General features: G+C 39.6%; 1 protein-coding gene, 2 long non-coding RNA genes, 1 other non-coding gene and 1 pseudogene across 6 annotated transcripts; 3 read left to right on the top strand and 2 right to left on the bottom strand.

The window, feature by feature from the left end:
• The first annotated feature begins 87,077 nt into the window (after window positions 1-87,077).
• LOC141422508 (uncharacterized) lies at window positions 87,078-209,665 on the top strand. Of its 2 annotated transcripts, none has more exons than XR_012447119.1 (6): window positions 87,078-87,192; window positions 90,066-90,244; window positions 93,375-93,456; window positions 96,576-98,614; window positions 203,970-204,060; window positions 208,972-209,665. It is a non-coding gene; the product is annotated as an uncharacterized lncRNA (long non-coding RNA). The 2 variants fall into 2 exon arrangements; XR_012447118.1 differs by having other exon boundaries at window positions 87,084-87,245.
• LOC141422867 (U6 spliceosomal RNA) lies at window positions 97,538-97,640 on the top strand. Its single transcript, XR_012447573.1, has one exon. It is a non-coding gene; the product is annotated as a U6 spliceosomal RNA (small nuclear RNA).
• On the bottom strand, window positions 126,354-127,998 carry LOC141422507 (uncharacterized). Its single transcript, XR_012447117.1, has 3 exons — window positions 127,785-127,998; window positions 127,535-127,690; window positions 126,354-126,553 (listed from the first exon to the last, which is right to left on the bottom strand). It is a non-coding gene; the product is annotated as an uncharacterized lncRNA (long non-coding RNA).
• LOC141422418 (prostaglandin E synthase 3-like) lies at window positions 145,804-148,174 on the top strand (annotated as a pseudogene).
• Window positions 209,666-269,003: 59,338 nt separating the features above from the next.
• On the bottom strand, window positions 269,004-285,469 carry LOC109686410 (myosin regulatory light chain 12B). Of its 2 annotated transcripts, none has more exons than XM_020163694.2 (4): window positions 285,179-285,469; window positions 273,352-273,550; window positions 270,473-270,634; window positions 269,004-269,495 (listed from the first exon to the last, which is right to left on the bottom strand). In XM_020163694.2, exons 2-4 carry the CDS (start codon window positions 273,533-273,535, stop codon window positions 269,323-269,325), a joined length of 519 nt encoding a protein of 172 aa, XP_020019283.1. In that variant the 5' UTR covers window positions 273,536-273,550; window positions 285,179-285,469; the 3' UTR covers window positions 269,004-269,322. The 2 variants fall into 2 exon arrangements, with proteins under 2 accessions (XP_020019283.1, XP_020019285.1); XM_020163696.2 differs by lacking the exon at window positions 285,179-285,469 and adding an exon at window positions 284,707-284,892.
• Window positions 285,470-288,358: the final 2,889 nt, after the last annotated feature.

Below are 288,358 nucleotides of genomic sequence, written 5' to 3'. Positions count from 1 at the left end.
TTTGGCAGCTTTTTTCAACATTAAAAATACTTGTGATTTTTATGATAAAAGAAAGAGAATACCAGAAAATTTGCAAAAGATTGAGAAGTTAAGGGGAATAGATTAATCTATTCTATTGTTTTAACAAAGTACCTGAGGTGTCATATATATAAAGAGGCTTATTTAACTGACAGCGTTGCAGGCTGAATATCTAAACAACATGGCATTGGTTCTGGTGAAGGCCTCCTGTCTGCATCACCCTACAGGAGATGGCAATCCACATAATGTATGAGAAGGAGAGAGCACATGACAAGACAGAAGGCCAGAATAAGTCAAGCCAGTTTGCCCTTTTTACAATAATCTGCTCATGAAAACTAACTAGAGAGGCACTGATGACTCATGCCTGTAATCCTAGCTACTTGGGAGACAGAGATCAGGAGGATGGCAGTTCCAAGCCAGCCTGGGCAAATAGTTCACGAAACCCTATCTCAAAAATACCCAACACACAAAAAACAGGGCTGGTGCAGTGGCTCAAGCAGTAGCGCACTTGCCTATCAAGTGTGAGGCCCTGAGTTCAAACTCCAGTACCTTCCCCGCAAAAAAACCTACCTGGGGAGTCTTGTAAGGACTATGTTAATTCCCTCAGAGGCAGCGCACCCAATTCCCTAAGAACCTCCCATTTGGTTCCACCTCTGAAAGATCTCCTCACCCCCTTGTGCATCCTGCACAGGACCAACCTCCCAACATATGGACCCATGGGGAATACACTCAAACACTAGCCAAACATAGCGAGCCATAATCCTACAACTCAGACATTAGCAGAGTTTATGTTTAGGGTCACAATGGTTAAACTTGATCTAACAGATGAAGATAAATTCTAGAAGCATAAAAGTTTATTTTTCCCTTTTTTTTTTGTTGTCTCTGTGGGCTTTCAAATAATGCTGAGTAAATGTAGATTAGAGTGTAAATCCAGACACCCCCAGGTTAAATAAAGTAAACTCTTAATTTCACTCACTGGAAGAAAGAGTACAAACTCCTCCAAAACTTCTCAACTTTTCTTTTTCTTTTTGGCAGTACCAGATATTGAACTCAGAGCCTGTCGCTTGCTAAGTAGGTAGTCTACCACTTGAGCCACACTGCCAGCCATGTTTTATGTTCGGTATTTTTGAGATAGGGTCTTATGAGCTATTTTCCCAAACTGGTTTTGAACTGTGATTCTCCTGAGTAGCTAGGATTACAGACTCAACTTTATTTCTTAAGAACAATTGGGAGCTGGAGGCTTGGCTGCAGCAGTAGACTGCCTGACTCACAAGCGAGAAGCCCTGAGTTCAAACTCCAGTACTGGTCCCACCATCCCACCCCCTTAAAAAGAAGAACCATTGAGCCATGCATGATGGCACGTAAACCTAGCACTCAGATGGCTGAGGCTAGAGGATTGTGAGTTCGAGTACAACCTGAGCTACACAGTGAAATTGTCTGAAAAAGAAAAAACCAAAAGCTAAAATAAATCAACAAAAAGAACAAAGAAGGATGAGTACTGTATGTGAGTAGGAGCAGGAGTGCATCCTTGTCCTACAAATAATCACAGAGGAATGAGTGTAAACTTCCCTTCCCCAAATACTGTCTTTCTTTCTTTTTCTAGCTTAGACCTTCTAATAAGAGGTAAATATTCCTTGACAGCAAATTATTTAAAACGTTGCATATCTTGAAATCCAACAAGACAAAATTATTTTCCTCTGGATTAAAGTTTATCTTGCATTTTTCCAGGCAGAAATGATTTGATTCTTATTTGCAAAATAATAGGACACCTATTTTATTATTTTTATTAGATATTTTAGAAGTAGGTGAGGAAGAAATGGGATGAGAAAGGCTATGTTCATTTATATTGGAAAACTTTTTTCTGAATACTATTTGTATAAAAACTAGAGATTTGGGTTTCAGAGCTATGCTGAAGGTCTTGTATTTCAGGCTGCTAGGATGCTCAATAAAACTCTGACAGAGGCAAAACACTGGAGTTATAGAATCATTAACCCCTTTGAAAATGTGCTTTGTGATCAGACAGATAAGTGAGAATTAACTAAATAGATGCTTGGCAGGTGCCAGTAGCTCACACCTGTAATCCTAACTATTCAAGAGGCAGAGATCAGGAGGATCATGGTACAAAGCCAGCCTAGACAAATAGTTCATGAGACCCTATGTAAAAAAAAAAAAAGTACTATCGGAAAAAAGGGCTGGTGGAGTGGCTCAAGGTGTAGGCCCTGAGTTTGAGCTGTAGTACCATAAAAATAAATAAATAAATAAATAAATAAATAAATAAATAAATGTAGAAGCTTGTGGGGCTGATGTTGTGGCTCAAGTGGTAGAGCACTTGCCTCACCCCAAAAATGTTTGTATAGGTTTTTTGCTATAGACTCTCCCATAAGGAAGCTGGTAGGGTAAGTATGTCATTTTGTTAATTGAAAGCTAAGTAAACGTGGCTCAGGAAATCTTTGGGCTGGGTATGTAGCTTAGTGGTAGAGCAGGGACTTAGGACATACAAGACCTTGGTTGTCACCCCATTCTTGAAACAGCTGTTGATATACTTTTTAAACATAAGTAGGATTTTCTCATGAAGTACAAAATGTTTAGGACAAATCACATATTTGTGACTTCCAATGAAGTAGCATGTGCATGAATTATGAGGAAGAGTGGGAAGGTAGCAGAAGGAAGAGAAAGGAAGGACAAAAATCCAGACAAATTATCTGAAATTCTCCCACTTTTTTCATTCCTAATGTTGTATTTCAAAACTGTGTTTTAGGTAACCTGGTGTTCTGACTAAAATTAACTTCATGCTAGATGTGTCAAATCATTCTAGATCTTACACCTCCCCATCTCCCTTTCCTGTCCTACACATACACACACACACACACACACACACACACACACACACACGAGAAGAAATAATTAGCCTTAAATTCATTTATAGTTATTATTTTTTAAAAATATTTTGCCCATATAGTCACTAAAGTAAAACCATGTTCCTAGAGACCTCTAGTGAGATGTGTACTGGACTTGGGGTGTAAATCAGTGGACCATTTGCCCTGGGTTTGATGCCTGGACTGGGGTTGAATCATGAGGGGGTGGGGGTAAGATACACACAGATTTGGGAAAAATTTTTTGTGATAAAACAGTACAACAAAACAAAAATGTGTTGCATAGTCTGACAAATGTAAACACAAAAAATGGAAATAAGTATTTGAAAGTAGGACTGTCCAAAGGAAGAATTTTATCTCTTTATTGGTCTCAAATAGGCTAGAAGAATTAAAATCATTAACTGTACCATCTTAAGATGAAATGCAGTTGCTCTCTCTGGCAAGAAGAAAATGTTTAACCATAGAAACAGAAATAGCTAAAAAAAAAAAAGACAATACAGTGTATAATTCTTGGACCTCTTGGCCTCATAAGTAAACAAATCATTTAGACTAGGGAGTGAGAGGTTTCTGATCAGGCAAGCCAAGCCAGAACACTCACAACACTAAGCACAAGAGCTGATCCAGCAATGATATGGTGTCTGAGATTTGATTCAAAATAATATAGGTGAAAAGAAAGTGTGAAAAGGTGCAGGTGGAACAAGAATGGTCATTTGTTGACAATTGTTGAAACTGGGTGATAATGTCTGTGGGGACTCAATATATTAGTATCTTCTTACTATTGGATATGTTTAAATTTTTCCATAGTAAGATCTGGCGATGCTTACTAAATGTCCATAAGGCCCTGAGTTTGATCCCATCATGGAAAAAAAGGTAAAATTAAAATGTTTCATATCAAAAAGTTAAAAAACATACAAACATAGCCCAGGAGTGACAAAGTCCTTGTGCCTGAGGTCACCTTGATCTGTTAAAGTGTTTTTAAAAAACAGAATTAATTTTTTTATGGGACTGAGATTTGAACTCAGGACTGTGTGCTTGCAAAAAAATAGAATTTATTCAAGACTAATAGATTGTGAGTTGCTGTCAGTCATGCAGGGATTAAAATGTGGACTGATTAGGACATTTATCTCACTCTTGGAGAGGAATTCTGCTGACTTGTTCTGTAAATGTGTTACTGAGATAGCTTCCAAAAGGGTTGGAAAAATAAAATATTATATATCAGTTCTTAAAATAAATTTTACTAGGGCTGGAGTACAGCTCAAGGACAGTGCTTGTCCAGCATGTGTGAGGTCATGGGTTTGACCCCCAATACTACAATTAATAAATACATATAAAGATAAAAAACAGGGCTGGTAGAGTGGCTCAAGTGTAGAGTACCTGCCTAGCAAGTGTGAGGCCCTGAGTTCAAACCTCATACTGCCAAAAAAGAAAATAAAAATAATAAAATAAAAAGTAAAGTTTACCTAAGTAGCTTGGAAATGAATAAACTTTCTTCCCTTTTAAGGCAATATTAAAAAATTGTTTTGACTTCTGCATGTCATCCTTTGGTGGCCTGAAAAGCACTTTGGGAGATAATAGACTGTTCTTGGTTACAAATACCCCACTAGACAATAAAGCCATTACTTAAATGTTTGTGCCTTTCAAGGGATCCACTGGCTTTCTCCACAGGTTGACAGTATTTATTTATTTATTTTGGGGAAAAACATCTTGCCTTATCCTTATACATTGTAATGGCTGACAGCATTTGTTCCTACTTCTTGTAAAAGGCAGTGAATAATTAGCTCCCAGAGTGTCATTAGGGGTTATTACAAAATCCTTTTTGATTCCAAAGCATTTTTTTACCTTTATTTTTCAAAAACATATTCCTAATACCTTTCTATAACATCCTTACTTGTTGATTCTTTTCTCTCTCTTCTTCTTCCTAATTTGTATTGCAACATAACTTGTATAAAGCTTTTGGACTTTGAAAAATTCATGTTTTCCAATAAAATAAAATACTATCAGTAGCATCACATTTTTGTGAAAAACCAGAAAGAAAGCAATCTTAAATTTCCCTGGACAAATATGACAAACACACATTTGGTAATACCTATATTTTATAGTAGAGAATTAATCATAAGTTACATTTACAACATAATTGAACAGGTTGATGTCAGTTGTCCAAAAACCAAATTCTGAGATTCCTTCTGCAAGCTGCCCCTTGAGTTTAAAATGCCCTCCTTCCTTGCCTTTTCTAATCCCCAAATGCTCATATTTTAGTCAGACTTGATTAAGAACTTCAGATGAAGTTTTTGAAGGGACAACAGCTTTTACATATTAACTTTATAAAACCAAAAGGTGTTTACACACACACACACACACACACACACACACACACACACACAGAGAGAGAGAGAGAGAGAGAGAGAGAGAGAGAGAGATGGAGTTTTTAATTAATGCATACCAAAATTGTCAATAGAAGAGTGTATTTTTACCTTTTATAGAAAACAAAGTGAAAATCAACCATAACATAACCAGTCAGTTGTTTTCTGGAATTCAAGGGACAAAAGAAGTTTTTGACCAATCCCTGACAGCCTAATGGTTTCAGGAGAATAAATATAAATAATTATATTAATTTAGAGTATTCTCAGACATTGTAGCCATAGGATAATTACAATTCTTCCTAAAAGGTAACAATATGGACTCAGTGATTTTATTTTCATGCAGATTTTAGCAGACAATATTTTTCCTTCATGTTTCCCTGACACATGATGTGTAGGTGCCTTGCCCTTTATATCTTGTCTTCCCCTAAAGTCATAGTAAGGGGATACAAATGGGCTGCAGTCTCTACATCCCTTAGCCTGAACCAAACTCTGTCCTGGCAGAAATGACACCTATGGAGTTGGGCCACTCACAGCAGAGATGCAGGGAGCTCCTTCCCTTCTCCATCACCTAGGATGTTTTTTTCTGCTGAGGAGGATCGTGACCCAGAGCGAGGAGAATAGGAGGCACCACAGTGTCCTGTATTCCCTCTGGAAGGTCTGAGTTGCACGATGGATTCCATGGTGTGATATTCCTGGGACATCCATTCCAGAGTCCTCGGTGTTATTCATCCAGAGTCCTCCCATCCTTTCTGGCTCCCCTCCTTTCCCAACCTCCAGCAGGCTGTCCTGCAGAGCTCCATGCACACTCTCAGATTAGCTGATCTGTGGCATTAGTCATAAGGGCAGGATTGAACCTCTTTGCTTGTCATTGTTCCCAGTGGGTCCTACAAGATTTTTCCAAAGGGCTTTCAGATGGAATAGATATTTTATTCCCAATATTAAACATGAGAAATAAATACCAGACAAACAAACATACAACTAAATGGGAGTCTTCACCATCTGTTGGCTAAGGCCAACAGATTTTTATTTGAAGCCAAGAGACAAGGTCTCCCCTGAAAGCAAATATGGATTTTTAATAAAAGAATCATTAGAAGAGGAAGAACAACCCTCATCAAGGAATCTGAAGGACCTCCAGATTCCCTAGTCTCTAAAATGATGCCAACAGATTCCCCCTCTTTGAGCAATCAGATGAAGAACCCAGGAGTACTTTCCCAGGCAAAGAGAATCAGGTTTCATTCTGTGCAGTTCTGGAGACTTACCCAAGTTTGGGCCAAGGCATTGTGACGTCTTATAAATGGTCTTTTATTTCCCCAAGTGTCATTCAAAGTAAGTGGTCCCCTCCCCCAAAGAAATTGTACTCTGGCAAGGGCTGGGAATTTTCTCCTAATCTTCCTCCAGCCTCATTCACTAGCACCTCTGCTGAAATCCAGCCAGGATTTGAGCCAGGGGTGTCCTAATACTCAAAGGAGTGAGGATACATTCTGAGTCCCCTCTTGGCTTCACCAATTTTGTTACCAGAAAGTCAGTCACGTGTCCTCAGTGCTACTTCTGAAATAAGGAGAATATAGTTTTGAGGCAAAGGAAATGATGTTTATTATTGGTCAAATGAAGCAGAGGAAGGAGAGATGAAACACCCCTCAAGTTTGTTGTCCCACTAATGAGAAAAAATGACCTAAGTTTAAGGGGGAATTCAGGTCCCCAGTTCAAGTACATGACAAAATGCATGTCCCACAATAGGTGTTGGTCTACATGCTCCAAGTTTGCTTGTACCTCATATCTTAGGCTGTATGTAGTGGCTGACAGATTTTTGTCTCAGGCAGTAAAAGAGAGATAAGGGGTAGAAGACTTCCTGGTTTAATTGAAGGTTAAATTTCATACTTTGGGCTCTCTAGCACGTAGACAAACAGGGAAAATTTTTCAATTTGATTATCAGAGTAAACTGACCAGCAAACATACTGGATACACTAAAAGTTTTCTTCTTTTGTAGTTCTAGTCATACCTTTTTACCTAGAAGAAATTCTGTCTGACTGGACAGATCCCAGGATGGTCTCAGGCCATGATGACTAGTGGTCAGAGTCACTGCATAACAAATACTTTGCACTCTGCAAGTATATCCATTCAAGAGGACTTCCTGGACCTTCCTTAGGCCTCTTAGGAACCCACAAGCAAGCTCACTGAGGGGTTCCTCAAATCACAAATTCACTTCCTGAAATGGAATTTCAGGGTACCTGGGAACGTGGAATGCTCTTTATGACAACTCCTAACTCAGGGTTACTTTTGATTACCATGTGTCCATCTGATCCCAGGACATGTCACTCCATGCTGAGCACCCATGCAAACTTGCCTGTCTGAAAGTCCATGCGTAAGACAGGCCTCTCAGGGGGACTCCCTGGGCTCGTCTCTTAAAAGAAAAGAAGCACAAAGTGGAGAACACATTCATGCAGGATACAGTCAACTCCTGGGATACCTGACCCCTTCTGGGGACAACATGCTCAACACTGCTCTGACTTCCTATACAGTGTGGCAAAGCAGACTTCCTTACCCTTTTGCAAGCTTCTGAGTTGAATTACAACAGGCCGTTGGCCCCAGTGTTTTCACTTTTCCTTCTGAAAATGTCCAAGTCTGGTCTATAAGTCACACCATGTCTGAGTTTCTAACTCCAACATAGCTCAGTTACTTCTCCCTCAGATACTTATAAGCATCTGTGGATGCTGGAGTTGACCTTGAAAATTCTCTGAAGTCACTTTTCTGCTTCATTTTTTCAATTAACTCCGAATACTACCCTGTCTTTCTAAAGTGACAAATATGTTAATTGCAAGCCTGAATCATTCCATGCCTGTATCATACATGCTTGTACACTTGAATGACAGCTAATACATGCATGTGATTGTGATTTTTGAATTGCAATAAACTTTTACCAATGAATACACAAAATAATACCCAGTAAGAAGGAGTATGACTGTACCTAATCCAGCAGATTTACATCTTATGTGACCTTATGCTTCTGTATAACTTTATGTTTCCATGCAACCTTATGTAATCTGATGTTTCTTTCACTGGAAACACTTATTTTTTGAATTTAGGATTTGTTTCTTGGGCCAACAGGCAAGAAACACTTGTAGAATAAATATGGCTTTTCACCAATGTATCCCTGCTTGGCCTGGGTCTTGTCAAGTGCACAGCCTTTGGTCAAACCATGAGGTTGCTAGTATGGGTAGAGTGTTTCTGAGGATATGCTTGGGGACTTGCTTCTCCTTTTCATTGCACATACACTGATGCTTGGGTAAAGGATGAGAGGGCACAGGGAGAAGCTGGGGCTATGGTGTGTAGAGAGAACTAGCAATCATGGCTTTTCTTCTATGTTTTTGCTGCCTAGCCTCCAGGGCCTTATCAGGCAACTGATGTTCAAACAACAGAAGGTGAACGTGGCAAGACTTACCTCAATAACTCTGGGGAGAAAAGTGGAGTTGTCTAGAATATCAGGTTTGGAGCAAGGCCAACTTCCAAAGGCAGGGCCTGGATTGTCTGGCACTGCAGCGCAACTCCTGGGATCATCACCTCTTCAGCATGGTTTTGCTTCAGCAAGGATCCCTGGATCTCCTTGATCACAACCCATGTGGACATAGAAATCATGATTATGTGGTTCTGGCAGTTGTGAAGGAATCACTATATGATCCCAATGAAGCTTCCTCCCCCATGCTTAGCACTATGACACAGTGTAGTGTGGGCTTTTCTGGTGAGGATTAAGGGCAGCGGAGCGCCACTAGTGCCACTTATACTTCCAGGTAAGGACGAGGGGCAAGATGCTGCTGAATCGTTTTTAGACTTTGTCACCTCACCTGTGAGACCATGATGGATTTTTCCATTTCAGTTTTTAATAACTCATACAGACATGTTCCAACTGCAGTGTCAGGACAGACAGACAATATCAATTCAATGGCAGGAATCTCTGTGGTGACCACGAACCAATAGGGGATAGTGGAGCACAGGACAGGATGAGATGGCTCCCTGGCTTGGCTGGTGGCAGAAAACAGTGTGAAAAAGGGACCAACAACTTCAGAGCTGCCTGAGGACATGGTTGAGCAGCTTTATCTCCTGGCCCACTATGGTGTTCTTCACCCCAAGCAGAATGCGTTATCCAGGCTTTTGTACCAGGAACTCCTTCCTTCTCACTTTATAGACTCTGTTTTTGGAGAGTTTGTTCAGCATATGCTGTCATGGATCCCACACACAGTATTACCTTGGCCCTCTCAGTACTCACTGTACTGACAGAAAGTGTCCTGGATTCCTGACACACTGGGAAGATGGTTTATTCTTTGCAATTGCACCACAGACTCTGAGTTAGGTTATAAGTTCTCTATTTGACATCAGGCAATTCCTTTGTCCTTTGGAGTCCAGCTTTCTCCCTTGAAATGGTCTGATAGCAACAAGGTCATTCCCTGGCACAGTAAGGTAGATTCCCTGCCCATAGGTGGGCATTGGGTTAGTGTCTGGCCCTGGTTCAGTGTCAGATATTTTGTCAGTGGGTCCAGACCCTGGAATTTGGTCCCAAGTGTGGCCAGGCCTGGTAATTGTCTGCTTGGTGTGAATATGTTTGTGGTCAGCACGTAGTGGTGAGGAAAGCATTCAAGGACATGTGTGAGTGAATTACCTGTGGGTCTTGTGTCTGTCTCTGCTTCTCATCATTTTATTGGAGCCACTTTGTTCCTGAATACTGGGTGTCTCTTTTGGGCAGGTAGCAGCACTACATTTGTACTATGTTCATGACCAACTTCCAAGGCATTCTTTTCTAGCCCTGGCTCTCGTCCGGGTAGAAACTGCAATAACATTGTTTGGATGCCCACTGGGGAGTGAATTTGATGCTGATGATGAGTGATGGAGGACTTATTGCTCTGTATACTGCTGCATTTTTTGCAGGAGTGCAGAGGCATATAGGGAACCACACCAGGGACTTACACTAGGAGTGTGGTTCCTCATACAAATGCCCTGGAGTAGAAGAGCAAGTTCTGTAGCTCTTGTGCCTCAATATCCTTCACTGCCAGTGTTTGCACACACAGTTCTATACTTGGAACAGCACTTTACTCTCTACTCCTGAGGAATTCCTGCCTAGAGCACAGGGTTACCTCAAAAACGATTCCTCTTTGAACCATGATAACATGGCCTCTCTCTTATCAAAACCATCATTCTGTGCCCCTTAACACTGTCCCAGGAGACCTGAACTTCTCACTGTGCAAAACAATAAAGAGCAGATGGGCCTCACTGTGCTCCAGGTTTCTCCCTGCCATTTTTTCCTACTCTAGGTGTGTGAAAAGGGACTTTAACTGCTCCTCCCAGTCTCATCTGTCCTGCTAGACCTTCAGTACCCTTTATGGCTGGGCCCACCTCCATAATCACATCCATCCTCATTTCCTGGCACACAGGCTACCTCCTACATTCCTCCAAGTTTTAGGACATGCAGGCTCAGAACCACACATGTAGACCAATAGCCCACCAGGGTGAGGCTGATGATTCACACAATGTAAGCCTGTGAAGAAGTGAGGAAAGACATAGGACTCACACTTCCAGGGAGCCCTGGAACAAGTGGAGTGCAGGGTGGTCAGAGCACGGCAGTGGTGCCACGACCTCCTTCACCACTGGGTGTCACTGCTGACACAGGTACCCAGCTGCCTTCCTCCCTTCCAGACTCTGGAGCAATGACCTCCTATCTTTGGGACAGCAGCACTGTGAGTCTCCTTAAGATAACTAGGCCACATGCTGCTTCAACCACTGAGACATTGAAAAATGTTTGGATGTGGCTGTGGGCTTCTTGGCTGCCACTGTTTATGAGTCTTCAAGACAGAACAGCATGTGATGTCTCACATCTTGCATGAGCTTGTCCTGGAAACCTAACTGGGGGCAACAGGAGATGCAAAAAAGACAACAGACAGAAGACCAAACATGCACAAGGCTGGGGCCAGGTAGGCTGGGTGCTCAGATGGAGACACACCACAGCCCCCTCCACCTCCATCAAGTTTACTATATACAGTGACAAAATGAGGTGGAGCAGCAGTTCTTGGGGGACAGAGCGTGACATTGTAATTCTTGGGAACAGGAGGAACCTGTGACTGCTTGTCTCTGAACATAAACATCTTAGGAAAAACACCTGTACTGCATCTTGCCCACTTCTGTGGCTGGGACTGTGCCAACTCAAGCGTGCAGTTTATTGGGCATAACTGTGCTTGCTCCCCTCTGCAGCTGGGGCTGTGCCAAACTCAAGCCTGCAGTTTATTTGATACAGCTATGCTTATGTATTCCACTCTCCACAGTGATGCACAATGTGGCAGGTGAGAAAGGAACCAACTCTACTTGGAAGGGACCTTGGCTTGGCAGGCAGCAGAATGGGAAGTAGGATCCATGGACACTGGCTGGGAAAGAGATGTCTTGGAAGTTTTGCCCTGCCTCAGTTCTGTTGATTGCCCTCCTCTGGTCCCAGATGTACCTTCAGAGCCCAGGTAACAACCACAGTGCACCTGGAGCCACATGGCAACCAACCAACCACAATGAGGCTATCCACAGCTACCATGCCCTGGAGCTCCATAGCCAAGAAGCAGGATCCAGTAGCTGAATTCACTCTGTTTCTGATTTGTTCCCAGGGGTTCTACAAAAACAACAACTTCTTGTTGTCTCCCTCACCTTTGTGCCCCAGTGCATGGCTTGCTTAGGCCCTCATAATGGACAGAGTTGCCTTGCTCCATCCCCATAAGTGTATAGATACCTACAAAGTACTGATCTGGGACTTTGACAAGGTTCTTCAGGCAGAGATAGGGCAATCTAGCAGGCTGATCTGCCAAATCCTTTAGGGAGGAGACCCAGTTTCTGAACTGTTTCTAGAATTAGGTTAATGATCTTGGCAACCCCCTATTTCCACATCAAGCCTTCAGACGCCTCTTTTTTTTCTGAATTAAGAAACTTTGTGGAATATCTTATGGTTCAAGTTACAGGGGAGAGGGAAGGTTGGACCCTGATACCTGGTCTTACTGAGCTCTTTATGAACCAGGCATGGCCTGTGGCCCAGCTGTACCCCAGCATGCAGAAGGCAGATGGGCCCTACAGATTGTGGGGTCCCTCACAGGTTGGTCCTGCCCTAGAAGGGCAGTTGTGGTCCCAGGGGCCTTCTGGAGGCTTCCCTGGTGATAGAGCAACAGCAGCACCTCCCAAACCTGAGGCTCCAACATCTGTGCATGTGGTGTTACCTTCCAATGTATGCATGTTTAGGAATTCAAACCCAGAAAGCTAAAAATACTGTGTTCAGTTATGATATTGCCAAAAAACCATAATCTCTTACAATTCAACATAAACAATGTATTTAGTGAAAAAAATTTATAAACCAAACTAGGGGAAATATTGTCATTTTTGATAGTTTTGAATTTATTCAAAGTATGTATTAGTGTGAATTAGATACACTAATGTGTATATTAGAATGCAGATGGATTCTCCTATCTTCCTATACTAAATGCTTGATTTATGTCATTCAGGCACTGGAAAATTCGCTACACACTCTTGAGCAAATTAGAATTCACATGAAAAAGAGAAACAGTTGCCATGACTGAGGCAGGAATACAGCTTGGGCCCAGAAGTGCCAAACCAGCCAGGACAACATAGTGAGATCCTGGCTCAAAATTAATAAAAATAAAAAGTAAAAGGACAAATATGTTACTATTGTCACAGTTTTGTCTCTGTGGATCCCTCCAGGCAGCTCAGCACTGTGAGACATACTGCTCTAGTTAAGTGTTACTGTGTGGCAAGTTTGCAGAGTTTCTTGCTTGTGGATAAACTTGAGTTGTTATTTAGAAATACTTGTTTCTGTTTGGGTTCTAATGCTTACCTAATTCTACATGAGTCCTATTTGACTTTTCTCACTCTAGATTACCCTACATTTTCTGAAATTTAAAAAATAGAGTCATATGTTATATGAAGTTTGTCCAGCTTCATTTGGTCTAGTTTTGAGTTTCATCCATGTCAGGTATATCAGCAGTTCCTTCTGTTTTGGTTCTGCCTGGTATTGTTCTGTACCAGTATGTGATGTGATGTGATGTGATGTGATGTGTATGTGTGTGTGTGTATGTGTGTGTGTGTGTGTGATGTTGAGTTTGTGTAAGATGGAGAGAGAGAGAGGAGAGAGAACTTCTGCAGTTTTATGCTATCTATTCAGGTGACAAACACCGCAGTTAAGATGAACATCAGTTTTATCATGAGCCAGGATCCCCTTCCCTCTGTTTTTGTCCCTGCACTCCTGCAATCTCTCCTATGATTGTAATGTTAACTTTGTGTGGTGGGGTAGCATCAGATTTTGCTTTAGAAACAGAATTGCCTCCGTGGGGACAGGAAGGAGTGAGGGCAAAGAGAGTTGATTGAAGCTCAGGTGGCAGGACCTGGGGCAGATGTGCTGAGTGCAGAGCCCAGGAGCCCAACAGCAAGCAGGACCCATGGCCACCTGCAGGGATGCCATCCCTTGCTGGGTATGGATGACGTCCTCTGTGGGAGGGCACTAAAGCCTGCTTCAGGACCTCTGACACATTCTGACTTCTTCCATTCTTCTTCTCCTTCACCCATATCCTTCTGTGTCTGCAGTGGGAGTGCTGCTGCTGCCATTGAACTGGAGCCAGGTTCAACCTCAGCACTTCCATGTCCCGCTATGTTTTCATTTCTTGCTGAATCTAGATCACAAATAACACTGCCCCTGTGTGACCCCGGTCCACCCACCAGGAATTTTGAAGGATCTGCACTTTATCCCTGACCATCTGCTTCTCCATTTATGGAAAAGGAAACTGAGGCTCAGAAAACCTAAGTGACATTCCATGTCTTGTGTCTCCACAGTGGCAGAGCCAGGACTGGACCTGCATGCTGGATCCAACCTCTCCATGCTTCTGTATAATCTGCTTCCTCCCTGAGCTACTTTCTGGTGTGTTTTAGATTTTTCTGTGGGACCTTCAAATATAACCAACAGTGTGCTATGATGAACTCCCATGGACCTCGCACCCACTGTGTGGTTACTTAGCATCCCCACCTCTGCATAGCACCTATGGCAGGTTCAGCAAGGATCTCTAAATTATGTAAAACCACAAAATGATTTTCACATGAATAAAACTGATGGTAAGAAGCTTACACTCTAGCGAGCATTCTCAACATTTCTTTGCTAGAGTTGAGAGTCACAAAGTCCCCATATGTTGCAGTTTGTTGAACAGTCTATTTCTCTTGTCTTTCTCTCCCCTTCTTTCTACCTCCCCATGCTCCTGTCTTCCACTTACTTTCTCTCTTTGCTTTCTCTCTCTCTTTTCTACTTCTGTTCTTTGCTGAGTGCAATCCTGCTGGGTGTGCACAGGGCCCACTTTCACTCCTCCTTCAGGATCTCTGCTTCCCACTGCCTCAGCACTCCTCAGGCTCTTCTCTGTGTTGCTTTTATCCATCCACTGTAAATATCTAACTTGCTACACATATTTATTATTTTTATGTTACTTTGGGCTGGGAGGAAAGTTCCATGATGTAAGGATTCTTTTGTGACCATGCTCACTGTTGTACTCCAGTCCCTAGAAAGTTCCTCCACACACTAGGTACCTGATATGCTTGGAGTGTGGTATGTCTCCCAAAGGTTTGTGTGTGGGAGGCATTTATGTGTGAGTATATTATGAGACTGTGGATCCGTTAAGAGGTGGGGTTTAGATGATTGGGGGCACTGCATCTGAAGGGATTAATGTTGGTTCTTGGTGTCAGTTAGTTCCTGCCAGAGTGGGTTGTTATGAGAGAGCAAGACTAGTTCCTCCCCGCTCTCTGTCTTCCTGTCTTGCCATATGTCTCTCCTTCCCTTGCCATGATGCCAACTGTATGTGACGCAGGCTAGGGGCTCCTCATTGGACTGTGCAGATGTTGACTCCATGCTCTTCAATCTTGAAAACTATGAACTATTGTATTTAGAAAAGATCAGGCTTCATATATTTTGTTACAGCATTGGAAGATAGACTAAAATGGCATCCAGTAAAAGATTATTGAATTTGTTAAACCAGCAAACATTGAAACCTTTTCAGTTTTCAGTCTGATGAGAAACAAATGCAGTTGTAAGTGCAGGATTTGGAGAAGTGTAGGAACTACAGGATCATAAAGGAGAGCTGCACTGGAGAGCCAGATGGCATTCTTTTAAACACAGAACTCTCAAAGTCATCCTTTGTATTAGTCAGCTATCACTGTGAGCAAATACCCGAGATAAACAATTTAAAAGGAGGAAAGGTTATTTTGGCTCAAGGTTTTTCTTGACCCTGTTGCTTGTGGACTCTTGGAGAGGCAGCACATCATGGTAGAAGCATGCGTGGAAAACCTGATCAGATCATGGTAGCCAAGAAGCAGAGAGAGAGAGAGATGGGAAGGGCCCTTATAGTCCCCAATATCCTCTTCAAGGGCATGCTCTCAATGGCCTGACTTCTTTCCCCAGGCCCCACCTCCTAAAGGTTCCACCATTTTCCAGCAGTGCCATGGGCCAGGGACCAAGCCTTTGGGAGACATTCAAGATCCCAACTTTAGGGCCTTCTGACATCCTGCATAAGTTCAATTTGCCATGCCCAGCATCCTATCCCACCAGAGGTTGCTGGTCATTTTGTCTTAATTGTTACTATAAACGTGTATATAGCCTTTATGGGTGATAGTGAAATGAGGAAAGTTTCTTATCAGAAGTAAAAACCTGGAAATCAATGAAAACCCTGTTGCCCTTCCATATACTTTTTAAAAATAATTGTAAATTATTTCAGAGCAGTCCTTTTAGTTTTATATGAATTTAAATTTATTATTACTGAAAATATTTAATTAAAAATTATGCATTTTCTTCTAGTTATTACAAATGAAGAGGCATGTTTCACAAAATGTAATTGTATGTTCCTTCATGTATTTGTCTTCTCTCCCCCACAAACATTTTGCAAAGCACAGGCCACATAGTCTTTAAAATCCACACCTTGCCATTGAATAGCACTGCATTTGCTCAGACCTCTCCTTTGCCCATCTCTGTGGCTGTCTCCTAATCCCTCATTTACTTTGTGTTGTCTGCTCCCCTTCTGGAGTTTTCTCTTCCTTCAAGCATCATGCCTTCAATTAAGTAATTGGAATAGAGTTATTTCCTATATGCCCAGGCTACAACACCCACTCCTCTTGTCATTTCCCCTTTATAGCTTCTTCCTCTTCCTTCCATCTCATTTCATCTTCCATTCCTAGAAGTTTATGAGAGTTTTTGGTTTTGAGGGTTTTCTGGTTACTTGACAGTGGAATTTGGATCACATAGGTAATATAATTCTCTGTGCCAAATACAAATTGGCATTCCAATGCCACATCAAGGGTTCAGCCACCCTTAGACAGAAAATGTCTGAAAAGAAATGTTTGTTCTGACCATGTACAGACATTTTTTCCTAAAGAATGCAGTATAACAACTATTTCCATAGCATTGGCATTGTGTTAGGTGTCAGATATAATATAGGGATGATCCAAAATGTGAGGAGGATATGTGCAGATTTTATGTAAACACTACACATGCTACAGAAGGGACTTGAGCATCCTCAGATTTTCGTATCGCTAGGCTTCTGGACCCAGGACCAATGCACACAGAGAACTGTGTGTACTTTCTTTTCCGAAGGACATGGATTTTTTTCTGTGGGCCTCCAACTGTCATGGCTCCTTTGTTGCCCTATTTTTCTCTTCCCCAGATGCCATGGGAAGCTAAAATCCTAAACAAAAATCCTAAGGTTTCTATAAACCTGAGAATTTTTATACTCATTTGTTGAGTACTCATGTGCCACTTGAACTTCACCATCGTGTCTCAAGGCACAAAAGCAAAACCGTTAAGTTCAGAGAAGGGCAGTTACTTGTCCGAGGTGACTTGATGTTGAATGATGAAATAGTTATTTATACCTAAGCAGTCTGACTAGAGGCAAGTCCCAGACACCATGTAGGATGACAAGGAACAACAAAGCATCTCTTACAAGAAATCACTAGGAATTATTGAGGTGTGAAATACTAGCAATGACTTCTCCTTGTCTTGTAGGAAAGGCAACTTTCTTAGTTTGTTTTGTGTTGTATAATAAAATAACTGAGGGTCTGTGCTTTACAAACAGAAAAGTTTTGTCTCTCGCAGTTATGAAAGACCAAGAATGTGGTCTGACATCTGTTAAGCTTCTGGTGAGAGCATCATAGAGGGCCAATACACAAGGAAAATGAGGAACCAGGGCATTTGGGTGAGCATGTATTCTGGAGAGACCGAGGGGAGGGGTCAGGCCTGCTTTATAACAGCCCACTGTCATAATAACCAATCCATGCTGGTGAGTTCAAGAACTCGATCCCAAGAAGAAAGCATCAATCTTCCCTGAAAGCCCCACAATTTCCAACACTGTTGCCTTGGAGACCAAGCCTCCATGAGTTTTGGTGGGGGAAACCCTATTTGAAGCATAGCAGTCATAGGTCCAGGGTCCTCTTTCCTCCTCTCTAGGTTGTACTCTAGAATGAGCCCCACCCAATTTGGACTGAGTAAAGCCTTTGAGATTCACTTCCCCAGATGATCTGTATTGACATCACTGATGAGCATGGTTGAGAGGCACAGCTATGCTCAGAACCTTCCTCCCCTGATTGCTCCCCTTCTGCCCCATCAGTCTGCTGACCCAGGACTAATCTTCATTTTGATCTGCAGCCGCCAGAGGGCAGCAGATCCTGCAGGATTCGGTCCCAGTCACTGGGCTTTCTGCCTGAGGAAGGCCCTTCCCTCCTGGATCCAAAGGTTCATCTCTTTGGATTGGCACTGACCTTGTCTTGAATCAACTTGAATGTGCCTTCCTTCCCCGCACTTGCCCTACTATAGCTCAGGCACCTGGGAAACAGGAAGTGGCTCTCTTTTCATTCTGTCCTTTTTAATTTACCTAGAGCTTTCATAACCAACCCTTCAGGCTGGTTTGCTTTGCTCTTGGCTCCTCTTTTCTTTTCTTTCTTTCTTTTTTTTTTCGTGTGATTGGGATTTGGGCTCAGAGTCTCACACTTGCTAGCAGTTGCTGACCACTTAGGCCACACCTTCAGCCCTTTTTTGCTTTAGCTATTTTTCAGATTGGATCTTACTGTTTTTGCCTGGGTTGACCTGGACCTTGATTCTCCTATCTGTGTTACCTGTCTTGTTGGGATTACAGGTTTGCACCAACACACTCGGCCTGTTAAGCTAGAATCTCAGTAAAATTGCCTGGACTAGCCTCTCTTTCTCTCTACTAGCTGGGATTATAATTTAAGTATGGTACCTGGCCCTCTTTACAATAACTATCCTCTTTAGTCTCAAAATGTTGTTATCTAAAAGCAGAATAGGGGGTCATTCATGGAGTCAGTCATTGGCCACTCTCAGACCAAGTTCAAATAAGTGTGGAAATTTACTCCCAGCTCAGTGTAGAGAGTGACACAGTGTGATGGGAGGTGAAATGAAGGCTTCTCTGCCCCACATTTCTTGATTTTACCCAATTTTCTGAACAACTCATAGGCGTGAAGTTTTAACTTAACTTAAGAAAAACTTTAACATTTAAACTTGAACTTAAGGATGGTTTTTCTGGCCCTTTGAAGGCACAAATTGGAGGAGATAGGATCAGTGCAGCCATTAGTATTTGTTGGTACCTCAACATGACCGCCCAGGATGTGCTTCAAAGTGTCTACGTGATTAGAGTGGTTTGAATTTAAAGAACCCTGTGAATTGCAGGTGCCATTTCCAGCAATTTTCAGATGAATCAATAGAGGCTGTCAAATATTTGGTAACATGCCCAAGGTCACACAGCTCTTAAGGGGCAGGCTGAGGCCATCTCACCAAGTTACTGCTTTCTCAGCATGACTGTGAGTGGATCCATAATGAATAAACTACCCTGATGTTTGCATGACACTCCTGTTCTTATAGTGAGTGCATTCAGCTTTTAGTTTCCCCACTGGGACACCCCCTTGTGAGGCCAGTTGGGTGATATCTTTCATGTCAGTTGGTCAGTTCCATTTCCTCTGGATGGGCTGCAGCAGGTTGGAGAAAGAAGCAGAAAGGAACAGAGAGGTACGAGGGGACAGAGTAAGCTGAAGGGAAGGATCCACAAGGGAGCTTGGGCCTCACTCTTCCCTAGGGCCTGCTGTGGTCACACAAAACACTGTCATTATTTCTGGGTCTCAGGCCAACAGAATATGATGTTGCCCCATGTTGAGAAGGAAATCCCGTGTTCTCTCTATAAAACACATAAAACACTACAAAAGAAAAAAATACTTCACTGATACTTATTATAAGTTAAACGTGGCTGGAAACAGGGTATAAGTGGTTAGTTGTAGTTCTGGCCCAACTGCTCCAAAGAAGAAACAAGGTCTTATGGGACCCAGGTTCAATCATAGGCTTTACATTGTTGGAGATATTTGCAATTGTAAGTCTGACATCTAGGGCAGTCTTAGACTGCTTGCTGCTGCTACATCAGAATATCACAGATGGGGCAAATTATAATGAAAAGAAATCAGCTAGGCACTGGTGGCTCACACCTGCAATCCGGCTACTCAAGAGGCAGAGATAAGGAGAACTGTGGTTTGAAGCCAATCCAGTCAAATAGTTCATGAGACCCTATCTTGAAAAAACCCTTCACAAAAAAAGGGGCTGGTAGAGTGGTGCAAGGTGTAGGCCCTAAGTTCAAGCCCCAAAACCACAAAAAAAAGAAAGAAAATAAACAATAGAAAATACTGGTGTGGGTGTGAGGCAAGAGGACTCCTTATATACTGTTATTGGGAATGTAAACTAGTGCAACCAGTGTGGAAATCAGTATAGAGTTTCCTCAAAAAACCAAAAATAGCCCTGCCTTATGACCCTGCCATATCACTCCTGGGCATATGTCTAAGGGAGTATAACTCAACACAAAAGAGAGAAAGCTCAAGACCCATGTTTATATTTTCTTTCTTTTTTTTTTTTTCGGTGGCACTGGAGTTTGAACTCAGGGCTTCATGCTTGCTAAGCTTGTGCTCTACCACTTGAGCCATGTTTATAGACAAGCTGTGGAATCAGTCTAGATGCCCAACAGCCAATGAATGGATAAAGAAAATTTGCTCTCTCTCTCTCTCTTTCTCTCTCTCTCTCTCTCTCTATATATATATATATAATAAAGAATAATGAATTTATGTCATTTGCAGAAAATAAATGATACTAGAGATTATTATCATGTCAAGTGGATATGCCAAGCTCAAAAATCCAAATATCACCTGTGTTCACTCATATGGGAATCTAGACCTAAATGATGATAATAATGATAATGGTGGTGATAAATGGACTTGAGGGTCAAAAGGGGACTGTGGAGAGAAAGGAAAGGAGAGAGTATTGAGGGGTAAAGAAAATTGATGTATGTTTCACATTCTCTCTCTCTCTCTCTCTCTCTATCACACACACACACACACACACACACACACACACACACACACACACAAGAAACTAGAATAAGGAAGTCAACCAAATACTGTTTGAGAAAGTGACAAAGAGGGAAAAGGGTTAAGGGAGCATAATTATGGGAGAGCTTATTCAATGCATGCATGCATCTATAGAATTACTCACAAAGTGAGTAGAAAACGCACTTTCATACTAATGAATGCTAACAAAAAATAGTAAAAACATATCTCAAGTAAGCATGATTAGTGTCTCTATTATTAGGTAAAAGAATAGATACTTTTGAGATAATCAAGGGGCCTCTGGAAACCCTCAAAATTAGTTTAATGCTAGAAGATTTAATTTTGAATTTGATTTTGAGAAATTTGTGACAAATATCAGTTTTAAAATACATGGTCAGCCCTGGGGTGTCACTCACTGGTTGTAATGTGCAAGGCCTGGATTCAATCTCCATCATTGCAAAAAAAAATAGTTGGATTTGGTTAGTTCTGAGTAGATATTATTGACAGAAGGACAACCACTGAAAATGTTTGAAAAGAAATATAAGTTATACATTGAGAAATGACAAACTAGAATTATACAAACACTCAAAACCAGAGACAATACCATGAGAACTGAAGACAAATGAAGAAACAATAAAGAAGGCCAATGAATAGAAACAGTTACAGATTTTAGATACTAATCCAACTATATGGGAACTGTGTTGGTTCTGATGACCTGAAAATGTGAAGACACAGATACATTAGAAGTAAAGCAATAGGGAAAGATACACTCTGCCTAGAACCAATCAACAAACAAATGGAGAAACTATGTTAATTTCCATAGAAAAGACTTCTGGACAAGGAAATCATCAAGAGTAAAGCGTATTACATAATGATTAAGGGGTCTGTTCCCCAGGAAGACATAACAGTCCTTAATAAGGATGTGCCTCACAATAAAGTATCAAAGTATGTAAGGCAAACAGGAAAAAGGGCAAGGAAATGCATGCTTTTTGTTAGAGACTTCAGTGTCCCTCTCTTAGTCACTGACAGTTTCACCAGGAAGAAAAACAGCAAGGATGAAGCCTAACTGGGAACCCAATCAGAAAATTGGAGACACCTGGTGCTTGTAGATTGCTTCATTCAACAAGAGCAGAGCACAGATTGTTCTCAAGTTCAAGAGAAACACTCACCAAGATCTACCCATCCTCGTCCTTCAAATGCATTTAAACAAGTTTAAAGGAATAGAAATCACACATGTCTGCTTGCAGGCCATAAAGGAGCTCAGGAAATAATAATAGAAAGAGAGTGGATAGCACCAAATTTAGAGGTCAGACACCATACTTCTAAAGAGCACATGGGTAGAAGAAAAAGTCTCCAGAGAAAATAAATAGTTTCACTAAATAAAAGTGGTATTGGAAGTGAACTCTTGAACAGAAGAGTCTGGTTTCCAGAGATCCACCAGAAGAAGAACCCACCACTGATTTTCTGACCAAACATGAGAAAGAACAGAGAGGAACCAGACTGACCAAGTGTCTTCTTCCAGACATTTTTCAAGGTCTTGCAGTCAAACTTCTATTTCCTTATTTTTGTTTTCACTGTGGTGGCCTTTCCTGGGGGTCAGACTCTAGAAAAGACCCAATTTACTTGAGACATCCTTGAAAAATAACACCATGCCTTGGAGAGTCAAAAATGATCTTCATTGGCCCATCGTCAAACCCATGTCTTCCACATGGGAGGCAAGAATTCTGCCTCTGAATCACCATGCCTTCTATTAGCACCTACTCCAGAATGCATGTAGAAAAAGTATTGAACCACTCATCACGACCTAGAATTGAAATGCGTGATAAAAACAAATTAGTTTGATCAATGTTTCCCTAGACTTCAAACCTATCACTTTGAAGAAAGCTATCTCACTTGAAAAACCCATACTCTGCGTTGTTGCTCTTCTCTGGCTGTTTGTTTGCTTGTTGTGGTTTTCTTTTGCATTTTGCCTTCCTGAGGATCCCACTCGTGGCCTTCAGCAAAATGTCACTCCAAGAATTCTTCCATCGTAACAAGGTCTCCCATCACCCCAGGAGGCCAGCCAGTTCAGGGATGAACAATCCCACTGGATTCTGGGTGTGACGTAGGGCGTTCCTATCTTACAGGAAGCTTTCTTTGGCCATTTGCTTTTGTTCCATAGTCATGTTTTAACTCTTTTTCTTTTGTTTACAATTTGCCTGACTAGATTTTTACTATTTTTATTGTTTGACCGCTTCAGTCTCATACAGTGCCATAGCTAGAATTTGTTTTTAGATCCCATCTGAGAGGAGTAGATGCATTGAAATTTGTGGTTGTTAGTGTTATGGTGATGATGCTTGACATAGTCAATGGTGTGATTCTTGGGTTTTTGTGTCAATTTTTTAAAAATTTCTTCCTCCCTTAGCTAGCCAAATTTCTCTGCTTGGATTAATTTTTTGTTTTCTTACAGTGGTTTTGAACTTCACTTCCCTGAATAGTTAAGATACCTTCTTAGAGCTTGGGTGCATAGAATGAAAGCAATCATGCTCCTTAGTTCAGGACACCGTGCTGACTGGGCTGAGCAAGCCCCATATTGTCACTCATTATGCTCTGTGTGTGTGTAAATAAAAACTCTATTCCTAGTCACTTGTGAGAAAAACATCGGACAAACCCCAATGGAGGGACATTCTTCAAAATACCTGACACGGACACATCAGGCAACAGTAGCATAAGGATACACGAAGAAGTAATGTAATGGCAATAGTTAAATAGATAACAGATTTAGAAAAAAATCAAGGAAACCTGAATAAAATAGAGACTTCAGTAAATAATAATGTGCCTGTTCATTAATTGGGACAAATGTATAATTCCTGTGTAAGATGTTATGAGCAGAGGAAACTGTGTGGGGTTCATGGAAATCCTCTGTGTTATCTATTCAAATATCTGGAATCTAAATATTGTAGTATAAAAGTTTTATAGAGAAAGAAAAACAAAGGGAAGTATTAAGCCAATTAAAAGTTGACAAGCATTTAAACAGGTATTTTACAAAAAGGATTTCTTCTTGAGCAAAAGAGGTGAGAAAAGAATCTTAACATCGTTATTCTTTCAGGAAATATAAATTTATAATACAATGATGTGTAAATACACACCCATGATAAGTAGCAAAATTTAAGGTACAGTGAAAACCATATGCTTACAAGAAATTAGAACAACTCTAACTCTCCTTGCTGCTGAGAGAATAAAATAGTGAAACCATTCTGGAAAGCTGCTTACTAACTTCTCCTCCAGTTAAAAATATTCCTGCATCCTGACCCCAACAATTCCATCAGTACATTTATTCTGAAATGATTGCACTTGTCCACTGAAAGACTCATAATAGAATATTCCTAGCCACTTTACTCTCAATACTACAATGAGAAGTGAGCAGTTTTCCATCAAGTGTACCATATTCACACATTGGAATAATACACACCAATAACAGAAGAAACATGGATACAGGAAACAAGTGGGAAAATGGAAAAAAAAAGTTGCATAAGAAAAACAGACTAACAAAACTATAGACATAAATGGTATGGTGTTCATGTATAAGAATTTCAAGACTAAGCAGAGGGTTAGCATAGGCCAAGGCACTAGGGCGGCTCTCAAACCCCATCACAAGGGTTTCCAAGAGGCCAAGCACACCATGCACTGCCCTCGTCCCCAGGTAATCCAAGGCTTTGCAGTCCTGCCAGGCCAGTGGGCCATGGGGGCTGCTTGCAGTGACATCACCCTCCCTGTGTGCAAATGGTTAGCTATTTTAACCAAATGTTTTGTGGTTCTAGCCCATCCAGGGATGTCAGAGGTCATCTTTAACCCTTTCCTGGCCACCTCACCTCTGATTCTCTAATATATTACCTTTAGACTTCTGAGACTCAGACTAGGAAATCGACAAGAAAAGAAGAGTTCTGGTTCAGTCCTTTGTAGGCTGGAGACCTCATCTCACTGGAAAAATCTGGGGGTACTGGCACGTGGTTGTCCTTCCAATGATGATGGGAAACATTACAGAGATTGGGGTCCAAGCTGGCCTGGGCAATGACCAAAACCTGTCTCCAGAATAACCACAATGAAAGAGGCTGGTGGTATGGTCTAAGTGGTAGATGACTGCTTAGAAAGTGTAGAGCCCCTAATCCAAGCCACATTACTGCCAAAAAAAAAAAAAAAAAAGGATAAGCCATAGGCTATTTCTATAAAGAGAGTTTGGTCTTTTCTGGCTAGGCATATACAGTCAGTGGATATTTGTCTTGTTACTATCAGGGACTGTGCCAGGACAAATGTAGACTGCAGCCCAGTAGGACTCTATAGGCTACAAGACATTATATGAAACGAAAGACTGGGCTCTTTCCTATGTGAGGACCACCTGACTACCATGCCCTTGGGCTGGGAATCCTGTCTACTCCATCACCATCACCATCGTGCTGGGTAAGGCTAAAGAAAAAGTGGGATAATAGTGCATTGAAAAACTAAATTCTAGGGCTGGCAGAGTGGCTCAATTGGTAGAGACACTGCAAAGCTTAAAGGCCTGAGTTCAAACCCAGTACCAACAAAAACAACAACAAAAAGCTTAGTACAGCAAGAGAAATCACGGAATGGAGATCATGGTAGAAATTATGCCTGTCTCTGATGCATTCAGGCCTGAAAGAGAAAGACTGTGCTCAAGATTTGCTGTAAGACCAGTACTTTTTAATTATTATTTGCAGTGTTGGGCCTGGAACCCAGAACCTCACCCAGGCTAAGAGAGCATTCTAGCAGAGCTCTACCTCCAGTGGTAAGGCTGACCACCCCCCTGGAGGCTGTTGTTGGGCCGTCAAATGGCCCTTGCTACAGTACAGGAGGCCCTCTGCACTGGCAGCCTGATCTCCTCAGGCAGGGCACTGGAAGGTGGCTTAGGTTTTTTTCTCCCTGTCCAGTCTGAAAGCTTCTGTCTAGACCAAAGCTACACAACTACCCTAGGACACCTACTGCCACCAATTGCTACTTAAAGTTTACATAGCTAAAGAAATAAGGAGGCACTGACTGCTCTTATTGCTCCCTTTTTTGGAAACCAGCAAAATTGCAGGCTCCTGGGGCCAGCCCCAGTACCCTCATCCCAAACTTCAGTTCAAGGAGTGGGTAGAAGAAAGAGGCAGGATCAAGAAAATACAAATAAATGTGTACATGATGGAACAGTTTTTCTCTAATTAAGGAAGGTTGGCCAGAGTCACTAAACCCACCCGGACAACTGGACCAGTTTGAGCATCCTCAGGTCAAGATTCTATTGCATCATTAAGCAGCTTCCTATATTCCCTGTCATAACTAGACAGATGGTACATAAGAAGTGACAAATGGACCCACTTTGTGTCTCTTAAAGGTCAAAGCTGCTCATTCATTTTAGAGGTGGGAAGAGGAAAGCATACCAAGTTTCTTGAACTGACCCTAGTTAAATTATTTTTCAGATTCCCACCTGCAGGCTGGGAAAGTGATGTAGTCTGCCCCTGGTACAACATTGCCAAGCACAGCCTGGGTCAAGAAGCTCTCTTTGCCCTCCCAGCACACCATAACAAACACCAGTCAATATGTCTGCAAATGGTTTTCTTTTCTTTTCTTTCTTTTTTTTGTCCTGGTGCTTGAATTCATAGCTTTGAGCTTGCAAAGGTTGTGCTCTATAGCTGGAGCCACAACTGCAGTCCACTTTTCTCTGTTTATTTTGGAGATGGGGGTCTCCAAAACTATTAGTTCAGGCAGGACTAGCTAATCCTTCTGATCTCAGCTTCCCAAGTAGCTAGGATTCCAGACTTGCAATTTTTTTTTCTTTTCTTTTTTTTTTCTTTTCTTTTCTCTCTCTCATCTATCTCTCTCTCCCCTCCTTCTTTCCTTCCTTTCATCTTTTCTTCTTTTCTTTTGAATAAAGTAAAACTTCATTTGTGACCTAAGGGAGCCAAGGTCTTCTATCTGACCCTCACTATCAAGGTATAGAAATATACCAGCCTAATGCCCCTCTCTGGGTATGAAAGCAGCAAGTGGTTTTCTTAGCTGGCTCTGTTAGCCACCCAGAAAAGCACAAATCCTCTGCTCCTGCCCCTATTAAAGTCACTTCTTCAAATTCCAACACCACAGAACTGCAGAATTCCACCTTTCATCCCATGACACAGGTAGGGGCCTCTGGCCTAAGAAGCACCAGGTGAGTGCTGCCTGCAGATCACTGACTTATCCCAGAGTCAGTGCCTCCAGTGATTTTGGGCTAAAAGCAATGCCCCCTGCGCTCTGAACTGTGAAGGGCTAACAGGACTTGCAGGCTTCATGGTGAGCAGCGCCCATCTTCTAGGGTTATGTCTTCTGGAGGGTGTAGGAAGAGCCCTCAAGACGCACCATTAGCAGGAGCACATGGAGGAGGACATAGGCTTAGGGGAAATGAAGTCCAAGCCCTTGTTATCTGGAAATGGAAATGGAAGGTGTGTGGGTCACCTTGTATGGTCCCTGCTTCTCCAAGGTCACAGCAGTGTGCTCACCAGGCTGGAGACATCCTCCACTGCTCTGTTCCTAGGGCTTCCATGTACCTCCTACAGCATGGTTGGCAGCCTCTCCAGGCCAGGATGGGGTGGGGAATGGGGGCAGTGAGGAGGGATTGAATCCCACAGCACAGCAGGCCAGCACAGCTCTGCTGCCACAATGGGTAGGCAAAGCTGTCCAGACTGCCCCACTCCTTTCTGGGATAAAAAGCTGAGTCCAGCTTGCTAACCAGATATGGAGCTATTCATAGGATCTATTCTGTAATGCATGCGATGTGATCATTTGCACTTGCAAGTAATTGCACCAATATGTCTTTGTTGTCAATTTTATGTGTATATAGTTTCCATCTTTCCCTTATTACCTTTTTGATATTGGAGAGTCAGCAGTGACAATAGATTCCTTCATTTCTGATTCCTGAAATTTGTTTCCTCTTATCTTCATGGAGTTTTTTGATTTCTGGGAAGAATGGCTTTGTCTCCTTTATTAGTTTTTTCCCTATTATTTTTCTGTTTGCATGGGCATTAATTGATGCTCTTAGCTTGTCTATTTCTCCCTTCTGTTTCCTTGGGTTTTTTTTTTTTTTCTTGGTTCTTTTCTTGGTTCTTGATGTCGCTTGACTGAGAACCTTCCTATTTTCTAACATGAGCTAGAGAGCCTTAAATTCCCTTGCCCTCATTACCTTCACTGCCTTCTCATAGGCGATGCCTGAGGCATCGCCTGTTCTAGAATAATGTCCCAGACACCATGGAAGATTAAGCTGTAGGGTTTTAGCTCAGTCTAACAGAATAAGCTAGAGCAACAGGACGCCTAGGGATCCCTTTTGCCAGGATGCTAGGAGGCACTGAGGGGAAGGGGCTTGCTAGGAAAGAGTGCACGATGGCTGGAGGCAGGGAGGTGCTATGGTTCTGCATGTACTGGGAGCGACATTTATTAGGAGTCCAGACATTGACCGCTAAGGCCCTCCAAAGATCTTGGGGGAAGGGGGACATTCTGCAGCTCATGGAAGAGGCGCCCACGCTTCTGTGTGCTGCAGGTCCTCTGGGTCCAGCGCCCTGATCCGCCACTGTCGCAGCTTCTGGGAACCGCAGGGTACTCCATAGAGAAGCATCAGAAACACAGGCGCTGTGTACTGGACCAGGAGCCCTGCGAGAGGCGGGGACCCCAAGCGGAGCGCGACCCTTGGACTTTGCTTCCAAGTGATGGCGAATCCAAGCCGGGGCTCCTCCAAAGAAGCCTTCTCCCAGTCAGGGGAGCTTCCGGGCTTCCCCGAGTCTCCCCAGCCGCGGCCATGCGCTGCTGGCAGAAGCAGCTGGAAAAGCTGTCGGCGTCTGGTGTTGGAGGTGGCTGACTTACACCGGTGGAGTCCAGGGTTTTCCGGAGAGAATTCTCAAAATCCAGCGGTCGACCTGCGTCGTGCATCCCTTAGCACTTTCGCCATAGGCAAGACAGCTATCAGGGTGGGGACATGCTCCTTTCCCGAGGGCTAGGTTCCTTGAAAATAACTATAAAAGAATAAGAATGGAGAGAAAGGAAAAAGAGGCCAAGGTGAAGCGTCTGGAGCTCCAGTGAGAGGGAGGAACAGTGTCACGTTCTAGTCATTGGGGTGGTGAGGGAGAAAAAGGAGCAGACTTCTTTGAGGCAGGTCCCAAGTTAGGAAGCAAAAGGACTGCACTTCTGGCCCGCTGAGTGCCACATGGCCACTTTCCTGACCTGATCCAGAGAGTGCACAACTTTGTTGTGGTGCACATAGTGCAGAAGACCGGTAAGAAAGGAACCCAGGATTGTCCGCTTGTGACCTGGCCATGGAGCAGAGTATAGGCCAGGCTAGGACAGCGTGGTGGTGGCTGCCCCCAGACCTGGCACTCAAGGAGGCTCCTCCAGTCCTTGTATACTGGCATAGGGAGCTAACCTTCTCGTGCACCTGGTCCTCTGAAGTGAGGAACAAACTTCCATACAGTTCCCTGGTGGTCTAGTGTCTGGGACTTGGCGCTTTCACAGCCTTGGCTGGGTTTGATTCCAGGTTAGGGAAGTTCTTTTGCTGCCATGTCTCCGCACACCCACCTTGTTCTTCAGCCCACCCCAAGGCAAGAAAAGGTGCCTAAGCAACCCATCTCAGCCCAAGCACTTGAATGACAAAATATCATAAAGCCTCCAGTGTTGCAAGGAGAGCTGTGGCCTGATAGCACAGGACAGGACAAGTAAGTTGTGACCCTTCTTGACAGAGGCTTTACGCACAACCAGGGAAAAGTAAAATAAAACTTTGAAACAGACAAGAACTCTCAAGAAGATTAAGATAGCTTATTCTTCCCACTCAAATGTGAGTTGACTTTTTCCCCTCTTTGCTTCACTCTCTTTTGTGACCAAGGTCAGTCTGAAGAGCTCCTCAGTGCTCCATGGCTAGGATTTGGAGCTTTTATCGCCATGAATAAGGTTGGATGACCGGTTAGGGACAGACTTTCACCAAATCTCTGCATCCTCAGAGCTTCCTCTTCATCCCAGCACAAGGCATGGTGCAGAAACAGGGAATGCACCTTGTGTACACAATTAGACTGAGAAAAATGGCCATGGAGCATACACTGAACACCAGGTCCTGGCCCTATTTGACCTTGGGTAAGGAATTGAATATTCAGCCATGCCTACTTCAAAAGGCTTACAAAATCAACACTTTTAAAGTAGCTTAGAATTCTACCATAAAGTTTTTTTCCTAGAATGTTAAAGTAAAAATTTCATATGAACATAGTACTCTTGAAAAGCTTTAACATCAACCACAAATTAGAATCCTGTACCCTGCATTGCCCTGACAGTTTGGAGAATGTCATTTGTTTCTTGTACAAGCCCACCACAACCTCCTGGGAGGGGAGAGAATCTTTAGATGCTTTAGTAATCCATCAGTTGAGCTAGGTAGCTGGAGAGTTTATGTTGTCCTATGTACAGAACTTCCAATATCAGAGCCAATGCCAGTCAATATACTAAGATGCTCACCATGCAGGGTCTTCAGCCCAGAAAATGACAGATTCTCCTCTCACATCACACATATTCGATGGAATGTGCTCCAAGATATGATAGAGCCACTTGTGCACCCATGTTTATTGCAGCACTATTTATAACAGCCAAGCTTGGTAACAGCCTGGATGCCCCACAACTGATGAATGGATTAAGAAAATGTGGTATAGATACAAAATTGAGTTTTATTCAGCCATAAAAAAGAATCAAATGATGTTTTTTACAGTAAATGGATGGAACTGGAGAACTTCATGTTGAGTGAAGTAAGTCATACTCAAAAAGTCAAAAGTCACCTGTTTTCCCTCATATGTAGAAGCTAGACCTATAAGTTAAATGTTAACTGTAAGTTAAATATATAGATCCATATATAATCATACACGATCACATATACATACATACATACATACATATATAGTGAGAGAGAGAACAAAATTGTATTAGTGAGTCTGTCTGAGGGAGCTATGGGAGGTAGGAAAGGGAAAAATGACAGAGAATGAAAAATACTGAAATAACCTTTCTATATATGAATATAACATAATGTACTGTAAGCTGTTGACTATTAGGGGAGCATGGTGATGAAGAATGATTCATTAAGAAGACGGGAGGGGTTATTTTACTAAAGCTCAATACATACAGGCTTAAAGAACCAAGGCAAAACCCCCTTGGACTATAAATTTTTAAAAAATGAAGGTCAGGAGGGTAAAAATAGGTCTTTTCCAGGGGCAAGTACCAGTGGGAGAAAGGTGGGCATAAGGAAAGGGTGAATGAGGATCAGTATAGTGGATGCATTTTGTATTTATATATGATAATGGAAGAATAAAACCTGTTCAAATTGTTCTTAGAACAGGAGGAGGGAGAGAGGGAGAATGATGGAGGGGTAAATCACACTAAGATACATTGTAAGCACATATGTAAATACCACAAAGTATCCCCTGTACAACTATTATATGCTAATAAATTTAAAAATACAATTCTGGGAGACTTCCGGTAAAGATGGTTGAGTAAGTGTGGACTAGAGATTTTTCCTCTTCTAATTCCTAACAAAATAAACTGAGTGGGGGGAAAAGACCACAAAAAATAATCAGCCAAACAAGAAAAGGAGTGCAATTTGATGCTAAGACATAACTAATGAAAGACAGAACATTCAGCCACTGTCTCTGCAGCTCTTTCCAAAAAAAAAAAAAAAGAAAAAGAAAAGCAGCACTCATGCCAAAGAAAAGCAGCACTGGGTTAAAAAGCTAAGAGCGTACAATCCTACATGTTTATAACAATACATCTACCTCCTGGTCAGGTTTAGTGTAAAAAAACAGCATGCTAAAAACAAAAACAAACCAAAAAGTATAGCAACAAGCTAAGAATAGTCAGAGCTCACTCTACATATTAATCCTGGTTCTCAGCACAGGCAGAACTTGCAGAACTATCCATTTCCCTGGGCCCCACAGTAAATATGGCCTGAAGGCCAGGGTTTGCAGTTTGAGGAACAGAATACACCTTAACTAAGTAGAATGAATCATGGGGTCAAAGTACAAGAGAAAAACAAACTACCTCTCAATGGGACTGAAAAATCCATCTGTCTGAAGGCCACCAATGGACCCAGCAAGCAATTTACCTGCTTACTTCAAGTCTTCAGGGAATAAGAACAAGGAGAAACAGCAGTGTTCACTCCTCAAGGTTGGGTAATGCAAAAACAGTGACATGGGTTCCTAAACACTTCCCATCTTCTAAACCTGGGCATATTGAATATAATATAACTTTTCTTGTGACCTGCCTCATAGAATATAGAATTTTAGAGCCATAAACAAGCTCAGAGGTTAGTGTTCACCTTGAGATGCCAAATTCTGGCACCCTGTAAGAGACAATGCTAACTGCTGACTTTATGAATTTGGTGTCGATTTTGTTATTTTATGTCCCTCCTCTGCCCACTGAGAAATGTGGTTATCTGCCATTGTCCTTGTGTCCATCTCACAGAGTACTCTGGTTTGCTTTTGTATTCTTGACCAATACACTGGCAAAATGGAGAACTGAGTTTGTTGAAATGTCTCTCAAAAGAAGACTAGATCAAGGCTAAGTTAGGTCTGCCGGAGAACAAGTGGTTATTCCTCTTTCTTTTTCTGAATTAATGTTCTAGGTAAGCAGCCCTCCTTTAACTGAAGTGATGGTACACATGGTAGAAGTTCCCTTCACAAGGCAACACAGATCCCTGCAGACCCAAGTCTTCACATACATGAAATGCCACAATTACATCCCCTCTTCACTAGTCTTATGCACTGTTACAAGCATTAGTCTACTGGTAGGTTTAAGTTTCCTTTACCTGGATATTAGAGTGCAGTGTCTGCAGTGCATGAAAAAGAGGCTCCTGAGCTGTCAGGAGCATAGCAAGCACACAGGTGGGTTTATTCCTTGAGGAGCAACATGTTTAGGGAAGTGAATGAGTTGTTTAGAACTGATGTAAAAGAAAAGTTGGCAAAATTAGTAATATATTTTATTTGATTTCTGAAAGTGTCTGCATATAGCCAATGAGAGGAAATAAGAGGCAAGAAAATGCTGTTCGGGTCACACTAAGAAGTGGAGCTAATGTCCATGAGTTTTCAGTTGTGTTTCTGCATTACAGCTACAGCAGGAGAAGCAGACATATGGACACACAGACACTTAATGGGAAAGAGCACACAGCGAATGTGCGGATTCTACTGCCTTACAGTTCGTAATTTCTTTTGATTTTTTATTGTGTATGTATCACATTATGATTATTCGTTCTTAACCATTGAGTAGAGTGGAGAAAAGTCTTAAATTTTCCATTCATTAGTCTTCACAATCGAAGATTAAGGAAAATTAAAATATCTTCTAAAACATTTAATACTTTGCACCCAACTAAAGTAATATGGTGATGTTTACATGAAAATGCAACTTCTTGAAACAGAAGATAATGCCTGGTCAGACAGGCATACCTACCTTCATGGATAGATACTTTTTAAAAAATTTCCTTTATTCATATGTGCATACAATGATTGGGTCATTACTCCCCTCTTCCCCCCCCCCACCTGCCCCTTCCTTTTCCCCCCACTCCCTCCCTTGCCCCCATCTCCCTCCCTCACCCCGACCTCCTTGCTTCCAAGCAGATATAGGTATTTCTTGATTTGGCAGCTTTGGAACAAGGATTCCACTTCATGCAAACACCACTGGAGATAGAAACTGAAGAAGAAAAGTAAGAGCAGCCAGAGGACATGTAGTCCCAAGACCTTGCCAGGACACTGCAGAGGGATGCCTGGCAGGATCCAGACTATTCCAGTCCTTGAAGATGCTTTGAATGAGCTTCTGTAAGCACACTCCTGGGGTGGGGCCAGCTATACTGCTAGGTCAGTAACCATGTCATATATACAAGCTGTGCTGTTAGGACAGTTTGCTAACAGATAGAGAAATTTAACAGCACAATTAGGAGGCAACAAAGTATTGCTTCTCTTCTCTTTTTCTGAAAGAAAGAATTTGAGCTGAAGGAATGCTCTCTGAACTTGTGCTATTGGTTCACACCTGTAATCCTAGATACAGATAGAGAGGTTGGGAGGATCTCAGTTTGAATCTAATCCACACAAAGAGTTCATGAGACCCTATCTTAAAAATACCAAAGGAAAAAAACTAAAACTGGTGGAGTGGCTCAAGTGGTAGAATGCCTGTCTAGCAAGTATGATACCCTGAATTCAAGCCCCACTACTGGCAAAAATGTAAAAACCTCTATGAACAGGTTCTTATGAATGTCTCCAACACTGTAATTACTCTTCTCTGCAACATTTGTAAATTTCCTAAAATTAATCACCTAAAGTTTTATTTTACTTTATTTGATCCTCTTTCATATTTAATTCCATTTAAAACATCATACATTTTTGAGTTCACACTTTATAGATAAAATGGTTTTGCTGAGTTTTTCTGGGTTCCCCCATCTTACTGCTTCCAGATTTGCCAGTTATAGTGACCACGTTTTACATCTTCTTTGACTTTCCCAGCACGTGCGTAAACTGGAGAAGAAGGTGTTGAGTAACACTTAATGACATAAAGGCTGTTCTAGAACTGAGTAAGCCATTTTCTTTTTTAAAAAAGATACCATGGTAGATTAATCGCTGGAACAAATCCTAACCTAAGTACCTGAAGTGATACTTTTTTGCATCATTTGTGCTCTGTGATAGCCAGACAGTTTGCAAAATCCATTACCACTGTACACAATAAACCAGTCTACTATCTGAGTATTGCCAAACAAAAACTTAGAATCTTCTTTTTTGTTTGTTCATTTGTTTTAATGGGGAAACGGTGCATGAGGCAAGACAGTACTTGAGATGCAGTAAGACTTAAGCCATGTCACCCAGTCCAGGTAGTCTACTTCCCTCAAAAGACTATCTGTTGCCTAGAAAACAGCCCTGTGAGGAATACAAAACACAATACTTTAGAACTGAATATTCTGAATGCACATGGTAACTAGGTCACTATACTCTAAAAACAAGTTAATAAAGGAAGCATGTTTAACCATCCAACCCATGAATCCTGCTGTAGTCCAGTGGATTCCTATGAGACAGAGTGAAGTCCTAATTTTTCGTCCCAATGCAAGTATACCTATAATACCCAGCAGGAGAAAACCCCAAAGTAATTTCTCATGGGCTCTGTCCAACATCTTAGCATTGACAATCTTTTGGCCAAATGATACAAGCTGTCCTTATTGACCCTAAATATTATTTGCCAATTTTAGGAGAAGGCCTTCCTGGGGAGGCAGAGGAAGGGCGGTGGAGCATTGTCTCCACAAACGCATGCACTTTAGAGGATTCTCCCCTCCATGAGAGGGGCCTGTAGACCATCCTCACGTGATTGCTTTGTACAGTGAATCATGATGCTCATACCACAGAACCTTCTTATTGGTTTTGTTTTTGGTTTTGCTTTGTATTGTTTTTGTGTGTTGGGATTTGAACTCAGTACCTCATGCTTGCTAGGCAGGCACTTCAGCTACTTCACCAAACCTTATCACTGGTTTTGAAAATTTGTAGCCATAGAGATGCTTGTTGGTGGGACCAATCTACTACCCCCACAGGATGAAGGGTTAGGTAGCCAGATGTGGTGGGCTGGCTTAAGGTGTGGAGAAAAGTCTTGAGTTTTCCATCCATCAGTCTTAACAATTGAAAATTAAAGAAAATTAAAATATTTTCCCAAACATTTAATACTTTTCACCAAACTAAAAGTAATATGGTTGATGTTTACATGAAAATGCAAATTCTCTAACACCACTACTTCTGACATTTTTTTAACATAAAATATTCAATGTTTTTTGTGCTCATGAAAACTTTTGAAGAATTTAACTTGTGTAAAACACCTGGAGCTTAACTGCAATCATTATTTGAGCTTGGCTCACTCCTCTCCACAGAATACTCACCTGCCTCACCCTGCCAAAAAAATAAATACATACATCCATACCCTTCTTTATGGTAAATTGGAGAGTGTATGGTTCTTGTCTCAGGGAGGTTAATTTTGTTCCAGAAGAGCATTTAAAATTCATTCACAATTAGAGATAAGGGCAAAATAGTTTCTGCTGGGTATTGAGGGGGGGAGCGGGAGGGGGTGGAGTGGGTGGTAAGGGAGGGGGTGGGGGCAGGGGGGAGAAATAAACCAAGCCTTGTATGCACATATGAATAATAAAAGAAAAATGAAAAAAAAAATAAATAAGATTTAATACTAAAAAAAAATAAAATAAAAAAAAAATAAAATTCATTCACAATAGGGCTCATCATCCCTTCCTATCTTAATGGGGAGCTGATTGTATCTGGGTCAGACAGGTTAATCCACTCTTCATAGATGAGTTTCTTTCTTGATTTGAGGGGTTTGTAAAAATGATTTCACTTCACAGAACACCATTGAAGACAGCGAATTTCTTTACTGACCTTTTTAAAGAAGGCAAGGGGTGAGAGGAGTTAAGGGCCAGTGTAAGCCAGGACCTTGTAGAGGAGGGTAAGGGATGAGAAGTCACTAAATACATTAATCTACTCTTGAGAATAGTTTCATATATTTAATAGGAACATAAAATACAAGTTTTCAAAAGTGAATCTATAAACCTACTATTCTTTATGAATCTGCTTTTAATGAAATCTATGACAAGCCCTTCCCTCCGTCTCACCCATTTTTACATAAATACTTCTTAACTGGCCATTGATGCCAAGTACAATGCAAGACCCTGGGGACATCCTGACTGATAAAAGAGAGTCCCTGCACTGAAGGAACTTAGGACAAACAGATACATCCACAACTTACTAAAGCAAAGAAAGAAAGTAATTATTCCTTTTTGAGAGAGGTAAAGGACTGTGTCTCAGAGGCAGTAACATTGGAACTTGCTTTAGTCTATGTGTAACAGGTACTTAAAAGCTGCTTTTGCAGCCTTTGTCCTTGGGTCCATGGATTAACTAAAGGCAGAAAGCAGTGAGATGATTGTGATAACCCTTTCTCATAGATATGGAAGAAACAAAATGACAGTAGGGAAAAATGTAACTGGGATTACAAAAGGGAAAAATTTGACATAGCCAGACTGCTACACCAGGTTGTTGTGCTTGTTATTTTATTTTATTTTTATTCTTTGATGATACTGGGGTTTGACCTCAGGGCCTTGTGCTTGCAAGGCAAGTGTTCTGTCTCAAGCTATGCCCCTGGCCTTAGTGCTTGTTGTTAAAGCTGACATATTTTTTTCCTTTTTCTCTTTTTCCCCATGATGGGGAGAAACCAAGAAAGCTTCTTCTGCATATCTCTCTCTGACCTCCTGAAGGGGTAAACCTCTGCCAACCATGATATATAGTTTCAGAGATGTGACACCAGGAAACCAGGAGATAAGAGGCAAGGCTCTGGGACATGCATTCTTCCACATACTCCAAAGTGAGCCATGAACTACCTCTTTAAAAGTGGACATTTCCTCTCAGAAGGAGGATGACAGAGATTTGAGGAGTTTGACTCTCCTTGTCCTCCTCTTCCTCTAATGAATAATATACCTTACTTGCTTTCCTCAAATCCTGCTCTCATTATTTGTGAACTGGCATTTAGTTCAGGGGACTAAATTTCGGGTAACATTAGATGAATAAGATTCATGTAAACATTTTGAGTGACACTAATAATACAAAAATAATAGAGATAGAAAAGATGATATAATCAGTGCCATTGGACAACCAAACAGGGCATGGGAAGAAGGGAACATTCCAGGTTGAAAAGCATGCTTCCAGTTAGGGAAGCAAGGAACAAGAAGCAGACTGGTGGACTGGACTAATAAAGAAGATCCAATCATTTGTTGCCTACAAGAGGTACCCTGAACTGACAAACACAAGCATAAAGTATAGGATGGAAAAAATTGTCTAAGCAAATGGACCCTGAAAACAGCCCAAGTAGCTAAACTCAAATATGACAAAGCAAAACGTGATGCCAAAAATAGTCAGACAAGATAAAGAAGGTCACTTCACATTGATAAATCCTCCTCATCAGGAGGATTTAACTATTGTAAACATATATGCACTAAACATTGGAGCACCTAATTTCATTAATCAAGTGCTACTGGAAGCACAGATAGAAGCCACACAATAACAGTGGGAAAATACACTACCCCACTCTCACCAAGGGTTAAATGGTCCAGGAGAAGAAAGCCAACAATGATATTTCATAGTTAATCAATATTACAGACCAAATGAACTTAACAGACATCTATGGAATATTTCATCCAGTAGCTACACAATACAAAATGTTTCCAATAGCCTATGGAACTTTCTCCAATATAGATCATATTTTAGAACATAAAGCAAATCTTATTTTTTGTGTGGTACTGGGGCTTGAACTCAGGGCCTTCACCTTGAGCCACTCCACCAGCGCTTTTTGTGATGGGTATTTTCAAGATAGGGTCTCATGAACCATTTGCCTGGGCAGACTTCCAAACATGATCCTCCTGATCTCTGCCTCCTAAGTAGCTAGTATTACAGGGGTGAGCCATCAGCAACTGGCCATAAAGCAAATCTTAACACACATGAGAAAACTGGAATAACTTCCTGTATTTTATCAGACCACTATGGAATAAAACTAGAAATCAACACCTAAAGAAACTACAGAAAATATTTAAACAATATGTTGTTGAAGAAATAAGGGGGGGAATTAAAAAGCACCTAGACTCTAACAAAAATGAAAGCACAGCTTACCAGAACCCCTTGGACACAGTAAAGGGATTGTTCAGAGGAAAGTTTACCTCTGCGAATGCTTACTTCAAAAAGAGAGAGGGCCTGAAGGGGAGGCTCATGTAGAGCACCTGCCTAAGTGCCAGGCCCTGAGTTCAATCTGCAGTACCACCAGAGAGAGAGAGAGAATAGGATAGAGAAAGTATGAGAGAGAGCTCAATAAATAGCCTAAGAACATATTTCAAATTCTTGGGAAAACAAGAACAAGCCAAACTCCAAATGAAGAGGTGGAAAGAAAAAGAGGGCAGAAGTTACTGGAACTGGAACTGGCAGAAGTTACTGGAGGGAAAACACCCAAATTAATAAAATTAGAGATGAAAATTCACTGTCTTATAGGTAGCCTACTGTTAACCTACAGTGGTTAGTACTCCGCATAGTGGCCTCAGTAACCTCAGTTTGGAGTAGTAAAAGTGTCTTTCCTTTTAATCTCTCAAAAAGGACCCAAAATTTGAAGTTTGCCAAAATTGGAAGTTTGGATCACAGTGTAATCCAAATCCAGTTTAAACTGTTTAAAATCCAGTTTGGCGGGGCTTCATAGTGTGTAGCCTGTAATCCAGCATTCCTTCATGCTTCTTCCTCTTTTCCCAGCTCTCAAGATGATGTGGTCCAGAAGGAATTGAGGGAACACCAGGCCCAATGGCCCTGTGCAGTCTCCACCACTCTTCCAATCTGGGATTCCCCTTGGGAAAAGGCTATCATTGCAAGGTTACTGTTGTGCACATTAAATCCTAGATGCTGAAGTTTTGTTAACAAGAAACAATAGCAGTTAGACTGTCACCCTGCCTATCAGAGAAGATACAAGAATTTAGAGAGCATCTGGTTGCAAATGCCTGGCTAGGTCAGTCAGTAAAGCATGAGACTCTTAATGTCAAGATCAAGTTTGAGCACCACGGTCGGATGCATTATTTTTGCTTGGCTGTGATCTCTTTCTACTGAATCTTCCTTCACTTACAAATAAATTGATGAACTTCTAAGTCTCCACTTGAGTCAAAGAGACAAATGATTCCAGAAATCACTGGCATTTGCCCCAAATTTATGAAGAAAGAGAAATCCAGCTGGAGATTCTAGCATGGTGGACACCCTGGTCCTGCTCCAGTGCAGCTCTTACCAGGTTAGAGGTGAAAAATCTGTGCAGCTGATAAACCAGTCCAGTGAGAACCACAGCTCCCCAAAGCCCCACACCCCAACATGGCTCTGCTGAGGGAGATGAACACTCACCTTCTTTTCTCGCTGGGGGGAATTTAAATTTTTCATTAATGAATAAAGTTAGGTGAAGATGCCAAACAAAGGAACACTCTTAAAACAGGCAGTCATTTCTATCAAAAGGGTGGTTACAAGAAACACGCACCTTTATGTACTTGTATATATACAGACATCTTTGCAATGACACCCGAGAAACATACATTCTCATAATGAAAGTGTACACTGAGTGCCCAGCATAGTGGTGGACAATTAATCATGAAATACCAAAACAAAGGGAAAAAGAAGAAACTCCTGTAACCTTCTGGGAGGAGAGACAGAGAACAGCAAATAATCAAGAATCAGAATGACTTCTATCTTTTCTACAGGGTCCATGCTTTCAGTGTGCAACCATTAAGAACAAACCTGTTCTCACGTTGGCTTTTTTGGCTTATTGCAACAAAGAAGTCAACATGCATCTTGGGGAATCTTCTAGGCCAGTTCTACTAGTGGAGTTCAGAATTTTATCTAGAGGGTGGAAGAATGGAGCAGGGCTTGCAAAGAGTACAGAAGGAAAAGTGTTTGGTAGACTTTGGGAAAGGCAGTGTTTGATCATACTTCTAGTTTGGACAGTGTTTTATTTTAGCTCAGAAATGATTGCAAAACAGTTTTTATTTTTATTTACTTTTTTCTTCATCATGGTCAAAGATTAACTTTGGTGTTGATGTTCTGTGAGAAAAAATTTAAATAGGGTTTTACTATTTATCCCAGGTTTGCCTGAAACTCGTGATCATTCTGCCTCATACTCCCAAGTGGTAATTTTATACTTTTATCACAGAACATCATGGATTAGGGGCTATGATCAGAGGTAAGAGAAGCAAAGTTGCAAAATGATTTCAAAAAATTTGGAAAAAAATTGGTTTGTACTGCTATTAAATATCACGTGGGGTCAACGGGAAAAGAGGATTTTCTTAGATTGTGGAACTATTACTAGAGACAACTTTTGGGGGGTCAACTAGAAATGCACAAATACCTTGATCTGGCAATTCCATGACAATGGATGAAGGATCTTCAATGAATAACTACTTAAAAATGTTAAGAGCAATTTCTCCTCCTCGTCCTGCTCCTCCTCCTCGTCCTCCTCCTCCCTCTTCTTCTTCAGAGGTCTCAGCCAGAACTGTCAGATCATAGCCAGTCACCAGTACTCCTTTCATCCAAAAGACTGGGCCACTAATTTGTTGGATAAGACCCTCTTTCCTGGACATGGCTTCATGTAGTTGACACCACTGGAGCCTGATGAGAGAAAGGCAGTGGTGGAGTTTTTGCCATGTGGCTAGTAAGGACTTCAATTTCAATTTTATATCCTGTCATACCTGCGTGGGCTTAAACCACAAACTTTTTGGTTAACAGTCCAACATGCTAACCAATTGTACTACAGAGGCAGGAATTCTACATGACCAGTTTTTTAAAGAACTCAGAAGCTGCTCTTCAACCTCTGGCTTGAGATCAAACATGTCTTTGTGTCCTGTCTGACTCCCCATAGTTAACTCAATTTTAGAAAAATTATTGTGAAGCCTTCTTTCTTTTATTCCCCAGAATGTACCTAAGAACATTCCATGCCTGTCTCACAGTCAGAGACTAATGTAGTTACAGGTCTCCTAGAAATAATGCCTTTGTTTATATACCATCTTGACTGAAGAACAAAATGGTCTTAAACTAATGTTCTGTCTAATATTAGCATAGATTAGAATTGTGTCTATTTCAATTGCATCAACCACCCAAGTTCAGGTGGAGCTGGCCCTCCCTGTCCTTTACAGTAGCTATTAATAAAAAGATATTGCATAATTTAATCTGCTTCATTCTGTAAATGGAGGCACATGGTCTCCCGTTGCACTAAGCCTGCTGTGACTCATTTTCCTGACGGCAGTTGCCTGCTACTCTTGTACTGCTTGTGATATGAAATTTGCCTTTTCTACCTTGATTCAGCCGAAAGCCCAAAGCCATGTAATCCCTTAGCCTCCATAGGTCTGTTGTCTGTGGGGGAGGCCTTCTGGTATGGCTGGTCCAAAGGGCTGTCCTAATGTTGCAGCCCTTGATCTAAGGAATGGCCTTGGTGGAGGGCTGGCTCCATCTTGTTTTCTCTCATCATCTATTCTGATGCTGAAGGAAATGTAGGAGTCCATTATCTATGGATGGACATTTAGTCTCTTGTATGACAAGGTAGTATGCATGCTTCCTTATTCTAACAATAACTTTCAGAATTTGAAAATGTGAGGTCCAGAAAGTAAATGTGGAAACAAAACCCAGGAAAAATATTTTTTTCCTTCCATGTAGGTTGAATAATAAAATGTCAAACCTGTTATCTTACCTAGGTTTTCTGAAAGGCAGTTCCTAGAATGTAGATAGCTTGGTTGTAGCCCCTACTCCATAATTTGAGCTTCTACATCCATAAATAGCTTCTCAAGTGCCTTGCTTTTGACATTGCATTGTTTTTCTCTAGGAAGGAGAGATAAACACACTTTTTAGAAAATCACAGGAATGTAGGGTTTTGCTACTCTTTTAAAAATTCTGTTAAATAAAGTCAGTTGTTAAGAAGTTTTATTTCCACAACTCATGTTTGACAACAGAGAAAAGGAAGAAATTTTAAAAACTTAAGTAGTATAAGAAAAACAACCAATATTCACTATACCCATCCCAATCTTTGCCTGTTCTTTGATCTTGAAAGTAGCTCATGTCTGATTCCAGTAACAAATTTTCTACTTAAATTTTAGAAGAAACATGCAGCAAGAATATTATGATTACCAAAGTAAAATATGTAACCCCAGGTACTCAGGAGGTGGAGGTAGGGGGATCAAGGTTCAAGAACAGTCCAGGCAAAAGCAAGAAATCCCATCTGAAAAAGAAACTGAAAAGCAAAGTGTTTGGGGGCATGGCTCAAGTGACAGAGTGCTTCCCTGGCAAGGTCAAGGCCCTGAGTTCAAGGTCAGGTATGTTCGTGTGTGTGTGTGAGTGTGTGTGTGTGTGTGTGTGTGTGTGTGTGTGTGTGTGTGTGTGTGCGTGTGTGTGTAAGAGAGATTTGTAAGTATTTTATTCCTGAATGGCCAATTTATTAAGGTGAAAATATTTTCCTAGGAAATCTTTACTAGTAGAGAGGGGCCCTCTTCTGCCCATATCAATCAGGGATAACCCATCCAGTGAGAGATCAGTGGGCACTCTATAACCAGGATAGTCTTCCAGTCTATCAACTTACTCAGAGTTGTTTTAAGGAATTGGCTTATGCTATTTGCCAATTTTGGAATCTTGAGGGCCAGTGGGCAGGGTGGAAATGCCTGGGCAAGAGACTTCATGCTGCATCCATGAAACAGAATTTCTCCTTTCATAGGAAAAGTAACTTTTTCTCTGAAGCCCTTTCAACTGATTGGATGAGGCCTATCACATGATCAAAGAAAGTCTCCTGTACTTAAAGTCCACTGCTTGTAAATGTTAAGCACATACATAAACATCACAACACTTGGATTCATGTGTGTTTAAGTAATGAGGCACAGTAGCCTAGCCAAGGTGACACATAAAAGTGATCATGGTACCACCCTGAGACCAAGGATGAAGCCTGAGGAATATCATCAGTCGGAATGACCAGAGGAAAATGACACCCAGTGGTTGGAGAAAGGATGGCCAAAGGTTTGCATGAAATCCTACCAAAATCTTGGAAATCAAGGTGGATTCTGAAGTCTGGTGTTTGGAATCTAAGAGGGGTCAAGTTAGATGGGCAGGACAGTGACAGCTGTGTCCTCAGGGGATGTCAGGACCTATGCCAGAAAGTTGTCCCAGCTTATGGGGTGAACTTGTAATGAAAACAAAAAGCCAAGTAGGTCAGGGCCATAGACATAGGAATAGAGGTGAGGGGAAGAGAAGAAGATGAAAGGATTCATTGAAGACAGTAGATGGAATGGCAGAATGGAGGGAAGACGAAATGTTTCCTTGCTTTAGACACAATTCTTACACCTTCACATGGTTTACTTTTCCACCCTCATGAGAATTCTGTGAAGTCAAATGTATTTATTGCCATTGCACGTTTGAGGAAACTGAGGCACAGAGAGTTCAAACAGACCATTGGAGTTCATACTCCAGTCAATTGCAGAGCTAGGATGTGACCAGCCTTGCTGATTATGCAGCTTTTTTCATATTCACCTGTCCTGGATATAAGAAGTCAGGCTGGGCAGCACCCAGCCCATCAACGATGGTGGCATCGTGGCATGTTACAGGCACAGCCTCCAGTCACATGGGCTTAGATTTGGCTCCCTCCCATACATACTTAAGGACTATATGGCCTTGTGCAAATTACTGGCCTTTCTGTACCTCAATTTCTTCCTAGATACCACAGGGACAATGTTGGTACCCATGTCAGAGTTGATGAAAGGGTTAGCAGCACCTGCACACACAGACTACTGAGAAAAGTTCATGGCATTTTACAAGGTGGGGTTGGATTATCAATTAATGTTAATCTATCAGATCTGTTTGGATCCACATGTGTGACCCCAAGTACTTCACTTTGGGGCAACATCACATCTCCTCCCCACAAAATACAAAAACAGTCTTCTAACTTATCATTGAAAGAGCTCACAGCCACTCCACAGCTTGCGATGGCTTCATAAAACCAAGAAGGACAAAATGTATTGTTCCTAAGAGATATGGTTTTAGGTCAGCAATCAATACCTGCTGTATGAGTGAAAGCAAAGAGTGACTACCAGATACCCCAATGCTGCATATGTAAAAATGTGTTCCCCATTACAACAATCTTAAAAACAAAAAATGCCTTTCTAGAGGGCTTCCAGCACCAAGGCTGCTGTGTGATATTTGGGCTTCCTGCCTCTTTGCAGCTGCTTTGTTTGGGGTTCTTTTTTCCCTGATGTAGGTACTGGTGGCTCAGACTTGAAATTGGGAATTTCAAAGCTGGAAGTTGTCCCCATGCGTGAGGAGATGGGGTGAGGTAGAGAAAGAACACAGTCCTTAGATCTGGAGGATGATCTGGCTCATATTTCTGTGTTTTACATTCATATATCCATTCATTTATATAGTTATTAATTCATTCTTTCACTCACTCACTCATTCAGTTACTTACTCAACAGGTGTTTGTTGGCACTGGGGCAGACAGACCTAAGGGTGACCCCCATGATTCCCTAGCCTTGGTATCCATGCTCTGCATAATCCCCTTGAGGGAGAATGTTTCATATGACTTGTTTCTAGTGGATAGAACATGGCAAAGATGAATGTTCTTTGAAGAAGAATTGAGTTAAATGAAAGGTAGATTATCCCAGGTAGGCCTGATGTAATCAAGGGAAAGTCTTTAAAAAGGCTGGGGGCCTCCCTGAGGTCAGGGACTTTCTCCTGCTGGCCCTTGAGGAAGAAAGCTGCAGTGAGTTACACAGCACAAGGAAATGAATCTTCCCAGCCACTTAAATGAATGTGGATGCAGATTCTTTCCCAGTCAAGTTCCCAGATGAGAACACAGCTCTGCTGAAACCTGACCATATTCAATCTTGGTAGATCTTGAGATGAGGGTCTGGCACAGCTGTGCTCACCCTTCTAGCCAAAGATGAACCCTTTCTGCTTTGAGGTGTGGTGGTATTGGGTGAATGAGATTGGCTGGGACATTTAAAAGGAAGAATCCCTGTCATTTCAGCCTAATGAGATCTACCACTTTTCATTTCTACCTTTTGTTTCTCATTCAGTTCCTTTTGTTTTGTATACTGGGTGGATCTTGTTCCCCTCGGAAACTGGTATATTATTCTTAGAACTGAAATGTAGACCAAGTGGTAGAAGTGAGTTTTGCACTAAAAGTTCCTATTTTCATACACTTGTCACATAGAAAATTATTTGATGTTTGTTACGATGCAGGTGGAACTTGAGCAGCAGTGTAGACATGTGCGATCAGGAACTGGCTCTTTCTTTGCCTCTCTCTCCCTTCTTTCTGCGCTCCCTTAATCCCTCTACTCCCTCATTCTTTTGTATTATTTATTTTTATATGAAATAAGTTTGCTATAGTTTAAAATTATATGAAAAATACAATTGCTGTAGAATTATAATACCTGAGTATTTATATTCTTAATGCTAATGACTATAGAAAAATGAGATGGTGTAATGAACAATTGTTATTTTTGGTAGGGAAGGACGTGTGTCATGGATAGATTTGCATTATAAATATTACCCCAACATGAGTCCTGCTGTGTCATTTAGGTAATTCATGTCCTGTAGATTTTCTGTTCTGTTGCCAATGGTGGTGGAAAGCAGGAAAAAAGTGTATGACACAGTAATTGACCTTCATGACATTTTACAATGTGACATTAAAACCCTAAACCTTTGCCAATTGTATTACATTTTTTTATGTGTACTGTCTTAGTCACTCATTACATTGTTTAAACTCTTTGGCAACTACCTTCCAATAACGTTATTTATTCAGTATTGACTGGATATGGAATGATGAGTAATGCCAGTGACATGATTTAAAGGGTTGAATTTGACACTAGATGTCTTGCCCTGATCCTGATGGACCAAGGCAGGCAGTGTTTGACAGAGGCCCTCTCATCCCTTCCTCATTCCCACTATCATTCACCTACTCTGAGAACAGAGAACCTGGGCTTTGTCTCCATGGACCACTTCTGGCTGGGCCAGCTGGTAACTTAGTTGAAAAATTCTTCCACCATGTTCACTTGGGGCCATCCCTCACCCTCCACATTCGGTGCAGTGCAGAGCCCCGACCTGAGCTCCTCACCAGCCTGACCCAGGCCCACAGTCACGCCTCTCCTCCATCTTGGCATTCCTCGGTTACTACTCAACCACAGTTCAACCCTTCAGTAGCACCTCAGCTCTTATTCCCATTTTTCTTCTCTCCTCTCCCCAGATGCTTCTTTCCCCATTTCTTACACTGTAGCTATAGGCCTTGCACCTTCTGAGGCAGACTGGGGCCTTTTCCTCCTGTCTGAAGAAGAGCAACCCCTGCTCTGGGGATCTTGGGCTTCCTCCTACATGCTCATCCAGGGGGAGTGCCTTCCTTGGAGGCTGTAAGATTAAGGAAAGGCAGGAGAAGACGGGGAGCTGAGAAGGATTACAGCTTGTTCCTAGGTGAGTGGGAATCTCTACCTAGATGAGGCCTGTCAGGCAGAGGCCTATGGCCAATGTGACAGTGCCTACCTCAGGCTTCTGAAGACACACATTTTAGCAGAACGGAAGAGAAAGGGAAGCACTCGGTGGCAAGAGGGCATTGGAGATTTCCAGAAGTTATGAGGAAGTACTATGTCTGAGGAGAAGGGGGTGCCAGTCCCCTCCAGATCAGCCTTCATCCTCCTGCATGTGAGGCACACTTCTTACTTTGAAAGGAGCAATGCAAACATCTCCATGCTTGGGAAAACATTTTGGCCTTCACCTGACTCCTTGGCTGGGGAGAGACGCTATGCCTCTGTTTTCCCTGTCTTCCATCTCTGTGTTTTGCCACTACACTGGTAGTTGCTTAAAGAGATGTACTTTGTCCTTTTTGATCTGATGTTCCTAGTGGTAAGAATTGTTGATGCTGAAAGAAATGTTGAATGAATAAATGCATGAATGAAGGGATGAGAATTATAACATTTTCTTCTGTCTATGTCTTAGTCCTGGGGAGCCAGGTGTGTAACGCCAGCCCCACTGCTCAGGAGAATCTAAAAAGGGTTAGCCCCACTCTTTACCATGTATGCAGGACTTAAGAAGATGGGTCTTAAGCCTCAACCTCCTTACAGGCCCCCTGGGTGACAATTGGTGACCAACTGGTCCTTTGCCTGTGTGTTCTGAGGCTGAGTGGCTTGGCAAACTTAACTTTTGCCATTTGGGGCTCCCTGTCTCCCTTTGGCTGTGTGGAATTCACAGACAGCTAGAGCTCTGTGGTCATTACCTACCTCAGGTTGGAGCCCAGGACTCTGATTGTTAATTTTTCAGTTGACAAGAATGCCAGCCTATCCTGGCATGGAGGGGATGGTTGTGCCATCCTGGTCACTTTTCCACCCAGACAACCTGCTATCTGCCTGTCCCCTTGCCTCCTTGAGAGCAAACTATTGTCCCAGCTGCGACTTATGTCAAACATTCTGTGAGAGTAGAAATTCAGAGCCCATTCCTGGGCTACCCTCCTCCCTGCACCTGCTCCCAGGAGGCTGAATTCATACTCCATTTCTTCCCAGGAAACTTGACAAACCTTTATTAATATAATTCCTTAAAGTCCTTGTGTCTCCAAGATCATCCAGCAGAAGAAGGAAGGCCTACCTGCTCCCTGAGATGCTGTAAATAGTGACTGAAAATTCTACTTTCAGTGGCCTGGAAAGTTGTTAGCTTTTCAAATGCTTAATTCTGAGGTTGAATGAACTTGTGTAATTCTCTTTGTGATGTAATATAATTGACGTAGGTTCACACACAAGCATTTCTGTAGTATAGAAAAAAACTCATTTTAAAATTTATTCCTAACCAATTTGTGCAGAGGAATTGAGGTGAATGATTTCGGGGCTTCCAGGCTCTTTCCCTATATCTCTCCTGTAAAGTAGAGCACTCCTGGCTCACAATGGCAGTTGTCATGTGGCTCCCTCTGTGCGGTGGGCTCTGAGGACATGTCAGTATGCATCATCTCTGCATCTCCCGCAGTGTTGTGATTGGGAATTGGCTCAAATGGATGAATGGGGAGAGACTCAGGGCCATCTCATCTGAGATTTCTCAGAAGTGCACAAAGTAAAGGAAAAGAAAGAATTATCAACAGTAGTGTTGAAGGTTGGAGCCAAGAAACACTCAGTCACGCATCAACCCGAATTGCCATGGTCAGTTTGAGCAGGTGGTGGGAAGGGCATGGAAGTAGAGAATGAGGACCAGGGGACTGAAGGAAACTCAAGCTGAGTGAGGGTCAGTGAGCTAAATCCCATTTCTGAGAGATCTTTGTGTGCTGCTAGGGCAAGATGTCTGCTGACGGGGGTCAGGATCTTATTCTTTCCTGCTCTTTGACACACAGGACAAATTAACGCAACCTCTTAAAGCTTTGTCTTTCTCATCTGTAAAATGACAGTGATGTATCTACCCATGAGGCTATAGGTAAACTTAGAGGAGAGTGGATGTGAGGTGTTTGCCATACTGCCTACAACACAGTAACTTTTAGCTATTATTACTACAAATAAAGCGTTAGGAAGATACAAATGGTGAGATTTTAGAGGTCTTTCTATGTATTGTACCTGTTTTAGTCAGTTTGAGCTTCTGTAACAGAATGCCCAAGACTGGGAAGTTTATAACGAAGAGTTCTGAAGACCGGTAGAGGCTGGGACATTCAAGATTAAAGTGCCAGCACCTGGTCTGGTGAAGACCTTTGTTCTGCATCTTTACATGGTGGGAGGTGGAAGAGCAGGAAAGCTGAACGTCTTTTGTAAGGGCCTTAATCTTCCTCATAAATTAAGGCGGCCCCGTACTCTAATCACCACCTAAAGGCAATGCCTCTTAATGCAATCACACTGGCAACAACTGAATTTTGGAGGAGACATAGTCAGACCACAGCACTACCTTCAAACGAATGCTTGGTGGGATGTGTGGGTTCCTGTCTGCTACTGCCATGCAGAATTCTTTCTCTGGTAAAACAGTTCCTATCTGGGGATTGGTGTGAGTGGGAGGGAGAAGTAAGGGGGGTAAGAGGATGAATATAGTGTCAATATTATTTAGTCATGTATGAAAATGGACAAAATGAGACATGTTGAAACTATTTTATAAATGGGAGGGGATAAAGGAGAATAACAGAGGGATGAATTCAGCTATGGTATATTGTAAGAACTTTTGTAAATGTCACAATATATCCCCAGTAGAACAATAATATGATAATAAAAAAAAAATCCTCTGTCAGGCATCTACCTCTATCTATCTATCTACCTATCTATCATCTATCTATCTATCTATCCATCTATCATCTATCTATCTTTCATCTATCTTATCTATCCATCATACTGGATTTGTCTCTCTGGAAAATTGATTAATACACTTAGTTTTGATTTATACAATGTTTTATATCTTATCTATTCTTTTCAACTACCACATTGTCAGAACATTTACTTTTAAAAGAAAGGAAGAAACCCCTAAAATCCCTAGCTTAATCTCCACAGTGAATAGGCATTCACATCTTGGCCATGGCCGGATATATTCATATGTGATATCTCATTCTGAAAACACGTTATGTCTTATAGCCAAAAGATCTTGTGAAGAAAAGAGGCCTTGAGGAAATGAATCAGGTCTCAACATCTCTCATTTGGGTCACAAAATTTGTGACCCAAATTTGTTTCTTTGAGACAAATGAAAGACCTAGTATTCACATTGAGCACTGTCTCGACACTTGCTTTTGCCTTTTTAAAAAAATCAGTATTAGTGATGCTTGGTGTGCAGAGATGTGGGGTGTGGCTGGAACATGGATCTAAGATCCCAGCAGAATGTTAGGTACCTCACTGCCTTATGATTTGAATGATATGATTTGATCTTCATACTGGATCTCCAATACTTACTAAAGAGGTTTGGAAACCACAATAAAAGTGGAACTGAAGGGGAAAGACATCTGACCACTAGAAGGTAGACTCTTCATAATAAGGTGATTTTTTTTGTTCACACATATTAGTCAGCTTTTCATTGATAACACTGAAATGCTCTAGGCAGCTAATTTAGCAAAGAGAAAAGGTTCATTTAGCCCACAGATCTGCAAGATCCAGAAGACAGTGGTTATTTCAGTTCCATTCCAGTGAGGATCTCATCGTGAATGGCAGATGGCCATGAATGTTGGATGCATGTGTCAGGGTGAGCGGCCACATCGCAAGCCAGGAAACTATAGATCTGGTGGGACCAAGCTCAAGCATTTATAACTACCCTGTCAGGAGAACTTCTAAGCAGACCATAGGAAGAACCTTCTGAGGGCACACTGGCAATGACCTAAGTTCTTCTCACTGTGCCAACCTCCCAAAAGGTCTACCAACTCCCCAAAGTGCCAATCTGCAGATGAAGCCTTCAAAACAATGGAACGCTTGGGAGATATAAACCGTATTCAGTCCATAACACTTCAGAAGCAGAAATAATTCAGCACCGTCAGTACATGTAAAAACCACATCCCAAAGTGCTATGTTTGAATTTGAAATATACAGATTTTTTGGAGGGGGGTGAGACTATGGTTTTAACTCAGGGCTTTGCAATTACTAAGCATGCACTCTACTACTTGAGCAACACTTCCAGTCCACTTTTCTGTGGTTATTTTGGAGATGGGGTGTCACAAACTATTTGTCTGAGCTGACCTCGAATCTCAGCCTTCCAAATAATCAGAATTGCAGATGTGAGCCACTGACACCAGGTGAAATATAGAGCCATTGAGGATGATACACTCATAGAATTAACATCTAAAACACCAAATGCCCCTCAGTGAGGAGTCTATATTTCCTTGGTACAGATTTCTACATCTCCTACAATCTCACTCAAGTATTTCTGAGCATCTATGGTCTGAATTAGGACTTTGTTACTTATTAGAAATAAAGAATGGTGAGGGAATCAACTAGATTTGGAAGCTGACCATTTACCCAGATATAAATGCCTTAGTGAAAAATTAGAGTAACATGATTTTCATTGCTGAGTTGGAATGATAATACTTTAAAATGTTGCGGTGTTACTTATAATTCATTCTGAACATATTTTAAATTTACCATAAATGTCATGCTGAGCACTGTGTAGCCAGTGTGAGTTAGGTGGTTTATGCTAATAGGAAAGGGTGCTGAAGTCGCCATTAGGATTCATCTGAGTGACAGAGCAGAGGAAAATGACCCAAGTTCACAATTTTATTCAATTCCAAATTAAGATTTAATGGCTGCAAATGATTATGTAAGATAAAAATCTATCAGTTATTCTGCCCAAAAGTCATGGTGAGAAGAGATCTCGTTTAGTTTCTACTCTTATACCTTATTTCTTCTGAAATCTAAGATGGTACTAAGAAATTTGGAATATTTTGGAAATACTCAGCCTAGTTTTCATTATATTTTATTTATTAAATTCCTCAGTATTCAAGCATTCTTGAACTGAACTCAGAAAGTGAACTAAATCTTCATTTAGTTCCTTTCACATTGCAATCCAAATATACTTAAGCAGAAGATGTCTTGAGACTATTTTCATGGCTAGACTTTTAAAAATGGTGGTAGTGTCATATGCTGGTAGCTCACCCCTGTAATCCTGGCTACTCAGGAGGTAGAGATCAGGAAGATTGCTGTGTGTCTGAAGCCAGCCAGGACAAAGAGTTCTGGAGACCCTATCTAGAAAAAAACCATCACAGGAAAGGGCTGGTGGAGCAACTCAAGGTGCAGACCCTCAGTTCAAACCCCAGTACTGCAAAAAAAAAAAATGGTGTTATACACTTGATCTTATAAAGAAGATAAACATTCCTTTGTGGGTTTTGTCTGGCTGTCTTTCTCATTAATCTACTGTTTAAAGATTTGTTTCCCACATGTTTTACTTTTATAAAAGATCTCATTAAAACACTAAGGTTCATTCTCTATTTCCGTGAACATGGTTCTCTGACTCCTGTGCATCCTTGGAAATTGTTTCCCAAGTATCCCTGATATCTTGAGCACGTGATATCATGATATATGTCTGCTAAACCATATGATCTGTCTGCTGGGTATAGCAAGGACTTTGTAAACTTCACAGATATCTCTCCCTTTCCTTCATCAAATAATGAAACACTTGTTAGTGCCAAAATCCACTTGATGCTGGGTTAAAAGTGGCACTCAGAGACTCACCTGTTTATAATCACTGCAGTGAAAGTGTTTTAAAAACTATGAGAAGCCAGGCACTGTCGCTCATGTCTGCAATCCTAACCACTGAGGAGGTGGAGATAGGAGGATAACAGTTCAAGGCCAGCCTGGCAAGATATCTGTGAGACCCTTTCTCAACCAATAAAAAGCAATAGTGTGCTCCTGTCATTCCTGACTCTTGTGAAGCCTAAATAGGCAGATCATATTCCAGGCCAGAGAGCATTAAAACAAGACCCCATTTGAAAAATAATGAAATAAAAAATGGCTGGGGCATGGCTCATGTGGTAGGGTGCCTGCCTGGAAAGCACAAGGCCCTGAGTTCAAACCCCAGTAATGTCCCTCCCAAAACATACAGCCAAAAAAATGATATGAGAGTCAACAGGAGTTGGGGGCAGGAGGATTGTGAGTTGGAGGCCAGCCTGGTCTGCATATCAAGTCCAGGCTAGTCTCAGCTACATAGTGAGAGTCTGTTTCATGAAGCAAACAAAACTGTGAGACATTGGCATAGTGGCAACACAGTCTGAATTCAAGGCCAACCAAGGGCTATGGATGTACCACAGAGATAAAGAGCTAGCCTAGCATGTGTAAGACACTAGGTAACATTCTCAGCTTTGGGGGGAGGTAGATGGGGAGAGAGAGAGAGAGAGGGAGCGGGAGAAAGGGAGAGAGAGAGAATGAAAGAGAGAAAGAGAGGCTCAATAATCTGCAATGTATGGAACTTATGTGACTTTTCATTCAAGAAAGTGTTCAGGGAAAAAATGTAAGGGATAATCAGGAAAATGTGAATGCTCACTAGATGGTAAGGTATTAGTTTTTAGCTTTGTTCCTATGAGAGTGGGATTGTGATTTTGTATCTTTTAGAGATTGAATTTGGATTTGCCATCCAAATAGGGAGTTGGTGGCATTGAATGAGTAATCTCCCAGCTGGGTGCCAGCTCCATGGAGGTTCATCACAGCAAATTGTCTTTTATGTTTGAAAGTTTGCATAATAATCATTTAAAACCCAACCTGAAAGCAGCCTGGGGAGGTAGCTGGTTCTACAGAAGCATGGAGATTCTGGATCAGGAATGCTGATCCAGACCTGGCCCTGTCACTGTGGAGACACAGGAAATGGAAAGTCACTTAGACTCTCTTTTTTTTTTTTTTTTTTTTTTTTGGTGCTGGGGACCAAACTCAGGGCCTTGCACTTGCCAGGCAAGCGCTCTTCCACTGAGCTAAATCCCCAACCCCTCACTTAGACTCTCTGAGCCTCAGTTTCCTCTTCTGTAAGTGGAAAAGCAGCCATGTAAAAAGTAGTCATGGAGTGATCTGCAGACCCTTACAATTCGTGGTGTGCAGACTGGGCTCACACAGGGGCAATGAAGGTTGTGACTGAGATCCAACAAGAAATGAGGATGTGGCAGGACCTTGGAGGAGCTGAGGTCATAGTGCTTTTCACACTCTCGAAGCCTGACTCCACTACAAGAGCAGTGGCATCACTCCCACTGAAGTGAGGGAAGGATGTGGGTGAGGGACAATGATACTGGAAGAACTCAGAATGTGTCTGAAGGCCAGAAAACAGGCTTTCAGTGCTTGGATACAGCAATTGGTAAGCTTTTAAAAAGAGGATCAGATATTAGACATGTTCAACTCTCCAAGATGCAAGATGTCTGTCCCACATCAAATCTGCTACTAGATTATGGAAGCAGCTGAAGAGTGAGGAACCCAGGCCTGACCTCCAGGTCAGTAGTCTGCTGTACCTCCAGGTCATGGTAATGTTCTTATAAAGGACCTGCTCTGCCCATGTGCATTTGGTGTTGGAGAGACCACAAGCTGCCTAGTATGGACAGAATAGTGTCAGTCCTGGTCCAGCCTCACATTAAGGCAAATGGCTTCACCACTGTCATTCCTAATGATAAAATAACACCAGATCACCATTTTAAAAAAATCACAAAACAGAAAGTTAAATCAAAAAGCAAATGCAGCCCATAATATTTTCTTTCAGAAAGAGCATTTCTGGATACATCCTGCCAGTACTTTTGTAATCATGCAGACTTAAGCAGGTATGTCTTCTGAGAGAGAGAGAGACCTAAATAAGCAATAAATCACTTCTCTGATGCAAAATCCTTCTACCAGATGTAGGTTTTATGGCATCTCACACTGCCCAGGACTGCTGGGCTCCAGGATGAGGCTGCTCCACCTCAGCACTGTGACATTCAGAGTGGCTTATCCTTTGCACGGGCTGCCTGTGCACAGTAGGATGTTTAGCAGCTCCCCTGGCTTCTAGACAATAATGCCTGCAACAAACCTCCCACGTATCTCATCCTGACAACACAGATTTCTTCTGACTTTGCCAAAACATTCCTCAGAAGGGCAAAATTGCCCCCAACTGGGAACCACTACTTGGGTGTTTATAGAAAAAGAAAACTTACCTAAACTTGCATACTTGTATGTGACCAACTTCCAGAGGTGTGGGCATGGCTCTGTGTCCATTATACAAATGATAAACTGAGGCCTAAAGCCAGGAAGATAACAAAAACAGAGCTGGATTTGGATGCATGTTGCAGGAGCACAGTCCACCTATAGAAGGCACCAGCCGCATTGAGCAAGGGAAGAGGTCCCTGCAGGTGCCCAGAGGTCCTGTTGTCTGTTCGGACTCTGGACCCTGCATTCAGCACCCCTGCCCTACCTCCTGCCACCTGGGCTTCATTCACAGTGCTTTGCCTTTTCTCTTTCCTATCCCCAGGGAGTCAGATGCTCTCATCTGAAAGCACAAAGGTAACATTAAAATAGTGGGAAAGATGGCAGCCAAATGGGGACAAAAGGCGGGTGGGGGGGGTTCCTGGCTCAAGTGCAACTGCTGGGCATCTTAGCTGTGGTGGTTGTCACCAGAACTTACACACAGCTCAAGTTGCTGAAGTACACACACACACACACACACACACACACACACACACAAATACACACACATACAAGTACACACACACATACAAATACACACACACACACAGCAGGGCAGGTACAACTACTGAAATCTGAGTAAGGTCACTTGTACTATGTTGAGGTCCATTTCCTGCTTGTGACTTTATACTATGGTTACACAAGCTCCATTGAAAGGCAGGGTGAACTTCAGATTTCTTTTTTACCCTGCTGTGAGTCTACACTTACATTTAAAATTTTTTAAAAATGAATAATCATTATTAATTACTGGGAAACATGTATAATTTCAGTTCAACTAAAACAGATTTTGTATAATAAAAACTTCAAATAGTGGATAAGTTTGTGTTTCACATTCCAGTTTTCCCTAAAGACTTTCAAATAAGGATGAATTTCTTTTACTGATGGAAAGCGTTAAAATGAGTATTAGAAACAGAAAACCTATAAGTAGAAACAATAACAGAAAATTTCAGAATTTTGTACCTTTGCATAAAAATTTTCAAAATAAATTATTATTAAGTACTACCAACAAACAGAATTTGGGAGTTTAAAATGCCATCAATCATTGAACTGAATCCACAGAAACTATAGATACTGTAGAATGATAAGATCTAGTACTTATTAGCTTATTTTTTTAAGTATTATTAAAGGAATAACCTTTCACACTATTTCTTTGAATGGTTTTAAGGTACGATAAACATAAGTAGGTTTGGAGGTTAGTAGACCATTAGAGTAATTTATTTTACTTGCAAAATTTTTAGATTTTTTTCCCTTTTAAAATGGGTCATGCTAGCAGCAATTCATTTATTTGGCAGAATATTCTTCATATATGGATTTGCTGCAGAAGTGAGAATTCTAAAATACCCGTGTAATTTTTAAAGTGTTTTCCTGTTATTTCACTGAGGGGGAGTAGAGAATAAACTATGAAACCTCTTATCAACTGAAAGAAGAACAAAAGCTGAAACATATACAAAAATAGAGAGAATTCACTAATATTTTAAACTCGTGGATTTGAAAGTACCTATTGTGACTACTGAGCTATTGACTGGTATAATGAAACATTTAATACGAACAAAATCTTTTATAGGTAATTATTATTGTTTTTGAATAGAGAAAGATCATTTTATTATGGGTTTTATTTCCCTATTAATTTCAGCCTCTCAATTATTGAAGATTACAGTTTTGAAAGAAGCCAGGGTTTGGTCAAGAAATAAAGTTGAAAGGTGAATTTGAGAAAGCTGATCTTTAACTCTATTGTTCCTTAATCCCCTTTCTTCAATGACAAGGACATCAGAAAGAGATGAGAACAAGTTGAGTGAAAGAATGTGCTAAGTTAAATTTTTGTTTTCTCAATTTAGCATCTCTAAAGTGTGTGCATTTGTTGCATAAGTATCCTTACTTGGTTTGCTGGTCTTTTTAGATAAAATGCTGAGAGAGAATATGTGTGCCATCTGTTTTGTCATCATCAATTTTTCATTAAATCTCCCAAATTTAGAAAAGGAATAAAATGTCATTGTTGATAACAACCTCAGAAATTGCTTTCCTTGCACTGTGACCCACACCTATAGTGACAAGCACTAAGGAGGCTTAGGTAGGAGTTTTGCTTTAGTCTACCTATTTAAGGCCAGTGGGACACAGTCACAAAAAAATTAAATACTATAGAAATTGAGAAACCATCAGAATACTTGAGGGATAATGTATAAAACCATCATAGAACTTTTGTCAGCACTTATTCATGTCCTATACACTGACAACTATGCAAACAAAACAAAAGCCAAGAGGAAGTTAAAAGATGAAAATAAATTAACAGATGTGCCATTGTTGTGGACAAGAAGATACACTATTGTTATGAACCCCAATTCTTGCTTTTGCTGATTTATGAATTAACACCATGCCAGGCCTTTTTGTAGATACAGAAAAGCTGATATAGGCTGATGTTAAAATTGATGAGGAAATTCAAAGTACCTGGAAGAGTCAAAACTTAAAAAAGATCAGATTTGAGGACTAACACCTCCATCTGCAAGTCTGATTGCCAAGCTAACCTACAGGACACAATGCAGTCTTTGGGTAAAGACAGAGAAGGAAGTCAATGATCAGAACAGAGAATTCAGAAATAGACTACCACAAACATGGTGACATTGGATGAAGGGGTCAAGTCACTTCCATGGGCAAAGGGTAATCTGTTCAGCATGTTTCATAGAACAATTGGATAGCTATGTTCCAAAAGAATCACTCTTAACCCTACCTCACACTGTATGCCAAATTATATTGGAACAAATCACAGAAGTAATTGAAGAGTGAAAACTATAAACCTTCTAACAGAAAATATAGATGAGTGAAACACTTTTGTGCAATTAGCAAGACCCTGTCACCTAAGGGGCTGGTAGAGTAGCTCAGTAGTAGAGCCTCTGCCCGGCATGCACAAGACCCTGCGTTGAATTCCCAGCTGAAAAAAGGAAAGGATAAGCACAGAGCAGGAGAAAGTTTTACAGAACAAATGTCACAAATAAAGATGTGTGTCCACAATATAAAGAGTTCACAGAGAGAAGAAAATTCATTTTTGTAAATGAATAAAGTATTTAAAAGACAATTCAACAAAAAATACAGATGCCAAATTAGCCTATAAGCACATAAAATGATGCCAACATTATTGGTCCTCAGGAAATGAAAATTATGATCAGATATTGACACACATGGTTAAATTAAATATAATTGATATGTTTTAAAAATATTGATATGATATGTTGAGTATACCATATGTGAGGAGTGGTGACGATGTGGCACAACTGGAACTTTCTATACTGTGATGGGAGTGCAAAGTGGTAACCAGATAGCAAGTAGGTTGGCCATTTCTTCAGGAGTTAAACAAATTCTAACATATTGCCCAGACATTCCACCCCTAGGCATCATCAAAGACAATCAAAAATGCTATCTACTCAAGACTCCTACAGAAACATTCACAGCACCTGTGCTGCTCATAGCTAATGCATGCACCCATTTCACACACCAATTAATAGGGGAGAGGACAAACTTTAGTATAGGCACACAGAGAAATACTACACAGAACCAAAACAGAAGGAACGATTGATACACGGACATGGATGAAACTCAAAACTAAGTCAGAAGAAGGTGTACAAACCCATATATAATGTATGAGTCTATTTAAACAAGATGGAGAGAATGAGAACTTGGTTGGGGAAGGGGAGGAGGGGACATAGATCAAGTGGAAGAGCTCCTGCCTAGCAAGATGAAGTCCTGAGTTTAAACTTCAGGACCAGAAAACAAAACATTAAATTAAATCCGGAGAATTCAACTAATCTAGAGTGAGAGTAAGGAGATCAGCTGTTGCCTTGAGAAACAGGGAATGAAAGGGAAGGAGGAAAATAAAACAATGCTTAAGTAGGAAGGTAACCACTAAAACAAAAGCAGAAACAAATATTTTAACACACCTCAGGTGATGTTTATCCACAAGTAAGCAACTCTGAAAACTAGCTATATGCTAACATTTAACTCCAGAGCAGCTGGTCTCCAAGAATGTCTTGGGAAACTGATCTGTTCCCAGGGGTCGATAGGGTCAAACTGTGACAATAATAACACATTTCCCTTTTTATGTTTTATTTTTATTATATTTTTGGCATAAAAATATAATAAATATGATCTCACTATGATGTCCAAGCTGGCCTGGCATTCCTGGGCTGAAGCTAAATTCCTGCCTTAGTTATGGCACCTGGTTGTCCTTTCTATTCAAATTCTAATTTTCTCAAGAGTGTAGTGCATTTTTCACTGCCTGCATGACATGAATCAATCATTAATTGTAGTAAGATAGGAAAAACCTCCATCTGCATTGTATGCTCCTATCAGTGTATATAATACACAGAGTGAAAAATGATCAAACTATAAAATGATGTTCATCTTTCCCTTAGGTTTTTTTGTTTATAAAACATATTTCATTACATACATCATTTATATTAAAATAGAGAGATTAACAGTGTTTTTAATGAAGTCATTTGTGAACACAACATTTTCAGCTTTCTAGGTTTGAATTCCTAACTGGGCAAACTTAGGTAGTCAATACCACATGAACAGAAGCTGTTGGGAGCTTCATGGATGGGAGGGACTGATGTTGTTCTGTAACCAGGGAACCCTCTTGATGGTCCCTGGGGCCACAGCTGCCATGAACGCCCTGGCGACCTGTGAAGGAACCTGAACTCTAGAATGCCCACCTCAGGTGCAGGCTGAGGAGGTGCTGGGCTTCATGCCATGCCTGATTCATAGAGAGCTCAATAATGCCAAGTTGCAGGGTTTGGCTGCTCCTGCCAGAATACATTCCACAATGTTTCTAAGAAATTTCACAAAACAAGAGGGGTCTGTAGCTGGGTAGGATAATAGGGGTTGCGAAGATTATTAACCTAATTCTGGAAACAGCCCGATCCTGGGTCTCCTTGCTGAAGACTGATATCCATCATGACTCAGTAGACCATCCTGCTAGGGAGGTCCTGTCCCTTGCCATAGGAAACTTGACCAAGCTCCTGGTCATTGCATTGGAAGCCTCCTGTGTACTGAGGGGCAGGGAGGATGGAGCAGGGCAGCTCTGTATCACAATAGACATGGGGTGACCCAGGGACAAGCACCCCATTCATAATTCTTTCTGAGTCCGGCTTCCCATTGAGACTGGAGCTTTGGGGTGACATGAAGATCTGGGTCAGGGAAACAGTCTGGTTTGGGATGCAATGAAGCTTTCTGTGCTTCAGGTGTGGGCATTTTGAAATGCCTCCATTTCTGGCAACAATCCTGCCACTATGTGTCCCATGGGACTGGTGCGAAAACAGGTTGGAAGAGGCCATAGGACCTTGAGTGGACAGCTGGCAGCCTACTGACCCACAGGTCCAGGCAAAGTCTCAGCCAAACTCATCACCTGTAGATCACGTAGGTGTCTTTGCAGCAGGACTTCCTGACACCAGCATCCTCCAGGAATACCAACCTGGGGACGGTGTGCTCATAGATCCTTTATAGGTGCCAGCAGGAGGCACCCTTATGGAGAGAGGCTTTGAAGGCAACTACCAGGCCACCCCTACTTTCCTGCATGGCAGGAGTCTGGGAAGGTGGGAGGGTTGGGAGCCCTTCTTTGGACCCTTTTCATGAAGCTTCCTCACAGGCCCCAACCACCCAATAGACCATGACCACCAGCCCATGTCTGCAATTTCACGACTGCTGGGCATGCAACCCCTCACCTCATGGTGCCTTCCTGACATACGGCATACACCTCTGCATCAGATCCCTTAGCTTGTCAGTCACATATGGGCAGTTGTCAATCAGCAGGGCCACTGGGAGAAAAAGCTGGAATGGCTCTGATGCACTCATAGTCAGCATCCAAATTCCAGCTCTCTCCTTGGTCAAAGCAAGCACACACTGGGATATGAAAGTTGGAAAGACAACATTATTCTTTTGTCTGTGCAGAAATACCAGAAACAAATATAGTAGGTCTGAAAACTCACCTCCTGGATCCTTGTCAAGGCACCTTTGCTGTGGAGCTACAAGGTATGGGGGCTCTAGATAGTTAAACTGTACCAGGCTCCCCATATAGGCGTCAACGTGGGTGACTGTCATGTGGCATCAGTTGCTGCATATGTATTGTCTGGACACTGAAAGAGACTTCTGCAGCCAGAATAAGGTAGTGAATCCAGGCACTAGACAAGACCTCCAGGGCATCCCATACCCAGCCAGCGCCCATGTTTGCTGCCCCATTATTTTCTGCCTGCCATGGCCAAGGTCTATTCCCAGTACATGCTGGCTCTTTACTTACCTGATGTTCTGTGCACAATATGCTGTTCTGTTTCAGGGGCTTGGAAGTGATGAAGTCATGAGCCCCACCCCCATGGCCACACAGCAGTATGAGAGCACAGGCTGGTTGTCTAGGAGGTATGTGGCCTAGCTGTCCTTAGGTGGCTCACTGGGTTGCTGTCCCAAAGAGTAGAAGACTATTCTGCAGTCTGGGGAGGAGGAGGGGCACCAGGGCACCTGTGCGAGCAGTGATGATGGTGGAGGTAGCCCCACTAACTGTCCCTGATCATCTTGCTGACCACTGCAATCCAAGGCTCCCCAGGACTGTGAAGCCTGGGCATTTCTGTACTTCTTCATGGGCCTAGTTCACCTGTGGGCATTGAGTTTCACCCAGGTGGTCCATTGGCCTGCGTGTGTGGCTCTGAGCCTACATGTTGTACAACTGGGAGGAATGCAGGAATAGGTCTTTGTGCCAGGTTATGCACACTGGACATGGCCAGTGGGAAAGTGAGGACCATTATCACACACCTGGACCCAGTCCAAAAGTCCGCCAGAAACCTGGAGCAGAGGGGAAGTGCAGTTGGCTTTTTTTTGTGTGCACAGTGCAAAGTTTACATCTTCTGGGAATGTGCTGGAGGCACAGAAGGATGGTCTTGATGAACGAGGTCAGATTAGCATGGTTTCTCAGAGAAGTAGCTGTTGAGTTGGACACTGTCCTTTGGCAGCAGTTCCTCAAGGGTAGGAAGACAGGGCAGTGTTACAGCTGAAGAACTGTAGTGCAAATAAATGATGGAGAATGACAGTATACCACAAGAGCCACCATGTCTGCTCTTCCCCTCCAGAGCCTGTATAAGAGGACTCAAACTGCAATCTTAAGCCCCTGATGTTGCCACATGGGTGCTCCTTTCACCACTGCAAAAACAGCAGCAGGGCTGGGGCAGGAAACAGTAGTAGGTCCTTCCAGGGTTTGTCATCAGCAGAAAATTTGCTCCCCACTGGGGAAGCAAGCAATGTTATTGTGGCCTCTACCCATGACTAGAGCCAGGGCTGGATCAGGGTGGCTAGGAGATTGGCACCAGTTTTCTACGAAAATGTTGCTGTCTGCCTTCCCAAAAGACACATCCAGTATTCAGGAACAAAATGGCTGTAAAGGAAAGGGAGGACAGCAAAGAGATGCAAAACCAATAAGTAAGGCACTCCCACTTTCTTCCTATACTGCCCCTCGCTAATCTGGACCTACCCTAAACATACTTACACAATTTAGACCATTACCAGCTGTATTTTGGAGGTTGTAGAAACTTCAGGGGTGGGGATATTTGGAGGAAGTAAGTCACTGAGGGCATGATGTTAAGTTTACACCTGGCGGTTAGTCCCTTTCTCACTCTGCATCCTGTACACTATGAGGTGAACAGGCTCCTCCTTCCACACAGTCATTCCACCATGATGTTTAGCCCAAGGTCTTGGGGCCAAGTAATCATGAACTGAATATTCTGAATCCATGAGCCAAATTAAATAATTCCTTCTTTGAAACTGATCTCTCAGGTAGGCTGTTTGCAGCTACAAGGAAATAACTTACAAAATATAGTTGGCTGCAAAGGAAAGCACAAAGGCAAATATGAATCTAACAGCACACATGAAGCAGGCCTCCCCAGGTAACACACAGGCCAATATAAATCAAATATCACAACTGAAGCCAGGTACCTAAGGTACCCACGCCCACGAGACTTTGAAACACAATTGCTGTGAGTTGGTTATCAGGTGCATTTCAGAGAAGTCACAAAGCAAGGCATGACTAGCTGCCTTCCAACTGTGAAGTGCTTTAAGAATGGGTTAAACATAGTGAATCAATATGAGTGAGATGCAGTCCTTGAGGGGAGGTGCAGCAGGGTGAATGCAACAGCTGGGAAGGTATATTGGCTTCTGAAAGGCATCATCTGTATTAATGTATTAATCTGTTTTTTAAAATTTTTTATCTTATTCCTATGTGCATACAATGTTTTGGTCATTTCTCCCCCTTCTCCCTGCCCCCTCCCATTCACCTCCCCCCCACCCTTCCTCTCTCCCTTACCCCCCTTAATCCTCACTACCAGGCAAAAACTATTTTGCCCTTATCTCTAATTATGTTGAAGAGAGAGTATGAGCAATAATAGGAAGGACCAAGGGTTTTTGCTAGTTGAGATAAGGATAGCTATACAGGGAGTTGACTCACATTAATTTCCTGTACATGTGTGTTACCTTCTAAGTGAATTGTTCTCGAAGTAACCTTTTCTCTAGTTCCTGGTCCCCTCTTCTATTGGCCTCAGTTGCTTTAAAGTATCTGTTTTAGTTTCTCTGCGTTGAGGGCAACAAATGCTATCTTGATTTTTGAGTGTTTTACCTATCCTCATACCTTCCTTGTGTGTTCTCACTTTATCATGTGATCAAAGTCCAATCCCCTTGTTGTGTTTGCCCTTGATCTAATGTCCGAATATGAGGGAGAACATACGATTTCTGGTCTTTTAGGCCAGGCTAACCTCACTCAGAATGACGTTCTGCAATTCCATCGATTTACCTGCGAATGATAACATTTCGTTCTTCTTCATGGCTGCATAAAATTCCACTGTGTATAAACACCACATTTTCTTAATCCATTGGTCAGTAGTGGGGCACCTTGGCTGCTTCCATTACTTGACTATTGTGACTAGTGCTGCAATAAACATAGCTGTGCAGGTGCCTCTGGCTAACCTGTGTCACATTCATTTGGATATATCCCCAAGAGTGTTATTGCTGGATCATATGGTAGATCAATGTTTAGCTTTTTAAGTAGTCTCCAGATTTTTTTCCAGAGTGGTTGTACTAATTTACAACCCACCAGCAGTGTAATAGGGTTCCTTTCTCCCTGCATCCTCACCAACACCTGTTGTTAGTGGTGTTGCTAATGATGGCTATTCTACCAGGGGTGAGGTGGACTCTTAGTGTGGTTTTAATTTGCATTTCCTTTATTGCTAGAGATGGTGAGCATTTTTTCATGTATTTTTTGGCCATTTGAATTTCTTCTTTTGAGAAAGTTCTGTTTAGTTCACTTGCCCATTTCTTTATTGGTTCATTGATTTGGGGAGAATTTAGTTTTTTGAGTTCCCTATATATTCTGGTTATCAACCTTGGTCTGATGTATAGCTGGCAAATATTTTCTCCCACTCTGTGGGTGTTCTCTTCAGTTTAGAGACCATTTCTTTTGTTGAGCAGAAGCTTTTTAGTTGTATGAACTCCCATTTATCTATGCTATCTCTTAGTTGCTGAGGTGCTGGGGTTTAGTTGAGAAAGTTCTTGCCAATACCTATTAATTCCAGAGTATTTCCTACTCTTTCCTGTATCAACTTTAGAGTTTGTGGTCTGATATTGAGATCTTGATCCATTTTGAGTTAATATTGGTATAGTATGATAAACATGGATCTAGTGTCATTTTTTTGCAGACTGCTAACCAGTTTTCCCAGCAGTTTTTGTTAAAGAAGCTGTCTTTTCTCCATCGTATATTTTTAGCGCCTTTGTCAAAGACAAGTTGGTTACAGTTATGTGACTTCATATCTGGGTCCTCTATTCTGTTCCACTAGTCTTCATGTCTGTTTTTGTGCCAGTGCTATCCTGTTTTTTTGTTATTACTTTGTAATATAGTTTGAAGCTGGGTATCGTGATACCTCCAGCATTGTTCTTTTGACTGAGTATTGCCTTGGCTATTCATGGCCTCTTGTGTTTCCATATAAATTTAACGGTAGATTTTTCAATCTCTTTAATGAATGTCATTAGGATTTGATGGGAATTGCATTAAAGATGTAGATTAGTTTTGGGAGTATAGACATTTTTACTATGTTGATTCTTACCAATCCATGAGCATGGGAAATCTCTCCACTTTCTATAGTCTTCCTCAATCTCTTTCTTCAGAAGTTTACAGTTTTCTTTGTAGAGGTCATTCACATCGTTTGTTAAATTTATACCTAGGTATTTGATTTTTTTTTGAGACTATTGTTAATGGAATTGTTTTCATATATTCTTTCTCAGTTTGTTCGTTATTAGTGTATAGAAAGTCTAATGATTTTTCTATTTTGATTTAATATCCTGCTACCTTGCTATAGCTCTTGATGGTGTCTAGGAGCTTTTGAGTAGAGTTTTTTGGGTCTTTAAGGTATAGGATCATGTCGTCTGCAAATAGGGATACTTTGACAGTTTCTTTACCTATTTGTATTCCTTTATTCCTTCTTCTTGCCTAATTGCTCTGGCTAGGAATTCCAGTACTATGTTGAATAGGAGTGGAGATAGTGGGCATCCTTGTCTAGTTTCTGATTTTAGAGGGAATGGTTTCACCTTTAAGTATAATGCTGGCTGTATGTTTGTCATATGTAGCTTTTATAATGTTGAGGTAATTTCCTTCTATCCTAGTTTTCTTAGAGCTTTGATCATGAAATGATGTTGGATCTTATCAAAGGCTTTTTCTGCATCTATTGAGATGATCAAGTGGTTTTTTTCTTTGCTTCTGTTAATGTGGTTTATTACATTTATTGATTTTCATATGTTGAACCACCCCTGCATTCCTGTGATGAAGCTAGCAAAGTTCTTATAATAGATCATGGTTGAAATCACCTCCTCTGTTCTAGATTTATAGGACACTTGATATTTAAGAAGCATAATTGTTTTTCATCATCAAATACTCATTAGCAGTCCTTAAAACAATATCATAGGAGATGGGGGTATGGCTTAAGTGGTACAGCACCTACCTAGGATGCATAAGACTCTGAGTTCAAATCCAGTATAGTCCTAAACAAAAATAAGCAACAAACAAGCCAAAAAAAGCACTCCCCATCCAATATTCTAGGTTTTATTCCTGTTTTCTAACTTTCATACACACAGTTTTTAGGTTAGTTTGTCAGTAAGTAACTGTGATCCTTGTAACTTATCTTTTCCAAGCCTTTACTAACCACTATCCATTCATCTGAAGCATCTCTCTCTACTTACTTACAATACCGAATGTCCTGCCCCATGTATTTTTAAGTAAGAGAATGTTGGATATCGTGTGGTAAAGTCAGTATGGAGTTTGTCTTACTCAGTCGTCCTAGAGAGTGGGTTAGCGCAGGCCATAGAACCAACAGGGAAGTGCCAGGTTTTGTTCTGGGGGCAGAAGACAGGAGATTGGGGAGGTCCAGGATGGAGCCTTATTGGGGCTTTTATGGGAAAGATGAGGGAAGGCAGAGCAGGGAGTGTGGGACTGGGTAGTTTGAATTATTCTTCCATGCTTTGAGCTATTGGGTGTTCTCCTGGCCTGGCACCTGACCCTGCAATGATTTAGGGAAGGAGAAATACTGGCTTGGTGTCTGACAGCTTAGGGGGTAAGTGAGGCAATCAATTTAGGCTTGGATGACTTACATATGAAAGACGACCTCCTGGTCCCTTTGCTATGAAAAAATTGGCTAGACCAGGAAGAGACAATCTCCCAGGCATCAGCAGTGATTTTAAAATGCCAAAGAATTTTAAAATGCAGAAAATATTGTTTTTAAAAATTATCACTACAAGATAGTTCCACAATTAATTTAATTTAATAACATAAAATGCTGTTATGAGCTGATGAACAAATGGGAAAACTAAAATATGAAGGACAACAATCACTGATAAATAAAACGTTGAGCAAAGGATGGAAATTTCTGTAAATGCAGCAATAAAGCACCACCAGTTGGTAGTGAAAGGAGATTCATTTTTGTACACAAATGGATCAATAAAACCCTAGCAATGAGCCCACCAGTTACCCATGCTACTCTGTTGCTCTTTTATCACCATCCTCATTACTTGAACACATGTTTTAAGAGATGATGTAGAGTGGGTGGTAAGGGAGGGGGTGGGGGCGGGGGGGGAGAAATGAACCAAGCCTCGTATGCACATATGAATAATAAAATAAAAATAAAAAAAAAAAGAGATGATGTAGCCCAGTGCTGATGGCTCACGCCTGTAATCCTAGCTACTCAGGAGGCAGAGATCAGGAGGATCACAGCCTGGGCAAATACTTCGGCAAGACATTATCTTGAAAAATCAAGTAAGCTGCTCCTGCATAAACTAATCTAGTATATAATAATATAATATAGTCTGATGCTTACTGAGATTATACATACACTATGTGTAGTTTAGAGCCTGATTCAGGGTTAATAACCAATAGGCTACAGTTATTGAAAATAACCAAGTGTATAAAAATCTACTAAGTATTTCAACTCAAAGCATAGTATTCTCTGATAACCAAAAATGCAAATGCATCAATTCCTGCTTTATTGAGAACTTTTTAATGATATTTAATGATATTTTTGTGTACGTGATTGAGTGTGTCTGTTTCTTTGCTTTCCTATATGAAATATTCTTGATTTGGTATCAGATGGAAGATACAGAAGTGTCTGACATTTGAGGATGTAATATTTTCAGTGGGAAAATATCCTCTACCCTTAATTGAAAAACCCACGCAGTCTTTCATAATCAGGCTTTATGTAGAATTGAGCTGGTAATAAGGTGAGAATAAGTTAATGCCAGTTAAAATTATCTGCTTTCACTATTAAAAGAATATTTGAGTCACTGTATCACCATAAATATAATCTAAAGCAAAAGCACTCCTAAGGAAAGGCCACAATAAGATGTCAACAGGTTCAGGTCTCCATGAACATAGTTTACTGCTGAATATTATGCATGTGGATAGCATGACCTCAGAATATGTGGGAAAATATTGACGTAACTATAAACATTACAGAAGTTAAACATCATCGTGTGACATTTCAACATTTCTACTTAATAACTGACAGGGCAAGCAGACAGACTTAATAAGGGTATAGAATAGAATTAAAAAATTCAAAACAATGGATAAGACATAATAAAATTTGAACATTCAGGGAATATTTACCAAATTGGCAAATTAATATTGTATAAATTTAACCTCAAAAATTTTTAAATAACTGGTAAATAGATATGTACTGACTATAATTCAGTAAATTATATATGCATTAATAAGTTACAGATAACATTTCTAAATACATTGCAGAACAGAAAAAGAATGCACAAAAAAATTCAGAAATATATTGAAAATACCACATATTTTAACATGTGGATGCAACCAAAATAGTACTTTAAAGGAAACATGAAATCTTAAATGTATATAAAATATAAAATTTTTTATTATTTATTTATTTATATTTTTTTATTATTCATATGTACATACACGGCTTGGGTCATTTCTCCCCCCTGCCCCCACCCCTTCCCTTACCACCCACTCTGCCCCCTCCCTCTCCCCCCACCCCCTCCATACCCAGCAGAAACTATTTTGCCCTTATCTCTAATTTTGTTGAAGAGAGAGTATAAGCAACAATAGGAAGGAACAAGTGTTCCTGGTTGAGATAAGGATAGCTATACAGGGCATTGACTCACATTGATTTCCTGTGCGTGGGTGTTACCTTCTAGGTTAATTCTTTTTGATCTAACCTTTTCTCTAGTTCCTGGTCCCCTTTTCCTATTGGCCTCAGTTCCTTTAAGGTATCTGCTTTAGTTTCTCTGCGTTAAGGGCAACAAATGCTAGCTAGTTTTTTAGGTGTCTTACCTATCCTCACCCCTCCCTTGTGTGCTCTCGCTTTTATCATGTGCTCAAAGTCCAATCCCGTTGTTGTGTTTGCCCTTGATCTAATGTCCACATATGAGGGAGAACATATGATTTTTGGTCTTTTGGGCCAGGCTAACCTCACCCAGAATGGTGTTCTCAGTTCCATCCATTTACCAGCGAATGATAACATTTCGTTCTTCTTCATGGCTGCATAAAATTCCATTGTGTATAGATACCACATTTTCTTAATCCATTCGTCAGTGGTGGGGCATCTTGGCTGTTTCCATAACTTGGCTATTGTGAATAGTGCCACAATAAACATGGGTGTGCAGGTGCCTCTGGAGTAATCTGTGTCACAGTCTTTTGGGTATATCCCCAAGAGTGGTAATGCTGGATCAAATGGTAGATCAATGTTTAGCTTTGTAAGTAGCCTCCAAATTTTTTTCCAGAGTGGTTGTACTAGTTTACATTCCCACCAACAGTGTAAGAGGGTTCCTTTTTCCCCACATCCTCTCCAACACCTGTTGTTGGTGGTGTTGCTAATGATGGCTATTCTAACAGGGGTGAGGTGGAATCTTAGTGTGGTTTTAATTTGCATTTCCTTTATTGCTAGAGATGGTGAGCATCTTTTCATGTGTTTTTTGGCCATTTGAATTTCTTCTTTTGAGAAAGTTCTGTTTAGTTCACTTGCCCATTTCTTTATTGGTTCATTAGTTTTGGGAGAATTTAGTTTTTTAAGTTCCCTATGTATTCTGGTTATCAGTCCTTTGTCTGATGTGTAGCTGGCAAATATTTTCTTCCACTCTGTGGGTGTTCTCTTCAGTTTAGAGACCATTTCTTTTGATGAACAGAAGTTTTTTAGTTTTATGAGGTCCCATTTATCTATGCTATCTCTTAGTTGCTGTGCTGCTGGGGTTTCATTGAGAAAGTTCTTACCTATACCTACTAACTCCAGAGTATTTCCTACTCTTTCTTGTATCAACTTAAGAGTTTGGGGTCTGATATTAAGATCCTTGATCCATTTTGAGTTAATCTTGGTATAGGGTGATATACATGGATCTAGTTTCAGTTTTTTGCAGGCTGCTAACCAGTTTTCCCAGCAGTTTTTGTTAAAGAAGCTGCTTTTTCTCCAGCATTGTTCTTTTGACTGAGTATTGCCTTGGCTATTCCTGGCCTCTTGTGTTTCCATATAAATTTAACGGTAGATTTTTCATTCTCTTTAATAAATGTCATTGGAATTTTGATGGGAATTGCATTAAACATGTAGATTAGTTTTGGGAGTATCGACATTTTTACTATGTTGATTCTACCAATCCATGAGCATGGGAGATCTCTCCACTTTCTATAGTCTTTCTCAATCTCTTTCTTCAGAAGTGTATAGTTTTCCTTGTAGAGGTCTTTCACATCTTTTGTTAGGTTTACACCTAGGTATTTGATTTTGTTTGAGGCTATTGTAAATGGAATTGTTTTCATACATTCTTTTTCCGTTTGCTCATTGTTAGTGTATAGAAATGCTAATGATTTTTCTATGTTGATTTTATATCCTGCTACCTTGCTATAGCTATTGATGATGTCTAGAAGCTTCTGAGTAGAGTTTTTTCTATACTTTAAGGTATAGGATCATGTCATCTGCAAATAGGGATATTTTGACAGTTTCTTTACCTATTTGTATTCCTTTTATTCCTTCTTCTTGCCTAATTGCTCTGGCTAGGATTTCCAGTACTATGTTGAATAGGAGTGGAGATAGTTGGGCATCCTTGTCTGGTTCCTGATTTTAGAGGGAATGGTTTCAGTTTTTCTCCGTTAAGTATAATGCTGGCTGTAGGTTTGTCATATATAGCTTTTATGATGTTGAGGTACTTTCCTTCTATTCCTAGTTTTCCTAGAGCTTTTATCATGAAATGGTGTTGGATCTTATCAAAGGCTTTTTCTGCATCCGTTGAGATGATCAAGTGATTTTTGTCTTTGCTTCTGTTATGTGGTTTATTACATTTATTGATTTTCGTATGTTGAACCACCCCTGCATCTCTGGGATGAAGCCTACTTGATTGTGGTGAATAATTTTTGATGTGTTGTTGAATTCGGTTTGGCATTATTTTATTGAGGATTTTTGCATCAATGTTCATTAAGGAGATTGACCTATAGTTCTCCTTTTTGGAGGTGTCTTTGCCTGGTTTTGGGATAAGTGTAATGCTGGCTTCATAAAATGTGTTTGGCAGTTTTCCTTCCTGTTCTATTTCGTGGAACAGTTTAAGGAGGGTTGGTATCAGTTCTTCTTTAAAGGTCTGATAGAATTCAGCAGAGAATCCATCAGGTCCTGGACTTTTCTTTTTGGGGAGACTCTTGATTGCTGCTTCAATTTCATTTTGTGTTATAGATCTATTCATGATTAATTTCCTCTTGGTTCAGTTTTGGATGATCATATGTATCTAGAAATGTGTCCATTTCTTTAAGATTTTCAAATTTATTTGAATATAGGTTCTTGAAGTAATCTCTGATGATTTCCTGGACTTCATGGTGTTTGTTGTTATCTCTCCTTTTGCATTCCTGATTCTACTAATTTGGGTTTTTTCTCTCCTCATTTTAGTCAGGTTTGCCAGAAGTCTATCAATCTTGTTTATTTTTTCAAAGGACCAACTTTTTGTTTCATTAATTCTTTGTATGGTTTTTTTGGTTTCTATTTCATTGATTTCAGCTCTTATTTTTATTATTTCTCTCCTGCTACTTGTTCTGGGATTTGCTTGTTCTTGTTTTTTTAGGAGTTTGAGATGCATCATTAGGTCATTGATTTGGGATCTTTCAATCTTTTTAATATATGCACTCATGGCTATAAACTTTCCTCTCAGGACTGCCTTAGCTGTGTCCCATAGGTTCCGGTAGGTTGTGTTTTTATTTTCATTGACTTCCAGGAACTTTTAAATTTCCTCTTTTATTTCATCGATGATTCATTGTTCATTGAGTAATGGGTTATTTAGTTTCCAGCTGTTTGAATGTTTTTTGTCTTTACTTTTGTTGTTGAGTGCTACTTTTACTGTGTTGTGATCAGATAGTATGCATGGTATAATTTATATTTTCTTATATTTGCTGAGACTTGCGTTGTGCCCTAGGATATGATCTATTTTGGAGAAGGTTCCATGGGCTGCTGAGAAGAATGTATATTGTGTAGAAGTTGGATGAAATGTTCTGTAGACATCAAGTAAGTTCATTTGATCTATTGTATATTTTAGATCTAGGATTTCTTTATTGATTTTTTGTTTGGATGACCTATCTATTAATGATAATGGGGTGTTAAAGTCTCCCACGAACACTGTGTTGGCGTTAATATATGCTTTTAGGTCTTTCAGGGTATGTTTGATGAAATTGGGTGCATTGACATTGGGTGCATACAGGTTGATGATGATTATTTCCTTTTGGTCTATTTCCCCTTTTATTAGTATGGAATGTCCTTCTTTATCTCATTTGATCAATGTAGGTTTGAAGTCTACTTTGTCAGAGATAAGTATTGCTACTCCTGCCTGTATTCTTGGGCCACTGGCTTTGTAAATCTTCTTCCAGCCTTTTATCTTAAGCCTATGCTTATTTCTGGAAGCAACAAATTGTTTGATCTTCCCTTTTAATCCATTTCATCAAGCAGTGCCTTTTGATGGGTGAATTAAGTCCGTTAACATTAAGCGTTAGTACTGATAGGTATGTGGTGATTCCTGTCATTTAGTTGTCTTAGTTGTTTGAAGGTTTGGTTGTGTGTACCTAAGTTGAGGTTACTCTCTACTGTCTTGCTTTTTCTTTTCCTATAGTTTGGTGCTGCCTGTCTTTTCATGGTTAGGTTGGGTTTCACTTTCTGTGTGCAGAATCCTTTGAAGAATCTTTTGTAGTGGTGGCTTTGTGGTCACGTATTATTTTAGTTTCTGCTTAACATGGAAGACTTTTATTGCTCCATCTACTTTGAATGATAGTTTTGCTGGGTAGAATATCCTGGGGTTCAAGTTATTTTCATTCAGTGCCTGGAAGATCTCACCCCACGCTCTTCTTCCTTTTAATGTTTCTGTTGAGAAGTCTGCTGTGATTTTGATGGGTTTACCTTTGTATGTTACTTGTTTTTTCTCTCTTACAGCCTTCAATATTCTTTCCCTAGTTTCTGAACGTGTTGTTTTAATAATGATACATCGTGGAGTAGTTCTATTTTGATCTGGTCTGTTTGGTGTCCTGGAGGCCTCTTGCATCTGTATGGGAATATCTTTCTCTAGATTTGGGAAATTTTCCGTTATTATTTTGTTGAATATATTATGTATTCTCTTCGCTTGCACCTCTTCTCCTTCTTCGATGCCCATAATTCTCAAGTTTGGTCTTTTGATGGAGTTGGTGAGTTCTTGCATTTTCTTTTCACAGGTCTTGAGTTGTTTAATAGTTCTTTGGTTTTTCCTTTAATTACCATTTCATCTTGAAGTTCTGAGATTCTGTCTTCTGTTTGTTCTATTCTGCTGGATTGGCCTTCCATTTTGTTTTGCATTTCTGTTTCATTCTTTTTTCTGAGGCTTTCTATATCATGGAAACAGTTCATTTATCTGTTTATTCATCATGTTCTCTCTTTCACTTTGGTGTTTATACAGTGCTTCTATGGTTTCCTTTATTTCTTCTTTTGCTTTTTCATATCCTCTATTTTTGTTGTCTTGGAATTTCTTGAGTGTCTCCTGTACATTTTGGTTGACCCTATCCAGTATCATCTCTATAAAATTCTCATTGAGTACCTGTAGTATGTCTTCTTTTAAATTATTCTTGTGGGCTTCATTGGGTTCTTTGGCATAGTTTATCTTCATTTTGTTGGAGTCTGGATCTGAGTACCTGTTTTCTTCATTCCCCTCTGGTTCCTGTACTAATTTTTTGCTGTGGGGAGACTGGTTTCCCTATTTTTTCTGTCTTCCCGTCATTGTCTTTGGTGGTGTTATTGTCCCTGTACTATGTGCAATTAAGTATTTTTTACCTTGTAATAATAACAATGGTAATATTTAGAATGGAAGGGTGAGCGGAGATGGAAAGCAACAAGTTAAAGAAAAGGGAAAAAGAAATAAACAGACAAGAATGAGAAAACAGAACAAGGAATCAGACAAGAAAGTTTCAAAGGTATAAACAGGGAGCATTAGTGTACTAATCGACAGTAAACTGAACATTCATTAGAGAGACAGAGCGAGGATTGAAAATAAAAAATAAAAGAAAGTAAAGATAAGAATAAAAATGAAAAATAAGTACATGAAAGAAATATTTATTTGTAAAAATAAAATAAAATGAAAAATAGAAAATTTAAAAAATAGCAAAAAAAGCAAAAATCCAAAAAACCTCCAAGTTCAAATGCAATGAAGTTTCAGTCTTATTAACTTGTGTGTCCATCTCAGTCTCCAATCCTGGAGATGGTGCCTCAGATGTTGTTCTGTAGTTGTCTCATCAAAGGGGATGCATAAAGTAGAACAAAACTACATACACACACACACAAAAAAAACCCCACCAAGTGTCCCAAGTTCAAATGCAATACAGTTTCAGTAAGTTTTTCAGCATGCAGGTGTAATTCGGTTGTTCTCTCATCAAAGGTAGGAAGAAAAAGAGGGAAAAAAAAAGAGTCTGGAGACAGTTCTGAAAATGGTATCTGCGGCTGGCTGTGGCTTGCCTGCCTGCTGCTGTCAGCCTGCTGTTGCTGGAGGCGTTATTTATGCAGATCTCTGGGGTGAGCTTAGCACTCACCTGGCCCTGCAGGCTTTGTTTACTCAGAGTTCTCCTGTGCGTGAGCCTCTACTACAAGCTTTCCCCTTTCCAAGCACACTGGGGAAGGTGACTGTGTGTTTATTTACAGTTCATGTGGGAGGTGGGTCTTCCCCCCCTCCTGTGCAGTTTTCCTCCCACTGGCACTTTTACAAGCTTTCCTCCTCCTGATTACTGGGCAGTGCTGCTGCTCCTGCCATTTGTCATGTTCCCTCCTCTCCTGTGGAGTTTTCCTCCCCCTGGCACTCTCACAGGCTTTCCCATTTCTGGTTGCTGGGCGCACACCCCCACTCCCTCCAGAGCCTCTCCTGCCCACCCGACTTGTTTATTTACAGTTCTGGAATGGATTCCCTTCCCCCAATCTTCGGTGCTCAGTGTGCCCCACCCTCTTTCCCATGTGTCTTTATTGTTCTCATTGCTTATTAGTCAGTTTCTCTTTTTTCCCGGGTGGAGGTCAGTCTGTCCAGGGGGCTATGCTGCTCTGGCCCAGGCTTGTCTGTGGGAGTACCATGGTACTGTGAAGCTCACCTTGTCCACATCTTCCCAAGCTGTCTGGATGCAGGTGACTGGCAGCCTGGGGGCCCTCCTTGTTTCTCTGTTTAACGTGAAGTGGAGAGTCTCTGCTCCGGCTAGAGGTGTGTAGGGTCAAAGTTTTGCCTCTTCTTGGTGATTTTGTCTGCAAAGTGTGTCTCCAGCGTCTCTCCAAGATTTCACTATAGGAGGCTCACTTTCTGCTTCCTCCCTCTAGCCGCCATCTTGGAATCCCCTAAAATATAAAATTAAATACTCAAAATTCACAAGGTAATCATTTAACTCAAGAAGTTAGAAAGAAAATGTGAGAAAAGAAAAGAAAACAGTGAAGCAGAGAATACCCACTTCTGATATGTTGGAAAAACTGCTACAAAGCTTGCCTTCCTGTTGCAAGAAAAAGAAGAACCAGAAAATGGGACAAAATACATGAAATTGCTATCTTCAGACATTGGGCAATGGGTACTAAAGGACTGATCTCCTTGAGATGATTTGAACAAATGAGGGGAGTCCTAAAAATGCTTCTGTTTGCAGGCACTTTCTGAACCTCTGTCACAGATGGGTCCAGCCTTGTAGCAGGACTGAGCTGTCCTCAGAGTAAGGCAACACTAATCTCTCCCTAACAAAACTGGAACCAGTCTTGAAAGGATCACACTTAATTGGCTAATAAAAAAATTCAACACAATTTAAAGGCAGATTTTCAAAAACCCAGAAATATAAGTTTGAACTGAGAGCCTTGTGCCTGCCAAGCAGGTGCTCTACCACTTGAGCCACACTCCCCAGCCCCTTCAGCTCTCATTATATTTTTAATAAGGTCTGACATTTATGTCTGGGCCAGCCTGGATTGTGATCCTCCTAATTATTCTTCCCACAGAGCTGGGATGATACGTGTGCATCACCACTCCCAGCTTTTATTGGTTGAGAAGATCTTGTGGACTGTTAGCAGAGGCTAGACTCAAACCACGATCTTTCCAATCTCTGTGGGCCATATAGCTAGGATTAGAGGTGTACCTGGCCTAGTCTTTATAATTTCTTAATGAGGTCTAATAACTTCCCTTCTTCTTCAGCAAATACCATACTCTTGATCTTGCTTCTTCTACTCTTAATTTATAGAGTATGGTATTTATAGCTGTCTAACATACTAAAAATAATTTAATAATTGGCTTATGCACCACACATACATTTTGATCACTATTATTTTCTCCAGAATAGGTCCTCAGTAAGTACTTTTGGAACAGGCAAACATACATACCCTAATCAATGGGGAGCCATGATTGAAAAATAAGTTTGTGACAAGCTAGGAACACAAATGAGAAAAAAATGAAGTTAAAAAGATGTTTTTGAATGAGATGCAAAAATCACCTTTTGCAACTTTTATTTCATGTTGCAATAGTGTTGCTAGATATCACCATAAAACAAGAGAAATGAAAACAAAAGACAGAAAAGAAAAAAGAAAAAAACAAGCACTTGGGTTCATATCCATATGAACCAGCTGAGATCTGGAGGATTGTGGTTCCAGTCTAGCCTGGGCCAAATGGGAGACCATATCTCCAAAATAATCTGGGTTAAAAGGGCTGGAGGTGTGGCTCAAGGGGTAGAGTGCCCATCTCACAAGCAGGAAGCCCTACATTCAAAACCCAAGTGTTGTCAAACATTTTTGTTAGCATTCAACATCATTATCTCAAAAAAGACCCTAAAGAGACCAAGTAACCATTAGAACTAATAAAGAGTTCACCAGTTACTAGTTTTAATATGAAACAACATCTAAAATTATGTCAACAAACTTCCTCCATTTAAATGTTACGTAACTATGTATGTTTTATGGCTGTAAGTAAATTATTTAATCTCTTTCTGCCACTTTCTAATTTTAAAAAAGGTAGGTTGTAGTGATTTTAACCTCACTGGGTTATTGTTTGGCTTAATTTAAGTAAAAATTTATAATAGTATATAGCAATATTATATAAAGATTAACTATTTTTATTGTTGCAAAATAAATGTAAAAAACATATTCTATAGAATCACTACATAAAAAGAAGTGCAAGCTAAAAATTAAAAAATAATCAATCAGCCATTAAAATGGTATGGAAATTCTAAGATATTTAGGAAAAAGATAAATCTATTAAACTTGCAAAATGGTTATTAGATAATTACAAACTTTTATTGAAGATTGTGAAAATGACCTAGTTAAGTGTTAAAATTTATTATGTACATGGACTGGGTAGATGGTCATTAATATATAAAATCTACTCAAAATAAACTAAAATCTTAACCAATTTCAGTTAAAATCTAGACTGGCTGTGTGTGTACAGATTTTAATGATGAATCACTTGACAATTATAATGGAAGAATGAGCAATGAGATAGGGAAATAGGGGACAGATCTGTTAAAATTGAATATTTAACTGTACTGAAAAGGAACATCATTGCTAATGTATTAAAATATCATTAATACATGTAATATTGCTGAAGATGGTGACATATAATTTTATATACTGCATATAAAATAAAATTCAAACACTTCAATGAAATTCCTTAAGTATCTTTGGGTTTGTAGCAAAATCATTAAGAAGCACAAAGTTATGAGAAAAATGTAGGAGTTTCATCTATGTTGAAGAGAAGGATGATATCAATAACTAAAATATGGAAAGTTTCAATTCATAGGTTATGTTGTATATTTTAAGATAAATAATGATTCAATAAACATTAGTAACAGTATTCATTTAAGTCTGTGCATAGCTTAAGCATCATTAAAAGTTTTATTTCAAAGAAAGTTATCCATTTAAAATTGGTTAAAATAATAAATTTTATGTAATGTATATCTTAAAGCCAAAGCTTCAAACCAATCTTAAAAGCCAAAGCTGCCAGCCTCTAGTGAAAATTTCTTAAAGATAAGCTATAAAAGGTCTCATTCCCAAAGCTTATGACTACACTTTGACATACATCCATGTGTCTGTCTTGACGGGTATTATTTTCTTCTTAAACAAAAAAATGTTTAGATATAATGCTGCATCTCAGGCAAATTTTATTTAGTCACCTATGCCAAAATAACTGACCACTAGTGGGGTGAAAAGTAGTGCTAGCTGAGATGAAGAATGTCTTGTTTCGAGCATAGTGCACAAATATCACATTCATCCTTAAAATTTTAGTACATTACAACAGACTGAGTAACAGCATTTCATTAGACTTTAGGTGAGTAGAGAAGATGTAATTTTCCCATAGTTCAGCTGTGATGAGTCTTTGAAATGGGATAATTCATCTGAATTTAAATAACAAAATTTGGATGCTCTACAGTAATGTAAAATTCTGTCTATGAGGCATTGTTGGTTATTTGAACTTACTGTATAGATAAGTAATTTCTCTTTCCTAAGGTTATGATATTTATTTCAGAAGCTAGCGCTAACACACAAATTAATGCCTTTGAATACGGCTGTAGTAAGACACACATTCTTTGGAAGAGGTACTGAATGACCAAGTGGATAGAATGATAAAATTCATTGAATTTAGGAGACTTTATTACCGTTCTCTTGGATCTGGCATGATGGTAATGCAGCAGACAGGTCAGTGATGGAAAAGTTGGAGATTAGGTAGGGTCTCAACAGAATGGATACCTATTTGTGAAGGCCAATCAGCTTCTGAATCTTCAACATGTGACAGAAAGGAACATCTCTGATATGCCACAGTAGTGAAAGTTGAATCAACCACTTGGAACAAATTGAATAACCACTTGGTTATTTTGCTCCTTTCCATCCTAAAAAGATCAACTTGTCCTCTGAGAAATAGTAGCCTATACTAAGTATGGTTTTTCCCTTCTTTACCCCCAAGTCCCCAGCCAGTACTAATGTCTGGAGAGCATGAAATAGCTAATCTACCAGTATGTGATGCCACACTGTGTAACTACCAACTACAGGACACATTTCATACTGAAGAGGTTGCAGATGAACCCATGATCATGGGCTTGTATTACCTACATAGTTTCCATGAGCAACTGGACTTGTGGAATTCTGGAATTGCCTTTTAAAGGTACAGGTAAAAGTATACCTGAATGCCATACTTTTAAAGAATGAGATATTGTCTGTTAAATGTAGTACATAAATTGAGTCTGAGGTTCCTAATATGATCCTGTGGTACCTTGAACTAGAAAATGAAGAGTAGAAGCAGGACTGCTTCCACTTTACCATCACTCTCAAGTGACCTAGTAGAATCTCTTTTACTTCCCATCCCTTTAAACCCTGCATTTAGTAGTTTGGGAGGTACCATTTCATAAAGGGCACACTTGCCATGAAAGAGAAAGTGTCTCATTTAATTACAAGAGATGGCATTCCCAAGGAACTTTGAACCTTTTACATCTGTGTATCAGAAGTTAAGAAGTAGAGTTACCAGACTGATAGGAGTACTTGACTCTGGTCAACAGGAGATGGTAGGATGATTTTTACAGTGGTAGGAATACAAGGGTATCTACTTGAATGATCCATTGATCCATTGGAATGTTTTCTGTTATGGTATTGCCTCATTGTAACTATGAACAAACACATGAAACAGCCCAGGCCAGAGAGGAGTATGATTGTAAGGGTTTATACTCTGTGGAAATGAAAGTTTGGGTCACACCTCCAGATAAGCCACCGAAACAATGAAGGGGAGAATGGACAATGGAAGAGAGGATGATTGTCAGTTATATATCAAGGGCTAACTGTCATAATCAGGCTGTAACCCATATTCTCATGATCTCCCTCTTGTAGGTTGCCTATGAGAAACAGGGCCCATTAGGAACCTGGAAGAGTGTGGGGTTATGAACCACTTCTTTGAGGATGCAGTTCCTAATATCTTTCAAATTATTTGGAATCATTTTTATTTCTCTTTCATCTAGCACTACCACCAAACTTTCTCTAGTTTCTCCCTGGTCTATCTTGTGAGAGCCTGGTGAGGTTCCTATAGGAAAACCCCTAAAATATAAGAACCCCTGTATGTCTGCAGTCCTTTCGAGCTTCACATGTCTATAGTAGGCTAGATTTGGACTTCAGTGTGTCATCAGAATTTCCAGTTTAAGGTTCTTGTCATTTCATATGGCATTGGGTGACTTCTGTTTAGGTATATAAGTATATCCTGTCTTTCTAAATTGCATGAGGATAGTTGGTTCTGCAACATCCATTCACTGATATGTCTAAGAAAACCTATTGATTTTCAGTTTTTCAGATTGTTCTTGTTCTGAGGAAGGAGAGACATTTTTCTGGCTTTTTAAACATGTAAGCTCCAAACAGGAGTCCAGATAACAGACTTCAAATACTTAGTTACAGAAAATTCATGCTCTTTTTAGGTGTTCACCTTTTTTGTTGACTTTTTCTGTCTCTCCACAGATATAATGTATTTTTCTTTATTTAAAAATATATTTATGTCAAATATTTTAAAATTTATATCTGTTAACACACCTTATAAATCACTGATGTGTCTGTTTCTATATTCTGTTTTTGATTCCTGGTTACAGGGCACATTTTGCTGATCTTTCACATGTTTAATAATTTCCCATATTATATAATTCTGTCAAATATATTTATAAAACCATAGAATTTAGAATACATATTTTCAGTCCAGGCATGATGGCACATGTCCATAATCCCAGCTTTTGGGGGCTGAGACTAGCATGGGCTGCAGAGTATGTTTCAGGCCAGCCTGGGCTACCTGTGGAGACTTTGAAAAACACCACCACCAACAAAACAACAAAAAAACCCAAGATATTTAAATTTTCATATATTCACTCAGGACACATTCTGGTTTTTGTTAGGCAGCTGTGATGAGAGACAGAGTATAATGATCCGATTAGGGGTTGAACTCAATCAGTGCTAAGTGACAAATTTAATAGTTTATTTTTGGTTTCAAATACCTTAAGGTCAGATTTGTCTTCTGTGTACTATGTTCTCCTTCTTCTAGCTGTATGATATCCTGTAAACACCTGAGAATATAGAACTCTGTCTCTGCTTTTCATCCAAACAGTAAACCTTCTGTGTTGTCCCATTCTTAACATAACTACTATGGTGAAGAATCAGTAGAATGGTCAACCAAGCTGTGTAATTTTCGTTTCTACAAGTTCTGAGTCATCCCACCAATTCACCCTGTGTGTAAAAGCTACACCAGTTATTCCTTAATTCAGCAGCATCCTTTGATATCTGGGAGGATCAAGCCTCCGCGTCACGCAATAGACATACATTCCAATAAGGACATGGCTATTGAATTCTACCCATCTAGGATGAGTTTTTCTCTTCGTGATACAGTTTCTTCAGAGTTCTTTGTTAACAGCTATTATGTTAGCTGTTACTTTCAAAAGCAATTTATTTTGTTTAGTTGATATAGTAGGAATGAAGGTCTGTCATGGAGTATGTTTTATCATGAGTGAACACTTTCTATCTTCAGGTATCTTTTCTATTTTTTTCTTTTGAACTGATTGACTCATCTTTTCTTATTTTATTTTTGAAGTTGTGTATTTTGTTTTATTCTTTTATTAACATTACTATAAATTAAAGGATATATACTTGTTATTGTCTTAACTTTTTCCTTTAACCTTCTCTAAGAGGATAAAACTAATTATTCTTTTAACTCTTCTCAAAGTTTCTATTATTGCTGGTGTGCTTCTTAGACATTTTTACCTAAGATGTGATTTTGTGATCTCAAAAATACTGTGTTATATAAGCACTGTTCTTTTAAATCCACACATACACACACACAGAGACACATGCCTGTGTACACAAACACACATCCCACTTTATAAACCTTCATACATTCTCTTTTTTACTGCCAGAAATATACTCTACAATTTTCTAGGGAGGGAAACTTTCATGTTGGTAATCTCATATGACTCCTTTTTTCTTGACATAATTAACGTTGTTTGAAATGGATCATTTTTTAGACAGTCAAAATTCAACATTTTTATACAGTTCTGAGGTTTTATGAGCACATACCATTATGTTATCACCACAATATGGATGTATGGACACTTCTATCACCCAAAGAATCCCCTTGTGCCACTTTCTACTCAATTCCTCCCTTTCCTCCAGCTCCTGGCATCTACAGACCTGTTTTCTGTTCCTGTTGTTTTACCTTTTTCAGAATGACAGCATGTAGTTTTTTGAGTCTGACTTCTTGGCTTAACATGTACATTAGTGACCTATCCAAGCTGCTATGTATCATTCCTTTTTACCTCTGAGTAGTATTGCATTGGATTGGCAGGGCACAGTTTGATGAAAACAGAAATTCAATAATAAGAAAACAACAGAATTATGAACATGGGTTTGAGAAAGCACATAACAAAAAATAAGTGCCTATCAAACACAAATAAAGATGCTAAACATCGTTAGTTATTCATTTATTGAAGGATATTTGATTCATTCATTGAAGGATTTTTGGATTGTCTATCATTTTTGACAATTATGAATAAAATATGAACATGACATATAGATTTTATCTAGATATAAATCTCATTTCACCACAATGTGGGCTTGCTAAGTTGTCTTGTGTAGATGTTCTTATCTTATAGGAATTTCCCGATCCCTGTTCCATTTGGCTATAAAAATGTGTATTCTTATCTACATCCTCTGACATTTCCAGGTGTTCAGTAGCCATTCCCATACATGTGTGCTGGTTTCTCATTAGCATTTCATTTGTCCTTCCTTAATGAGTAATGACGTTAAGCATCTTTACTTTTGTTTGATATCCACATCTTTTATGTGCTTTCTCAAATCCATTTCATAATTGTGTTTTTTTCTTATTATTGAAATTTGAGTTGCTTACGCATTCTTGATTAAAACCTGTTATAAGAAATATTTCATGCAGAATTTTTTCCAAGCTGTCTTAATAGTTGATAAAATACATTAGAGTTTTTAATGTAGATCATGCTCTTGATATCATAGCTAAGAAAATTTTGCCTATAGCAAAAGTCTTTCAAACTTTCTTTTATGTTTTCTTCTAGATATTTGTAGTTCTAGGTTTAAATTTATGTCTGCCATCTAATTTCAGTCACATTTTAAAAAGAAGCATTAAGAGAAATGTATTTGTTCAGGGACTTGAAAAGTCTAGGGGACGATATGTCTTTTTAAGTGTGGTTTGATTTGGGAGCTTACATTATGTCATTGGGATTGTTAATTTTTTACTTTATTAATTTCACTTTATTGTGATAAGAATGTTAACATATCTTAACAAGATTGCAAAATTTCCAGTTTTTCTTCTGCAATTGATTTCTTTTTTCATCCAGTCTATTGAAAAGAGATACTTTAGCCAATTTCTATCTGCTTCAATTTATTAGGTCTCATTTTGTGACCTTGCATGTGATCTATTCTGAAGGAGGTTCCATGTGTGCTTGAAAAGAAGGTGCATTCTGCTGCTGTGGGTGGAGGTTATAGATATGTCTGTTAAATTCATTTTCTCCATAATGTTGTTTGAGTCCTCTGTTTCATGTTGATCTTCTGGATGTCCTATTCACTTTGAAGTCTCCTACAATAATTTATTGTTGCCTATTTGACCCTTCACTTTGTCCATTTTTTGCTTACATATTTATGTGCTCTGGTGTGTTGCATGCATATGTGTTGATGACTGTGATATTTTCCTTGTAGATTGACTCTTAGTTTTATAAAATACCCTACTTTGAGTCAAGAATTAACATATAATACTGGTTACTTTTTGGGGTGTGGAAGGGTTTTTGTGGAGTTGTTACCTTCATCTCTAATATTTCTTAAATAAAACAAAACAAAAAATGACAATGAAAAAAGGCTTTATCTCTCCTTTATTTTTTGAGGAAAATTTTGTGTGTATAGTATTTCTGATTGATAGGACTTTACTACTTTGTCATTGCATTTTCTCCTGGCCTGCAGGCTTTCTGATGAAAAATCTTATACTCTCATGGGGGTTCCCTTGTGACAAGTTTGTTTGTTTGTTTGTTTCTTTCTTTCTTTCTTTTTGTGCTGAGGGTATATTGTGGCATTTACAAAAATTCTGACAGTATATCAAACACATCACACTTGAGTTCACCCCCTCCATCATACAATTTGCCTTTTGTTCTCAGAGTTTCCTATGAATCAGCCTTGCCAAGGATCCCCAGGGGGCTTCAGGTCTTCATGCTCATCACATCCGCTTTGCAGCCCCAGATATCTAGGATATGCAAGTTCCTTTGGTGTTCCAGGACAAGTGAAATGAAGCCAAGTCCTAAGGCAGTCATCAGAAACACTGGATGGCTCTCTTCCTAGCCAATTTCTTCCTCCCCCCGAAAAAAATTAGGAACTGGAATTTTTAATTAGGTATCTCTGTGCTGACCATCATGGTTTATGGCAATGACCACCCCAAACCTCCATCTCTGTCCTCCTGGGTTCCAGATAGCTAGATTAGGCTAAGTACCATGAATTACCCGAGATAAGCAATAGCAACAACTCCTCTGTCAGTAATGATTTTCTTTCATAATACACTTTCTGTTGTTAATAACACAATACCAGGGACTGGTAAAGTATAAAGAAGAGTTTTTAAAATTTTGGCTCAGAGTTCTGGAGGTACAAGGTAAAGAGGCTGGTCTTGGTCTTCTTGCTGCCAGTGTCTAGAAGCAGCATAGACTTGCATGTCTCACTTGGAAAGACACAGGGAGCTTGCATGTATATGTCTTCTGGTCTCTCTTTCTCTTCTCACTATTATCTGCTTCTATGAGTTTGTGTGTTTTATATTCCACATATGTGTGAGATCATACAGTATTTGAATTCCTGTAGCTGGCATATTTTACTTAATATAATGTCTTCCAGGTCCATCCAAGTTCTGAAAAATGTCATAGGATGGGAGAAAATGGTGAGGTAATGGTTAATTGGCACAAAAATTCAGTTATGCAGCATAAACATATTCTGGAAATCTATTATATAGCATAATGCTTACAACTAACAATTCTACACAGTATACTGAAAATTCTGAAAGAGTACATCTTATGCTAAATGTTCTTATCAAAACAAAACAATAATAATAACCAAGTGTCTGTTATAATGGTTTCACAGGTACATACTTATCCCCAAATTCACTGAGATGCATACAAGAATCATGCAGTTTTTTATGTATTGATAATACCTCAACAAAGTGGACTTTTTGAAGAGGATTTAATATTTTTACTAGTGGACTCATTAGTTTAATGATGCACCAAAGAATAAGTGCAGAATATATTTTGAGCAGAAACAGCACAATTTCTTTTGCCCTTAACATACAGAACAGTCTTTCACAGGCTAACAAGGAAGCAAGTAGACTTAAAATTACATAATTCTGGGCTGGGGATATAGCTCAGTGGTTTAGTGTTTGCCTCACATACACGAGGCCCTGAGTTCAATCCCCAGTACCACAAAAATTTACAGGATTCTAAAGTATAATATTTCATATCAGCCTCAAGAAATACTGTCTTATCTAAAACTGACAAGACACTTTCATTTTCAGATAGAATAACCTATGCTATGTCTTTTAAAGTTAGTTGAAACATAATTAAGCAAGAATTATTAACAGGATCACAAGGAGACATAATACAAATCTTGTCTCTACGTGTGAATGTAGGGTGTTATATTTTATTCATTCATTATTTCACCTCTAGAAAGTGACTTATTCAGTTTGGTAAGTGACCATAAGAGTTGAAGAGCTGCATTCAAGTTCTACAACATATGATGTCAAACTGATGATCATCTCATCTATATAACAGAGATTTGGAGGAGGAGGGTTTGGGTTTTGCAATGTGTAAGGAACCCTTCTAGGATAAATCAATATTTGTTACACACTTGTACAACAAATTATCAGACCTCCCGACATTAAAATCTTGATAAGGAGGTAAGAAAATGAGATATTACAAAAGATTAAATGAATCGCTTTAAAGAGCATTAATCAAATTTTAAAACAATGTATCTTATATGCAAAAGCAGGCAGCAAATTCAGAAATCTCCAGGGGAAGAAATGAGGAACTTCTAAGCCTAGAATCTTGGTCTCCACTGTACCAATGACTCACTCTAATCAAAGTGATGATACTTTCCAGCACATCTATAGAATTCTTGTTTGTTCATTTATTAATTTCCAATCAAACCAAGAATTTATAATAAGCAGTATATTCTTTATACCAGTAACTTTGTAGAGAAAGCTAAACTACTAGTAGGGACTATGTTTTTAAAATAGGGGATACACATAGCTTCGTTATTACTATAGTAGCTTCATGTTACCAAAACTGCTGAATAGTGATAATATTGCTGAAAGCATTTTAAAGTTTAATATTGAAATACTTACTGCAGTTATTTCTATACTCGTTTCTTCTTTGGGACATTAAGATGAATGATCTACATTCTCTTTGTTTAAGTAAAGTGTAAATAGTTTAGATTTAAAAAATTTTTGTATGACAAATATTAGATCTTTGAAATATGTGATGAAAACTAAGATAATCAAGATAGTAAATCACATTTATTATTCCTTAAAGTCTTCTCTAGGTTTCTGTAAGTTAAAAGTATGCACTGAGTCTATTAGACGTTTGAGTCATTATGTAATAAAATATATTTTTTATTTTTTCCATGTTCTAAAATACAGTCTCCCTGTTTTTTACAATACACTTTGGACTATGTGAGTTTTTAATTGCATCATTCTGGCAGCTATTTTATAATATGCTGACCACATGCTGTGCAAATTGTAAAATTTTGAATTGCTGTACTAATTGTTAAACGTTTCCTCCATTGCTATTTCTGCAAATTTGTTTAGTCTTACTTGCCAAGAAGTATTGGTCAAGTTTTTGCCCAATTGCTTAACCTCTCTGCTCCTTATCCAACTTTCCTATTTTTTGCGTCCTGGAGCAGGAAATCTGCAAACTGTATTAGCCGGTTTCATTTGCTAGAGGGCTTCTGTCAATAGAGGGTGATAGGTCAGTGGTTCTCAGCCTTGGCCGCCATTGGAATCAGCTGGAGAGCTTTGAGAATGACAGAGCTTTAGTTTCCCCCTTCACAAATTTAGGTTGCCTTGTATGCAGGTGTGGACCTGGGTCAGGCTTTCAAAGTTTAAATGATTCTAACAAGCAGTTGAGATTCAGGGACTTTGTAAGACCTGGCAGCAGTGAGGGAGGAAGTTACTGCAGGGAGCAGGAAGGACATCCTGTTTTCAGTTTCTTTATGCAGCACTTCTCCTTGTGCTAGCTAAAAGGTACCAGTCAATAAATGCTGAGTGAAGCTGCTAACCCTTCTTCAGAGGCTTGAGATGTATCCTCCAAATTCTTAAGGTACTAATATCTCTACATAGCCACTTCCCGTCAAAAGACCAAGCAACCATTTTGTAAGTCCTTAACTCTGAACTCCTAGCTTTTGAGAACCCAAACCTTTGCTTTTCTTCCAGTGCTTTGGGAGTGGTAACTGATTCCTTGAATTATTTTCTCTGAATTGTGGTAGCATCCCTTTTTGTTTTTTCAGTGCTGCAAAACTTGTGTAACCTATTTCCTGTATTTAAATGCTTGTAGAATTTGGGATATAAAACATGTATGTATGGAAATGTAATAACAAAACTCCTTGTATAGCTATGTTAAACAAACAAAAGCTTTTTCCAAAGGCAAAGGAAGGGAAGGTAAAACAGGTCCTGTCTGGGGGGTTGTTTCAGTGGGAGGAGGGAGGATAAAGGAAAGGGGGGGTAGGAGAGGGAATATGGTGAAAATATTATGTACTTGGGGATGAAAATGTAAAACTGAGAGCTGTTGAAACTATTCTAAGAAATGGGGAGGTGGGATAGAGAATGTGGAAGAGGCGAATTTAACTAAGATGTATTGTAAGCAGTTTGGTAGGTGTCACGATGTATCCCCAGTACAACAATATGATGATAAAAATAAAATAAAATTTAAGAAACCTCCCAAAATCAAACAAACAAACAAAAGTGCTTGTGGAAATATTAGGTATCTATTTTTTTGATTGTACCCATGTGTAGCTTAGCTATTTCTTTTTCTGGAGGTACTGGTGTCTTAACTTAGGGCCTCATGCTTGCTAGGGAGGTTCCCTACCACTTGAGCCACACCACCGGTTCTTATCTATTTCTTAACAGTACCAGAGCTGTTGCTGAATTAGCTATAACTTCCATGGGAAACTGGAAGACAACCTTTGTCATTGGGTTAATTAGACGGAATCAGTGAGAAATTTTCTCCAGCTTTTGAGTGAGGACCTTTAAAGAGTTGAAGAAAAGAAGGAGGCAAGATGTGTATTAAATTTCAGGGGACATGAATGGATGCGTGGTGATGAGATATGTTTAGTTGTAGCCCTGTCTCAGGAAAGAAAAATGATGGCAATTAGGGATTATGGGTGTTAATTCTAAATCAAGAGACTATACTCAGAGATGAGAATTTCCTTTGATAAGGAAAGCCTAAAATTACCATCAAAAGAGTCATTTAAATAAGTCATGTTTTCAACATGGTCAAAGTTTCCATATAAACTGTCAAAATATGAGCTCGTGCAACTCTATTTTCATATAAAATAAGTACAGTTTTGAAAGTTACATTTGAGGAAAATATTTATTTTTACTTACATTTACTATTCCACTTCTTGAATGGTATTCTGTTTAAGATGTATTATGGTGGATAAAAATTTATTTTTCCTTGATTTTTTTTGAGTGGGGGTACATTGTAGCACTTATGCAGGTTCTTACAATGTGGCAAATATATCATACATGAATTTACCTCCTCTATCACTCTCCTTCATCTGCCCTTCTCCCTATTCCTGGAGTAGTTTCAACAGGTATCATTTTTGCGTTTACTTACATGTGTACATATTTTTTGTAGCATATTCACCCTCCTACCCCCTTTCCCAAACATCTCCCCCTTCCTGCTGGTGCCAGCTCTCCCCTCTGGGTAGGACTTGTTCCTCCCTCCTTTCTCCAATTTTGTAGATGCAAAAAGAGAAAAGCTAAAATGAAAAATATGGCATCTTAGCTTGTTTGAGATAAACATAGCTATACAGAAGTTTTCTTGTGATATTTCCCTCTATTTATGTATTACAACTCCAATCGGTTTATGTCCTCTAATTTTCTTCATTCTACCTTAGTCCCTTTCTTATGGTAGTTTCAGTCATTTTGAGATTTCTATATATGAATATATATAGAATATGCATAGAGAATATACCAAGCCTACTCTAGTTCTTAGTTTCCTACCCCTCCTGTGGGTGACCTCACCTTAGTGTGACCAGTGTTTCATAATATTACTGCATTTGTGTTAGGTCTGTATTACACATATGAGAGAGAACATATGGCTTTTGGCCTTCTGAGTCTGGCTAACTTCACTTAAGATGATATTCTCCAGTTTCATCAGTTTATCTGTGAATAACAAAATTTCATTCTTCTTTGTGACTGAGTAAAATTCCATTGTCTATAAATACCACATTTTCTTAATCCATTCATCAGTAGTGGGCATTTTTGCTGTTTCCATAGCGTAGTTATTGTGAATAGTGCTGCAATAAACTTGGGTGTACAGGGGCTTTTGTTGTAAGCTGACTCACAGTCTTTCAGTTATATATCCCTAGGAATGGTATTGCTGGGTCATATGGCAGATCTATTTTTAGTGTTTTACCATACTGTTTTCTATAGTGGTTATACTAGCTTACATTCCACCAGTAGTGTGTGAGGTTCCTTTATCCCCACATCCTTGCTAACATTCGTTGTGTTTGTGTTCTTGATGGTAGCTATTCTAACAGGAGTAAGGTGAAATCATAACGTGGTTTTGATTTGTGTTTCCTTTATGGACAAGGGATATGGAGGATTTCCTCATGTGTTTTTTAGTCATTTGGATTTCTTCCTTTGAAAAGGCTCTGTTCGGTTCATTTCCCATTTCTTCCTTGGGTCATTGATATTTTGGGAGTTTAGTGTTTTGAGCTCCCTTATGTTCTGGCTATCAACCCCTTGTCAGAGGTATAGCTAGCAGACATTTTCTCCCATTCTGTGGATGGCCTCTACAATTTAGAGACCATTTCTTTTGCTGTGCAGAAGCTTTTTAATTTTATGTAGTCCCATTTGTTGATACTTTGTCTTAGTTGCTGAGTCACTTGAGTTCTACTGAGGAAGTCATTGCCTATGCATATTGCTTGGATAAAAATTAAAGAAGATAAACCATTCTTCCTGTTCCAGAACTGAGGTCACATGGAGCACCATCTTTTTTTGCTGTCATGCTTTTGAATCATGTCCTAAAGAAGAAACTAAATCCAAGCTTTGTGAACATGGAGGAAACGTAAACTGTTGAGCTGACTCAGATGGCTTTAGTCTGCTGAGCTCAAGAATTTAACTGTCATTTCACTCTTGTGAAGCAGGTCAGTTCTTGGCACTGGCTAATTCATGTAGACATTTAAAAATGTATCTTGTTTCTTATAGAATTAGAGCCAATGGAAGTAGGTAATATTGTGATAAGGGTAATAGAAACTGAACATCAGCTGTAATATATCCCTGGGATCCTCTAATCCAGGGATGAGTGAAAATGTGGGAAGCTGACCCACATTGTGTTATGACCTACCCAGATGTTGATCTAATTTAACTTTGTCCTAAAGTATATTGAATCAACTTTAAATTGTAGGTTTTTGGGCTATCAAGCAGCCATAAGAAGAGGGAAGATTTGTGTATATGATACATTGTTGGACTTAGTGTAATTAGTGGGACTAATAACTAATTCTTTGAACATTTAGTTTGGCTGTGAAACTATAATAAACACTTTGTCTTCATAATCATTGAAGCTCAATTTTTGTTGTAATGACTGAATTATGTCTAAATTTTCAAGGAAGATAAACATTTTCGGAAAGATTACCTTGATGACATAATGTTAGAATTATACTTGCATATTTCTGTATTTATATATGTCTGTACCATATATCCAGATATCTCTTTTATATATCTGTATCTCTAGATCAATCTATCTAGCTAATCATCAACGTATATCATCTATCTGTGGGTTTATTTGAAATTCAAAACGAACTTTTATTTTGGAATCTTGAGTGTAACTCGTAACATCTAGTTTTGCTTATTATACTTTTACTAAGAGCTGTAAGTTTCCAGGTGATGTGGCCACCAGCCTGGGCTACAGCAAGACTCAGACTCAATAAAGAAAGCATAAATAGACCCCCCCAAGCAACAATAACAAAAACACCAGGTAAAAGTTGCAGTTTAGCAATGAAAAATGAAGTACATGTTCCTTTTAAAGGAGTAATAAGAGATTGCTGAAGAAAGGGATTGCAATTGAAAATATATGCCTGAAAATATCATACTGAAATCCCATTGGTACAATTAATATATGCTAATATACAGTTATTAAAACAAGTAAATATATAATTTTAAGACTATGATTCAAGGAAATAATTAGATCATATTTTAACTGTTCGAATCTAGACATTACATTTAAATGTTATTTGTTAAACAGGTCGAAATAAGGCTAATATATTCTTTTTTATTAGTGTGTATTACTTGTACAAAGGGGTTACCCTGTAGTGTTTCACGCATGCATGTGTTGTCATTGGTCAGATTAACTCCCTGTATTCTCTTTCTCCATCTCCCCTCCCCTCCTCCTTTCCAGCAGCTTTCAGTGGGTTGCCTCGTGCCACCTTCATTTATCTACATGATGTATTTTGGCATTTTCCCCTATCCCATCATTCTTTCTTTCTCTCCCTCCCTCCTCATCACTCCTCCCCAGGCAGTCCCTCTGTTACGGTCATGGTGTTGTATATATGCATGTGTATCTCTTCATATATATGTTAGATCTAGATTCAGCATATGAGGGGACATGTGACCTTTGTTCTTCTGAACATGGCTTGCTTTGCTTAACATGCTTATATCCAGTTCTATCCATTTTCCTGCAAATGCCACATTTCATTCTTCTTTATGGCTGAATAATTCTCCATTGTGTAAACATACCAAATTTCCTTAACTGTTCATTGATTGGAGGGCATCTAGGCTGATTCCAAGACTTGGCTATGATGAATAGCACTGCAATAAACATGGGTGTGCAGTTGTCTCTATTATATCCCAACTTACATTTCTTCAGATATAGTCCCAAGAGTGTAATCACTGGGTCATATGATAGTTCTATTTTAGTTCAAGGAACCTCCATACTGCTTTCTGTGGTGGTTGCATTAAGCTTATCTTCTCACCAACAGTGCATGAGGGTTCATGTCCCTCCACATCCTCCCTGGCGTTTATTGTTTTAATTGTTGATACTAGCCATTCTGATTAGGATAAGATGGAATCTCAGTGTTGTTATGATTTGCATTTTCTTGATAGCCAGGGATGTTGAACAGTTCTTCATGTTATTTGTTGACTATTTGCACATCTTATGGAGAGAATTGTCTGTTCACATGCCCATTTATTAATTTGGTTGTTAGTTGTTTGTTCTTTTTGAGTGAAGTTTTTTGAGCTCTTTGTATATTCTAGTTATTAATCCCTTGTCAGATGTAAAGCAAACAAAGATTTTTAAGAGTATCACTCAAGGAAATAATCTGATAATATTTAAAATGCTTGAATCTAGATATTATATTTAACTTTTATATATTAAACAGGTCAAAACAGAACTACATATATTTTCCATATGGGAAATTTCAATGACTATTTGGTTAGCATTTCTTTTATATGCTTGGTTTTTTAGGATTCATATAGGGACTAAGTGAAGCATTCAAATTTGATTTATACACACACACACAGAGTTTATATTATTCCTGTAGTAAGGCTATAACTCAGGCTGGTGGAAAAGAAGTTTTTGATCATTTAGAAATATTTCTTGTACAAATACCCATATCAAAATCTTAATGCAGATGTGACTGGAAGTAAATGCTTTACTTTTTCCCACTTCTAGCTTTGCTTTCTTCTCCAAGTCAGTACACAGAGAGATAAACATTTGCCTGGAGCACATCAACTCTGAGTTGTCTTCAAACATAGAGCAACACAGAAAATGATCAAACCAAAATGATTTTCTGATTTTCATTAAGACTACTGTAATTTTCTTTTAAGCTCTGCTCAATTGATCCTACATTTATTTAATGTGCAGTATTTCTTTACTGGGATTCTCAAAATGGGTTTAAGTTAGTGGTAATTGACAAAACTTCAGGTATGGGAGAAAATGGAGAAGAAATCTAAAAACAGTTTATATTGAGGAGAGTTGTTTTATTATACATCCTACTGTTAAAACTTAGTTTCAGTGAAAGCAAGGAATGGACAATACAAAAGGGTATGATGCTATTTAGTAATGAGATCCTTCAGCACAGTGATTTAACACACACATTTCATGCCTTGGGAAACTTTTTGTTCTAAAAATATAGATTTAGATGGTGATGTAGGTAACAAATCAAGTGTTTCTCATCTTCTTTTCCTGTGAAGCTTTACTTTCAACTGAATTGGATTATCAGCATCATATTGAACACATGTAGTCAATATTAAAGAGTAATCATCTTTACCTTCTTCCAGTCCACAGCATATTCTTCATTTTTCTACCTAATGAAGAAGCCCTTCTATTTTCAAGTGCCTCCAGAGAAAAACTTATTCTGTGGTAAGTCATATGTAATATTGCTGAGCATAAATCAAGTGTAGAGAGAATGTAGCACTGGTTCTCTCTCTAATTATTCGAAAAATGGTTATTAGACTAGAGTATTAGGAACTGTTCTTGTCCCGGTAGTTCCTTTCCCTCTTAATTTGTGTATGATCAAATTAATCCAGTTAATATGGGGAAAATATGAGACACAGCTGCCTCAGTATAGAGAGCTTAATCATTGTCAAAGTCCATCCTTGTTGCTTCTTCCTTGTCCATCCTAGGTCTTTTGCTGCATGGTTCCTCCTGCCTCACGAACACCTGATATCCTTGTTGCTATAAAAGTTCTAATTATTTCCCTCCTCAATCTTTTGCCTCTTTTTTCTTTTTAATTAATATCAGCATGACTTCAGCTGAAAAATAAGGATAATTCAGTTTCACGAAAATGACTGAGAACCTACTAGACAAATAAATGTATGCTATTTACTTTACTACCCTTACTTATCTTCACTCTCACACATTTATATTCCCATTCAGCTTGGAATAGCTCAAGATTCTTCACAAACTTTTCTGATGATGTGTGTAATTTCATCAGTGAGAGGGCTGATGAATATTTGCACGTTTGCTTCCTCTTGAAACTGTGACCATCATTGTGTCATGACTATTCTAAGACTTACTAGCAATCTTTTTCCACCAGTTGATGCCCAATTTTTAGTCTTTATTTTCTTTGATTCTCTAGTAATTGGAGCTCCTATCACCCCATTCTTCCTGTTGTGGCTGTATTGCTACTTTCATACTGCCCCAACTGTACCTTGCTGTCTTCTCCATTCCCATAATTATGATTGTTTCCAGGTCTCAGTCCTCAATCCACTGCTCTTATTTTTTCCAGGCAGTTTTATCTATGATCATTAAGGTATTAGAGAACATCCCACTGAACTGGACTTACATCAGAGGGAGAATTCCAGTTCAGACTCTGCTGCTTACTTGCTAAGTCACCCTAGGCAAATCAGTTGCCCTTTCTAGGCCTTCATTTTCTCATACTTTTAAGTTAAAATAATGATAGTGACATGTACTTTCCATCATTTTCCTATGACATTTGTATATGTTACTATATGTAAAAAGAATAAAAAACTACTTTTGAAAGGTAGTCTTTGAGGATAGGGACTATGATTTTCTTTTTACAATAATGTCCTTAATACTAATGTCCTTAATACTAACTTCTAGTCAATAATTAAGTGATGAATAAATGACTCGGTTAGTTTATAAATAGATTTCTAGCTTTAAATGCTAATTATTTTGACATTCTAAAACCCATCCACTTCACTCAGTAAGCATTTCTAGAACTACCTGCTAGGTAAAATGCACTTATCCGTGAACTGTAAATAACACCAGATAAATATACACATTATTCCAAGAAAGTCACTGTCATAGAAATCACAAAATATTTGAACCTAAAAGTACCGTAGGGATCTTCTAGTTCAGCCCCCTAATTTTATGTACATGAAGAATGAGAAATTGGGAGGTTTATAGCTTTTGAAAGTTAAAAACCTATTAAGTAGGAAAGCCTAAACTTCAAACTATAAAATAGAGTGGGAAAGATAAGCATATGTAAAAATAACTTAATTACATGATAGATTGTGAGATGTGCTGTGACAGAGACACAAGGAGTGCTTCCATGAATCTACGGAACTCTGTCCTATATGGGACAAGAGTCCCAATCTCAAGAACATCGAAGGTCACCCTTTGCTATGTGACCTTGTAAAAATTGTTTAAAGATTAAGATGAAGTTTTTCCAGTTGTAAAAATGGTGAAATAATAAAGATAATGCAATATCATATGAATTTTATACATAATAACATAGTAGTAGTTATTTTTGTGATGAAGTTGTAGCATTCCATAAATATAAACAAATAAACCAGATTTCATTTTTAACACATACATGTGCTTATATATACCTAAATATACTAGTAAGTTCTTTCAATGTAGAAAGTTCCATTTTGTGATGTATTTATCACAATCTATTAACAGTTGAGAAATTCTTGCTTCCAGGAGTTGGAAGGCAGCATATCCATAGTAGAGGAAAGCCTAGAAAAGGCATAAAATTGGACTGATGAGAAATGTATTTGAGAGAGGGAACAAAGTTTAAAATTGAAGTGCATGAGGACTTATCTGCTCTTTATAAGTAGAAGTCTAGTTTAATATAATCTTAAGACCCAAGGAAAAAATAGAGCTGACTAAGAATGTATATAAGACCACAGCTAAATGAAGAATGAAATTGAGGTCATGCCTTAAAGTGACATAACTTCAGTGGTACAGTTTATAGAGTCAGAAAGCACAACTTCCTGAAATTGGCAAAGTCATACGTCTTAAAGTGTTAAGTAAACTATATTACAAAGTATAATTTCATTGTCCAAGGTATAAATGACAAATTATTCTTTAAAGAAAAACACCACCCTTTCTTCCTCCTACAACCTTTATTCCTAGGGTTTATAAAACAGTAATTAAAATTATGCATCTTTTGCCTAAAGTTGAGGGGAGGGATATGCACAGCCTGGCTTACTTTGGATTTGTAAAGAAGAAACAGGCTGTTCTCAGAGAAGTACTGCAATTTTTCACAATTTTTTTTACATCAAAATGATAAATTGTTCTCAAGAAATCTTAGCTCTAGAATGGATGCTATAGATTAAAAATAGCAAATATTGTTGTGTATGAGGTTAAATCATTAGAACTAGGTGACACATTGCATAAAGAGTGTGTGAGATGGGTCAAAGCTAATCTTCAAGTTTTTAGTACCTGACAGAGCCATTTTCTTGCTAGCAAGGGAAACACTGGCAAAGTAGTGAGTTTGGGTCTAACATGGTCTGATGATTTTGAGACATGAGTGGACCTGCCAATTACATGGGTGGATACAGGCTATTGGAACTCATTTGAATTGGGAGGGCAGAACACAGATTAAATATGATCAATTAAGGATAGCTACAAATTCTTTGATAGCCATACTTTTGAGAGATCCATGTTCCCTTAAACCTGGGGAGGTTCTCTGATGGCTTTGACAATTAGAATATAGAAGAAGTGATCTTTATGGAAGTTTCCAGGCCTAGAACTTATGAAACTGGTAGTTTCTAATTCCTGTTTCTTAGTCTAGTTCCACAGTTGGTGATAACTACGATGTAAGATGTCTGACCACCTAGAGACTACTATGCTGTGAGGAAGTCCAAGGTCCCCATGCAGAGAAGTCATAAGCAGAAAGAAAGATGCTCAATGAACCTTCTCAATTCCAGTCACCTCTACCATGTGCCCAGTATGTGAGTGAAGAAGCTGTCCTGGAATTTCTTGTGACACAGTGGTAGAAAGTACTGTAAAACCATCACCTGAGGCATCATGGGAACCAGAAAATTCACCTCCCAAGTTCCCAGGTCTGCTCAGGTAATGTCTAGATGTTGAAAGCATCAACTGTTTTCTATTAGTTGCTAATGATAGGAGACGAAGAGAAAAAGATTATTCACTCTCCATGAGGAGTTTAAAGGCAATATACAAGAGCTACGTCTTGCTGTTAAACAAAATAAAATTATTTTTTATTTATTCCCAATCTCTTTTTAGCAGAAGATTTCCAAAATAATTTAAAGTATCAGGGCAACAATCAAGTTCAGTGTGATGTCAAAAAAGCATGGTTTCTGGGTAAAAATGAAACCAAGGATATGATGACAGTGATTGCAAAACCCTGTGTGAGAATCTCCTGTGTAAGCGCATGGCTTGTGGATTGTCTTCATTAGGGAATATGGTTTCTAAGAATCTCAGTGGGTACTTGAAGGTCCTCTTCTTAGCACTAAATTTTATACATAATTTTGAATGAATGAGGTGATAGATCACACAGTGTTTTAGAGAAATGCTTGATGATCATCCTCTAACAAGAGGAAAGTGGATCACTGTTTAATATGGTAAAAAAAAGTCACAGAAGGAAGTAGGACATACTTAATAGATCTCTGTGGGCAGTGTCAAGCAGAAATCAGGGTAATAGAATATCTGACATTCCCAGAAACCTGTTATCACCCCTGGCAGGGTTACAAAAGAAAGTCTGGAAATGGACAAAATTTCAGAACATGGGCTCGCTTCATCAACACAGATGCTAAAATTAGAATGGTATAGAGATTGCATAACCCATGCACAAGGATGACATGCAAGTTCATGAAGTGTTCCATATTTTTTATTAACTCAGCCATAAAGAAAAATAAAATTTTCAGGAAAAGGGATGGAATTGGAGCTCATCCTGTTGAGTAGGATAAGCCAGGCTCAAAAAGCCAACATTTTGCATGTTCTTACCCATTTGTGGAACCTAGTTTAAAATAATGATGATGGATGATGATGATATATAATAATAATAATAGTCATGGATCATGAATGTGATAGTGGAATGGTCTGCAAAAATCAACAGGTGGAGGTGAGGAAGAGGAAAGGGATGCTGAGGGGTTAAGAGGGTTGAAGTATGCCACATAGATATGCATAGACAGTATATGGAAACCCACCAAACACTTTTAAAAATGGTGAAAGGAGAGAGGAGGAAGTGGAAATAAAATGGAGGAGGTGAACTTGTTCAAAGAATACTGTATGCATATATACAATTATCACAATAAAACTTCTCATATTATTAATGTGTCCTAATTCAGAAAAGCAATAAAAGTATTTTTTAAAATTTTCTGAACATCCTGGTAAGAGAATAAGAAATAGCACTTTTGATTTAAATGAGCTGGAGAAGCATAGTTCTGGTATCTGTGTCATAGTTAACTGAGTGCATTCAGCTTCCAAAGCTCCAAATAAATTTGTTACCAGTGAGATTTTTGGGCAAAATCAGTTCCATGCATTTAATGCAGAAATGATTAGAAGAATTACTGTCATTTATTGGATCCAGGATCAAATTCTTATTACTTTTAAAATGGCTTGCCAATTCATTCAATGAAAAAATATGGGTCGAATTTACTCCCTCATTGTATATAATTAAGAAAAGTATTTGAGGATTTATAGTTATAAGCAAACATTCCCTACTATACTTATTTGAGTTATCATATTAAAGTATACTTACATTTTTTTCTTTTGTTGGGATTGACATTTTATGGATCATGGAACTGCCTGACTTCATTTCTCCCAAATATTGAGGGACTGAAATTGATGTGTGCTGGCAGAGGTAAGAAATTTGAATTCAGCCTAATGCAGATAAAATATTTTCCCTATGTATGGTGGGTCTTTCAGAAAGAATATTCTTCATTTTGTATAAATAATTCCTTCCTAGTATCTTTTCTCTTCCTGAAGATGGAACTATAATGGAATCAGAGAGAAACAGAGAGAAAGAGAGAGCGATGAAAAAAATGAAAAATGTAAAAGAATATAGTGTAGTAAATGAAGAAAAAAGTTCTTTGAATTTTTTCACTATGGCTCATTTTGAAGTATTACACATCTTACATCCATGCAAGAAAGTTGGGAGTTGACTGTATTTGCATTTCCTTGGATAAAAGTGTTCTTTCAGTGCACACATCCATGTTGTGATCATGTGAATGGGAGAGCCTGAGAGCCAGAGCCTATCACAGTTTCTCCCGTATTCTTTTATAATCTGATTTCTCCTATTTTTAAAATTTTTTTATTTTTTATTTTATTTGTATGTGCATACAATGTTTGGGTCATTTCTTCCCCCTTCCCCTCACAGCCTCCCTTACCCCTACCTCTACCTTTTCCCCCTCACCCACTGGCTACCAGGCAGAAATATTTTGCCCTTATCTCTAATTTTGTTGAAGAGAGAGTATAAGAAATAGTAGGAAGGACCAGGGGATTTGGCTAGTTGAGATAAGAATAGCTATACGGAGAGTTGACTTGCATTGCTTTCCTGTACATGTGTGTTACCTTCTAAATTAATTCTTCTCAAACTGACCTTTTCTCTAGTTCCTGATCCCCTTCTCCTATTGGCCTCAGTTGCTTTAAAGTATCTGATTAGTTTCTCTGCGTTGAGTGCAACAAATGCTATCTAGTTTTTTGGGTGTCTTAACCTATCCTCATACCTCCCTTGTGTTCTCTTGCTTTATCATGTGATCAAAGTCCAATCCCCTTGTTTTGTTTGCCCTTGATCTAATGTCCTCATATGAGGGAGAACATACAATTTTTGGTCTTTTGGGCCAGGCTAACCTCACTCATAATTATGATCTCCAGTTCCATCCATTTACTTGCGAATGATAAGATTTCATTCTTCTTCATGGCTGCATGAAATTCCATTGTGTATAAATACCACAGTTTCTTAATCCATTCATCAGTAGTGGGGCATCTTGGCTGTTTCCATAACTTGGCTATTGTGAATAGTGCTGCAATAAACATGGGTGTTCAAGTGCCTCTGGAGTAACCTGTGTCACATTCTTTGGTTATATCTCCAAGAGTGGTATTGCTGGAACATATGATAGATCTATATTTAGATTTTTAAGTAGCCTTCAAATTTTTTGCCAGAGCAGTTGTACTAACTTGCATTCCCACCAGCTGTGTAAAAGGGTTCCTTTTTCCTACATCCTCACCAATACCTGTTGTTAGTGGTGTTGCTAATGATGACTATTCTAAGAGGGGTGACGTGGAATCTTAGTGTGGTTTTAATTTGCATTTCCTATATTGCTAGAGATGGTGAGCATTTTTTTCATGTGTTTTTTGGCCTTTTGAATTTCTTCTTTTGAGAAAGTTCTGTTTAGTTCACTTGCCCATTTCTTTATTGGTTCATTATTTTTGGGAGAATTTACTTTTTTAGTTCCCTATATGTTCTGGTTATCAGTGCTTTCTCTGATGTGTAGCTGGAAAACTTTTTCTCCCATTCTGTGGGTGCTGTCTTCAGTTTAGAGACCATTTCTTCTGTTGTGTAGAAGGTTTTTAGTTTTTCGAAATCCCATTTATCTATGCTATCTCTTAGTTACTGAGCTGCTGGGGTTCCATTGAGAAAGTTCTTGCCTATACCTATTAATTCCAGAGAATTTCCCACTCTTTCCTGTACCAACTTTAAAGTTTGGGGTCTGATATTAAGATCCTTGATCCATTTTGAGTTAATATTGGTATAGGGTGATAAACGTAGATCTACTTTCAGTGTTTTGCAGACTGCTAACCAGTTTTCCCAGCAGTTTTTGTTGAAGACGTTGTCTTTTCTCCATCGTATATTTTTAGCGCCTTTATCAAAGATAAGTTGGTTAGAGTTGTGTGGCTTCATATCCATGTCCCCTATTCTGTTCCGTGTCTGTTTTTGTGCCAGCACCATGCTGTTTTTATTGCTGTTGCTTTGTAATATAGTTTGAAATCGAGTATCCTGATACCTCCAGCATTGCTCTTTTTACTTAGTATTGCCTTGGCTATTCGTGGCCACTTGTGTTTCTGTATAAATATAACGATAGGTTTTTCAATCTGTTTGATGAATGTGATTGGACTTTTCATGGGAGTTGCATTAAACATGTAGATTGGTTTTGGGAGTGTAGACATTTTTACTATGTTGATTCTATCAATCTGTGAGCATGGGAGATCACTCCACTTTCTATAGTCTTCCTCGATCTCTTTCTTCAAATGTTTATAGTTTTCCTTGTAGAGGTCATTCACATCCTTTGTTATGTTTACACTTAGGTATTTGATTTTTTTTGAGGCTATTGTAAATAGAATTGTTTTCATCTATTCTTTCTCAGTTTGTTCATTATTAGTGTATAGAAATGCTATTGATTTTTCTATGTTGATTTTATATCCTGCTACCTTCCAATAGCTGTTGATGATGTCTAGAAGCTTCTGAGTAGAGTTTTTTTGGTCTTGAAGGTATAGGATCATATTGTCTGCAAATAGGGATATTTGATAGTTTTTTTACCTATTTGTATTGCTTTTAATCCTTCATGTTGCCTCATTGCTCTGGCTAGGAATTCCAATACTATGTTGAATAGGAGTTGAGATAGTGGGCATCCTTGTCTAGTTCCTGATTTTAGAGGGAATGGTTTCAGTTTTTCTCTGTTAAGTATAATGCTGGCTGTAGGTTTGTCATATATAGCTTTTATAATGTTGAGGTAATTTCCTTCAATTCCTAGTTTTCTTTGTTCTTTTATTGTGAAATGGTGTTTCTGCATCTATTGAGATGATCCAGTGGTTCTTGTCTTTGCTTCTGTTAATGTGGTTCATGACATTTTTGATTTTCGCATGTTAAAACACCCCTGCATTCCTGGGATGAAGCTTGTTTGGTTGTGGTGCATGATCTTTTTGATGTGTTGTTGAATTCGGTTTATTTTATTTTATTATTTGGTCCATTATTTTATTGAGGATTTTTGTATCAGTGTTCATTAAGGATACTGACCTATAGTTCTCCTTCTTGGAGGTGTCTTTGCTTGGTTTTGGGATAAGTGTAGTACTGGCTTCATAAAATGTGTTAGGCAGTTTTCTGTACCTTTCTATTTCATGGATCAGTTTAAGGAGTGTTGGTATCAGTTCTTCCTTAAAGTTCTGATAGAATTCAGCAGAGAATCCATCAGGTCCTGGACTTTTCTTTTTAGGGAGACTCCTGATTGCTGCTTCAATTTCATTTTGTGCTATAGATCTATTCAGGTGATTAATATCCTCTTGGTTCAGTTTTGGATGATAATATGTATTAGAAATCTGTCCATTTCTTTAAGATTTTCAAATTTATTTGAATATAGGTTCCCGAAGTAGTCTCTGATGATTTCCTGGACTTCCATGGTGTTTGTTGTTATCTCCCATTTTGCAGTCCTGTTTCTACTAATTTGGGTTTTTTCTCTCCTCACTTTATCAGGTTTGCCAGGGTTCTGTCAATCTTGTTTATTTTTTCAAAGAACCAACTTTTTGGTTCATTAATTCTGTGTTTTGTTTTTTTTTTTTTCGATTTCATCGCTCTCAGCTCTTATTTTTATTATTTCCCTCCTTCTATTTGTTTTGGGATTTGTTTATTCTTGTTTTTCTAGGAGTTTGAGATGTATCATTAGGTCATTGATTTGGGGTCTTTCATATGCACTCAGGGCTATAAACTTTCCTCTCAGGACTGCCTTTGCTGTGTCCCAAAGGTTCCGGTAGGTTGTGTTTTCATTTTCATTGTCTTCTAGGAACTTTTTAACTTCCTCTTATTTCATCAATGACCCATTGTTCATTAAGGAATGAGTTATTTAGTTTCCAGCTGTTTGCATGTTTTTTGTCTTTACTTTTGTTGTTGAGTTCTAGTTTTATTTTATTACATCATGATTAGATAGAATGCATTGTATAATTTCTATTTTCTTATATTTGCTGAGGCTTAGTTTGCGCCCTAGGATATGATCTATTTTGGAGAAGGTTCCATGGGCTGCTGAGAAGAATGTATATTGTGTAGAAGTTGGATGAAATGTTCTATAGACATCAAGTAGGTCCATTTAATCTATTGCATATTTTAGATCTAGGATTTCTTTATTGATTTTTTGTTTGGATGGCCTATCTATTGATGATAATGGGGTGTTAAAGTCTCCCACAAACACTGTGTTGGAGTTAATACATGCTTTTAGGTCCTTCAGGGTATGTTTGATGAAATTGGGTGCGTTGACATTGTGTGCATATAGGTTGATAATTGTTATTTCCTTTTAGTCTATTTCCCCTTTTATTAGTATGGAATGTTCTTCTTTATCTCGTTTGATCAATGTAGGTTTGAAGTCTACTTTGTCAGAGATAAATATTGCTACTCCTGCCTGTTTTGGGGGGTCATTGGCCTGGTAAATCTTCTTCTGGCCTTTCATCCTAAGCCTATGCTTATTTCTGTCAGTGAAATGGGTCTCCTGTAAGCAACAAATTGTCGGATCTTCCTTTTTAATGCATTTTGTCAAACGGTGCCTTTTGATGGGTGAATTAAGTCCATTAACATTAAGTGTTAGTACTGATAGGTATGTGGTGATTCCTGTCATGTAGTTGTCTTAGTTGTTTGAAGGTTTGATTGTGTGTACCTAAGTTGAGGTTACTCTCAACTTTCTTGCTTTTTCTTTTCCCGTAGATTGGTGCTGACCTTTCATTGTGATGTTGGGTTTCACTTTCTGTGTGCAGAATCTCTTGAAGAATCTTTTGTAGTGGTGGCTTTGTGGTGACATATTGTTTTAGTTTCTGCCTATCATGGAAGACTTTTATTGCTCCATCTATTTTGAATGATGGTTTTGCTGGAGGTTGAAATTATTTTCATTCAGTGCCCAGAAGATCTCACTGCAAGCTCTTCTTGCTTTTAATGTTTCTGTTGAGAAGTCTGCTGTGATTTTGATGGTTTTACCTCTGTATGTTATTTGTTTTTCTCTCTTACAGGCTTCAATATTCTTGCTCTAGTCCCTGTACTTGTTGTTTTTATTGATAATATGTGGTGGGGTAGTTCTATTTTGGTCAGGTGTGTTTGGAGTTCTGGATGCCTCCTGTACTTTTATGGGCATAGTTTTCTCTAGATTTGGGAAATTTTCTGTAATTATTTTGTTGAATATATTATGCATTCCTTTTGCTTGCACCTCTTCTCCTTCTTCAATGCCCATGATTCTCAGATTTGGTCCTTTTATGGAGTCAGTAAGTTCTTGCATTTTCTTTTCACAGGTCTTGACTTGTTTATTAGTTTTTCAGTTTTTCATTTAATTACCATTTCATCTTCGAGTTCTGAGATTCTGTCTTCTGCTTGTTCTAGTCTTCTGGATTGGCTTTCCATTTTGTTTTGCATGTCTGTTTCATTCTTTTTTCTGAGGTTTTCCATATCCTGAGTCACTTCCTCTTTAATATTGCCTATATTCAGCCTGAGTTCATTTACCTCTTTATTTATCATGTTCTTTGTTTCACTTTGGTGTTTATACAGTGCTTCTATAGTTTTTTATTTGTTCTTGTGCTTTCTCAAATTCTCTATTTTTGTTGTCTTGGAATTTTTTGAGTGTCTCCTGTGCATTTTGGTTGACCATATCCAGTATGATCTCTATAAAGTTCTCATTGATTACTGCAGGATTTCTTCTTTCAGGTATTCTTGTGGGCTTCTTGGGGTTCTTTGGCATAGTTTATCTTCGTTTTGTTGGAGTCTGGATCTGGGTATCTGTTTTCTTCATTTCCCTCTGGTTCCTGTACTAATTTATATTGAGGGGAAAATGGTTTCCCTCTTTTTTCTGTCTTCCCATCATTGCCCTTGCTATTATTACTGTCCCTGCACTGTGTGTAGTTTAGTATTGTCTAGCTTGTAATAATAACAATGGTGATGTCTAGAATGGAAGGGTAAGAGGAGAGGGAAAGCAAAGAAGGGAAAGAAAAATGGAAAAAACAAAACAAACAAACAAACAAAACGAACCAACCAACCAACCAAAAAAAAAAAAAACACAGCACCAAAGAAGTAAACAGGGAGAGATAGTGTACTAATCAATGGTAAGCTAAACTTGCATTAGAGAGACAGAGAGAGGATAATAAAAAAAATCCCCAAGTTCAAATGCAATAAAGTTTCAGTCTTAATAATTTTGGTGTCAGTCCTTCAGCCTCCAGTCCTGAAGTCTTCTCATTGAGAAGTAGTTCTGTCATTTTCTCATCAAAGGGTAAAAACAAAACAAACAAACAAAAAAATCACTAGTTCAAATGCAATACAGTTTCAGTTAGTCCTTCAGCATCCAGTCCTAGTTCTGTTGTTGTCTCATCAAAGGAAGAGAAAAAAAATAGGGAGTCTGGAGACAGCTTTGTGAATGTCAGTGTTAGGTTGCAGCTCACCTGCCTCCTACTCTCAGCCATCTGCTGCTGCAGGCTTTGTTTATTTAGAGTTCTCCTGGCTGCATGCCCCTATTGTTTTCTCCAGTATACAGCCCTACCCACCTTTTTGCAGTTGCAGTCCCTTTTTTTTTTTATTTAGAGTGCACGTGGGGAGGTGCCCCACCCCCACTCTCTGGCGCTCAGGGCACCCCGCCCTCTTTGGTATGTGTCATTTTTGTTTTTTTTCAGCTGCTGTTTATTATTCAGTATGGTTTTTTCTCTTTTTTTCCTGGGTGGGGGTCAGTTGTCCAGGGGGCTATGCTGATCTGGCCCAGGGTTGTTTATAGGAGTACCACGTGCCACTTAGCTCACCTGGTAGTGTGTTTTTCCCAAGCAGGTTAGGTGCTGGTGTCTGGAGGCGTGGGATTCCTCCCTGTTTCTCCGTTTAATGTGGAGTGGGGATGCTATGCGTGTGCTGAGGGTGTGGAGGTGTCAGAGTTTTGCCTCTTCTTAGTGGTTTTTCCTGCGACGTGTATCTCCAGCATCTCTCCAAGATTTTACTTTAGGAAGCACACTTTCTATTTCCTTCCTGTGGTTGCCATCTTGGAATCCTCTTCTCCTATTTTTTTTAAACATAGAAACATCTTTAATGTGGTTATTGATTTCCTGTGGGCTAATATTTCGAGAAATATGCCAAGGCTTATGTTCAGAACTGATCACAGATATGTGCTTTCTGAAATGAAATTTATAAGGTGAAAACACAGCTGATACTCTCTCCAGAACTCTTCTGTTCCTTGGATAGAGAGCAAACCATCATTTTCACAAATGAACAGGTGAATGCTATGTTTGGACAAGTGAGATTTGGTGTAGGAGGACTTTGATTAAGTTAACACAAACATGAACATCTTTTTGAATAGATTAATTCAGAGTTGCTACAATATCATTGAATCTGCAGCTCATGGGGTTCAGGCCTGACAAGATGTAGTATTTAAAGATGTGTAATCCAAGCAAGGAAAAGCATATTACAAGGGCCTCACTTTTCAACTCCAGGCATGCAGAATATCACAAGGAACCCAGTTTATAGCCTCACCCTTAGCAAAGTTCCTTGTGCTTCAGTGCAGAGATTTCTTCTCCAGAGCATTTCAGGAATTAGCACCCTTTCCTCAAACTTCTCCAAATGTCTCATACTGCCCTGAGGTTGTCATTATAAGGATTGACTTTTAATGCCTGAACCTGCGTCTTTATTGTTTTCAACTTTTTGGTAATATAAAAGTTAGCTGTAAGTATAACAAATGAGTTCTGTGAAAGGTATTGAAGGGGGAAGAGGTCTGGTATAAGAAAAATCCTTCATATGCATACACATGTAAAGTCATAAGCAATCACTAAAATGCAGTGTGTTTGGTGTTTTCAGTGCTGGTTTGGGTAAGAGGAAGTCAGCTTCCACTGTGGTGTTAAGTTAAGGCCATTTCTATGTGAGATCTAAGAAGTTTCACCTGCTACTGTCTTATGAGTTGTGGCTGGATAATCTGGATTGGCTCTCCAGTATATTCTTGATCTCAAATTTGCCTCAAGGTGCATCCTATTAGTGTGATATGTTCTTAAGTCTTGGAATGTTAAATATGCTTTGAAATATTTAGATAAATCACATTTCAGTTTATGTAACTAAAATTTTTCTACAATTCTCAGGTAGACTTTATCAAATAAATAAGCCTTAATACAGAATTGTACCTATTCATTCTGTGCCTTTTCGTACACCTTTCTCTATTGTGGCTCACAAGTTTTCACTTTTGTATATATTAAGGAAGTTAGTCTTTGTGACCCTGTGTGTCTTCACTCTCCAATTCACTCAAGCCTTTTCCCCTTGCATTTAAGGAAACCAGGGTTTGAAGAACATATCATCTAACTTTAGAGCCTGTGTTCTACTTCTAAAAGTAGAAATAGATGTCCCTGAAAAAATTATTTTTCATATTCTTTATATTTTATTTTAAGTAACTTGATAAGGGAACAATTAATGTACAGTAAAATTTATATGTTTAAATATGTAATTTGGTAAATTTTGGCATAGGTATATACCAGTAGTGTCATCAACACAATTAAGCTAATAAACACATCCATAACCTGGAAGATTTCTGTCTTTTTCTTTAATTTCTTCCTCCTACTCTTTTATTCCAGTGGATTCCCATGCAGTCTCTAATCTGATTCCTGTCACTTTAGCTTTTCAGTTTTGAGAAAGTAAAATAAATAGAACTATACAATATATATTCCTCTTGTCTGCCTTCTTTCACTTTGCAAAACTACTTTGAGATTCATCAATATTACCATGTATAGTAATAGTTCATTCTTTATGATTGTGTATCAATAATTTGTGTAGAAATAGTTTGTCTTTCATTACTGAGTATCATGCAATTGTACAGGTGTGTTAGTAAGGTTTTCATTGTTGTGACAACATATCTAAGAAAAAGAAGTTAAAGGAGAAAGGTTTATGTTAACTCAGGGTTTCAAAGGTTTCAGTCCATTGTAGGCTGACTCCATTGCTTTTAGGCCCATGGCAAGGAGAAACATCATGGTGACATGGCATGATGGAGGAAAGCTTGTCATCTCTTGGTGGCCAGAAAGCAGAGACAGGGAGTCCTTCAGAGGTACTCCCCCAGTGACCTACTTTCTCTATGTTGACCTTACTGCCCAATAGTCCATGTAGTTATGAATTTGTCAATGGATAAAATTAGAGCCCTCATTATCCAATTACTGCTAAATATCACCCCCAGTATTTGGACAAGGCCTTCCACACACGAGCCTTTCAGGCCATTTTTTATCCAAATCATAACAATAGGTATGCATAATTTAAACATTTCCAGTTTCTCTATTGAGTTGTTTCCTGTAGTTGGCTATTGCAAATAAAGCTTTCATCAATATTTACATATAGCTCTTGATGTAGAATTTCATTTTCCTTGAATAAATATTTAGGAGTATGATATCTATCATAGTGGTTATATATATAACTTTTGGAAAATTCCAAACTGTTTTCCAAAGTGATTGCTCTATTTTACATTTTCAAAAATGTAAAAAAAAATGTCCTTTCATCCTCTTCACAGTGTCTTTCAAAGAAGTTTTCAATTTTGATGACATTCATTTTATCAGTTTTCACTTTTATATATCATGAGTTTAGCATTGCATTTTATTTGGCCAAACTCAAGATTAAAAGATTGTCTCCTCTGTTTTCCAGAATGCATGTTAGATTTTATCAATGAAAATTTCCCTAAATACTGCTTTAGCTTCCAAACACTGTCTTTATTTTCACCCACTTTGAAATATTTCCCTCTTGATATCTTTTCTTTTGTATTTTTTGTGTATGGGTTATTTAGAAGTATATTAGTTAGTCTGTAGTATTTGGGATTTTTTTCAAATATTTTTATGTAATTGATTTATATTTAATTCCACCAACCATGAGAAAATAATTTCTTGGACTTGCAGCCCTTTGTTTTTTTATTTCTCTGTTCATTTTTGTCTTTATCTGTGGTGCTAGGATCGAACCCAAGGCCTCTTGCATGCTAGGCAAATCCTCTAGTAGTGAGCTCCTTTTAATTTCTTGAGGTTTGGTTTTGGGACCCAGTTAGGTTACTTTGAATTTGTTAAATAATTTTAGTTCATTTAAAATTTGTTATTTGGAAACTGTGACATTTATTTGACATGCTTTTTGTGTAGGGAATGATTTTTTTTTTTATGGTAGTGGGGTTTGAACTCAGGCCTCATGCTTGCTAGGCAGGGGCTCTACCACTTGAGCCACTCTACCAGCCCCTAGGGAATGATTCTTTTTTTTTTTTTTTTTCATTTTTCTTTTATTATTCATATGTGCATACAAGGCTTGGTTTATTTCTCCCCCCTGCCCCCACCCCCTCCCTTACCACCCACTCCACCCCCTCCCGCTCCCCCCCTCAATACCCAGCAGAAACTATTTTGCCCTTATCTCTAATTTTGTTGTAGAGAGAGTATAAGCAATAATAGGAAGGAACAAGGGGTTTTGCTGGTTGAGATAAAGATAGCTATACAGGGCATTGACTCACATTGATTTCCTGTGCGTGGGTGTTACCTTCTAGGTTAATTCTTTTTGATCTAACCTTTTCTCTAGTACCTGGTCCCCTTTTCCTATTGGCCTCAGTTGCTTTAAGGTATCTGCTTTAGTTTCTCTGCATTAAGGGCAACAAATGCTAGCTAGTTTTTTAGGTGTCTTACCTATCCTCACCCCTCCCTTGTGTGCTCTCGCTTTTATCATGTGCTCATAGTCCAATCCCATTGTTGTGTTTGCCCTTGATCTAATGTCCACATATGATTCTTAACTAGCCGTGATTTTTGCCTTCAGAGGACATTTGGAAATTTCCACAGACATTTTTGATGGTCAGAACTGGGGTTTGGGTGCTGCTAGAATCTAGTGGGAATGTGCCAGGTGTGCTGCTAAACATCTCACACCACACAGGACATCCTCCAGAAACAACTTTTCAGGATAAAATCAACATTGCCGAGGTTAAGCAACCCTGCTGTCTGCTCAAGGATATTTTCAGTTGTAGAAACTTTTGAAAAAGTGTCTATCTTATTTGAGTTTCTTCTTTCAAGTTGATCATGTCTGCTCTCCACCGCAGTACTAAAATGCCTGGATATTGTTTATTCTACTCTAGCATTTTAAGTTAGCAAAACCACAAAAATTGGATGCTGTTCTACCATAGTCAGTTAAAGGAGAAGAGTTTCAGGGTTCCCAACATGTAGAAATGACAATGGTTGGGGAGATGGAAAAACTAATTACTTTGATTTGATCCTTGAAATTGTACTTGTGTATAAATTATAATACTGTACTCCATAAGTATGTACAAATTGCGTCAATTTTTAAAAGGGTGAAAGTTATCTAATCAAAAGAATACAGTACTCTTCCTGGTACTCCCTTCAACTCTATCACTGGGCCTCAGCATATTCTTGCTGCTCTCTTACACCAGAAGGTAAAGCAGCACCAATGGCCATCTCATTACTGATAAGGAATCGGTAAGACTATGAACTATGAATTGGGAAGCTGCCTGAGCTGATAGTAAACATGTTTTCATTTTAGTCAATTGTGGAAACCCAGATATCAGTCAATACCTATTTTTCCCTCAATTTGATGGAACTCTTGTCATCTAAATTCAAATTAAAGAGTAATGATTCAATTGAAGTTAACAAGTAGAATGGAGTAAAGACAAAATCTGACAGATGCTTTATTCTTTAACAAAGTAACAGAAGCTGGTCTATTTATACTTGCCTAAATCTGCCATTTTGACTCCTAAATTTCATTTAAAATAATTCCAAAATTTAAGTGAAAAACCAATTTTTACTCCTCTTTGGTATTAAAGGATGGTATTAAAGTCTTCTGAGGTGACTTGCTCGGAATCAGTGAACAGAAATACAGAAATCATGAGAGCTAGTTATTCTCTCTACTTCCTCAGACTATAATTAAAAAATTTAAAATTAATATATTTGTACATGCTATTTACAGGTTAATTGAAACAGGTTTTTAACAGGTGTCTGACATTGAAAACATAAACCGTGAGAAAAAACCTAATTTTGTAATCATGTATTTCATATCCTAATATTTCTTACTATCTAAAGGGACAGTGAAGGTGAAAACTAAAGCTTCCATTTTAAGATATTACTTTCAATTCATTTAAAAATTAAAAATAAGAAAATAAATACTTCACTTAACACCCCCCCACAAATAATGAATAAATAAATAAGGAGCTTGCTGATGATAGCATTGTCTCTTTCATTTCTTTGTAATTTTCTATCCAGTTGTTAGAAACCTTTGTGTATCATTTATTCTGTCTATTCTGTTGTGTTTCCTTTGTGCTTTTCACTCCCTTTCAATCATAGAATCTCTTGAATTTCATGTTTGTAATACAGAAAATAAGTAAAAATTAGCTTTTAATAGATGCATATATTTTTGAATAATATTTTATAAGTTTTACTATTTTCAAATTTTATAAAACTTTTTGTGCCACAAGTATTCTTCTGGGATTTGCTTTTCTTAATATGCTTTTAAGATTTTTAGTTATTGTTGTACATATCTGTTCCTTCTCATTAGCACTGTGACATCTCATTGAATAAATACAATAATTCATGTATCTGTCATTGATATGTAAACTTTTGTGTTATTTTCCAATTACTTCATTTAAGAAGTGTTGCTATAAACATACGTGCATGTCTCATTTAACCCTTAATGGAATGGTTGGATCCTAAGGTAAATTCATACCTATCTTTGTAAGAAATTCTGTCCCCCTAAATTATCATTCCAGTTTATACTTCCAGCAATAATGTATAAGTCTGCATTCACAGACTTAATTTCTCTTTTTCCCTCTTTTTGAAAAGTTTTTACATTTTTATTATCACATCATGGCACTGGGAGTTCATTATGATATTTACAAAAGTTCTTACAGTGTATCATACTTGAATTCACCCCACCATCATTCTCCTTTATACCCCTCTCTCCATTCCTAGAACAGTTTCAGCAGGTCTCATTTTTCCACTTTCATACATAACTATATAAATATTTCCACCATATTCATCCTCCTATACCCTTTCTCTCCATCATCGTCCCTCCCACTGGTGCAAACTCCTAGACAGGACCTGTTTTACCTTCCTGTTCTGTTTTAGAAAAAAGACATTTTTGTTTAAGATAGCTATACCCAGAGTTTCATCGTGACATTTCCATGCATATATGTATTATAACCCAAATTGGTTTATCCCCTCTGTTTGTCTCCTGTCTATCTTATATGCCCTCTTATAGTGAATTCAACAGGTTTAAAAATTCTATGTTCCTTTTTATATAGAATATACATCTATTTTTACATTCTTTTTCTAGATTAGTTTTGCTAGAGTTAGCATTTTCAAACAGTGAACTTTAGGATGTGCTTGTTATCTTTCAAATTCTTTTCTGTATCATTATTGTTAGCTCTTATGCTTAATTGCTATTTTCTCCTCATATCTTCAGTGCATTCTTTAGACATTTCACTAACTTTTTCAGTTATGTGGTACTTTAATGATTTTCATTTTTTCTAATGTAAGCAATAAAGTCTATTAATTCTGCTGTAGGTGCTTCTTTAATTTCTCCTGATAATTTTGATATGTGATTCATTCATTTATCCTGGCTTAATTTTCTAATTTTAAGGTTATCAGGTCAGGTCCCAATGCAGGGGACAATGTTTTACCTTAACATAGTATTTAAATATTTCCCCTTATTTTTTAACTCAATGCTCATGCATGCTTCCCAGTCAGAATTAGAATTTTCTCACATTGGATATTTCTTTTGTTTCCTTTCATTCAGAAATTCCTACTATAATTTTGGTTGATGGTTCAGTTATGTGTATAATGATATACCAGAATTATCCTTTAAGCATTTCTGTTTCCCTTCTTCTAAAATTTCTTAGTTGCAGTGACTTTCCATTTTTAATTAAAATTTTTTGACAGTATTGGGGTTTGAAATCAGGGCCCCAGGCTCGTTAGGTAGGACTCCACCACTTGACCCACATCCTCAGCCCTTTATTGCGTTAGTTATTTTTCTGAGAGTGTCTTGTGGTTCTGCTTGGTGCTGTCTTGAACTGTGATCCTTACCTTTCAGTTTAGCTAGAATTAAAGGTGTGCACCACCACCCCTGCCTTGTTTGTTGTGATGGGGTCTTGTTTCTTTTTTTCCTGGGATGCCCTCATACCACCATCCTCCTGACTACTGTCTCCTGAGTCCACAGGCATGAGCCTCCACACCTGGCTTCCAATTTCAATTTCTAAGGACGTAGGGATAAGAAGATGGAGTGATCAGAACATGATTAATTCTGTTGGAGGGGAAGGGATAGGGTCATATATTTTAAGTTTGAATTTTCTTCAAGGCTTTGTAGAGGATGTCAGCCAATTGTCTCTGGAAAAACATACATTACCCTGTATGGAAAGAACAATGTGATGTAAGCATAGCACAAAAAGGACCCAGTGAGAGAACATAAAGATGTACTGTAAGGAGTTGTGCAGTATGGATCTGAAAATTACTAAGTGTATTTTGATTTTGAAGGAGTTTGGATGGCTAGTAAGAACTTTGGACAATATTGAATAAGCATTGAGAATGTATAGACAAAATAGATGGAATAACTTCATTGATTTTATATTTTAAACATATTATTCTGGCATCTATGAATGAAGCTCAAATAATAGAGACTGGAGGCAGATCATCTAAGTGGCATTTCTAGTAAATTTCTGGGAAATATTAAGACTGATTAAAAGAGGTCTAATTCAGTGAAAGAGGATTATACACATATCAGGTTACAGAGGATCACAAAAATGATGGAACAAATGGATTGGAAGATACATAGAAAGATCTGTTGTGTCTCTCAGGGTATTTAGTGTCTTCTTGGAAAGGATAGTGCTACCTTTAAATAGCTAGGGAAAGCTAGAAAAGAGGCAGGTGTGGAAGAAGGTGAGATTTGGTTGAGAATGCTAAATAATGCCTGCTAAATAAATGCCTATTTAGAGATTCACACTAAATATTTGGGATTGTGTATCTGTGGCCCCAAAGAAAATTCTAAGCTGCAGAAGAGGGAAGGGAATTGGAATTACAGATTGGAAAGCAACTGCCAAATAGATGAAATATGAAACCATGGTGTAACATAAGTAGATCTCAGGCAAGGACATTTGAAAATAGATTATTGGGAACACAAGTATTTAGAGAGTGGAAGAGACTGAAAATGAATGGATAGGAATAGGAGAAAAGAATTGAATGGATAGGAATAGGAGAAAAGAATTGAAAAGAGCTTGGCTCCTCTGATGTCCCTCAGAGTGGCATGGAAGATCAGGAAATAACATTTCTGAAGTTCCTAAAAGTATTAGATACTTCAGAGAGTTAAAGTAAGCTGTTAAAATAATTAATTGGGAAGAAACTAAGTTGACACAGTTCCAGTGCTAAGTTCCTATGTATATAAACCAACACACAACTCAGTCTATGTGGCCATTTTCTTTAAAAACAAAACTTAAGCTCTTTTGATCACAGCTGCAGAACAAAATGTTAGTTAAAAAAACAGGGACTTTCCACTGGCATGAGATGAGTATGTCTATTGCTCTCCTTTTGGTAGTCCATATTTCCTTTGCCTTACCTTTATACTGGTCCTGAAAAAGCCTTCTGCTCAAGCTTGGGTGCAGCTTGAATCACTTCTGGTTTAGTGCTGCCTGATTTGTGAATAGTTGTTGATCAAATGAATTCTTTGAGATTTTAATGTGCCAGAGTTTATCTTTTTATGAAGATGATGAGAGCCTATTGTTAATAGTTTGTAATTAGGATGCCATGGATGAAAAGAGAAATAATTTCAGTAGTATGATGACAGCAGTTTCTAGATGTGCAATAAGATGCACAAAGAAGTGTGAGCAAAAAATGACATAGTGTAGGTTTATCTTTAGAAAAATATTGTATGAAAATGAAATGGGGCAGAAGCTGAAAGAATAAAGAAGATAAGGAGTATGAGGACCTAAACATTTTTGTAGATGGAACTGGAGTGACAATGAGTGATGTGGAAGATGTGGAAGATGTGGAAGATGTGGAAGAAAGGGCAATTGATGACAGAGCCATATCTATGTGGTAGAGGTAGAGAACAGATCAGGAGGCAGGGAATATATTGGGAAAGAATAGGAGAGTGACCTCAGCAGGCAAAAAGACTATTTGAAAGTGTCAATGCTGAGTGGAAAGTTGGGGGAGTACTAGATATTTATTTCCTCCTGTAGCTATGAAGTGAAATCACCTGCTAATCATGAAGTAGGTGTGGGTGGGTAGCAGTTAGTGGTGTAGGAAGAGTAATAGATGACCAGGACAACATAGAATGGAAGATGGTAGCAAATAAAAAAGGTAACAAAGGAATATTGGGATCAGGTGCTCATGGCTTTGAGGGGAAAATAGCTCAGTGTCTGTTTGCATCCAGTTTTGTTTATTTGTAGATAGAGTGAAGAACTATAGTTATACATGTAAATATAAATAAATTTACTTATTTATCTGAATTTTACATTTTTAAATTTATTTTTATGAATGTAGTATTTTTCATATTTCTGAAGCATAGTGTAATATTCTGATTCATAACTATTCTAGTTGATGGTCAACCTGCCCAGGCATCATGTTAAACTTCTACCATTTGTTCTTGGTGAGTACATTCAAAATCTTCTTAGAATGTGGAGATGTACTTATAACAAATACAGATGATCTAAAGAACAATGGTGGTGGCAAGGAAGAAAAATAAGCTGAGAAAAGTGACAGAAAAGAGCTTCCCTAAGAGAGATACGGGTAATTTAAATTTTCCAGTATTTTTCATATACCTTTTTAAATACATATGTTTCCTCCTGTTTGATTTTCATCCATTAAGAGAAATTAAACTCAGTTTTTTAAGGGAGCCTAACATGTAACAATTCTCAAACTGTAGAACTTTCACTGTTCTGAGTCTGGTGACATTTGCCACTGAAGTTGCACAGGGAGCCATTTTCAGGGTGAACATAGGATTCATCTTCCTGATAGACAAAGTGAAGTGGTTGCCCCATTAGTATTGGGAATATCCATACAGCCATTCCATGAGCCCTTTACCAAGACACAAGACAGGCTGTGTTTACCACGGGTTTAACAAAATGCTTTTCAAAGGATACATCCTTGGAGATGCAAAAAAAGAAATGCAAATTTAAAACTTACACCTCACAAAACTATTACCAGGACTCTTACTTTTATGTAAGACCAATTATATTGCTCATATCTCATGTCCTTACTATCTTTGTTTCTTTCAAAATACTAATAAAATGGTGGTTGGTTTATACCTTTACATTTACTAATGAGAAAGTTAAGCTTATCATGCAGCATGACTTTTGTGTATTATTATTGCAACATTTATACTTGAACCCTTACCTATAATTTTCTAAGACATAGGCCCCCAACTTATATTTTTTTGAATTTTAGTTTAAATTGACAAGTAATAATTATATGTATGGCTATGATACTACTTTGTAGAACACTTCAATCAAGATTATTAAGAAATTAACTCATATACTTAGCATTATTATAGAATATGCTGATACACTTTACATATACAGCATTTTAAACAGCTGTATTGCAGTATGCATATCATACAATAAATGTCCCATATTTAAGTATTAGATTTTATGTTAAATATTGCCATGCACATGATGTGTAATAATGAACCAATTGCCCTTAAAATTTCCCTCCCTTTCCTGTTTTGTCCCCATCATTCATCTTTGTCATCCTGACCCCAAGCTGCTTTTGATCTGCTTTTAATTACTTTGAATGAATTTGCATTTTATATGAAATCATAAAATATGCATTCTTACCATCTGGCTTCATTAGTTCACACTGGTTGATTCATTCCTTTCCAGATGGATATTTGTGTAGTTTGGGCTACTATAATACCATTTACACTATCTCCATTTGTGTTCAAGTATTTTTGTGAACATGTATTCTGCTTTCATTCCACTTGGATAAATATTTAAGAGTGGAACAATGTACATTTAAGTGTTGAGTAAGTGAAAATTACTTTCCAATTTTGCTATAACATTTCACATTCCTGCCAGCAGTGAATGGGTGTAACACTTGCTCCACAACCTCAACACGTATAGTATAAACCATCTTTTCTATTTAGACAGTCTTATGGGGTGCCAAGTTATCTTGTTGTGGCTTTAATTTCCAGTTCTCAAATTTCTACTCATGTTGAGTAGTTCTTGCATGTGCCTATTTACTACTTGTTATGTCTTCAATGGTGAAGTATTGATTCAAGACAACTGGCTTTTGTTTTTTATTGAATTGTTTGTGTTCTTATTATTGAATTGTGAGGGCCCTTTTTAATATGGGATGCAAAGTTTTCATCAGAGATATAACCTGCAAATATGTTCTGTGGACCTTTAGCTTTCATTTCTTTCTCTTTGCTGCATTTTTTGAAGAGAAGAGTACCTAATTTTGATGAAGTACAATTCATCAGTTTTCCTTGTATACTTTAGCTATGATCTTGTATCTAAGAAATCGTATCCAAAAAGAATCTCACAGTAATAACCTATTTTATCCTAGAGGTTTTGTAACTTAGATATTACAGTGGTATATTTTATTGCCTTTTATAAAACAGTGTTTGATATTGATAGAAGCTCTTCTTTGCATATATAAACCCAGTTGTTCCAGAATCATTTGTGGGAAAGACTACCTTCTCACTGATGAGTTGCATTTGCTCTTGGTTCAGCATTAGTTAACCAGATATGTGAGGATTTATTTCTGGACTCTATTCCATCCCATTGGTTCTCTACTTTCATACTCATTCCAGGCTGTTGGTATTTAACAGTTTTTTTTGTTATTTGGCAATACTGGGGTTTGAACTCAGAGCCTCATGTTTGCTATGCAGGTGCTTTACCACTTGAGCCACACCCCTAGCACTTTTGCTTTAGTTTGTTTTTCAGATAGATCTCTGGTTTTTCCTAGGCTGACCTTGGACTAAGATCTTCCTACTTCTGTCTCCTGAATAGCTAGGAAAACAGGCATGTGGCACCATGTCTGCCTTGTTTTTTGGTTTTGTTTTTGGGATAGGATTTGCTAACATTTTGGGGGTTGGGGGAGGACTGTGTTAGGCTCAAACCAAGATCCTGCTGTCTCTGTATTCCAAGTAGCTAGAATTATAGGTTTGAGCCACCATACCCAGCCCAAAACTTTGTAGTAATTCTTTAAATTTGGCACCAAAGTCCTTTAAAATTCTTTCATTTTTCTCCAAAATTGTCTCAGTTTTTCTTAGTACTCTGTATTTTTCTTTACCTTGTTAAATCAGTATGTCAGTTAAGAAAACAATATCACTAAATTCTCATTTTTTAACTTATGCTTTAGGATGTATTTTAAATTGTCACATATTAGTGTGTTTATTGGGTGCAGTGTGACATTTCAATCTATAACTATACTCACTGCATTTCCACTTAGACTGCATTGAATATGTAGAAAAAAACTATGGCTAACTGACAGCTTAATATTGAATTCTCTGATGCATTAATATAGTATATATCTCCACTTATTTTTGATCTCTCAGCAATGCTTTTCAGTGTACTTATCTTGAACATTTTCAGTAAAATTTATTATAAAATATTTCAGATATTTTAAGATATTGAAACACTCTATTTCACTAGTTGCAAATTCTAATTTCTCATTCCAGGTTCACAGAAATATCACTTTTCCACCTACTATGTTGGATTCTGTCCTACTAAACAACTTTGCTGAACTCACCTATTAGTGCTTGTAGCTTTCTGTCAATTCCAAACAACTTTCTCCATACATAATCATATTAGAACATAAAAAATAGCTTTATTTTTCAATTTCTAATCTAGATTTAAAATTTTCATCTTATTGCCTTTTTACTTAGCTAAGAACATTTAGTATAATATTGTATAGAAGTGGTGAAATCAGATGTGTCTGCCTTATATCTAACCATAATTAAACTTGCTGTTCCATTGCTCCCTTGCATACAGAGGTAGTTTCAAGAAGTGCCATTGTGGCTATAGCTGTAGTCCCTACATGAATTACATAGCCAAAGATCTGGGGAAAAACTTTTTCTAGCACCAGCTGTGTTCTTGCAAGCACTTCAGCTGAGAGAAATTTTGCCCAGCCCCAGGTGGGACTCATTCCTGATACCTCCTTGGTAAGCACTACAACTGTGGGAGAGAAGAAAAGAACTGGGACTGTTGCTCTATCCCCAGACATGCACAGCTAGGGGTGGAGGGTGAGTTCCCACTTCTGGGTGCTCATGCCCATCAGTTGATGTTGACCATAGAAACCTATAATGTTAAGGTATATTCCTTCTGTTCCTAGTTTCTTCAGAACTTTTATCATGAAAGGATGTTCAATTTTGGCAAAGGTTTTTCTGCTTTTGTTGAGATGAGCATATGGTTGTTGTCCTTGATTCTGTTTTTGTGTTGTATTACATTTATTGATTTGTATATGCTGAGCCATCCTTGCATCCCTGGAATGAAACCAATGTGTTCATGGTGAGTTATCTTTTTTAACATGCTGTTGGATTCTGTTAGCAAGTATTATATTGAGGATTTTTGCATCTGTCTTCATCAAGGATATTGGCCTTTAACTTTCTTTTTTGGATGCATCTTTACATGGTTTTGGTTTTAGGTAATACTGGTTTCATAGAATGAATTTGCTAGTATTCCTTCCCTTTGTATGTTTTTGGACTAGTTTGAGGAACATTGGTGTTTGTTATTCTTTAGAGGTCTGATAATATTCAGCATAAATCTATCTGGATCTCACCACACACACACACACACACACACACACACACACACAGAGCACCAAACAGCACCAGGATGTTCTCTTGGTCTGAGTCTTGACTGAGATTTGCCCAGCCCAAGGCACAAAGTTGTAATTCAACATACCGTGAATGAAGAACCCTTGCCAAATTGATTCACCCAGTGCACATTCACCTTATCCCTGACTGAAGAGACTCAATCAAGATACTAGGCCATGTCACTGAGTGAAACAGACAGAGGTCCCCATTTGACAGTGTAGTGAGGAAGTCTTAGAAACCATAAGGAATGCATGCACGAGTCAGGTGATGAAAAAAGTAGTCAGGCAGGGCTTGTAGAAATCTCCTGAAGGTGCTAAGAGAACAATCAAACCACTGTGGATTGTTCTTGGCTGACGGAACAGCAAGTGCTAAGGCCCTGAGGCAAGTCATTTGCTCCTTCAAAGCCCCAGCTTGTCCTTCAATTTTGAAGGATAAATTTTGAAGGACTTCTCAGAGCAGTCACATCCTTCACTGGCACCCTAAGCTAGATGAGCAGCCATATTGGGGTCTGGACCAGGTGCCTGGCCCTGGGTCACTCTCAGATACTGTGGCTATTGGTTCTGATCCTTGTATTGGGGTCACCACATCACCAGGGCTGGTCATGGCCTTGACCTTGTGAGTATGCCAATGAGGATGTCAGGCAGGTGGTGAGGGGACATCACTGGAGAAGAGGGAATCCTTGGGGACAGAGCCAACTGTATTTTTGCTTTGCCCAGCATTTGGGTGCCTATACAACATACACACATAAAAACATACAAGTAAACACAAGTGCACACAGACTCTCATTAGAGACACAAATGCTCTCACATACATGCACACAGTCATATTCACGCACTCAGAAAAACATACACAAACAAGCACCTACTCACACATGCAGGCACACACTCTCACAATCATACATATGCACACACACTGACACATTCACACACACAAACATACATACACACACAGCACACACACATATGTACACACAATTTCTCACAAAGACAAATCACATACACTCACACACACATGTACCCCCCTCCTCCACACACATGCACACAACTCACACACACTTCTCAGTGGCCTTCAAGTCCCCTACAAAGACCTAAAACTTTGAAATGACTACAAGAAAATATAGAGAAAACACTTCAGTGACTTTTTGAATAGGACACCAATAGCTTAGGAAATGACAGCAAGTATTGACTGGCTGGCAGCATGGCTCAGGTGGTAGCATGCCTGCACAGAAAATGTGAGGCCCTGTGTCCAGGCTCCAATATTGCACCAAAAAAGAAAAGACAAAAAAGAGAAAAACAAAGTTAGCAAGGTTTCACAAGTAAGACTGCCTCAAACTAAAAAAGACTTCTGCACAGCAGAGGAAACAATTACTGGAGCAAAGAAACAGGTATGGAATGGAGACAATCTTTGCCAACTGTCCATCTACCAGGGGATCAATACCCAGGATATATAAAGAACTCAAATATCAAGCACCACAATATCAATCCAATAAATTATATGAGCCAATGAACTGAGCATAACTTTTCAAATGAAGTAATACAAATAGGCAATACAAATACATGAAAACATGTTTAACATCTTTAGTCATCTAGGAAATGCAAGTCAAAACTACACTGACATACATTCTGACTTCAATCAGAATGGCTACCATTAAGCAAACAAAAACCAGCAAACACTGGTAAGGATGTGAGGACAAAGGAACCCTTATACACAGCTGTGTGGAATGCAAATTAGTTCAGTCCCTATGCAAATCAGTACGGAGGTTCTGCAAAAAAATTCAAAACAGGACTTCCATATGATCCAGCTATACCAATTCTGGGTATATACAAAGAGGGACCCAGGTCAGCATGCAATAGAGATGCCTGCATTTACATGTTTATCACTGCAGGATTGGAGACCCAAACTGAGGATGCATCCCCTGCACCTGTGGTGGAAAGAAGGAATGAAACAGCTGGTAGAAATTTAAGACTGAAAACCAGAATCCAAATATATAACATGCTTATCTACAAAAGCAAGGCATATAAATCTCAGGCAACTTCTGTCCTCTAAGGTACCTGTGTATCAAGGCAGTAGAAAAGGAGTGTTAAATCATGCAAAACTTGGAGCCTGCTGACTCCATCCTGAGATCTGTCCAGCAGGAATGCCACCCAAGTGGTGAATGAGCAACTCAGCTTTGGTGAGCATTATAAGCATTAATAGATCCAATTTTTACCTGAATCAAAATGCAAGGTGTGGAAAATGTGGAAGAAATAGTTTGGGTTGAAATAACACTATAAATGGCAGGCACAGTGAGTAGAAATAAGAAAGCAAATAATGTCATTGATTGCCTAAGTTGAAGTAGAATTGTCTCACAGAAAACTTATAAACCAAATATTAGATGTTTGTCAATTAAAGGATGCTAAAGATGTCAAAAACTTTATTAGGGTAATGCTAAAGACAAAGCTATATAATGCCTCTTAAATGCCAAACACCATACACACACACACACACACACACACACACACCATGGAGAAAGAGCTATAATAAATCCCATCTACTACCTATGGTAAACACAGCCTAAATTATATGGAAGAGCTTGTGCTCATTTATATCCTTATCCCAAAAACTGATTATAGAAATAAAAGAACTTCAATAAAAACATGAGTCCACAGTGAGGAACACAAATAAATGTTTTAATCATTCTGGTAATATTCACTCTGGATTAAATTAAAATTCAGGGGGAAAATGTCCTCTTTAAAACAGAATGCCAGCAAAAACAAGTATATGGAAAGAACTGAATTTTAGAACTTTCAGGATATAAACATGAATGTTCAATTTTGGTATAAAACAAAAACCAAGATATGGCCAAGGTGGAATGATGGACAGTAGTATTTTTAGAGGAAGATCATTGGAGACAGAATATTTATACATTCTCAAAGTATTACTCTCCACATTGCTCAACAGTTTTAAGGAAAACAAGTCATTTTCATGAGCTCCCACAATGGATGCCTCCTTCTCCAAGTGACAGTCCTAAATAGACACACAAGTGACAGACAAACTGGCAGGTCTTCAAGTAGGATATTACAGGAAGCATGTGGCATTAGCTATACATGGGATTTGCTAAAAGTTTAGGCTCAATTTAATGCTGAGGAAATTATGAGACAACAGAAGAATGTGGGCCATGTTGCCAGACACCTGACCTGTCCCCTACAAACAGGTCAAGGTCACCACAGACTGACAACAAAAAAGTGAGGACACATTGTTGATTGAAAAAGACTAAAAAATTTATCTTTTTAGTCTTTTTCAACCAAAATGTCTCCTCTCCTTTGTTGTTGTATCATTTATGGTGACCCTGACCGAAGAAGATAGGTCAGTAGTCTCGTTTTCTGGTCTATATTCTTCATGTGTCTGATAATTTCCTGTGCTTAAATTCATGCTAAACATCTTTAGCAAAAACACTACAATGCTAATACTGCCTGCTTATAGCATTTGAAATCCTGAAATGGTCCAGTTTGGTCTCTTCTTTTCTTCCTGCTGTTCCTGCCCTTGCTTTTCTATAGAGTGGGAACTTCGAGGGCTGGGATTAAGGTCACGCAATAGTGGTTATGGACCTTGGTCTTGGTCTCGGATAGTAATCGCAATTAGAGGCTCAGAAATTGTTAATTTCTCCAGTAAAACTGGCCTTTTGGAGTGTCAAGAGCCATTCGTGGTTGTGAAATCCAATGATCATGAAGGATGTCTTCAGTGTTCTATTTGGCCATTCACTTGGTTTGTTGTTTTATATTTCTTCAAGTGGAAAAGATACTTTCTGTGATGCAGATTTATTTAAATTGCCAATATCTCTTCTTGTTCCAGCAACATTTGGTATCTGAGAGAGGGAGAGAGAAATCAAATGAGAGTCTTGGTCAGGTCCTGGGGATGGTTGCCCCAGGAAGTACTGCCCAGTGATAGAAGAGGACAGAGACCACCTGAGCTCCTTTGGGAGAATGAGCCAAACTGGTGGGACTCAGGCTGGCTAAAGTGGAAGGTGGCATCCACAACAAAGTAGAGAAAACCCTCCCGAACTTTCAGTTCAGCTTGTGGTACAGGAATCAGGGCCCCTTCCTTGTCCCATACAGAAGCTGGTGATATCAGCCACTTTCCTCCTATCCTTTTTATCCTGACCAAATCAAGGGCTTTTCACATTTCTCAGTGCTCATTCTTCTTAGCACCCAGGATACACATTCAGAAACAGACTGCTGTGGGAGGGAGAAACAACTCTTATGACTCCAAAAAGGGAAGAGAGGGTGGGCAGTTGCAGAGCCACAGGAAAGAGAGATAGCAGGCTTCAGACCACATCCAAGTCCAGTCCCACCTTTATTAAAGAGGAGACAGTGATGCCTGGGGGCTGATCTTTGACTGACTCTTTTCATTAAGAGTTCATGAACACATGAACTCTTAAAAACACATAAACTCTTAAAACCCTGGAGCAGACCCTCTTCATAAACATTTAGGAAGAGCAAGAAGGCACCCAATGGGAGCAACTGACACAATGGATGTTGGGTCACCTTGGCCAGACAAGGACAAAAAATTTAAAGAAAGATCCATAGTGATTTTCCACAGTAGATTAGGAAAGACAAGAAAAAGGATTCACTAAAAATGGAAAGAATGAAGGGAGAACAGTGAGTTCAACCAGAGCACAACTCTTTTCTCTAAATTCCTGAAGGCTACTCCATATCAGGTCACACCACAAAGCACTTCTCAGAATAGTCTCAATAGCTAGACCCATAAATCTCTAAAACAAAAGGGACTGCCCTGTGTTTTACTGTACTCTCCTCTGTTTGTATTTTTCTTTCTCAATACTGCTCCTTCAGAAAAGATTCCTTTTAGTTTTTCATGGTAGTCAAGAATGGCATAGAAGCTGAGCACTGTGTCTCATGCCCACCTGCTTATGAGGCAAAGAACAGGAAGATCCTGGTTCAAATCCAGTATGGGCAAATACTTTTAAAAACCCTATTTCAAAAATACTGTATACAAAAAAGGGATGGCTGAGTCGCTCAAATGGTGGAGTGCCTGGGTAGCAATTGTGAGGCCCCAAATTCAAACACCAGTATCATCAGAAAAAAAAAATAAAAAGAAAAGAATGTCAAAGAAGTGTAAGTGTAAAAACATTTCTTGACATTCAGTTTTGATGTATTATTATATGTCCTTCAAGGAAGGGAGACTGAAAAGCTTTATGTGGGGATTTTCTCTGACCAAAAGTAAAATTTTTAAATTGTGGTCCTAATCACATTAGAGGACTGGGAAGTTAAAAATATATAATGCAAACTGCCAGATTTATGGTAAAAAATGAAAAAGAAAAAACTAAATACAATTATGTGTAATTGGAGGAAATATTTTTTGGGGACACTGAGTTTCAGTGTAGCTACTATTTCTTAGTTCATCTTGTTACCACTTTGTGCCCATGTGCTTCAAGTATGGAGGCTACAGGCCAAATTCATTCACCACCATGTTTTTCTGCGCTACACAGAGTTTTGTTGAGAGGGAAATACATATTCCATCAGCAGTTAATGGATGCTCAGCTTTTTCTAAGGAGTAAGCCACACAAGTGGGAAAATTCCATATTGACAACTTGAGATTATCATGAGTCAGTGTTCCTAATTTTCTAAATATGTTAGAATCACTTGGGACCTTTTTAAAATCACTGATGCCCATATGTCATCCCAGACTATTTACATGAGACTCTCATGTGTGCGTTCAAGGCACTCATTACCTCAGGTGCTTGTATCAGGGGATCTTGATCTGGAGATACTGAACAGACCACTGATCCCATAACTTAACATTTCATCTCCCCCATCTCTCTCATGACTGGCTCCTGATCTACTGGCTCTATGGATTTTACTCTTCATTCTGATAGTTTGAAGCAAATCACTCTTTTGTCAGTTGAAATGGATTGATACAAAGCTCAGCCTGTATTTTCAATCAATCATATTAGATCACGATATACATGGGGTTGGACTCCATTTCCGATTACGTTAGTTAAATAAAAGACTCACATATTTGCAACCTCCAGATTCACTGGCATTTTATTTTTGACACGTACCTGAACATGTTAAGTGAAAAAGGAAATAAGAAGGACAGAACACGGACTACCTAAAGATCTCATGATCTTTGCAGTTGTGAAGTACTGCAATTAGAATATCATTTTCGACCACTGTCCCTTCACAGTACCATTTAATGTCCTCCAGGTAATGTAAGAATCCAAGCAGTAAAGACAATGTGTCCTGGAAAACCCATGAAAATGGACACATGGCTCTACACACTGGGCTGAAGATAACACTGATTCCAGGTTTATTATGCACCTCCCACCTAAAGCCCAGGTTGCAATTTAGTTTTTTTTTATTCAGAGCACCTTATTGTTAATTTTAACCATTTTCATGTGCCTGCCCAATTTAAGAATTAGGGATTGATGTGGTCTGGTTCCCTGAAGCAGGCACAAGAGGAGAAGCTGAACAAGTAATTTGAAAGGCCATGGACCCAGAAGAAAGAGGTAGTGGAACTGGGAAGACAGATGAAAACCCAAGAAAGTATGGGATTATGGGAAACTGTATGTACTAAGGACCTCAAATAATGCTCTCCATAACATGGAAATAACATGGGTTGGGCTTACCTGTAACACTTAAAGTATGAGGACGACAGCACTGGGGAGGAGCAGCATTCAGAATGCAAACAGGAGATGTAGATGGAGGACCAGACAGGTTAGCAGGCCTCAGAAATCCAAGGTAAGGATAGATAGAGATTACATCACTTGTTGGACAGAACATACCTTAAAGAGAAAACACAGTAGGAGTATGAGCTCAAAACCTACATAGAGAATCATAAGGATTGAGCGCATCCAAGAGCCACAGGGGTGACTACCTCTGTATGTTGATCCAGGGAATCTGCTCTCTATTCTGTGCTTGCTGAGCAATAGTATTCTTTTGATAACCTTCTGCTTCAGGACATTTGGGGCATCAATGAAGCCATGGTGAATCCCACATGCGTGGTCAACTGAGTCTTCCGGAACATCACCTTCTATCTTGGGAGGTTGTTTCATTCCAAAGAAAGCATTCAAATTCAGCTCTGAAAACAAAACCATACCCATTGTTACCTATGTCCTTACTGGGGTTTACGAGGGACATAAGGAAAAGAAAGGCCGGGACAAGGAAGTCCAGGAGGGACACGAAGTCTGTAGACAACTTTGCTATTTCCATAACGCAGACAGCTTTCACATATCCAGTCAAGTTAAGATCGCAGAAGACATATGCACTTGCAATTTATTAAAAATTCAAGAAAAACAAGACTAGTGAAACGCAGTATCTCCCAAGAATATGAGACAAAACAAGGAAATGACACCGGATATGGGCTGTGCTTTTGGAATGGAAGAGAAGATTAAAATGAAGCAAAATCAAAGTCCACAGAAAACCCTATGACAGAAAAGAAAACTGGGGGAGAATAAACCTAAGGAATTATTATAACATGCAAAAATATTTGATATCTTTTCATTGCACAACAGGTATAAAATACCTACCACAAACATAATATATGGGTTCCTCATACAAGTCTCATTATTCATATCTGGTGAGAACATCATGTACATATACTTAATTATCTGAGCATGAATTTTTACATTAGAAACAGGAGGAATAAAATATATCACAATTACTGTTTCAGTCAGTTGAATCAGAAATGAAATAAAAATATGAAAAGAAAATGGAAAGGAAGATGCTGTGAAAAGGAGATGACCTGTTACAAATGAAGAAAACTCATAGCGTAGGTCAATGACTGAAGATGTACAACAAACCTCCTCCCCAAATGTCACCTGAGCAGTCTTACTGCACTACAATCAAAGGAAGGCTAGTAACAGATACCGTGTTTGAGTCCAGGTGATGAGTATTTGCTGGGAAGGCAAAAAAGCAAAAGGAGGGAAAACACAAGCCATATGGCTGACTAGAAGACAAGCAAAAAGCCAACAAAGAGTAGGCTGCAGGGAAATTAGTTGCATGTGCATAGCAGGCCAAGAAATGCTCTTCCTATAGTAATGATAACATAGGATGCACTTACTTATGACATTTAAAATGTTGGGACACCAGCGCTGGGTAGGAACACAGTTCACAGTACAAACAAGAGATGGAGACGGACGTCCAGACAAGGTGGCAGCCCATGGAAATTCAAGGTACGAACACTCAGAGATTACAGGAGCTGTTATACAGGACAAACCTTGAGGAGAAAACACAGTAGGGGGATGAGCTCAATCCTACCAGAAGGGTGACAAGCAGTAATAAGTGTATCCAAGTGCCACAAGTGGGATTACCTCTTTGTCCCAGTTCAGGGAATCTGCATCCTATTTGGCACCTGCTCAACAGTAATTTTGTCTTCAAGAGCTTCCATTTAAGGATGTTTGTGACATCAATGAGGCCCTGTTGAAACTCCGGTGTGTGGTCACCTGAGCCTTCAGCAGCATCACCCTCCAGCTTCATTTCAGAGCAGGCGCCTGAATTCAGCTCTGAAAATACAAAGACAGACATTTTTCTCTATGCCCTGATTAGGACAAAAGAGCATCATCAAGGAAAGAAATGTAGGCTGGGACAACAGAGTCCAAGGCTGGGAGAGGAGGCTTATAGACACATTTATATTTTCATGATGGCTGAAGTTTCTCACATATCCAATAATGGTAAGATGGTCAGGAGGCAAAGGTACTTCCAATTTCTTAACATATTCAAGAGAAACTGAACTAGTAAACACAGTATCTCCCAAGAACATATGGCAGGACAAGGAAATGATACTGGCACAGGCTGTGATTTTGGAGAGGACGAGATTTTAACACCAAGCAAAATCACAGTTCAAGGAAAACCCTATGACAAACCAAAACACAAGAAATCAAATTCGTGTCATCAGGTCTGAGAGTGATGACAGTAACTCTAATAACTAACTTACTGTTGAGAAAAGGTTGATCAACACACCACTTCAGAGTCCTTATTCCTGCAATCAATGGTTAAGATGCCAGAGTTCAGAGCCAAAGGCACTATCTGTAGCTCAAACTCCAACAGAAGTGAGTGAGGTAGAATGCAGTGCGCCAGGTAACAGCCTGGAGTAGCCACAACAAAATTAGAAGGTTGAGGGTGTCATGGAATGTCAGGAGCCCCTGCAGTTCAACTGCCAAACCCACTTTGATTCTTAAAGCCATATGGTCCCAGTGGAAGTTACTATTGATGACGCCCTCCCGGTCATCTTCCAGTTTTACAAAAGCTGTGTGCTTTTGTGCCAACACCACCACCTCTCTTTCCTACACTACTAAGACTATTTCTTATTGCTCATTGTTATGTACAGACAAAATCATCCAAGAAGAAATGGCTTCCCAACAAGTGATACTTTCTTCACAGCTACCCAGAAGTCCACTTCTTTAACATTAGAACATATTTTTATAAGGCTTTTCATCAAGTGAAAACTGTAAAACTTTGCCAATGTAAAACTGTCATGTTCTTCAAATATTCACACATTATTTCTCACTGGGTTAATACCTATGAAACACAGAGACATATATCTCTTATTGCCATAAGAAGACATTTGGAAATTTCCACAGACATTTTTGATGGTCAGAACTGGGGTTTGGGTGCTGCTAGAATCTAGTGGGAATGTGCCAGGTGTGCTGCTAAACATCTCACACCACACAGGACATCCTCCAGAAACAACTTTTCAGGACAAAATCAACATTGCCAAGGTTAAGCAACCCTGCTGTCTGCTCAAGGATATTTTCAGTCACAGAAACTTTTGAAAAAGTGTCTATCTTATTTGACTTTCTTCTTTCAAGTTGATCATGTGTGCTCTCCACCTCAGTACTAAAACGCCTAGATATTTTTATTCTACTCTAGCATTTTAAGTTAGAGAAACCACAAAAATTGGATTCTGTTCTACCATAGTCAACTAAAGGAGATGAGTTTCAGGATTCCCAAAGTGTAGAAATGATAATGGTTGAGGAGACGGAAAAGTTAATTACTTTGATTTGATCCTGTAAATTGTACTTGTGTATAAATTATAATACTGTCCTCCATAAATATGTACAAATTATATCAATTTTTAAAGAGGATGAAAGTTACCTAATCAAAAGAATACAGTACTGTTCCTGGTACTCCCTTCAACTCCATCACTGGGCCTAAACATACCTTTTGCTGCTCTCTTACTTCCAAAAGTAAAGCAGTACCATATAGCACATCACATTATTGATAAAGAATCGGTAAAACTGTGAACTATAAATTGGGAAGCTGCCTTAGATTATAGTAAACATGTTTGCATTTTAGCCAATTGTGGAAACCAAGATATCTGTCAATACCTATTTTTCCTCAATTTGATAGACCTGCCTGTCATCCAAATGCAAATTTGGATGTCAACAGGTAGAATGGAGTGAAGACATAATCTGACAGATGCTTTATTCTTTAACAAAGTAACAGAAGCTGTTCTATTTATACTTACCAAAAATCTGCCACTTTGACTCCTAAATTTCATTAAAAAAGATAATTCCAAAATTTAAATGAAAAACCAATTTTTATTCCTATTTGGTATTTAAGGATGGTATTAAAGTCTTCTGAGGTGACTTGCTCAGGATCAGTGAACAGAAATACAAACATCATGAGACCTGGTTATTCTCTGTACCTCCTCAGACTACAATTAAAATTTTTTAAATTAATTTCTTTGTGCATATTATTTATACATTAATTGAAACAGGTTTTTTCTCCCTAATATGTGAACTTTATTTTTAAAAATTTTTATTTATTCTTATGTGCATACAATGTTTGTGTCATTTCCACTTTCATACATGACTACATAATTATTTCTACTGCATACATCCTCCTACACCTCTTCCCTACATCATCCTCCCTCCCAATTTTGCAAACCCTTAGACAGGACCTGTTTTACCTTCCTGTTCTGTTTTAGAAAAAAGACATTTTTGTTTAAGATAGTTATACCCAGAATTTCATTGTTGACATTTCCATGTATATATGTATTATAATCCAAATTGGTTCATCCTCTCTATTTTTCTCCTATCTACCTTAGATCCCTTCTTATAGTGAATTCAACAGGTTTAAAAATTCTGTCTTCCTTTTTGTATAGAACATACATCTATTTTTACATTCTTTTTCTTGATTAGTTTTTCTAGAGTTAGCATTTTCAAACAGTGAACTTTAGGACGTGTTTGTTATCTTTCCATTTCTTTTCTGTATCGTTATTGTTAGCTCTTATACTTATTTGCTGTTTTCTCCTAATATCCTCAGTGTATTCTTTAGACATTTTCCTAACTTTCTCAGTTAGGTGACACCTTGTTTATGGGCAGCATTTGCTTTTTGGGAGGTATATTTTCACAGAACAAAGAGAAGGAAAACACTCAACCAATCACACAACAACTTAAACACAGCAGATAATCACAGGGGACTGACTGAGAGCTTTAGCCACATCCACTGAACTGTGTGATGTGTAAGCAGGAACTGCAAAGTTTGTTTTTGAAATTTTCCTTGGGCCAGGCCATAGCCCTAGTGATAGAGTAGCTGCCTGGCAAAGATGAAGTTCTGGGTTCAAAACACAGGCACTGCCAATGTTTTTCAAAATATCTTAACTGATTATAGCTTCTAACAATTCTTAACAAGAAGGGAGGAAAATCTCCTATTCACAGTAAAAATCTGAACTTGACAAGAATGAAGTTGTAGTGGGCAGTCCCAGGCTCTTGCTGCTGTCCAGTACATGCATGGATATGCTCATGCACCCTGTGCAGCTGAGGTGAAGAAGCTCCGAGCAAATTGTCAGACTCCACCTGATTTGAGACGCAGGTAGACACTTCATTTCTAGCCCACTATTTGGATCACCACCCCATCAGGTACCAATATCCTGCCATGAATCCCGAGCACCCCTCAAAGTAACTAAAGGATTAATTGATTTCTTAATAGATAACGGGGCTCAATATTCTGCCTTAATTTGCCATCTCTGGATCTCTTTCTAAGTGCAGCTGGATGGTCACAATCTGATGTAGCCCCCCAAGTCCACACACTCCCTCCTGTCTTAGCTTATGGGTGTGGACATTTTATTTTCTCTCATAAATTTCTTGTTTTTCCAAAATGCCCAACTACATTGATGGGCAGTGATATTTTAACCACATTGGGTACACATATGTTTTTGTAGATTTCTGTGTGGGAAAATAAGTTTTGATGGTTTTCTCTTCTTTGAGATAGAAGGATATGAAGAGCATTGTATTTTATTGGGATAAACAATTTGTCTAAAGTCAAGATTTATAAAAATTATTTAAAATAATGTCAACAAGCATATGATAGGGTCATAGGAAGGTATTGGATATGATTTTGGGAAAAGAAAGTTAAAGGAAAAGGAGATGCTTTTTGATGAGAAAGGATTTTATAGAGCCAGGATTATGCTAAAGCATTATTCCAAAATGGGAAAAGGTTTTTTATTTGGTGATATTAGGGTTTGAACTCAGGGCTCAGGACCTCATGCTTGGTAAGTAGCAAGCACTGTTACCACTTGAGCCACACCTCCAGCCATCCAAAATGGAAAATGGATAGGAACAAAACCTCAGAATATTCAAGAAGGTAACAAGATGTATGAGCATGTCTTAAGTATATAAAAGGTGGAACTTAGAACAAGTTTCTATTTGTGATTAATATGGCTGTCACTTAAGAGTTACCTAAATTATTTCCTAAGGTCAAATACTAATGAACGAATGCAGAACTAGCACCTAATTCTGTCTTTATTCTCTCCTGAGAAATACTTGCCAAAATGTGGCTTAAGGGGGAGATTTGATGTTTCATCAAGATAATTGCTTGTGTTTTCTACTCATGTGAGTCAGCCTTTGACTATTTAGGAAACTGAGTTTGAACTAAATCAGAGTTAATGTGAGTATCTTTTTATATAAAACTCTTAAGTGATTTTCTCACATTTGACATCCTGTAAGAAATGTGTGGCCTATGTGTCTAAACTTTGTTTAAATGCTATGCAAAAGTTGACAGGGATTAAGTTCCATAAGTTTAACAAAAACAAGATGACCAGCAGTGCTTTCTTTTCTAGAAGACATGTTAAGTTAAATGAACATTATATAGATGAGGTGTTTTATACAGTAGGAAAAAAGAGTCTGTCTGAGGTCACTGGCCAAGTGATAGGCCTCTTGCCTGGAAAGCATAAAGGCTTCAAATCACAGTACTGCCAAAAAACTAACAACAAAACAAAAACAAAACCCATAACCAATAAAACACTCTCATGCCCTCCAAAAGCCCAAATTAATCATGTATTACTTTCATGAAAACTCTGGCAAGCTTAGACTTAATCCGTGAAAAAGTGAGAAATTATGGCATATGGGACTTTGTAACTTGAAACTGGTTCCTGTGAGATCTACAGAAGGATTTAATGGGAGGGAATCACATGACTCTCACTATGGGTCCCTGATTCTGCAACAAGTCATGTACACATGGTCACTATGCAGGAAATGGTAGTTTGTGGTGTTTAAAACTTTCAGAATTCATCTGATGTCAAAACACAAAGTTTTTCATTACAATTATGGACAGTATTCAAATGTTTAAAAAATACTGTAACAAGTATCCAAGACTGAGAGGTGTGAGAAGTAGCGAAAGTGCCTACAGTCTTCATCTTGAATGAAAGAATTGTGACAGAGACGTGACTGAGTGTTCATTGTAGTGACCAGAAGACACAAAACTCAGACATCTTAACAGTTATTGCTAGAAAATGAGGATAAGGGTAGTACTAATTCAGAAGGCATCTTTTACTTTTTTGTGTGAGACTCTTCTTGACATTTTAAAATTGTTTTCTATGTAGTACTACTTATAATTTTCTTAAAACCTAGTTAAAACTTTACAGTTACTGCAGAATAATAAAGGAAAGAAGCACACCAAAATGGTATCTCTTCACTCTAAGTAATCAAAAATTACAGCTTTCCCTATTTATTCTTATTTATTTTTTATCAATTTCACATGTGTACATATGTATATATGTATAAGTGTGTATATGTATTTCCTATGTATTTATAACCAATTGCTTTTCAACAATGGTGCCAAGAACATACTTTGTAGAATAGACAGTCTTTTATAAATGGTGCTGGGAGGCCAGGACATTGTATGCAGAGGAACAAAACTAGACGCCTACCTCTCAGTATATAGGAAAATCTACTCAAGTCATTCTTATTATCACTCAACAGATGTCTAGTATTGAGACTCTTGAAAGGTTGTTCTTTTCCTATTGAACTTTGCTATAACTTAACCAACACTTTTGCCTGAATTCTTCTCTCACTGAATGCACATTTTGGTGCCGTGACTTGGATATCAAACTAAAACATTGTGAACTTGGATTTTGGATGTAATATATCTTGATTCACATATCAGATCTCAGACATCATGACTCGGTCTCAGATTTAAAATGTCTTGACTCAGATCACCAACATTTATTTCTGCACAACGTGAGGACATTTGTCCCTACTTACTCATTGAACGACTTAGCTATTTGTTCTGTTCTGCACGTACTTTTCTACTGTTTATGTTGTGACTGCTTTCTCTTCCATACTCATTGTCGTCTTTTGTGGCCGGGATCTATGACTTGTTTAGACATTTCTTCCAGGTGCTCCTGTGCCATTCCTTCTGGGTTGCCACATGCCAGCTGCTTCATTTTCCTACAGGTGTTCCCTCAGATTCAACATTGAGGTTTCATTTTCTCTGTTTGCTCTGTTTCCCTGTTGCTCCAATCTTGCGAATGGGATGGGACTTCTCCCGTTTAGACCACCACCTCTGAAAAAAAGCTTATTCCAAGAATGGTCTTCTCTCATTACAAAGTCATTTCTTTGTGACTGGCCTAGTGTTCAGTCTTTCAAAGGGCTCTCCTTTGTCCTCAGACTCAATTAAAAGAAATTCCCAAGACTGTAAGTGACTTTTAAGAGGGACTCTTCCTTAAGATGAATCATAAGTAAAACCAGATGATGGCAGGAAAAGAGACACCAATGTGAGGAAAGTAGAAAGCATGCACTACACTAAATTCCTTGTTACCAGAAGAGCAGTTCAAAAGTTCCCCCAAAGATTTGCCTAGCTCATTGGGCTGGAAGATATGCCTCCTTTGACCTAGTATCAAGTCTGGCCTGCAGAAGTCATTCTTACTTGATCTTTTTTATACCGTAATTCCTCAAAGTGATCCTGCCATTGCTGTCCACTATCCTTACTAGAGGTCCAATCTTGGACCTGACCCTCCACGTCTGTGAGCTGCATACATATCTCTAATTCATAAGAAGGCTATGTAAGGTATGTTGTTATACTGATCACAGGTAACTAAGGCACTTTCGTTTCTCCCATGTTACACTAATATAATTAAAAGGATCAAAACTAAAACAAACTAGCAAAGAAACTTAAAACCCCAAACAATGAGATGGCAAGGGTGCTATAAAGCAGGAGAAGCAAGCAGAACACAGAATGAGAAATAATCACAGAAAATAGAAGAGTTTGCAGGACTACAGAACTGGTCAATATCCGATGTCCCTTTAACTTGCAAACAAGTCACCATTTTTCTAAATGATAACTTCAAAAGGGAAACAGTGCTCTCCTTAAGTCTCCACTCAAGACAAAGCAAATAAAAATTCTTTTTGTCTTCTTTTTCTTTGGAGGTTTAGGGAAGGTGAATTTTATCATAGCATGAGAAAGTAGGGTAAAGTAGAAAAAAGAAGGGAGAAGTATTTTGTCCCCACAGAAGAAAACAGAGTAACAATTTTGACTTTTGTATTTGTCAACTTGCAAATGTTTGTCCTTTTTACTATAATCCCTGTGCTGCAATTCAGATTATAGCTAGTTTAATATGTGATGTCTTCTTCAATTTCCCATGGATATGGATGTAAATAAGGAAAACTGAGGCAGTATAGATAAATGTGAAGGCAGGGAAGTTATATTATATTTAATAAACATTGAAAGCACCAGATTCACAACTAAGAACCAAGAAGTAAACTGAGAAAAAGGAGCAAAAGCACACCACTCAACACACCCTCTCAGAGGTTAAGTTGCAAGAATGGTGCAGTATAGAGGGGTTATCTGCATCTGCCTTCACCTTTGAGATGATAAGAAGCTGCAAGGTTCCTAGAATGGGCAGAAACACAGAAAAATGAACGGCAAGATTGGAAAAGCAAGTCCTAAAGCTCACCTATGTGTGTTGAGTAGACCTAGGTCACATCTCCATGTTTTAGAACCCACTTTGTCCACCCAGAACCATCGTCTGATGATCAGGGGAGTGCTAAACTTCCACTTGATGACTTGTATTTTACCAGCCAGAGAATATGGAACCCGCAATAGGACCACCATTCATGAACTTGTCTCACACACACACACACACACACACACACTGACCCACACATACACTCACACACACACTCACACAAATACACACTCACACACACACACACACACACACACACACTCACACACACACAAACAAACACACATCTAACAGGAGCTGCTTTTTTCTTTCTCTCTTTAAAAATTTCTCCTATTTTTATCCTGCTATACTAAAATAAATTCTTGCAAAAATTTCCACTTTGGGAGATTCTCCTTTTTTGTGAGTACTTTGAATCTTCACATTTGTAAATGTGAAATTACAAATGTGATATTTACATTTTTCTTTCTCATTTTATTGTTTTTACATTTACTTATATGTGTATACATTGTTTGTGCCACCTACCCTGCCCCACTACCAGGCAGATCCTGTTCCACCCTCTTCTTTTCTGATTTTGTTGAAGAGAAAACACAGGAGATAATAAGAAAGACATAGTGTCTTTGCTAGTTTGGGATAAAGATAGCTATACAGAGAGGTTTCTAGTGCTTCCATGCACTTGAGTATTGCAACCCACATTGGTTCATCTCTACCAGACCTCTTTGTCACTTCCTGGTTCCCTTCCCACGGTGGCCTCTGCTATTTTAAAATTACTTTAGTCACTCCTCAACCAGGAGCACATCAACCACATTCAAGTCTTAGGTTTCCTTTCCTTTCCCTGTTTCTCTCATGCATGTTCTCTGCTTAGTGTGTGACCCATGTCCAATAATATTACAGCATTTGTTTTGGGTCTATAATCTACATATGAGGAAGAACATGGCATTTTTAGTTTTCTGAGCCTGGCTAACTTCGCTTAAGATGATGTTCTCTAGTTCTATTTATTTACTTTTGAGTGATAAAATTTCATTCTTCTTTGTGGCTGAGTAAAATTTATATTGTGTATAAATACCACATTTTCTTGATCCATTTGTCAGTTGTGGGGCATCTTGGCTGTTTCCACAGCTTGGCTATTGTAAAGAGTGTTGCAATACACATGAGTGTGCCGGTGCTTTTGTTATAACTTGAGTCGCTTTCCTTCACATATATCTCTAGGAGTGGTATTGCTGGATCATAGGGTAGATCTACGTTTAGTTTTTTACGAAGCCTCCATGTTGCTTTCCAAAGTGCTTGTACTAGCTTACATTCCCACCAGCAGTGCATGAGGGTTCCTTTTTCCCCACATCCTTGCCAGCATTTGTTTTTGATGATGTTCTTGATGCCAGCCATTGTGGGAGGGGTGAGGTAGAATTTTAGTGTGGTCTTGATTTGCATTTCCTTTATGGCCGGGGATGATGTGCATTTTTTCATGTGGTTTTTGGCTATTTGGATTTCTTCCTTAGAAAAAGTTCTGTTTAGTTCATTTGCCCGCTTCTTTATTGGCTCATTGATTTTGGAGGAGTTTAGTTTTTTGAGCTCTCTGTTTATTCTGGTTATCAGTCCTTGGTCTGATGTATAGCTAGCAAATATTTTCTCCCACTCTGTGGTTGTCTCTTTGGTTTAGAGACCATTCGTTTTGTTGTGCAGAAGCTTCTTAATTTCATGTAGCCCCATTTGTCCATCCTTTCTCTTAGTTGCTGAGCTGATGGAGTTCTACTGAGAAAGTCCTTGCCTATTCCTATTCTTTGCAGGGTCTTCCCTGCTCCTTCCTGTACTAACTGGAAGGTTTTGGTTCTGATACTAAGGTCCTTAATCCACTTTGAGTTGATACCAGTACAGGGTGACAGGCATGGATCCAGTATCAGTTTTCTGGAGGCAGATAGCCACTTCTCCCAGCACCATTTGTTGAACAGGCTGTCTTTTCTCCATCATACATTTTTGGTGCCTTAGTCAAAAATAAGGTGGGCATAGTTGTGTGGATTCATATCCGGGTCCTCTGTTCTGTTCCCTTTGTCTTCATATCTGTTTTTGTGCCAGTGCCATGCTGTTTTTATTCCTATGGCTCTTTAGTATAATTTGAAGTCAGGTATTGTGATACCTCCAGCGTTGCTCTTTTTGCTCAGTATTGCCTTGGCTATTCATGGTCTTTTGTGTTTCCAAATAACTTTAGGGTAGATTTTTCAATCTCTGTTATGAATGTCTTTGGAATTTTGATGGGTATTGCGTTGAACATGTAGATTGCTTTTAGTAGTATAGCCATTTTTACTATGTAGATTCTACCAATACATGAGCGCGGGAGATCTTTCCACCTTCCGTACTCATCTTTGATCTCTTTCTTTAGTGGTTTGTAGTTCTCCTTGAAGAGGTCATTTACATCCTTCATTAAGTTTACTCCTAGGTATTTATAATTTTTTGGTGCTATTGTAAATGGAATTGTTTTCCTGTATTCTTTTTCAATTTGTTCATCGTTGGTGTATAGAAAGGCTACTGAATTTTTGTAAATTGATTTTGTATCCTACTACATGACCAAAGCTATTTTTGGTGTCTAGAAGTTTTGGGGTGGAGTTTTTTGGATCTCTGAGGTATAGGATCATGTCATTTGCAAATATGGATACTTGAGTATTTATTTACCTATTTGTATTCCTTTTATTTCTTCCTGCCTTATTACTCTAGCTAGGTATTCCAGATCTATGTTGAATAGGAGTGGAGAGAGTGGGCACCCTTGTCTCATTCCTGAGTTTAGGAGAAATGGTTTCAGTTTTTCCCCATTAAGTATGATGTTGGCTATAGGTTTGTCGTATATAGTCTTTATAATGTTGAGGTACATTCCTCGTATTCCTAGTATTCTTAGAGCTTTTATCATGAAGTGGTGTTGAATCTTATCAAAGGCTTTTTCTGCATCTGTTGAGATGATCAAGTGGTTTTTGTCTTTGCTTCTATTAATGTGCTGTATTACATTTATGGATTTGCATATGTTGAACCACCCCTGCATCCTTGGGATGAAGCCCACTTGGTCGTGGTGAATGATCCTTCTGATATGTTGTTGGATTTGGTTTGCCATTACTTTGTTGAGGATTTTTATATAGATGTTCATTAAGGAGACTGGCCTGTAATTTTCCTTTTTGGATGTATCCTTGTCTGGTTTGGAGAGGAGTGTAATACTGGCTTCATAGAATAAGTTGGGCAGTGTTCCTTCCCTTTCTATTTCATGGAAAAGTTTAAGGAGTATTGGTATTAGTTCTTCTTTGAAGGTCTGATAGAATTTAGCTGAGAATCTGTCAGGTCTGGACTCTTCTTTTTTGGGAGACTCTTTACTGTTGCTTCAATTTCATTACATATCATAGATCTGTCTAGTTGGTTAATATCTTCTTGGTTCAGTTTGGGATGGTCATAAGTATGTAGAAGTTTGCCCATTTCCTCAAGGTTTTCCAATTAATTGCAATATAGGTTCTCAAAGTAATCTCTGCTGATTCCCTAGATTTCCTGGTGTTTTTTGTTCTCTCCCCTTTTTCATTTCTGTTTTTTACTAATTTGGGTCGTTTCCCTCCTCATTTTAGTCATGTTTGCCTGGGGCTTGTCAGTCTTGTTTATTTTTTGAAAGAACCTTTGTTTCATTGATTCTTTGTATATTATGGAAGAGTCTATTTTCTTAATTTCAGCCCTTGTTTTTATTATTTCTCTCCTTCTGCTTGTTTTTGGTTTTACTTGCTCTTGGTTTTTGAGGAGTTTGAGATGTAACATTAGGTTGTATTTACATATTTTCTGCTGTTGTTTTGTTGGTGAGCTCTAGTTTCAATGCCTTGTGACCAGATAGAATGCAAGGAGTGATCTCTATTTTCCTATATTTGCTGAGGTTTGCTTTGTGTCCTAAGGTGATTTATTTTGGAGAAATTTCCATGGGCTGCTGAGAAGAATGTATATTGTATTGTTGTTGGATGGAATATTCTGTAGACCTTAGTTAGGTCCATTTGATTTATGGTGTTATTTAGTTCTAGGATTTGTTGATATTTTTTGTTTGAATGACCTATGTATTGGTGATAGAGGCGTATTAAAGCCTCCCACTGCCACTGTGTTGGAGTCTATATGTGCTTTAAAGTCCTTTAGTGTATGTTTGATGAAATTGGGTTCATATAGGTTGATAATTATTATTTCCTATTGATGTATTGCACCTTTTATTTGTATGAAGGGTCCTTCTTTATGTTGTTTGACCAATGTATGTTTGAAGTCTACTTTGGCTGATATAAGTATTGCTACTCCTGTCTGTTTTGGGGGACCATTGGCTTGGTAAATCTTCCTCTAGCCTTTCACCATAAGGCAGTGTTTATTTTTGACAATAAGATGGATCTTTTGTAAACAACAGATTGTCAGATCTTCCTTCTTAATCAAGTTTGGCAAATAATGTTGTTTTATGGAAAAGTTGAGTCCATTAACATTCAGTGTTAATATCGATAGATATGTGGTGATTTCTGCAAATGTAGTTGTCCTTGTTGTGTAAGGATTTGATTGTATGCAGTCAAATCAGTGCTACTCTCTGATTGCTTATGCTTGCTTCTCCTGGTTTGATGTTTCCTGTCCTCTTGTGGTTTTGCTTGCTTTCATCTGTGTGCAGAATTCTTTGTAGAATCTTCTGTAGTGGTGATGTGTGGTCATAATACTGTTTTAGTTTGTGTTCATCTTGAAGGATTTTTATTGCTCTGTCAATTTTGAATGATAGTTTTGTGGGGTAGAGTATTCTGGGGTTGAAGTTATTTTCATTCAGTACCTGAAGTACCTCACTCCATGCCCTTCTTGATTTTAAGGTTTCCATTGAGAAATCTGCTGCAATTTTGATGGGTTTACCTTTATATGTTAGTTTTTCTCTCTTACAGCCTTCAATATTCTGTCTCTGTTCTCTATGCTTGTTGTTTCATGATGATATGCCATGGGAGAGTTCTATTTTAGTCAAGTCTGGTGTCCTGGAGCCTTCCTATACCTGAATGGGGAAAACTTTCTCAAGATTTGGGAAATTTTCTGTTATTATTTTATTGAATATGTTATGTATGCCTTTGGTTTGTATGTCTTCTCCTTCTTCAATGCATGATTATCAGGTTTGGTCTTTTGATGTAGTTGCTTTCTTGCATACTCCTTTCACTGCTCTTGAGTTGTTTGACTAAGATTTGTTCTGTTTTTTCTTTAATTTCTATTTTATATTTAAGCTCTGATATTCTGTCTTCCACTTGTTCTAGTCTGCTGGAGTGGCCTTCCACTGTGTTTTTTGTTTGACTATAGGGACTATTAATTTCCAAGATTTCTGTTTGATTCTTTCTTCTGAGGTTTTCCAAATCTGTGATCAACTCTTCTTTTATATTTTGTGTGGCCCTCTTAAATTCATGTGCCTCTTTTTTTATAGTGTCCTTTGTTTCACTTTGGTGTTTGTTAAGGTCCTCGCTAAGCTCCCTTATTTGTTTCTGTGTCATCTCGTATTCTTTGTTTTTGGTGTCTTGAAATTTCTTGGTTGCATCTTGTACATTCTGGTTGACCATGTCTAATATCTTGTCCATGAATTTCTCAGAGATTTCTTACCACATTTCTTCTTTGAGGGTTTTTTGTAGGCATCACTGAGTTCCTTACTTACATTTATCATTGTTTTGTTGAGGTCAGGGACTTGGTATTCATTTTCTTCATTTTTCACTCAGTTCTGTATTGAATGATTGTTTTGAGTAGAGTGGTTTCCATCCCTTCTTCTTCTTCTCATCACTCTACTTGGTGCTGTGACTCTATATTCTTGGTATGCTAGTTGGTGGATTTGATTTCCTGATTTCTTTCCCTGATTTAATTTTTGTGTTCTGGCTGACTTGGTTGTTAGCTACGTTGACGTGTTCTATCTGACCCTGGTCTGGATATAATTTAACACTAACAAGTTCCCAGGTTCAATCCCAGAACAGTTGTTAACATATTCTATAAAAACCCCCTTGATGATAATATATATATATATATATATATATATATATATGGTTGTTGCTGGGTTTTGTGGCCCTTGTGTGTGTGTTTGGGTGTATTTCCATTGTAGTGGAGGGTGTTGGTGTCAGGGATTGCATGGGGCTGGGTTTGTGTGCAGTTTGTAGAGTAGACTAGTCAGCAGATAGTGAGTGTGTAGGGGTTAGGGGTAGTGTGCTGACAGGTTGGAGGAGACTGAGAGGAGAAGGTGAATAGAGGGGAAAGAGTGGATGAAAAGGGGCAAAAAGAGTAGTTGGGAGGGAGAACAATGGATTATAGTACAGGAGAAGGAGGGAGAGCGAAGAGGACGAGAATGGGGATAAGAGAGTAATGATGGTGGAGTTGATAATACAGGAATAAAAAAAGAGAGAAAGAAAAAAAGATACACAATAAACAACGACAACAACAAAAAACTAGGTTCAGGAACTGGTTCGGTTAAGTCTATTAATAAAAGTTCTGGAGTTATTCCTTAGTTGTCCAATCCTGGTACTGGTGTTCAAACGGAAGCTCTGATGTGATCTCACAAGGTGACTGGCTATGAGTGGTATTTGAATCTTCTGTCCACAAGATTAGTTGGAGTTGTGAGGTGAGGTAAAATTGCCACCTCATGCAGGGTGGTCGTAGCTTTTTTTCAGCTGGGATGTTCTTCAGCTACAAGTCTGATCGTTCAGCTCCTCTCCCAGCATGGTTGGACAATTCAGTTTTGAGTGCTGCCCTCTGTCCCAGATATGGGCTTTGGGATCCACCTCCTTCCATGCTTTGGGAGGTTATTTTCCCTCTCTTGGCCTTTATGACTCTCCTTATCTCTCCTGGGTGCCAGTGTCCCCTCTAGGAGGTTGGCTTGTCACCCTGCCTCCACTCTCAGCCTTTGCTGCTTTATGGTGCATCACTGAGAGTTCAGCACTGAGAGCTCAGTTCCTTGCCATGCCCCTGACAGTTCAGCAGTGAGAGATGGCTCTTTGCCCCTCCCCCATTCTCCAGGGCTCTGTCTTCTGCTTGTTGGGAGAAGAATGAAAAGAAAAGAAAAGCAACTAGGGACTTTTTTCCCCATTGCAGGAGCTGGACATGCCTTGCTGGCTGGGTGTGATGGTGGATACATAAATAGAAGGATTACACTACCTGACTTCCTCTGCATAACACAAGCCATTATCTCAAAAATAAACCAAAGAATAAAGGTCTCCAAGTGTGGCTCAAGTTGTAGTGTATCAGACTAGCCAAGTGCCCTGAGTTCAATATCCAGTACCACTAGAAGGAGAGCAAAAGAAGTTGAGAGACAGGGAGAAGGGGAGGGGTGAGGGAGGGGGAGAGGAAGAGAACAGGATAGGAGAGGTAACATCTGACACACTGTGGTAAAAGAAGCAGGATGATTGGGCACAAACCTAATGGGTGTTCCCTGATAGAGAAAAACAAATCAAAATGGATAGAAAGTTATTCCATGGTTATATAGGTGGAGATTCTTCTGAAAGTAAAGATCTAAAACTTCTGGTTAAAGCAATACGTGAACACTTAGGAATAAGAGTTCTAGGAAGATCAAGAAAAATCCTGATGAAATAATTGAACTTCAAGAATGAACAAATCTTAGGAGAATTCAGGCAGAAGACCTATCACTTTTAAGGGGAAAAATACATATATGAAAAGGTAGGCCTCTGACTTCTAACCACAGCAAGAGAGATGAAGAAGAAATCTTAATGTAGTCAGAACATTTTTCACATGTAAAGAAAGTTTTGGGCAATACATTCTTACATGTGTGAAGTTTTGTAATTTTAATATTAATAAAATTTTATCTGACCATATGCATAAGAAAGTAACTCCTGTGTCTGAAAGGAGAATCAAAGTAAGATTTTTGAATCTGACCCTTTCCCTGCCTCTTGGCTATGTGGCTTGCAAGGTGATAGCACACAACACAATGTGCTCATCCACCATCCTCACCAAAGCCCAAAGATGGGGGCACCCAATCTTGGGCTTGAACCTTCAAATCTAAATACACCTCTTTAATTCAAAAGTAGCCCATATTAGATGTTTCATTATTGTGATGATAGCTGAATAACGACTACCCCTTCCTCACAGGTGCCACTGAAATAAGTAAAGTAAAAGGAACAAAGCTAAAACAAACAAGAAATCAAAAAAAGAAAACAACAACAAAAAAGAAAATCTATGAGAGGGCAAGGCTACTAGGAAGCAGAGAAAGCAAGCACACCACAAAAGGAGATTTCATTATGGAATATAGAATAGTTTGCAGGAGGACAAAACAGGGGTAATAGCAGATATTAGTGGGAATTGTCCCAAATAAGCCCGAGTTCAACAAATAGGAAGCACTGGAAAGGGAAAGACAGAATGCCAATTCCAGGCTTAGCCTTTGAGAGGACAGGCAGCTTCTGCTTCCTTCCTCTGGGTACTCTTGGAACTCAGTTGTCACCCTGTCTAAAACATAAGCCATATGGAAAGGTAGTGTAGCCAAACGCCCTGCTTAGTGCCAGCCACGAACCAATAGACCTACCGGTTATGGGCAGGAGCCTCTGGAACAGCCATGCCCAATGGGATAGTCACATGAAACAGTTGCAGCCCACATCTCACAGAGCTAAAATGTGGCCCAGCTGGAGCCCAGTAAAACTATGGAATCATTGCAGGGGGTGGGAAATAAAATGTGCATCGTTGTAAGCCACTAATTTTAGGATTATTACACAGCCATAAATAACCAAAACAAAGGCCCAGAGGCAATGTTAGGTGATGAAAGCATCTCATTCCTAAGACCCTGTCTCAAGGGAATAAAGATTTCTATAGTGGTTGGGACCTGTCATTTCTAGTTATGGCAGGAGTGTAAGGTAGGAGAAGTTTAGTTCAGGCTAGCCTAAGCAAAACCTAAGACCTATCTCCAAAACAACCAGAGCAAAAAGAGCAGGAGGAATGGCTCAAGCAAGTAGGGTACCATCCCATCAAATGAGAAGCACTGAGATCAAATCCCAGAAATGCCAAGGGAAAAAAAAAATCTCTGTTTAAGGAAAGGGGAAGAAGGGAGAAAAGTACAGGGTCCAGTTCCACTGGCCCAGTGATTGCACTAAGATTCTTTCAGTGCCTGTCATTGCCACTGGGCATTCTTTTTGGTTATTTATGTCTATGTGATAATCCTAAACTTAGTGGCTTAAAACAGTGCCCATTTTATTCCTCTACAATGATTCTCTGGGCTTATTTAGCTAAGATGGGCCAGTTTTCTGCTCCGTATCCTGTAGGCTACAGTGTGTTCATTTGGATATCCCACTGGGCCTAGCTGTTCCTATGGCTCCTGCTCACATGTGGCAGGGATACTGGTTGGTTCCTGGCAGTTCAGAGGGGCTGTTGACTACAGTTCCTTTCCATGTGGTTTGTGATATTCACAGTGTGGCAGCTGGGTTCCAAGAGTTCCCAAAGGAAGGAAGGAGAACCTGCCAGTCCTCTGAAAGGCTAAGCCTGGAACTGCCATCCTATGCTTCCTTTTCCAGTGCTTTGCATTTTTTGACTTTGAACTTGGACTTCCCTGGGAAAACTCCCTCTTACACGTGATATTATCCTGCAGACCATTAAATATCTTCCAGGATTACAACTCCCTATGTCGCCTGCTTGTTTTCTCTGCTTCCTAGCACTCTTGGGTTTTTGTTTGTTTGCTTGTTTGCTTGCTGGTTTGTTTTGGTTTTGATCCTTTTACTTATCTCAGTAGAACCTGGCAGGAAGGGGACAGTCTTGGTCAGCTTCGGTCACTATAATGAAATACCTGACATAGGTTACTTCCAAAGTACAGAGACGTATTTAGTTCCCTATCTCGGAGGTTCAAGTCCAACGTTGACTGCTTATTGCTTTTTGCCTTGGTGGATGGGCAATGGCAGGAGCACAGTGTGTAGTGGGCAGTCATTTCTAAAACCAGGGAGAGGAGAGACAGAGAGGACAGGCCAGTTCCTACAGTCTTATGTTGATTCTCCTTTAAGGTAGAGGGGTTGTCCTTTCATGTGTGTTTTTCATAAGCACTTTATTAATGTTAAAATGACAATGCTCTGATATATGCAAGAACCTATTGCCCAAGCCAATATATATATGCAGTATAAACCATTTAACATCATATTGTATATAATACAAATCATATATGAAACACATTTTGCTGTATTAACATGCGTCGCCATGCTTCACCCTCACTTGCTTACATGCATGAGCGTGCGAACACACTCACACTCACACACACACACTCTCTCACACTCACACACATGCGCACTCACACACACACACACACACACACACACTCTCACACTCACACGCATGCGCACTCACACACACACACACACACACACACACACACACTCTCACACTCACACGCATGCGCACTCACACACACACACACACACACACACACTCTCTCTCTCTCTCTCTCTCACACTCACACGCATGCGCACACGTTCATTCTCGCTTTCCCGCCCTTTTCCCTCACTCTCCTCACAGAGGAGTGGCTCTCTGTGCGTGGTGCATTCTGGGAATCCAGGTCAGGCTCGCTGCCGCCATTGCCTGAGGGGAGCGAGAAGAGGCCACGAGCAGGAGAAAACGCCGGCTTGGCCGCCAGCGCGCAGTCCACTCCACAGCAGCCGCCGCCAGAGAGGCCCGTCCACTCCTTCGCCTGCCCCCTGCCCCGTGCCCCGTGCAGCCTGCGTCTGCGAAAAGGTATGATGGAAGCACTGGTCTTCGTTGACTTTTGTGTTGGACACAGTAACGGTGTTCGTGTGAACTTTGAAAAACCCGAGCTTACTTCCCGTTGTCTGGGAGGAAGGGATGATTTTAAAGATTTACCTGAATTTGATCTTTTTCACTGTACTGATCCAGTGGTTACAAGCCTAACAGGAAGGACAGATCATTTTGTGATGTTTCCGAAATGGGGAATGTGGATTAAGGAAAGAAAGGCGAGGTCTTGATGACGGCCATTCTATGGCAGCAAGGTGGAATCTTAACAGAGTTTTCTTTCCATTTCCTTTATGGCCGGGATGTGCAGCATTTCTTCGTGTGGTTTTACCCATTTGCACTTCTTCCTTGAAACGCTCTGCTCGTTTCCTTTGCCCGATTCTTCTTTGGGTCGTTGAGTTTTGGAAGTTCAATTTTCCGAGTCCCTGTATATTCTGGTTATTAATCTTTGTGAGATGAATAGCTGGCAAAGATTTTCTCCCATTCTGTGGACTGCCTCTTTGGGATCTGGTGACCACTGTGTTGTGCAGAAGCTTTTTAGTTTCATGCAGTCCCATTTGTCAATCCTTTCTCTTAGCTGTGGAGCCATTTGAATTCTATTTAGAAACTCATTGCCTATGCCTATTTGTTCCGGTGTATCCCCTGCTCTTTCCTGCACTAGCTTGGCAAGGATGTGGGGAAAAAGGAACCCTCATACACTGCTGGTGGAATGTAAATTAGTACAGACACTCTGGAAAACAGTATGGAGGTTCCTCAAAAAACTAAAAACAGAACTGCTGTATGATCCAGTGATACCACTCCTAGGGATATGCCCGAAGAAATGTAAGTCAAGATACAATAAACACTCTTGCACACCAGTGTCTATGGCAGTACTGTTCATAATAGCCAAGCTATGGAAACAACCCAGATGCACTACAACTGATGAATGGATTAAGATTATGTGGGGTGTGTGTGTGTATTGCACTTTTATTCAGCCTTCATTATAAGGAAGAATGAAACCATGTGATTTGAGGAGAATAGATGCAACTGAAGGACATCATGTTAAGTGAAGAAGCCAGGCTCAGAAAGACAAAGGCTGCATATTTCTCTCATATGTTGGAAATAGGCACAATACAAATACAAGTAGTTTTATGAAAAACGGGTTACACTAAGGGACCATCACTAAGAGGAGAGGGAAGGGAAAGATGGAAGACGGTGAATGGGACTAATGTAAAAAGGAGAGAAATAGAGGACATGAACCAATTTGAGTTATAAGACATATATACATGGAATGTCACAAGGAAACTTCCTATATTGCTACCTTAGACAAACAAAAATGCCTTTTTTCAAAAAGGTAGAGTGGGAAGGTAAAATAGGCTGGGTCTGGGTCTTGTAACAATTTGAGGGGGAGGATATAAGGAAAGGGTGAAGGATGCTGATGTAGTAGAAATATTATGTACTCATGTAGGAAAATGGAAAAAAAAGAGACCTGTTGAATTTATTCCAGGAATGGGAGGAGTGGGGTAGGGGAGAATGATGGATGGGGTGAATTTGATGATGATATAGTGTAAAAGCTTTTGTAAATGTCACAATGTACCCCAGTACAACAATAATATAATCAAAAAAGAAGGGCAAAGCTTAACTGGCTTAGTGAAGACTTCAATAATTGGAAAGTCTGGGAAGATCACTCAGATGAAGACATGTCTGATTTTGATCTTTTTTCTGAGATGATGAGCAACATGGGTGGTGATGATAATGGAGATTTACCAGAAGTAGACAGAGCAAATGATGATTCACAAGACAGCGATGATGAAAAAAATGCCAGATCTGGAGTAAGGAATATTATCATCTGGATTTAGAGAAAGAAAAATAAGTTCTCTGTAAGATTGCATAATTATGACAATTCCTGAGTTCATAGCTCTAAAGGCAAATGCAGTGTTTGCCTCCTATAATCCATTTGTTCAACCTGTTTTTTTTTTAAATTTCACTAGACCACTTGGCCCTAGCTAGAGATCTAAGTCCTATTTCTGGACCTTCAAAAGACCAAAGACCTCCTTTGTTTCTGTGTTGCCTGAAGCCCTGGCCATAAAGACTGACTCAGGGTCTAAACCCTTGCCCACACTGAAAGCAACGGTATGCTGAAAGTGGTTGTCTTACCTGTAATTTCAGTTATGGGGGGTAGAGATAGGAAGCATCAAGGTTTGAAGTCACCTCTTCAATAATGAATGAGTCTAACATCTCAACTAAGGTGGTGCTCACCTGTTAATCTCTGCTTTGAGGGAAGCTGTGGTTGGAAAGATCATGGTCAGAGGCCATACCTAAGAAAATAATTAAAACAAAAAAGGCTAAGAATTGCTCAAGTGGGAGAGCTCATAGCAAACCACGAAGCCCTCAGTTTGCTTCAGTATAAACAAATATACATACGTATACGCACACTTACATTCACACATATATATATATATTCTTATACACATACAAATGCATACATACATACATACACACACATATATACATATACACGTTGTTGGGCATCTTGGAAACACAAGAAATATCTGACAGAAAAAAAATTTTCCATACCTGTAAGTTAGGAGGTGGATTCCATCGACCCAGGTGATCATCCAGCTCCATTTAGAAAGAGGTTAGCCACTTGTAGAGCCACCTGAAGTTCCTGATAGAATATTATTATTTGATGGGTTGGGGCTCCAGTAGCAGGAACCCTTTGGCATCTTCATTCCTCAAGAGCTCCCATTTCAGACACAGAGTCTTCCCACCCTCTGCCGAGAGAGACAGAGAGCCCTTTCTCTGGTGCTTTCCTTATAGCACAGGAGGCATGTCCCTGCATATGGTGACCCCTTCTTAGGGCATTCACCTTTCCAGTGCCCCAGTTGTCCATATTTACAACATTTTCCCTTCAGGTTATCATACCCAACCTGCTGCTTAGAGTTTCCTGGGTTATTCCTCCAAGAGACTTTTATTTAGACAGAAATTGCCTATCCATAATCATAGCCAATGCTCAACCTTGCCTTTAGCAAACAGTTGGGCCTGCTTCTCTGCCTGTAACTAACCTCTCTAAATCCTTCTTTGTTCTTCCATTAAATCCTGGTTGATGAAAACCTCAAAGGACAAATGTAGTAATTCTTTAAGTGGAGTCTGGGCACCCATCTTCTGTTTTTATAGATTAAAACCAGTATCTAGGACTGACTGGCTAATTAATGACATCCCCAAGAAGGGCTGGTCGTTTTACTGACTCTTGCTGGTATATTTTCTCAGTGTCTCTTTTCACCACCCTAGAGAAAGGTTTGGTTTTCATCTTTTCCCTGTGTGATATACCTAAATCCATCATAATTAACAGTTTTCTGCATTTATTTCTTCACTCCTTCAACTGAGCAATTAAGTATTAACTTCTTAATTTTACATTAGAATTTCTAATTTGATAGCTTCAGTTTGTATCAACATTGGGAACAACAACGTTTCCAATTGGTCTAGTTTCACTCCTGACATGACATCATCAACATAAGCGTAAGGCTGCTGTCTAAAAGCTTTGCTTTGAGAAGGGGATATGGGGGTCCTTCCATGTTCGGTCAAAAGTGGCAGATACAGCCTTGAATCCATCAGAAAAAGCTTTCCATAGAGGATTTCATACAATTTTCCCTTTTCTTTTGCAAAATAAATCTAGCTGGAGAAAAATATTCAAAGCAAAGCTCATATTTGCAACCTGTGTTTGCAAACCTGTATCTAATGTATGTTGAGACTATGTTGTATGGGAATAGTAAATTAATTTATTTTTCTTCAATCCCTGTTTTTTCTTTTATTTATTTAGTAGCATGTTATTTTTGTGCTGGGGGTACATTGGGACATTACAAAAGAGCTTACATTATATCTTACTTAGATTCACCCCTTCCATATTTCTCCTTTATGTCCCTTCCCTACCTTCTTATAACAGTTTGATAGGATTCATTGTTCCATTTTTCGTATAAGAGTATACACAGTACTTCCACCATCCTTTCATTATGCCCTGTCCTTCCCACTGGTACCAACCCCTGGTCAAGACTTGTTTTACCTTCCTGTCCTTCTTTTTTATTCAGACAGAGGACATTTTTCTTTGTATATGGTACATAGAGAGTTTCATTGCAACATTTTTCTATATGTATGTGCACATATTTATGTTTTATGCCCCAAAGTGGGTCATTCCCTCCATTATTCTCCTTTCTACCTTAGTCCTCTTCTTATGGCGATTTCCACAGGTGTGAATGTTTCATATTCATATCTATATAGAAAGTACATCCACCATATTTATCTTTATGCTCTTCCTTAAACCTCCCCCTACCATTAGTGTCCTCCCCTTAGCATGAACTGTTTTATGTTCTTGCTTTAATTCATTTATTCATATGTGCATACATTGTTTGGGCCATTTCAACCTCCTGCTCTGGGTCCCTCCCTCTCCTCCCTTTCTCCCTTGCTTCCAGTCAGAACCTGTTCTGCCCTTTTTTCCAATTTTGTTGAAGAGAGACACAAGCAATAATAAGACAAAGTGGTTTTGCTAGTTGAGATAAGGATAGCTATACAGAGAGATTCCTAGCATTGCTTCCATGCGCAAGGGTGATTCATCGCTACCGGATCTTTTCACTAGTTCCTGATCACCTTCCCATATTGACCTCTGTTGCTTTAAGGTTTCTGTATTAGCACGTCTGCAGTGGGGACATAAAACACTTTCATGTTTTGTGTTTCCTGCCTATCCCCATACCTCCCGTATGTGCTCTCCCCTTAGCATGTGACCCAAGTCCAACCACATTGCTATATTTGCCCTAGATCTGAAGTCCACATTTAAGGGAGAACATGTGATTTTTGGTCTTCTGAGCCTGGCTGACCTCGCTCAGAATGATGTTCTCCAGTTCCATCCATTTACTTGAGAATGAAAAGATTTCATTATTCTTCATGGCTGAGTAAAATTCCATTGTGTACAAGTACATTTTCTTAATCCATTTGTCAGTAGTGGGCCATCTTGGCTGTTTCCATAACTTGGCTATTGGGAATAGTACTGCAATAAACATGGGTATGCAGGTGTCTCTGGAGTAATCTGAGTCACATTCCTTTGGGTCTATCCCCAGGAGTGGGATTCCTGGATCATACGGCAGGTCTATGTTTAGATTTTGAAGCAGTCTCCATGTTTTTTTCCAGAGTGGTTGCACTAGCGTACATTATCACCAGCAGTGTATGAGGGTTCCTTTTTCCCAAAACCCTCAGCAACATCTGTTGGTGGTGGTGTTTTTGATGATAACTATTCTAACGGGTGAGGTGGAATCTTAGTATGGTTTTGATTTAAATTTCCTTTATAGCTAGAGATGGTGAACATTTTTTCATGTGTTTTGGCCATTTGAATTTCTTCTTTTGAGAAAGTTCTGTTTCATTCTGTTGCCCATTTCTTCATTGATTTTGGGAGAGTTTAGTTATTTAAGTTCCTTGTATATTCTGGTTATAAGTCCTTTGTCTCATGTATAGCTGGCAAATATTTTCTCCCACGCTGTGGGTGGTCTCTTCAGTTTAGAGAGCATTACTTTTGTTGTGCAGAAGCTTTTTCACTTTATGTAGTCCCATTAGTCCATCCTTTCTCTTAGTTGCTGAGCTGCTGGGGTTCTATTGAGGCAGTCCTTGTCTATACCTATTACTTCCAGAGTATTCCCTGCTCTTTCCTGTACTAACTTCAGAGTTTCAGGTTTGATATGAAGGTCCTTGATCCATTTTGAGTTGATACTAGCATAGGGTGATAAACATGGATCTAGTTTCAGTTTTTTTGCAGACGGATAACCACTTTTCCCAGCAACATTTGCTGAAGAGGCTGTCTTTTCTCCATCATATGTTTTTGGTGCCTTTGTCAAAAATAACGTAGGCATAGCTGTGTAGATTCATATCCAGGTCCTCTATTCTGTTCCACTGGTCTTCATATCTGTTTTTGTGCCAGTACCATGCTGTTTTTATTGCTATTGCTTTGTAATATAGTTGGAAGTTGGGTATTGTGATACCTGCAGCAATGCTCTTTTTGCTGAGTATTGCCTTGGCTATTCACAGTCAAAGTTCATTTCCAAATGAACTTTAGGGTAGATTTTTCAATCTCTGTGATGAATGTCATTGGGATTTTGATGGGAATTGCATTAAACATGTGGATTGCTTTTGGTAGTGTAGCCATTTTTATTATGTTGATTCTACCAGTCAGCGGAGATCTCTCCACCTTCTGTAGTCTTCCTTGATCTTTTTCTTCAGGGGTTTGTTTGTAGAACTCCTTGTAGAGGTCAGTCACATCCTTTGTGTAGTTTCCTCCTAGGTATTTGATATTTTTGAGGCTATTGTAAATGGAATTGTTGCCATATATTTCTCAGTTTTCTCGTTATTGGTGTATAGAAAAGCTAATTATTTTTGTAAGTTGATTTTGTCTTCTGCCACCTTGCTGTCACTGTTTGTGGTGTCTAGGAGTTTTTGGGTACAGTTTTTTGGGTCTTTAAGGTATAGGATTCATGTTGTCTGCAAATAGGAATATTCTGACAGTTTCTTTACCTCTTTGTATTGCTTTTATTTCTTCTTCTTGCCTAATTGCTTTGGCCTGTTAGTCCAGGATGATGTTGACTAGGAGTTGGGATAGTGGGCACCCTTGTCTTGTTCTTGATTTTAGGGGAAATGGTTTTACTTTTTCTCTATTAAGTATGATGTTGGCTGTAGGTTTGTCATATATAGCCTTTGCAACGTTGTGGTACTTTCCTTCTATTCCTAGTTTTCTTAGAGTTTTTATCATGAAGTGGTGTTGGATGTTATCGAAGGCTTTTCTGCATCTATCGAGATGATCAAGTGATTTTTGTCTTTGTTTCTATTAGTGTGCTGTATTACATTTATAGATTTGCATATGTTGAACCACCCCTGCATCCACGGGATGAAGCTGACTTGGTCATAGTGAATGATCTTTCTGATGTACTTTTGGATTCTTATGGTGATTTTCACAGGTGTGAATGTTTCATATTCATATACATATAGAAAGTACATCCACCATATTCATCTTTACGCTCTTCATTAAACCTCCCCCTACCATTAGTGTCCTCCTCTTAGCATGAACTGCTTTATATTCTTGTCCTTCATTGCTTACATGTCTGATCATTGTTCAGTGGGATTTTTTTGCTTGTGTATTTTACCTGTTAATATATTGAGCTTAAGGTAACCTAACCCTCCTCCACTGTACTTTCTCACCCTTTCCCCCACATCCTGTGTTGTTCAACAGTTTTCATCATGTTCACTGTGCCTTGTTCCTACACACATGTGATGGATTTCTTTATTGTTCACTATCTTTCTTTCCCTCTTTTCCTTCTCCCTTAGTCTCTTCTATCAATCCCACTTCTGGACACATGTTACGAATACATTTATGTATTGCTTATATTTCAAATGGGCCTGTATTCCACATATGAGAGAGAACATGTGGCCTTTGGCTTTTGAACTTGGCTAACTTAATTTGAAATGATGTTTTTCAGTTCCATAATTTACCTGCAAACAACAAAATTTTATTCTTCTTTGTGCCTGAATGATCTTATTGTATCTAAATACCACATTTTCTGAATCCATCAGTTATGGACATCTTAGCTATTTGCATAGCTTTGACTATTGTGAATAATGCTGCAGTAAATGTGTGTATGCAGGTATCTTTCTTTCATGTATGACTCTAGATGTGATATTGCTGGATCATATGATAGTTCTATCTTTAGTTTTTTGAGGAGCCTCCATACTGTTTTCTGTAGTGGTTGTACTAGTTTGCCACCTACCAACAAAGTATGAGAGTTCCATTTTCCTACATCCTTGCCAACATGTGTTGTTTGTGTTCTTCATGATCACCATTGTAAGAGGAGTGAGGTAGAATGTTTTTTGTGTGTGTGAGGTGGAATCTCAATGTGGTTTTCATTTGCATTTCCTTTATGGCCGAGGATGTTGAGCATTTCTTCATGTGTTGTTTGGCCATTTGGACTTCTTTGAAAAAGTTCTGTTTAGTTCAGTTGCTCATTTCTTTAATAGGTACAGATTCTTTGGGAATGTAGGTATTTGAGCCCCCTGGAAATTCTGGATACTAATCCCTTTTCAAATGTATAGCTGGCAAAGATTTTCTCCCATTCTGTGGGCTGCTTCTTCAATCTGGTGACCATTTCTTTTGTTGTTCAGAAGCTTTTTAGTTCCATGGATTCCCATTTGTCAATCCTTTCTCTAAATTGCTGAGCCACTGGAGTTGTATTTCAGAAGTTATTGCCTATTCTTGTACATTCCAGTGTATCCCCTACTCTTTCCTGCACTGGCTTCAAAGTTTCAGGCCTTCTAGTAAGGTCCTTAACCCACTTTGAGTTGATAGTTGTACAGGGTGAAAGATACGGGTCTAGTTTCAGTTCTCTGCATGCAGATACCCAGTTTCTGCAGCACCATTTGTTGAAGACTTTCATTTCTCCATTATATGTTTTGGATGCCTTTTTCAAAAATCAGGCGGGTGTAACTGTGTAGATTCATGTCTGGGTGTTTTATTCTGTTCGGTTGGTCTTCATGTAGTTTTTGTGCCTCTAGCATGCTGTTTTTTCTTGCTATGGCTCTGTAATATATTTTGAAGTTGGATATTGTGATACCCACGAATTGCTCTTTTTGCTTAGCATTGCTTGACTATGGTTCATTTTTCAATCTCTGTTATGAATATCATTGGAATTTGATGTAGATTGCTTTTGATAATATAATCATTTTCACAATATTGATTCCACCAATCCATGAGCATCTTCTGTAGTCTACTTCAATTTCATTTTTCAGTGGTTTATCGCTTTCATTGTAGATGTTTTAAACTTCCTTTTGTTAAGTTTATCCCTAGGTATTTTATTTTATTGTTTGGATATTATAAATGGAATAGTTTTCCTAAATGATTTGCCAGTCTCTTCATTTCTGATATATAGAAAGACTAATGAGGAGTTTTTTTTGGTGAGGTTTCTGAGTCTTTTAGTGTAAGATCATGTCATCTGCAAATAAAGATGGATTGATTTCTTTTCTATTTGAGTTCTTTTTATATCTTTTCTGTGTCTTTCTGCTCTGGGTGTGAGTTCCAAGACTGTGTTTAATAAGAGTGGAGAAAGTGAACACTCTTTTCTCATTCTTGGCTTTTGATGAAATGGTTACAGTATATGATATCGGCTATAGATTTCTTTTATATATTCTTTATTATGTTAAGTTACATTCCTTTTATTCTTGTTTTCATCAGAGCTTTTATCATCAAAGGGTGTTGAATTTTATCAAGGGCTTTTTTCTACATCTATTGAGATGATCAGGTGATTTTTGTCTTTCTTTCTATTAATATGTTGTATTGTGTTTAATGACTTGTGAATGTTAAGCCTTCCCTGCATCCCTGGGATGAAACGAACTTGATCATGGTGTATGATCTTTTGGATCTGTTGTTCAACTTTGGTTTGTCAGTATTTTATTGAGAATTTTTGCACCTAAGTTCATTAGAGATTGTTCTGTAATAGTCATTTTTGGTTTCTCCCTGCTGGGTTCTTCAGATGAGTGTAATACTGTCTTCTTTTATTTTTTGTGAAGTTCCAGGGTTTGAACTCAGGACCTACACTCTAAGCCACTCCCCCCAGCTCCTTTTTGTGATGGATTTTGTTTTGAGATAGGCTCCGGCAAACTGTTTCCCCAGGCTGACTTCAAACCTCAATCCTTCTGATCTCTGCCTCCTGTAAAGCTAGGATTATAGGCTTGAACCACTGCTGCCAGGCTTCATAGAATGATTGTGGCCAAGTACCTTCCCTTTCTGCTTCATGGCAAAGTTTTAAAGGTGTTGGGATTAGTTCTTCTTTAAAGGTCTGGTAGAATTTTCTTTTTTGGGAGACTCTTTATTGTTGGTTCAATTTCATTACTTGTTATAGCCCTATTTAGGTGATTTATATCCTCTTGGTTCAATTTTCGTTGGTCACATCTGTCTAGAAATTTATCCATTCTTCTAGATTTATTTGAATGCAGACTTTTGAAATAGTCCCTAATAATTGTCTGGATTTTTTTGTTATTTGATGGTGTATCTACTTCTTCATTCCTAATTTTATTAATTTGAGTCTTTTCCCTCTACCGTTTAATCAGGTTTGCTAATTATTTATCAATCTTATCTTTATAAAGAACCAACTTCTCATGTTGTTGATTCCTTATATGGTTTTTTGGGCTCTGTTTTGTTGATTTCAGCCCTTACTTTCATTACCTCTCTCCTTCTGGTTTTGGGTTTAGCTTGTTCTTGTTCTTGTTCTTCTAGAAGTTGAAGATCTAGCATAAGGTCATTTATTTGAGATCTTTCTGTATTTTAGTATATGCATTCATGACTACAAACTTTCCTGCTGTCAGCCTTCAATAGTCTTTTCTTGTTTACTGAGCTACTTGTTTTAACAAAAATATGCCACACAGAGGTTATATTTTGGTTCTGTCTGTTTGGTGTTGTAGAGGCCTCCTGTAACTAAATGGACACCACATTTCATAATTTGGGTAGTTTTCTGGTATTATTTTGTTGGTTATTTTTCTGATACCTTGGGCTTTCTCTCCCCTCTTTGAATCCCCATAGTTTATAGGTTTGGTCTTTTGATGGAATTGCAAAATTCCTGCTCATTCCTTGCATGACTCTTCAATCTTATTAAAAAATTATTTGCTTGTTTTTTCATTAATATCTATGTTGTCTTTAAGGCCTGAAACTGTCTCTTCTACTGCTGACATGGCTTTCAGCTGTATTTTTTATTTGACTTAAGGAACTTTTTTATTTCTCGGGTTTCCATTTGATTCTTGTTTGTTTGTTTGTTTGTTTGAGACTTTATCTTTGATAAGCTTCTCTGTCACATGTTATACTGCTTTCTTTATGTCATTTATCTTTTTTAAAATATTCTTTCTACTGTTCCAATGTTCATATGTGCTTTCAGATCATTTAGTTGTTGCTATGTCTTTTCATGTGTTTAATTCATATTCTTTTGGGATTTATTGACTTTTTGTTGTTGTTGTTGTTGCTAGGATTTATTGACTTTTTTTCCATTCTTCTATAAGCTCTTTAAACATTTTTGTGGTGGAATAAACCACTGGTTGAGTGACCTGTAAGAAAGAGATAGGGAAAGTGGGGGGAAATGAAGGAGGAGAAAAAAAAGAAGATAAGGCAAGGGGAAAAGGAAAAGAATGGAATAAAAGGAGACAAATGGAAATTTCAATAAATTGTAAATTGTGTAAATTCTGAATATCTCCCTTGTTGTGGAGAGTAGGTTTCCTCTGTACTCAATGAGTACACTAGATGCTCCTCTCCAATTTCTGGTCCTTGGTTTTAGTCTGCAGGTTTTATGTGTCCCATCCAGGTGTTGTGCCTAACCTGCCATGACAATCTGCTTCCCTTTTTTTAGACAGGGGCTTTCTCTGCATACTTCCAGGTTAAGTCAGAACTAGCAGGTGTAGCTTTAAATCCATCAGCAAAAGCTGTGCACAGGGAATTTCAGATGATTTCCCCTGCCTTTTACAAGATACTCTGAAGAATAATAATAAAAATCAAAGCTTCCGCTTAAATACCAAAAGTTCCCGCTATCTAATTTATATTGAGGCCATATTGTATTGCAATAATGAATTAATTTCTTTTTAAAATCCCCTTTGTAAATTGCCAACGCATGAAAACACACCCAAATGGAGACTCTCCAGGAAAAGTATTGCCATATCTATCTTTTTTTCTGTCCCTGGACAGAAAAATAGAAGAAAGAAAATGAAATAAATAGAGAGGTATATTCTGCTGTGATTCCCTGACAGATGTGAAGATCTGCCCTCAAGTTCCCTTTTAGGAACTCTTAATCCACAATCTTAGAATGGATATCTGCCTAAACTTTAATAAATGAGATTCATAAACCTGCAATGATTTTGCAGGGGGCAACCAACCCTAAACATTGCACTCCCCAGTCATTTATTTCTAGGGTCTTTTGAAATTCTCTAGCAGCCAAGGCATACAGTTGCTAGGCACATTAAAAAGAGATTAGATTGAAGAGGATCTCAATTCTTAGTAAATGAGCTCTTTATATACACCCAAATGAGCTTTTTGCTAAAAATGGTTATCAGGCTATTGTAGAAATTATGGAAAAGTTACAATAAATTTGGCCTCCCTTGATGTTTTCTTTCCTTGTTTTTTTGTTGCTAGGATTTTTGATCCAGTTTTTTAAAAAAGACTATAACTTTTGAGCTTTTTATATTTTTGTAACTTTCTTTATTGAATAATACTTATATTTCCTTATTAAGAAGGAAAGCATTGTCAGCTAAGTTTTTTTCTTGATACCGTCTGAGGTTTGCATCATGTGATTCCTCTGTATTTCTATTATTTTCCATTATTCTCTGTTTACGTCTTCCAAGTTGTTGATTTTACCCCTGCTATTATTACTGCTGTTCTCTTTTCTTCTTTGTTTTGTTTTGTTGTTGTTTTTCTGACAGGGTGTCATTGCATGGCTCAGGCTGCCCATGGACAAGCAGTTCTTTTATTAGTTTTTCTTTTATGATGGTAGTGGGCTTATTTAAACTCAAGGCTTTGGGCTAGCTAGGCAGGTGCTTTATAGCTGGAGCCACATCTCCAGCCCTTTTGGTGTTTGAAATATTGTCTCTCTGTTTGCCCGGGAATTCTGGACTGTGATCCTCCTGTTTATGCTTCCCAGCATAGCTGGGACTACATAGGTGAGCTACCAGTGCATAGCTATTATATTTTATGCATACACTATACTTGGGAAAGTAGGATACATTCTCTTTTGAAGGGTTGTTTTTGGGGTTTCCTTTGTGTCAAAAAATTTGCAGTATGCAAAAATAATTTATTACTGATGGCAAAAAAAAAGTGGAGTTCTGAATAAAGCCTGAAAATATAAATAGGACAGAGCAAGAAAAGGGTCCTTTCATATTTTCATTTAGTAACTTCAATGCAGATATATTTGACCTGTTGCAGTACATCATATTAGTTTTTTTCTGATTCTGAAAAAATAGACATTGGCAGTTTAAAGGGATTTCGTGGAATGTATACATTGCTTTCTACGGTATAGCCATTTTCACAGATTAATCGTGGCTGTCCAGGAAAACATGAGGACTTTCCGTGTTCTTTTGTCTTCATTGTCTTTCTGAAAGGTTTTATAGTTTTCATAGAGGTCCATCATCACCTTTGCTAGGTTTATTTTAAGGTATTAAAGCTTTTTGGCTCCTGGAAATGGGTTGTTTTCCTGATTTCCTTTTAGCCTCTTCATTGTTGCTATATAGAAAAGCAACTAATTATTGAATGTTGATTTTGTATGATGTTACTTTCTTGAACGTGTTTATTACACTAAGAATATTTGGTGGATTCTTTAGAGTCTGTGTTGATCATCTCTTTTGCAAATTGGGATATTTTGACTTGTTCATATTCTATTTGTGTCCCATTTATTTCTTTCAAATTATTTTTTGCCTTGCCTAAGTATTCATGTGCATGATGTATTTCAGTGCTCTTATGAGGTGTCTAAAATTTCATGACATTTATCTATTAATTATTACTAAGCAAACCTGAATGTTTGCATTTACATTACTTTCTTTCTGTTATATTGCCTAGGTACAGTTTCATTCTTTATTTATGTTGATTTTTCTAAGGTTTTTTACCTTTGAAGGTCTCTTGTTTAGATTTGGGTTCCATATTTTCACCTGATAAGGGTTCTTTCATGGTAAACCCTCATTTTTCAGGTTTATTAAACAAGATTTGGCCAAGCACAGTGAATAAAATTAATGGTACTAATAAGCTGGCAAGGTACTGAGGTGTGCAGGTTCTTTGGGCAGCCCATAGAGAATGTCAGGGACAGCCATCACCCAGGCTTTGGCTGGACAACAGGCAGTGGTGAAAGTCCTGTACCTGCAAACAGCTGCCTCCTTGCCAGCCAGCCCTTGCTTTGAATCTTTTGGGGGGAAAGAACTCAATTTTATGGGTGGTGGCATGGGTGTAGTGCTTACTGAACAGTGTCCAGTGTCCTGGGTCAGGCTAACAGAATGTGGACAGTGGCACTCTTTTAGCTTTCACAAATGAGTGAGAACAGGTGCTGTTTGTCTTTCTCTCCATGGCTTATTTCATTGGGTACAATGTGTTCCTGCTTCATCCACATTGCTGCAATGAATGGAGTTCTTCCTCTTATGGCTGAAAATATTCTATTGTACATATAAAACACTTTTTAAAGAATCCATTTATTCATCATTGATTCCATATCTTGGCGATTGTGACTCGTGCTACAATAATCATGGGAGTCCCGATGTCTCAACAACATATTGAATTCCTTTCCTTTGGATAAATGTGCATAGTGGGATTGTTTAATCTTACGACAGTCAATTTGCAGGTATTTTTGACTCTCCATTCTCTTTTGCATAATTCCTGTACTAACTTATTTTCCCACCAATAGTGCATTAAACTATACTTTTCCCCCATCCTCATCAATATTTGTTACTTTTTGACTTTTTGATAACAACTGTTCTAACAGGGGTTAGGTGATATCTCATCGTTGTCTTGATTTGTATTTTACTGTTAATTAGTATTTTTTAACACAGACACACACACACACATTTGGCCATTTGTATGTCTTCTGTTGGGAAGTGCTGTTCCTGTTGTTTGTCCTTTTTTAATTTCATTGTGTGATTGTGTGTGTATGTATGTGGTTGAATTATTTGGGTTTGTTATATATTCTGTGTATTAATTGCTTGTCAAGTGGATCATTTATAGGGATAGTTTTCTTCCATTCTGTAGTTGTCTCTTCCCTGTTGATTGTTTCCTTTGCTGTATACAAATTGTTAATTTCCCCTAATCCCACCAGTATCTCTTGCTTTCCTGCCTGTTTTTTTTTGGGGGGTGTCCTATATAAAAAAATTATTGCCATTGTCTTAAAGTATTTCCTCTATGTGTTCTTCCTATAGTTTCATAGGTTAGGACTGACCTTTGGATTCATGATCAGTTTTGAATTGATTTTTATATACAGTGAGATGTATGTTCTGTGTTTCATTCTTTTGCATCTATACATCCAGGTGTCTCTGCAACATTTATTAAAGAGACTGTCCTTTATCCAGTGTATGTTCTTGGCACTTTATTGAAAATCCTTTGGCTTTAAATATGCACAATACATGTATGTACCTATGTAGGTAATATGTAAAAATGATAAAAGCAAAAACAAAATAAGTGTGGAAAATACTACATTTCCATCAGTTATACGGAGGAGATAACATTTTGTGATATTTCCTTATTTTCATGCATTAATTGTAAACTTTTAACTCATTCAAAAAATTATAGATTTCTACATAGAAAAAAAATAAGAATAGAGTGATGTGTCTAAAACAAAATTTACAGGATGCCTTCTGAATTATTCCTTCTTTAGCCTCACTTTCTGGAAACAACTTTTAAGATTTTGTGCATTTCATTTTTCACAGGAGACAACCATGAGCATTTTCAATTATTTTTCTATAACACAGTTCTTTCCATTCAAGATGAAGACTCTATGTACTATCACTGCTTCTCACATCCTTTTCTCTCTCATCTTGATCCTTGCTATGGCATTCTTTTTGCATTAACAATATTTTAAACATTTGCATACTTTACTATCATTATCATGAAATATATTTGTTTTGTTGTTAGGGTAATCCAGAACCTTTTAAATCCCACAAATCACCATTTTCAGTATGGTGATTAGGTATACTTTATTTCCTGGAATCAAATGGAGACACTGAGGGAGAATAGTATAATTCTTTAGCATTAAAGCCTCCCTAATCCTCAAAGGAAAGGGTCTCAAGTTCCATGGTTCCATTGATCTTCCTTTCTTGTTCTTTTCCTTAAACAGCTCTGAACCTACTTTCATTTTCCTTAAATCATGGTGGTTGTTGTGGTTTTACTTGTATTCTTTGGTTTTGATGGTGGGACAGGAGTCGAACTCAGAGCTGTATGGTTGTCAGGCAGGTGGTTTACCAATTGAGCCAGCCCTGCTAGCCCCTATTTTTTTTGACTTGTGTTTTTCCTTTTATAGAAGAAAAGTTCTCATGAGTTAAAGAATTTTTGTAATTTCTGTTAGTCAGGAAGAGCCCTTTCCCCATTCTTAACTCACTTTGATACTAGTACAAGTAGTAAGAGAAATCTAGCTTCACAATCTCTAAGGAAAGGAGGGGAGAAAGGAAGAAGAAGGAGAAGGGAGGGAAAGGGGAAGGAAGAGTTCACCCAGCTCAGTTATTCCATTGAGATTCTTTCATGTCCTGTGTTTGCCCCTGGGCCCTTTGTTGGTTATTTGTGAGTGTATAGCAATCCTAAAGCTTAGGTGCTTGTAACAGTGCTCTTTTGTTAAACCCAATAATTCTGTGGGTATACTGCGCTAAACTGGGTCAATTTTAGCTCCCTGGCATGTGGGCTGCAGTTGTGTACATCTGGGCATCCTGATGAGCAGGGCTTTCCAGTGGCTCTTGGAACAGTTGGCAGGGATGCTAGCTAACATCTGGCAGCTCACTGGAGCTGTTGACTCCAGTACCTGCACTTGGCTTTTCCATGTGCCTTGAGCTTTCTACAGTGTAGCAGGTGAGTTGTAAAGGTCCCCAGAGGAAGCAAGCCAAAGCTACCAGTCCTTTCAAAGGCACCCCTGGAACTGGCATGCTGTCTTTCCCTTTCCAAGCTCTTTAGATTTGCTGACTGTGAGCTTTGTCTTCCCTGGGACGTCTCCCCCTTATATCTGATATTACCCTGCTGTGTTGTCTTGCACACTGTTGTTTATTATCTATGATTACCTATCATGCTATCATGTGCTTGTTTGACCTGCTTTCTACCACTCTTGTGATCTCATTGGTTTGGGTTTTTCCACTTGCTTTCTTTGCTTTTGCTTCTTGAGGTGATATCACTGGACCTGATTAAGAAGGGGCTATTTTGGTCAGCTTTCATTTCATTTCATGAAATACCTGATATAGGCTACTTATGAAATAGAGAGGTGTATTTGGTTCAGAGATTTGGAAGTTCACGTCCTAGATTGAATGTGCCATTTCTTTGGGCCTTTGGTGAGCATGGTGAATGGCAATGGCAGGAACACATACATCATGGTAAAAGCAATCACATCTAAAGCCAGGAAGCAGGGAGAAACAGGAGAATGCTAAGGTCACACAATCCCTGTGATAGCGAAACCCCGATGACCCAGACGTCCTACTGAGTCCTAACTCCTAAAGTTTCACAGCATCTCCAAATAGTACTACTCTAAAGGAGCAAGTCTTTCCATATGGACATTTGGGGGCCACAGTCCATTTGCCGGAGTACATCTGTTTAGTTTGCCATCACCAACCAGCTTCAAATGTTCAGCTCCTTGGTACCATTTCTGGAATTCATATGTCAGTCTATTACTGACCAAGTATTATAATCATAGCATAAAATAATAAAATCACTTGTCTTTCAGAAGTCACTAGAATCAGATTATTGATAATTAACTGGTACCACAGTAATAGTTATTTAGTTTAATGTTTCATTGATTAAAATATTTGGTGTCTGTTCATCTCAATTACAACTCTCTTCTTGTAAATTCTTAGTTTGAGTCTCTTCAGACATGAGGTTTTTTTTTTAAAAAAAACTTCATTGTACATTGTTTAGAAAGATTTCAATAAAGTAAAAATTAACCTCTTATTTATGCAGGAATATATTCCCCATAGCTTTCCTCCTATCTGAAGAATATCCTGCCTAGATTAATTTTTCATGTTCACATTCTTCTGAACATTTTTCCATTATCTTGTTCAACTAGTATTACCTTTGTGGAGGAAAAGGATTACCTGATATATACCTAATATATATCTATATGTTTATATTCCCTTAAAGGTGACAAGTTTCTTCTACCTGGATACTTGTAAGATTTTTTCATTCTTCAATTTCAAAAATTTCATCAATATATAACTTGATCTTGGCAGAATGCTCATCCCTATTGATTTCATAGATTATTTTAACTGGAAGATTTAGATCTTACTTTCACGAGAATCTTTATCCATATAATCGTGGAATAATTTTTTTATCCATTTTATCCATAATACCTATTATGTGTGCTAAATCTTCCTTTCCTGCGTGCCACACGAGCTTGTCCTAGAAACCTAACTGGGAGCAATGGGAGATGCTGGAAAAGAGAACTGACAAAAGACCAAACATGCATAAAGCTGGGGCCAGGTAGGCTGGGTGCTTGGATGGAGACACACCAGCGCCCCCCGCCCCAGTGAGTTTATTATATACAGTCGCAACATGAGGTGAAGAAGCGATTCTCAGGGGAGGGGGCGTGATATTGTAATCCTCAGGAGCAAGAGGAACTTGTGAAGCTTCTCTGTGAATGTAAACTTTAAAGGAAAAAAAGAGCTGTACTGCATCTTGCCCACTTCTGCAGCTTAGGCTATGCCAATTTAAGCGTGTAATTTATTGGGCATAACTGGGCTTGACTAAGAAATTATTGGAACTCTTTTAAATCTTCTCCACTGAGGTTACATGGGAACAAAACTCTGATTCCTAGGGGAATAATTTGTGAGTTTATCACAGATTAAGACATAATAATTGGAAATTGAGAAATGTAGAAGATGAGCATGAATAGCTTACGGAGAGTGAGGTTGCATCTCTGGAGGGTCTCAGCCTGCCAGGCCTGATTTGCCCATCGGGAGGTTTTTGCCATGGGAAGAAATTCCTAGCCTAGGGTTGAGGTGGTGGCCTCAGGAGGGGGACATCTTGGACTATGTGCTTGAAACACTGCAGGGTAATTTTCTTAACATTGTTTGTTGCCAGCAGAGTTGTTCTGGAACAGCGTGGCCTCCTTAGACAGGAGGTTGAGAGTTCCTGCAGAAATGTAGAGAGATCTGAGTGTATGGGGCACTGCTTCCCTGATTGGAGTTGTAGCTACAGCCAGCGGTGGCATTTTAGAATGCTACAGTGACAACCTCCACCTAGGATTCATGCTGCCTTCTACTCCCAAGGTTCACTCTGGCCCTTAAGTCACAATGAGTGCACAAGCTCGCACCCTGCACTCACATAAATCAGACTCTGAAATGTCTAAATCCCCACCAAATTTCTGTATCCACAATGAGTTTCAGTTGGTCTCTATTTTACCAAGTCCCCATATGGGTTTCAGGCTAGGCAAATTTGTAATACCCACTGAGAAAGTTTTCTCAGAAGTCAGATGAATTTTCTTTTGTATGCTGAGCTGGGCTCTGTAGTAGCCCTAAGGACTGAAAGTGTGTCACCCACCCAGTTAGCTCCTGATCCGATCTTTCTGGTCCAGGTGGTGATGCAGAGATGTCAGTCGGCCTGGACAACATTTGTGGATCTTCTCTAAGCACTCTATGAAGTTGTCTTGATAACACGGTGGCCCATGTGAATGGGTCTTGTGGGAAGAAATTGAGTTCTAGGAAGAAAAAAAAAAATCTCAGGCTAGGAAGTATATAGGATGGAGCAGATCCAGCTCTCCTCCCTCTCACTTGTGATAGATTTTCACTTTTAGAAGTTTAGCTGTGAGACGGTATCTCTAAGTATTATCAGACCTTACACTGGCACCCTCTTTTTAGTGTACTAAACTGTCCACCATTCCTTGTTGCCACATACCTGAGGTTTTATCTCAGATTCTTAAAGACATGAGGAATTCCTGCCTGTCAGGGATCAGCCGTGTTACCTCCAATAAGTCAGGAAATGACTCTGAAAGTTACAGTTGCACCCAGGTTTTTGTTCCTAAGGCATGAAAATATCTGCTCTGAGAGATATATAAAACCTGGAAGTAAAGACTTAGCACAGTGTGGAACAACCTTTCATTTGTAGGGTTTGGGAGATTCATCTCAAGTATTCTCCTGTTCTGTCCTTCCAAGAACAATTCTGAAGTCCATAATGCATGGTTCTTCTAAGATATTCTGGGAGAATTCAAGCCAAATTATCTGGGACAATGACCAGGGGGTAAATGGTCTATCCCGTTTTGTGTTTCGTATCACTGTCCAGAATTGCAACTGTTATTCAAGGTCAGCTATCTGTATATGATATGCATATTATGAGGTTTTGTATGTCATAAGCATATTTTTGGGTATATGCCTAAAATTACCCACATTTTTTATTCCCTGTGCTTGCAATTCAACAGAAAATCCTGGGCAAACTGGGAAAGTGCTGCACCAATGAACTACACCCCCTGTCCAACGTATCCAACATTCCTTCAGGCCTGTCTTATTATCTCAAGACCTTAGGTCATAATTTCTCTAGAGACATTCTGTTCTCTGTCATTGACACCTTATTCTGCTATGGTCAGGAGCAGATGCAAATTCCTATGAAGGTTGTGAAAGATCTTCGTAAGTGGCCCAGTTCATAACATTCAACAAATCTGTTCTCTGTTGATAGCTGCTTTCCAATTCCCTTTTCTTTTCTAAGTTTCCGTAACTTAATCTTGCATTGTTATTTTAGCTGGTGACCCCTCAAATATACCCAGCCTGGGCTTAGTTGAAGTCCAGACTTTTGGATGGGCAGCCTGTTCATTTTCCTGTCATGGGTGAAACAGGACTATAGGGACCTCATAGCAACTGCAAGGGTGAAGGCAGCGTACAAGCAATAAATAACCAGTGGTCTTGTCCCAAGAACTACCCCTTTCCCTGATCTTACCCTCAGCACTTGCTAGGAAGAGCCTCAGAAACCTTGAGTTCCATAAAGCAAACCCAGCCCAGATTTCTGTCTTCAGTGGTCAAGGCAATAGTGGCATCCTGGGACAGCTCTGGAGGAAGCTGGCACCTCAGGGAAGAATAGGGAGTGGCATGGCAGGAGTGCAGTAACTTTACTTCCCCTTCTGAGGCTGGAAAACTAAAGAAACATTTGGACACCGTATCCACATGCTCCCGTCATTCTTAGATAATACGGGACCTGTTCAGGTGCCCTCCTCTCCATTTTCCTGAGCAGTCTTTTCTGAAGAATTGGTAAATTCTTTGAATTTCTGGTGCTCATTTGATAGGGTGGGGGAAACGGATTGTCCCTCATGACATTTTACCTGCTTGACTTGGGTATAAAAAGTAGTAATCTGCTGGGTGGCAGTGGCTCCCGCCTATAATCCTAATTACTCAGGAGGCAGAGATCAGGAGGATTGCAATTCAAAGGTAGCCTGGGCAAATATTTCATGAGACCCTATCTCAAAAACTCCAACACAAAAAAGGGCTGGTGGAGTGGCTCAAGGTGTGGGTCCTGAGTCAAACCCCAGTACTGCAAAAGTCAATAAATAAATAAGGTATTAATCTTCTTCTGGCTTTTCCAGAGACTCTGTTTTCCCATTTGTTGCTGCTGTGTCCCTCACTGGTCCCACTGTTTTGAAAGAGTGTTCAATCTTGCTTTACCTCAGAAATCCTATTGTGCTGGACCTCTTCTGGCCTGTCTTAGTTTTCATCAGTAGCATAGTCTGCCAGTTCTGCCCTTAAGAATTCAGCACAACTCAAGACTGTTAAGGAGTGAGACCCTCACTGCAAGAGGGGAACTCCCAGGAAGACGGGATGGCCAGTGCCACTTCCAGCTCCCTCCTCACCCGCCCAGTGTGTGGGCCACATGTGCCTCTCTGGGATGGTAGGTTCCAAGGCTTCTCCTGTTTTACTGCCTAATGCTCACTTGTGTTGCCCTGAGGTGTTTGGAGGAAGAAGAGAATTGTAGGATTTCTCCATGTTTATAGTACAGATTTTACTGATTCCAGCCTCCTGGGCCAGTAATTAGTGTTTCCACTTACTCTAATATTTACTCTAATATGTGGGTCTTAGGAGTTTTGAAATTCTTCTCCTCCAGTTATTTTGAGATGTATAACTAATTGCCGTAGAATGTAGTTACTTTTAATGTGCCATGCATCATTAGAATAATTTCCCCGATATAACTATTTTGGTACCTGTTATTCCAGGCTTTCCTATCCCTTCTCCCCCATCTACTTCCTAGCCTCTAATGGTCTCTTATCAAGTCTCTACTTCATTGTCCTCTACACTGTTAGCTTCCACAAATAAAGGAGAACATGGGGCATTTCTCTTCCTCACTCAGGCTGACTTGATGAAGATTTCTGGGTTTTGTTTCTTCTAGTGACTACAATGAACTCTTTGAATGACATTTCTGTGTTACAATTCCTACCATTTAAGATAAGTCTTTATATACTTTTACTACCTCTCCCATCCCCTTCTCTCTCATTCTTTTTTTTTATTCATATGTGCATACAATGCTTGGGTCATTTCTCCCCGCTCCCTCCACCTGCTCCCTCCCCCCCCTCCAAATATCCTGCAGAAACTATTTTTGGTAGTTGAGATAAGGATAGCTATACAGGGAGTTGACTCACATTAATTTCCTGTGCCTGTGTGTTACCTCCTAGGTTAATTCTCCTTGATCTAACCTTTTCCCTAGTTCCTGGTTCCCTTGTCCTATTGGCCTCAGTTGCATTTAAGGTATCTGCTTTAGTTTCGTTGCATTGAGGGCAACAAATGCTATCTAATTTTTTAGGTGTCTTACCTATCCTCATATCTCCCTTGTGTGCTCTCGCTTTTATCTTACGATCAAAGTCCAGTATCAGTTCTTCTTTAAAGGTCTGATAGAATTCTGCAGAGAATCCATCCGATCCTGAACTTTTCTTTTTCAGGAGACTCTTGATTGCTGCTTCAATTTCATTTTGTGTTATAGATCTATTCAGGTGATTAATATCCTCTTGGTTCAGTTTTGGATGGTCGTATGTATTAGAAATCTGTCCATTTCTTTAAGATTTTCAAATTAATTTAATATAGCTTCTCGAAGTAGTCTCTGATGATTTCCTGGACTTCGATGGTTTTTGTTGTTATCTCCCCTTTTGTATTCCTTATTCTACTAATTTGGATTTTCTCTCTCCTCATTTTAGTCAGGTTTGCGAGGGGTCTGTCAATCTTGTTTATTTTTTCAAAGAACCAACCTTTTGTTTCATTAATTCTTTGTATGGTTTTTTTGGTTTCTATTTTGTTGATTTCAGCTCTTATTTTTATTATTTCTCTCCTTCTACTTTTTGGGGATTTGCTTGTTCTTGTTTTTCTAGGAGTTTGAGATGTATCATTAGGCCATTGATTTGGGATCTTTCAGTCTTTTTAATATATGCACTCATGGTTATAAATTTTCCTCTCAGGACAGCCTTTGCTGTGTCTCATAGGTTCCGGTAGGTTGTGTTCATTTACATTGACTTCCAGGAACTTTTTAATTTCCTCTTTTATTTCATCAGTGACCCATTGTTCATTAAGTAATGAGTTATTCAGTTTCCAGCTGTTTGCATGTTTTTTGTCTTTACTTTTTTGTGGAATTCTAGTTTTATTGCATTGTGATCAGATAGTATGCATGGTATAATTTCTATTTTCTTATATTTGCTGAGGCTTGCTTTGTAGCCTAGGATATGATCTATTTTGGAGAAGGTTCCATGGGCTGCTGAGAAGAATGCGAATTGTGTAGAAGTTGGATGAAATGTTCTGTAGACATCAAGTAGGTCGATTTGATCTATGGTGTGATTTAGTTCTACAATTTCTTTATTGATTTTTTGTTTGGATGACCTATCTATTAATGATAATGGGGTGTTAAAGTCTCCCACAACCACTGTGTTGGTGTTAATATATGCTTTTAGGTCCTTCAGGGTATGTTTGATGAAATTGGGTGCATATAGGTTGATAATTGTTATTTCCTTTTGGTGTATTTCCCCTTTTATTAGTATGGAATGTCCTTCTTCATCTCGTTTCATCAATGTAGGTTTGAAGTCTACTTTGTCAGAGATAAGTATTGGTACTCCTGCCTGTTTTCGGGGGCCACTGGCTTGGTAAATGTTCTTGCAGCCTTTCATCCTAAGCCTATGCTTATTTCTTTTGGTGAGATGGGTCTCCTGTAAGCAACAAATTGTTGGATCTTCCTTTTTAATCCATTTCGTCAAATGGTGCCTTTTGATGGGTGAATTAATCCATTAACATTAAGTGTTAGTACTGATAGGTATGTGGTGATTCTTGTCATTTAGTTGTCTTAGTTGTTTGAAGGTGTGATTGTGTGTACCTAAGTTGAGTTACTCTCTACTCTCTTGCTTTTTCTTTTCCTGTAGTTTGGTGCTGCCTGTCCTCTCATGGTTATGTTGGGTTTCACTTTCTGGGTGCAGAATCCCTTGAAGGATTTTTTGTAGTGCTGGCTTTGTTGTCACATATTGTTTTAGTTTCTGCTTATCATGGAAGACTTTTATTGCTCTCTCTATTTTGCATGATAGTTTTGCTGGGTAGAGTATCCTGGGGTTGAAGTTATTTTCATTCAGTGCCCGGAAGATCTCTCCCCAAGCTCTTCTTGCTTTTAATGTTTCTGTTGAGAAGTCTACTGTGATTTTGATGCGTTTACCTTTGTATGTTACTTGTTTTTTTTCTCTCACAGCCTTCAATATTCTTTCCCTAGTTTCTGAACTTGTTGTTTTAATGATGATATGCCGTGGGGTAGTTCTACTTTCATGTGGTCTGTTTGCTGTCCTGGAGGCCCCTTGCATCTGTATGGGAATATCTTTCTCTAGATTTTGGAAATTTTCTGTTATTATTATGTTGAATATATTACACATTCCCTTTGCTTGCAGGTCTTCTCCTTCTTGTATGCCCATGATTCTCAAGTTTGGTCTTTTGATGGAGTCGGTGAGTTCTTGCATTTTCTTTTCACAGGTCTTGAGTTGTTTAATAGTTCTTTGGTTTTTCCTTTATTCACCATTTCATCTTCTAGTTCTGAGATTCTGTCTTCTGTTTGTTCTGTTCTGCTGGATTGGCCTTCTGTTTTGTTTTGCAATTCTGTTTTGTTCTTTTTTCTGAGGATTTCCATATCCTGGGTCATTTCCTCTTTAATGTTGTCTAATTTTACCCTGAGTTCAATTGTCTCTTTATTAATTGTGTTCTTTGTTTCACTTTGGTGTTTATACAGTGCTTCTATGGTTTCCTTTATTTTTTTCTTTTGCTTTTCAAATTCTCTATTTTTCTTCTCTTGGAATTTGTTGAATGTCTCCCATACATTTTGATTGACCATATCCAGTATCATTCTTATAAAATTCTCATTGAGTACCTGTAGTATTTCTACTTTCAGATTATTCTTGTGGGCTTCATTGGGTTCTTTGGAATAGTTTATCTTCATTTTGTTGGAGTCTGAATCTGAGTATCTATTTTCTTCATTTCCCTCAGGTTCCTGTACTAATTTTTGCTGTGGGGAGACTGGTTTCTTTATTTTTTCTGTCTTCCTGTCATTGCCCTTGTTGTTATTGTCCCTGTACTGTGTGCAATTAAGTATTTTCTAGCTTGTAATAATAAGAATGGTAATATTTAGAATGGAAGGGTGAGCTGAGATGGAAAGCAAGAAGTTAAAGAAATGAGGTTTTCCATATCCTGGATGGTTTCCTCTTTAATGTTGTCTATTTTTGTCCTGAGTTCATTTATCTGTTTATTCATCATGTTCTCTCTTTCACTTTGGTGTTTATACAGTCCTTCTATGGTTTCCTTTATTTCTTCTTTTGCTTTTTCAAATTCTGTATTTTTGTTGTCTTGGAATTTCTTGAGTGTCTCCTATACATTTTGGTTGACCCTATCCAGTATCATCTCTATAAAATTCTCATTGAGTACCTGTAGTATGTCTTCTTTTAAATTATTCTTGTGGGTTTCATTGGGTCCTTTGGCATAGTTTATCTTCATTTTATTGGAGTCTGGATCTGAGTACCTGTTTTCTTCATTTCCCTTTGGTTTCTGTACTAATTTTTTTGCTGTGGGGAAAGTGGTTTCTCTGTTTTTTCTGTCTTCCAGTCATTGCCCTTGGTGTTGTTATTGTCCCTGTACTGTGTGCAATTAAGTATTTTCTAGCTTGTAATAATAGCAGTGGTGATATTTAGAATGGAAGGGTGAGAGGGGATGGAAAACAAAGAAGTTAAAGGAAAAGGGAAAAAAAGTGGAAAAAAAACAAAAGAAAGAAACAAAAAAAGTTTCAAGCATATAAATGGGGAGAGACAGTGTACTAATCAACTGTAAGCTAAAAAGGAATTAGAGACACAGAGAGAGGATTGAAAATAAAAAATAAAATAAATAAAATAAAAAGTAAAAAAATGACAAATAATATAAAATAAAATAAATAAAAATAAAAATAATAAATAATTTAAAAAACATATATATATACATGTATATATATCTAAATCTCTAAGTTCAAAAGCAATAAAATTTCAGTCTTAATAATTTTGGTGTTCGTTCCTCAGCCTCCAATCCTGCAGATGGTGCCTCAGACGTAGTTCTGTGGTTGTCTCATGAAAGGGGAAACAGACTGGGAAAACCAAAATAGGGAGAGAGAAAAAAAAAAAAAGAGTCTGCAGACAGTTCTGTGACTGGCTATCTGTGGTAGTGGCTTGCCTGCCAGCTGCTGTCAGCCTGGTGTTGCTGGAGGCTTTATTTATACAGATCTCAGGGGTGAGCTTCACACTCTCCTGGCCCTGTAGGCTTTGTTTACTCAGAGTTCTCCTATGCACGAGCTGCTGCTACAAGCTTTCCCCTTTCCAAGCCCACTGAGGGAGGTGAAACTGCACCCGCTTTCTCAGGCCGGCGTGTTCAATTACAGTTCACATGGGAAGTGGGCCTTTTCCACTCTCCTGTGGAGTCTTCCTCCCACTGCCACTTTTACAAGCTTTCCCGCTCCTGATTCCTGGGTGTGTGCCACTGCTCCTGCCTTCTCCAGTCCGGCTTGTTTTTTTTACATCTCACGTGGAAAGTGGGCCTTCTCCCCTCTCCTGTAGAGTTTTCCTCCAACCACCACTTTTATAAGCTTTCCCGCTCCTGATTCCTGATTGCTGGGCGTGTGCCGCCACCCCTGCCTTCTCCAGCCGGCTTATTTATTTACAGTTCTAGGAGGGATTCCCCTCCCCCCTTCTTCGGTGCTCAGGGCTCCCCACCCTCTTTGCTATGTGTCTTTTTTTTTTTTGTTATTGCTTATTATTCAGTTTTTCTTTTTTCCCTGGGTGGGGGTCGGTCTGTCCAGGGGGCTATGCTGATCTGGCCCAGGGTTGTCTGTGGGGGTACCACGTACCGCTTAGCTCACCTTGTGGTCTGTGTCTTCCCAAGCCATCTGGATGCTGGCATCTGGCAGCGACACGAGAGCCCTGCTGTTTTCTGTCTTTAACGTGAAGTGGAGATGCTCTGCACCAGCTGGAGGTGTGGAGAAGTCAAAGTTTTGCCTCTTCTCGGTGGTTTTTCCTGTAAGATGAATCTCCAGCGTCCCTCCAAGATTTTACTTTAGGAGGCACGCTTTCTGCTTCCTGCCTCTAGCCACCATCTTGGAATTCCCCTTCTCTCTCATTGTTAATGTTATTCTTATGCATTTAAAATATTTTACACTAGGGCTGGTGGCATGGCTCAAAGTGGTGGAGCACCTGCCTAGCAAGCACCAGGTCCTGAGTTCAAACCCCAGTACCACCAAAAATAAAAAAATAAATAAATAAAATATTTTACACTAACATAGAAACCTTAAAGCAAAGAGGTAATCATGAGAAGGGGATCTGTAACCAGGGTAAAGATCAGTTAAAGATGAATCAACCTGGGTCATAACACGTGTGCATGAAAGCAATGCTAGGAATATTTCTGTATAGCTATCCTCAAGTCAACTAGCAAAAATGCTTTGTCTTCCTTATTAGGCTTGTTTCTTTTCTTCAACAAAACTAGTGATAAAGTCAGAACAGGACCTGCCTGGAACTGATGGTAGAAGGGGGAAGAGGGTGGGGGAGGGGTTCAGGGGGAAGAAATGACCCAAAAAATGTATGCACATGTGAATAAAAGAATAAAAAAATTTTATACATATGCATACCATTCTATAGTTTTAATGTAATGTTTTGTGTTTTGCTACCGGCTAAACTCTGAAAGCTTTAAATGCCTGACCGTGCTTACACTATTAGCTCCCTTACAAGGAGTAATGTCATTAAGTCCCTTTCCAGTCCTCACAGGAACTGCTTTGAAGCTCCATAATTGCACAGATCATTCTTTCTTGCTTTTTCCTGGACCTTAAGCTGTTTTTCATTAGGAAAATAAAATATAAATTTGCTTGTTGTTGTTTTTTTTTTTTTTTTGGTTGTTGTAGTTTTACATCTGCAACCCAGATGGTAACTAAGGCCACTTGGCCCTAGTTTAAACATGTAGCTAACTAGTTACTTCGCACCTGTTTCCAGGACATTCAAAATACCAATGACCTCCCATTTTCAGTTAAATCCTCTGTGTCTGTGTTCCTGGAAGGCCTTGCTATAAAGCCTGCCTAATGTTCTGTTCCCTTGCCTGCACTAAGAGTATAGGAGTGTCAGGGGTGCTGGCTCATGCCAGTAATTCCACCTGCCTCTGGAGGCAGAGATATAAGGATCAAGGTTTTATGTCAGACTAGGAAAAAGTTATTGAGAAATCTGCTAACAGAAATCTAGGCATGGCTTAAGTGATACAGCACCTGTCAATCAAGTGCAAGGCCTTGAGTTCAAACCCCGGTACTGACAAAAAGAAAAATAAAACAGAAAGCAACTGAAATATTAAGGTACTATCTATTTCCACTTTTTTTTTTCTATTTTTGCATCTTGTTTATTTGTTTGGTCCAAGCTTATACCGCATTACTGCCTACAGCCTCCCCCATAGCTGGGATGGCAGGTGCCTTCCATCATCCCAACTTATTTGTTGAGATCCATTGTTGATAACCTTTTGTGCATGCCTACATCAAACTATGATTCTCTCAATCTGTAACACGATATAACAGAATTGAATCATATTTCCCAGCATGAAATGTTTTTTGACATCATAGTGTGGCATAGGAAGTTTCAATGGCTTGCTTGTTTTGAAGCCACCCCTCTTGTTACTGAATGGCAAACTAATTGCAGTTCCATCCTCCATATCAAACAGTCATTTCAGGATGTTAGGCAGTTGGTGGCCAGTCAAATGGGGATTTGGTCTTTGTCCATGACAATGCCTGTTGCTTGAAGTCAACTTTCATTAGATTCCTAAGTGCCCTGTGTGTCTCAATTTCTAATGGTACCATGGAAACGACCTGCACTGAGGGCTTCTCATCAACAGGATGGTGGTTTTAGTTGACTTATTTCTCTGCAAGGGTTGATGCCAGAGTTCTCTAGCCTCTGAATCCCAAAGGAAACACCTAGAGAAAGGAAGGTTTACCACGAGCCACAGATTAGCAGAGAGGACCAATGGGGCTAGTTTTGGTTTTCTCAGTTCTTCTTGTGCCTTTCTCCACATTTCCCATGAATCCCCTCACTAACTTTTATTCCTTTTCATGGGACAGATTTGACTTTCCTTCTCAATAACTGCATACCATCAACAAACCTTTTAGAGAATTTTTGCCCCTACTCTTTCAATCTGAGTTTCTAGAGAAGAGAATATTGCTTTCAAACTATCGCAGACTTCTTTTTGCAATTTCCTTGTTGAAGAATTCTAATAGTTGCTTAGTAAAGAATGAAAGCAGGGCAGGAGGCTTGGCTCAAGGCATAAAGTACCTCCCTAGCAAGGGTGGAATGACTCCTTTGCAAGTATAATCCCTGAGTTCAAACCCAAGTCTCATTAAATGAGTAACTAAATAAATAAAAAGGAAAGAAAAACAAAATGAATGTATTGGAGGTCATGATGTTTTCTTGGAATCTCCTGTACTTTGCATCATGTTTGTACTAGTTATCGTTTAAGTCTTCAAGTTGTTGAAGTTTATTTTCATTTTCCCCTTGCTGTTTTCACTGCTTTTTTGTCTTTTATTACTTTTTTGTGCTGTTTTGGGGGAGGGTTCAGACAGGTTGTCATTATGTAGCTCCAGTTGGCCTCAAGCACATGTTCTTCCTCCATAAGTCTCCCAAGTGGGGGATTACAGGCCTTTGCCACCACTCCCTGCCTTTCCTTTATTAGCTTTTGTTTTTTGGTGGTAGTGGGCTTTGAATTCATGGCTTTGTGCATGCTACGCAGGTGCTTTCTGGCTCGCGCATGATCTCTACCCCTTTTTGATTTTAGAGATAGTGTCTTGCTTTCTTCTTGGGCTGTTCTGGACCTCCATCCTCCTGGTTATGCTTCCAACCAGTGATGGGATTAGAGGCCTGGCACCCAGCTCTTATATTTTTAATTACATTATACGTTAAAAAACAGGGTATAGTCTTTTTGTGGGGATATTTTTGTAGTTTTCTTGGTGACAAAATATTTGTAGTATGTTGAAATAATTTATTAGTGATTATAGAGAAAGGGTTCTGAATATAGATTTGAAAATGTGTAGAGGGTTGATGATGTGTCTCAGAGATAGCGGAGTGCTTGACTGGTCTGCATGAGGCCCTGTTTTCCCTTCTTAACAATACACACTCACAAATACAATAAATAAATATATGTTTATAAATACTGTAAGTATTTTCTATTCACACTACAAACTTAAAACCTCTTTGGTATATCAAATTTAGTATTCATGAAGATGCATTTGATCATAGCAAAAAATCTTCTCTTTGGCCCCTGCCCCTAAATCCTTTTGAAGAATAAGGACAGGACCTTTGACTTTTTTCTTTTTTTTAACTAGAGTGTATATATATTTGGCCTATTACATTTTGTCATTTTACCCTTTCTTGTAATTCTGTGGAAAACAAGACATTTTTGTTTTTATGGGAATTACATTGAATCTGTAGGTTGCTATTCGTAGTATAGCCATATTCCCAAGATTATTTCTGCCAATCCAGGAACATGGGAGGTCTTTACATGTTTTAGTGTCTTCTTCATTTCTTTCTTCAAGGTTCTAGGTTTTCCTTGTACAGGTCCTTCACCTCCTTTGTTAGCTTATTCCAAAGTATTGAATTGTTTGTAGACTACTGGGAATGGAATTATTTCTTGAATTTCTTTCTCAGTCTGTTTATTGTTACTATAGAGAAAAGATACTGATTTTTGCATGTTGCTTTTCTATCCTGTTACTTTGCTGAAAGTCCTCATCAGATCTAAAAAATCTTGGTGGAATCTTTACAGTCTTTAAGTATAGAATCATCCCACCTACAAATAGGGACATTTTGACTTCTTTGTGTGGGGATTTTTCTCCTTTCTTAGAAATTTTTAGAGACTGTGATCTGTTCCAATATTTAAGAAAAAATATTTTGGCAGTGCCTGAGTTTAGAACTCAGTGCCTCCTGCTTGGTAGACAGGCACTCTAACCTTTAACTATGCCACAGCTCAAAAGTGATTTTAAAACAAAACTTTAAACTTCCTGCCTACACAGCTCCTTGATGCCATGAAGCTCTCAGTCAGTCTCCTGTGGTCACCTGTTATGTTTAAGTTGTTGTGTGATCTTCTTAGTGTTTCCTTGACCATAATTTGTGAAAATATGCCTCCCCAAAAGCAAATGGTGCCAGAAACAAGGTAACAGTGTACATGTGGATTTACATATAAACTGAAAATGAAAGGTAGCATATCTTTAGCAGATGTTGGATGGTGAACATCCCGGAAAAAGTGAATCAAGCATTCCTAGCACAGCACTGAACTGTATGCATCCTCGGCAGTTGGAGGTTTTCCTTGGAACCCTACACTTATGGCTACCAAAAGTCCAGTGTATAGTTTTTCCTTTCTTTAAAGCATGTGGTCCCATGTGTCACATGTTTGCCAGGTAATTTCTGTACCTCTGATCAACATCACTAGCCCTTAATATTTTCTTTCTTTCCTTCTCTCTTTCTTTTTCTCTTTCTTCCTTTCTTACCCCCTCCTTCAATCCTTCCTCCTTTCCATCCTTCTTTCTTTTCTTTCTTTAGATACAGGGATTCACCATGTAGCCTGGTCTGGATTTGAACTTGCTCTGTAACCTAGGCTGTCCTCAAAAAAATAATCTTCATGGTTCAGATTCAGAAATACTGGGATACAGCATGTGGAATGGTGCACAGCAACTCATTTTTACTCTTTAATGACCCATGTTTATTTTATATAGGGTACAGTAACAATTTGATATATCTAATGGTCAAATCCTGTGATTAGCATTTTGATTTCCTCTAATATTATCATTTGTATATGTTAGGAACTTTCAAATTCTTCTCCTCTAATTATTTTGAAATATATAACAAATTGGTGAGGACTGTAATTACCTCAAGTGTGCTACAGAGAATTAGAACTTATTCTCACATTTAAATGTATTTAGGTACCTGTTATTCCAATCTTTTTTATCCCTCCTTCTCCATATCCTTCCTAGCCTCTAATGAACTGCAGTATACTCTCAACATTGATGTGTATGTATATACCAGTGTTTAAAATCCTTTAATTCATTGATGATTCTGTATCTTGTCTATCATTAATAATGCTGCAAAAACAAGGAAGTACAGATGTCAATTTGAGTTTCTTGATTTTAGGGCAGTTTTTTTATTAGGGTTTTTTTTTTTTTAATTCTTCATCCTCTTTTGCATAATAGGTGTAGTAATTTACATTTTCACTAGTAGTGCATAAATGTTTCCTTTTCTCCATATCCTCATCAACATTTGTTATTTTCTGATTTTTTTTAATAAAAGCTTTCTAACAGGTTCTGATAATATCTCATTGCTCTCTTGGGACAAAAGAGAGCTAGGGTCATCTAGAAAGGCCTGTAAACATTGGAGACGTTTGGCATCCTTACTTGCAGGTTCAGGGAACATTGGAGCATTTAGAGGAATCCTTACTTGCAGGTTCAGGGAACATTGGAGCATTTAGAGGAATTAGGGCACAAAAGTTCAATTCTGTGAACGTGAGGACAGAATTCTTGACATAGCAGTCTGTTGAAGTTGGCTATGTCACATTACAAAGAATACAGGCAGGTATGTCTGTGGAAAAGAAGACATGGTCCCCCTGAGTTGAAGAAAGGAAGAGAGCCTATCGTCGCCATTCAGTCATGGAGTCTAACTTCACACATACAGCCTTCCAAGAGACTGAAGAAACCTTGAACCTAGGTCAAAAAAAAAAGTTGAGCCTAGGTTAAAACCTTGAGCCTTAGTCAAGGCAGGTATGTCATCCTGCCGCCAAGATACCTTTGGGGAACTTTTGAAGCCTCCTTCTAATAAGCAGGAATTTAGTGTAGTACACACTTTCTAATTTCCTCCCTTTGGTGCCTCTTTCCTTCCAGTGTCTGTGTTTCCTTGAGATCCATTTCAAGGTGGAATGGATATACTTATAAGTGTCTCTGATAACATGGGTAATTTCATCTGATTGAGTAGGAAGGAACTCAAAGGGGAAACCTTGGAAAGATTGGACAGTAAGCCAGCCACAAAGGAAATACCTTAACAATGGGAGAAGACCATACTTGGAATGAGCTTTTCTCTAAGGCAGTTGTCTAAAAGGGAGATGCTGAGTCCTGTCCACAAAATTGGAGCGATAGAGGAAGAGAATAAGGTATCCATAATGGGAAAATAAAGTCTGAAATTTGGATCTAAATGAGCATCCAGTTGGAAAAGGAAGCAGTTGGCATGTAGTAACCCAGTAGGAATGGGAAGGAGTTCCTGAAAGAAACCTTTAAACAAGTCACATTTAGCCCAGGTGCCAGAAGACAACATTAGGTAAGGAAAAGAAAGCAAACAAAAGGAAACAGTAGAAAAGCACTTACAGAGCTGAGCCACCAGGTGGGAGGATCAATCTTACCTTATGCAGAAATAGATGTATGCGACTGAGTCGTGATGTACGAGATCTGGTATGTGAGTCAAGATAAATTAGATCTGAGATCCAAGTCAAGATGTTTTCGACCTGCACTGCGAGTCCCAGCACCAAAAACATTGCTACTGTTATGTTCCTTATCTTTCTCCAGCGATAGAAGTTAGACAAAAGTGCCGTAAACATGATAGTGAGTTTCATTAGGAAAGGAACACACTTTCAATAGACTAAGTATGGGCTGTCTGTAGACTGAGAATGAAAACGAGTAGATTTTCATATATGGTGAGAGATAGGGGCCCAGTTTCATTCCTCTGAATACATCTGTCCAGGTTTCCCAGCAGCATTTATGGAAGAGACTGCCCTTCTCCAATGTATGTTTTTCACATCTTGATTGAAAATCTGTTGACTGACAATATTGAGAATATGTGTGTGTGTGTGTGTGTGTGTGTGTGTATGAAATTGATTAAAAATCACAGAAAAAAGAATAATAAAGTTCTACATTTCCGTTACTTAGAGGGAAGAGATAATACTTTGGTATATTCCTTCCCATTATATTTCTGCAGTAAATGTAAACATTCAACAAGGTTTTAAGAAAATAATAAGTAGTGATCCATAGAAAATAATTAAAAAATGTAAAGAAGAGTCCCACACAAAAATCACAAGTTGCTTTCTGAATTATTCCTACCCTTAGGCTCACTTTCCACAAATCACTTTTCACTGCAGGAGTGTTGTCCCTGAGAGGGCTGGCTGCCCACTGCTACTTCCAGCTGCCTCCCAACCTGCCCACCCTGCAGGCCACATCTGCTTCTGTGGGATTGTACATTCCAAGGCCTCTCCTGAGTCACTGTCTCATGCTCACAAGAGCTGCTGTGAGTCAATTAGAGGAAGAACTGGATTGTATGTGTCCTGAATGTTGGTAGCTGGCATTTAAGTATCTTTATTCCTGGGTCTGGCTAACTAAATCCCAACAGTGTCACTGCTTGATGGTCACAGTGCTGGCTCATGAACTTTCCAATGATGATTTGAATTTTAAAGAATGGCAACCTAGAGTTGGGGCCCCAAAAGACCTTCCCTGTCTTGACGCTCAATGGCTTTCCCAATCTCCATACGGGCCGGTACTCCAGTGTGTGTCAGGAGACTGGATGAGTGACAGTTCACAGTCGTCTCTTATTATGTGTCCGCAATAGGACCCTCTAGAGATCTTCCCCCTTTCTCCCTTCTTCCAAAACCAATGCCAGGTCCCAGAGCCTTGCTGATATGCTAGTCCTGTTTGGGAGAAGTATGAATGTATGGAATTAAAACTGAATATTTCTACATGACAGAATCAAATTTTGTTTTTTTAATTTTACCTAAATTGCCTATTAAATTCTTTCAAGCTTGGGTCATGAGGTGGTTAAGTATAAATGGTATAGACTAACTGTCCAGTTAGGGTAGTTATGGCTTCTTCATGAAGAAGAAGAAGGAGCTCAGAGCTGTCCTTGGCAGCTTTCCCAATGGTCCTGAAGCCTTCTGTACACATTGCTTAAATATAAGTCTTAGTTTTTGCAAATAATGTGATGGAGCTGTAAATGGTCTCCTCCCTCTGTGACTGGATGAATGTCTCGTAGCAGGGTACCAGGAGCTGGCATATGAGGGGTGAGACCTGGCCTGGGTTGCTGAGGAAGGAACCTGGGCATCATGTCCTCAACAACCGGTTAGCATGGGAGGAGACAGGTAGTACTTAGTGTGCACATGAAGCCTGTACCTGTACCTCGGGTAAGGTGGTGCCTCTTTATTTACTCTGAGCAAGTTTAAGTCCTCCCTCAGTTGGTATGTGAGGACTTACTTATCTGCTCTTGATAGGAGTGGGATTCTGGGGCTTCCCTTTTCAACTTCATTCTTGTCAAATGTGCGTTTTACTATGACAATGTGATTTTTCTCCTTACTAATATTATTAAAAATTTTTGGAACCTGTGATCTGTCAAAATATTTAAGAAAACATTTTTCATACTGCTTGAGTTTTGAACTCGGTGTCTCATGCTTGCCAGGCAGGTGCTCTACTACTTGTGCCATGTCCAAGTCCAAAAGAAGTTTCAAAAACAAAAATAGTAAATTTCTGCTTAAACATTGTACAGCTCACTTGATGAGCAAATCTCTATCATTCCCCTTTCCCCACACAGTTACTGTATTTAGTTATTGTGTGATCTTGTGTTTCTTTGTCCTAAATTTTGTGAAAATATGCCTCCCCAAAGCAAAGAAAGCCCAAACCAAGGTAAGAGTGAATCTGATTAATTTATGGATAAGTTGAAAATCTGACAGTTGTTGAAAGACAGCATGTCTTTAGCAGAAGTTGAATGGTAGGCATTATTGGAAAAATAAATGAAGCCATCACAATTTAGTACAGAACTCTGTGCGTCCTGAGCAGTTGTGGATTTTCCTTGAAATTACACACATGTGGCTACCAAAAGTTCACTGTATATATTTTTTCTTTTTTTTATTATCCTGCATCTCTTGTGCAAAGAATAAACACAGGGCCACATGCATGCTAGGTAAGCTCAATACCTCTGAGCTACATCCCAGTCGTTAAGTTTACTCTTCCTTTTATTTCTTTTTTTCTTTAAGCAGGGACTGGCTATGTCATTCCAATCTGCCCTTGAACTTTCTTTCTAGAGTAGGTACTCCTATACTCAGTGAGGCAAGGGATCAGAACTTTAGCCAGGCTTTATGGCCAGGCCTTCCAGTAACACAGACACAGAGGACTTAATTGAAATTGTGAGGTCTTTGGTGTTTTGAGTGCCCTGGAACCAGCTGGGAGGTCACCAGTTATCTAGAGCTCTAAGCTAGGGCCAGGTGGCCTTAGCTACCATCTGAGTTACAGATGTAAAAAGAAAGAGGAATATTGAGCACACTCATAATAAGTGTCTCAGAGAAAAATAATATAAAGTGGATGGAAAGTTACTCCAAGGTAATATAGATGGAGAGTGTTCTGAAAGTGAAGTTCTAAATCCTCAGGTTAAAACAATGTATCAAATCAATGGGGATGAGTTCTACCTAAGATGGAGACATATCCTGATGAAGTAATTGAACTGCAAAAATGAAAAATGTCTTAGAAGCATTCATGTACAAGAAACTGTCACTTTACAAAAATATGTAACACATGTATATTTATATATTTAGCAGGCCTTACACTTTTATCCATAGCAATAGTAAATGAACAAGCTAATGGAACAATGTTGAGAAAAATTTAAGAAATTTTAATTTAGTCAGGACATTTTTCAAATGTAAAGAACGATTTGGGCAATATATTCTTATGTATGTGAGAGCTTTGTGATTTTTAATATTAAGAAAATATTTCTCAAAAATATTCATGAAAGAACAACTCTACTCTCTGAAAGAGAATCAGTAGAAGATTGTGGGAACTGATCTATCCCCTTTCTTTGGCTTCCTGGCTTGAATCGTGACTGTTCACTCCACAATGCATTCCTGAAATTACCATCCACCCAACCTGGGCACCCAACCTGGGACTTGAACTTCTAAGCCTGGGGATTAATTATATCTCTCTACTTCATAACTAGCCTATGTCAGGTGTTTCTTTTCCTTTTCTTTCTGTTTTTTTTTTTGTCTTGTTTTTTGTTTTGCAATACTGGATTTGAACTCAGTGCCTAAATCTCAAGCCAGTCTTTTTTTTTTTTTGTGATGGGTTTTTTTGAGCTAGGGTCTCGTGAACTATTTGCTTAGGCTGTCTTCAAACTGAGATCCTCCTGATCTCTGCCTCCTGAGTAGCTAGGATTACAGGCATGAGCCACCAGAGCCTGGCTCAGTATTTTATTACAAATCATCTTAGCTGAATGGATATAATTAAAATAGCAAAATTAAAAAGTAACAAGCAAATGTTCAAAAACTTGAAACCAATGAGATGCAAAGTAAGCAGACCACAAAGTAAGTTGTCATTATGGAATATAGAAGAGTTTTCAGGATCACAGAGTAGGGTGATATCAGGTGTAAAAGGGAGTTTTCCCAGGGAAGTGCAAGGTCAGAGTGAAAAAATCTGAAACATTGTAGAGGGAAAGACAACAGGTACGAACTTCAAGAGGACTGGCAGCTTTTCCTTCCTTCCTTTCTTCCCAGCTGCCATGCTGCAAAACTCACAAGCCACATGGAAAATACTGCAGCCCACTGCCCCACTGAGCTGCCAGCATCCCTGCCTGCTGTGGACAGGAGCAACCAAGCCCAGTGGGATGGCAGATGAACACAGCTGAAACCCATATTGCACGGAGGTGAAAACTGCCTCAACTGGGACCAGCAAACCCACAGATCTGTTGGCAGAATGAAAGAAAATGGGCGTTTTTAAGCTACTAAGTTTGAGGATGACTACATAGCCATAGTAGCCTAAATGAGGACCAGGAGCAATAAATACATTGAAAGAATCTCATTGGAATCATTGGGCCAGTGGAACTGTACCATCTGCTTCTCTCTCTCCTCTTTCCTCCTATTTCTTTTTCTGTTCACTTAAAGATTTCTTTGTGTTTTGTTGTTGTGTTTGGGTTTTTTCTTTTTTTTTTTTTATGGTTTAGGGGTTTGAACTCAGGGCTTGGCGTTTGCTGGGCAAATGCTCTTTACTTGAACAATTCCTCCAGACCTTGTACTCTGGTTGTTTTGGAGTTACATCTTAGGTTTTCCCAGTCCAGCCTGGACAGCAATTCAACTATTTTAAGCTTCTTGCATAAATAGAATGGCAGCCAGGTTTTCCCATGGAGATAGGGTGTCCTGAAATTTCTGTCCAGCTGATCTTGAACACTCTCCTCCAGATCTCAGCCTCCTTAGCAGCTATTGCATTACAATTATCTCTTTGGAAAGAGATTTCTACTCCTACTGGTGTCATCATAAAAGCAAGAGGAGAAGGGCAAAAAGGCTTTTCCAGTGCCAGGTCCCAGAACCTTGCTGCTGTGCTAGTCCTGTTTGTGAGATGTATGAATGTGTACGTGTAATTAAAAAGGAATATTCCTACATTATTAGCAGAATAAAATTTAGTTTTTGTATTTTAGCGAAAGTGCCATTTAAATTCCTTCAAGTTTGTGTCACTGGGGTGGTTAAGTATAAATAGAATAGACTAGGAGTTAGCTGTCTGGTTAAGGAAGTTATGCCTGTGTGAAGAAGGGCTCAGTGGGGTCCTCGGCAGGTTTCCTGAGGCACCTGAGCACCTTCTGGACACATTGTTAAAAGGAATCTTTATTTTATAAATAATGTGATGTCCTTGTAATCAGTCCCCTCTCTCTGTACCTGGGGTTGGTTGTCTTGTGTCATGGCACCAGGAGTTGGCATGTGAGGGGTCAGGCTTGGTTCTGCTGAGCTGAGGAAGGAACCTGGACTTCATGTCTTCAAAACCTGTGAGCAGGGGAGAGGGCAGGTGGGACATGGGGTAGAAATGAAGCCCCTCCCTGCAACTCACATAACCCGGAGCCTCTTAGTTTCCTCTGAGCTAGTTTACCTCCACGGGAGGCTGTGCATGAGCACTTAGCTTCCTGCACAATACAGGAGCAGGATTCTGGGTCTTCCCACTTCGACTTCTTTCTTGTCAAGCTCAGATTTTACTATGAAAATGAGATTTTTGTTTTCCCCTTACTAATATCATTAAGAATTTTTAGAACCTATATGATCTGTCAAAATATTTAAGGAAATATTTTTTGTACTGCTTGGATTTTGAAGTCAGTGTCTTTTCCTGACTTCAAAGAAGGCACACTAGCACTCGAGCCATGGCCAAGCCCAAAAATTTAAATTTTAAAAATGTAAAAAAATTTAAATTTCTGCTTAAACCTCACACAGCTGACGTGATGTATTCTATCTCTGTCATTCCCCTATGATCATCTTTTGTGTTATTTTGTTGTATGTTCTTCTGATCCTCTGCCCTAAATTTTGTGCAGCTATCTATAGTGAATGTGTTTAATTTATGGATAAAGTAAAACTGTGAGAATTGTTGAAAGACAACATGTCTTTAGCAGAAGTTGGGTAGAAAGATTCACAGTACAGTACTGAGCTCTGTGTATCCTGAGCATTGGAGATTTTCTTTGGACCAATCCACCCTTGGCTGCCAAAGTCCATTGTATATTTTTTCCTTTTTATTAAATTCCCCATCCCTTGTGCAGGGAGTAAACTTAGAGCCACTTGCAGGCTAGGTTAGGTCTGAACCTTGGAGCTACATCCCCACTCCTTAATTTTCACTGTTCCCTTTTTTTCTTTTCTTCTTGTCTTTCAGCAGGGACTTGTTGCCCAGTCTGGCCTTGAACTTGCTTTCTAGAGTAGGGTGTCCTGCAACTCACATTCTTCATGGCTCAAACTCATATTACTGGGGTAAAGGCGTGTGTCACCATGCCCAGCCAGTAATTTTGACTTTTTAACGGACACATACTTGTTTTATATGGGGCACAGTAATAATTTGAGACATGTATATAATGTCTGTTGATTGGATACATTAATTAGCATTCCCATTTCCTCTAGTATTTTCATTTGTATTTGCTGGGAACTTTCAAATTCTCCTCTAGCTCTTTTGAAATGTGTAAGAAACTGTTGAGGACCACAGTTACCCCTTCTGTGCTATAGAGCATTGGCACTAATTCCCCATTTAACTGTACTTAAGTACCTGTTTTTCCAATCTTTTTCTCTCCTTCTCCCCCATAGCCTTTGTAACGTCTAATGACTCTGGTCTACTGAGGACTGTGATGTGATCAACTCTTTTAGCTTCCAGAAATAATGAGAACATGTGGTGTATTTCTTCCTCTCCCTGACTTACTTCATTTAAAATAGTGTCTTCTAGGTATATCCACATTGCTGCCAATGACATTTTCCCAGTTATTGCTGAAAATATTTCATTGTATATGTATATTCCTACTGATATCCACGTTTTGGTTTTATTCATTGGTGATGGCTCATCTTGGTTATTGTGAATTATACTGCAACCAGCATGGGACCACAGATGTCTCTCCCACTTACAGAATTCATTTCCTTGGGTGTACACCTGTTAGCGGGAATGCTTGACCTCGTGGCAGTTCTGTTTTTAGTTTGTTTAAATTCTCCATTCTGTTTTGATAGATAGCTGCACTACTTATACTGGCACTAATAGTGCATAAAATTTTCTTTTTTCTCTATCCTTACCAACATTTGTTATTTTTTCTTTTTGACACAAACCATTCTAAGTGGGCCTAGATGATTTCTCCTTGTTTTCTTGATTTGCATATATTGATGGTGAGCTTGAACTGCATTAACTCAGCTGTGTAATGCATAGGGAGGAATTTATTTATTTATTTATTTTCATTTTTCTTTTATTATTCATATGTGCATACAAGGCATGGGTCATTTCTCCCTCCTGCCCCCAACCCCTCACTTACCACCCAATCCGCCCCCTACCCCTCCACCCCCCTCAATACCCAGCAGAAACTATTTTGCCCTTATTTCTAATTTTGTTGCAGAGAGAGTATAAGCAATAATAGGAAGGAACAAGGGTTTTTGCTGGTTGAGATAAGGATAGCTATACAGGGCATTGACTCACATTGATTTCCTGTGCGTGGGTGTTACCTTCTAGGTTAATTCTTTTTGATCTAACCTTTTCTCTAGTTCCTGGTCCCCTTTTCCTATTGGCCTCAGTTGCTTTAAGGTATCTGCTTTAGTTTCTCTGCGTTAAGGGCAACAAATGCTAGCTAGTTTTTTAGGTGTCTTACCTATCCTCACCCCTTCCTTGTGTGCTCTCGCTTTTATCATGTGCTCATAGTCCAATCCCCTTGTTGTGCTTGCCCTTGATCTAATGTCCACATATGAGGGAGAACATACGATTTTTGGTTTTTTGAGCCAGGCTAACCTCACTCAGAATGATGTTCTCCAATTCCATCCATTTACCAGCGAATGATAAAATTTCGTTCTTCTTCATGGCTGCATAAAATTCCATTGTGTATAGATACCACATTTTCTTAATCCATTCGTCAGTGGTGGGGCATCTTGGCTGTTTCCATAACTTGGCTATTGTGAATAGTGCCACAATAAACATGGATGTGCAGGTGCCTCTGGAGTAACAGTCTTTTGGGTATATCCCCAAGAGTGGTATTGCTGGATAAAATGGTAGATCGATGTCCAGCTTTTTAAGTAGCCTCCAAATTGTTTTCCAGAGTGGTTGTACTAGTCTACATTCCCACCAACAGTGTAAGAGGGTTCCTTTTTCCCCGCATCCTCGCCAACACCTGTTATTGGTGGTGTTGCTGATGATGGCTATTCTAACAGGGGTGAGGTGGACTCTTAGCGTGGTTTTAATTTGCATTTCCTTTATTGCTAGAGATGGTGAGCATTTTTTCATGTGTTTTCTGGCCATTTGAATTTCTTCTTTTGAGAAAGTTCTGTTTAGTTCACGTGCCCATTTCTTTATTGGTTCATTAGTTTTGGGAGAATTTAGTTTTTTAAGTTCCCTGTATATTCTGGTTATCAGTCCTTTGTCTGATGTATAGTTGGCAAATATTTTCTCCCACTCTGTGGGTGTTCTCTTCAGTTTAGAGACCATTTCTTTTGATGAACAGAAGCTTTTTAGTTTTTTTTTTGAGCCTGGCTCAAAAGACCAAAAATCGTATGTTCTCCCTCATATGTGGACATTAGATCAAGGGCAAACACAACAAGGGGATTGGACTATGAGCACATGATAAAAGCGAGAGCACACAAGGGAGGGGTGAGGATAGGTAAGACACCTAAAAAACTAGCTAGCATTTGTTGCCCTTAACGCAGAGAAACTAAAGCAGATACCTTAAAGCAACTGAGGCCAATAGGAAAAGGGGACCAGGAACTAGAGAAAAGGTGAGATCAAAAAGAATTAACCTAGAAGGTAACACCCACACACAGGAAATCAATGTGAGTCAATGCCCTGTATAGCTATCCTTATCTCAACCAGCAAAACCCCTTGTTCCTTCCTATTATTGCTTATACTCTCTCTACAACAAAATTAGAGATAAGGGCAAAATAGTTTCTGCTGGGTATTGAGGGGGGGAGCGGGAGGGGGTGGAGTGGGTGGTAAGGGAGGGGGTGGGGGCAGGGGGGAGAAATGAACCAATCCTTGTATGCACATATGAATAATAAAAGAAAAATGAAAAAAAAAAAAAATAATTACCAAAACTTAAAAGCGATTAAGATGTTCTAAAAAAAAAAAAAAAAAAAAAAATGAGGTCGCGTAGGGAGGAATTTAAAAGTTTGTTTTTGTGTGTTCTTGAGCTGGGGCCTAGCTCAAGTGAGAGAGCACCTACCTGACAAGCACAAGGCCTTGTGATCAAAACCAGGGCACTGCAAAAACTCCTTTTTCCTTAATATTTGATAGATCACAGTTTCTAAAACTGTTAATGATGTAAGTAAAGAGAAAAATCTAATATTCATAGTAAATACTGTATTTCAGAAGAAAGAAGTTGCAATGGGAAGGCCTAGCCTCATATTGTTTTCCACTGCAGGGAAGGACTACCTTTCTCACATCTTGTGCAGCTGAGGTAAACTAGCTCAGGGTAAAGTAAGAGGTTTCCCATGAACCATGGTGCAGGTAGAGTCATCATTTCTAGCCCACTTCTGCCCCACCCCCTCCCATGCTATCAGGTATTGAGGACTTGAAGTCCTGGCTCCTTGCTCAGTTCCAAAGGGCCAAGCTTGATACCTTAGTCTACGATCTTGGAGATGAGATGGTATTGCCCTGACACGAGATCTTCAATGCCAGACATGAAAGCAGGGAACTGGTCATTGCGACATCACGTTTCTAAAATGAAAACTACGTTTATAAGATTTGTTCACAAGGTGCTCAGGCAGGACAGGAAAGCTGCCAGGGTCAGCACTGGGACCCTTCCTCACACAGGTATAACAACCTTAGCATGACAGCTCAGTCCTAGTTAATACCACTTGTACTTAATCACCCTGGTGACCCATGTCACTGATGAAATTTAAAAAGCAGCTTAACTACACAAGTGAATTTTTACTTTTAAAAAATTGTAAAAAATTCTAAGAATTTTGCACATGTATTCATACTTAAAATATTTCAGGAAAAAATTTTGTGGCAGTGATCAGTTTTGTACTCAGGGGTTGCTGCTTGGCAGACAGAAAAAAAAAAAAAAAACAACCTTGACTATCCTGCCAACACATTACACAGCTCAGTTGATGCCATGAAGTTCTGAGTCAGCCTCTGTTAGCAATCTTGGGGGTGAGAGTGAAAGATGGAGGGCACTGGTTCCAACTGTATCACGCTTTTAAAATGAGAACTAATTTTATAAAATGTGTCTAGAAGGCGTTCAGGTAGCTTGGTGGTACAGCGCTTGCCTAGCATGTGCGAGGCCCTGGGTTCAATCCCAGCAGCAAAAAAAAAAAAAAGAAAAGAAATGATAGAAGGCATTTAGGCATGTCCAGAAGCTAACAGGGACAGCGCTGAGACACTTCTTCAGGCAGGCGTAATTACTTTAACTAGACAGGTCACTCCTAGTCATAACATGTGTACTTAACTGAACTCAGTGACCAGGCAATTTGTCCATCAGGCAGTGCCACAGTTGACATTCAGTTTCCATGCCCAGGACACTGCAGACAATTCTGTCCCCACTTGCAGGGCACAGGACACACACAATTCAGCTCTTCCACTAAGCCCGTAAGAGAAATCCACATGAGCATCAGCACCAACACAGAAGCAGCACTGGCACATACAAGCCCAGGGGGCACAGGCAGGCTGCAGTGCGGGCTGGTGAGGAGGCATCTGCGAACAGCGGCGGGCATCTTGCCTGCTCTGGGGCAATGCTCCTGCAGCAAGGGTCTGGGGTTCCAACCCCTGAAATGTGAAAGGGGACATAGTGGAGCTGCTAAACAAGGAGATACTGATCCCGGGCTGGTGTTCTGGGTGCTGGCCCTGAAGCCAGAGGCAGTGGCTGCCAGGAAGGGAAATTCAGCCCTGGTGCTCATGACGCTGGGCTGCATGCTGGCAGGGGCGCCCAGGGCAAAGGCACTGCCTCTCTACCTTGTTACCTCTTCGCAGGTGAGGTACAGGGAGAGGCTTCATTTCCAGTCCTTGTCCCACCCACCTTCTCCCACGCTAACAGGTATTGAGGTCCAGGCTCCTTTCACAGCTCCCAGGGTTAAGTGTGTTGTTTAGTTGGCACTCGGAGGTGATGGGCAGTGCCCTGCCACATGATATTCAAGCCCTGCTAAGGAGGCAGGGGACTAGTTCCAGCAGCATCACTGGGTCTTGAAAATGACTATTACCTTTACACAATGGGTTCAGAAAGCCATCAGGCCCCTCGGGAGAGCTGCCAGGGACAGACGTGAGCCCCTTCTTCACACAGGCATAACTACCTTATCTACAGAGCTAACTCCTAATCAATATCATTTGTGCTTAACCACCCAGGGACCCAAGGTTGAAGAATTTCAAAAGCAGTTCAGGTGAAATACAGAAACAAATTTTTATTCTTAAACAAATGGATAAATATCTACTAATAATTTACACAAGCAAGAGCCATGCCACTCAGATTAAGGAAAGTTTAGAAACCATAGCCACCAAAGTGCTCACGGATTGGCCCAGGTGCTGGTGCTGCACAGTATTGGCATAGGAGAAAACTGGAAAAGTTCTAACAAGGGGTGACACAGTGACCCCTTCTGCTTCTAGACGACTCCCATCATGGGCTGGGATTTGGCTTCCAGGGAGGGTAGGGAAACAGGATGGGCACTCACAGACTGGCACAGGCACTTTCGCCTGCGCTGCTTAGGTGGCTGGGGCTGCTCAGCCTCAGAAAAGGAAAGAGCTGCAAAATCTCCAACAAGGGATGACTCAGTGGGCCCCTTCCTTTGCTTCTTAGGGACTCCCACTGGGGGCTGGGCCTTGGCTGCCATCGAGGGTGGGGAAACAGGATGAGCGCTCAGAGATTGGCAGGTACCTTGGTGCCTGCTTTGCTTAGGCTGCTGGAGCTGCCCGCTATCAGAACAGGAAAGGGCTGCAAAATCTCCAACAACAGCTGACAGGGCAGCCTTCTTCTTCTGCTTCTTAGGGACTGCTACTGTGGGCTGAGTGTTTGCTCCCATGTAGGGTGGGGAACCAGGATGGGTGCTCATAGATTGGCACGGGCCTTGGTGACTGCTTTGCTTCAGTTGCTGGGGCAGCCCATTATCAGAACAGGAGATATCTGCAAAATCTACAACAAGGGCTGACACAGCAGCCTTCTTCTTCTTCTTCTTCTTCTTCTTCTTCTTCTTCTTCTTCTTCCTTCTTCTTCTTCTTCTTCTTCTTCTTCTTCTTCTTCTTCTTCCTTCTTCTTCTTCTTCTTCTTCTTCTTCTTCTTCTTCTTCTTCTTCTCCTCCTCCTCCTCCTCCTCCTCCTCCTCCTCCTCCTTCTTCCTTCTTCCTTCTTCCTTCTTCCTTCTTCCTTCTCCTTCTTCCTTCTCCTTCTTCCTTCTTCTTCTTCTTCTTCTTCTTCTTCTTCTTTCTTCCTTCTTCTTCCTCTTCCTTCTTCTTCCTCTTCCTTCTTCTTCTCCTTCTTCTTCTTCTCCTCCTCCTCCTCCTCCTCCTCCTCCTCCTCCTCTTCTTCTTCTTCTTCCTCTTCTTCCTCTTTCTTCTTCCTCTTCTTCCTCTTTCTTCTTCTTCTTCTTCTTCCTCTTCCTCTTCTTCTTCTTCCTCTCCTCCTCCTCCTCCTCCTCCTCCTCCTCCTCCTCCTCCTTCTTTCTTCTTCTTCTTTCTTCTTCTTCTTCTTCTTCTTCTTTCTTCTTCTTTTTAGGGGCTCCCATTGTGGGTTGAGGGTGGGGACCCAGGATGCGTGCTCACAGATTGGCACAGGCCTTTGTGCCTGCTTTGCTTAGGCTGCTGGGGCTGCCCAATACCAGAACAGGAAAGATCTGCCAAATATCCAACAATGGCTGACACTGCAGCCCCCTTCTTCTGCTTCTTAGGAACTCCCAATGTGGGTTGGGATTTTGCTCCCATGGAGGGTGGGGAAACAATATGGGCGCTCGCAGATTGTCACGGGCATTGACTTTGCTTAGGCAGCTGTGGCTGCCCACTATCAGAACAGGAAAGAGCTGCAAAATCTCCAACAACGGATGAGATAGCAGTCCTATTCTTCTGCTTCTTAGGGACTGCCACTGTGGGCTGAGCCTTGGCTCCCATGTAGGGTGGGGAACCAGGATGGGCGCTCACAGATTGGCACGGGTGTTGACGACTGCTTTGCTTCAGTTGCTGGGGCTGCCCATTATCAGAACAGGAAATATCTGCAAAATCTACAACAAGGGCTGACAAAGCAGCCGTCGTCTTCTTCTGCTGCTGCTGCTTCTTAGGGACTCCCATTGTGGGTTGAGCCTTGGCTCCCATGGAGGGTGGGGAACCAGAATGGGTGGTCACAGATTGGCATGGGCCTTTGTGCCTGCTTTGCTTAGGCTGCTGGGGCTGCCCAGTATCAGAACAGGAAAGATCTGCCAAATCTCCAACATCGGCTGACACCGCAGCCCCCTTCTTCTTCTTCTTCTTCTTCTGTTTCTTAGGGACTCCCACTGTGGGCTGGCACTGTGCTCCTATGGAGTGTGGGGAAACAGGATGGTCACTAACAGATTGGCATGGACGTTGGTGCCTGCTTTGCTTAGGCAGCTGTGGCTGGCCACTATCAGAACAGGAAAGATCTGCAAAATCTCCAACAAGGGCTGACACACCAGCCCCCTACTTCTTCTCCTTAGGGAGTCCCACTGTGGACTGGGACTGGGCTCCCGTGGAGGGTGGGGAAACAGGGTGAGCGCTCAGAGATTGGCACTGGCGTTGGCCCTTGCTTTGCTTAGGCAGCTCTGGCTGCCCACTATCAGAACAGGAGAGAGCTGCAAAATCAACAACGGCTGACATGGCAGCCCCTTTCATCTGCTCCTTAGGGACTCCCACCGTGGACTGGGCTCCCATGGAGGGTGTGGAAACAGGATGCGCGCTGACAGATTGGCACGGATGTTGGTGCCTGCTTTGCTTAGGCAGCTGGGGCTGCGGACTATCAGAACAGGGAAGAGCTGCAAAATCTCCAACAAGGGCTGACACACCAGCCCCCTTCTTCTGCTCTGTAGGGACTCCCACTGTGGGTTGGGACTGGGCTCCCATGGAGGGTGGGGAAACAGGATGGGTGCTCACAGATTGCCACAGATGTTGGTGCCTGCTTTGATTAGGCAGCTGGGGCTCCCCACTATCAGAACAGGAAAGAGCTGCAAATGCTCTAATAAGGGCTGACACACCAGCCCCCTTTTTCTGCATCGCAGGGAATCCCACTGTAGGCTGGGATTTGGCTCCACTGGAGTGTGGCTGAACGATTTGGGGACTCACGGATTGGCATGGGTGCTGGCGGCTGTTTTGCTTAGGCAGCTGGGGCTCCCCACTATCACAACAGGAAAGAGCTGCAAATGCTCTAATAAGGGTTGACACACCAGCCCCCTTTTCCTGCTTCTTAGGGAATCCCACTGTGGGCTGGGATTTGGCTCCCATGGAGGATGGGGAAACAGGATTGGTGCTCACAGATTGGCATGGACGTTGGTGCCTGCTTTGATTAGGCAACGGGGGCTGCCCACTATCAGAACAGGAAAGAGCTGCAAAATCTCCAACAAGGGCTGACAAGGCAGCCCCCTTCATCTGCTCCTTAGGGAATGCCGCTATGGGCTGGGACTGGGCTCCCATGGAGGGTGGGGAAACAGGATGGGCGCTCACAGATTGCCATGGGTGTTGGCGCCTGCTTTGCTGAGGCAGCTGGGGCTGCCCACTATCAGAACAGGAAAGAGCTGCAAAAGCTCTAACAAGGGCTGAAATGGCAGCCCCTTTCTTCTGCGTCTTAGGGACTCCCACTGTGGGCTGGGAGTTGGCTCCCATAGAGGGTGGGGAAACAGGATGGGTGCTCACTGATTGGCACGGGCCTTGGTGCCTGCTTTCCTTAGGCACCTGTGGCTGCCCACTATCAGAACAAGAAAGAGCTGCAAAAGCTCTAATAAGGGCTGACACAGCAGCTCCCTTTTTCTGCTTCTTAGGGAATTCCACTGTGGGCTGGGATTTGGCTCCCCTGGAGTATGGCTGAACCGTTTGGGGACTCACGGATTGGCATGGGTGCTGGCGGCTGCTTTGCTTAGGCAGCTGGGACTGCCCACTATCAGAACAGGAAAGAGCTGCAAAATCTCCAACAAGGGCTGACACGGTGGCCCCCTTCTTCTGCTTCTTAGGGACTCCCAGTGTGGGCTGACATTTGTCTCCAATGGTGGGAGGCGGAGTGGGATGGGTGCTGGAAGCAGGCAATGAGGTGTCTGTTCGTGGTATAGGGGAGTGTGTAGGTGCCAGTCTCCGAGAAGATGCTGGACAGCTGTCTGGGAGGGGCCCTGGATATTTAGAATCCAGAGGGGCCAGAAGATTCCTTGTCTTCTGAGGTGAAGGGGCTGCAGCGGTGATCACTCCAACAGGTCCAGGGGAGGATGATGGGGTCGGCATGTTCTGCATCTGCTTTTGGCTGGCCAGCAGCGGGGTAGCTCCTGGCTCTGGGGCAGGGTTTGGGAGGAAGTCTGGGAAGGAAGGAGGCCCTGCTTCAGGTAGGGACAAAGTGAAGCCAGATGGCTTGGCAGGTGCAGGTGCTGCAGTGAAGAGCACTCCAGCAGGTCCTGTTAAGGGTGGGGCACCATCAGGGTTCTGCATGGTCTTCTGGCTGTCCAGCAGTGGGGTAGCACCTGGGTCTGCAGCAGGGGTGGGGAGGAAGGCTGCCAAGGAAGCAAGCCCTGCTGCAGGCGGGGACAAAGTTAGGCCAGGTGGCTTGGCAGGTGCAGGGGCTGCAGTGGTGATCACTCTAGCAGGTCCTGGGGAGGACGGTGGGGTCGGCAGATTCTGCATTGGCTTTGGGCTGGCCGGCAGCGGGATAGCACCTGGGTCTGGGGCTGGGCTGGGGAGGGAGGATGGCAAAGAAGCAGACTGTTGCAGGTGGGGACAAAGTGAGGCAAGACTGTTGCCACGTGCTCCTTGGTGACACCGTTGGAGGAGGCATCACTCTTCTCCTCCAAGACAAACCTCCCTCTCTTCTCTCTGCCAGCGTCTTCTGGAGCGATGGGAGAGGCAAGCAGGGGAGGTGAAGGCAAGGTCACTGGGTCCCTGAGCCCGGAAGGCAGCTGCTGAAACTTACGTTTGCGGCTCGCAGAGCTGCCACTGGTGGATGGTGAAGTGGAAGACTTTTCCTGCTTCCCTGTGGTAGCATCGGCAACGCCGTCTCCCTGGGACTCCTTGTCCACCACCCGGGGAGTGGTACAACTGTGCTGACGCCCCAGCCCCTCTGCTCCTGTAGTTTTTGTTGGCCTCTCTGGCCTCCGGCAGCAGGAGGAGGCTGATCTATGTAAGGGGGTTGAGATGGGACCTGTCTTCTTCCACAGGTGGGAGACACCTCTGGGAGAGCTGTAAGAACTCCCGGTGGCATCGCCCCTGGTCCCCAGGACACCACACGTGAGCTTCCTTGTCAGGGAGCACATAGAAGAGGGGCGTGCTCGCTTATTCAAGGGGTCATCTGACGTCTCTGGAGTGATGCTCTTCTTCAGGGCTTCTGGCTTCTGCTCAAGGCAAACTGGCAATCCATGGGCCACGAAGGGTTCAAATGTAGAAGGCGCCCTCCCACTTTTCTTGTGGTGCCTTCTCTTGCTTTTCTGGCCATCTCCCAATATTTGGGTCTGTTTCTCCACAGTCCTTGTACTTGTCTCTTTGACAGCGCGGTCCTTTGCACCTGGCTCACGGGCATTTCTTTCTGGCGACATTGGCATGGTCTTGACCATCTGCTCTGCTACTTTTTCTTCCACTGCTCCCTTCTTCTTGCCTTGAAGGGTACTCACTGATGTCTCCTTTGCTCCTCACTCCCGGACAGTTCTTGGTGGAGAGGACAGTGTGGAGTTGGTCATCTGCCCTGATACTTGTTTCTGCACTACCCCTTTCTTCCCACCTTTGAGGAAACTCAGTGAGGTGTCCTTTGCTCTTCGCTCCCAGTCATATCTCAAAAGGCGGGCCCTATTTGGAGCAGACCATCTGCTGTGGCACTGGAGGTGGCCTTTGGTGGGTCCGCTCAGTCCCTGGCCCACACATCATCCAGAAGTTCTGTGCACACAGCACGGGCTCTTGGTGGCAGCTGGTGCCCCACTTGGTGGGCACTGCCTGCTGGATCGGGTAGTGTGTTCGAGTTGCTACGAGGAAACGGGTCGTGAAATCCCTGGGATGGCGATAGCACGGTCTCCTGTGGGCTAGGAGAAGAGAGGTGGGGAGCGAGGGGTGGATGTGCTGGAGGAGCGGGTCCAGGGAGGGGTGTGGGTGGTGGCCAGGCCTGTCCTGCCCCGGGACAGGCCAGGGCCCAGGCTTGCTCAAGAATCTGTGCATATGGATCGCTTCAGCGGGGTCGTTCTCAAGGAGCAATGTCGGAGTTGGTCGCTCTAGGAGTTTTCCGTTTCCAAGGAGCTAGCAACATTCAGATGCGTTGCCTGTTCCAAATGCGCAAGGATGCCCGCGCGAGCCTCAAGCTTGTGGGTTCTGCAGGAACGAGGACCAGGTGCGTGCACCTCGGATTCAAGCCTCAGAATCCACTGGTCCATGGTGGCCCCACTGGTGAGCAAACAATCACGGTCTCCCGGGAGACCCATGAGGCCCATGAGGCCCAGGGCATGCAAGTAATTATGTTGTAAATGAATGTATATTATGCAGTGAATTTAGTTGAATTCATCCATTGCTGAACATTGAAAATTATTCTCATGACAGTTCTAAGTGATTCTGTCATCTGCACTTTGGATTCTTCTCTAAAGCATTTACAATGCCACTCATGGAAAAAGACTCTTGCAAGTACTTATTTTTCGCCCGTTACTTTCCTTAGATAGATTTGCTCTCTTTGCTATGTTTCCTGTTTTCCTGGTAGAACTTTGTAGCTGTTGTCTGTTGACAACAGTTTTATTGGCCCTGACTCAGCCTGTCTCTCACTTTTCCTCAGAGGTGGGATAACATATCATTGAGGGAGTCTAATCCCAGCAAGCAGAGACAATTAAAGCCAAATTAAACTTTAAGTGAGTTACAATAGACTTACATATTACACATGTGCTTCGTGTGTGACCAGTGTTCAATCATGTGACAGTGCTTTCCATGTTAGAAAACTTATATTCTTGAAGAACATAACATTGGCAGAAGCCAGCAAGAATTAGCTTTATAACAACACAGATGACTTATATATATTAACTTAGCTTTTACATTTGGAGTTGAATGTAGAATCCTTGCCTAGGTGAGATAACAGGTTTACAGAACTAACAAAAATCAAAGCTTTTAGACTGCTGATAAATTTAGGAGACAGTGCCAGTGAACTCAAGTAGGCTAGTTTCCTATTGTATAAGAGTATGTGGTCTATACAAGGATAATTTAGCTCAGTCTGTCTTCTTTTTTTATTTTATCATTTTTGCATTTACTCACATGTGAACACATTGTTTGGGCCACCTCCCCCTCTCCGCTCTCTTCCCCACTTCCAGGCACAATCTGTTCTGCCCTCTTGTTCTCGGGGTTTGTTGAAGAGAAAACGTAAGAGATAATAAGAAAGACCTATCATTTTTGCTAGTTTGAGACAAAGATAGCTGTACAGAGAGATTCCTAGCATTGCTTCCATGCACGTGTGTATTTCAACCCACATTGGTTCATCTCTACCAGACCTCTTCACTACTGCCTAGTCCCCTTCCCATAGTGGCCTCTGGCAGATTAAGATTCTGATATTCACTGCTCTGTCGTGAGCACATCAACCACATTCAAGTTATAGGTTTCCTTCCCTTTCTCTATCCCCCCCTCCCCGTGCGTGTTCACACCTTATTGTGTGACCCATGTCCAATAGAATTACAGCATTTGTTTTTAGGTGTAGAATCTGCACATGAGGGAGAACATGCAATTTTTGGCCTTGTGAGCCTGGCTAACTTTGCTTAATGTGATGTTCTCCAGTTCCATCTATTTACTGGCAAATGACACAGTTTCATTCTTCTTTGTGGCTGGATACAATTCCATTGTGTATGAATACCACATTTTCTTAATCCATTTGTCGGTAGTGGGGCATCTTGGCTGTTTCCCTAGCTTGGCTATTGTGAATAGTGCTGCGATAAACATGGGTGTGCAGGTGCCATTGTAATAACCTGAATCGCATTCCTTCGGGTATATCCCTAGGAGTGGTATTGCTGGATCATATGGCAGATCTATGTTTAGTTTTTTAAGAAGCCTCCACATTGTTTTCCAAAGTGGTTGTACTAACTACATTCCCACCAGCAGTGTATGAGGCTTCCTTTTTCCTCACAGCCTCACCAACATTTGTGTTGTTGGTGGTGTTCTTGATGATAGCTGTTGTAACAGGAGTGAGGTAGACTCTTAGTGTGGTTTTGATTTCCATTTCCTTTATTGTCAGGGACAGTGAGCATTGTTTCACGTGTTTTTTGGCCATCCTTTCTCTTAGTTGCTGGGCTGCTTGAGTTCTATTGAGGAAGTCCTTGTTTATACCTATTGCTTCCAGAGTATTCCCTACTCTTTCCTATATCAACTGCAAGGTTTTGGGTCTGATATTAAGGTCCTTAAGCCCATTGGAGTTGATACGAGTTCAGGGGGATAGGCGTGGATCTAGTTTCCGTTTTCTACAGGCAGATAACCACTTTTCCCAGCAACATTTGTTGAAGAGGCTATCTTTTGTCTTTCATGTATCTTTCATGCCATTGTCAAAAATAAGGTGGGTATAGCTGTATGGATTCATAGCCGGCTCCTCTATTCTCTTCCACTGGTCTTCATATCTGTTCTTGTGCCAATACCATGCTATGTTTATTGCTATGGCTCTGTAGTATAGTTTGAAGTTGGATATTGTGATAGCTCTGGCATTTCTCTTTGAACTCTTTTAGGGTATTCACAGTCTTTTGTGTTTCCAAAGGAACTTTGGGGTCGATTTTTCAATCTCTGTGATGAATGTCATCAGCATTTTAATGGGAATTACGTTGAACGTGTAGATTGCTTTTGGTAGTATAGCCATTTTTACTATGTTGATTCTGCCAATCCATGAGCGTGGGGGATCTCTCCACCTGCTGTAGTCTTCTTCGTTCTCTTTCTTCAGTGGTTTGTAGTTCTCCTTGTAGAGGTCATTTATATTTTTGGTTAAGTTTATTCATAGGTATTTAATTTTTTTAAGGCTACTGTAAATGGAATTGTTTTTCTATATTCTTTCTCAATTTGATCATCATCATTGTATAGAAAGGCTACTGATTTTTGTAAGTTGATTTTGTATGCTACTACATAGCTGAAGCCGTTTATGGTTTCTAGGAGTTTGGGGGTGGAGTCTTTTGGGACTTTGAGGTGTAGGATCATGTTGTCTGCAAATAGGGATACTTTGACTGTTTCTTTACCTAATTGTATTCCTTTTCTTTCTTCTTCCTGCATTATTGCTCTGGCTAGGAACTCCAGGACTGTGTTGAATAGGAGTGGGGAGAGTGGGCATCCTTGTCTCATTCCTGACATTAGGGGAAATGGTTTTAGTTTTTCCCCATTAAGTATGATGTTGGCTATAGGTTTGTCATAGACAGCCTTTATAATGTTGAGGTACATTCCTAGTATTACTAGATTTCTTAGAGCTTTTATCATGAAGTGGTATTGAATCTTACCAAAGACTTTTTCTACATCTGTTGAGATGATCAAGTGGTTTTCGTCTTTGCTTCTATTAATGTGCTGTATTACATTTATTGACTTGCTTATGTCGAACCATCCATACGTCCCTGGGATGAACCCGACTTGGTCATGGTGAATGATCTTTCTGATTTGTTGTTAGATTCGGTTTGCTGTTATTTTATTGAGGAGTTTTTCGTCAATGTTTGTTCAGGAGATTGGCCTGTAGTTCTCCTTTTTGGATGTGTCCTTGTCCAGTTTTGGGATAAGAGTAATATTGGCTTCGTAGGATGAGTCAGGCAGTGTTTCTTCCCTTTCTATTTCATGGAAAAGTTTAAGGAGTGTTGGTATTAGTTCTTTAAAGATCTGGTAGAATTCAGCAGTGAATCCATGGTGTTCTGGACTTTTCTTTTCTGAGAGGCTATTGCTGCTTCAATTTCATTATGTGCTATAGGTCTGTTGAGGTGGTTAATAGCCTCTTGGTTCACTTTTGCATGGTCATAAGTATCTAGAGATTTGTCCATTTCTTTAGGATTTTCCAATTCATTGGAATATAGCTTCTCAAAGTAGTCTCTGATGATTCCCTGGATTTCCTTGGTGTTTGTTGTTATCTCCCCTTTTTCATGTCTGATTTTATTAATTTGCTTCTCCTCTTATAGCGAGCACTCACTGGTTACTTTATATGTAACCCTGTCAACTTTCGTATAGCACTTGAACAAAGTTTAGATACATAATTAACACATGCCACATTTTCATGGCCCCAACTAAAAGTGAGGGCAACACACTCTTGCTGTCCATACCGGCAGGCACATTCACAGCCTCTTCCAGCCTCATTTTCCCTGCCATGACCAGCAGCATCACCCTAACTTACAAGCCCCCCTTTGGCCTCTTTTGTTACGTTGGGAGAAATAGGAATAAGGGCAGTAAAATTATCAGTAGAAATTTTTACATTTTTAAAAAAATAAAAATTCATTTTTTGTATTTAAATACACTGGCTTTTAAATTCCTTCAAGCTCGAGTCACTGGCAAGGTTAAGTATAAATGTATTGACTAGGAGTTAGTTGTCTAGTTAAGGTAGCTATGCCTTGTGAAGAAGGGGCTCAGTGTTGTCTCAGGCAGCTTTCCTGAGGGGCCTGAGGGCCTTCTGAACAGGTTGTGTAAATGTACTTATGATTTTATAAACAATGTGATGTAGCTACAACCAGTCCCCTCCCTTCAGGTCTGGGGTGAATGGCTTATGGCAGGGTACCGTCCCTCTCACCCCCAAGAGCTCCTGAGTAAGGATCCTCTTGACCCTGTGGAGCTGATGAAGGAGCCTGAACTTCAAGTCACCAGCACCTGTTAGCATGGGATTGTGTGGAGAGACATGACTATTTGTGAAGCCTCCACCTGCAACTAGGGAAGTTGGAGTTTCTTAGTATATTCAGCTCTAGAGGGTGTGAGTGAGCTTGTCCTTGCCTGCAGTGGATGGGAGAACAAGGGCGGACTTCCCATTACAACTTTCTTCTTGTCAAGTTCAGAGTTTCATTATAAAACTTAGAGTTTTCTCCTTACTTACATCATTAAGAATATTTAGTAAATGCGACCAATCAAAATATTTAAGAAAAATGTTGCCAATGCTAGGGTTTTGAATTCAGGAGCTCACGTTTGCCAGGCAGACACTCTTACCACTTAAGCTATCCCCCAAGTCCAAAGGAAATTTTAACAAAAAAACCTTATCAATTCCTGCCTACACATTACACAGCTCAGTTGACACTTTAACGTTCTCAGCCTGTTCTCTGTGATCGTGTGTTTTGTTGTTGTATGATCTGCTGAGTGTTTCCTTGTGCATCATTTTGTGAAAATATGCCTCCCAGAAAGTAAACGGTACCCCTAAACAAGATCGCAGAATGCTCTTAATCTGTAGATTAGGAGAATATGTGACAGTTATTTAAAGGCATCATTTCTTTGGTGGAAGTTGGGTAGAGGGCATCATCATTTGGAAAAATGAATCAAGCATTCACAAGGCAGTACTGAACGCTATGCATCCTGAACATTTGTGGGTTTTCCTTAGAACCATACACCCATGGGATGCCAAGGATCTCGTGTATCCTTTTCCCTTTCTTAATACCCAGTCCCCTGTACAGGGAATAAACTCAGGGTAAAGTCCTTCCCTCTAAGCTATAAGTCCAGTCCTTAATTTTTATTACTCTTTCTTTCTTTACTTATTTTTGTTTCTTTTTAAACAAGAAATTTGCTATGTAGCCCATACTGGCCTTGATCTTGCTCTATAGCTTATGCTGTTCTTTATGATTCTGAGCCGGGAATATTGGGATACACGTATGTACCAACTCACCCAGTAACTAATTTTTACATTTTATGGACATGTTTGTTTATATGGAGTACAGTAAGAATTTGATACATGTGTATATAATGTATAAAGATCAAATCCTGTACTTAACTTTTCCATTTCCTCTAATATCGTATCGGCATGTTTTGGGAATTTTCAGATTCTTCTCCTCTAGTTATTTTGAAATGCATAACAAATCACTGTGTACTGTAGTTACTCCTTTTGTGCTGTAGAGCCTTAGAATCAATTTTCCATTTAATCGTATTTTTGGTGCGTGTTATTCCAATCTTTTTCTATTCCTTCTCCCCCATACCCTTCTTGGCCCCTAATGATCTCTAGTTCACTCTCCAGATTAGCTTCCCCAAATGAGAACTTGTGGTATGTGTCCTTCTCCTCCTGGTTTCTTGCCTTTAATATCATGGTTTTTTGCTCCACCCGTGATGCTGCAAATTCTGTGATTTCGTCCTTTTATGGCTCAATAATATTCCATTGTATATATATGCCACTTTAAAAATTCATTTATTCACCAGTGATTCATCAGTGATTGCAATCAACATGGGAGCCCATATGTCTCTCCCAGCTTCTGATTTCATTTCCTTTGGATAAATACCCAGTAGAGGATTTTCTTCATCAGAAAGCAGTTCCATTTTTAGGTGGTGTTTTTTTGTTTGTTTGTTTGTTTTGGCCCCTCCACTGTGTTTGGCATAATAGCAGTACTAATGTATATTCCCACTAGTAGTGTATGAAATTTTTCTTTTCTCCTTTTTCTTGCCAACTGTGTTATTTTTGCCTTTCTGTTAATAATCATTCATATGAAAGTTAGATGATGTTGAATTGCTGTCTTGATTTGCATTTCCTTGTTTTTCAGTGATTTTGACTTTATGAGTGATTTTCAGTAAATGTAAACATTTAAATAGGTTTTTAAAAAGTAACACAAGAAAAAAATTTAAATGTAAGAAAATGTCAAAAAGAAAAAAAATTCAAGCTGTCTTCTGCATTAATTTTACTCTGAGTGTCATTTCTCTAGAAGCAACTTTTAAGAATTTAAATCTTCTGTTTTTACTGGTGACTGCTCAGGATGCTTTGGAGACAGGAGCTGTATTTCTGAAAAAATGTCGACAGACAAGAGTTACAAAGTTCTGTGAGGAAAATATGAAACATAACCAAGGTAAGCAAATATATTTAAAGAAGCAAATGGTTGAAACATAAGTCCTTGCTAGAGTCCTGTTGCGTGTGATTGTCAACGCCTTAGAGAATGATCCAAAGTGCACATGACAAAATGACTTAGAACACTCAGCAGAGCTTTTCTCAATGGTTACCAGTTGATCAGTGTAATTATTTTCATTGCGCATAGCATTTGAAGCTAATAATTATGACCAACACTATTAACTAGTATCATTATGCTTTCCTTATTATCACTTAAATTTACACTTAAACTCATAAATTTAGTATAAATAGTGATAATATATCTTATCAATAATAGATCCTCACTTCATTTTGCCTTCAGGTTAAATGAACTTAAATAAGTTACAATATTCTTATTTGTCACTGTGCATTATATGTGCATTATATGTAACCAATGTCCAATCCATTTCATCAAGTGGCCCTGCTTTTTACTTGAGAAAATGTAAACACTTGAGGAACCGAAGTACATTTACCATTTACAGAAGACAGCAAAATTAGCATCACAGCTACAGGTGCCATATATATGTATATATATATATTCCCTTTGGAATCAAATTTGGAGTCTTTGGCTAGATGAGATAATAGGCGAATATCACTAAGAGCAATCAAAGCTTTCACTGCTCTTATAAGTTTAGGGAGACAGTGCCAGTGACCTCAGATAGACTTGTTTCCTATTATACAAGAACCATCCCATCTGTACCATGTTCATTAGGCTCAATGTATCTTGTAGCAAAGCGAGCACTTACAGGTCACTACATTTAAATGTAGTTTGAACACACAGTCCACGCATTTCTAGCATGTTAAATGTAGCAAAACCACTTAAAAGAGTTTTATATAAAGATATTTAAATGATCCTTGACTTAATTAGGACTCAGTTTCCTAAACATTTAAAACCTTATTAAAATGAGAATACACAAGCAGTTATCTTGGTGAAACATCAAATCTTTCCTTTAGTCATGTTTTAGCAACTATTATTAAGAGGAGAATAAAGGCAGAATTAAATACTAGTTCTACATGATTTCATTAATTTTTAACCTTAACAGATGTTAGATACCTCTTAAATTATAGTCATATTAACCACAAATAGAAACTTGCTATAAGTTCCACGTTTACATACTTAAGACATACTCATGTATCTTGTTACTTTCTTGAACATTCTGGGACTTTGTCCCTAGCTCTGTTCCATTTTGCAATGAGACTTCAGGAAAAACCTTATCACAAAATTCTTTCTCATCAAAAAGTCTTTCCTTTTCCTTCAACTATCTTTTCCCCAAATCGTACCTAACATATTCCTATGTACCTTTCATATATGGGTTGACATCATTTTCAGCTTTTCCTTTGAAGTATTTTTTATAAACATTGACTTTAGACAAAATTTTTTCCCAATAATCTACAATATTTTTAGTAGACTTATAATTCAAGGAGGACCCAGGAAGGAAACCGTATCACGCCACAGGCCAATTTTCTAAAACTTATGTGTTCCTGAAGAAGTCAAAATATCTCTGTCCAACAATAGAGTTGGGAAGTTTGGAAAAACAAGAACTCTTTGAGAGAAAATAAAATTCCATACCTATAAGTTAGGTGAGGAGTGATTATTTTGATCTTTGGGGTTCCATCAATACAGTAACCATTCAGCTCCATTTGGAAAGAGAACCTGGGAAGTCAAAGTATGGCAGAAAATTGGGGCCTGTTATCCATTAAGAAATTATTTAATCTTTCAGTCACTTTGAGAGAAGCACCAGGTTCCTCATGGGATGTAGGTACTTGGTGGGCTGTGGCTCCAACAGTAGGAATGCTTGGGCATTTTAATCCTTAAGAACTGTCATTTTAGATACAGATCCATTCCCTTGTCCCCCCTAGAGAGACAGAGGGTCCTCTACTGTTTTTCCTCATGGCGCAGGAGGCAAGTCCTTGTCCTGCTCTCCAAGGGGGCAGTAGATCCAAATTTCATGTGAATACAGTGAAAAAGCCTTCACAAGCTTAGATATTTAATAAGCCCTGGAACGCATTTACTTTTGCTGCTACTCTTTTGATCTGCTTTTTTGGAGAAAAGAATATTGCCTTCAAATTATTTTAAACTTGTTTCTACAGTATTCTTTTTGAGGTGTTCTTACATTCTTTGTTTAGTAAAGAATGAAATCAGGGCTCAAATGATAGATCGCCTGCCTAGCAAGTGTGAGGCCCTGAGTTCAAACCCCAGTCTTGACCAAAACAAAAAGCATAGGTCTTTGTTTACCAGGGAACTGGAATCCTAGCTACTTGGGAGGCTGAAGTCTGGACTGCCTTGGCAAATAGTTCTCTAGGTCCCATTTCCTAAATAACAGAGCACAGTGGAATGGAGGCGTGGCTCAAACTGTAGAGCTCCTGCTTTGCAAACACAGAGGCTTGAGTTCAGATCCCAGTCTCTCTCTCTCTGTCTCTCTCACACACACACAGACACACACACACATACACACACACACTCAAATGAAGCATTGGAGGCCGTGATCTTTTTTCCTTGTCTAGTCCTATCTTTGCATCACATGGTTCATGTATTAGTATTATTTTCTAGCAATCATTCTCTAAGTTTTCCAAGTTGTCCTAGTTTATTTTCCCTGTGCTGTTATCATTGCTTTTTCTCTTTTACTGCTTTTTTGTGTTGTTTTTTGGTTTTCTGACACAGATTGTCACTAGTGGATCAGGCTGGCCTCAAACACATGGTCCTTTTCCTTCAGCCTCCCAAATGTGGGGATTACAGACCTGTGCAACTTCTCCTGGCTTCCTTTATCAGATTTTCTTTTCTGAAGGTACTGGGATTTTAACTCATAGTTTCATGCTTACTAAGCACGTGTTCTGTGTCTTGAGCCACATCTCCAGCCCTTTTTGAATTTTGAGATAGTGTCTCTTATGCTCAGACCAGCCTGGGGACCTTGATCCTCCTCTTGATGCTTCCTACCTTAGTCAAGATTACAGGCATGTACCACGAGTGGCTGGCTCTTTACATATTGAATTACACTGCGGTCAGAGAAAGTAGGGCATATTCTCTTTTCAAGGACATTTTTGAGGTTTTCTTTGTCCCAAAATATTTGCTGTATGATGAGATAATTTATTAATGATTGCAAATGAGGTGAGTTATGGATATAGATTTACAAATATTTATAGGGTGAGGTTGTATCTCAGTGGTAGTGGAGAGCTGGAGTGGCAGGTGTGAGGCCTGGTATTCTTTCCTATCAAACCACACACACACACACACACTCACAAACAAATACTTATCTGTTCATAAGTTTTTAAATGTTTTCTATTCCTATGACAAAAGTAACACCTGTTTTCTGTGTCACATATAATAATTCATAAAGATGCATTCAATCAAAGCCAAACATCTCTGTGTGCCCTACCCCAAAACCCTTGTGAAGACTAAGGAAAGGACCCTTTCATTTTGTTCATTTATTAACGTTAATATGCACGTGTTTTACTGGCTGCATTGCATCATTGTAGCCTTCTAATTCTATGAAAATAGGCAGTGGCATTTTTAAAGTGATTTCATGGAATCTGTAGATTGCGCTCCACAATAAAGTCATTTTCAGAAAATTAATTCTGACACACCATGAACCTGGGAGATGTGGTCACACTCTAGTTTCTTTCTTCAAGGTTATATAGTAGATGTCTTTCACCTCCTTTGTTAGGTTTATTCTGAGGTATTTAATTTTTTTAAGCTACTATGAAAAGGAATGTTTTCCTGATTTATTTCTCAGCCTGTTCATTGATGCTATGTAGAAAACCTACTGGTTTTGTATTCTGCTACTTTACTGAAAATGTTTACTAGATCTAAGAGTTTTTGATGGGAACTATAAGGTCTTTTTACTCTCCTATAATCTGCAAATTGGGATCATTTTACTTCTCCACTTCCTATTTGTATCCCTTTTATTTCTTTCTTATACCTCATTGCTATAGCTAACAATTCATGTGTGTCATATATATTGTTGTTCTGTTTTGTGGTGTATAAAATTTCATGACATCTATGTATTCATCACATATGAGGACCTTTATTACTAAGCAAACATCTTTTTCTAGTTTCTTCTTTTTTTACCCTGAACTAAGCATTTTACTACTGCTTTATTCTTGTTACATTTGCTCCAAATCTTTTGTTCATTTATTAATCTTAACTTTTTTACAGAGGCTTTTGTCTTTAAATGCATCTTGTGTGTGTATTGGGATTCTGTTTCCTCTGGTAAGGGTCCATGGACAGTGAGCCCTCCTTTATTTTTTATTAGTATATAACATTTGTACAGGGGGGATATACTGAGACAGCTATATGCCTGGTAAGCCGTCCTTATTTGCAGATTTATTATACATGGTTTGACAAAACAAGGTAAACTAAACATATAATAGTAACAAGAATCAGGCAAGGGGTTGATGCATCCAGGGACTTAAGAGAGCCCACAGAGAGTGTGAGGGAGGGCCAGGCTTTGGGGGGACAGCAGGGCAGTGGTGCATGACCTGGTCCTGCTGGGCCTCATGTTCTCTCGGGGTTTTTCACCAGTGGGGCCACCATGGACCTGTGGAGTCTGAGGCTCCAGCCTGAGGTGCACACACCTGGTCCTTGCTCCTTAGGAATCTGTGAGCTTGAGGCTTACGTGGGGCATCCTTGTGGATTTGGAACACTCAAATCAGGGAATATTGCTCAAATCAGGGAAACTAAAAGCTCCTAGAACGATGGACCCTGTCCCAGGAGAACGATCCCACTGAACAGCTCAATATGCACAGATTCTTTGGGTAAGCCTGGGCCCTGGCCCACACCCCTCCCTGGTCTGGCTCCTCCAGCACATCTACCCATACTCCCCACCTCTCTTCTCCTAGCCCACAGGAGACCATTCTTTCACCACCCTGAGTATTTTCTTGATCCGGTTCCTTGTAGCAACTCAAAGGCACTACACCATCCAGCAAGAGATGCCCTCTTCATGTTGGATCAGCCTCCAAAAAGAGGCCAAACTCTTGGATGGTGTGTAACCCAGGAACCAGAGGATTCTCCCCACCAGAAGCAACCAAAGGCCATCTCCAGTGCCACAGCAGATGATCTGCTCCTAACTGTCTTTGCCAGCAAGAAATGCCTGTGAGCCAGGTACAAAGGCGACCACACTGAGTGCCCTCAATGGCATGAAAAAAGGGATGGTGGAGAAAGAATCACCAAGGCAGATGACCAATGCCATGCTGACTTTGCCAGCAAGAAATGACCAGGACCAAGGAGCGAAGGACACTGCCTTCAAAGAGATAAAGAAAAGGACAGTGGAGGAAAAGGACCAAATAGTGGGAGATGACCAGGAACGCCATGAGAGCAGTGGGGGGACGGGCCCTTAACCTCTGAACCCCTGCAGCCCCATGAATCGCTGGATAGTCTTGTGCTGACAGGAAGTCTCACTCCCCAGATTCCAGAGAACCACTTCAAGAAGCCGGACATTTCTATTTCAGGTGTTCCCTATCAAGCAAGCTCACGTGGGCATCCCAGTGCCCAAACGAATGCCATCACAAGTTCCTACATCTCCACCGGAGGCATCTCCCAACTGGGCAAAAGGAGGGGGGTCCTACCTCACCCCGTAAGTCCCTAGGGTCCTTTCTGGCATTTTCCAGTACCCATTCTAAATCTGTCACAGTTTCAAATAAAAAATGAAAAATAAGTTTGGTTGTTTTTCTATTCTTTTTTTTTTTTTTTGGCAGTTCTGGGATTGAGCTCAGAACCTTATAATTTCTAGGAAGGAAGTCTTACCACTTGAGCTACGTTCAATGCCCAAAATTTTAAGATTGTTCTTTTCCTTTTGTATATGCAAGGTTCTCATTATGAGTTGAAGAATTTTTGTGATTGCTATATGTCAAGAAAAGTCTTTTTCACCCTTTTTCTCTCAGTTTGATGGTAGTACAAGTAGGAAAAGAAATCTAGCTTAACAATCTCTTTGGAAACTAGGCCCCAATGGCTCACAACTGTAATCCAATAGCTGCTAGCAAGGATGAGACCTGGAGGATTGTGGTTCAAGGTCAGCTATACAGAAAGTTCAGGAGACCCCAACTCAATGGAAAACCCTGGGTGTGGTGTTGTCATCCTGTTTACTGTAGGAAGCTTAAAATAGTTGAATTGCTGTCCAGGCTGTCTTGGGCAAGAAGTTCAATCCTGTCCTCCAGACAACCAGAGTAAAAGGGCTGGAGAAATTAATCAAGAGGTAGAGCATCTGCCCAGCAAAGGCCAAGCCCTGAAACCTTCAAACCAGGGGCTCCTGGGCCCCTTGTTTAGGTTATCTATGGCTGTATACTAATCCTATTTTAGTGCCTTAAAATATGCCCAACTTATTACCCTCAATGACTCTGTGGGTTTGTTGGGCTCAGGTGGGCCAGTTTTAGGCTCCATGCAATATGAATTGCAGCTATGTTCATCTGGCCTTCCCACTGGGCAGGGCTGTTCCAGTGGTTCCTGCCCTCACCTGGCAGGGATGCTGGTTGGTATACTATCTTTCCATGTGATTTGTGTTTTTCACATTGTGACAGCTGGGTCCCAAGTGTTCCCTGAGGAAGGAAGGCAAGTTTGCCTGTCCTCTCAGTGTTTACACCTGGAACTGAGATGCCTGCCGTGTTTCCCTTTCCAGTGTTTCAGAATTATTTTCACTTTAACTTTGGACCTCCCTGAGAAAACTTCCTCTTACATCTGATATTACCCTACTCTGTGGTCTTGCAAATTCTATATTCCATGATTACAAATCACTTTCTAATTTGCTTCCTTTGTCTGCTGCCTAGCACTCTTGGCATCTCATTTGGTTTTTTTGATCTTTTGTTTTTGTTTTGTGTTATGGATTTTGCTAGTTTTAATTATATCTGTTGAACAAGAGAAGAAAGGAAGAGTGTTTAGTCAGTCCTCATCACAATAATGAAATACGTGACATAGGCTATTTATGAAATAGAGAGATGCATTTCATTCCCAGACTTGGAGGTTCATGTCCAATACTGGGTGCCCATTGCTTTGGGTCTTGGTGGATGGCAATGGCAGGGGTACATTGTGGGTTTCGCAGTCACATCTCAAGCCAGGAATAGAAAGAGAGGGGATGGGTCAGTTCTCACAGTCTTATATTGATTCTCCTTTCTGATGGCAGAGTTCTTCTTTCACCTATATTTTCCAGAAAGATTTTATTAATGTTACAATTTAAAAGCTCTTACATCTATAAGAATACATTGCCAAAGCCTTTTATTACATTTGAAAGATATCCTGATGATGTTTAGATTTTTTGTTTAAATTCTTCTCATCTGTTGCTGTGGATAGAAGAGAAAGACACACACACACACACACACACACACACACACACACACACAAGCACATATATATACCTAGATAGATGCTTCTATGACTTTTTTCAGTTTGATGTTTAATTACTTAGTCAGGGTATGTTTGGATCTTGGGTAGAACTCTTATTGCTACTGATATGATACATTGCTTTAACCTGAAGATTAGGTATCACTTTCAGGAGACTTCACCTGTATAACCATGGAATAACTTTCTATCCATTTTCTTTTGTTTTTCTCTATCTGGGAACACCTACTATGTGTATGCTCAATCTTTCTGTTTCTTTTTACACCTGTAACTCAGATGGTAGCTAAGACTGCTTAGCTCTAGTAGAAGATCCAGATAACTGATTACTTTCCAGCCCATTCCAGGACCTTCAATAACTGATGACCTCTCAATTTTAATTAAATCATATGTTTGTCTGTTACTGGAAGTCCTGACCATAAAGCCTGGAGAAGGGTCTGAACCTTTGCTCACACTAAGAGTACAGAACTGCCAGGAGTGGTGCCTCATGCCTATAATTCTACCTACTCCAGAGGCAAAGATCATGAGGATCAAGTTTGAGGTTAGCCTAGGCAAAAATTAGCAAGTTCTCACATCTTAACCAATAAGCTGGCCTGGTGATATGTACCTTGTCATGTCAGCTACACAGGAATCTGTAGATTTAATACTGGCAGTCTGAAGCCATACCTGAAAAATAATTAAAATAAAAAGGTGCTAGGTGCATAGCTCACATGGTATAGCACCTAGCAATCAGGGGACCCTGACTTTGTCCCTGTTCCACCAAATAATAAAAAATAAAAAAGAGAAGAGCAGCATTTTTAGAGAAATTTGAAGAATTTGATTATTGATTGTTATTTTAAACTTTTCAAAAGTGAATGTTTCATAATACATCAAAGTTAAATTTCTTGAATATACCCAATGTTTTGTCGATATGTGGGAAAAGATCTTTTTCCTTTCTCTTTAGATTCAATAGTAATATTGAATGGAAGGTCTTGATGCTATTTTTGAACCATTCTCTGGACTTAAAAAATAAAACAAAATCTACTGCAAGTCTCCATGTCAAGCATGTTTCATTTATTTGTGTTTGTGCTTAACATTGACTTTGTTACTACCTTGTCCTATGAAATTCTATATTGAGTCTCAAAGATTTTCTAGTAGTTTAAATAGTAAGTTTTTTGGCCACATGCAGCAGACAATTAATGCAGTTCTATTTCCTTCCTGTGAAGTTCAGTGTTGAACATTTATATATTTGAAAAGAAACCATCCTAGAATTTTAGATTTTCTTTTTTATTTAACTCTCTCTCTGTCTGTCTGTCTGTCTTCATTCCACAGACTTACAAACACTGAGATACAGGCATGCACCACCCCACATCCAGAAACTAATTTTTACATATTAATGAACATATGTGTCTTATATGGGGTACAGTGATAATTTGATATGTGTATATAAAGTATAATGATCAAATCCAGTAATTAGCATTTCCATTTCCTCTAATACTATCATTTGTATGTTTGGGAAACTTTCAAATTCTTTTCTTCTAGTTATTTTGAAATGTCTAACAAATGTTCTATCCTGTTGTTACCCCTTTTGAGCTGTAGAGAACTATTTTTTGTATGTGGCATTCCAATCTTTTTCTATCCCTTTTTCCTCATGTCCTTCCTAGCATCTCATGATCCCCTGTCTACTCCCAAGTTTTATGTGATCAACTCTTTTTGCCTCTTCGAGTGAGAACGTGTGACATGTTTCTTTCTCTCCCTGGTTTCCATGGTTTAATATAGTGTCCTTCTGCTCCATCCGGGTTGCTTCAACTGACTGGATTTCATCCTTTTATGAGCAAATAATATTCCACTGTGTATATACGCCAGTTTTTAAAATCCATTTGCTTACAAATGATTCCATATATGGCATATTGTCTATAGTCCTGCAGTCAACATGGGAGTTCATATATCCTTCCCCAAAACTGATTTCATTTCCTTACATACAAGCCAGTCGTCAGTTTTCTTGATCACATGGCAGTTCTATTGCAAGTGGTTTTTTTTTGATCCTCCATCCAGTTTTGCTTAATACACATACTAATTTACACACCTACTCACTGAATAAAATTCTTTCCTTTATCCTTATCTTTGCCAAGTGTGTTATGATATGCCTTTCTGATAATAACCATTCTTATGAAGTTTAAGTGTTGTCTCAGTGTTTCCTTGATTTGCATTTTTCTGATTTTAGGTGATTTTTTTAATAGTGATTTGCAGTAAACATAAATGTTTGAGTGTTTTTAAAAATAATGAATAGGATTACACAGAAAAACATTCATAAATGTAAGGAAGAGTCAAAACAAAAAAATAAAAATTGCCTTCCAAATTTATATTTGCTACCCTTAGCCTCACTTTTCATAAATAACTTAAGAGTTTAATTGTTCTGTTTTTCCTGATGTCTACAGTGAACACTTTCAAGATGAGGATTTTATATACTTTCATTACCTCTCACATCCCCTCTCACAATTAACAATATTTTTACACTTTCCTTTTGCATTTACAGTATTTTAAACATTTGCATACTATTCTATAATTATAATGAAATCTTTTCCTTTTGCTATTAGATGAAGCATGAACATTTTAAAGAACCCAAACCACCATTTTCAGTATAGTATCCATGTATACATTATTTGTTCCAGAATCAATATAGACCCCTTAGAGAGAGTAATGTAATTCTATGCCACTACACTCCTCTTTAGTCCTCATAGAAGGTGGTGTTGAACACCGTAGCGGCACAGGTATACCCATCTCACTTTTTATGGAACCTATTCTGAACTTGCCACTGTTTTTATTTTTAAAAATGAAATACAAATTTGGTGTGAATTTTTTCAGTATTTTTCATTTTGCTTTTCTAGTTTTCTTTTTTGTAGTACTGGGGTTTGAACTCAAAGCCTTATGCTTTCCAGGCCTGTGGTCTACCACCTGAACCAGGCCTCAGGTCTAAATTTTGAAATTTGTGCTTTTCCTTTTACACATGCAAAATTGTCATTATGAGTTAAGGATTTTTGGAATTCCTACATGTTAGGAAATGTCTGTTCTCACGTCTTTTCTAACATTGATACTAGTACATCTAGGAATAGGAATATGACTCAGAATTTCTATTGCACATTTTTACTAGAGTCTCAGACCTTTAACCTTAGCTGATTGGGAGGCTGAGATTCTGAAGATCCCAGTTCATGGCCAGTCAGTGCAATAAGTCTGAAAGAGCCCCTTCTCAAGGGAATAAAGATATGTGTGGTAGTGAAAACCTGTCACCCAGTTATGGCAGGAAGTATAGGAGAGGAAAATTGTAGTTAAGGCTGACCTGGGTAAAAACTAACCTATCTCCAAAACAACGGTGTTGCTTCAAGCAGTAGAACACCTTCCTATCAGGCAAGAAGCACTGAAATAAATCCAAGATACAGGGGTGAAAATCTTTATTTAAGGGAAGGAGGGCTGGCAGGTGGCTTAAGTGGTAGAGCACCTGCCTAGCAAAAGTGAAGCCCCAAGTTCAAACCCCAGAATGGCCAAAAAAAAAAAAAAAACCAAAAAACAGAATAAGGGAAGGAAAAGAAAGGTTGCACTGACCCAGTGATTCCAATGAGATGCTTTCATCACCTAACATTGCCTCTGGGCCCTTGTGTTGGTTATTTATGGCTGTGTAATAATCCTAAAACTTAGTGGCTTACCACAATGCACATTTTGTTTCCCACCCCCTGCCATGATTCCATAGGTTTATTGGGCTCAGCTGGGCCATGTTTTAGCTCGGTGAGATGTGGGTTGCAGCTGTTTCATGTGGGCATCCCATTGGGCATGGCTGTTCCAGTGGCTCCTGCCCATAACTGGTAAGTCTACTGGTTGGTGGCTGGCACTGAAGCAGGGCTTTTGGCTATAATACCTTTCCATGTGGCTTATGTTTTAGACAGGGTGACAGCTGAGTTCCAAGAGTACCCAGAGGAAGGAAGCAGAAGCTGCCTGTCCTCTCAAAGGCTAAGCCAGCAATTAGCATGTTGTCTTTCCCTTTCCAGTGTTTCCTATTTGTTGATTTTGAGCTTGTGCTTCCTTGGGACAACTCCCACTAATATCTGCTATTACCTCTGTTTTATCCTCCTGCAAACTCTTCTATATTCCATGGTGAAATTTCTTTTTGTGGTCTGTTTGCTTTCTCTGCTTCCTAGTAGTCTTGCCGTCTCATTGATTTGGTTTTTTGATTGTTCCTTTGCTTGCTTGCTTGTTTGCTTGTTTTGGCTTTATTCCCTTTATTTATTTGAGTCGAACCTGGAAGGAAGGGTCAGTCTTTATTCAGCTATCATCACAATAATGAAACATCTAACATAGGCTACTTTTAAAATAAAGAGGTGTATTTAGAGATTTGGAGGTTCAAGTCCAAGATTGGGTGCCCATGTCTTTGGACCTTGGTGAGGATGGTGGATGCCAGTGGCAAGAGCACATTGTAGAATGAGCCGTAACTTTGCAAGTCAGATATCCAAGAAACAGGGAAAGGGTCAGATCCCATAATCTTGCCTTGATTCTCCTTTCAGACAGAGGAATTGTTTTCTTATGTATACTGCGTGGAAATATTTTATTATTAAAATTACAAAACTCCACACATGTAAGAATGTATGGCCCAAACCTTTCTTTACATGTGAAAGATGTCCTGATTACATTAAGATTTGTTCATTTTGTGTTGCTGTGGTTAGAAGTCAAAGGCCTCCCTTTTCATGTATGTATTTTTCCCCTTAAAAGTGACATGTGTCGTCTGCCTAAATTCTTCTAAGATTTGTTCATTCTTACAGTTCAGTTATTTCATCAGGATATTTCTTGATCTTGCCAGAACTCTTAATCCCTATTGATTTGATATATTGCCTTTAACCAGAAGTTTTAGATCTTTTCTTTCAGGAGAATGTCCATCTATATAATTATAGAATAACTTTCTTTCCATTTAGATTTGTTTTTCTCTATTTGGGAATACCTATTATGTTTGTGCTCAGTCTTCCTGTTTCTTTTTACAACTGTATGTCAGATGTTACCTAAGGCCATTTAGCCCAAGCTAGAGATCTAGATAATTGGTTAAGTTCTAGCCCATTCTAGGACTTTCCCAAAAGACCAGAGACTTACAATTAATTAAATCATGGATCTCGTTGTTACTTGAGGTTGTGCCGAAAAGCCTGGCTGTGGATCTGAACACTTGCCCACATTAAAAGAAAAGAAGCACTAGGCTTAGTGCCTGTAGCCTGTAATGCCAACTATTCAGGAGGCAGATTTTGAGTTGACAGATAGAGAGTCAAGACCAGCCTAGGGGGAAACAAAAAAACCAAGACCCTCATCTCAACCATTATGCGAGCCATAGTCATCCCTGCTTGAAGAAAGACTATAGGTAGGAGGACAGCAGTCTGAGGCCCTACCTAAAAAATAATTAAAGCAAAAAAGGGTGCATGGTTCAAAGCATTGGAGTATCTAGGAGACATGAGGTCCTGAGTTAGCCTCAGTACTGCAACAATAAAAACAAAACAAAACTAATGAGAATGAAAAAAAGAAGAAATCTTCATGGACAGGATTAAAGGGGCAATTGGGAGTATTTCATTACTAACTATTATTTTTATTATTTTAATATTGAACTTTTGATAATGTATCAAGGGTAAATTTCTTCAGTATGATCAAAGCACAGTGATTATGTAAGAAAAGGTCCTTTCCATTTTTCTTTGGAGTTAGAGATTAAATAGGAATATAGTATAATGATTGAAAGGTCTTAAAAAGTTTTAAAATAAAAAGGTTGACAAAAAGTTATTAAGAAAACTTCAGTAAAATGCTCCTTGCCAGACATGTCTCATTTATTCACATTTGTACTTATCTCTCTCACTACCCAGTCTTGTAAAATTCTGTACTGAGGCTCAAAAGACTTTCTTTTTTTTATGTAATTATTATTTACATAATAATTATTTGGGTCACATGAAATAAACAATTAATGCAATTAAATTTCCTGCCACTGAAGTTCATGTTTATCTTTGGTAATGTACCTTGATGGAGAAATCATCTTAAAATTATAGATTTTCTTTCTTCCTTCCTCTTTACCTTCCTTCCTTCCTCCCTCCTTCCCTCCCTCCCTCCTTCCCTTCCTCCACCCCCCTCTCTCTATCTCTCCTTCTTCTCACTCTCTCAACCTCTCTCTCTCTCCTAATGGTACTGGATGTTGAACTCAGGGCTTAGCACTTGCTAGACCAGTACACTACAACTTGAGCCATGCTTGCAGACCTTTTTTCTTTGGTTTATTTTTGAGATAATGGCTTATTTTGTGCAGAGGAAATAATTTACCATAATCCTCCTATTTATGCTTCCCCTGTGGCTGGGATGAGATGCATCTACCACTGCAGCCAGCTATTGGTTGAGATGCCTTCTTGATTACCTTTTGTCCGGGCTGTTTTTGATGCAGAATCCTCCCCATCTCTGCCTCCCAAGTAGCAGGGATTATAGGTATCAACAACTGTTTTAGGTCATGTTTCAGGTTTTCTAAGAAACAAATTATTTGCCCACAAGGAGCAAGCTTTCCACCATGGGTTGTCATGTTCCATGGTTGGGTGATGAAAGGGAAGATGAAACTGAGGGAATTTAAAGTGGGAAGGGATCATGAAGGTTATAAGTGCATCGTGGTTTTTGTTCTTAAGCAGCTCAATATCTGCTCTGCTATACTTAAAAATGTACAACCTGGAAATAAATAATTAGCACAGTGTGGGACAATCTTTGAACTGCAGTGATTACGAGGTTCTGATATATTCTCTTCTTCTGTCCTGTCAAGAATATTTCTGAGGTTGAGAGTACATGGTTCCTCCAAGACTTTCTGAGAGGATTAAAACTCCACTTACACACAGCAAACCAGTGAGGAAATATAGCTATCCTGATTCATGCTTTCTAGCCCCCTCCAATATTACAACTAATTCCCCCCAAAGCAGCTATTTTACATATGATAGGCACACTTCTTAGACTCTGCCTGAAGAAATTTACATTCCTTTTCTGGGGGGCCATGTGTGATTCTACCTATGGTCTGTCCCATGTGTTAGGCAAGTGCTGTACTACTGAGCTACAGCCCTGTCTGAGAGACACATATTCCTTCAAGTCTTTCTTTGTATCTCTGAGTCCTAATCTCTTGGTTTCTCTCAAAACAGACAGTCCTCCTACTTCCCATTCATTGACATCCTGCCCCGCCACAGTCATGAGCGCATCTAAATTCCTTGTGAAGGTAGTGAAAACGTTTTTATGAGTGCCACATTGGAAATACCCATGCATATCTGTTCTGTGTAGATGGCTCCTCTCCCACTGAACATTTGCATATTTTAAACTCAAATTGCTCTTTTAGCTAGGAAGCCCTGAAATAGATCATCAAAGCAAACATTACAGCAACTTCATTTTTAAAGATCTCAGACTGACTTCATGTGCAGTTCCAGAATTGGGAAAAGCTTCATTCCATGAGGAGAATAAGTGTTCTGATGTGCTCAGAAGCAGAGGCTGGTCTCATAGACAGAGAAGACCAATAAAAGTGGATTATAACAGAGAGCACATTTGGCTTTTCAGAATTGCTATCCTGATATGTGAACAGGGACCAGATAGGCAGAGTCATCGAAATAAAACATTAATTTGTGGTTACTTCAGATTAGTTTTTTGTAAGGATGAAAGAAGAGGGAACTTCATGACCATGCCAATTTAACTGGCTTAGTAGGAAGTTTGGCTGTTATCTCTCCCTCCTGAGTTCTCCTCAGGTCAGATAGCAACTTAGTTTCATTTGGTGAGAGGGAAACTTTAGCTTGAGCGACTCCATTTTTATTTTTAGTGTGTTGAGGGTCTAGTGCAGGAATCTAAGTCAAAACAATGGGTTCTTAGAATTTTTATTTAACAGTTCGATTACCAAAACTTTTTAAATTTCACAGATGGAATGGGGTGCCAAATGAATATACAGTGAATCTGAAGACAGAACATAAGAAATTAACGATATAAATGTCAGACAATAGACAAAAAACAGAGAAAAAAGATAAAGGACAGAGTCTTAGGTATCAGTTGGATATATATATCATTTTGTTATAGGATGATAGGGTTCCCTCAGATACCCATTTTCCATGCAAAATCACAGGTACTTGATATTTACAAATGTGAAAATTCAAAGTATTCACAAAAAAGGAGACTCTCCCAAAATGGAAAATTTTGTAAAAATTTCTTTTAGTGTAACAGGATAAAAATATGAGCAATTTTAAAGAGAGAGAAAAAAGTATTTCCTGTTAGCTATGTGTGTGTGTGTGTGTGTGTGTGTGTGTCTGTGTGTGTGAGACAAGTTCATGAATGGTGGTCCTATTGTGGGTTCCATATGCTCTGGCTGGTAAAATACAAGTCATCAAGTGGAAGTTTAGCACTCCCCTAATCATTAGACGATGGTTCTGGGTGGACAAAGTGGGTTCTAAAACATGGAGATGTGACCTAGGTCTACTCAACACACATAGGTGAGCTTTAGGACTTGCTTTTCCAATTTTGCCTTTCATTTTTCTGTGTTTCTGCCCATTCTAGGAACCTTGTAGCTTCTTAACATCTCAAAGGTGAAGACAGATGCAGATAACCCCTCTGTACTGCACCATTCTTGCAACTTAACCTCTGAGAGGGTGTGTTGAGTGGTGTGCTTTTGCTCCTTTTTTTCAGTTTACTTCTTGGTTCTTAGTTGTGAATCTGGTGCTTTCAGTATTTATTAAATATAATATAATTTCCCTGCCTTCACATTTATCTATCCTGCCTCAGTTTTCTTTATTTACATCCATATCCATGGGAAATTGAACAAGACATCATATATTAAACTAGCTATAATCTGAATTGCAGCACAGGGATTATAGTAAAAAGGACAAAGATTTGAGGGTTGAGAAATACAAAAGTCAAAATTGTTACTCTGTTGAACTCCAGGCTTCCACTTAAGAAGCAGGCACTCTACTGTTTGAGGCACATCTCTATATATTCCATTTCTACATTGGCTTATTTCCTCTCATTGGGGCAGAAGATGGCTTTTCATTGAACCCAAGTCAACTCTGCCACTTCTACCCCTTAACCTCCCCCATGTTTTGGTTTCATTTACATTTTGTTTGCTTGGGTTTATTTATTAAAGTATTTATTTATTTAAAAAAAATTGTTACTCCATTTTCTTCCATGGGGACAAAATACTTCTCCCTACTTTTTTCTACTTTTCTCTACTTTCTCATGCTATAATAAAATTTACCTGCCCTAAAACTCCAAAGAAAAAGAAGACAAAAAGAGTTTTTATTTGCTTTGTCTTGAGTCTTAAGGAGAACACTGTTTCCCTTTTGACTTTATCATTTAGAGAAATGGTGACTTGTTTGCATGTTAAAGGAACATCTGATATTGACCATTTCTGTAGTCCTACAAACTCTTCTATTTTCTGTGATTATTTCTCATTCTGTGTTCTGCTTGCTTCCCCTGCTTTCTAGCACTCTTGCCATCTCATTGTTGATAGTTTTACGTTTCTTTGCTAGTTTGTTTTAGTGTTTGATCCTTTTAATTATATTAGTGTAACATGGAAGAAAAGGAATTGTCCTAGTTACCTGTGATCAGTATAACAACATACCTTCTTCTTATGAACTAGAGAGGTATATGTAGCTCACAGACATGGAGGGTCAGGTCCAAGATTGGATATTTAGTGAGGATAGTGGATGGCCATGGCGGGACCACTTTGAGGAATTATGGTATAAAAGATCAAGTAAAAATGACTTCTGCAGGCCAGACTTCTCGATCTCTAAGTCTATTGATGTCAGCCACACCACATTACAAAGAATGCAACCCAGGGGTATCTGTGGAAATAGAAGACTTAATTCCTCCTAACTTGAGGAAAGGAAGAGAACCACTTATCCTCATCCGGGCAGGGAGTCTGCTCCCCACTCCCTAAAAGTCTGAATCCTTGAACCTACGTCAAAGATTTGAGCCTAGGTCCAAACCTTGATGCTATGTCAAAGGAGGCATGTCCTCCTGCCCCATGAGCTAGTCAAATCTTTGGGGGAACTTTTGAACTGTCCTTCCGGTAACAAGGAATTTAATGTAGTGGATGCTTTCTATTTTCCTCACATTGGTGTCTCTTTTCCTCCTATGATCTGGTTTTCCTTATGATTCATCTCAAGGAAGAGTCCCTCTTAAAAAGTGTCACTTATAATATTGGGAATTTCTTTTAATCGAGTCTGAGGACAAAGGAGAGCCCTTTGAAAGACTGAACACTAGGCCAGCCACAGAGAAATGACTTAATAATGGTAGAAGACCACACTTGGAATAAGCTTTTTTTCAGAGGTGGTGATCTAATACGGGAGAAGTCCCATCCCATTCGCAGGATTGGAGCAACAGGGAAACAGAGAAAGGGTCCATATGGGAAAATAAAACCTGAATGTTGAATCTGAGGGAAAACCCGTAGGAAAATGAAGGAGTCGACATGTGGTAACCCAGTAGGAATGGTCCAAGCAAGTCACATAGATCCCAGCCATCCAAAGACAACATTGGGTAAGGAAGAGAAAGCAGTCAGAACATAACTGGTAGAAAAGTACTTGCAGAACAGGGCAAATAGTTATGTCCTTAACCCAGTAAGTAAGGACAAATGTCCTTACATTGTGCAGAAATAAATGTAGGTGATCTAAGTCAAGACATTTTAGATCTGAGACTGAGCCATGATGTATGAGATCTGATATGTGAGTCAAGATGTATTAAATCTGAGAGGTGAGTCAAGACATATTACCTCCACAATCCAAGTGACAATGTTTTAGATCTGATATCCAAGTCACGGCACCAAAATTGTGCCTGGAAAGTCAGCACGGACAAATGTTCTGGTCTTTGCATCCAGTGAGAGAAGAATTCAGGCAAAAATGTTGGTTAAGTGATAGTAAAGTTGAATAGGAAAAGAACAACCTTTCAAGAGTCTGAATACTAGACATCTGTAGAGTGATAATAAGAATGACTTGAGTAGATTTTCCTATATACTGAGAGGTAGGCATCTAGTTTTGTTCCTCTGCATACATATGTCCTGGCCTCCCAGCAACATTCATTGAAGAGACTGTCCATTCTACAAACTATGTTCTTGGCACCGTTGTTGAAAAGCAATTGGCTATAAATACATAGAAAATATATATACACAGTTACACATATATACATATGTACATATGTAAAATTGATAAAAAAATTTTAAAAATGGGGAAAGCCCTAAATTTCAGTTACTTAGAGTGAAGTGATACCATTTGGGTGTGCTTCTTTTCTTTATTATTCTTCAGTAAATGCAAACTTTTAACTAGGTTTTAAGAAAATAATAAGTGGTACGACAGTTTTAAAATGTCAAGAATATTCTCACACAAAAAAGTACAAGATGTCTTCTGAATTAGTCCTATATTTAGCCTTATGTTCTAGAGATAACTGCTAAGATTTCTGAGTTTTGTGTTCTCTGGTCACTACAATGAACTCTTTCAATCACATTTCTGTCACAGTTCTTTCATTCAAGATGAGGACTTTAGGCACTTTCACTACCTCATATACCCTGCTCTCACACCTCTCGTTTTTGGATACTTGTTACAGTATTTTTTAAACATTTGAATACTTGTCTATAATTGTAATGAGATATTTTGTGTTTTGAAATCAGATGAATCTGAAAGTTTTAAACACTACAAACTACCTGCATAGTGACCATGTGTACATGACTTGCTGCAGAATCAAAAATGCATAGTGAGATTCATATGATTCTATCCCACTAATTCCTTCTCTAGTCCTCATAGGAATCAGTCTCAAGTTCCAAAGTCCCACATGCCATCATTGCTCACTTTTTCCTGGAATGAGTCTAAACTTGCCAATGTTTTCATGAAAGTAATATATGATTGATTTGGGGCTTTTGGGGGACACAGTGGGTGTTTCTTTTTTGGTCATGGTTATTTATTTATTTATTGGTAGTACTGGGATTTGAAGCCTTATGCTTTCCAGGCAAGAGGCCTATCACTTGGCCATGCCCCAAATGTGATCTTTTTAAGTTGTTCTTTTCCATTTATAGATGCAAAATTTCCTTTATGAGCTGAAGAACTTTTTGAGTTCCTATATCTCAGGTAAACCCTTTTCCCTCTTCTTTCACTTTGATGCTAACTCATCTAGAAATAGAAATGTAACTTCTAAATCTCTATGGAAAGTAGGCCCCAGTGGCTCATACCTGTAAACTTAGCATAAAATAATAAAATTACATTTCTTTCAGAAGTCATTAGAATCAATTTTTGATAATTAACAGGTACCACAGTAATAATTATTTAGCAATATGTTTAACTGAATAAAATATTTGATGTTTTTTCATCTCAATTATAACTACTTTTCTATAAAGAGTGTGATTCTCCTTTCAGATGACTAAGTTTTTTTTTTTTTAACAAATCTGAATTCTACATAGTTCAGAAAATTTTCAATAAGGTAAAATTAAGCTCTTATATAGGAAGGTATTTCCCATGGCTTTTTTATGTTTGCAAAATATCCTGTCTAGATTAACACATTCACATTCTTCTGAACATTTTTCCATTATCTTGTTCAACTAGTGTTACTGTGGATCGAAGGCAAAGGGCTACCTGATTTTTATATATTTCCCTTAACAATGACAAGTTTCTTCTACCTGGGTGGTTCTAAGATTTTTCATTGTTGAAGTTCATTTACTTCATTAGGATCTATCTTGAAACTCATAGCACTCTTTTTGATTTCATGTATTATTTTAACTAGAAGATTTAGATCCTACTCTCAGGAGACTCTCTATCCATATAAACTTGGAATCATTTTCTATCAATTTTGTTTCATTTTTCTCTTTTCTGAGAATACATGTTATGTGTGTGATAAATCATCCCTTTCCTTTTATATCTGTAAGATAGATGTGAGCTAAGGCCACCTGGCCCTAGCTAGAGATCTAGATAACATTTTAGCTCCTAGCCCATTTCAGGGCCTTCACAAGTCCAAAGACCTCCTAATGTCAATTAAAGCCTATGTCTCTGAGTCACTGGAGGACGAGGTCCTAAAGCCTTGCTCTAGATCTGTACACTTCCCTGTATGAAGAGTAAGGAGGACTGTACTTGCTGGCTCAGGCCTGTAATCCCAGGTATTCAAAGGAGGCAATCAAAAAGATCAAGCATTCAAGGCCAGCCCAGGCAAAAACTTGGCAAGACCACATGTAAAACTGTCTTTTTTCAAAAATGGAGTACAGGAAGGTAAAAGAGGTCCTATCTGCACATTGGTTCCAGTGGGATTGGGGAAGGAGGTAGGGAAAGGGTGTAAGAGGGTGAATATGGTGGAAGTTTTATGTAGTCATAATATGGAAAATGGAAAAATGAGACCTGTTGAAACCCCTTTAGGAATGGGGCGAGGAGAGTAAAGTAGAATGATGGAGGGGGTGAATTCAACTATGATATATTGTAAGATCTTTGATAAATGTCACAATGTACCCCCAGTACAATAATAATAAACAAAATAATGAACAGATTTTTTTTTTAAGGTTAGCAAGACTGTCATCTCAAACAAAAAGGTGACAAGATGAGTGTGGTGGTGTGTGCCTATCATCCTGGCTCCAACATTAGATAATTAGATTGCCTTGCAAGCATGACCCTGAGGTTGCCTCATTACCAGGAGAGAGAGAGAGAGAGAGAGAGAGAGAGAGAGAGAGAGAGAATGAGGTAACATGAAGAAATCTTCACAGCATTATTAGGACTGTAGGGAAAATGTGATTATTGGCTGTTATTTTCAAGAAACACTTCAATAGTGAAATTTTGAAAATGTGTCAATCGCCACTTTCTTGAACATATTCAAGGCATAACAGTTATGTTGGAAAAGGTCCTTTATCTTTTTCTTTGGAGTTAAAGATTGAATATGGTGTGATGATGAAAGACCTTGATACTATGCTTTGAATATTTCAGAAAAAAAGGTTGGAGAAAAATTACATTAACAAAACTCTAATAGAAGAATCTTTGCCGGGCATATTTCATTATTTCACTTTTGTGCTTGACATTGGGTTTCTTACTACCTAGTCTTGTAAAATTACATTTTGAGGCTAATTAAACTTTTTAATACTTTAGTAAGTCTTTGAGCCAAATAATGGACAGTAGTACAGTTAAATTCCCTGCCCTGAAATTTATTGTTTAACATTTATTTCTTTTGATATCATACATTAGAAAAGTACACATCCTGAAATGTTAGCTTTTAGATTTACTTTTCTTTTGTTCTATTTTTGTTGTGGCTGTTCCTTTTTGGTTTTGAAGGCTTTTTTGGTGTAACTGGCGTTTGAACTCAGGATTTTGTGCATGCCAGGCAGAGAATCACACTCCACGCATGAATCGCACTCCACCCCTTTTTGTTTAGGTTTTTTTTTTTTTTTAATAAGATCCCTTTTATGGCCAGGCCAGCTAGACTGCAGTCCTCCTATTTATGCTTCCCATGTAGCAGAGGTGACAGGTCTGCAGTACCTTACTCAGCTATTTCTTAAGAGGGGGCCTTGCTAACTTTTGCCTGGCCTGGCTTGGAACCAGGATTCTCAAGATCTCCAGCTTTCATGTAGCTGGGATTATAGACATGAGCAACTACACCAGGCCATGTTTAAGATTTTCTAGAAGAAACTTGTTTACCAGAAAGAACAAATTACCCATTATGGTTATCATGTTGCATGGGGGGATGGTGAAAGCAAAGATGAAACTGAGGAAATTTTAAACTGGGAAGGGATCTTTTTCATACTTTTGTTAGCAGATATTTGTTGACAGTGGGGGTTCAGTGTGACTTTTACCTAAGTGCTTACAATGTTTATTAATTGATCAAGTGGTTTTCGCCTTTGCTTCTATTAATGTGCTGTATTACATTTATTGATTTGCGTATGTTGAACCACCCCTACATCCCTGGGATCAAGCCAACTTGGTCATGGTGAATGATCTTTCTGATATGTTGTATTTGGTTTGCCATTATTTTATTGAGGATTTTTGCATCGATGTTCACTAAGGAGATTGGCCTATAGTTCTCCTTTTTGGAGATGTCTTTCTCTGGTTTGGGGATGAGTGTTATGCTTGCTTCATAAAATGAGTTAGGCAGTGTTTCTTCCCTTTCTATTTCGTGGAAAAGGTAAGGAGAGTGGGTATTAGTTCTTCTTTAAAGGTCTGATAGAATTCAACAGAGAATCCATCAGGTCCTAGACTTTTCTTTTTTGGAAGACTCTTTAATGCTGCTTCAATTGCATTTTGTGTTATAGATCTATTCAGGTGGTCCAATTTTGGATGGTCCTAAGTATCTAGAAATTTGTCCATTTCTTCAAGATTTCCCAGTTTATTGGAATATAGGTTCTCAAAGTAGTGTATGATGATTCCCTGAATTTCCTTGGTGTTTGTTGTAATCCTCACATGCAGATTGAGGAGGGCCCAAACCAGGTCTGAGTAACTACATGTGTCTTTCTTATCTGAGGTGCAGGTAAAGGGCTCATTTCTAGTGCCCATCTCACCTGTCCTCTTCCATGCTACCAGGTGTTGAGGACTTGAGGTCCAGGAGCCTTCATCAGCTCCGCAGGGCTAAGCCTGACCTCTTAGATGCCAGTGAGTAGTACCTGGCCACAAGACATTCAACCCCAGTCATAGAGGGAGGGGATCATTTATGCTACATCACATTATTTGTAAAATAAGAGTCATATTTAAATAACATGTCCTGATGGCACTCCTGCCCCTCAAGAAAGCTGCTAAGGAAGCACTGAGCCTATCTTAGCACAGGTATCATTGCCTTATCTAGACAGCTAACTCTAAGTCTATATCATTTATACTTAACCACCTCAGTGATCTAAAGAAATTGAAGGAATTTAAGTCAATTAACTCAAAAACAAAAAAAAAATTGTTCTGTTAAAAATGTGAATGTATTTACTTTTAATTACATGCACACATTCATACATGCACACATTCATACATTTATTTTCTTCTTATATTTTTTAAACAGGAATTCACTATGTAACCCAAATGGGCCTTGAACTTGCTCTATAGCCAAAGCTATCCTTTATGAGTCTCAGACTCACAAATAATAGATTACAGGTATGTGCCACCAAGACCAGCAACTTATTTTTACGTTTTAATAGACACATTTTAATAAGGTTTTACATGTTTAGAAAACTGAATCCTAACTAAGTCAAGGTTCATTTAAGTATCTTTATATAAAAGTCTTTTATTTTAAGTGGTTTTGCTACATTTAACATGCTAGAAATGTGTGGGCTGTGTGTTCAAACTACATTTAAATGTAGTGACCTGTAAGTGCTCGCTTTGCTACAAGATACATTGAGCATAATGAACACGGTACAGATGAGATGGTTTTTGTATAATAGGAAACAACTCTATCTGAGGTCACTGGCACTGTCTCCCTAAACATGTAAGAGCTGTGAAAGCTTTGATTTCTCTTAGTGCTATTCTCCTGTTATCTCATGTAGCCAAAGACTCCAATTTGCTTCCAAAGGGAATATATATATATATATATATATATATATGGATGTATATATACAAAAATATATGTATATATAAATATATATGACACCTGTAGCTGTGATGCTAATTTTGCTGTCTTCTGTAAATGGTAAATGTACTTATGTTCCTCAACTGTTTACATTTTCTCAAATAAAAAGCAGGGCCACTTGATGAAATGGGTTGGACATTGGTTACATATAATGCACAGTGACAAATAAGAATATTGTAACTTATTTAAGTTCATTTAACCTGAAGGCAAAATGAAGAGTGCATATATTATTGAAAAGATATATTATCACTATTTATACTAAATTTATGAGTTTAAATGTATATTTAAGTGATAATAAGGAAAGCATAATGATACTAGTTAATAGTGTTGGTCATAATTATTACCTTCAAATGCTATGTGCAATGAAAATAATTACACTGATCAACTGGTAACCATTGAGAAAAGCTCTGCTGAGTGTTCTAAGTCATTTTGTCACGTGCACTTTGGATCCTTCTCTAAGGCGTTGACAATCACACTCACGGAATAGGACTATAGCAAGGACTTATGTTTCAACCATTTGCTTCTTTAAATATATTTGCTTACCTTGGTTATGTTTCATATTTTCCTTGTAGAACTTTGTAACTGTTGTCTGTTGACATTTTTTCAGAAATACAGCTCTTGTCTCACAAAGCATCCTGAGCAGTCACCAGTAAAAACAGAAGACTTAAATTCTTAAAAGTTGCTTCTGGAAAAATGACACTCAGAGTAAAAATAATGCAGAAGGCAGCTTGTATTTTTTTTCTTTTTGACACTTTCTTACATTAAAATTTTTTTTCCTCTGTTACTTTTTTGAAACCTACTTAAATGTTTACATTTACTGAAAGTCACTCATAAAAAAATCACTGAAAAACAAGGAAATGCAAATCAAGACAGCAATTCAACATCATCTAACTTTCATATGAATGATTATTAACAGAAAGGCAAAAATAACACAGTTGGCAAGAAAAAGGAGAAAAGAAAAATTTCATACACTACTAGTGGGAATATACATTAGTACTGCTATTATGCCAAACACAGTGGAGGGGCCAAAACAAACAAACAAAAAACACCACCTAAAAATGGAACTGCTTTCTGATGAAGAAAATCCTCTACTGGGTATTTATCCAAAGGAAATGAAATCAGAAGCTGGGAGAGACATATGGGCTCCCATGTTGATTGCAATCACTGATGAATCACTGGTGAATAAATGAATTTTTAAAGTGGCATATATATACAATGGAATATTATTGAGCCATAAAAGGACGAAATCACAGAATTTGCAGCATCACGGGTGGAGCAAAAAACCATGATATTAAAGGCAAGGAACCAGGAGGAGAAGGACACATACCACAAGTTCTCATTTGGGGAAGCTAATCTGGAGAGTGAACTAGAGATCATTAGGGGCCAAGAAGGGTATGGGGGAGAAGGAATAGAAAAAGATTGGAATAACACGCACCAAAAATACGATTAAATGGAGAATTGGTTCTAAGGCTTTACAGCACAAAAGGAGTAACTACAGTACACAGTGATTTGTTATGCATTTCAAAATAACTAGAGGAGAAGAATCTGAAAATTCCCAAAACATGCCAATATGATATTAGAGGAAATGGAAATGCTAAGTACAGGATTTGATCTTTATACATTATATACACATGTATCAAATTCTTACTGTACCCCATATAAACAAACATGTCCCTGAAAATGTAAAAATTAGTTACTGGGTGAGTTGGTACATGCCTGTATCCCAATATTCCTGGCTCAGAATCATAAAGAATAGCATAGGCTATAGAGCAAGATCAAGGCCAGTTTGGGCTACATAGCAAATTTCTAATTTAAAAAGAAACAAAAAAAGCAAAGAAAGAAAGAATAATAAAAATTAAGGACTGGACTTATAGCTTAGAGGGAAGGACTTTACCCTGGGTTTATTCCCTGTACAGGGGACTGGGTATTAAGAAAGGGAAAAGGATACACGAGATCCTTGGCATCCCATGGGTGTATGGTTCTAAGGAAATCCCACAAATGCTTAGGATGCATAGTGTTCAGTACTGCCTTGTGAATGCTTGATTCATTTTTCCAAATGATGATGCCCTCTACCCAACTTCCACCAAAGAAATGACGCCTTTAAATAACTGTCACATATTCTCCTAATCTACAGATTAAGAGCATTCTGCGATCTTGTTTAGGGGTACCGTTTACTTTCTGGGAGGCATATTTTCACAAAATGATGCACAAGGAAACACTCAGCAGATCATACAACAAAACACACGATCACAGAGAACAGGCTGAGAACGTTAAAGTGTCAACTGAGCTGTGTAATGTGTAGGCAGGAATTGATAAGGTTTTTTTGTTAAAATTTCCTTTGGACTTGGGGGATAGCTTAAGTGGTAAGAGTGTCTGCCTGGCAAACGTGAGCTCCTGAATTCAAAACCCTAGCATTGGCAACATTTTTCTTAAATATTTTGATTGGTCGCATTTACTAAATATTCTTAATGATGTAAGTAAGGAGAAAACTCTAAGTTTTATAATGAAACTCTGAACTTGACAAGAAGAAAGTTGTAATGGGAAATCCGCCCTTGTTCTCCCATCCACTGCAGGCAAGGACAAGCTCACTCACACCCTCTAGAGCTGAATATACTAAGAGACTCCAACTTCCCTAGTTGCAGGTAGAGGCTTCACAAATAGTCATGTCTCTCCACACAATCCCATGCTAACAGGTGCTGGTGACTTGAAGTTCAGGCTCCTTCATCAGCTCCACAGGGTCAAGAGGATCCTTACTCAGGAGCTCTTGGGGGTGAGAGGGACGGTACCCTGCCACAAGCCATTCACCCCCAGACCTGAAGGGAGGGGACTGGTTGTAGCTACATCACATTGTTTATAAAATCATAAGTACATTTACACAACCTGTTCAGAAGGTTGTCAGGCCCCTCAGGAAAGCTGCCAGAGACAACACTGAGCCCCTTCTTCACAAGGCATAGCTACCTTAACTAGACAACTAACTCCTAGTCAATACATTTATACTTAACCTTGCCAGTGACTCGAGCTTGAAGGAATTTAAAAGCCAGTGTATTTAAATACAAAAAATGAATTTTTATTTTTTTAAAAATGTAAAAATTTCTACTGATAATTTAACTGCCCTTATTCCTACTTCTCCCAAAGTAACAAATAAGGCCTTGAGTTTCTTACGGAATGAAGAAGAAGGGAGAAAGGCATAGGGAGGGCTCTGGTGGGGACACATAACTAAACTCTGATTTCCAACTGTGCCCAGTCCAGACTCCTGACACACGCAGGGTTGCTGACCTGTAATAAGGTCAGACAAGTTGTTAAGGATCATGGAAGGAAGGTCTTTGCTTCCTCTGGCCACAAACCTAGGTTAAAAGTCTTTAAAATTAAAACATGTTGGAAAATTCAAGGATCGGCACTGTGGCTGACAGTGTCACTGTCCACTTTCAGTTTCCAGCTGCAAGAGACTAGAGACAGTGAAGTCCACACTGACAACATGTAGGAAACATACAGTTCAGTTCTTTGTCCAAACCACTCAGAGAAACACACATGAGCATCAGCAGTACCACAGGAGAAGCCTTGGCATGTATATTCCGGGAGGCACATGTGGCTCATGGGCCAGGCTGGTGAGGAAGCACCTGGAAGCAGTAGTGGGTATCCTGCCTTCTGTGGCCAGCAGTGCTGCCGGGAGTGGCATTGGGGAGAGGCTGGCCAAAGGAGGTGAGTGCTGCTGATGTGGGCAGGGTAGAAGGCTGGGGAAACAGAAGGAGGTCAGGGACCTCATGAAGTAAGATGTAAGAGCAGCGAGACAGTGGCAGCAGAAACCCCAAGGAGAACCACTGAGAGGCTGATGTGGTGGTCACGTTGTTCATGGTGCTGGCCTCTAAGTTCATCCCTAGGCCAATCACAGGCTTTGAGACTCCAGTCTTTGAGGATATACTCGTGATGGTGAAAGTGAACAAGACACTGATGATGGAGGTGGTAGTGGCTGCAGTAGTGGCTACAGCAGTTGTCTGCTTGTAGAAGTGGGTTGACAAGTACATGAAGCTAGGTGGACTAATGAGGCCAAAGAAGGGCTTGTAAGTTAGGGTGGTGCTGCTGTTCATTGCAGGGAAATTGAGGCTGGAAGAGGCTATGAATGTGGCTACCGGTATGGATAGCAAGGGTGTGTTGCCCTCCCTTTTATTTGGGGCCATGAAAATGTGGCATGTGTTAATTATGTACCTAAACTTTGTTCAAGTCCTATCGAAAGTTGACTGGGTTACATATAAAGTAACCAGTGAGTGCTCGCTATAAGAGGAGAAGCAAATTAATAAAATCAGATGTGAAAAAGGGGAGGTAATTCCAAGGAAATCCAGGGTATCATCAGAGACTACTTTGAGAAGCTATATTCCAGTAAATTTGAAAATCTTGAGGAAATAGACAAATCTCTAGACACTTATGACCATGGAAAATTGAACCAAGGGGATATTAACCACCTCAACAGACCTGTAACACGTAATGAAATTGAAGCAGCAATAGTCTCTCAGAAAAGAAAAGTCCAGAACACCATGGATTCTCTGCTGAATTCTACCAGATCTTTAAAGAACTAATACCAACACTCCTTAAAATGTAAATAGAAAGGGAAGAAACACTGCCTAACTCATTCTATGAAGCCAATATTACTCTCATCCCAAAACTGGACAAGGACACATCCCAAAAGGAGAACTACAGGCCAATCTCCTGAATGAACATTGATGAAAAACTCCTCAATAAAATAACAGCAAACCGAATCCAACAACATATCAGAAAGATCATTCACCATGACCCAATTGAGTTCATCCCAGGGACGTATGGATGGTTCAACATATGCAAGTCAGTATATGTAATACAGCACATTAATAGAAGCAAAGACGAAAACCTCTTGATCATCTCAACAGATGCAGAAAAAGTCTTTGGTAAGATTCAACACCATTTCATGATAAAAGCTCTAAGAAATCTAGTAATACAAGGAATGTACCTCAACATTATAAAGGCTGTCTATGACAAACCTATAGCCAACATCATACTTAATGGGGAAAAACTAAAACCACTTCCCCTAATGTCAGGAATGAGACAAGGATGCCCATTCTCCCCACTCCTAATCAACACAGTCCTGGAATTCCTAGCCAGAGCAATAATGCAGAAGGAAGAAATAAAAGGAATACAATTAGGTAAAGAAATAGTCAAAGTATCCCTATTTGCAGACAACATGATCCTACACCTCAAAGACCCAAAAGACTCCACCCCCAAACTCCTAGAAACCATAAACAGCTTCAGCAATGTAGTAGGATACAAAATCAACTTACAAAAATCAGTAGCCTTTCTGTACAACAATGATGAACAAATTGAGAAAGGATATAGAAAAACAATTCCATTTACAATAGTCTTAAAAGTATTAAATACCTATGAATAAACTTAACCAAAAATATAAATGACCTCCAAAAGGAGAACTACAAACCACTGAGGAAAGAGAACGAAGAAGACTACAGCAGGTGGAGAGATCCCCCATGCTCATGGATTGGCAGAATCAACATAGTAAAAATGGCTATACTACCAAAAGCAATCTACACATTCAATGTAATTCCCATTAAAATTCCGATGACATTCATCACAGAGATTGAAAAATCTGCTCCAAAGATGTTTTGGCAACACAAAAGACTGTGAATACCCTAAAAGAATTAAAAGAGAAATGCCAGAGCTATCACAATACCCAACTTCAAACTATACTACAGAGCCATAGCAATTAAAATAGCATGATACTGACACAAGAACAGATATGAAGACCAGTGGAAGAGAACAGAGGAGCCGGCTATGAATCCACACAGCTCTACCCACCTTATTTTTGACAACGGCATGAAAGATACATGAAGGAGAAAAGATAGCCTCTTCAACAAATGTTGCTGGGAAAAGTGGTTATCTGCCTGTAGAAAACTGAAACTTGATCCATGCCTATCCCCCTGAACTCGTATCAACTCCAATGGGATTAAGGACCTTAATATCAGACCCAAAACCTTGCAGTTGATACAGGAAAGAGCAGGGAATACTCTGGAAGCAATAGGTATAAACAAGGACTTCCTCAGTAGAACTCAAGCAGCCCAGCAACTAAGAGAAAGGATGGCCAAAAAACACATGAAAAAATGCTCACCATCCCTGGCAATAAAGGAAATGCAAATCAAAACCAACTAAGAGTCCACCTCACTCCTCATAGAACAGCTATCATCAAGAACATCACCAACAACACAAATGTTGGTGAGGCTGTGGGGAAAAAGGAAGCCTCATACACTGCTGGTGGGAATGTAAGCTAGTACAACCACTTTGGAAAACAATATGGAGGCTTCTGAAAAAACTAAACATAGATCTGCCATATGATCCAGCAATACCACTCCTAGGGATATACCCGAAGGAATACGATTCAGGTTATGACAAAGGCACCTGCACACCCGTGTTTATAGCAGCACTATTCACATTAGCCAAGCTAGGAAAACAGCCAAGATGCCCCACTACCGACAAATGGATTAAGAAAAGGTGGTATTCATACACAATGGAATTGTATCCAGCCACAAAGGAGAATGAAACTTTGTCATTTGCCAGTAAATAGATGGAACCGGAGAACATCACATTAAGCGAGGTTAGCCAGGTTCACAAGGCCAAAAATTGCATGTTCTCCCTCATATGCAGATTCTACAACTAAAGCAAATGCTATAATCCTATTGGACATGGTCACACAGTAAGGGGAGAACACGCATAGTGGTGGGGGGGAATAGAGAAAGGGAAGGAAACCTACAATTTGAATGTAGTTGATGTGCTCACTATAGAGCAGTGAATATAGGAATCTTAATCTGCCAGAGGCTACTATGGGAAGGTGACTAGGCAGTAGTGAAGAGGTCTGGTAGAGATGAACCAATGTGGGTTGAAATACACACGTGCATGGAAGCAATGCTAGGAATCTCTCTGTACAGCTATCTTTGTCTCAAACTAGCAAAAATGATAAGTCTTTCTCATTATCTCTTATGTTTTCTCTTCAACAAACTCAGAGAACAAGAGGGCAGAACAGGATCTGCCGGGAAGTGGGGAAGAGAGCAGGAGGGAGGTGGCCCAAACAATGTGTTCACATGTGAGTAAATGTAAAAATGATAAAATGAAAAAAGAAGACACACTGAGCTATATTATCCTTGTATAGACCACATACTCTTGTACAACAGAAAACTAGCCTACTTGAGTTCACTGGCACTGTCTCCTAAATTTGTAAGCGGTCTAAAAGCTTTGATTTTTGTTAGTTCTGTAAACCTGTTATCTCACCTAGCCAAAGATTCTACATTCAACTCCAAATGTAAAAGCTAAGTTGATATATATAAGGCATCTGTGTTGTTATAAAGCTAATTCTTGCTGACTTCTGCCAATGTTATGTTCTTCAAGAATATAAGTTTTCTAACATGGAAAGCAGTGTCACATGATTGAACACTGGTCACACACGAAGCACATGTGTAACAAGTAAGTCTACTGAAACTCATTTAAAGTTTAATTTGGCTTTAACTGTCCCTCCTTGCTGGGATTAGACTCCCTCAATGATGTTATCCCACCTCTGAGGAAAAGTGAGAGACAGGCTGAGTCAGGGCCAATAAAACTGTTGTCAACAGACAACAGCTACAAAGTTCTACCAGGAAAACAGGAAACATAGCAAAGAGAGCAAATCTATCTAAGGAAAGTAACGGGCGAAAAATAAGTACTTGCAAGAGTCTTTTTCCATGAGTGGCATTGTAAATGCTTTAGAGAAGAATCCAAAGTGCAGATGACAGAATCACTTAGAACTGTCATGAGAATAATTTTCAATGTCCAGCAATGGATGAATTCAACTAAATTCATTGCATTTTATACGTTCATTTACAACATAATTACTTGCACGTCCTGGGCCTCATGCTTTCCCAGGATTTCGCAGGGGTTTGCTCACCAGTGGGGCCACCACGGACCTGTGGAGTCTGAGGCTTGAATCCGAGGTGCGCGCACCTGGTCCTCGCTCCTTCAGAACCCGCGAGCTTGAGGCTCGCGCAGGGCGTCCTCGCGCATTCGGAACAGGCAACGCATCGGAATATTGCTAGCTCCTTGGAAACGGAAAACTCCTAGAGCGACCAACTCCGACATTGCTCCTGGAGAACGACCCCGCTGAAGAGATCCATATGCACAGATTCGTGAGCAAGCCTGGGCCCTGGCCCGTCCCGGGCCAGGACAGACCTGGCCACTGCCCAGACCCCTCCCTGGTCCCGCTCCTCCAGCACATCCACCCCTCGCTCCCCACCTCTCTTCTCCTAGCCCACAGGAGACCGTGCTATCGCCATCCTGGAGATTTCACGACCCGTTTCCTCGTAGCAACTCGAACACACTACCCGATCCAGCAGGCAGAGCCCACCAAGTGGGGCACCAGCTGCCACCAGGAGCCCGTGCTGTGTGCGCAGAACTTCTGGATGATGTGTGGGCCAGGGACTGAGCGGACCCACCAAAGGCCACCTCCAGTGCCACAGCAGATGGTTTGCTCCAAACAGGGCCCGCCAGTGAGATATGACTGGGAGCGAAGAGCAAAGGACACCTCACTGAGTTTCCTCAAAGGCGGGAAGAAAGGGGTAGTGCAGAAACAAGTACCAGGGCAGATGACCAACTCCACACTGTCCTCTCCACCAAGAACCGTCCGGGAGCGAGGAGCAAAGGAGACATCACTGAGTACCCTCCAAGGCAAGAAGAAGGGAGCAGTGGAAGAAGTAGCAGGGCAGATGGTCAAGACCATGCCAATGTCGCCAGAAAGAAATGCCCGTGAGCCAGGTGCAAAGGACCCCGCTGTCAAAGAGACAAGTACATGGACTGTGGAGAAACAGACCCAAATATTGGGAGATGGCCAAAAAAGCAAGAGAAGGCTCCAAAAGAGCAGTGGGAGGGCGCCTTCCACATCTGAACCCGTTGTGGCCCATGGATTGCCAACTTGCCTTGAGCAGAAGCCAGAAGCCCTGAAGAAGAGCATCACTCCAGAGACGTCAGATGACCCCTTGAATAAGCGAGCACGCCCCTCTTCTATGTGCTCCCTGACAAGGAAGCTCACGTGTGGTGTCCTGGGGACCAGGGGCGATGCCACCGGGAGTTCTTACAGCTCTCCCAGAGGTGTCTCCCACCTGTGGAAGAAGACAGGTCCCACCTCAACCCCCTTACATAGATCAGCCTCCTCCTGCTGCCGGAGGCCAGAGAGGCCAACAAAAACTACAGGAGCAGAGGGGCTGGGGCGTCAGCACAGTTGTACCACTCCCCGGGTGGTGGACAAGGAGTCCCAGGGAGACGGCGTTGCCGATGCTACCACAGGGAAGCAGGAAAAGTCTTCCACTTCACCATCCACCAGTGGCAGCTCTGCGAGCCGCAAACGTAAGTTTCAGCAGCTGCCTTCCGGGCTCAGGGATGCAGTGACCTTGCCTTCACCTCCCCTGCTTGCCTCTCCCATCGCTCCAGAAGACGCTGGCAGAGAGAAGAGAGGGAGGTTTGTCTTGGAGGAGAAGAGTGATGCCTTCTCCAACGGTGTCACCAAGGAGCACGTGGCAACAAAGTCTTGCCTCACTTTGTCCCCGCCTGCAACAGGGCCTGCTTCCTTGCCAGCCTCCCTCCCCAGCCCAGCCCCAGACCCAGGTGCTACCCCGCTGCCGGCCAGCCCAAAGCCAATGCAGAATCTGCCGACCCCACCGTCCTCCCCAGGTCCTGCTAGAGTGATCACCACTGCAGCCCCTGCACCTGCCAAGCCACCTGACCTAACTTTGTCTCCGCATGCAGCAGGGCTTGCTTCCTTGGCAGCCTTCCTCCCCACCCCTGCTGCAGACCCAGGTGCTACCCCACTGCTGGACAGCCAGAAGACCATGCAGAACCCTGATGGTGCCCCACCCTTAACACGAACTGCTGGTGTGGTCTCCAGTGCAGCTTCTGCACCTGCCAAGCCATCTGACTTCACTTTGTCCCTACCTGAAGCAGGGCCTCCTTCCTTCCCAGACTTCCTCCCAAACCCTGCCCCAGAGCCAGGAGCTACCCCGCTGTTGGCCAACCCAAAGCAGATGCAGAACATGCCAACCCCATCATCCTCCCCTGGACCTGTTGGACTGATCACGGCTGCAGCCCCTTCACCCAGGAAGACAAGGAACCTTCTGGCCCCTCCTGATTCTAAATATCCAGGGCCCCTGCCAGACAGCTGTCCAGCATCTTCCCTGAGACTGGCACCTACACACTCCCCTATACCACAAATAGACACCTCATTCCCTGCTTCCAGCACCCATCCCACTCCACCACCCACCACTGAAGACAAATGTCAGCCCACAGTGGGGGTCCCTAAGAAGCAGAAGAAGGGGGCCAGCGTGTCAGCCCTTGTTGGAGATTTTGCAGCTCTTTCCTGTTCTGATAGTGGGCAGTCCCAGCTGCCTAAGCAAAGCAATCTCCAATACCTGTGCCAATCTGTGAGCGCCCATCCTGGTTCCCCACCCTCCATGGGAGCCAAGGCTCAACCCACAGTGGGAGTCCCTAAAAAGCAGCAGCAGCAGAAGAAGAAGAAGAAGAAGAAGATGGCTGCTTTGTCAGCCCTTGTTGGAGATTTTGCAGATATTTCCTGTTCTGATAATGGGCAGCCCCAGCAGCCAAAGCAAAGCAGTTGCCAATGCCTGTTCCAATCTGTGAGCGCCCAACCTGGTTCCCCACCCTCCATGGGAGCCAAGGCTCAGCCCACAGTGAGAGTCCCTAAGAAGCAGAAGAAGGGGACTGCTATGTCATCTGTTGCTGGAGATTTTGCAGCTCTTTCCTGTTCTGATAGTGGGCAGCCACAGCTGCCTAAGCAAAGCAGGCGTCAACACCGGTGCCAATCTGCGAGCGCCCATCTTGTTTCCCCACCCTCCATGGGAGCAAAATCCCAGCCCACAGTGGGATTCCCTAAGAAGCAGAAGAAGGGGGCTGTGGTGTCAGCTGTTGTTGGAGATTTTGCAGATCTTTCCTGTTCTGATACTGGGCAGCCCCAGCAACGAAAGCAAAGCTTTATTCGCCAACGCCCATGCCAATCTGTGATCGCCCATCCTGGTTCCCCACCCTCCATGGGAGCAAACACTCAGCCCGCAGTGGCAGACCCTAAGAAGCAGAAGAAGAAGAAGAAGAAGAAGAAGAAGAAGGCTGCCTTGTCAGCCGTTGTTGGCGATTTTGCAGATCTTTCCTGTTCTGATAGTGCGCAGCCACAGCTGCCTAAGCAAAGCAATCTCCAATACCTGTGCCAATCTGTGAGCGCCCATCCTGTTTCCCCACCCTCAGTAGGACCCCAGTCCCAACCAACAGTGGGAGTCCCTAAGGAGCAGAAGAAGGGGGCTGCTGTGTCAGCCCCTGTTGGAGATTTTGCAGCCCTTTCCTGTTCTGATAGTGGGCAGCTCCAGCAGCCTAAGCAAAGCAGGCACCAAGGTACCTGCCAATCTCTGAGCGCTCATCCTGTTTCCCCACCCTCGATGGCAGCCAAGGCCCAGCCCCCAGTGGGAGTCCCTAAGAAGCAAAGGAAGGGGCCCACCGAGTCATCCCTTGTTGGAGATTTTGCAGCTCTTCCCTTTTCTGAGACTGAGCAGCCCCAGCCACCTAAGCAGCGCAGGCGAAAGCGCCTGTGCCAGTCTGTGAGCGCCCATCCTGTTTCCCTACCCTCCCTGGAAGCCAAATCCCAGCCCACGATGGGAGTCCTCTAGAAGCAGAAGAAGGGGGCCACCGTGTCACCCCTTGTTAGGACTTTTCCAGTTCTTTCCTATGCCAATACTGTGCAGCACCAACACCTGTGCCAATTCGTGAGGACTTTGGTGGCTATGGTTTCTAAACTTTCCTTAATCTGAGTGGCATGGCTCTTGCTTGTATAAATTATTTGTAGGTATTTATCCATTTGTTTAAGAATAAAAATTTGTGTCTGTATTTCACCTGAACTGCTTTTGAAATTCTTCAACCTTGGGTCCCTGGGTGGTTAAGCACAAATGATATTGATTAGGAGTTAGCTCTGTAGATAAGGTAGTTATGCCTGTGTGAAGAAGGGGCTCACGTCTGTCCCTGGCAGCTCTCCCGAGGGGCCTGATGGCTTTCTGAACCCATTGTGTAAAGGTAATAGTCATTTTCAAGACCCAGTGCTGTTGCTTTAACCAGTCCCCTGCCTCCTTGGCAGGGCTTGAATATCATGTGGCAGGGCACTGCCCATCACCTCCAAGAGTGCCGACTAAACAACACACTTAACCCTGGGAGCTGTGAAAGGAGCCTGGACCTCAATACCTGTTAGCGTGGGAGAAGGCGGGTGGGACAAGGACTGGAAATGAAGCCTCTCCCTGTACCTCACCTGCGAAGAGGTAACAAGGTAGAGAGGCAGTGCCTTTGCCCTGGGCGCCCCTGCCAGCATGCAGCCCAGCGTCATGAGCACCAGGGCCGAATTTCCCTTCCTGGCAGCCACTGCCTCTGGCTTCAGGGCCAGCACCCAGAACACCAGCCCGGGATCAGTATCTCCTTGTTTAGCAGCTCCACTATGTCCCCTTTCACATTTCAGGGGTTGGAACCCCAGACCCTTGCTGCAGGAGCATCGTCCCAGAGCAGGCAAGATGCCTGCCGCTGTTCGCAGATGCCTCCTCACCAGCCCCCACTGTAGCCTGCCTGTGCCCTCTAGGCTTGTATGTGCCAGTGCTGCTTCTGTGTTGGTGCTGATGCTCATGTGGATTTCTCTTATGTGCTTTGTGAAAGAGCTGAATTGTGTGTGTCCTGTGCCCTGCAAGTGGGGACAGAATTGTCTGCAGTGTCCTGGTCATGGAAACTGAACATCAACTGTGGCACTGCCAGATGAACGCATCACCTGGGTCACTGGGTTCGGTTAAGTACAAATGTTATGACCAGGAGTGACCTGTCTAGTTAAGGCAGTTATGCCTGCCTGAAGAAGTGTCTCAGCGCTGTCCCTGTCAGCTTCTGGACATGCCTGAATGCCTTCTATATTTTCTTTTTTTTTTTTTGCTGCTGAGATCGAACCCAGGATCAAGCACATGCTAGGCAAGCGCTGTACCACTGAGCTACTTGAATGCCTTCTAGACACATTTTATAAAATTAGTTCTCATTTTAAAAATGTGATATAGTTGTAACCAGTGCCCTCCATCTTCTGCTCTCACCCCCAAGATTGCTAACAGAGGCTGACTCAGAACTTCATGGCATCAAGTGAGCTGTGTAATGTGTCGGCAGGAGAGTCAAGGTTGTTTTTTTTTTTTTTTTTTCTGTCTGCCAAGCAGCAAGCCCTGTGTTGAAAAGCGAACACCAACAAAAATTTTTTAATAGATCTCTTTCTGTAAAAATTCTTCAATAAGGAGAAAACTCCTCATGTGGATGATGTGATGTGGTCTCCGCATGAGACCCATCAGGGACAGGACATGGACCACTGCCTCTCTAGCCCACCAAAGACTAGGCCCTGACTCTCTCTGAGAATCCATATGTCTACCCCAACTCAGTGGAGACTTGTGTGACTTTTTGTTATTGACTGCTTTTGCTCAAAACCACGTATAATCTGAAGATAAGGAGGGCTTCCTATGGAAGGTATCAGGTAAAAATATAGAACCCCAACACAGTGTACGTATAGAGTCTTTGAAGGTAAATATGTTGGAAAAATTAAAAATAAATGAAGGAACAAAACTGTAGCTAGCGAATCTAAGAAAGTAATGATAAAATATTTCATTCAGAACAAAAACAAAGAAATAGGATAAAGATGTTTACTTAGAAATAAAGGCACTCAAATGAAATTAATGTAGAAATATTATGAAATTTTATATACCACATAACAGAACATCAAAATATATGCCACCAATGAATTCTTAGCCAGGCAATGAGGCAAGAGAGAGAAATTAAAAGGATACAATAGGATATCAAGAATTTGAAATATCCCATTTTGCAGATGATATGTTCCTATACCTGAAGATTCCACCAAGAATTCTTAGATCTGATAAGCACTTTCAGCAAAGTAACAGGACACAAACCAACATGCAAAAATCAGTAGCTTTTTTATACAGTAACAATGAATAAGCTGAGAAAGAAATCAGGAAAACAATCCCATTCACAGTAGCCTAAAAACAATTCATTACCTTGGAATAAACCTAACAAAGAAGGCAAAGGACATCTACAGTGAAAACTGTTGAACCTTGAAGAAAGAAATTGAAGAAGACACCAGAACATGGAAAGATCTCCCATGTTCCTGGATTGGCAGAATAAATCTTGTGAATGTGGCTAAACTATCAATAGCAGTTTACAAATTCAATATAATCTCCATAATAAATGCCAGTGTCCTTTTTCACAGAATCAGAAGAAAGGCTAAAATGACACAAGGTAATATACATTATAAGATGTTGATATATCAATATAACATATATATTGATATATAATAATATAGTATGTATATATATATATATATATGTATATATATGTATATATATGTTAATAAATGAAAAAGTGAAAGGATCCTTTCCTTATTCTTCACCAGTGTTTGGGGGAAGGAGCCACAGAGAAGTTTTTTTCTTTGAATGAATGCATCTTTATAAATTATTATATTTGATATGGCAAATAGGTTTTACTTTTATAATATGAATAGAAAAAATTCAAACAACTTATAAACATATCTATTTTTTGTGTTTGTGTGTGTTGTTAAGGAAGGAACACGGGGCCTCACACATGCAATAGAAACACTCCTCCACCACTGAGATTCAACCTCAGCCCTATATATATATTTTCAAATCTTTGTTCAGAAATCACCTTTATTGTAATCACTAATAAGTTGTTTAAACATACTGCAAATATTTTGACACAAAGAAAACCTCAAAAATATCCCCACAGAAGAGGATTTATCTTACTTTCTCTAGTTACATTGTAATTAAAATATGTAATAGATGGGCGCTGGAGGTCCAGGCTTGTAATACCAACACTGGTGAGAAGCATGACCAGGACCATGGAGGTTGATGCTGGCCCTGGAGCAGAGCAAGACACTATCTGAAAAATCAGAAAGGGCTAGAGATGGGACTCAAGCCATAGAACACCTGCCCAGCAAGCACAAAGTCATGAGTTCAAACCCCACTACTGCCAAAAAAAAAAAAAAGAAGAAGAAAAAAAAGAAAAGCTAATAAAGGAAAGCTGAGAATGGTGGCACAGGAATGTTGTCCCCATACTTGGGTTCCTGAAGGAGGAAGAACATGTGTTTGATGTAGCCTGAACCACATAGTGACATCCTGTCTCAAAAACCACAAAACAACACAAAAAATAATGAAAAACAAAAGCAGTAATAACAGCAAAGGGAAAACTAACTTCAACAGCTTGGAAAAGGTAAATAATGATTAGTAGAAAATAACACAAGTGTAGAGGAAACACATGCTGCAAAGTGCACGAGAGACCAAGAAAAAATCATGGCCTCCAATACATTCACTTTTTTTCTCGTTAGTATTATTTTTTGTGGGTCTGGGATTTAAACTTAGGACTTTACATTTGCAAAGAAGGTACTCTATACTTGCTAGGCAGGTGTTCTAAGCATATATAAGAATTCTTTAAAAAGGAAATTGCAAAAATAGTTTAAAATTAGCAATATTCTTTTCTCCAAAAAAAGCAGATCAAAAGAGTAGCAACAAAAACGAATTCCTTAGAAGGCTTATTAAATGTCTAAGCAGTTGATAGGACACAGAAAGGGAAGCCAAATGTGTCCTATGAAGGGGAATAAAAGTTAGTGAGGAGATTCACCCAAAATGTGGAGAAAGACACAAGAAGAATTGAGAAAACCACAACTAGCCCCACTGGTCCTCTCTGTTCATCTGTGGCTCCTGGTAAGATGTGCGTTTCTCTAGGTGTTTCTTTTGGGATTCAGAGACTAGAGAACTCTGGCACCAACCCCGGCAGAGAAATGAGTCAACTCAAACCACCATCCTATTGATGGGAAGTCCTCAGAGCAGGACATTTCCATGGTACCATTTCACTCTGAGAGACATGGGGCAGTTAGGAAACTAATAGAAGCTGATTTCAAGCAACAGGCTTTGTCATGAGCAAAGACCAAATCCCCATTTGATAAGCTGCCAACCATCCAAACACCCTCAAATGACTGTTCAATATGTAGAATGAAACAATTAATGTGCCACTCAGTAGCAAGAAGTGTCCCCTCAAAACTAGCAAGGTTCGCCAGTTCTTCCTCCATACTATGGTGTCAGAGAAATATTTGCTGGTAGGAAATATAATTCAATTCTTCTATATCATGCTGGAGATCAGGAAGATCATGGTATGAAGTCAGCCTGCACAAAAGGTTATCATGACTGTATCTCAATAACTAAACTGGGCATGGTGGAAGGCGCCTGCCATCCCAGCTATGTGGGAAGCTATAGGTAGTAATGCAGTGTAAGCCTGGCCCAGGTGACTAAACAAGATGCAAAAAAGAGAAAGAAAAAAAAAAGCAGGAAAAGATAGTACCTTTAATATTTCTGTTGCTTACTTTTTAATTTTTATTTTTGTCAGTGCTGAAGTTTGAACTCCAGGCCTTGTACTTGATTGACAGGTGCTGTATGACTTAAGCCATGCCCCCAGATCTCTGTTAACACATTTCCCAATAAAATTTTGCCTAGGCTGACATCAAACTTTGATCTTTATGATCTCATCCTCCTGAGTACGTGAGTCATATGCCACCACTCTTGGCACTCCTATACTCTTAGTGTGAGCAAGGGATTAGCCCCTCAGCCAGGCTTTATGGCAAGGCCTTCTAGTTACGCAGACACACAAGACTTATTAATATTGCAAGCGCTTTGTTCTTTGATGGTCATGGAATGGGCTGGGAAGTAACCAGTTCTGTAGCTCTCTAGATAGGGCCAGTTAGCCTCAGTTATCATCTGAGTTGCAGATGTGAAAGGAAACAGGGAGATTGGATACACACATAATAGGTGTTCTCGGATAGAGAGAAACAAAACAAAATGGATAGAAAGTTATTCCAGGCTTATATAGGTTGAAATTCTCCTGAAAGTAAGATCTAAAACATCAGGTTAATATAATATATCAAATCAATAGGGGTAAGTGTTCTACAAAGCCATTACCTAATGAACTAACTGAACTTCAAAATGAAAAATGTCTTAGAAGCATCCAGGTAGAAGTAACTGTCACTTTACAGGAATATGTAACACATGTATATTTATATATATGGCAGGCCTTACACTTCTATCCACAGTAACAGTAAATGAAGAAGATAATGGAACAATATTGAGAAAAATTTGAGTAAGAAATTTTGATCTAGTCAGGATGTATTTCAAATATTAAAAAAGGCTTGAGAAATATATTCTAACATATGTGAGAACTTTGTGATTTTAGCATTAATAATAATTTTTCTGGAAAATATATATGAAGATCAACTCCTCTATCTGAAAGGAGAATCAGTGCAATACTGTGGGAATTGACCTATTCCCTCTCTCTGATCTTCCTGGCTTGAGATGGGATTGCTCACTCCATAATGTGCCCCTGCCATTGCCATCCACCAAGGCCCAAAGCAATGGGCACCCGATCTTGGACTTGAACCTCCAACTCTGCAACTAAATACATGTCTACTTCATAAGTAGCCTCTGTCAGCTATTTCATTATAATGATGATAGTTGACTAAAAACTGTTTCCTGCCTTCGTTCAATGAATATAATTAAAACTAGCAAAATAAAATTTAAGAAAAAGCAAATGATCAAAAACTCTTAAACCAATGAAATGGAAAGAGTTCTAGGACTCTTTCCATAGCAAGTTGTAATCATGGAATATAGAAGCTTACAGGACCATAGAGTGGGGTATACCAGATGTAAGAAGCAATTTTGCCAGGGAAATTCAAGGTCAAAGTCAAAAACGCTGAAACTCTCTCTCTCTCTCTCTCTCTCTCTCTCTCTCTCTCTCTCTCTCTCTCTCTCTCTGGACAGTCTAACAGTGTATTCCAGACTGACCTCCAGCTCACCCATCCTCCTACTTGTGCCTCCTGAGTGCTGGAATTATAACAGTTCTATTAGCACTTGAAAATGTGTTGCTTTCATCTTGCCTTCAGTGGTTTACAATGAGAAACTTGCTTTCATTTGAATAATTTTTCCTATGTAATTACAGTGTCATTTCTCATTTCTTTGTGCTATCTTTCAGAAGTTACAGATGGTGAGCTTGGTGTGGACTTCCTTGGATACCCTGCTTACGTTCAGTCATCTTCTTGTATCTGTAGATATATGTACTTTGACAAATGTGGGGAAGCTTTTGTTGGTATTTCTTCAAGTGCTTTTTCAGTTGCACCCCTTTTCTCATTTCCTTCTGGGATACTAGTGACCACTAGATGACACCTTTGGCTAAAGTTTCACCATCTCTGAGGCTATGTGTATATGTTTGTATTTCCTTTCAAGTTTATTTATTCTTTACTCGTTGTCCTTCCCTTCTGCTGTTGAATCCATACATTGTTTTACTTGTTATTTTATTTTTCAGCTCTAGAATTTCCATTTAGCTTTTCTTTATATTTTCTATTTCTTTTTTGAGAATTGCTTTCCATCTTCCCAACTCCAATTTTCAAATATCTTCATTATTGCTTAGTAAAATTTTGTGACTGTTTTCAACATATACCTATATAATATATAAGACATATTAATATATTATATATAAATATAAATATACATGTAGTGATCAAACCCAGAGTTTTGCACATTCTAAGCAAGCAATCTACCACTTCCCAACATCCCCAGCCTGCAGTTATTTGAGATAGGGTCTCACTGTGTAGCTCAGGCTAGGCTCAAAGTTGTTATGTATCCCAGGCAGCCCTCAACCTTGTGATCTTCCTGCCTCAGCCTACTGAGTGCTAGGATTATAGTCGTGCACCCCCATGCCCAGTGATGATGGGTGTTTTTTAAATATTGGTTAAATTCTAAATATTTTTAAATTCTAAATTCTAATATTTTTGTTTTCTTGATGCTGGTATCCCCAAATTGTCTTTTTTTAGTCAAGTTGAGATTTTTCTGAGTTTTGTTGCAGTGAGTGCTATTTCAATGAACACCTGTATATTTGAGTATTATATTATGGGATTCTGGATCTTATCTAAACTTTTTCTTTTACCTGCCTCCTCTGATACTATTTGAGTAGTCAAAAGGGCATCACCCTCTCATTATCACCATTCCACTGGAGATAGAAGTTCAAGTTTACCGTTTGCCCTCCATTGACAATTGAGGAGTTGATGGACTCCTCATTACTGCTGAGCCATGGTGGGAGTTCCAGGGCCCCACGAGATATTCATCAGTAGCGCTCTTGGTGGGTAGCAGTGCCTCATTCTTGTTCGCCCTGTGGCCTCTGCTGACATCAAAGGGGGTAGCATTGTTGCTACTGGGGAGTAGTGAAAGTCCTTACACTCCAGCAGCTATTCTTTGACACCAACCTGGTAAGGGAATTGGAATACCTTGTTACAGCTTAGCCAAGAGAAAAATCTAAGTTCTCCACTTGGTCTTTGCAGGTGGGGATGATGCACAGATGACATAATGCACAGATGACACACGCAGGAATTTCGGGTGCTAGGGTTCTTGAGCCCACTCTGAGAATGAAAGCACAGGCGAACTCCAGCAGCAGAGGTCAGAAAGATTTTATGTTAGAGAAGAGAAGAGAAAGACTGCACTGGTGGGGCATGCAGGGGGACCCAGAAACCAGTGGGTCAGGTTGGAGATTGGGTATTTATGGCCTTTTTGAGTATTGCCTGAGGGCAGAGATGTCTCTCAGGTGCAGACAGACGTTTCCTGAGAAGGAGAGGTGTCTCCTGGACCACTTATCACCTTTTGGGACCTCCTGCAGGCCATCCTTCAGGGATAGGACTAGTTTCTTTTTAACGGTGTTTGGCTAGATGAAAGTGGCTTTTTAAAAAATATATATATGTTCTTTTATTAAAGAAAAAGTATTACCAAAAAGTGTTTCACTTAGTAAAAGTAACATTATCTGGTCCTTTGACTATAGAGAGCAGCCTTTTGTGAATGTTTTGTCTGTGTCTTTTGGATTTTCTTGGTTGCTGAGTTCAACACCTCCAAGTGTTGTCTTCATGAGGCAAAAAGCACACCCAGGGCATTCATTATCCTGCTGTTCTTTGAGTCTCAAGGTCTCTCACTGGTCTGCCTTGTTCTCCCCACTTTTCAGAATTTTGTTTTGCATGCATTATATATTTAGAAGTTGTCATACTCGTACTTATGGAAGAAATAGGAAACAGAATATGCCTACTCCATATTTCCTAAAGAAAATATTCTCCCATATTTTTAGAATGTACAAATAGTCTCCAGTTTATGATGGCTCAGCTTACAATTTTTCACTTTTGCGATTGTGCAAAAGCAATACCATACTTGGAATTTTGTAGAAACCATAGAATTTTGGATTCTTAGCTTTTTCTGGTCTAGTGATATACAGTATAATATTCTTATGCAATGCCTACCTGTAAGCTATTGCAAGTGTTCTGAGCATGTTTAAGTTATGCTAAACTCAACTATGATATTTGGTAGTTAAGTAAATTAAGTGCATTTTTTTACTCATATTTTCAGTTTACAATGGAATTATCAGAACGTAACCTCACTGGAAGCTGAGAAGCATCTACATAAGTGTTCTCTAAGTATCTTGAAGATAATCTTGATTTCCATCTTACAAACTAATACTAACAGGTTCCCTAAGAAACCTTTTAGATTGGCACAGGTGACCTTGAGTAATGGTGACATAAATAAGGCTGGACCAACATAACTGAAAATAAATCTATCCTTCATCCACTGGTCCCTGGATAATACTGAGCAAGAATACTGTTTGACTATACTCCCACCCCACCCTCTTTTTTTTGTTTTTTGGTGCTAGTGATGGAACCTTGGGCGTCAAACATGCTAAGCAAGTGCTCTACCACTGAGCTATACCTCCATCCCAACTATGTCACTTTTGTTTCTTTGTAGTCTCTCTCTACCTCCTTCTTTCTCTGCCTCTTTTCTTTCCCTTTATCTCTTATTTTCCAGGTTTCATCGTGATTTAAAAAAAAACATGTCTATAATAATTATAGCCTCAGGTACTTTTTAGAGGACTTTCTTCCTGATTTTTTCTTTTTTTTTTTTAAGATAGGGTCTGACAAATTATTTGCCTCTGGGGCTGGCTTTGAACTGTGATCCTCCTGATCTCTGCTTCCTGAGTAGTTAGGATTATAGGCTTGAGTCACCAGAACTTGGCTTTTCAGAGGGTTTGAGAGACAATATTTATAAGCAAACTTTGGAGGTTGTTTTTGACAGATAGATGCTGATTTTTGTAGCTCCAAGGAAAGTGATAAAAACTTTTAGTGATTATTAGGATTTTCTTTGGGGAGTAAAAAAGTTAGTTATGTGTGATAATTCTTAGATCATCAAAGGATTGAAAGTCTGAAATTATATTTCAGATATGCAAAGTCCAACATAAGGACTTTGAATTTATCACTTGCTGTCATTTTCCCTTGTGTTTATCACTTAGTGTGACTGACCGCTATTTTTCTTTTATTAAATAGATGTGTTCCTACCAACTGTGCCCCTACAACTATGCCCATGGTAGCCTGGGGAGCCAGATGCAAAAGAGAACAGGATTGATATTCAACCTTGATGCTTCTGCCTGAAGCAATATCAAGCAAGAGTAGTGCTTCTGCTGTTAGGTTGACTCCAACTAGACAGAGAGAAAACGCTGAGATTATCTAAGAGAAATGTGCATGTTCTGTGAAGCATAACTTGTTTTTCCTTTTTACTGACCTGCTATAGTAACCTCCCATTATCACAGGACTCAAGGCAGTCAATGAAGGGTGCATTGCGTTCTCATCAGCGTCATTTAAGTTGCAGAACATGCACCCATTAGGACATTTTATGAAACAAACAGTACCTGAAACACAAGAGAAATGTAAGGCAAGTAGATAATCTTTAGTTGCAGAAGCAAATCTGGTTAATTGTTAAACTTCCAAATTATCATAGAATAAATAGAGAAACTGATAAATGCAAAACACCAAACATTACTGATGAAAGGAAACTTTCTGTCATGCCAAATACAAGGAAATACAGTAAGACTGTAATCTTATATCATTTAATTTTGATTTTAAAAACCCTCGGCGTATTTTATCTATATCTGACAAAATAGGTAAAAGATTAATAATGTCCAACATTGGCAATAATGGGAGAAAATAGGCACTCTGATATGGGCAACTGGAGGATAAATTGGTAAACATTTAGAAGGATAATTGAGCACAGTCTGATAAAACTTTCTTATATAATCCAGTAGTTCTACTAGGGATTTATCCTAGGAGATATAGTTGCAAAAGTATGTCTAGTTATATGCATAGAGAGATGTTCATTGAATTATTAATTATAAAAAACAATTCTAGAAATATGCAAATATCCATTAGTAGATCAATTAAATGGTGGCATACAATAAAATAATGTGCATCTCTTAAAAAGAATGAGATAAATTTGTATTTATGAAGTATCTTTAAATATGTTATGTGAAAAAGTCAAAATACACTATGATATAAATGTTTATACATTTGTATAAACATTTTTAAGACTATATATGATTCCGTAAAAATTTCTTGAAGAATAAATATTTATTAATGCTGATTATATTTAAGAAAAGGGAATAGAAGTTGATGGAAAGGGAGATTTCATTTTATATCTTTCTTTACTGTCTGAATTATTTTTATTGTCTACATTTATTATTTTTTTAAAAATTCACCTCATCAAACAGGGACAAGCAACTATCTGATACATCCATTCAATAAGTTGATCAAATTCAAAAAATTTTAGTCTCATAATTTGAAAGTTGAGACCCTTTTATTTCATGGAAAAGAAAATTGAGGGCCAAACATTCAGGTGGCATGGCCCAAGTGATTCAGCAAGCTGACAACAGCCAACATGAGAAGTCAGGTCTTTTTTGTTTTGTGTTGTTTTGTTTTTTTGTAGTGCTAGTGATGGAACAGGGCCTTGCCCATGCTAGGCAAATGTTCAACTTGGGGTTTTTTTGTTTTGTTTTGTTTTTTGACACAGGGTCTCACTATGTAGCCTAGGCTAGCCTCAAACTCAAGATCCTCCTGCCTAAACCTCCCAAGTGCTGGGACTACAGGAGGGAATCACCGTAGTCCCAGTTCCTCTTGGCATGAAGTCAGTTCCTCTTGGCCCCTGGTGAAGAAACTGACTATTGTACCTTTATTACTAGAACTGGCAATGTTCCAGAGAGGAGATCTCCAACAGGGAAGAAGCTTGAGCCTGGCCCTTCAGTATAGAGTGCATGATGTTATCACATCTTGGTAGAGACCAAGAAAGATTATTAGTGAAGCAAAGCAAAAGAACAATAGAAACATAGCACACAGCCCAGAAATGGGTCCAGGCACATCAGATAACAGGTGCCATAAGTGTGCTAACATCAAGAGTACTTATGAAAAAGTAGATTAGGGCTTAGCTCAAATTTACCTTAGGAAAAGGGCTCCTCTTTGTTCTGACATTTGGTATAATTAATCATTTTTGTTGTTATACTGTCTTATAAACTGGGCCCACAGATTTCAAGGTTGGCCCACTTACGGAATTTGGGTCCTATGACATAGATGTTTGAACATCCCTTTAAACAAAGGATAGGTCTTGCCAGATGCTCCCTTCAAGATCGGAGTCCATCCTTGAGATAAGTATTTTCTTTTGTACACTTTTTGTACCCAGAGGAAGCATTTTTTCAAGGGACTTTCCCAAGATAAGTGTCTTTCTTTATATGCACGATATACACAGAAAAATTAAAAAATGCATAGGTGTAAGGACAATTTCCTCCTTACATCTAGTACACAAATGTAATATGTACTGCTCAGAGAAGTGGTTTCTTCATGCCAGTTCCAAAAGGCAATATTACGAGTCTTAAAAGAAGGATACATATAAAATATGTTATCAACTACCTTTACTTTTAACATACTTTGTGTACTTCTAAACATCTAGAAAGACTAGATGTCTCAAATAAGGACTTAAGATTGTCTACTGTATACACAGCAGTGTGGAGTAACTACACATATGTGACAATGGTTTTATGTCTGAACGTGTCTCCTAAGTACAAACGATCTGGCCTAGAACCCCTCATTTCTTCCAGCTCCTTCTCTCTTATATCACATGTGATAGAGTTACCTGTCACTTATAGATGTTACAGTTTCACTTCGAAAAAGTCCTTTTAAGAAGACAGCCTTTCTATGAATTTTAACACAAAGTACACAATGTGTTAGTTTACCAACTCTACTTTTGTCATCCACTGGGAACCTCTTTAGTATCTAGAGAGTGGATATTATAAAATTAGGACTCATCTGTCACTATTTAGGAATATTTGTACAGGATATGGTTGAAAACTTGTGAAGCTAGATCACAGAATTTTCTACAAAATTAAAGGAAGTGAACAAAAAAGAATATGCAGAAAACCATGTTGGAAGTTCCTCTTTGTCCCAGAGAGGATGAGGAAAACCCATTGGCTTCTATTATCTTGGGGCTGCCAGCAGAGACGTGGGTGTGTGAAACAGAAGTAAAGAGGAGGAAATAAATGTTCATATTTTTTCTTAGTCAGAAGCATTTGCTTCCTATTTCTACCTGAATTGGAGAGCTGCTAGAATCTGAGAGTAAACAGACTCTACCAATGTAGTATAATGGGTTTTGATCCAGGATTTTCAATTCAAATATTGCAGAATGAGCCATGTCTTATTGGTACACAATAAGAGAGAGTCCCTGGCCCGCCCCAGCTGAGGCCTCTCTTCTCTTCTTATTACCCCCTTGCTGTAATTTGGATGTGGTTTGTCCCCCTCCCCCCAGGGTTCATCTGCTGGAGGTTTGGTGCCCAGGGTGGCGATGTTGAGAGATGGTGGAGCCTTGTGAGAAGTGTTAGTTTATTGGGGGCATTGCCCTCAGAAGGATCAAAAGTTTGTTATAAAGAACAAGCCCAGCCTCTCCACTCTCTCACTTCCTCTCCAGCCATGTGATCACTTCCTCTCACACACTCTACCATGATACCTCTGCCATATTGTAACACAGCCTAGGGGCCCTCAACAGAAGCCAAACCAATGGGGCCACCCAATCTTGGACTTTCAGCTTTTAAAACTGTGAGCTTAAAACAACTATTTTATAAGTTACCCAGCCTCAAGTATTTTGTTATAGCAAAAACAAATGTACTAATAGAACCTTGATCCTTGTAAAAACCCAAAGCTACTCCCACTGTCTGTTCTTCCCTTCTTCCTTAGTAAAAAAGAAACTCACATTTTATTGGGCACAAGGCTAACCAGAAAAAAGTTCTAGGCAAAGCTGAAATGATGAGTACAACTTGTGGGAAGGTACTAAAGTAGAGCAGCCATTCCCATTTCCTGTTCTTCTCTCTTTCTTCTGGTGATCAAGTGGATATGGTAGGTGGGGTAAAGCGGCCATGTTGGCCACATTGTGAACTTGAGCTTGAGGTCCTAACAATGCAGAGGACCAAATGAACTGTGATGACCTACACAGACTCTTAGGATAGGAGAAATGTACTTCCAGTTTATGCCACTATTCCTTTGAGTTTTCTCTCTCATAGTTAAGTCTAATCCTGGCTAATGAGTAGTCCCTTCAACTTGCCCTGAGGCATTGGGAGAGAAGAGAGAACACAAAAAGATTCAGTCTCAGACTGAATTTCTGAGAGAAAAAGCAATGTGGAAAAGAAAATAAATAAAAATTTATCCACACAGAACAGGAGAGCACAACAGGTCCTGCCTCGGGGGATGGTATCACTGAGAGGGGGAGGAAGTGGGAAAATGGTGTGGCAGTGTGAATATAGTGCAAATACTGTGTGCACGTGTATGAAAATGGAAAAATGATACCTGTTGAAACCATTGCAGAAATGGGGGAAAGGGAAGATAAAGGAAAATGGTGAAGGAGGGTGAATTCAAGTATGATATATTTGATATATTATGGGAACTTTTTAAAATGCTACAATGTACCCCCATCCTACAAAACAATAAAAAATATGAAATTTAAATTTTTTTTAAAGTTCATCCACACTTTATCTGTGAGAAAAGGAAATCTGCATGGGGTCCCAAACGTTAAATGGATGGAGAGGAGAATTTCTTATGACAGAAAATTTGCAAAGGAAAAATATTTTAAGTGTCTGGAAAGAAAGATATCTTAAAAACTTCAAGAAAATTTCCAACACATTCTTTGTATTCTAAAAATAGCAATTTTAAAGTACATGAATTCAAGAAGAGGAATTGCCCAGAGCTGTGAGTGTGGGTGCAGTGCAGAAGAGCAAACATGGACTCATCCTGTTTCACTTTGTTGTATACGCAGTGTATATAAAAGACAAAGGAGTCCTAATTTGCATCTGGTCTTTGTAGATGTTAAAGAGGTTGCCAGTGTGTGACAAAAGTAGTTAGTAAACTAATACATTTTATGCTAAAATTCTTAGGAAAAGTTGTTTTCTGAAAATCTGAGCATTACATCCCACTGGGTCGGTGGAGGAGGGTTTTAGGCCACAATGCTGATAGTTTGAAGACACTTTCAAATGATAACTTGTTACATGTGGACAGTCATTGAAGACTGCTGTGTATGTAGTGGACACATTGAGCCCGTACTTGAAACATCTAGTCTATCTAAATGTTCAGAAATACCCAACATATGTTAAATGTAGAGGTAGTAAAATAACACTTTGCAAATAACTTTTTGCAAAAATTCAAATGAAATACTGCTTTGGGGGAATGGAATTGTTAAACCACTTCTAAGCAGTATGGAGGTACTATCTGTACTTGTTCAGTGGTTGGGAGGTGATGGGAGGGAATCAGTTGCAAAAGGTAGTATGCTACTGTGTTCATACTTAGACATGTTCAGTCACCATTTTTGTGTATGTCTTGTGCATTTTGTTTTGCTGTGTATGTAGTGTATATAATGGACAAATAAGTCCAAATTTTGCAACATCTAGTCTCCAGATGTTAAAGAGGTTGGGAGCATATGACAAAGTAGTTAGTAAAATTAGCACATTGGTACTCTTTGTATTGATAGTCATAGGAAAGCTTGTCCTCTGTAAATGACTGTTGGATAAGAATTTGTTCAACTATCAACAACCATTACATGTTATGCCTGCACTTGTCCTCCGGTTTGAAGGCAGAGAGAAGGAAATGAGCAGAAAATGGCTCAAGGCCAAAATGGTCACATTTAGAAGATATCTCAGATTATAATCATTGCTATGTGCGCAATTTTATTTACCAGTGCTGGTTGCATAACAGGCAAGTTCATGTACAAAATATCCAGTCCTAGATATTTAGAAGTGCTTAATGTTTTTAAAAGAAGAAGTAGTGTGTGTGAATAGCTTTAAAAACCTTGGGAAATATCGTGTTTGGAAATGGAGTTATAAAACCACCTCCTCTGACCAGTGTACTTCTATCCTTGTTCATTGGGTTGAGAGAGATGGGAAGGAAGAAACTGTAAAATGTATTTTGTTAGTGTGTGCTAGAAAATTTCAGAATATCCATTACCCTGTATGTTATGTGCATTTCGTTTAACTGTGCTACACTGGATATATTGTGTACATACTAGATAAATGAGTCCTAATTTTATCATATTCACTCTTTAGATATTAAAGAGGTTTCCAGTGGATGACAAAAGTAGAGTTGGTAGACTAACACATTGTGTACTTTGTATTAAAATTCATAGAAAGACTATCTTCTTAAAAGGACTTTTTCGAAGTGAAATTGTAACATCTATAAGTGACAGGTAACTCTATCACATGTGATATAAGAGAGAAGGAGCTGGAAGAAATGAGGGGTTCTAGGCCAGATCGTTTGTACTTAGGAGACACGTTCAGACATGTAACCATTGTCATACATGTGTAGTTACTCCACACTAGTGTGTATACAGTAGACAATCTTAACTCCTTATTTGAGACATCTAGTCTTTCTAGATGTTTAGAAGTACACAAAGTATGTTAAAAGTAAAGGTAGTTGATAACACATTTTATAGATATCATTTTGTTAAGACTCGTAATATTGCCTTTTGGAACTGAAATGAAGAAACCACTTCTCTAAGCAGTACACATTTTATTTGTGCTGGCTCAGGGAAGAAGGAGGAAATCATCCTAACATCTACATATTTAAAAAATTTTTTCTGTATATATAATATATATAAAGGTGTACAACATCTAGATGTTAAAGAGGTTGCCAGTTATGACAAAAGTAGACCTAGTAAACTAACACATTGAGTATACTTTGTGTTAAAAGTCATAGGAAAGACCATTCTTAAAGCCACTTTAGAAGTGAAATTGTTCAACTCCCCTGGATATATTACAGAGGCATAAAGCTGACCACTGGGTTGATAGAGGCTACATTGTTCCTTTCAAATTATAGCCTTTGTGATATGTATGCAGTTTATTCAATGCTATTGTGTACATAGTGGGAAACTTAAGTCCTTTGGGGGAACATCTAGTCTTTGTAGATATTTAAAAGTACATAATGTGGTAAAAATAGAGGGCAAACTTAATGCCTTTTAGGTATTTGTTGTGACTTCATAGGAATGATTGCATTTTGGGAATGGAACTTTTTAACTTGATGCCTTGGAGAGTAGACTGCTGGGTGAGGCAAGGAAGTATGCAGAGGGGGCATTGCTCTGTGCCTATTACATTGGTTCAAGTTGTCTAGCCATTGTTATGTATGTGTATTTCAGTTAATATTGCTAGGTATTAAAGGATAAGTCCTAATGCCCAAAGAATAAGAATAGAAGTAGGAATTAATTCCTACATAAATGTTCTTTTGTTAGTTTTTGGAAAGAAATGCCTTCTGGGAGTAACCTTTATTAATCTACCTCTTCGAACTAGTGTCTTCCTGAAGTTAGTCACTAGAGTGGTGAGGATGAATGGTGGGGAAAGGGCTCTCTGCTAGTATCTCCACATCTAGAAGATGGATCTCAATTATAACCATAAGTCTATATGCATTTTTGGTAAAGCACTTGTGTTTATTGTGCACAGAGTTCATTGTTGCACAACATCTAAGCTTTATAGATGTCCTGAGGTGACGGTGTATGGTAAAAAGTAGAGCTAGTGAATTAACCAACTTGTGAATATGTTATAATCAACAGAAAAGATGCATCTTGAATATAGACCTCTTAGGCCACCTCTGGGCGATGTGAATCAGTACATGTTGACTAGACTGGCAGCGGAGGAGCAGAAGGAAGCTTATAGGGAGAGCTATGTGCAGGTGTGCTCAGATTTACAGTTTGATGAGAGTCATGGATGTTTATGTATCTTCTGGCTATACTATAGAGATATATTAATTCAGTGGGAACATGCCTCCTTGTTAATATTTTAATAGTATAGATATGATCATGAACTGTCTTAGAAACTGGAGCCTCCAAGCCCATGTTATTACAGAACCATATGCTAGATGCATGGAAGCATACACCTGTCCTTCATCATCTTTGTAATCAAACCATCATTCATAAATATGTCACATTCACCTCCCTTCAGGCTGAAGTGAGAAGTAGGATTTTATTCCTCTTTGCAAAGGGATGAATTGCTCTAGGGGACAAGAGTAGATTTGCCTACTCTTGTGAAATATGTTCTTTGGTTAGGATGACTGTCAACTGTTTTGGTTTTTAATGGGAAATGCAAGTAGAAGTTCAAAAATTTTAAATAGATAGTGTTTACAATGAGTTTTAGTTTTCTTCTCTCTCCTGGTCACCAAAGTCTCACTTCAGCAGTTACCAGCTTCTAGGATGTCTTTCCATTTACATCTCCATAAACACATGTGTTTACATACATGCACAGAAACATACACTGTCTATGAGTAGATTTCTAATAACAGTATGAGCTCTGTCTAGACTCTGTTTTTAAAATGTGGCATGGATCTTCATACCCTTTTGTCATTTCTGACCCCAGTGACATAAGGAAGCACAAAGGCTGGAACATGCATTTGGCCCCAGCTGGATTCACCCAGGCACATCCTTCAGCCACGGTTGAAAGCCTATACCATTTTCAGTTGTGTCTGCCAGTCAAAGGTAACCCAGTTTGCAGCCTACTTCCAATTCAGCCTAGCAGCAAGAAAGCAGGGCACTATCTTTGCATTTTTTGAATCTAATGCATCTTTTCAAATAAAACTGCCAGCAATAGTTTGAAAACTGGAGTCTGTTGTGATAGATTCAAGTAAAGTAGCCACATGGTGAAGGTGGCAGACATGTGGCCTTCCTCCAGAGTCCGTTTCCTCTTTGGAGTAACTTGATTGCATCCTTATGCCTTTATTCACTTTATCCATTCAGCCCCTGGCCAGTCCTGCTGGCTTGGTGAGCCAGCCTCCATTTGTACATCTTCCCAACAGGGGACTGGTGATAGGTTTTGCTCCCTTTCTCTCAGCAGTTACCATGGACTTCCGGCCAGCTAATGTGTCTGCATGCCCTGCTCTGAGTGACAAGTTCATTAGATAAAAGGGGGTACCTGTTCTTCTTGGGTGGATGTTCTGTGAAAAGGTTGTCTTACAGACCCCTTTCTGTCTTTTGGCAGACTCATAAACAAGGCAGGAAATGAACATTACATGAATGTGATCTAATTCAAGGACTGTGTTGCAAAAACCCCCTCCCAGTGTCCGAGCTAGGAACTGAGATTCAAACCGGAGATGGACCGAGGCACAGACACAAACCTTTTGGGCTTGGGAGGAGTTTCTCAAAATCACTGGTTAAAATTGGCCAGTAGGACAGTTTTTCTAAGATTACTCTGTTTAGTCCCACAGAGGAAGACATTGCTTCCTGTGTATAGATTCTCATCTTTTTGTATTTACAGTCAAGATCTGAGTCCCAAAGGCATAAAAACCTTGTGGAAGTGAAGAACTCAAGGGCAATTTCAAAACAAAAGGAAAAGCTCTGGAGTTGGGTAGGGCAGGCCAATCCCACTGCCTAATAGACAGGTGAGAAGATGGAGACCACAGGGGCTCAGGAAGAGTTGGAGAAAGAGCTAGTTCTGCCCCAACTGGCTGTGATACCTCCAGGGGAATTTAAGGGGCTTTGGGGCCTTAGTATGCTAATCTGGGAAGCCCGAGTTTACCTCCTAAGATGCCTTTCAGCAAATAGACCAACTGTTGACAATGCAGTGTGTAATACAGGTAACATGTCAGATTTCTTCAACTGTCTCTAAATTAGACAGGAAACCTGGGATATTTTCAACATAAAACTCTTTAAATGGAAGTCTTTCTATTTGTTTGGTTGAGTTCTTAGCAAGGTGATTGGTTGGTATGAAGCAAACCATGGAAGTGCTGAGGAAATAAGCATTGTTGAGATAGGGAGCAGATTTTAAAAACTACATTTGACCTCCTTGGGGAGCTGTTAGAGGTCAGTTGTGGCTGAGGAACAGTTCTGTTTGTTACTCTGGTACAGGGAACTAACACTGATTACATTGTTCTAGGCAAGGAAGGATTTCTTTGTGTGTGTGAGTGATGCTGGGGATTGAACCCAGGATCTCATGCACACTAGGCAAGGGTTCTACCCCTTGTAAAGGGTATCCCTATTGCATCACTCTAAAATGCTAGACACTATAATACTACCAGGAAAAGGAATCAGAGTTTTGTATCATCCTCAAATTTGACTATAATATAGACTTCAATTAGTGGGAACTGGTAAATAAATGATATAAGAAGATAATGAGAAAATGCAGTAAACACAATCTCTCAAATGAGCACATGTCGATTTACACTCGAATTATTAGAAACCAGGAATAGAGCAAAGTATTCAGATTATTTTTGCTGTGTAGTTACCAGTGTCCATGAGGAACTACTCTTCATCATCATGTTCATTCAGAATAAGGGTCTGGAAAGGAAGCATTGTGTCCTGAGAACACAACTCAGCTCAGAAGTAAGACTGCTGAAAGAAGAGAGGGTGGCTTCCTACAAGGCTTGTTGAGATGATATTTTTTTCTTTTCTTCCCAAGCACTCTACCACCTGAGCCACATTCCCAGCTCTTTTGCTTTTTTAGTTTGCTTTTCAGATAGGGTCTTAAACTAATTTTTTCTGTCTGGTCTCCCACTGCGATCCTCCTACCTCTGCCTCTTGAGTAACTAGAACTGTAGCTAAGTGACATCATGCCCAACAAAAACAATTCTTTTCAAATTAAACACACCCACTTGTGTACATCCTACAAAATATTTCTAGCACCCTCTTCCCCAAGTACTTCAGGTCTCTCTACTTTATTTTCCATTCTGATGGTATTTCCAACAAAGATGAGGAAATAGCTACAAAAAGAAGCTGTCTTACGGGTCCTTGGTGTTAGAACTGATCTTAATGAGCTTAGATTGTGTGACTAAATAAAGTACATTATGTAGAACTGTTGGAGGAATGCTTCTCAACATTTTTGAGGTAGTATATAAAGCATAAATTTGCAAAGCAATTTCATACACACCCACTGGCGCTGTGCCATAGTTTTCCCACCTCTAAAACAGAAGCGATGGTGATGATGATAACTTGCTCAATGGAACTGGGTGCAGTGGTATGTGCCTATAGCCCCAACACTACATGGGAGACTGAGCGGGAAGATCATTTGAGCCCAAGAGCTCAAGGCTAGCCTGGGCAATACAGAGAGACCCTTTTTCTTAAAAAGTAAGTAGTGGAGAAAGGTCTTATATCGCTTCAGCATGAAAATGATCAGAGCTGAGATTCTGGCACTTTCCGAGCACTCAATAAATATTTATAAATGAATGATGGAAGGAAGTAAGGAGTCATTTGTCATAGGTATCTGTAAAAAAGGAGTTCTAGGATGGGAGTGATGGTTCACACCTGTAATCTTAGCTACTTGGGAGGCAGAGATCTTAAGGATCATGATTTGAGGCCAGACTGGGCAAAAAGTTCACAAGATCCCATCTCAATCAATAAAAATCTGAGTATGGTGGTTCTGGCCTGTCATCCCAGTTCTCCAGGAAACATAAGTATGAAAATTGTGGTACAGGCCTGCCCTGAGATAAATGCAGGACTCCATTTAACAAATACCTACAAGCTAAAAAGGCTGGGGATGTGGCTCTTTTTATATTAGGTATTTTTGAGATAGTTTCATTTTTTGCCTGGGCTGCCCTTGAACTATGATCCTCCTGATCTCTGCCTCCCAAATACCTAGAATTATAGGCACAAGCTACCAATGCCCAGCAAATTCTTTTTCTTTAAAAAACAACTTTAGATGGACATGGTAGTATATACCTGAGGACCCAGTTACTCTGGAGACCAAAGCAGGAGAACTCCAAGTTGAGGCCACCTATGGCTGACCTCAAAAACAAAATACAAACAAAAGGGCTGGGGGCATGGCTCAAGTAGTAGAGCACTTGCCAAGCAAGCACATGCAAGGCCCTGGGTTCAATCCCACATAGAGAGGGGGAGGGAAGAAGAGAAAGACAGAGAGAGAGAGACAGAGAGACAGAAAATGACAGACAGAGAGAGACAGAGAGAGAAGAAAGGAACAACTTTGACAAATTGGCAAAACCATTGGGACTAATACTCTACATATTCATCAGGTGGTTCCTTTATCATTCTCAGGTTCCTTAAGGGATGGTTGCTAGAATACCAAGAATAATAGTGCCATCTAGGGACACTTGTAATTATTGTCTCTAAAATTGCTTGTGGCAACTTTTTTTAGAAAATTCATTTAGGAGACAAGTACAGAGTACAATGTGTGCAATCTGTGATCTTCACCAGTTTTAATCCCAAAAATCCTTTTTCAGACCCAAAAAACTCCTAGATGTTATAAACACCTTCAGAAAAGTAGCAGAATACAAAATCAATTTACAAAAAATCAGTAGCCTTTCTATATACCAACAATGAACTGACTGAGAAAGAATATAGGAAAACAATTCCACTTACAATAGCTTCAAAAAAATACCTAGGAATAAGTTTTAGAAAGGAAGTGAAAGACCTCAATAATGAAAACTACAAACCACTGAAGAAAGAAATCAAAGAAGACTACAGATGATGGAAAGATCTCCCATGGACTGTCAGAATCAATACTGTGAAAATGGCTATATTCCCAAAAGTAATCTACATGTTCAATACAATCCCCATAAAAATTCCAGTGACATTCATCACAAAGATTGAAAAATCAACCCTAAAGTTCATATGGAAGCACAAAAGATGGCATAGCCAAGGCAACACTGAGCAAAAAGCAATGCTGGAGGCACCACAATACCCAACTTCAAACTATACTACAGAGCCATAACAATAAAAACAACATGGTTACTCGCACAAAATAGACATGAAGACCAGTAGAACGGAAGACTCAGATATAAATCAATGCAGCTACACCCACCTGATTTTTAACAAAAGCACCCAAAACATATGATGAAGAAAAGACAGCCTCTTCAACAAATGTTCCTGGGAAAACTGGATATCTGCATACAGAAGACTGAAACTAGATATATGTCATTCACCCTGTACAAGTATCAACTCAAAGTTAGTTAAGGAACTTAATATGAGACCTGAAACGTTGAAGCTACTGCAGGAAAAAGCAAGAATACATTGGAATTAGTAAGCATAGGTAATGACTTTCTAAATAGAACTCAAATGGCTCAGCAACTAAGAGAAAGGATTGACAAATGGGACTACATGAAACGAAAAGCTTCTATTTAACAAAAGAAATGGTCACCAGATTGAAAAGATGGCCTACAGAATGGGAGAAAATCTTTGCCAACTATACATCTGACAAGGGATTAATAACCAGAATACACAGGGAGCTCAAAAACCTAAACCCCCCAAAAAATCAATGACCCAATGAGGAAATGGGCAAAAGACCTGAACAGACCTTTTTCAAAGGAAGAAGTACAAATGGCTAAAAAACACATGAAGAAAATCTAAACATTACTGTCCATACAGGAAATGTAAATCAAAACTACCTGAAGATTGCACTTCATTCCTGTTAGAATGGCTACCGTCAAGAACACAAACAAGGGTTGATGAGGATGTGGGGAAAAAGGAACCCTCATACACTGCTGGTGGGAATGCAAATTAGTAACCACTATGGAAAACGGTATGAGGGCTCCTCAAAAAACTAAAAGAACTGCCATAGGATCCAACAATACCCCTCCTAGGGACATACCAGAAAGAATATAAGTCAGGTTACAATAAAAGCACCTGCAAATCCATGTTTATTGCAGCACTATTCACAATAGCTGAGCTATGGAAACAGCCAAGAGTCCCCACTACTGATGAATGAATTAAGAAAATGTGGTGTTTATATACAATGGAATTTTGTTCAGCCATCAAAAAATGAAATTTTGTAGTTTGCATGTAAATGGATAGAACTGGAGAATATCATCTTTAGTGAAGTTAGCCCGGTTCAGAAAGCCAGGGTCACATGTTTTCTCTCATATGTGAAATACAGACCCAATGAAAAATACAAGCAATATTATGAAAAACAGTTTACACAAGGGGAGGTCACGTATGAGAGAAGGAGGGTAAAAGACAGAAATTAAGAAAGTGAATATGGTGGACATACTTCCTATACAAGAATGAATATAGAATTTTTAAACCTGTTAAAATCACCATAAGAAAGGGACTAAGGTAGAAAAGAGAAAAACAGGGAATGAATCAATTTGGGTTATAACACATATATATATACATATACATATACATATATATATGGAAATGTCACAGTGAAACACCCTGTAAAGCTATCTTAAACAAACAAAAATGTCTTTTATTTGTCAAAAACAAAGAACAGGAAGGTAAAACAGGTCCTGTCTGGGGTTGGTACTAGTGGGTGGGGGAGGGTATAAGGAATGGCATAGAGGGTGAATGTGGTAGAAGTATTATGTACACATGTATGAAAATGGAAAAATGAGACCTGTTGAAACTATTCCAGGAATGTGGGAGGGTGATAAAGGAGAATGATGGAGGGGGTGAATTCAACTGTAATATATTGTAAGAACTTTTGTAAATGCCATAATGTACCCCCAGTACAACAATAATAAATAGTAATAGTTAATAAAGAAAAATCTTTTTTTTTCTTCAACATATCAGCTTGTGGTAAAGGTTCATATTCTCATTGGACTTCCTGATGAGGTTTATACAAGGATTTTCCATGTGTTTGAATTTCAAAAATTGCATGTCTTATACTTTTAAGACATATTATTTTGAGAAGCAATGGTGATATGATTACTTTCAGGATAGATAGTATTAAATATACACATTGATTATGTTGAAACCCAGAGCATAACACCAGAGCACAGAGCTTGAGGAACAGAGGAACAACAGAAGCAAGCAGAGTTGTTTGCCTGAGGCCACCTTGTCTGCCTAAAGGGGACTCTAGGAAAGGGCTACAGAACACAAAAACAGACTAAAGGTTCACACGTGCCCAGAAGAGCTTGCCTCAGGCTGCTGATCCCTGGGAAATTTTATCTGCATAGCAAGGCAACCTTTGTTCACTATGAATTTCCTTCTCTCCCCAAACCTGCCGCCACCTCCCCCTAGCACCCCAACTCCTGTTCTAGTACTGTATAAATGCCAACCATCTGGCCCTTCCTGAGTGTCATCTGAAAGGCTTCTGCCACATGCACATAGTAAGTTTGTAAGCTTTTCTTCTGTTGATCTATTGTTAATTTATTGCAATAGATCAAATATACTCAAGGTATTGAGCCTTTAGACAGTACAGGGAAACTTGAACTTCCTATAATACTAAGGTATCTTGATCAGGCTACAGCTACTGTTTACTTAATTAGGAAATTATAGACTTAATGAGAAACACCCTGCTTTGTTCAGAAAACTTAGGGGCTATGCCCTGTCTAGTTAGATAAAGTGGAACAAATCAGGCAACTTTTGTAATTCAGTAGTCTTACCTATAAAATGAGATAACAATGCTGATAATATCTACTTCCTAGAGTTGTGAGAATGAAACACAATACCAAAGGCTTTTAAAACTGCTGTACAACAGTGAAATAAATAAATAAATAAAAACTAATGGTGTTATTGAAACCAGAGTTTTGGACCCAAGGCCCAAATTCCTGGGTTTCCACATGTCAGATCCAGCCATTTGCCCCTACACCCCAAATAGAGTGATTTATTACAGGGTCTGGAACATACTGTGGGAAGAGGCAAAGGAAGCACTCAGTCAATCTTCACCCATCTTCTGGGTACTGACATGAGCTTTGGCTTTAAATAGATAAATAATTAGGGCAGAGAACAAAAGTTATGCATAGTTAAACAGTTCCAGTCACAGGTGTGTTCCAGTGGTCAAGTGGAGCCTGGTTGACCTTTATCTCAGTCTTTATTCTTCAAGAGTTTCAGAGAAGTTGCTATTGCTGTCAACACTTGTGGGGAGCAATTTGATTTCCAAGACATGATTATTCCTACTCCAAGTTGCAGCCTCATCTTTATATGTAATTGAATTCATTTGGGGGGTGATCTGTCCTGCAAAGCTCTCCTGTTCCTTAGACAAAGTTTCAGTCCCTTGTCATAAAGATGTTATCGATCATTCCTGTCCTTTCTTCATTCCAAGATGGCCACAGGTCTGCAGGAAAGAATGGCTCAGAGCAAAGGACAATAGGTACAAACTGGAGTCAGATGCCAAGCTTTTCTCCTGTGTTTAGTTAATTCATGGCCCAAGTAAGGAAGTGCTTTTCAGCAAAAGCGCCTTAAGCACCTCTTCCATCATTTTTCCGGGACAGGTCCTGGAGTTGGTCCGTCTGGGGCTCAGGTTATAGCCCCATTGTTTACTAAACAAGATGGTTTCATAACCTGGTTAAGTCTTTCTGCTCCTCAGTGCTTCACCTGTAGAACAGACATAATGAAAATACCTACCTCAAAGGGCAGCCAATGTGTGGTGCTTGATACATACATAGTAAATGCTCAGTATGTTTTTAAACTGTGCTATTTGGCGGGGGGGGGGGGGGGGGGACGGACGGGACATGACAGCACTGGAGTTTGAACTCAGGGCCTCATGCTTAAGAAAGTCTATCAGTCCTTTTTTGTAATGGTTTTGTAATGGGTTTTTTCAAACTATTTGCCTGAAGGCTGGCTTTGAACTGTGATTCTCCTGGGTTTTTCCAAACTATTTGCCTGGGCATGAGCCACTGGCGTCAAGCTAAACTATGCGATTTTACACACACACACACACACACACACACACACCACACACACACACACGTTCTCCCTGCAATGGCCACAGGATCAATGTGTCTCACACACACACACACACACACACACACACACACACACACAACACACACACACACACGTTCTCCCTGCAATGGCCACAGGATCAATGTGTCTCACACACACACACACACACACACACACACACACACACACACACAACACACACACACACACGTTCTCCCTGCAATGGCCACAGGATCAATGTGTCTCTCAAAAAGAGAAAGATATTACAAAGGGAATTTTCATCAACACCACAGTCCCGGATCCCACAATGCTCTTATCGAATACAAGTAAATAGAACACATATGTCAGGTAAGCAAAAGGCACTCAAAAAACAACTAAGTTCTCTTGTTTCTAATCTTGAAAACACTCTACCCCCAGTTTTAAGCAAAGACAGAATAAATGCAGTGATAAATGTGCCAGAGATGGTTACAAGGCAGAGCTGGACAGGAGAAAGTAGATAGGACAGGAGAGGCATTTTAGAGCCCTCTCCCCATCATCTGAGGCAAGCTGCATTCATCTCTTGCCTGGATACTGGCAACAGCCCCTAACTGATTTCATGCTTCTACTTTTGCCCCTCAATTCCATACACAGTAGTAACATTGAGCTTTGAAAAATATAAACCATGTTTCTTCTCTACCTAAAGCTTTGACTCCATGCCTGGACTCTGCAGTGAGTACGACCCTTTGATTCAAGTGTTCTTAGGCTCTCCCCATGTTCCTGCAACTGTATTTTGGAAGGGGCTGTTTCTTGTGAATGGACACCTCACCATGAGATTCACAGAGCTTCTTTGTGGTCATTCAGATCTTGATGTAGGCTCCTATAGTCTCTGCTCAGATTTCCAAATTGTGTCCAGCATGGAAGCAAACAGGCAAGACATGTGGATGTAGTAAGGGTGGTAATAGAGTTCGTTAAAGGTTAGGAAAAAGTATTACAAAAAGCAATGGTGGGGACCCATCTGGCCAGATGGGATGGAAACAGGAAAAGGAAGCAGAGAGCACAGTTTCAAGGCATTTAAAACCCTGATAACCTGCGGAGGGGGAAATACCTGGGCAGTTCCTGATCACCAATAATCTGCGATGATGGATCATTGCACATTTGCAATTGAAATGGAGCCCTGGCAGGTCTTAAAAAAATTTTGCAACTAAAAGAGAGGTTTCAAAGAGAAAGAAAATGTTCAATCTGAAATGCAATGTTAGCTCACACATATTTAAGAGTCCCAATCTTTTTTTCTATTTCTAGCCTGCTTCAATCTCAGTTTAAGAGCACCTCCCAGAGACCTTTTCTGACTACCCTCTGCTACACATGGCAAGTTCCCTGCACAGTACTTATGTGATATTGCTCATGGTCCATCTGCAAGAGGATTCAAGCCACACGAGGGGAGCAACCTTGGGTCCTTTGTCCTGCTCTCCAATCATGTTACCTGCCTGGCAGGTCAGAGTGACTGAGAAATGAGTTTTAATGATGGCCAAGATTATCTATTTTTGCCTTTCCTCAAATGTACAGTAATTCTCCACATGATTTTGTGACACTTCCTGGTCAATAAGGAGCCAGATGTGGACACCAGTACTTATGGGTCCTAGATAGGAGCTTTAGCTTTTCTCCACTTCTGCTCCATCAATAAAAAGTAAGAATAATTCCTCACAGACCATAAGGATTAGGCAATACCCACGAATGCTCACTGAACTGAAGAGAACAGTACTCTTGCTCACTAGAGTTGAACATCGCTCATTTTAAAGATGATAAAAATGCAGCCCAAATTAACCATACCAAATGAATATGGATTTACACCAAGCTGTAAATCACAAACACCAAATAATATAGAAATGTATTGATTTTCAGAATACCAATGCAACACTTTTAGGTGGGGAAATAATAGGTGTTGAACGATGTGGCCATGCTTTTTTCTAATAGATTTTTTTCTTCTGTTTTTGACATTACTTCTCACACTGCTTGACCTTGAGGATTTAAAATGTGGTCATGGTACTGTTTTTTTGTCCTTTGCTAAATCTACACTAGATGAACTGCCTTTGGACATACAATATTGTTTATGATGTTATGATGTTTGCTTTTTCTAACTGGGACTTGAACCCAGAGCCTTGGGCATGTTAAACACAAGCTCTATCACTTGAGTTATACTTCAAGGCTGCTAATCATCTTTTGTGTTCTATTTTTTACCTGGCATAGAATTTTCTGAAATTTTCTTCAAGTAGTTACCAGGATTATTTTTAAATTTCAGCAATGACTACAGAATTGTTATAATGTAATTTTCTTGACACTTTTAGGCACTTGAGGCTTTTCCTAGACACCATCGTGGGTCCAGCGTTTTGAACTCTGGAGTTAGGTGCTGTTAAGATGGAACTGTAACTCTCACTAATAATAATGACTCAGAGCAACCACTCAACTTCTCCAAACTCAGTCCTTCCACTTGACACACAGTACTAGAGGCTGGAGTAGAACTCAGTATGCTTTGTATAGGTGAGACCCTGGCTCAATCTCAGCATTCCCCAATGTCCAAAAAAGGAGGTGGGGGGGGGGGAGAGACGCTAATGATCAATCTCATAAGGTCATTGGGAGGATTCATTAAAAATCATGTGAGTGCAATGCTCCATACTTACTAAATGTTCAGTAACAACTACTCACTTCTTCAGAGTTTTGCTTCCTCTTCTTACAATCTTAGATCAATAAAACATTTAATATTTTCCAGATACATTCTATATTTATCATTTAATAAACACCTGACTTACCGGAAGCATGAAAAATGAAGGAATAACTAGTTTTCACTACATAATGTTAACATGTATGTAACAGTTCTGAAGAACACTGTCCCATACATGTGAAATGTCAACTTCACCATGTAATTAGAAGTTGTTAACCTAAAAAAGGACTACCCCCACTACCACTCATTTGTTCAACTTGCCATTGTATTCCATTTGAGCCAGCATAATCTTTATTTCAAAATAGCATTTATTATTTTAAAAATGTAAAAATCCAGCAAAACCAGAAATACGGATATATTTTCCTGGGCTTTCACATTTGTTGACTTTTATTCGCAACCTGTTTTTCAATACAATTTACAACTTTGTCCCCATTTCCAGTCTGATTATACAAGTGCTAAGTAGCAGAAAGGTCTCGAATAAATACATCAAAAAAAAAAAAAGAAAAGAAACCAAAGCTGTGAAGCTAAGTTGCATGCAACAGGTTCTAGAAGGGTAGGGTAGAGGAAAGAGTGAGATAATGTAACTGTAAGGTTTTAGCTAAAGTTCTTTCAGTCATCTTTGTCTTTTGCTCCATGTTTAAGGATGCGCGTGAATTCAATGTAATTGAAATTTCCCTTTTTGTCAATAGGGGCTTCTCTGTACAGCTCATCCACTTCCTCATCTGTAAATCGATCGCCCATGGTTGTCAGCAGCTCTCTAAGGTAATCCTCCTGAATGGTGCCTGGATGGTGAAAGAAAGCAGGGAGTCATGAATACTTCATGGCACCTTAATGGTTCATTTCTAAATCAAGCCAATCTTATAAAATATTTCAGAATAGCCATTATCTACATGAGCAAAATAAATTAGCAAGCTAAAGTCACTGTATAACTATGTCATTATTTTCCATTTACGTTTGCAGTTGTTGATTACTATTAAATCATTCAAAAAGCTTAGAAATAGATTTTATGCTTATAAAATTAATCTTAAGCAAGTATTCTCTAAAGGTTAAAAAAACCTTCTAGGAGTTGGGGAGTGTTAAAAAAAAAACACCTCTATTTCAGAGATATAAAGTCAAATAAAAAATAAAAAAGTGGCTGCTCAGAACAAAAGGCAGTACTGCCAAGGCCAAATGTGCAGGAAGAAGGCACATTGCTGAGCCATGGTGGGGAAGCAGCAGAGTGTGTGAGGGATATCTTAGGCGATGTGCTCAGCAAGCAGAAGGTTAATGCAGACGAAAAAGAGAAATCTGAAGAAGAAGAAAAGAAAAAATGAGAGGAAGCCAGGCTTAATGGCTTAATGGATTTTAAAAAGTTTCTCCAGAGGTCCAGTATAATGAAGAACAGAAAACAAAACAAAGCAAAACTCCAAGAAAAAAAAAGGACAAACCTAAGACTTTAATTGTTCATGCTAGCAACTATAATTTTTTAAAGGCTGACTGTCTCTTGAAGAGTAGTATTCATTGTCTGAGAGACTATTTAATGGACCATAATTCTCCTTTTGATTTTCAAGAAGCTTAGAGCCAAACTCGAAGACAAATAATACAAACTGTAGCTTTAGAACCTAAATATCTATATCCTGCCCATTTTCAGGTGTATTGTCCTAAAGATAAGTAACAATTTATCTTTATTCATTTTTTCAAAACTAATTTGTTTCATTTCCTAAAAAGTGTTTCATGTACCTAAAATGAGGGTGGGCATAAACAAAGAAATAGCATTTACCTGTTGCTTCTTCATCAAAGCAAGCAAAAGCATTTCTGATGACATCTTCTGGATCTGTGCCATTTAACTTCTCACCAAACATGGTGAGAAACATGGTGAAATTGATGGGGCCTGGAGCCTCATTCATCATGGCATCAAGGTAGGCATCAGTAGGATTCTTCCCTGGAAGAATTCACATTTTCACATTTAAAGACTCATTTAAAGAACTCATTTCAATAAAGAAATTACTTGGCTACTATTATGTTACAAACATTTTTTAAAAGTTACATCACAGCACTTGAAAATAATTTTTCAATTAACTTTTCTTAAGAGCATTTTAAGGGGTTAGGATATAGCTCAGTGGCAGAGCACATACTTAGCATATAGAACGTCCTCGATTTCATACTCAGCACCACAAAAAAAAGAATGTTTTTTAACAATTTGAAAAATCTTTGAAACATCATTACAAAAATGCAATCTGGGGGCTGGGGAGGTTGTTCAGGGTAGAAAGCTTGCCTAACATGCTCAAAACCCTGAGTTCAATCCTAGGACTACACCAAAAAAAACCAAAAAGCCAGCACCTGTCTTTTCATTGAAAACAAAACAAAAACCTGAACCTATGAACCAGGAAATGCCAAACTATTCATCTTGAATGTTGGTAATATTAAAGGTTGATTAGGGGAGTCACTTCAATACCAATTATTTTAAAAACTTAAATACTTCTATTTCTAATTGTGATACACTTGTTCATGAATTGGTATGCTTCAAAATTTTTATTTATAAGTTGGCCATTTAAGTTAAACTATTAGGTTGGTTTGGGGATTGGTAGCTCATTTGGAACAACATTTAATAAAATACTATTAGGTTGTCAGATAGGCAGTGTTTACACATGTTGCTGAGCTGGAAGTCCTGACAGCATTGTTTGCAAAGGGAAATATCAGCTCCAGCTGAGAAAGAGTCTTCTTTCACTACAGTGAAAGGGTCAGAACTCTCCTGCCCTTCTCTAGGAGCTGGGAAAAATCCCCTGGAATGGCCAATCTAAGTGGGAATTTCTGTAGGGCCCATGATGTGGGGCAAACAGCAAGAATTTCAATTGTACTATTGGCTATGAGTCCTGTTTTGGGCAAGCGGGTGAAGGGGGGGTGGTGACAGAACTGGGGTTCAAACCCAGCATTCCAGATTCCACACTCTGTATTCAGTGCCATTCTTGTCTACAGCTTCCTTTTTTTTAATCTGTAAAAAAGACTAGTTGAAAGGTCCCTTTAGGCATTAAGTCTGTATGATTCTATATAAAAGAACATTTGTTAGTCTGATGTTCATATCTAAGGAAGTGCCTAAAAGTTAACCCAGCTAAGTGCTGATGATAGTCAAATCATATGCAAATTGCAAACCTGGGAATTGTGGTGAAATTTAAATACCATGTTGGCATCAATTTCACTGCACCACAATCCTGCCTCATTATACCTACTTAACCAGAGAATCACCGAATAAGTGAAAGGAGTTTTTAAAACTCTGCTTTTCTGTTTGCAGGTTTAACACAACTTTCTTACAGCATTTTTTTGAGAGGAGGGAAGGGGGCTGTAACCCGAAGTTGTTCCGAGAACTGTGGGGTAAAAAAAGACACAGAAATTTTAAAATGGATTGGTTTAGGCTAAGCAGTTATGGACTCATTCAAGGATCTGATGTAATTTATTGATCTGAAACTTAAATTTAGGTCTATTTAAAGATTTCCCCCAATGGGAAGGTCCCAGAAGCAGCCTCTTGCCCTATTACCACTTGTTCATTCAGCACATATTTATTAAACATCTACTATGAGCAGGGACTAAACAAGTACACCCAGATATTCTGAATGCGGAAAACACTGGATATAATCTTCCTACAAATCAAGGAACTCTCTTGATTCTAATCTGACTCTGGGTAAAGGAAATGTTGCAAAATGTTAACAATTGAATACAGGTAAAAGATGCACAGGTATTCACTCTTCTTTTAACTTTTTGTAACCTTCAAAGTTTTCAAAATAAGGTTACAAGGAAAAAATCAAAATAAAAAATAAAGAACAAAAGCTAGCTAATCATTTTGTGGACACAAAAAATAAGCCAAAGTACTTCTCTCTTTGCCTTTCAGCCCTGAGATACTCTTACTGGGGAGTCAGCCAAGCAGGAGAATAACCCAAAATGTGGAGCCTCACTCAGTATAGGCCATCTCTGCTTCCAGTAGCCCCAATTCCCTCCAGCAGGAGCTAATCAAGGTCCTAGCTGCCTGCCACTTGGCCCTTTTCTCCCAACAGTAAAATCATTGCTGACTCTGGGCAGAACTTGCACAACCATCCCTCTTATCCTTCTTTTAAAGATCAAAACAAACAGTAACAAAATCATAGGAGGAATAATAAATTCACTCCCATATACCCAAAATAACAAATAGCAGTTTATGGTTTCTAAAAAAAAAATTTAATTATAAAAAAAAAAGTATACATAATAGTGTTTAAGTCCCTTTCCTTCTATTCCCTTTTTAAGTAACACTGCCCTTCCTCCCCAGGGACAATCATTATTATTCATTTTTGTCACCCTTTTCTTTGCAACCTGTCCTCAATCTTTATTAACTATACTATATTACTAGCTCTACTTATTATTCATAATTCTGGTATTTTGCTGCCTAACTTATCTGCTGGCTTTCAGTCTAACAGTCCTAAAGCATGTAGCTAACAAGAACGTAAGCCTATCCAGCCACAGGTTATCCCCTCATGTCTAGCCCAGTTCCAATATTGCACTACTCACACCCAGAAATCTCTCTAGGGCCTTCTAAGACAAGGAGAGGAATATCTGTACATAACACAAAAAAATGACTCAAAGAGATGAATTATCATTTGGAGGAAAAAGCATATAAAAAATGTAAAAGTCTACCTAAAGAAGCAAGCATATCATGCAGATCTTCCTTATCAATGAAGCCATCTCTGTTCTGGTCGATCATGTTGAAGGCCTCTTTGAACTCCTGGATCTGTGACTGGTCAAACATAGCAAACACATTGGAGGTTGCACGCTGAGGGCGCTTCTTGGTGGTCTTGGTCTTTGCCTTTTTGCTCGACATGATGGCTGCTTAATTCTGGAGTTAAAAAGACCATAAAACAAAAAAGAATATATGACACTAAGCAAAAAGAGGACATACACACCTGAAGTTAGTAAGAATATCTTAAGATATAATTATTACTTAACTGGGTAGGAAAAAGTACACATCTTTAAACTTTATTTTCAATGTGACAATTAAGTGGCTGAAAAAAAAAGCCCACGGTTTTGAAAGAATTAAGAATCAAAATAGGAGTGGTAGAGTGCCGGGAAGTGTGAGACCCCGAGTTCAAACCCCAGTGCCACCAAAGAAAAGAGAAACAGAATAGAGGCCAGGCATGGTTGGTAATGGCACACACCTACAAATCCAGTACTCAGAAATCTGAGGCAGCAAGATCTCAAGTTCAAGGCCAAAACTGAGTACATAGTGTGAGACCCTGTCTCAAAAAACAAACAGAGAAAGAGGAGAAGAAAGCAAAAATTACTGATGCACTTTCCCTCAAATATCATGGGACTGATTTTTATCAAATAGAAATTAATTTAAAATATTGAACACTAGTATTTACTGAGTAGTTACTATGTGCCAAGCACTGATTTGAAGGCTTGGGGATCCTCACAGAGAGGCTTCAAAACTGATTCTTACCCTCACAAGGATTGTCTCATTTAATTCTTACAACAATCAAAATCAATAGGTGCTCTTACTATTTCATTTCCCTACCAATATAACATAACCTCTGGAAGCCTTAGTTTTTCATCTTTGTTACTATAATGCAAGGCAAGAACTAAATGAGATACTATACATAGAGACCAGTATAGTCAGCCCATGATGCATGTTCAAAAGGTGCTCATCTTTAAGAAACATGCCTCATGTCTCAAATTGTAATTCTTCTGATCTCAGCCTCCCAAGTTGCTAGGATTACAGGCATGAACTACTGGCACCTAGCTCTAAGGTAACTTTTGATCCAATATGTTATTCAATCTTCACAAATGTCCTGATATCGGTACTACCTAAATTAAAACAAAACAAAACAAAACAAAAAAACCAACAGTCCCTATGTTATTAAAGAACTTAATTAAGTTGCCCAAAAAGAAGTCTAGCCTTTGCCCTTGGCTCCTAAGAGGGGATCTCTAGGCTCCTGGAATTTCCTGCCTGATATCTGCAGTACTGGGTTGACCAGACAGTCTAATGATGGGAGTTATGGTGGGAGATTTGGATTATGTGGTATCAGCTTGACCTATAGAGCGGCTGAAGACTGATGTTACCCAAGTGGGCAGCTATGTAATGGAGTCCCACTAAAATTCTGGACATCAAGGATTATGTGAATTTCTGATTGTCAACCCTCTGTATATTGCCACACATTGTTGCCAGGAGGAGTTAACACTGTCCATGACTTCCCTGGGGAGACAACTGAAGCACTGTATTTGGCACCCTCCTAGATTCTGCCCCACAGGGATCTCCCCTCAACTGACTTTAATCTGTGCCTTTTCACTTAATAAACCATAACTCTGAGTATACAGCTTTCTGTGAGTTCTGTGAATCCTAACAAATTATTGAACTTGATGGTGGTCTTGGGGGCATCCAATCTTGCCACTGGTGCCAGAAGTAAGAGCAGTCTTGAGGATAGTTCCTTATGTCTGCAGCCCACAGGTAACTAGCCTGCCAGGTCAGTGGCTTAGCAAGCAACCTGTGTCTTTAAGACTTCAGGCTTTTTACTTTCTTCACAAACTGCTTCTTTTCCTTCAATCTTCTAAAGAACACTCTACAGGGTGTTTTGAAGCTTGGCTTAGTGGTGGTTTTGAAGTATACTAGCCCTGGAATCTTTTCTCTCAACATTCCAAATGCCTGTCCTCACTACATACTTGTCCTGAATAAACATTCATTTTCTTCTCCTTCCTGAAATTTAGCTTGCTCTTTGACCTTAGTTATATTGAAGGTTAAATCAAAGACAAAATATGGTCTACGAGCTGACACTTACTTGTTTTTTTTGGTTTTGTTTTTTGCATTTTCTTCCTTTTTTTGGTACTGGAGTTTGAACTCAGGCCTCACACATACTAAGTGCATAGTCTACCATTGAGCTACACTCCCAGCCCTATCTGACTATGTTTTAATTCCTCACACTCCAAAACTATTAGGTTAAGGCTTTTTTTGCCATGCCAATAATACTATTATTCTATTTCTTTAAGATATAACAGGAGATAGTAAATCTGAAAGCAAGAATCAATTCTATCAAAAAATCATTTTTATAGTAAAGTCATTAAGAAAATTTTCCCAAACAGCAAATTTTTTACTTTTAAAAATGATTACATCATGCTAACTCAACAGTTTAACTCAAAAATATACTACATTTAAACATTTTTGAAATTTACTCTGTGTTCTTCAAGAGGCCAATGTCAAAATGGAATTGGACATTTGAGAATTTTATAGGAGAGGTCAGGAGGTGTGGTTCAAACAGTAAAGCGTGAAGCCCTGAGTTCAAAACTCAGCACCGCAAAAAAAAAAAAAGAAAGAAGCATTTTATTAGGTAAAATGCTTATGGAGAATGGGGAAGCAACCAAGTAAAGCTAGAAATGCCCTCAGATGCTGAGGCAAACCTGATCCCCAAGTAACAGAAAAGGGAAGTAAGGCTGATGGAAGAGAGCTAAGAGCAATTCATGAACTGGCCCTAGTCAAAATATGTTACAGGGCAACTGAGCTTGATATAATAGTACTATAATTTCTTTCTTAAGAAGACAGAGAAAAAGAGTATTTTCTTTTGAGATAGGACCTTACTATGTAGTCCAAGCTGTCCTTGAACTCCTGATCCTCCTATATCCACCTCCCCCAGTGCTGCGATTATAGGCATTAGGCTTTAAGAAAGAGAATTTAGGGTTTGAGGTGTAGCTGGGTGGTAGAGCGCTTGCCTACCATGTGTGAGGCCCTGGGTTCTATCCCCAGACACACACACACACACCAATTTTTTCTCATACATTTGTAGATGGTGCCTATAAAAAACTACACACACACACACACACACACACACACACACACAGAATGGAAATATCAGCAGTATCAAAACAAGCAGAGAAGGGAACTCTGGCCCAGAAGAAACTGCAACTATCTCCTTATTTTCTGAGATAAGTATCTTGGTTTTCTCTACTTTCTCACTTCCCACTCACTTTTCAACCCACCACAATCTGGCTTTCTCTTCTCCACTGCAAATGCTTACAAACTGCCAAAGCCAGTCTGAGTCTTCGTTGGACCTCTCTATTTGACACTATTTTATTCCTCTTTTCTTTGACACTCAGCAACTCTGGCCTGGTGCTTAGGTGGAAAGAGCACAGGGGCCCAACCTTGAAGACCTTACATTCCAGTATAAGTAAGGAAGGCTGCTACACAATTACATTGGAAAACTGGCTTGAGTAAAATGCTGTACTCAGTTCGATTTCTATGGCTAGTCCTCCTCTATTTTCTTCTAAGATTTTGATCTCCACAAAAAATATATTTTCTCCTTTTCTGGAGTACATTGCTTAAAGTTCTTTTCACTCTGCATTCCTTGGATGATCTCATCACCTCTCACTGTTCTGACACAGATGACTTCCAAGTTTGTGCCTCCAAACAAGCCTGCCCTTAACCTTTAGCTTCTGGGGCTCAAATGTCCAACTGCCTATGAAAGGCACTCACTGTTGGATATCCCACAGACACTGTCAAAATGACATGCTGAAAATGGAATTCATTATCTTCCCCCTCCTAAACTTTCCAAGCTTTCTGTTTTCTCAGTCTACCCACTAATCATCATCTACTCATTCACCCAGTCAGAAGCCTAGGAGTCATCTTCCCCAAATCCTCTCCCTGAGGAATCAAGCCCTGCCTCTTAAAAGTTTCTCAGATTCCTTCACCTTCCTCATTTCTGTCATACCCTAAACCCAATCCACAACATCTCTTGTATGGAAATTTGTAGCCTAGGCTGGCCTGGAACTCACCTTGTAGCTTAGGCTGGCCTAAAACTCAAAATCTTCCTGCTTTCTGCCTCCCAAGTGCTAGGATTACAGGCATTCATGGACATGCCCAGTTCTTGTGTAGAATATTTCTATGCCCTCCAAACCAGTTTCCTTCCTTCCTGATTCTCTCAAAACTCCCCTTCATTTTTTAGTCAGAGAAGTCTACGACATGGCTATAACCTCATCATTCCACTTTGTAAAATCTTTGCCTCTCCACCTCCTAGAGGATAAAGAATGAGTTGTAAAGAATGGCACATTCTTTACCTATTCTAGCATAGTCTTTTCACCTTCATCTTTAGCATTCTCTGCTTTATGCTTTTCCTTGGACAACATCCAACTGCTAGTAGCATGTGTTCATGTCATCATGGTCCCATGCAGTATCTTACCTTGTGTTTTTTGGATTTTTTGTTTGTTTGTTTGTTTTAAGACAGAGAGTCTTGCTGTATATCCCAGGCTGGTCTGGAGCTCACTATGAAGCCCAAGCTGCCCTTGAGGTCTAGCTTCTCCTACCTCAGCCTCCCAAGTGCTAGGATTATCAGTGTGCACCAACACCTGGCTTCCTCATGTACCTTTGTTATTATTGCTATTTTTCCAGTTTGAAATAGCCTGGCCCACTTCCTTGCCCTAAGAGCAAAGACAGAACTAAAGGTCTACTCAACTCATATCTACTACCATTTATGGAGACTCACTACTGCACACACATGTGCATTAAATATGTTTGCCTTTCAAATGAAGGAACTGAAGATCAAAGATATCAAGTAACTTTCTCAAGGTCATCTAGTGGTAGAGCTAGGATCCAAACCCCATTGGTTATGAGTTATTTCTATGTACTTTTTTCTTCATACTGTTCTTCTAAATATTTTAACATAAAATTAAATTTTTTCAACACTAACAATATAGTCAAATACTGATTCTGAGCAGCCACTCTCCTCTAAACTCAAATCAACAAATAAATTCAAGTTATGCTAGAAAAACTATTGTGTAGAATAAGATTGCACAATGAGTGACTAAAATGTGAATGTCATCCCCTAAATTGTGCAAAACAACAGGCCTGATTGGGTTTAATCAAAGTAGCAATATTTCCTTCAATGTGAGTCAATGCCCTGTATAGCTATCCTTATCTCAACCAGCAAAAACCCTTGTTCCTTTCTATTATTGCTTATACTTTCTCTACAACAAAATTAGAAATAAGGGCAAAATAGTTTCTGCTGGGTATTGAGGGGGTGGAGGGAAGAGGGAGGGGGCGGAGTGGGTGGTAAGGGAGGGGGTGGGGGTAGGGGGGTGAAATGACCCAAGCCTTGTATGCACATATGAATAATAAAAGAAAAAAATAAAAAAATTAGCATTTGTTGCCCTTAACGCAGAGAAACTAAAGCAGATACCTTAAAAGCAACTGAGGCCAATAGGAAAAGGGGACCAGGAACTAGAGAAAAGGTTAGATCAAAAAAAATTAACCTAGAAGGTAACACACATGCACAGGAAAGCAATGTGAGTCAATGCCCTGTATAGCTATCCTTATCTCAACCAGCAAAAACACTTGTTCCTTCCTATTATTGCTTATACTCTCTCTACAACAAAATTAGAAATAAGGGCAAAATAGTTTCTGCTGGGTATTGAGGGGGTGGGGGGGAGGGGGTGGGGGCAGGGGGGAGAAATGACCCAAGCCTTGTATGCACATATGAATAATAAAAGGAAAAAAAAAAGTAGCAATATTTCCTTTTTCAATTTTTTTGTGGCCCTGAGAATTGAACCCAGGTCCTCACATATGCTAAGTACATAGTCTACCACTGACTACATCACCAGCTCTGGCAATATTTTCTATCAGTTATGATTTTACTTTAAAACCTTTACCTAGAACTGAAAAATTATTAATGTTTAACCTGTATTTAAAAAAAAAAACAGCTATAGTTAAAAATGAAAATACCCATACAGAACATAGCATATAATGCACTGAATTACACTCGATAGCAATAAAAACACTTCTTGTTTTCTCTTCAAAATGTTTTATTATTTCTATATATTTCTCACATAAAGTGAACTAGAGGCTACATGTAATGCTTGCAGAGGTCCCTTCAAGAGTGGGAGATGTTAGAACACTAGTATTTTAAGTAGCTGTGGTGTCAAGATATTTAGTTGGTAATCTAAATGTTTGCAAAATCACCTGCAGCACTTACATGCAAATCAAAACATGGATTCTGTAATCACTAATAAACAGAAATTATCTGTGAACTCATCCAGCCTATCTGGAGGCCTGGGAAAGATACTCATGGAGCATATTCTGTCAGCTACCTATGCCTTCCTCAACATTCCTTTGAGGCTTCTTCAAGTATCTTAAGTCAGCAAGTTGTTACCATATGGCAAACAAACATGGTTCTCCAGCATTTGGCTGTACATCAGAGCCATCTCAGAAGTTTTTTATTTAAAAAAAAAAATGATGCCTGGGTCTTAGTCTATCCTAATTGAAACTGAATGTAAGGAGTGGAACCCAGGAATTTAGCTTTAAAATGCACCAGGCCATTCCAATGCACAGAAAAGATTGAAAATCACTTAGAGTACTACGTGAACTACTTAGATCACTTTGGCTATTTATGCTTCTAATTCCCCTTAGTTTTTTCAGTGTTGACCATTATGGTTAAATGGAGATGCTGAAAACATGGATTCTATTCCAGTTGTCATTCACAGATCCATGACCTTCAGTCATTTTAGTTATCTCAGGAATTGCTTTCCCCATCCATATAATAAGTTAGGTAGATAAGCCAGGAACTGGCAGCTACCGAACTACATGTAGTCTGCAGGGAAGTTCATTTAGTCCCTCCCTCCAGGGGTCATCTTTAAAAATGCATCTAAAAAACTGAATTAGTTTGCCAACATTAAAATAAGGGGGACTTTTCCCAAAAAAACCTAAAACTAAGTAAGACATCTTGAACAACTGCTAAGGGATCCTGTGACCAGCATCCCCAAATTCCTGCAATAAGTAATCAGTGATGACTCCCTACATCTCTTGTCCCTGCTCTCATTGGTTTATGTTATGTGCCTGGCTCCTGAGAGCAACTGGGTGGCAGCCAGGCTCCAAGACAGTCCTCAACAATTCTCACACTCTCACGTAGTTCCCTCCAACAGTGAAACTGGTGTAAACCCAGTAGGATACTATGAAATGATCGTGTGTGGCTCTGTCATAATAAAAATTGCAGCTTCTCCCTGCTCTTTCTTGGGTCATTCGATCTCTGGGAGCTAGCACCAGGTAAGGAGGAAACTCAGCCCAATAGAAGGGGTCATGTGGCAGGGAACTGAGGCCTCCTGCCAACAGCCAGGTGAGTCAGCCATCTTGAAGGCTGATCTCCCAGATGATGGCTGCCCCCAGACTGCAACCTCATGAGACACTGAGCCGGAACCGTCCAGCTGAGTTACTAAGGACTTCCTAGTCCTGAAAAACTGTATTATGAATAATAGTGAAGCCCTAGGTCTAATCACCTGTACTGCAAAAACAAACAAACAAAACCCTCTATAAATCTGTATATTGCTTTTTTTTTAGGTCCAAGTTTGGGAGCAACTTGCTCTCTATGAGTAGCAAACCAGCAAAGCACTATTTCTTTGGCCTCTTTAGTGTTAAAATAGGGCAATGCCTTTATTTCAGAATTAGAGCTGCAGAATTTTAGGAAGTTCAAAGGGACCACAGTCAAGTTTGCATTGGATAGAGAATTTTGTATTTCTGGTTGGAAATTTTTAAGCCCTTTTCAATTTCTGTCCAAATTCTATGGATTCTCTCTCTCTCTTCTTCTCTTCCCCATACACAGGGTCTTGGTATGTAGCCCAGGCTGGCCTTAAACTCAAGATCCTCCTGCCTCAGCCTCTATAGTGCTGGGATTATAGGCATGCACCATGATGCCTGGCTGTGCAAGTTTTCCTTGCTCCCTAATTGGGAACTATGTCCTTGAATATACTCTTTTTAAGTACTGGTTGAAAAACTGGTGGCATAAATGTACCACTCAAAAATGAGGTAATTAGAGAGGGGAGAAAGGTGGAGCCAGTTTTGAGCAAAGGAAAGGTAAAAAATTCAAGTTTTATTCCAGCTGCAGTAGAATGGTAGCTGAGATGCCCAGAGAACAGGATGTTTAGGAGTCTTGTTTAGCAAGGCTGAGATGTCAGCAGAAACACAAGGTACAGCCCTGACAGTGAGAACTCACATATGGAACAGCACAGAAGAGTTCTTGGGCTAAAACCTAAGGTCATTTTTTATTCAGTCTCATCTTCACCAAAGTCTACTAGAACCTTTAGAAATTTCCCATGGATTCCCATGGTCATTACTATCGTCGAGACTAATTAATGTTCGTTCTAATTAAGAGGATCAAATGATGGGATACATCAGCAACAGTATGAAAACAGCAATCATACAGAGAATTTAGCATTTAATGAAGTTAAAATACTTTACGAAATTAACTTCATATACATAATGACATGGATTGTTTTTATGCCACATACTTTTAAAAAATAAAATACTCAGTTCTATAAGTTATTATAACTCTTTCTTTTAGAGAGCCAAACTCAGTTTTTACAACTTTTCTCTTCATAACACCAAGGAAGTTTACCCTCTAACAGATGCATTTTTTTTAAAACACATACATTATAATACTGTCATTTCTTTCTCTATTATAGGTTTTATGACTATTCCAGTTGTCAGTAAACTTTCTATCCTCTTGAGCTTCCATATCATTTTGTTTTATTGCAGTAAAATTCATATACAGTGAAACGTACAGAACTTAATACACTTTCCTAAATGTGCAAATTCATGATACGCAATTACAAATGTTGACATCATTTCAGAAAATTCACCCCAAGCCAACCACCATTTCCCATAGGCAACCCTTGTTCAGATTTTTATCACCAAAGATTAGACAGTGTATACTCTTACATCCCTGATTTCTTTCACTGAACATATTTTTGAAATTCACCTATCTTGTTGAATTTATCAGTGGTTAATTATACTTTTTTTTCGGGGGGTGGGGGGGTGGCACTAGGGATCAAACCAAGCATTTTAATACCAAGCTATACCCCCAATCCTTCATTGTTTTATTGCTGAATATTATTACAATGCCATGCAATTTACAAATATATTTTTATGGCCTTTTATTTTTCCACATGGGACTGCAGGGTCTAATAGTTCCTTGTACACCACAGGTGCTCCATAAATACTAGTTAAGCAAATACATATTTATGCTTACTTCCTGTCACAAACCAAATTATGCACACATATATTCATTATAAGGTACGTCGTGGATCTGAATTAAAAAGTAGGGCTTTTCTCTATAGTCTACCCATAAACTCCACTGGTCTCCTTCTCAGGAGATCCTTAACAAAACCTACCAGCTACCCCTTGCTCCATACTGGAAACAGTATTACTAGAAAGGGGCAATAATTGAATGCTAATGGTATGGCAGGCATGTTCTAAGCATTTCATATATAATAACATTTTTAATCCTCACAACTTATGATATAGGAGTTATTATCTCCATTTCTTAGAATAGAAAATTAGGAAGAAAGGAATAAACAACATGCCACCCAGTTAGAAAATGGTAGCACTTAACAACAGGATTTGTGCTCAGGAAGCACTAACCCCTCATATCCTGCATACAAGCAGCTGACATTCTCTACCATAAAAATGTTAGTTGAAGGTGACAGGCAATGTCACTGTACAGGTAATGTGTGTGTTGGATCTCACAAAATGATATCCCCAAATATGGTGCTTGACATGCTGAGAACTCTGAACTAAAGAAGCACATTCAATGTCTCTCTGCTCTCACTCCTCCTCTGGGTAGACCCTTTCTCACCCACAGCACAGAGGGTCTCTGACATTCCCCAATCTGACTATGTCAAGTTCCTCCTCAAGGAATGTAGTTTTCTTGGGCCCCCTCCCTATACTCTCATAAAAGGGACAGACTAATTCTCAGGAAAGACTAGAGTTGACACCACACCCAGAGGAACTTTGTCCTGAGATAAAGGACAAACTGTTTCTATTTTTCAGGTCCATTCACCACCTCTAAAAATCATTTACTCTTCCTCTAAAATTGCCTACATCCTGGACTACTTCCCTCTCCTCATGAAGAGGGCATATAAGCTTTTAAACTTCTTTGGGTTATTGAGTACTCACCTTCTTGTTCTTCCCCCCTGCCTCGCACACAATAAATTGTGTAGCCTCTTCTCCTGTTAGACTATCTATTGTCAGTTTGAGCAGACTCAGTTACTAAACCTTCCAGGACAGAAAGGACTATCCCTTTGCCCTTGGGAATTAGGAAGATCCCAAAGATGCTGGCAAATAGGGTATAATGACATTCATCCCTAGAGATCTGGTGTTACTCAGCCTTGGAGAATGGGGAAACGAGCCCCGTTGATTTCTAAGTCCTCCTGTCTTTCCTAACCTTGGACACCCTCACTTGGAGAGCTGTCCTTCAGAAACTGTAGTTCATCCAGTCCAAACTCAACTCATTATAGCATAAGTGAATACTGAGTCAGCCATTACAGACACTGTTTCATTTCACAGTGCCTGAACAAACAAAAAGCTGTGCCCTCAGTTATGAAGTCGTAAGGAGGGTCCTTGAGACTCACAGAGAAAATGACTGGCATCATACAAATTCCTCTCGTGACCTTGGGCAAATTACCTAACCTCTCTTGAGTATCAACTTTCCTCAATTATAAAACGTGATTCTTCTCTTGCCAAAGGACCATTCCAAATCCATTTTAAGCAAAAGTTGCCACACTAATCCCCTAAATACCACTTTCTTCATGTTACTTCCTAATTGAAGAATCCAAATGGCTCCCTAGGACCTCTTACATCTTTAATATCCATTAAAAAGCCGCACTTACCCATTTTATTTAACTTAATTTTACTTCTGGGGATCTAAGCCAGGGCTTTTTATACCAGTTCCCTGCTCTATCTACTCCTATTTCCAACTATTTATTATATTTGTCGTCGGTTCAGGCTGGTCTCCCACTGTCTCCTTTTCACACGACACAATTCCCACCTTTTGAGTTTTTGCTCTTTTTAGCTCCTAGCACAGATTCTGCCAGAAATACTAAGTTCTCCCTCCTAGGGCTGAAACCAAGGACTTCAATGAATTCACGATTCTATCCATAGAAACCTTTCCAAATTTCCTTTGTCGTTTTCTTCAACCAACACATATGAACCAAATCTTTGCAAGGCTCGCTAACCATGCACTGTGGTACCTGTTCTCTAACAGATCCTCAAGACTCTTCGCCTTAGGAACCAAGAACCACGCATGCACTGTAAGACTCCGGTATCCGGCAGAGCATCTACCACAGCGCAGGCACTGACCAGCTGCTCCACACGACTTCGCGTTGTCGGCCTTAATCCACTGCTTGGGGCCGAGAGGGCCGGTTCTCCCAGCGCGGCGGACACCAAGGTGTGTGAAGTCACGCAGGTGACGCAGGGCCGGCCCACGCGCTGCCGGGACCTGGCCACGTCTTCCCGCACCCCCTCACCTCACCTCCCCCCCAGCCCGGCTCCATCCGCCCCTCGACTTCTAAGGCCCCATCGGCGCCAGGGCCTCCTCGCTGGCCCTCTAGTCCCGCGCCCACCGCCACCCGGCCGTCCTGGGGCGGGGTCAGGCCGCGGGAGCGCAGCGGAAGGGGACAGATGAGGCTCAAGGGGTATTGCGCGAAGCCGAGCGCCACTCACCCGGCGCCAGACACCAGATCCGGGGCTACCCTGCGCGAGACAGCCAACAACAGCGATGAGGACTGGGCTGTGTCCGAACAGTGGCGGCGCCGGCACTTCCTGCCTCGGGAGGCGGAGCGGAAGGTGCACCGGAAGGCGCGGCCGGTCCAACCGGGAAAGGGGGGACTGCTGCTGTCAGGGCCTAGAGAACGGGGTGTTGATCGAAGAGCGGGATTGCCCTGGCCGAACGAGCACAACTCGGGTTTCAGTCGTCTCTTCCTTCCCTGTGCCGATTTGCACACTCTCCCGTGCTCTGCGGTGACGTCCACCCACCCTGCCTAATTGCCCCCCGCCCCCGCTTCCCTCCCTCCTCCCGCCTTCCCGCGGCCCTTCCGCATTCCTTGGCCGGCGGGCGGGGCCGGCGCGGCGGGGACGGGGGGCGGCTCCGAGGGCACAGCGCTAGAATTTGATCGGGCTGGGCTCTGACCCGCCCTACTTTAGGGTCTCCTGGCGCCTGCAGCGGCCAGCCCAGGGTGGCCAGATTTAGCAAATAAAAGTACCTTTGATTTAAATTTGAATTTCAGATAAGCAGGTTTTTTAGAGAAGAGGGACTGTAACATGGGAAGGTAAGAGGGCGGCGGCCGACCACGTTCCCGCAGCTGTAGAAACCTTTGCATTTCTTTTTAAACTGCATTCCCGCAGAGTCTTTTAACCCCACTCCTCCTTTCCTACCTTGAAATTATGTAGTTTACCGCCTTATCGGACTACAGGCTGTGACCGTTCCATCCCCTTTCAACCACAAGAAAGTTTTATTCAAATTATTTGCTTCCCTTGGAATTATTAAAGAGATGACAGAATTATGCACACATGCACACACATACAATGCTCTTGATCAAAAAATGGAAAACGTTAAACTATCTCATTCAGGTTTTGTTCTAGGTATTTTTCAATGCTATGATTGTCAGGTTAGCTTTCCTCACTTCAGGATAATCTAGATGAATAGCACTATTTCTAACTAATGGGGGATAGTCTACCAAAGAGCCGCATTTCTTATTGCCCAACATGGTGCAGATGCTGGGGAGATGAAAAGTTCAAATTGTCTTCAGGGAGTCTATATTCCATAGAAATCTTTTATCAGAAATTCCTAGAACTTAGGAACTGTGTGTTCCCACTGTACAGCAGTTCAAAAAATAGTAACTTGAAGGGACCCTTAAAAAGAATTTTTGAGCCTCAAAGCCAGTGTTAGGATTCAGGAGGTCAGGGTGGAAAGTAATTTACATGCTCACACCTGGTCCTAAGTATTTGCTCTGTTTCTTAGGTGGTTTGGTTGATAGTTTAAATAATTGTCTCTTCAATAATCAGCTATTTTAGTTCCTTTTCTTTTTTCTTTTTTTTTTTGCACAAAGCTCTTTCAGTATAGTCTATTAGCAATTCATAACCCCTCACCCTGGCCAATGCAAGATCACAGCTAGTCACCTTGATTGTACTTTGTTTTTTCGTGGTGCTGGAAATCAAACCCATGGCCTCAAGCATGTTCTACCACTGAGCTACTGTACTTTGATCTCTGTATATAATTTTCTAGAACTGTGAGGTCCAATAGCCACTAACCACATGTGGCTATTTAAACTTAATTTAAAATTAAGCTCTTCAATTATATTCAGTACATTTTTAACCACATGTGGCTAGGGTCATCACTGGACAGCACTGAGTGAACATTTCTGCCACCAGAGAAAGTTTTAATGGACAGCCCTTTTCTAAAGAAGTAATTCTAAGGTGCTTTGTTCTCTCTACAATCAAAAGCAAACACATTTATTAATGAGGCTATCTAAATACCTAGCACTTGGAAAATCATTTACAGCATATCTATGGCAAAGATAATCTTTCATCCACTAAAAACAATCACTGATAAAGTACTATACTTAAAAACAAAATTGGTAGTAATGCCAAAACATGAACAATGCTTTAATATTAAACTAAAAAAAAGTTGTAATTAGTACAACTGTGAAATGTATGTGAACATAGGCATGAACTCCTGCTATTTGAGCAGGTCTGAAGATATCTAGAATAAAATAGAAGTTGAAGGAGAAAGTGGAGATTGGATAAATAGCACTAGGAAAATTGGGCATTCCTTCAATGTGGGATAGGTCCAGCAACCCCTTTAAAGGACAGGAAATATAAAAACCAAGTATCCAGGAAACCAAGAAATGATACACATAAGGAAGACTTAATGAGACACAAGTCTGGCTCAGGAAATTCAGAGTGAACTATTTGAGCATCTACTGGTATCAGGTAAACTGACAGGCATTCCTGTGTATAGCCAAATCTTCGTTAACAATTCACTAATAATTATTATGAAATTCCAGTTTGAAATAATTTACTATCAGTCAACTATGGATCTTTCTCCTACCTGTAGCCATTTACTTCATTTTCCAAATACCATTAAACTCCTATATTCACTCACTCTTCCTAAAGAAGTTGTCTTTGTTTCTCTAAGGACAATCCTCCATATGATATAGGTTCCATCTCTTCCTATCTCTTGAATATGATTCTTTATTTCCTATTTTCTTCTAATTTGTCTTCTTCCCCTCTTTCTGGAAACAGATTTCAACCTCTACTCAAAAGACATGGACATGCCTTTTGACCCTGATTTCCCTTCACATTCTCTTCAAGGCCCTATCAGTAAGCAAAACAAGAATAACTACTATTTAATACCTACTGTGTTAGACCACTTACCTCTGTGTTTAATTTTTACAAGCTTAAAAGAGCACTGAACCAGTTTTACAGATGAGGAAACTGACATTTAAGAGCAGCCTGGAGGCTGAAGGCATGCTCAAGCAGTAGAGCACATGCTTTCCAAGCATGAAGCCCTCAGTTCAAACCCCAACCCCACCAAAAAAAACAAAAAAAAAAGAGCAACCTGGCCTGCAGGAGGACACAAAGCTACTCAAGTAACGAGTGGAATTCATTCAACCAAGCCTGGCTCCAAACCCATGCTGCTTTTAATCACAAAAATGCTTTTATGAACCAACAGCATTAGCTCCACTTTATAAATGAATATATAGGCAAGGGAGGTTAGCACAGAGCAGAGCACAGACCATGGTGTAGCAAAAAATGCAGATTTGTCTGACCCCTAAACCTAAACATTGTCCCATTTTGTTTCACTGTGGTGTCTACATTCCAAACTACCTAATCATTCTAGTA

The sequence above is a fragment of the Castor canadensis genome, chromosome 4 (assembly GCF_047511655.1).
Source record: "Castor canadensis chromosome 4, mCasCan1.hap1v2, whole genome shotgun sequence".
NCBI lineage: Eukaryota > Metazoa > Chordata > Mammalia > Rodentia > Castoridae > Castor > Castor canadensis.
This window is presented reverse-complemented; position numbering and strand designations above follow the sequence as displayed.

Bases quoted from the DNA above. Each gene is read 5' to 3' on its own strand.
- LOC109686410 (XM_020163694.2), bottom strand. From the start codon at position 273,535: ATGTCGAGCAAAAAGGCAAAGACCAAGACCACCAAGAAGCGCCCTCAG. The intron at 270,635-273,351 runs GTAGACTTTTAC...GAATTCTTCCAG, and splicing joins TGATATGCTTGCTTCTTTAG to GGAAGAATCCTACTGATGCC. The intron at 269,496-270,472 runs GTAAATGCTATT...TTCACCATCCAG, and splicing joins CTTTGATGAAGAAGCAACAG to GCACCATTCAGGAGGATTAC.